The 288,358-nt window shown below is 46.9% G+C and overlaps 1 protein-coding gene across 1 annotated transcript; it reads right to left on the bottom strand.

Moving 5' to 3' along the window:
• Positions 1 to 56,292: 56,292 nt before the first annotated feature.
• On the bottom strand, positions 56,293 to 188,859 carry ZNF366 (zinc finger protein 366). Its single transcript, XM_069224123.1, has 5 exons — positions 188,760 to 188,859; positions 130,852 to 132,171; positions 125,015 to 125,206; positions 85,395 to 85,569; positions 56,293 to 59,378 (listed from the first exon to the last, which is right to left on the bottom strand). The coding sequence occupies exons 2-5, from the start codon at positions 132,148 to 132,150 to the stop codon at positions 58,864 to 58,866; spliced, it is 2,181 nt and encodes a 726-aa protein (XP_069080224.1). The 5' UTR covers positions 132,151 to 132,171; positions 188,760 to 188,859; the 3' UTR covers positions 56,293 to 58,863.
• Between the last annotated feature and the right edge of the window lie 99,499 nt (positions 188,860 to 288,358).

Here is a 288,358-nt window from a genome sequence, read left to right as displayed (position 1 = left end):
GGGTATCGATGCAGCCTCTCTAATGGGACAGATCAGGCGTCTCTGGTGTTATAACATCAGTCTCCACTTTGTTACTAGTCTCCTGTCATCCCCCACTTCGCATTGGTCACAGGGCAGAACTGGTCAGTTCGAATTGGGCAGACGTTCTTCCCAGTAATCGCTTCTTGATTTCTGCTAGTTCCTCAAGATCAGTTGCGGGACCCCCGGCAGCCTCAGCCCAGGTTGCCGGTCGAGGGCACTATTTTTCGGGAGGCGGGCAGGGGAAAGCCTCCTCCTTTACTGGTCTAGCTCGCCCCGGGGCCCCATGGATCCCCCAGGTCACTTCTCCCCTGAGGGGCGCCCCCCCGCTCTGATCCCCAGGGACCAACCTCCGCCAGACCCAGGCCGACCACCTCCAGGCCCCCAGGGCGACTCCCAGCGTCCGGGTGCTGAGCGTCGATGTGTCCGAGGCCCCGATGCGCTGGGTTTTCTCTCACCATGTTTTCCAGCTGCTGTTATTTGGGTCTGCGGGTCTCGGCCCGCCGGGTCGGCCCGAGCATGGATCAAGGGGCCAAGTGGCTGCGCCTCCGCCTCTGGCCCGGCGCCGGGTCTCTTCTCCCTTCCGCTCGACACCACTGCAGGGCCGGGCCGCTCACTCCGGTGCGGCCTGGTCCGCCTCGCTCCGTCCTCCCGCTGTTCGCTTAGGGCTGCCAAAAACTGGCCCGGTCCGCCGCCCGTCCACACACAGGTCTCCAGAGTCAGGCGGGGCGCCCAGCGGTAAGAGCCTGGAGGGGTCTCTCACCCATTCAGCCGCCCCGCGCATCTAATTTACGGAGCGCCTGATGGCCGCCATCTTGTTGCTTTCGTTTTTCTCTGTCTTCCTCTCAAGCCCGCTCACACTGGAGCCCAAACCAGCCGTAATCTGGGGTCAGGAGCCAATTGGCGATAACCTAGGGGGTCACCACACTCTCCGCTGCGACATTGGAGGTTCCGGAGCCATTTCAGGTATTATAGCCCCTAGGGCGAGGAGAGAAGGACGGGAGCCTCAGAAAGAAGCTGCGACCGCCATCGCGTTAAGCCACTCCCCCGTAGAACTATCACTCCATGAATGTACAATTTGTGTGTACTGCTGATCAATACTTATCACATGTCAATGCCAGGTTCCCAGGATCAGTCCATGATTCTTTTGTCCTGAGAAACAGCAGTGTGCCACACATGATGGGACAACTACAAGGGGCCAGAGGTTGGCTCATAGGTGTGTATGACACTGGATCAGTTACATAGCTGACAGCCAGGCTGTATGCAAGTAAAGGCAGTTTGTTCAAGTCCTCTTTCACCCACTTTTGCAGGTGAGTCTGGCTACCCCAACTTGCAATGGCTCCTGACACCTGTGAGGAATCCCAGGACAGATGCAGAGAGGAATTATAATGAGGCCAATAGATGTACTAGGAGGGTGATAGAGCGCACAACAGGACTCCTGAAGACAAGATTTTGTTGTCTCCATCTCTCTGGGGGATCCCTGTGCTATGTCCCTGAAAAGGTGTGTAAGATAGTGGTGGTCTGCTGCATGTGCACAACATGGCTGTGAGGAAAGCTATCCCACTTCTGGAAGAGGGGGTGCTGTTCAACCAGCCGGGCAACCTCAGAGAGGGTATGAGAGTGATGGTGAGGATGAAGTGGGGGAAGATCTCAACTCCAGAACCCAGCTAATCCGGCCATATATCTAGGGCCAGATGTAGGTAAGTAAAATTTTGCGACTTGCAAATTGCGAGTCATACCGACTCGCAATTTGCAACTCGCAAAATTGCAGGCAGAAAGGTGTCTCAGACACCTTCTGCGACTCGCTATGGGGTCGCACAGACCCACCTCATGAATATTAATGAGGTGGGTCGCATTTTGCGACCCCACAGCGAGTCCATGCATTCACAGGGATGGTGGCCTGCTGGAGACAGCAGACCTCCATGTATGTGAGTGCTTTTTTAATAAAGCAGTTTTTTTCTTCTTTTTGCAGCCCGTTTTCCTTAAAGAAAAACGAGTTGCAAAAAGAAAAAACTTCCCAAACCATTTGGTTTCGTTTTTTCAGAGTAGGCAGTGGTCCTTAGGACCACTGCCTGCTCTGAAAAAATATTATTTTCGGCATTCACAAAGGGGAAGGGGTCCCCTGGGGACCCCTTCCCTTTTGCGAATGAGTTACCACCCACTTCAAGTGGGTGGTAACTGCGAGTTGGTTTGCAACCGCATTCGCGGTCACAAAGCTACTCAGCATGGCGATGTGGTCGCAAATAGGAAGGGAACACCCCTTCCTATTTGCGAGTCGCATCCTCAAATTGCGAGTCGGTACCGACTCGCAATTTGACGATGTGCATCGCGTTAGGCCTTTTGCATGTCGCAAACTGCGTTTTTCGCAGTTTGCGACATGCAAAAGGCTTCCTACATCTGGCCCCTAGTGACTCTAAGGTAATGTTCAATGATGCTGCTGTCTTCACTGCATAGTTACAGTCTGTCTCATGTAATAAGTACTATGGTGTCTTTTTTCAGTGACAATGCTAACTGATGACTGAAGTGGCATGTGCCAGGGAACCCAATATTAGGTACAGTGTGACATACTTCAGACAGTGCGCTGGATCCCTTCCTGCAATAAAAGTGTGATTATGATATTAACTGGCAAATGCATACACAATCACAATTGATATCTCATATTGATGAGGAACATACGACTTGAGTGCATAGGTGTTTATTGAACGGCAATATTTTGTTGTGACAGTGAAAGGGAGTGGGCACATGGTGAAAAAATATATTCAGATACATATGCTCAGCTGTTGGTAGCACTTGGTTTTGGTCCAGGTGGCCATTGGAAGATGGTGTGATGGCAGTGGCATGTTAACAAGGTAGCTCAGTGGCACTGGGCTTGGTCTTGGCTGGTGTTTCAGTGGCATATCTGGGTCTGAAGGCACGTTTGCGAAGGTGCAGCTGGGCTGCAGGGGTAGGGGTGCAGGTTTCCTGTATGTCCTCTGGCAGTGCCACCAGTCCAGTGGTTGCTGCTACTGTAGAAGGCAGGGCAGTGTCCCGGCTAGTGGTAGGGGCTTGCAGGTGGGTGGAGGACTCAGGCTGGCAGTGGTACTGGTGCTGTAGCACCCCTGCAGTAAAGGCCATGGTAGCATTGAGCTGTTTCCATTGCTCCATGGCCTACTGGTGGTGTGCTATCTGCAGCCTCTGCTTCTGCTCCAGGGTGGCTAGGATGTGGCCCATCCTGTCCTGGTATGGTGGTATGCTCCAAGGACCTCAGATATCACCTCCTGGGCTGCTGCATCTCTCCTTTTGCCACCCCCCTGGGCCACTGTGGCCCTCCCACTGGCCCTAGCCCCCTGTGCCTGTGTCGCCTGCACAGGTCTGGCATTCCCACTTGCAGTTGGCCCTTCATCATCCTGCCTGCCGGTGGGTGGAGACTCTGGCCTCTGTACATGTGGGCAGCCAGTCTGTGGCCGGGAGACACTGGTGTGGGGTAGTTTTGGCCAGAGCTGATGATGGTGGCTGAGTGGTAGGGGTGTTGGTGGTTTCCTGGGTGGGGCTTCTGGAGGGTGACAGTCCAGGACTGTGTGATGGGCCAGGGAGTTCCTCTGTGTCCAGACATCCCTCTGCACTCTCCTGAGTGTGGCATCCATCTTCAGGTGGAGGGCTGGCACTCCTTGACGTCTCCGTCGGGGTGGCATAGGTGGTGGTGCCTGTCTGGGGGGGGAATAGACATGTGGGTGTCAGGTACTTTTTGGCAATTGCTGCACTGGTCTGCACTATTTGATACTTATATTCCCCTGTAGTGGCATGCAAGGTCCCTTTGTGTACATTTTGTTGCATTTTATGTGGGGGTGGAGGTGCATTGTGGGTGCTGTAGTGACACTGGGATTCCATGCAGGAGTAGGTGACTGTGCACAGGGGGCTGGATGGAGATTTGTTTGTGGGATTGTGGGCATGCAGGGAACTTGGATGTGGGTGTTGTGCACTGGGTAGCGGATGGGGTCCTGGTGGTAGTGAGGGGCTGGGGTGGTACATGCATTACAGGTGTGGTGGATATGAAGAAATTATAGTTGACTTACCCAGGTCCAGTCCTCCGGTTAGTCCGGTGAGGCCCTTGGGGTACAGGATAGCCTGGACCTTCTCCTCCCAGTCGGTGTATTCGGGGGGAGTAGATGGGGGACCACCACCAGTCTTCTACACAGTGATGTTGTGCCTGGATGCCATAGAACGAACCTTCCCGCGCAGGTAGTTCCATCTCTTCCGGATGTCGTCCCTTGTGAGTGGATGGTTTCCCACTGCATTGACCCTGTTGACTATCCGCTGCCATAGCTCCATCTTCCTGGCCACGGGTGTCTGCTGCACGTGTGCCCCGAATAGTTGTGGCTCGACCCTGAGTATTTCGTTCACCATGGTCCTCTACCCTGTCTGTGAAGCAGGGGTGCTTAGGGGTGCCATGGTGTGTGTTGTGGGTGGTGTGTTGTAGGTGTATTGGTGAGGGTGCTGTTGTGTGGTTGGGTGTGTGGCTCATGATGGTGTTTGGGGTTTGTATGGGTTTTGGTGGTGTATTTGTGTGTGTGGCTTGTGTGATGTTGGGTTCAGTGTATGCATGTTGTGTTGTCAATATCTGTCGTGCTATTGGCGTTGCAAAGGATTGTGGGGTGTGTATGTGAGTGTTTTATAGTGTTGTGAATGTGTGTCAGGTTTCAAACTTGCCAATGTGTGGATTTGTTGTTGGTGGGTCCCTTTGCTGGCCGTGGCGGTCCATACCGCCAATGGTCGGTCGGCATTCACTGTCCGTCAAGCTGATTTGTGCATCATTATTTGGTGGGCGGAGGATTTGTCTGCATGGTGGTGGCGGGGTGGGGTGTACTGCCTTTCTGCCATCGTTGGCACTGGCGGTGGGTGGAGGTTGCATGATTTTTGGAGGTTTGTCTTTTTGGCATCATTATCTGGCGGTGTGCAGTCCACTGCCACTGGCGGTCTTTTGTTCACCGTCAGCACGACGGTCGGCATTGATTATCGCCAAGTTCATAATGAGGGCCTATGTCTTTTCAGTATACATGGTCCCTCGTTTTTCTCTTTATTGTTTTGTATGTTTCACCTTTCAGCTAATATGGTGACTGATTGTATCAGCTAATATTGTTTTTCACTTACTCTTGGAATTATATCAGATTAGTCATTGCCGTTTCTTCTATGGAAGCTTACACCTGTCAGAGCTCTCCCGAAGCAAAAAGTAAATAGCAAAAAGTAGCAGAAATATGCACTTTTCGACTTGATTTATAAAAAAGGCCAGTAATCTATAACTAAATAGATAAATAGGAGAAAGATGGAAGACAAATGCAGTTTTAAATTAAGGGATATCGGAAGGTCATGATCACGTTATTTTTATTAGCCTCTGAGTTAGTCTCCGGATAGGTGAGTGTTACACAATTTACCACATAACATATTTTCATACATAGCAATCTGAAAAGAACAAAGGAATGCTGCATTCATAAATAATATATATCTTATTCTCATATTATTCTCAAACTGAGTTTGCAAATGACCCAGGGTGACAAGATTTTAAACTAAAGGGCTCTAAAGTGGTAACGTTTTCAAAGAGTAAATTCAACTTTCTATGAATATATATATATATATATTTTACAAAGCTAATGCTTTAATCCAAATAGTCAAAGGGTAAGACATGGTCATCAGTCGTAGCACTATACTTGTCTCCTCATCAGCCTTTGACTTTGATAATCATTACATTAAACGTCCTTCCAGACAGACAGCGGCAGCAACTGGTCCACACCCCCTACTTCTTCTTCAAGAGTAAGTTTCCCCTCTTTTCAGCTCATAATACCACGGACCCCTGGGTCTTCTCTCATAATTTCAGGGAGCTGAAGATCAGAATTTACCCTTCAGGATTTCTTTTTTTTGTTTTAGAGAAAGTATATCCAAGGCTCCTAAAATAAACATGATAAGGAACTCTGGGCCTGATTCTAACTTTGGAGGACGGTGTTAAACCGTCCCAAAAGTGGCGGATATACCACCTACCGTATTACGAGTTCCATAGGATATAATGGACTCGTAATACGGTAGGTGGTATATCCGCCACTTTTGGGACGGTTTAACACCGTCCTCCAAAGTTAGAATCAGGCCCTTTGTTCCTGAGTTGCCTTCCGATCTACATCATTGGCTAACGAAGCTAAATCCCTTGGCTTGTGGATTGACACCCACCCTAGCCCCATTCAGAACTGTCCGTCGCCCCGTGCCCTGGGGGGAGGAGATATTACCACATATCTCAAGTTCTACAGAACTCCCACTGGTTTCTATTAGAAGCAAGACTAACATTATGGCCCTCATTCTGACCTTGGCGGGCGGCGGAGGCCGCCCGCCAAAGTCCCGCCGTCAGGTTACCGTTCCGCGGTCGAAAGACCGCGGCGGTAATTCTGACTTTCCCGCTGGGCTGGCGGGCGGTCTCCTTCAGACCGCCAGCCAGCCCAGCGGGAAAGAGGCTTCCACGATGAAGCCGGCTCGGAATCGAGCCGGCGGAGTGGAAGCTGTGCGACGGGTGCAGTTGCACCCGTCGCGTATTTCACTGTCTGCGCAGCAGACAGTGAAATACATGTAGGGGCCCTCTTACGGGGGCCCCTGCAATGCCCATGCCAGTGGCATGGGCACTGCAGGGGCCCCCAGGGGCCCCGCGACCCCCCCTACCGCCATCCGGATCTCGGCGGTCCGACCGCCGGGATCTGGATGGCGGTAGGGGGGGTCAGAATCCCCGCGGCGGTGCAGCAAGCTGCGCCGCCGCGGAGGATTCAATGGGGCCGCGGTACACTGGCGGGACCCCGCCAGTGGTGCCGGTCCGACCGCGGCTTTACCGCCGCGGTCGGAATCCCCATTGGAGCACCGCCGGCTTGTCGGCGGTGCTCCCGCGGTCCTCCGCCCTGGCGGTCAAAGACCGCCAGGGTCAGAATGAGGGCCTTAATTCGATAAACATCACTTTTAGGATCAATTTTGTTTCATTAATGTTTTCAAGATCTACATACTTAAGAAAGTTATCATGGGTCATAATGGAAAGACCAGTTGACATTGTTGTAACCATACCCCATCTGATATTATCAAGCTTATTAAAAGGCACTCAATAATGTATGATGGATGAGCAGTCCCAGTGACCCAAAACGAGCAAACATGGGGGATCCGAGTAGGTCCACAACCGTGAATTATACATTTAAAGACCAACTGACTGTGTTTTTCCAGTCTGCGAACTGATTTGGAGAACTCTAATGTATCTGGGACATGTTAGATCCTTAAAGTCGCTCGATCAAAAGGACATACAAAGAGCCCGTAGTGATTTATAGATCTCCCCTTTTTGTTTCAATGATAGAGAAATCTTCTCTATCGCATTTGAACACAGAGCAGATATATCCAGAATCTGCAATCCGGTGTTTTATCTGTTCCTCACAACGCTGTTGTTCAGCTTGTTTTACTGGCCCTGTTAAGCAGACTGCCCCTCAGGGAAAGCGGGGGGAATTCTGTCTGTCCTGGATGTGCAGGATATTGTGTCAGTGCACAGTGTACAGTGTGTAGCATTGTGTCTATCTCTCACTGAACTGAGACTAAGAACATTTGTAGTTTGGTGCTGTCCCGAAGTAACTGAAAGAGATTTAGCGTTTCCATACCTCCTCCATCACTCCTGGGACTTAGATGTGTCCCAGCTAGTGATTCTAATAGGCGTGTAAACACCAAGCGAGCATGATCTTTGACAGGGTTCCTCTGCTGCAGCGCATGTTGCCACAGTGTTGCCAAGGTGCACACCCTTCTGCAGATGTCTTTCCTTTCAGAATCAGCAACGATGCTGCCCAGCTTCCCATTCCAGTGTCTTTGGCCAGAACTCCCTTGAACAGGGAGTGCAAGAAATGTAAATATGTCTGACAGGAGCTTTTGTCTCCTGTTTTTGTGAAAATCCATCTTTCGTATGGTATCAGTTTTCTCCTCATTGTCAGCTTAGCAGTGTTATTGGTAACCCAATGCCAAATGTGGAGGTAATACATTTGGTCCTTTACACTTAGGCCATATTCAGGCTAAATCTGTTCAAACAAGTTGAGCCCTGTTTAGTCATAAAAGTTGTCTATTATCTTAAATTGAGCCGTCTGTATCTTCCATAAGAGTCTCCAGACAATGCAAGGGTGAAGTTAGGGTTAATTATGAATGGTATAGGGGGAGGAGTAAATGATTGTCATATAGTTTGTGCAAAGCTGCCACTGTGACTCTGGTGATTGGGCAGAAATGTAGATCTTCCGTATGTGAATACCCACAGGATTGGATTGATATCGAAGATAGGCCCGGGCAACCCAAAAATAGTGGCCCACATTTTCAGATTGCAGCCTTTCATGAAAAGCTACTAGGTTGATATCAGGACACTAATGTTTGCAAATATGTGTGGAAAATTATTCATTTTAAAGCTTATACAAGGTCATTAATATTGACCAGACTAGAAACAATGCATCTTTGAAAGCTGAATACCTACTTTGAGAGTCAGGGCCTTGCACAGCAAAGTGATATGTCCTGTCCCAACCAGCTATGTCCTGGACTCTGATTGTCATAGAAGTGTAGTCTAAAGCCAAGCTAGATGGGTTAGGGTCAGCCTGCATTGGTCATTCCTCGGGGGAGGAGAGTGGGATTGAAAGGGGAAATAGATGGTCTTCTGGAGTTGGTGCTCTGGCCCCGTGATACTCCTGGCTTGGCAGAGTTTCAGAAAAGAAAGGGCCCGGTTACTGTGGGTAGTTTGAGTGAGAGATTTGTGGTTTGACTTCTGCCTGAGCCTCCGTAACTGAACTAGGCCACTGAAGGCCTTGGTGTAGGTCATGATTTTATCCTGTACGCAGGACAAGAGGTGACTGGTACATAAGCAGTTGAAGAAGCGGTCTGAAGCAGAAGTCTAGTGAAGCACGGCATCCTCTCCACCTCTGGGTTGGTTAGCTCTTTGCTTTGTCCTCCTGCTGTGACCTTTGGATCCTGCTGGTAGTGGGCATTGAACTCTCTCACCTGGAAAAAGAGGTCATGGAAATTAAGAGGTGGGAAGGAAGTCTCTAAATTATCACTCTTACCTCTAGACCCAGGTGGCTGGATGAGAAATGGATGAGGTCAGAGCCTCGAGGCAGAAACCCCTCCAGGCCTGCTATTTTCAGTGCCATCATAAGCATTTTTGGCACCACAGGCAAGACCTATCTTGGGGGCCATTGTTTAGAGCAGCTGTGAATTTTGGACTCATTTACTGCTAATGTAAGCCCTCGCGATTGCAGACAACACTGAACTATAATTTAACCTTTCAGAAATGGGTGCATGCAATAAAAGCTGAAAGCTAAAGCAGCTCAGTGTGCGCCAGCCAAGTAGTAACAAAATAAAGCTTGAACAAGCATTGATAAAACCATTCTTTTTTGTGTTTGGCTCTAGTTATTTTGTAATGTAAAATGTTTTACATGCAAATCTGTCTAATAAGCTGGCTCCTATCATTGTAGGATAGACATAGTAATGGTGACTTAGTGGATGCTTAGTGGACCAGTGCATAATATTAAAATGTATGCGCATACTGCTTGAGATTGTAGCTTTCATTGCTGGTTAACAGCAATGAGATTGAGAGAGGGGCAGAATGATAGGCTAGGTAAAGTGAGCAGTTGTGAAGTAGAGAGAACGGTATATTGAGAAGGGTGAATGTCAGAATAAAAGATTATTTGTATGGAAAAAGGTGAAGTAGAAAAATAGAGGTGAGGTAGAAAAAGAGAGGGGAGATTCCGACCGGAGAAGAGTAAAAGTGTGAGGGAAAGACTGAGAAGTGAAGTGGAGAGATATAAAAAGAAACAGGGAGAGAAGATATGTTGAAAGGTGTTCCAGAGATAGATTTGAAAGAGAAAGAAAAAATGCAATGATAGTTCATAAAGAGGTCTAGAGGTAGAGAAAGAGGGATAGTAATAAAAGAGTAAGGTGGTCATTCTGACCCTGGCGGTCTTTGACCGCCAGGGCGGAGGACCGCGGGAGCACCGCCGACAGGCCGGCGGTGCTCCAATGGGGATTCCGACCGCGGCGGTAAAGCCGCGGTCGGACCGGCACCACTGGCGGGCTCCCGCCAGTGTACCGCCGCCCCATTGAATCCTCCACGGCGGCGCAGCTTGCTGCACCGCCGCGGGGATTCCGACCCCCCCTACCGCCATCCAGATCCCGGCGGTCCGACCGCCGGGATCCGGATGGCGGTAGGGGGGGTCGCGGGGCCCCTGGGGGCCCCTGCAGTGCCCATGCCACTGGCATGGGCATTGCAGGGGCCCCCGTAAGAGGGCCCCTACATGTATTTCACTGTCTGCTGCGCAGACAGTGAAATACGCGACGGGTGCAACTGCACCCGTCGCGCAGCTTCCACTCCGCCGGCTCGATTCCGAGCCGGCTTCATCGTGGAAGCCTCTTTCCCGCTGGGCTGGCGGGCGGTCTGAAGGCGACCGCCCGCCAGCCCAGCTGGAAAGTCAGAATTACCGCCGCGGTCTTTCGACCGCGGAACGGTAATCTGACGGCGGGACTTTGGCGGGCGGCCTCCGCCGCCCGCCAAGGTCAGAATGAGGGCCTAAGTCTGCGAGAAAGGTGACAGAGGGAATAGAGGTACAAAGAAGTGGAAAGACTGTGATCAAATGAGGGAAATTGAGATGCTGGGTATTGAAAGAAAGAGAAATGTAGGGGGGTAGAAATGTGAGGTAGTGTATGAGATGTAAAGTAGACAGAAAGAAGAAGAAGAGAGTGGTGAGGCAGAGAGAGGTGGTGAGGAATGTAGAGAGAAGTAACCATACAGATGGAGTGGTGAGACAAAGAAATAGATAAGGTTGAGACAGGGATGAAGTAGATGGAGGAGATAGACAGGGTAGTGAGATGTAAGTGCATGTGAGGTGCTGAGCAGCGGGGTGAGGTAGAGATGGAGTAGGGAGGAAGAGATGTGGAGGTGGGCACAGGCACTAGGAGAGACAGAGGGTGTGACAGGTGTGGTACAGAGAGTTGTGTTTTAAAGAGAGAGGTGAGGTAGACAGAAATGTGGTAGTAAAGGCTGCAACAGAAATTGAGTGTTAGATACATAGAACTGTAGAGAGCAGTGAAGAGAAATGAAAAGAAAAGGGGTGAGGTAGAAGAGCTGGAGTCAAGTAAGGGGAGAGATCTCAGACAGAAAGATTAGTGATGCCTGGAAAGAGAGGTGGTACTAATAAAAAAAGGTAACATAAAGGTTGTCAGAGAGTGGGAGAAGATAGATCTAGGCACGGATTTAGCGACTGGTGGGGTAGAGAGAATTGAGGCAAAAACTATTGAAATAGAAAAAAAGTAGCAAAAGGTGAAGTACAAAGAGAAGAGAGCGGTAGAAAGCGATGCAAGGTAAACAGAGTAAGGTAAGGTGAAGAGTAAGTTAGAGGGAGGTAATCAAAGAGCAGAGAGATCAGTAAAGAAGGGTGAACAGTGATAGAGCCACTAGATCAAGTGATGGATGAGGCAAGAAAAAGAAGAAGACCTTCCAAGGTCCTCCTGATAAAATGATCTCTCGCTCTCTTTTTTCTCACCTTCACTTCTATAAAAATCTCTCTCACCATGCCTCTGTCTGCCTCTGACTGTCTCTCTTTCAGTCAATGTTTCGCCACTTTCTACCTCTCGGTCTTTAGCAATTACAAGACAGTTTTCGTTTGAGGCTGGCAAGTGAGAATTAAAAATCCACTTTAATAATTTACATGAAAGCATTATATAAATTCAAGTTCAGTGAGTGCTCATGAAATACTCTGCATGAATTGCCATCCTCGCCTATGTGTCGAACCGCTCCTGGAAACCAGTGTGGTGTGAATGTTACACAAAGGGTTGAGAACGCCTTAAACATTGAGCTAAAACATTATTATACGAGGTGTGCGTTCTTGAAGCTGTTGTTTTCCAGTCAGCTCCAAGAAAGTGAGCTTGTATCCACCAGATACTGGCTGAACCGGTAAAGGAGACTGCAGTCAGCCTTTGCTGTGAGCACCGCGCTTGTTTTTAGAGGGTCTCTTGTTTTCAGCCCTTTTATCAACTCTAACACCAACCAGAAACACGCAGGCCTAAATCTTATTACTGTTCCCGGCATGTGCAGCAAATGTTGACGCTTTTTATATTCAAGTAGTTTGTTTTACATCATACATGAATACAGATACATCTAAAACTGCAATGATGCAAATAAACCAGAATTGTATAATGAAGTTGTATACGTATATTGGGAAGTTGGGTGTCACCCTCATACATCCTGAAGAAAGCAGCTCCCCCAGCTGATAGTGTGTTGCGTCGCAATGCAGGGGGGGGGCCCTGTGAGCGCCCCACCCATCCCAGGGTCACTTCTCACCCTTTTTCATTACAAAACAACTCCGCTCGTGAGGAGCGAGAAGGGCCCACTCTACTGGGAATAGGCCTCTGCCAGCTTCTCTCTCTACGCAACTTTCTTCAAGATGCATTTTATTTTAATTCTTTGCTGCTGGTCTGCTGCAGATGTGACATGAAAAATGACCCCCTCACCCTCCATTCGGGAGCTCTCAGGGCAGGGCCCGCCCAGTGTGCTGAGGGACCCCTGAAGCTTGGGCCCCTCACAGCACAGCCGGAGCTAATATTATGCCACTGCTTTACACATACATACTACAGATAAACAGGTAAGTGTATCAAGTGTAGACCCAGCTGCAGTGCTTGCATCACAGAAAACGAAAGCACACCTCTTGCACACTCCAAGGAAGTGCAGCTGAGGCACGTGGCCCAACTCTTCTGTCTCTTATCTCCAGTGGCGGCTCCTCCGTTTGGGCGGAGGAGAGTCTTGCTGCCACCAGCAGTGGCAGCTGCAAAAACCTTTCAAAGAAAATGATAATAAACATAGTTTATTATCATTTTCTTTGAAAGGTGCGGGCCACGGGGGTGACGTGCACTAAGGGGGAGTGCTCAGCACTTCCCCTTCACGGCGCATGTGTGTTTGGCCGGCCAAACACACATGCGCTGTAGGCTCTCTCCAGCCCAGAGGGAGCCTGCACAGGCTTCCAGTCTGCCTGGGGGAACCCTGGCTGGTGATGACGCAGAAAAAGAAGGTCCGACATATATTCATACATATCGTGTAATCAATACATATAATGAAGTGTGATTTTAGTAAAGAAAATAATGTACGAGGGAAAATTGTGCCCTCGGGGTAGTTCGCCATCATTTATAAACGAGCTTAATTAATCATGAAGTATTGAAAATTTAGTAATCCGTCATAATTGCAAATGTATGCCATGATTTCTTGTTTGAAAACTGTTTTGCTTAGCTTAAATTTAGTACAGGCTTTGGCCTAGTTGTCTGGTTTCAAATTCTAACTGCGTGGTTTTTTTCCTTGAACTAATGAAACATATATTCTTGCTTGAAGTTGTATTTTTCCAGTAGAGCTGACTGATACACTTATCTCCAAGGTTTCGTACTAGGCCGGTTTCATCCCCTTTGATACAAGGTCAGTCTGCAGGTGCGGACAATTAGGTACAGATAGTAAAATAATTGGCAAACCATGTTACAATTTGTGTTCCAAGGCTCCAAGGACAGTGTATGCATAAATGAGCGCTAGTAAGAGACAATTTTGATTGGACAATTTGAAGCCAACCTATGAACCCTCCAATGGAAGACCCTGCAGAATTTGGAATGTTTCTTACTTAAACCCACCGGACAAAGAGAAGTCAGCCATTTTCCTCGATGCCAGTTTGAAGCCTGATGCCAGACTCCATTTTGGACGACACCCTGATGCCCTTTTCTCTATCTGAGAGAAAGAGACTTTAAGAATTCTCACCCTAGAGACTTTAACTTTGATTTGCCCCCGTCTTGCCCATGCAGTAACTGTGCCCCATTCTCCTTGCCGCTGCAAGGAAGCTTGCCCTTAACTTTCCCCCTTTGAAACTTGCCCCATGCTAATCAACCGGTACCTGAAGGACGAAGACTTTTCTTGAATGCTGATTGTATTTGGTAAATATGAAAGGATAAATGTATTATGCATTGTGTTTTTCCTTTTAGGTACCAACTGCTATTTTGATAGGGTCCTAGCTAGAAGTTTTCCAAATTTGTGTTGACTAAATTCGTTTTGCATGAAGCCCCACATGCCAATGCTAATTAGAGGTTAGTCGAGGTATTCATTCAATGTACCATGCTAAATTGAAATCTTGTTATGCTGACCAATGTATGCAATTAGTCAAATACAGTTAGTCATATTGGTGATTTGCATTGCGATAACTGAGTGTATCATTATTCAGATGTTACGTAGATTGCGTTTCTTCCGCCGTTATGGACAGCTAGTAATGTTCATATACATATATCAATTGGTTTTGAGACATATATACATCGTGCTAGCTTTGTTAATATAGGGAAATAAATTCACTAACTTTTAATAAACTGGTGTAGTTATTCATGACTGAAAGGTCATGGTGCGCCAAAATACCAACTGTTATTGATTTCTGATGTGCTATATTGATCTATTAATTGAGTATTGATTACCGACTACAATAGTTATTGATTATTGATCTGAGTGACTCGACTATTTTAGGATGAGGAGAGCCCGACTCGGTTAAAAGATTCACCGACCTCCAACGTGTCCAGGTACAGGTAATTTATAAGGGCTGGACGCGTTATCAGTAGATGGTAGCAGAGATTGATGGTTTAGCCCTTTGGGACCCCATCCGAACAATTGACAGAGTCAAGTTAGAATTTTCTTTGATAAAACAAGTTGGAGAGATGATGATGCCCTAAGTCCCCAATGACTTTCCCGGAATCTCGGAGCTTGCGAATGAGGAACATGGAGGTATGAGAATGGTCTCGGCGTTTCTAGTGACGGTATGAGTGAAGTTAGGGTTTCGCGCTTGCACAGCTTATCGCCGCAGATTAATTGAGAAGTTTGTGAGGATTTTAGGGGGGGTTAAAAGATATTAGAGGAGTGTTACTCCAAAGGTGTGAGAATAGGGAAGTCGTCGAACTTCACGTGTGCGTGTAGCGCTTTGAGCAGAAAAAAAATTGTCCACGTGGTTGTTGATGTTGAGACGGGCCCTGCGAGGTCAAGAGACTCCGGAGTATGTTGAAAAGTGTATGTGACACTTGTTTGATGTTGTGATCTGGTCAGGTTTTATAGGTTGATCGGGCGTGGTCAACAAGTCGGTATGAATGTTGCAGAGTGAAAGAAAACTTTGACTTTGAGATTTGACAAATTCTAAAGTGCACTAGAATAGTTCATTGATCAGTTGAGAGTAAAGTTTGCGGGTCAAATTTTACTTGCGAAAGTGGGAAACCGAGAAAGATGGAATAACTGCTGAGGCTACTGAAAAATCCCTAAGGTTTCTGAAGCGATTGTATTACCTTTCCTGTAGTAAACCGACAGATCTGTTTTATTCTTTTGGTTAAGTGCTCGCGTTATATTGCAGAAATTAGTTTATGAGTGAAGCCGAATGAAAAGAGGACAAGCCGCGGGACTTTGTCAGCCGCAGTGTGTGAGTGTGACGTCACTAGGAGCCGCGCTGGGATAGGTCGGTTGGTGAGAAGGGTCGCGCACGGATTGGACGCAGTCCGTGAAGCGCAATTGGAAGGGGAAAGGCAAGCGAAGAGTATTCTGGGAATTAAAGTCGCTTATTGATTACATATTTTAGAAAACAAAAGACGGAAAGATGAAATTTTTCAAAGCATTTAAGAGTGCCATGAGGGGAGATGTTTATATTAAAGCAAATGTAGGAGAAGAAACACCGCCTGAGGGTACGCCAGCTTACATTGTCATTGAAGAAAAGGGTGTAGCGCCATGTCTTTGGTTAAAACAATGGTGCAAATTAACAGAGAAACATGGAAGTGTAGCGTTCCCTATCCACGGGTCATTTAATCTAAGAGTTTTAGAAAATCTGAGATTTGCGCTATACGACATGAAAGTACCTCCAAGACCAGCACAATTTGAGGCACTAGCAATTTGGGAGCTAATAGCTAGAAACCAACAACAAAAGAAATTTGAGACAAGAATAAGAAAAGTAGAAAAGACACTAGCGGATGCTAGATGGGACAGCACACAAAAGGTTTGGAGATCAGACGTATTGCAGGGGATTAAATTGTTTCCAGCGATCACTGATGAAGCGGAGACGGAAGGAAGGAAAGCCACCTATAAGACAAACAGGAGTCAGTCCAGAGAGAGAGAGAGAGCAATAGAAACTCGAAAAGGGGAGACGAGTCAGATGATGAAGAGTTCATTATACAATTGCTGAATGATCGCCCACCACCATACGTGGAAAGCGAAAAAGGCTCAAGCATTAGTACTGCCCCTCCAGAACCAATACAGGGTAATGTAACACCAAATTTGAGAATATCTCAGAGGCCGAGCAGCTCCGACATGCCTTTCTCACCACAAATACCACAGATTCAGAGAATATACCCAGACGTGCCGACATTGAAACCTGCTGATAATTATCAGCCACAGGTTCAAAGGCACTGTTGTGATGAGCATAACATGGGAATGACTTCTGATTCAATGGCGCAGGGAGGACAAAACTATCAGAGACCGACATTGATTCAAGCTGAATCAACACAGTTCTCGATGCCCCAAAAGCAGACACAAGAAGTGCGAGTAATAGAAAGCCAGTTAGGTATGCCAGCAATGATAAACCACAATGTGGGGATTAACATGCCACAGAATTCGGGGAACAGACAGAATCCAGACGCGATATCTCTACCTATCACTGTAGGTCCACCAGTACCACTGTACATACAGGCAAATTCAAGCACAAGCGACCAAGGGTTAATGATACAGAATGGGACAGGGAGAAGATGCATAGAAACCACTCCAGAGACAACTCCGATAGCGGCACTGCCAAATGGATCTGGGTCCTTGTCAATTTGTGCTCCGTCAACCGTGGTAAGGTCACATCCACCACTATTAGTACCGTTAACCTCACAGACTGAAACATTACAGAAACCATCAGTGGCAGTTGATGTAACTGCTACACTGATGGGACTGAACGCGCAACAGTTAACACAATGGTTCAACAGCCTGAACTCCCCACAGAGTGCATCTAGCGGGAAGGGAGAAGAATACCTGAATAAAATAAGGTTGGGTATGGAGGCAGATGAACTGGTAGAGGGAACAATGGGTTTGAACAGATTAGAATCATACACAGAGGAAGAACTAAGATACATGTGCCCTAGGATTACAAGAGAAGTAAGCAGCATACATAAGAAGTTACAAGAAATTGCAGACAGAAACGAGATCGATATAAGTAAGACTAAACACCTGAGCAGAAGTTACAGGTTAGACTTTGAGACAAAAGATTTTGAACACATGAGATCCGCAGGGATGAAAACACACCTTAAAGAGATACTGCAGAGTGCACAGGTCTGGAGATGTTTAGACAAGTGGGAAAGCAGGTGGGTTAAGAAAAAGGACAAAAAGAAAGAAAATACTCTAGAGCGGAATGAGAAAAAACAACAGAATGACGACCTGATAACTATGTTACCAATGAGAGAGACAGCAGGGGGAAAACTTGTACATGTACCATGGCACAGGTGCGATATTCAATCCTTTACGGATGACTTTCCCAAATTGAGAGAGAAGCCGATTGAGTGGTATCAACAAACAGATAGATTTGTGAAACTCGCGAAGTGTCTCTGGGAAGACCTGAATACTTTGTTTGAAATTGTGGTTCCGTCGGATTTGTGGGAAGATTGTAAAAGGGCTGTAGGTTGGCCGACGAGTGAACCAGAGAGAGACAGGGACACAGGTGCGCCATCACCCACGGTAATGAGCTTATACCATAAGGTGATCGAGCACTTGAAAACCAAGGTTGCGTCGAAAAATGTGGATTGGCAGAGGATTGACAGAACAGCCCAAGAGGTTAAAGAGTCTATACATGCGTATTATGAGAGGTTGTTGAAAGCGTTTAAAAATTACAGTGGCACGGAAACGATTGAGGCAAAGGACATGCTCCATTTTGTGTTCAGGTTTGTGGAAGGGTTGAGACTCGAAATCAGCCAGATGATTAAAACGCATTTGATTTGTTGGCAGTCGAAGTCGATCGATGAAGTGTTGAATTATGTGAAATACTGCAGTGATGGGATTGAGACCAAACAGAAAAGATTGAAAGAAAAGGTGATGGTGATGCAGCTCAGAGCAGCTCAGACAGGTTTACAAGGTTTGCAAGGTTTTCAACAACAGATGCCGCAGCAGCAGCAGCAGGGAAATGCTATGTTTCAGCCGCAGATGAGAGGCAGAGGCCGAGGAGGTTTTGTGAATAATGGTCCTGATTTGAATACCGTTATGATTCCAAATGGTATACAGGCAATGAAGAAGGTGATGCCATGTCACACATGCGGAATTGTCGGGCATTGGAAACGGGAGTGCCCAATGATGGTGCAGGAAGGTGTAGGTCAGCAAAACAATGATGTCAATGCATTCCAGACTATGAGAGGACCGAAACTGAGAGGTCCAAACCCAAATTTCCAAAACAATATAAACCAGCTGCAGGGTTTACAACCCATGCAACCGCAACAGGTGCAAATGCCCCATGTGCAAATGGCACAATTGCAGCCAATGCAACAGCAGTTTCCTATGGTACCTAATCAGCAAATGCAAATACCCTTAGCACCAATGAATCAGCAGCAAGCAATGCTTCCTCAACAGGTCACGGGTCAGGGAATGAGTCAAAATGACACAGTACACCAATTCCCACTACACAGCGAGAATGGAATAAACGATGTATGGGAGAGTGAAAGTTCAGATGAGGAGGGAAATTGTGTGCTTGCAGCATCCTTGGAAGTTGATCAAAAGGGTCCGTATGTGGAGGGAAGAGTTATGGGTCATCGCGTTTCATTCTTGGTTGACACAGGAGTTACACGTTCCACTGTTAGGAGCATTGAAGTACCAAATTTGCCACTTTCAGGGAGAACAGTTCAAGTAGTGGGAGTGGCAAACAGGTACCTGACGAACCCAATCACAGATCCAGTACAAGTCAGAATTGGTAACTATCAAGGGTCACATAGTTTTGTGGTATGTGACTCAAGCCCGATATCACTGTTAGGGAGAGACCTATTGTGCAAATTGGGATGTTCGATTATGTGTTCGAATGATGGAATTAGAATTCAGACGAGCAGTGATGGGGAAGAAGAGGACAGTGTAGAAGGGGATGAGATGGAGACTGTCGATGAAGAGTATCCCCTGATTACCCTTTATCCGATGATCACTGAAGCAGATATTCCTGCTGAGTTACAGGAAACAGTCGGAAAAGAAGTGTGGGATATGACAGGAAAAGAGGTGGGATTGGTGAAAGGAGTGGAACCAGTGAAAGTGACTGTAAAACCCAATGTAACCTTTCCCCAGACCCCACAGTACCGTATGGCACAAGACACCCTCATGAAAGTCGCCCAACTCATTGATGAGTTTGTAAAGCAGGGGGTACTGAAAGAAGTGTTAAGCAGTCCATGTAATTCGCCAATCATGGGACTAATAAAGCCAAGTGGAAAGGTCCGAATTGTGCAGGACTTGAGGAAAATAAATGACATAATAATAAAATGTTGCCCTGTAGTACCAAATTCAGCTGTGATAATGTTTCAAGTCCCTTGTGATGCTGAGTGGTTCTCAGTCATCGACTTGTCACAAGCATTCTTTTCGGTGCCTCTTCATGAGGACAGCCAATTTCTCTTTTGTTTCAAATTCTTAGACAGAGTTTACAGTTGGTGTCGAATTCCTCAAGGGTTTTCGGAGTCACCGTCAATTTTCAATCAGATTCTAAAGAAAGATTTGGAAGCGTTAGAATTGCCATTCGAGTCAACCCTAGTACAGTACATTGACGACTTACTGATTGCATCCAAGACAGAAAGTGACTGCACAGCCGACACCATTGCCCTATTGAACCATTTGGGAAGAAATGGACACAAGGGGCCATATTTATACTTTTTGACGCTAAACTGCACTAACGCAGTTTAGCGTCAAAAATGTTTGCGCCGGGTAACGCCATTCTGAAGCGCCATGCGGGTGCCGTATTTATTGAATGGCGTTAGCCGGCACAAGCAGACCGCCGCTGCCTGGTGTGCGTGGAAAAAAAACACGTACACCAGGCAGCGCCGGCGTAGGGAAAAATGGCGTTAGGGCGTCTTAAAAATGGCGCAAGTCAGGTTGACGCAAAAAAAAACGTCTTAACCCGATTTGCGCCATTTTAAACGACGCCCAGACGCCATTTACATGACTCCTGTCTTAGTAAAGACAGGAGTCATGCCCCCTTGCCCAATGGCCATGCCCAGGGGACTTCTGTCCCCTGGGCATGGTCATTTGGCATTGTGGCATGTAGGGGGGCACAAATCAGGCCCCCCTATGCCAAAAAAAAAATATATTTTTTTTTTTTTATACTTACCTGAACTTACCTGAATGTCCCTGGGGTGGGTCCCTCCATCCTTGGGTGTCCTCCTGGGGTGGGCAAGGGTGGCAGGGGGGGTCCCTGGGGGCATGGGAGGGCAGCTGTGGGCTCATTTTGAGCCCACAGGTCCCTTAACGCCTGCCCTGACCCAGGCGTTAAAAAGAGGCGCAAATGCGGGGTTTTTTGACCCGACCACTCCCGGGCGTGATTTTTGCCCGGGAGTATAAATACGACGCATTTGCGTCGCAGACATTTTTTTGGACGGGAACGCCTACCTTGCATCTCATTAATGCAAGGAAGGCGTTCACGCAAAAAAATGACGCTCTTTACTCCTACTTTGGCGCTAGACGCGTCTAACGCCAAAGTATAAATATGGCGTTAGTTTTGCGCCGAATTTGCGTCGAAAAAAACAACGCTAATTCGGCGCAAACAGAGTATAAATATGCCCCAAGGTGTCTCCTTCAAAATTACAGTTCTGTCAGAAGAAAGTGAAATATTTGGGTCACCAAATAGAGAAAGGGTCACGGAGAATAATGAAGGAAAGAATAACAAGTGTACTTCAAATGAGTCCCCCAAAGACGAGGAGGGAGGTGAGGAAGTTTTTGGGAATGGTGAGCTACTGTCGCCAATGGATTCCCAACTTCTCAACTCTAGCAAAACCTTTACTGAAACTGACCCAGAAGGATGCATTGGATGAAATTGAACTGAAAGGAGATGAGATGGATGCTTTTATTGAATTGAAAGAATGCATGTGCAGGGCTCCAGCTTTAGGTATGCCTGATTACACAAAGCCTTTCACATTGTTTTGTCATGAACGTGATGCATGTTCCTTGTCTGTCTTGACCCAAGCCCATGGTGGCGTAAACAGACCAGTAGCATATTTTTCAGCTACTTTGGATCCGGTCGCAGCAGCACTGCCAGGGTGCTTGCGTGCCGTAGCAGCAGTTGGTATCAGCCTCACTCAGAGTGAAGGAATAGTGATGGGACACCCTTTAACAGTCATGGTCCCTCACTCAGTCGAGATACTTTTGACACGTTCCCGAACACAGCACATGACTGGTGCTAGGCTCACAAGGTATGAAACAATAATTCTGGGATCACCTAATGTGCAGCTGAAAAGGTGCACTACGTTGAATCCAGCAACCTTGTTTCCCAGTGAAAATGCCGAAATTGAGAACGCTGAAGACATCGAGCACGACTGTCTTCAAGTGACTGAATTTTGCACCAAACCAAGACCTGATATCAAAGATACCCGATTGGAATAAAATGATCAAATTATTTTTGTTGATGGTTCATGTTTAAGAGATGCACTGGGTATATTGAAAGCAGGGTACGCTGTATGTACAGTAACAGGTGTTTTGGAAGCATCTTGGCTTCAAGGAGTTTACTCTGCACAGGTAGCAGAATTGGTAGCCCTTACTAGAGCTTGCCAACTCTCTGCATTAATGAAAGTTACCATTTACACTGACAGCCAGTACGGGTTTGGAATAGTGCATGATTTCGGACAATTGTGGTCACAGAGAGGCTTCATGACCTCTTCAGGATCACCAGTGAAAAATGGTGAAAGAATAAGAGAATTGTTACATGCCATCCAACTGCCAGGGGAAGTAGCAGTGGTAAAATGCAGTGCACACTCGAAGGGACAAGACTATGGTGGTCATTCTGACCTCGGCGGTAAAAGGCGCTTACCGCCGGTCAGAAATCCTCCATAATTCCGCCGCGGTCGCGGTAATCCGCCACGGTCATTCTGACCCACAGCAGCCAAACCGCCGAAAATCCGACAGCCACAACAGATCGCCAGACCAGCGGTCGGCGGAAAAGTGGAGGTGACCAAACCTCCACCGTCACACCAACAGAAATACGCCCATGCCATTCTGACCCACGAATCCACGCGGCGGTCTTTCAGTCACGGTTTTCCATTGGCGGTACACACCGCCGCGGTCAGAATACACACAAACGAACAAAACTCAGCAACATTGGACGATTTGAATTCCACACACCTGATACACATACACACACCACTCCCACACACACAATACAATATAAAACACACACCCACATCACCCACAAACCCCTTCGACCAAAATCCAAAAAGAAGCACTGAGAGACACAGCAGCGATCATAGAACACCATCACACAGAGGCACACTACACCATCACCCACACAATATCCACACACAAAACAACACACACCACCACACTCAACACACTTAACTACACATACTCCACCCCACACATCATACACACCACTCCATGGCACCCCAAAGACACCCCCGCTTCTCAGACGAAGAACTCAGGGTCATGGTGGAGGAAATCGTTCGGGTAGAGCCCCAGCTCTTCGGCACACAGGTCCAATACACCAGCATTGCCCGGAGGACGGAGCTATGGCAGAGGATTGTCGACAGGGTCAACGCTGTGGGACAGCACCCCAGAAATCGGGAAGACATCAGGAAGCGATGGAACGACCTACGGGGGAAGGTGCGTTCCATGGTATCCAGGCACAACATCGCCGTGCAGAAGACTGGCGGAGGACCCCCACCTCAACCCCCACAATTTACAACATGGGAGGAGGAAGTCTTGAACATCCTGCATCCTGACGGCCTTGCAGGAGTCGGCGGAGGAATGGATTCTGGTAAGTTGAAGCTTCAATACTGCTTCCCCCCCACCTGCATGCCAAATCATACCCCAACCCTCACCCCCATCCTCGAACCCCACCCTCACCCCCACCCCCATCCTCACCCCCACCCTCACCCCCACCACCATCCTCGCCCCCACCCTCACCCCCACCACCATCCTCACCCCCACCACCATCCTCACCCCCACCCCCAGCACACCTATTCCCTGCCAATGTCTCACCATCACAACCCACACATCCCAAAACCTAGGCCTGCATGCGTCCACTAAGCATGGACACCCATCACCAAAGCATGCCCAATGCATATACACATCCCCCCCACAAGCCACCCTCACCAAAGCCCCCACACACGAATGCCAGCACTTGGGGACACTGGAACCCACAGATACACCCATATGGCACACATTGAAACTATAACCATACCTCTATACCCCTGCAGGCCCCGACCGCCAACACACCGCCACGGAGGGCCAAGAATTCTCCACACCCCCCACCCAAGAGGCCGTCAGCGATGACAGCAGCTCTGTCGACCTGGACACTGATGACCAGCCCGGACCATCGGGGACCTCTGGACAGTCGGTTCCCCTCAGACAGCCACAGGCCACTACAGACCCAAACCCCTCTGGGAACACCAGCACAGCTCCCACCCAGCGGGCCCATGCCTCTGTCTCCAGGGCGCGTCAATCAGCGGTGTGTCTACCACTACAGGGCACCCAGGATAACCCACCACCCCAACAACAACAGGGACCTGGGGGCAGTGGTAGTGGGCACACCGGCCAGGGGGCAGAGGCCCAGGGAAACAGGGGAACTGGGAGGGCAGCTGTGCGACAGGGGGGGGACGGGCCCAGGGAACCCACTCTCCACGAGGCCCTCACCACCATCATGGGAGCATACAACCGCTCCCAGGAGACGATGGCGACGGTACTGGCCAGGTTCCAGGAGATCCAGGTACTGCAGGAGGAACACTATCGGGGGTACAGGGAGGACATCAGAGCCCTCACCTCCACCCTGGTTACCATGGTAGGGCTGCTGCAGGAACTCATCAACACCAGGACGGACACTCAACAACAACAAAGGGCCCCTGCCACTAGCCTGGACCAAGAACAGCCAACCACCTCCGCCGGCGCTAGTGGACAGGAGGCCCCCGCACAACAGCAGCCCACCAGACCCCCACCTCCTGCAGGAGAAGAACCACCCCGCAAGAGGGCCCTGAGATCTCGCAAGAAGACAGAGTAGGATGTCAAGACCCCCGCCAGCAAAGGATACCACCTGATGTCATCCCACTGTCCCACATTGTCACCCTGTCCATCCTTGAACTGCCCATGCTCCATCTCTCCACAGGCCTATGGACAATGCACCTGTGTGACTGTTACTCTGGACTCTGCCATGGACATTCCTTCACCATAGCCCCCACCCACTTGAAACCACCCATCCCATTTTGAGCACTGAAATAAACACCTATTTTGCACAAAACTATCTGGAGTCTGGCTGTGATTTCAAAATATTGTAATTGACATGACAGTGCAAATATGTCCTTGTACATAGTGAAGTCAACAAAGCGCTGCCACAAAGCTGTAGTCCATGGGGAAACGAAGCACAGGACTCGTAGTGGGGACCCCAGATCTGAAATAGGGAGGGAAAAGCCACAACTCAGTCATCATACACTGGGGCAAATAGACAGGCAGCAGAGATGCAGGAGAGTAGTTTACATTTACTAAATTATGTTTGAATTGTTACCTGTGTCCTATTGGAAGTACTGTGCAATGATTCTGTCCCTGTTGTCTGTTTCAGCCCCGTCGTCTTCCTCCTCGTCACTCTCCACAGGTTCCACAGCTGCCACAACACCACCGTCTCGACCATCCTCCTGCAGGAAAGGCACCTGGCGGCGCAAAGCCAGGTTGTGAAGCATGCAGCAGGCCACGATGATGTGACACACCTTCTTAGGTGAGTACATTAGGGATCCACCTGTCATATGCAGGCACCGAAACCTGGCCTTTAGGAGGCCGAAGGTGCGTTCGATCACCCTCCTAGTACGCCCATGGGCCTCATTGTACCGTTCCTCTGACCTGGTCCGGGGATTCCTTACTGGGGTCAGTAGCCACGACAGGTTGGGGTACCCAGAGTCCCCCAATAGCCATACACGGTGTCTCTCTAGCTGTTCCATCACGTAAGGGATGCTGCTATTCCTTAGGATGTAGGCGTCATGCACTGACCCAGGGAATTTGGCATTGACATGGGAGATGTACTGGTCAGCCAAACACACCACCTGGATGTTCATAGAATGGTAACTTTTCCTGTTCCTGTACACCTGCTCACTTCCTTGGGGGGGAACCAAAGCCACATGGGTCCCATCAATGGCACCAATGACGTTGGGAATATGTCCAAGGGCATAGAAATCACCCTTCACTGTAGCCAATTCGCCCACCTCAGGGAAAAGGATGTAGCTCCTCATGTATTTCATCAGGGCAGACAACACTCTGGATAACACCTTCGAAAACATGGGCTGAGACATCCCAGAAGCAATTCCCACTGTTGTCTGAAATGACCCACTTGCCAAGAAATGGAGTACTGACAGGACCTGCACCAGAGGGGGAATCCCTGTGGGTTGGCGGATGGGGGACATCAGGTCGGGCTCCAGCTGGGCACACAGTTCATGTATAGTGGCACGGTCAAGCCGGTAGGTCAGGATAATGTGGCGTGCTTCCATTGTCGACAGGTCCACCAGCGGTCTGTACACGGGAGGATTCCTCCTTCTCCTCGCCAAACCCAGCGGACGGTGCCTAGGAAGGACAACATGGAGCACACAGTCAAGCAACCCACAGGTACGTACTCACAGCTTGCACAGTAAACGATTCTCTATGCAGTGAATGGCATGTATGAGTGGCTATACAAGGCCTAGGCCTGTGTGACGCAGTTGAAATTGAGCCATGTGGACCCTCGAAATGGCGGCTGCCTGACCTGTGAAGTGTGACAATGGGATGTGAGGTCAATGCGCTGGCGTGGCACACCACGGCGGTCGGCGGTCGAAGACCGCGGCGCGAAGCCGCATTGGTTAACATTGAAGCCTATGGGTTTCAGGAGCCAATGGCGAAGGGCGCCGGCGGTGGCGGTACGCACCGCCGCGGTATGCACCGCCGCGGGCGTGACCGCCATTTTCTATCTACTTATTCACTCGCGACTTGAACTTTCACAGGAGAGGACCTATACTGCAAGTGTTGCTGTGACCTCGGTCTGGAAGGGACAATGGCTGCTGCGCCTGGGGAAAGGGCCCCTGCCTTCACTGGAGAAGAGTTGGAGAAACTTGTGGATGGGGTCCTCCCCCAGTATGCGCTACTCTACGGTCCTCCAGACCAAGAAGTGAGTTTAATTCAATATGGATTTGGGGCCAATGGCTGGCTTGGGGGCCTGGCGGGGATGGGGGGCATGTTGGGCCTGGCGGGGGGCCTGGCGGGGATGGGGGGCATGTTGGGCCTGGCGGGGGCCTGGCGGGGATGGGGGGCATGTTGGGCCTGGCGGGGGGCCTGGCGGGGGGCATGGCGGGAATGGGGGGCATGTTGAGCCTGACGGGGGGCCTGGCGGGGGGCATGGCGGGGATGGGGGGCATGTTGGGCCTGGCGGGGGCCTGGCGGGGATGGGGGGCATGTTGGGCCTGGCGGGGGGCCTGGCGGGGGGCATGGCGGGAATGGGGGGCATGTTGGGCCTGGCGGGGGCCTGGCGGGGGGCATGGCGGGGATGGGGGGCATGTTGGGCCTGGCGGGGGGCCTGGCGGGGGGCCTGGCGGGGATGGGGGGCATGTTGGGCCTGGCGGGGGGCCTGGCGGGGGGCCTGGCGGGGATGGGGGGCATGTTGGGCCTGGCAGGGGGCCTGGCGGGGGGCATGGCGGGGATGGGGGGCATGTTGGGCCTGGCGGGGGGCCTGGCGGGGGTCCTGGCGGGGATGGGGGGCATGTTGGGCCTGGCGGGGGGCATGGCGGGGATGGGGGGCATGTTGGGCCTGGCGGGGGGCCTGGCGGGGGGCCTGGCGGGGATGGGGGGCATGTTGGGCCTGGTGGGGGGCCTGGCAGGGGGCATGGCAGGGATGGGGGGCATGTTGGGCCTGGCGGGGGGCCTGGCGGGATGGGGGGCGTTGGGCCACTGGCAACGAAAATGCAGACAAACTTGAACGTGGTATTTCTCCCTCCCTGTACGTGTCACATAGGTCCGCGCCCATGAGAAGATCGGGATTTGGCGTGCCATCGCCAAGGAAGTCCGGACCCTGGGGGTCCACCATCGACGGGGCACCCACTGCCGCAAGAGGTGGGAGGACATCCGCCGCGGGACCAAGAAGACCGCCGAGTGTCTGCTGGGGATGGCCTCCCAACGTAGGCGGGGTGCCTGCCGTCAACTGACCCCCCTGATGTTCCGGATCCTGGCGGTGGCCTACCCTGATTTGGATGGGCGCGTGAGGGCAGCACAGCAGACACAAGGGGGTGAGTACAAGCATAATCTACTCTGTTGTCGCGCAGTGGAGGTGTCTGGGTGGGGGAGGAGGGCTGTGGGTCCCCCTAGGCCAGGGCGATATCTGTAGGCTGGGCACCCCCGTAAGCCCCTGTGTCCCCAGCCACCACCCTCAGTAGTGTGCCAGTACAGCCATCCCTGGGCCGTGTCATCCATGGGTGCAGTTGTCAACTCTAGGCGTGTAGGGCATGTTCCACGGAATGCGTAGCGGACCCCAAGTGCGCAACTTAGTGCAGGGGGCATCTGTGTCTGTCATGTCCGCTAACTGTACCGGTGATCCATGTACTCAAAATCTCTTTATTTCTCTCTCCCCCCCCCTTTTTGTTTGTCTTTCTGTGCTTGTGTGCATCAGCATCATCAGGCGGAGGAGAAGTGGCATCGGGGCAGGAGGGAGCTGCATCTCACATGGCCCAGGAGGGCCATGCCACAGAGTCTGACTGGACCAGTGAGACGGAGGGCGAGGGGAGCTCCACAACGGGGACGACTGGACCCTGCAGCGACACGGACACGTCCTCGGAAGGGAGCTCCCTTGCGGGGGTGGCACCATCCGTGCCCCCCGCCATTACAGGTACAGCCGCCACCCAGCGCACCATCTCCGCCCTCCCAGCAGCCCCTCAGCGTTCGCCCCGTGCCCGCTCTGCCAGGAAGCCGGGCATCTCCTTCGCCCCAGGCACCTCAGGCCCTGCCCCTGTTACCCCCGCTGCCCTCAGTGAGGAGGTCATTGACCTCCTCCGAATGCTCATTGTTGGGCAGTCTACCCTTTTGAATGCCATCCAGGGGGTGGAGAGGGAGGTTCATCGCAGCAATGCGTACCTGGAGGGCATTCATTCGGGTCAGGCTGCCCATCAGCGATCGTTCCAGGCTCTGGCCTCAGCACTGACGGCAGCCATTGTCCCTGTCTCCTGCCTCCCTCTACTAACTCCCTCCTCCCAGTCTCCTGTTCCTCTGCCTGTCCCACCCACACCATCAGACCAGCCTGCACACACCTCAACACCCAAGAGCAGCTCATCCAAACATAAGCACCACAGATCACGCAGACATTCACACGAGCAACATTCCGATGCAGACATGCCAACAGTCACTACCACCTCTGTGACCCCCACCTCCTCGTCTCCCTCCTCCCTCCCTGTGATGTCTACACTCACACCTTCATGCACCCCACCATCAGCCAGTGTTTCCATCACCAGCACACCCTCCAGTACAGTCCGCACACGTGCAGTCACCACCCCCACTGCCATATACACGTCCCCTGTGTCCTCTTCCACTGTGTCTGTCACCCCCTCTTCCACACCACACAAACGCAGCCACCCACCCACCCAACAGCCATCCACCTCACGACAGCCTATCCCTCCTGCACCTGCACCCAAAGACAGCAAACGTGACTCACCTACAACCACATCCTCTCCCTCCACTCCCATTCCCACTGTACCTACCACTCTCCATTGTCCCAAGAAAATCTTTCTCGCTACTGCTAACTTCTTTCCTGACCCTGAGCCCCCCCCTCCATCTCGTCGGGGTAAAAAGAGCACCTCAGCCACCACCAGCCCTGCAGCACCCTTGACAAAGGTGCAGGGGTATTGGAGCCCACCAGCCCGCATGTCTGGATCTTCGCCCAGCAGCAAGGGGACAGGCAGCCCACCCCCTGGGAAGAGGAGCAGAAGGCGGAAGGGCCGCCGCAGGAGCCCGGGTTCTATATCCCCCCAGGACACTAGCCAGCCACCGTCAACAGCCACAGCTCCAAAGGGAGGAAAGGGCCACAGACTCCCGACTAAGGAGGGCAACGGCAGCAAGGCGGAGAAGTCAGGCAGCAGGCCTGCTGCCCATGGAGGACCCGTCACAGCTGCCCAGGAGGAGCCCACCACCCCCATAGCCGCTGCCCAGGGAGGAACCGTCACAGCTGCCCAGGGAGAGCCCACCACCCCCATAGCCGCTGCCCAGGGAGGACCTAGCCCAGCTGGCCAGGAGGGCCCCACCACCCACAGCCCAGGTGGGCATTGAAGGAGCACCATCCCCGCTGCCCAGGAGGGCACCGCCAGGCAATGAGCAGTTGTCTCCAGCACCGCTCCACTGGGGACCGCCGTCTCAAGAACCGCTGAACTGGGCCCTTCAAGGCAAGAAGCGCTGAACTGGTCCCTTCAAGGCAAGAACCGCTGAACTGGGCCCTTCAAGGCAAGAACCGCTGAACTGGGCCCCGCCGTCTCCAGCACCGCTCCGCTGGGGACCGCCGTCTCAAGAACCGCTGAACTGGGCCCTTCAAGGCAAGAAGCGCTGAACTGGGCCCTTCAAGGCAAGAACCGCTGAACTGGGCCCTTCAAGGCAAGAACCGCTGAACTGGGCCCCGCCGTCTCCAGCACCGCTCCGCTGGGGACCGCCGTCTCAAGAACCGCTGAACTGGGCCCTTCAAGGCAAGAACCGCTGAACTGGGCCCCGCCGTCTCCAGCACCGCTCCGCTGGGGACCGCCGTCTCAAGAACCGCTGAACTGGGCCCTTCAAGGCAAGAAGCGCTGAACTGGGCCCTTCAAGGCAAGAACCGCTGAACTGGGCCCTTCAAGGCAAGAACCGCTGAACTGGGCCTCGCCGTCTCCAGCACCGCTCCGCTGGGGACCGCCGTCTCAAGAACCGCTGAACTGGGCCCTTCAAGGCAAGAACCGCTGAACTGGGCCCTTCAAGGCAAGAGCCGCTGAACTGGGCCCTTCAAGGCAAGAACCGCTGGCCCTTTGGCAGACGTGGCAGGGCAGGATCTGTCTCGGGCAGGGCTCCAGGATGTCCTCTGGCCAACATGCCTCCTCCAGTGGCAGTGGAGTCTGTTATGGACTGTTTGGACTGTGGCTTTGCACTCCCCAGGATGGCCCAGTGGGCAGGCCACCCACTGTATGGACTGTATGGACTGTGGCTTTGCACTCCCCAGGATGGCCCAGTGGGCAGGCCACCCACTGTATGGACTGTATGGACTGTGGCTTTGCACTCCCCAGGATGGCCCAGTGGGCAGGCCACCCACTGTATGGACTGTATGGACTGTGGCTTTGCTCTCCCCAGGATGGCCCAGTGGGCAGGCCACCCACTGTATGGACTGTATGGACTGTGGCTTTGCACTCCCCAGGATGGCCCAGTGGGCAGGCCACCCACTGTATGGACTGTATGGACTGTGGCTTTGCTCTCCCCAGGATGGCCCAGTGGGCAGGCCACCCACTGTATGGACTGTATGGACTGTGGCTTTGCTCTCCCCAGGATGGGCCAGTGGTCATGGAGTCCCCTCGTGGATCTGGCGTCGTGTACTCAAGTGGCTGAGGTGCCCCCCCTTCCCTTCCCCCTGAGGTGCCTGTCCTTTTTTCTTTCTGATGCCCCTGCAGTGTTCTCTCCGTGGAGTTCTTGTCGTGGGACTGGGCCTTGCCCCTTTGCTCAGGACCCCTGTGGTCCACGGACAGTGGTTGGACTACATATAGTAGATGTATATATTTTGTACATAGTTTATTTATTTATTTGGATTACTGCTGTCCATTTTTCAATATATCTGCCCGTTTAAGATCTCTTCTTTTGGTCTTTGCATTATTTCGGAGGGGGGGGTTTGTGGGTTGTGACAGTGATCTGTGGGAATGCATTGATGTGTGTGTTGTAGTGGGTGTGGGTGGGGGGGTGTGTGCCGGTAATCTTTTCCCTCCCCTGTGTCGTAGGTGCAGTACTCACCGATGTCTTCCGCGCCGCCGGGCGTGCTCCTGGTACAGGAGCAGGTATAGGAGTGCGGGGATGACCTGTAACTCGGGTTCCATACTGCCGGAATCTCGCGTGGAGTATGTGGAGGTGAGCGTTTTCCCGTTCGTAGTCTGTTTCCGCCGTGTTTTTATCGGCGGGGCTCCCGCCCCGGAAAAGGTGGCGGATTGGTGGGTCGTTATCGGGTAGGCGGTACATTGTCTTCCGCCGGGCTGTTGGCGGGGACCGCCAGGCTGTTTGTTTGTACCGCTGTGGCGGTCGGAGTAATGAAGCGGCGGTCTCTGTTGGCGGTAACCGCCAGGGTCAGAATTCCATTTTTTGGACCGCCAGCCTGTCGGCGGTATAGTCGCGGCTTTAACACCGACCGCCAGGGTTGGAATGAGGGCCTATGTTTCTCTGGGAAATGGATATGCGGATCAAGTCACAAGGTTTTGCGCATTGAACTGTATATTGCTTAGGGATGAATGGAATTTGATAAGTGAACCAGAACTCGAACCAAGCAAAATATTTGCTCTAAAGGTGGTAGATACGATGGACGAATTGAAATCCTTACAGAATGATGTCAGTGAGGATGAGAAACTCTCGTGGACCAAATCACAATGTGTAAAGAGACTAGATGAATTATGGGTTTCAAGTGAAGGGAAATTCGTTCTTCCAAACAGCCTTTTGACACAGATAGCCAGATTTTACCATGGACAAGCTCATCTTGGGAGGGATGCCATGATTAGATTGTTTAAAACTGATTGGTTTAACCCCAAATTCCGTCAAGTTGCTGAAGCAGTTTGCCACCGTTGCGTCATTTGCCAACAGATGAACGCAGGGAAGGGAACCGTAGTAAATTTGAGCCACATTGGAAGAGCAGGGGGTCCCTTCAGCAGGATGCAAATGGACTTCATTGAGATGCCTGTGCATGGAGGTTTGAAGTATGTGTTGGTGGTTGTGTGCATTTTTAGTCACTGGATCGAAGCATACCCTACACGCAGGAATGACAGTCTCACAGTTGCAAAACTACTCTTGAGAGAGCTAATACCACGTTTTGGATTCCCGATCTCTTTAGAATCAGATATGGGGAAGTCACTTCAATAATGAAGTAATAAAATTGCTTTGTGCAGCACTGAACATTGAGCAAAAGCTGCATTGTAGCTACCGCCCTGAAGCATCAGGTCTAGTGGAGCAAATGAATGGCACATTGAAATCAAGAATGGCGAAAATATGCGCATCAACAAACTTAAAATGGCCTGACGCATTGCCTTTGGTGCTAATGTCAATGAGAAACACCCCTGACAGAAAGACTGGATTGTCCCCGCACGAGATCCTCATGGGCAGAGCTATGAGACTTCCAGCAGTTCCTGCAAATGCTCTTTTGAATATTACAGATGATATGGTGTTAGACTACTGCAAAGGTCTAGCTGATGTGGTTCGCTCTTTCTCTCACCAGGTGGAGGCAACCACCTTGCCACCGATCCAAGGTCCAGGACACGCCCTGAAAGCAGGTGACTGGGTCGTGATAAAGAAGCACGTGAGGAAGTCGTGTTTGGAACCCCGTTGGAAAGGACCTTTTCAAGTGATTTTGACGACTACCACCGCTGTGAAGTGTGCGGGAGTTCCCAACTGGATTCACGCCAGTCACACAAAGAGGGTATTGTGTCCCACAGACGAGGAAGTTGAAGCGCTGAAGTTACCAGTGTCTGATAACAAAGTGCCAAGCGCTGAGACAGAGCGAAAAAGAACTAGAAGCGAACAGGCAGAAATAGAGGAGGGAGAAATATTCTCTGAGGACAAAGCAACTGATTCACTTGGGGAAGACCAAGGAGGATCCTCAGAAAGCGACGAAGAAGCTGAAGGTAACAAAGAGCCTGAAGCAGCTGAAAGTGACAAAGAGCCTGAAGAAAGTAATGGTGACAAAGGGCTCGAAACAGGTGAAGAGGCAGGAGAGCCTGATCAAAGGAGGGCTTTCCCAGAAGCAGACGATACAGAAAAAGAAAAGGAAAACCTGATTGACTCCACAGAAGGAGGAGACAAGGCAGAACAGAACGAAACTGCTCAAACTCCTTCAGAAGAGATTGCAGGTCCATCAAGTGGACCCAGTGCGAAAAGGAGACCAAGCATATCGCCAGTAAAATTAAGAACTAGAGAAACGTTGAATGACAGTGAAGGGCCAAGAGTGAAAGAGAAAAGAAAGGAAGTGTCTGTCGTAGTACCAACACCAAGTTAGAAAAGGACTTGGCCAAAGAGGAAAGTACCAGTGAGAAAGAATCAAAGAGAGATGCAAAATTAAAAAGAAAAAGGATACCGAGCAGGAGGTATTCCGGTCCGGAGTGGGCATACGTAGCCAATAACGATTGGTCAGACGAATTCGTATCCCTCAGTCTTGAGAACGAAGAGGCAGAACTTCATTTTGGAAATAAAAACTTTATGGACTCTGTTGATTGAAAACATTGATCATCTGATTGACTTTTCAACCGGCTAAGACATTGCTAACTTGATTGACTTTGAAACCGATTTTGAGACAACGCTGCTAACCGATAAGAGACTAAGGCCCTCATTCTGACCTTGGCGGGCGGTGGAGGCCGCCCGCCAAAGTCCCGCCGTCAGCTTACCGTTCCGCGGTCGAAAGACCGCGGCGGTAATTCTGACTTTCCCGCTGGGCTGGCGGGCGGTCGCCTTCAGGCCGCCCGCCAGCCCAGCGGGAAAGAGGCTTCCACGATGAAGCCGGCTCGGAATCGAGCCGGCGGAGTGGAAGCTGTGCGACGGGTGCAGTTGCACCCGTCGCGTATTTCACTGTCTGCGCAGCAGACAGTGAAATACATTTAGGGGCCCTCTTACGGGGGCCCCTGCAATGCCCATGCCAGTGGCATGGGCACTGCAGGGGCCCCCAGGGGCCCCGCGACCCCCCCTACCGCCATCCGGATCCCGGCGGTCGGACCGCCGGGATCTGGATGGCGGTAGGGGGGGTCGGAATCCCCTCGGCGGCGCAGCAAGCTGCGCCGCCGTGGAGGATTCAATGGGGCGGCGGTACACTGGTGGGAGCCCGCCAGTGGTGCCGGTCCGACCGCGGCTTTACCGCCGCGGTCGGAATCCCCATTGGAGCACCGCCGGCCTGTCGGCGGTGCTCCCGCGGTCCTCCGCCCTGGCGTCTTTGACCGCCAGGGTCAGAATGACCGCCTAAGCTGCTAAAGAAAACTGTGTGAACATTGAACTCGTTCAGCTTTGTAAATACCTGAAAATACGCTTTGATAAAGTGTCTTCAACTTTCTGATTCTATACAGATCATGACTAGCTTCACTACACAGGGGCGTAAAATGAAGTGTTGTAAATACATGTGTATAGGTTTAATAACCGCATGCGTACTAATCATTGTAGCCACAGTTCTTGGAATGCATGGTAAAAATGAGAGTGAGACGAATGATGCTTCTACTTCTAAACCTATTATCGTTACTGAACTAACAGCTCTGAAGAGACTCGAGCAAGACGAGAGACACTTGCATGATAAGAAGGAACTTTCATCTAACGTTTTCTATCGCTTGCTGAGTGAGTATGTTGAGACCATGGATGCGAAAGATTGTTATGTGTGTACACAAATACCTACCTCAGTAGTGGAAGAGGTAACGTATCACAGCATGCCTCTTACGTATGGAATTACATGTGGTATAATAGCTTCCAGATTTTATGGTCAAAAGGACATTCATTATTTCTACACTAATTACGATGTTACTTTTGCATATGTCCCTATAATAGGGCACCTAAGCAAAATAGCTAGAGATTGGTATGCCAAATTAATGAGGGAATTCTTCGAACCGATGTCACCTTTTCACACAGCTCACGCACATAGAGAGAACCTTACATGCTTGCTTTCACCAGTAGAAATAGAATTTTTAGACCGCACTGATGATAGGAAGAATGAAATGAAGGAGAAATTAGAGAGGGAATTACACGAAAGAACATCTGTAGATAATTACGCTTTTGCTGCAATAAAGACACAAGGGAAAATAGCTTTAGATACATTGCACGTAGGGAGATTTTGTATATATAGAGCTGAATCATATTATGACACAGTTTTTGTGGGAACGAGTGAATGCAAACATACGTATGCATTTAAACCTAAGTGGACGTTCATGCTGAATGGACAAGACCCAGTGATTCCAGGGGTATATTATATTTGTGGACTTAACGCCTATTATCGTCTTCCTAAAGGATGGTATGGGAGATGTTATTTGGGAATAGTGTTCCCAAAGGTTTACCAACTAGACGATTTAAAGAAATTTCCAAGGCTGTCTGAATCACATCATGTTCAGAAAAGGGAGACAGCTTCTGGTGTGGTAGGAGATATATTTGGAGCATTGATTCCTTCAGTAGGAGTCATATTGAATTCAATCAAAATATGAAAGTTGTCTACTATTGTGGATAACATGCTGACAAAGTTTTCAGGAGCTATAATCCTGATGGAAGCTGAACTTGCTGCATAAAGAGCTATGACTCTTCAAAATCGGCCTGCCTTAGACATTCTTTTAGCAAAGGATGGCGGCGTTTGCAAAATGCTTGGTACACGTCACTGTTGTACATATATACCAGACAGCAGTGGGAAAATTAGAACGATGCTTACAAATTTAACTAAAGAAAGTGTAGATTTAAAGGAATTGAAAGAACCCGGAGTTTGGGAGAAAGTTGGAAAAGGATTTGCTTCTGTGGGAAATTGGCTCAGCAACGTTTGGAACGGATTGTTACTAAAAATAGTAAAGGGAATAATAATAATATTAATTTGTCTATTAGGTTCTTGGGGAACATGGAAAGCTTTCAAAATGTTAAAAGCAAGGAACAAAAGGAAAAGAGAAGAGAAAATAGAGAACAAAATGGTGGAATTATATAGAGAAAAGTCAAAAGGGACTAAAAGAAAAAGGGAATTGACTGAAGTGCCAAATTACTATACAGAATTTTAATGGAATACAATTTGTGGGTAGATTTGATGTGATGACATAATTAGTCATCAGAGGAGGGATTGATGATGCAGAAAAAGAAGGTCCGACATATATTCATACATATCGTGTAATCAATACATATAATGAAGTGTGATTTTAGTAAAGAAAATAATGTACGAGGGAAAATTGTGCCCTCGGGGTAGTTCGCCATCATTTGTAAACGAGCTTAATTAATCATGAAGTATTGAAAATGTAGTAATCCGTCATAATTGCAAATGTATGCCATGATTTCTTGTTTGAAAACTGTTTTGCTTAGCTTAAATTTAGTACAGGCTTTGGCCTAGTTGTCTGGTTTCAAATTCTAACTGCGTGGTTTTTTTCCTTGAACTAATGAAACATATATTCTTGCTTGAAGTTGTATTTTTCCAGTAGAGCTGACTGATACACTTATCTCCAAGGTTTCGTACTAGGCCGGTTTCATCCCCTTTGATACAAGGTCAGTCTGCAGGTGCGGACAATGAAGGTACAGATAGTAAAATAATTGGCAAACCATGTTACAATTTGTGTTCCAAGGCTCCAAGGACAGTGTATGCATAAATGAGCGCTAGTAAGAGACAATTTTGATTGGACAATTTGAAGCCAACCTATGAACCCTCCAATGGAAGACCCTGCAGAATTTGGAATGTTTCTTACTTAAACCCACCGGACAAAGAGAAGTCAGCCATTTTCCTCGATGCCAGTTTGAAGCCTGATGCCAGACTCCATTTTGGACGACACCCTGATGCCCTTTTCTCTATCTGAGAGAAAGAGACTTTAGGAATTCTCACCCTAGAGACTTTAACTTTGATTTGCCCCCGTCTTGCCCATGCAGTAACTGTGCCCCATTCTCCTTGCCGCTGCAAGGAAGCTTGCCCTTAACTTTCCCCCTTTGAAACTTGCCCCATGCTGATCAACCGGTACCTGAAGGACGAAGACTTTTCTTGAATGCTGATTGTATTTGGTAAATATGAAAGGATAAATGTATTATGCATTGTGTTTTTCCTTTTAGGTACCAACTGCTATTTTGATAGGGTCCTAGCTAGAAGTTTTCCAAATTTGTGTTGACTAAATTCGTTTTGCATGAAGCCCCACATGCCGATGCTAATTAGAGGTTAGTCGAGGTATTCATTCAATGTACCATGCTAAATTGAAATCTTGTTATGCTGACCAATGTATGCAATTAGTCAAATACAGTTAGTCATATTGGTGATTTGCATTGCGATAACTGAGTGTATCATTATTCAGATGTTACGTAGATTGCGTTTCTTCCGCCGTTATGGACAGCTAGTAATGTTTATATACATATATCAATTGGTTTTGAGACATATATACATCGTGCTAGCTTTGTTAATATAGGGAAATAAATTCACTAACTTTTAATAAACTGGTGTAGTTATTCATGACTGAAAGGTCATGGTGCGCCAAAATACCAACTGTTATTGATTTCTGATGTGCTATATTGATCTATTAATTGAGTATTGATTACCGACTACAATAGTTATTGATAATTGATCTGAGTGACTCGACTATTTTAGGATGAGGAGAGCCCGACTCGGTTAAAAGATTCACCGACCTCCAACGTGTCCAGGAACAGGTAATTTATAAGGGCTGGACGCGTTATCAGTAGATGGTAGCAGAGATTGATGGTTTAGCCCTTTGGGACCCCATCCGAACAATTGACAGAGTCAAGTTAGAATTTTCTTTGATAAAAACAAGTTGGAGAGATGATGATGCCCTAAGTCCCCAATGACTTTCCCGGAATCTCGGAGCTTGCGAATGAGGAACATGGAGGTATGAGAATGGTCTCGGCGTTTCTAGTGACGGTATGAGTGAAGTTAGGGTTTCGCGCTTGCACAGCTTATCGCCGCAGATTAATTGAGAAGTTTGTGAGGATTTTAGGGGGGGTTAAAAGATATTAGAGGAGTGTTACTCCAAAGGTGTGAGAATAGGGAAGTCGTCGAACTTCACGTGTGTGTGTAGCGCTTTGAGCAGAAAAAAAATTGTCCACGTGGTTGTTGATGTTGAGACGGGCCCTGCGAGGTCAAGAGACTCCGGAGTATGTTGAAAAGTGTATGTGACACTTGTTTGATGTTGTGATCTGGTCAGGTTTTATAGGTTGATCGGGCGTGGTCAACAAGTCGGTATGAATGTTGCAGAGTGAAAGAAAACTTTGACTTTGAGATTTGACAAATTCTAAAGTGCACTAGAATAGTTCATTGATCAGTTGAGAGTAAAGTTTGCGGGTCAAATTTTACTTGCGAAAGTGGGAAACCGAGAAAGATGGAATAACTGCTGAGGCTAGTGAAAAATCCCTAAGGTTTCTGAAGCGATTGTATTACCTTTCCTGTAGTAAACCGACAGATCTGTTTTATTGTTTTGGTTAAGTGCTCGCGTTATATTGCAGAAATTAGTTTATGAGTGAAGCCGAATGAAAAGAGGACAAGCCGCGGGACTTTGTCAGCCGCAGTGTGTGAGTGTGACGTCACTAGGAGCCGCGCTGGGATAGGTCGGTTGGTGAGAAGGGTCGCTCACGGATTGGACGCAGTCCGTGAAGCGCAATTGGAAGGGGAAAGGCAAGCGAAGAGTATTCTGGGAATTAAAGTCGCTTATTGATTACATATTTTAGAAAACAAAAGACGGAAAGATGAAATTTTTCAAAGCATTTAAGAGTGCCATGAGGGGAGATGTTTATATTAAAGCAAATGTAGGAGAAGAAACACCGCCTGAGGGTACGCCAGCTTACATTGTCATTGAAGAAAAGGGTGTAGCGCCATGTCTTTGGTTAAAACAATGGTGCAAATTAACAGAGAAACATGGAAGTGTAGCGTTCCCTATCCACGGGTCATTTAATCTAAGAGTTTTAGAAAATCTGAGATTTGCGCTATACGACATGAAAGTACCTCCAAGACCAGCACAATTTGAGGCACTAGCAATTTGGGAGCTAATAGCTAGAAACCAACAACAAAAGAAATTTGAGACAAGAATAAGAAAAGTAGAAAAGACACTAGCGGATGCTAGATGGGACAGCACACAAAAGGTTTGGAGATCAGACGTATTGCAGGGGATTAAATTGTTTCCAGCGATCACTGATGAATCGGAGACGGAAGGAAGGAAAGCCACCTATAAGACAAACAGGAGTCAGTCCAGAGAGAGAGAGAGAGCAATAGAAACTCGAAAAGGGGAGACGAGTCAGATGATGAAGAGTTCATTATACAATTGCTGAATGATCGCCCACCACCATACGTGGAAAGCGAAAAAGACTCAAGCATTAGTACTGCCCCTCCAGAACCAATACAGGGTAATGTAACACCAAATTTGAGAATATCTCAGAGGCCGAGCAGCTCCGACATGCCTTTCTCACCACAAATACCACAGATTCAGAGAATATACCCAGACGTGCCGACATTGAAACCTGCTGATAATTATCAGCCACAGGTTCAAAGGCACTGTTGTGATGAGCATAACATGGGAATGACTTCTGATTCAATGGCGCAGGGAGGACAAAACTATCAGAGACCGACATTGATTCAAGCTGAATCAACACAGTTCTCGATGCCCCAAAAGCAGACACAAGAAGTGCGAGTAATAGAAAGCCAGTTAGGTATGCCAGCAATGATAAACCACAATGTGGGGATTAACATGCCACAGAATTCGGGGAACAGACAGAATCCAGACGCGATATCTCTACCTATCACTGTAGGTCCACCAGTACCACTGTACATACAGGCAAATTCAAGCACAAGCGACCAAGGGTTAATGATACAGAATGGGACAGGGAGAAGATGCATAGAAACCACTCCAGAGACAACTCCGATAGCGGCACTGCCAAATGGATCTGGGTCCTTGTCGGAATTTAGTCCAATTCCAATTTGTGCTCCGTCAATCGTGGTAAGGTCACATCCACCACTATTAGTACCGTTAACCTCACAGACTGAAACATTACAGAAACCATCAGTGGCAGTTGATGTAACTGCTACACTGATGGGACTGAACGCGCAACAGTTAACACAATGGTTCAACAGCCTGAACTCCCCACAGAGTGCATCTAGCGGGAAGGGAGAAGAATACCTGAATAAAATAAGGTTGGGTATGGAGGCAGATGAACTGGTAGAGGGAACAATGGGTTTGAACAGATTAGAATCATACACAGAGGAAGAACTAAGATACATGTGCCCTAGGATTACAAGAGAAGTAAGCAGCATACATAAGAATTTACAAGAAATTGCAGACAGAAACGAGATCGATATAAGTAAGACTAAACACCTGAGCAGAAGTTACAGGTTAGACTTTGAGACAAAAGATTTTGAACACATGAGATCCGCAGGGATGAAAACACACCTTAAAGAGATACTGCAGAGTGCACAGGTCTGGAGATGTTTAGACAAGTGGGAAAGCAGGTGGGTTAAGAAAAAGGACAAAAAGAAAGAAAATACTCTAGAGCGGAATGAGAAAAAACAACAGAATGACGACCTGATAACTATGTTACCAATGAGAGAGACAGCAGGGGGAAAACTTGTACATGTACCATGGCACAGGTGCGATATTCAATCCTTTACGGATGACTTTCCCAAATTGAGAGAGAAGCCGATTGAGTGGTATCAACAAACAGATAGATTTGTGAAACTCGCGAAGTGTCTCTGGGAAGACCTGAATACTTTGTTTGAAATTGTGGTTCCGTCGGATTTGTGGGAAGATTGTAAAAGGGCTGTAGGTTGGCCGACGAGTGAACCAGAGAGAGACAGGGACACAGGTGCGCCATCACCCACGGTAATGAGCTTATACCATAAGGTGATCGAGCACTTCAAAACCAAGGTTGCGTCGAAAAATGTGGATTGGCAGAGAATTGACAGAACAGCCCAAGAGGTTAAAGAGTCTATACATGCGTATTATGAGAGGTTGTTGAAAGCGTTTAAAAATTACAGTGGCACGGAAACGATTGAGGCAAAGGACATGCTCCATTTTGTGTTCAGGTTTGTGGAAGGGTTGAGACTCGAAATCAGCCAGATGATTAAAACGCATTTGATTTGTTGGCAGTCGAAGTCGATCGATGAAGTGTTGAATTATGCGAAATACTGCAGTGATGGGATTGAGACCAAACAGAAAAGATTGAAAGAAAAGGTGATGGTGATGCAGCTCAGAGCAGCTCAGACAGGTTTACAAGGTTTGCAAGGTTTTCAACAACAGATGCCGCAGCAGCAGCAGCAGGGAAATGCTATGTTTCAGCCGCAGATGAGAGGCAGAGGCCGAGGAGGTTTTGTGAATAATGGTCCTGATTTGAATACCGTTATGATTCCAAATGGTATACAGGCAATGAAGAAGGTGATGCCATGTCACACATGCGGAATTGTCGGGCATTGGAAACGGGAGTGCCCAATGATGGTGCAGGAAGGTGTAGGTCAGCAAAACAATGATGTCAATGCATTCCAGACTATGAGAGGACCGAAACTGAGAGGTCCAAACCCAAATTTCCAAAACAATATAAACCAGCTGCAGGGTTTACAACCCATGCAACCGCAACAGGTGCAAATGCCCCATGTGCAAATGGCACAATTGCAGCCAATGCAACAGCAGTTTCCTATGGTACCTAATCAGCAAATGCAAATACCCTTAGCACCAATGAATCAGCAGCAAGCAATGCTTCCTCAACAGGTCACGGGTCAGGGAATGAGTCAAAATGACACAGTACACCAATTCCCACTACACAGCGAGAATGGAATAAACGATGTATGGGAGAGTGAAAGTTCAGATGAGGAGGGAAATTGTGTGCTTGCAGCATCCTTGGAAGTTGATCAAAAGGGTCCGTATGTGGAGGGAAGAGTTATGGGTCATCGCGTTTCATTCTTGGTTGACACAGGAGTTACACCTTCCACTGTTAGGAGCATTGAAGTACCAAATTTGCCACTTTCAGGGAGAACAGTTCAAGTAGTGGGAGTGGCAAACAGGTACCTGACGAACCCAATCACAGATCCAGTACAAGTCAGAATTGGTAACTATCAAGGGTCACCTAGTTTTGTGGTATGTGACTCAAGCCCGATATCACTGTTAGGGAGAGACCTATTGTGCAAATTGGAATGTTCGATTATGTGTTCGAATGATGGAATTAGAATTCAGACGAGCAGTGATGGGGAAGAAGAGGACAGTGTAGAAGGGGATGAGATGGAGACTGTCGATGAAGAGTATCCCCTGATTACCCTTTATCTGATGATCACTGAAGCAGATATTCCTGCTGAGTTACAGGAAACAGTCGGAAAAGAAGTGTGGGATATGACAGGAAAAGAGGTGGGATTGGTGAAAGGAGTGGAACCAGTGAAAGTGACTGTAAAACCCAATGTAACCTTTCCCCAGACCCCACAGTACCATATGGCACAAGACACCCTCATGAAAGTCGCCCAACTCATTGATGAGTTTGTAAAGCAGGGGGTACTGAAAGAAGTGTTAAGCAGTCCATGTAATTCGCCAATCATGGGACTAATAAAGCCAAGTGGAAAGGTCCGAATTGTGCAGGACTTGAGGAAAATAAATGACATAATAATAAAATGTTGCCCTGTAGTACCAAATTCAGCTGTGATAATGTTTCAAGTCCCTTGTGATGCTGAGTGGTTCTCAGTCATCAACTTGTCACAAGCATTCTTTTCGGTGCCTCTTCATGAGGACAGCCAATTTCTCTTTTGTTTCAAATTCTTAGACAGAGTTTACAGTTGGTGTCGAATTCCTCAAGGGTTTTCGGAGTCACCGTCAATTTTCAATCAGATTCTAAAGAAAGATTTGGAAGCGTTAGAATTGCCATTCGAGTCAACCCTAGTACAGTACATTGACGACTTACTGATTGCATCCAAGACAGAAAGTGACTGCACAGCCGACACCATTGCCCTATTGAACCATTTGGGAAGAAATGGACACAAGGGGCCATATTTATACTTTTTGACGCTAAACTGCGCTAACGCAGTTTAGTGTCAAAAAATTTTGCGCCGGCTAACGCCATTCTGAAGCGCCATGCGGGCGCCGTATTTATTGAATGGCGTTAGCCGGCGCAAGCAGACCGCCGCTGCCTGGTGTGCGTGGAAAAAAACCACGTACACCAGGCAGCGCCGGCGTAGGGAAAAATGGCGTTAGGGCGTCTTAAAAATGGCGCAAGTCAGGTTGACGCAAAAAAAACCGTCTTAACCCGATTTGCGCCATTTTAAACGACGCCCAGACGCCATTTTCATGACTCCTGTCTTAGTAAAGACAGGAGTCATGCCCCCTTGCCCAATGGCCATGCCCAGGGGACTTCTGTCCCCTGGGCATGGTCATTGGGCATTGTGGCATGTAGGGGGGCACAAATCAGGCCCCCCTATGCCAAAAAAAAAATATAATTTTTTTTTTTTTATACTTACCTGAACTTACCTGAATGTCCCTGGGGTGGGTCCCTCCATCCTTGGGTGTCCTCCTGGGGTGGGCAAGGGTGGCAGGGGGGGTCCCTGGGGGCATGGGAGGGCAGCTGTGGGCTCATTTTGAGCCCACAGGTCCCTTAACGCCTGCCCTGACCCAGGCGTTAAAAAGAGGCGCAAATGCGGGGTTTTTTGACCCGACCACTCCCGGGCGTGATTTTTGCCCGGGAGTATAAATACGACGCATTTGCGTCGCAGACATTTTTTTGGACGGGAACGCCTACCTTGCATCTCATTAACGCAAGGAAGGCGTTCACGCAAAAAAATGACGCTCTTTACTCCTACTTTGGCGCTAGACGCGTCTAACGCCAAAGTATAAATATGGCGTTAGTTTTGCGCCGAATTTGCGTCGAAAAAAACGACGCTAATTCGGCGCAAACGGAGTATAAATATGCCCCAAGGTGTCTCCTTCAAAATTACAGTTCTGTCAGAAGAAAGTGAAATATTTGGGTCACCAAATAGAGAAAGGGTCACGGAGAATAATGAAGGAAAGAATAACAAGTGTACTTCAAATGAGTCCCCCAAAGACGAGGAGGGAGGTGAGGAAGTTTTTGGGAATGGTGAGCTACTGTCGCCAATGGATTCCCAACTTCTCAACTCTAGCAAAACCTTTACTGAAACTGACCCAGAAGGATGCATTGGATGAAATTGAACTGAAAGGAGATGAGATGGATGCTTTTATTGAATTGAAAGAATGCATGTGCAGGGCTCCAGCTTTAGGTATGCCTGATTACACAAAGCCTTTCACATTGTTTTGTCATGAACGTGATGCATGTTCCTTGTCTGTCTTGACCCAAGCCCATGGTGGCGTAAACAGACCAGTAGCATATTTTTCAGCTACTTTGGATCCGGTCGCAGCAGCACTGCCAGGGTGCTTGCGTGCCGTAGCAGCAGTTGCTATCAGCCTCACTCAGAGTGAAGGAATAGTGATGGGACACCCTTTAACAGTCATGGTCCCTCACTCAGTCGAGATACTTTTGACACGTTCCCGAACACAGCACATGACTGGTGCTAGGCTCACAAGCTATGAAACAATAATTCTGGGATCACCTAATGTGCAGCTGAAAAGGTGCACTACGTTGAATCCAGCAACCTTGTTTCCCAGTGAAAATGCCGAAATTGAGAACGCTGAAGACATCGAGCACGACTGTCTTCAAGTGACTGAATTTTGCACCAAACCAAGACCTGATATCAAAGATACCCGATTGGAATAAAATGATCAAATTATTTTTGTTGATGGTTCATGTTTAAGAGATGCACTGGGTATATTGAAAGCAGGGTACGCTGTATGTACAGTAACAGGTGTTTTGGAAGCATCTTGGCTTCAAGGAGTTTACTCTGCACAGGTAGCAGAATTGGTAGCCCTTACTAGAGCTTGCCAACTCTCTGCATTAATGAAAGTTACCATTTACACTGACAGCCAGTACGGGTTTGGAATAGTGCATGATTTCGGACAATTGTGGTCACAGAGAGGCTTCATGACCTCTTCAGGATCACCAGTGAAAAATGGTGAAAGAATAAGAGAATTGTTACATGCCATCCAACTGCCAGGGGAAGTAGCAGTGGTAAAATGCAGTGCACACTCGAAGGGACAAGACTATGGGCCTCATTATGACCCTGGCGGGCGGCGGTGGCCGCCCGCCAGGATGCCGCCCTCCATAATACCGCTCCGCGGTCAGAAGACCGCGGAGGGTATTATGAGTTTTTCCCTGGGCTGGCGGGCGGTCTCCAAAATACCGCCCGCCAGCCCAGGGAAAAACTCCCTTCCCACGAGGATGCCGGCTCGTAATCGAGCTGGCGGAGTGGGAAGGTGCGACGGGTGCTACTGCAGTGAAATACTAGCGGGGCCCTCTTACGGGGGCCCCTGCAGTGCCCATGCCGTTGGCATGGGCACTGCAGGGGCCCCCAGGGGCCCCGCGACACCCCCTACCGCCATCCTGTTCCTGACGGGCGAACCGCCAGGAACAGGATGGCGGTAGGGGGTGTCAGAATCCCCAAGGCGGCGCAGCATGCTGCGCCGCCTTGGAGGATTCTGACGGGCAGCGGAAAACCGGCGGGAGACCGCCGGTTTTCCTGCACTGACCGCGGCCAAAGCGCCGCGGTCAGAATGCCCTGCGGGGCACCGCCGGTCTGTCGGCGGTGCTCCCGCCGACCCTGGCCCCGGCGGTCTGAGACCGCCGGGGTCAGAATGACCCCCTATGTTTCTCTGGGAAATGGATATGCGGATCAAGTCACAAGGTTTTGCGCATTGAACTGTATATTGCTTAGGGATGAATGGAATTTGATAAGTGAACCAGAACTCGAACCAAGCAAAATATTTGCTCTAAAGGTGGTAGATACGATGGACGAATTGAAATCCTTACAGAATGATGTCAGTGAGGATGAGAAACTCTCGTGGACCAAATCACAATGTGTAAAGAGACTAGATGAATTATGGGTTTCAAGTGAAGGGAAATTCGTTCTTCCAAACAGCCTTTTGACACAGATAGCCAGATTTTACCATGGACAAGCTCATCTTGGGAGGGATGCCATGATTAGATTGTTTAAAACTGATTGGTTTAACCCCAAATTCCGTCAAGTTGCTGAAGCAGTTTGCCACCGTTGCGTCATTTGCCAACAGATGAACGCAGGGAAGGGAACCGTAGTAAATTTGAGCCACATTGGAAGAGCAGGGGGTCCCTTCAGCAGGATGCAAATGGACTTCATTGAGATGCCTGTGCATGGAGGTTTGAAGTATGTGTTGGTGGTTGTGTGCATTTTTAGTCACTGGATCGAAGCATACCCTACACGCAGGAATGACAGTCTCACAGTTGCAAAACTACTCTTGAGAGAGCTAATACCACGTTTTGGATTCCCGATCTCTTTAGAATCAGATATGGGGAAGTCACTTCAATAATGAAGTAATAAAATTGCTTTGTGCAGCACTGAACATTGAGCAAAAGCTGCATTGTAGCTACCGCCTTGAAGCATCAGGTCTAGTGGAGCAAATGAATGGCACATTGAAATCAAGAATGGCGAAAATATGCGCATCAACAAACTTAAAATGGCCTGACGCATTGCCTTTGGTGCTAATGTCAATGAGAAACACCCCTGACAGAAAGACTGGATTGTCCCCGCACGAGATCCTCATGGGCAGAGCTATGAGACTTCCAGCAGTTCCTGCAAATGCTCTTTTGAATATTACAGATGATATGGTGTTAGACTACTGCAAAGGTCTAGCTGATGTGGTTCGCTCTTTCTCTCACCAGGTGGAGGCAACCACCTTGCCACCGATCCAAGGTCCAGGACACGCCCTGAAAGCAGGTGACTGGGTCGTGATAAAGAAGCACGTGAGGAAGTCGTGTTTGGAACCCCGTTGGAAAGGACCTTTTCAAGTGATTTTGACGACTACCACCGCTGTGAAGTGTGCGGGAGTTCCCAACTGGATTCACGCCAGTCACACAAAGAGGGTATTGTGTCCCACAGACGAGGAAGTTGAAGCGCTGAAGTTACCAGTGTCTGATAACAAAGTGCCAAGCGCTGAGACAGAGCGAAAAAGAACTAGAAGCGAACAGGCAGAAATAGAGGAGGGAGAAATATTCTCTGAGGATGAAGCAACTGATTCACTTGGGGAAGACCAAGGAGGATCCTCAGAAAGCGACGAAGAAGCTGAAGGTAACAAAGAGCCTGAAGCAGCTGAAAGTGACAAAGAGCCTGAAGAAAGTAATGGTGACAAAGGGCTCGAAACAGGTGAAGAGGCAGGAGAGCCTGATCAAAGGAGGGCTTTCCCAGAAGCAGACGATACAGAAAAAGAAAAGGAAAACCTGATTGACTCCACAGAAGGAGGAGACAAGGCAGAACAGAACGAAACTGCTCAAACTCCTTCAGAAGAGATTGCAGGTCCATCAAGTGGACCCAGTGCGAAAAGGAGACCAAGCATATCGCCAGTAAAATTAAGAACTAGAGAAACGTTGAATGACAGTGAAGGGCCAAGAGTGAAAGAGAAAAGAAAGGAAGTGTCTGTCGTAGTACCAACACCAAGTGAAGAAAAGGACTTGGCCAAAGAGGAAAGTACCAGTGAGAAAGAATCAAAGAGAGATGCAAAATTAAAAAGAAAAAGGATACCGAGCAGGAGGTATTCCGGTCCGGAGTGGGCATACGTAGCCAATAACGATTGGTCAGACGAATTCGTATCCCTCAGTCTTGAGAACGAAGAGGCAGAACTTCATTTTGGAAATAAAAACTTTATGGACTCTGTTGATTGAAAACATTGATCATCTGATTGACTTTTCAACCGGCTAAGACATTGCTAACTTGATTGACTTTGAAACCGATTTTGAGACAACGCTGCTAACCGATAAGAGACTAAGCTGCTAAAGAAAACTGTGTGAACACTGAACTCGTTCAGCTTTGTAAATACCTGAAAATACGCTTTGATAAAGTGTCTTCAACTTTCTGATTCTATACAGATCATGACTAGCTTCACTACACAGGGGCGTAAAATGAAGTGTTGTAAATACATGTGTATAGGTTTAATAACCGCATGCGTACTAATCATTGTAGCCACAGTTCTTGGAATGCATGGTAAAAATGAGAGTGAGACGAATGATGCTTCTACTTCTAAACCTATTATCGTTACTGAACTAACAGCTCTGAAGAGACTCGAGCAAGACGAGAGACACTTGCATGATAAGAAGGAACTTTCATCTAACGTTTTCTATCGCTTGCTGAGTGAGTATGTTGAGACCATGGATGCGAAAGATTGTTATGTGTGTACACAAATACCTACCTCAGTAGTGGAAGGGGTAACGTATCACAGCATGCCTCTTACGTATGGAATTACATGTGGTATAATAGCTTCCAGATTTTATGGTCAAAAGGACATTCATTATTTCTACACTAATTACGATGTTACTTTTGCATATGTCCCCATAATAGGGCACCTAAGCAAAATAGCTAGAGATTGGTATGCCAAATTAATGAGGGAATTCTTTGAACCGATGTCACCTTTTCACACAGCTCACGCACATAGAGAGAACCTTACATGCTTGCTTTCACCAGTAGAAATAGAATTTTTAGACCGCACTGATGATAGGAAGAATGAAATGAAGGAGAAATTAGAGAGGGAATTACACGAAAGAACATCTGTAGATAATTATGCTTTTGCTGCAATAAAGACACAAGGGAAAATAGCTTTAGATACATTGCACGTAGGGAGATTTTGTATATATAGAGCTGAATCATATTATGACACAGTTTTTGTGGGAACGAGTGAATGCAAACATACGTATGCATTTAAACCTAAGTGGACGTTCATGCTGAATGGACAAGACCCAGTGATTCCAGGGGTATATTATATTTGTGGACTTAACGCCTATTATCGTCTTCCTAAAGGATGGTATGGGAGATGTTATTTGGGAATAGTGTTCCCAAAGGTTTACCAACTAGACGATTTAAAGAAATTTCCAAGGCTGTCTGAATCACATCATGTTCAGAAAAGGGAGACAGCTTCTGGTGTGGTAGGAGATATATTTGGAGCATTGATTCCTTCAGTAGGAGTCATATTGAATTCAATCAAAATATGAAAGTTGTCTACTATTGTGGATAACATGCTGACAAAGTTTTCAGGAGCTATAATCCTGATGGATGCTGAACTTGCTGCAGAAAGAGCTATGACTCTTCAAAATCGGCTTGCCTTAGACATTCTTTTAGCAAAGGATGGCGGCGTTTGCAAAATGCTTGGTACACGTCACTGTTGTACATATATACCAGACAGCAGTGGGAAAATTAGAACGATGCTTACAAATTTAACTAAAGAAAGTGTAGATTTAAAGGAATTGAAAGAACCCGGAGTTTGGGAGAAAGTTGGAAAAGGATTTGCTTCTGTGGGAAATTGGCTCAGCAACGTTTGGAACGGATTGTTACTAAAAATAGTAAAGGGAATAATAATAATATTAATTTGTCTATTAGGTTCTTGGGGAACATGGAAAGCTTTCAAAATGTTAAAAGCAAGGAACAAAAGGAAAAGAGAAGAGAAAATAGAGAACAAAATGGTGGAATTATATAGAGAAAAGTCAAAAGGGACTAAAAGAAAAAGGGAATTGACTGAAGTGCCAAATTACTATACAGAATTTTAATGGAATACAATTTGTGGGTAGATTTGATGTGATGACATAATTAGTCATCAGAGGAGGGATTGATGATGCAGAAAAAGAAGGTCCGACATATATTCATACATATCGTGTAATCAATACATATAATGAAGTGGTTTCGTACTAGGCCGGTTTCATCCCCTTTGATACAAGGTCAGTCTGCAGGTGCGGACAATGAAGGTACAGATAGTAAAATAATTGGCAAACCATGTTACAATTTGTGTTCCAAGGCTCCAAGGACAGTGTATGCATAAATGAGCGCTAGTAAGAGACAATTTTGATTGGACAATTTGAAGCCAACCTATGAACCCTCCAATGGAAGACCCTGCAGAATTTGGAATGTTTCTTACTTAAACCCACCGGACAAAGAGAAGTCAGCCATTTTCCTCGATGCCAGTTTGAAGCCTGATGCCAGACTCCATTTTGGACGACACCCTGATGCCCTTTTCTCTATCTGAGAGAAAGAGACTTTAAGAATTCTCACCCTAGAGACTTTAACTTTGATTTGCCCCCGTCTTGCCCATGCAGTAACTTTGCCCCATTCTCCTTGCCGCTGCAAGGAAGCTTGCCCTTAACTTTGCCCCTTTGAAACTTGCCCCATGCTGACCAACCGGTACCTGAAGGACGAAGACTTTTCTTGAATGCTGATTGTATTTGGTAAATATGAAAGGATAAATGTATTATGCATTGTGTTTTTCCTTTTAGGTACCAACTGCTATTTTGATAGGGTCCTAGCTAGAAGTTTTCCAAATTTGTGTTGACTAAATTCGTTTTGCATGAAGCCCCACATGCCGATGCTAATTAGAGGTTAGTCGAGGTATTCATTCAATGTACCATGCTAAATTGAAATCTTGTTATGCTGACCAATGTATGCAATTAGTCAAATACAGTTAGTCATATTGGTGATTTGCATTGCGATAACTGAGTGTATCATTATTCAGATTTTACGTAGATTGCGTTTCTTCCGCCGTTATGGACAGCTAGTAATGTTCATATACATATATCAATTGGTTTTGAGACATATATACATCGTGCTAGCTTTGTTAATATAGGGAAATAAATTCACTAACTTTTAATAAACTGGTGTAGTTATTGATGACTGAAAGGTCATGGTGCGCCGAAATACCAACTGTTATTGATTTCTGATGTGCTATATTGATCTATTAATTGAGTATTGATTACCGACTACAATAGTTATTGATTATTGATCTGAGTGACTCGACTATTTTAGGATGAGGAGAGCCCGACTCGGTTAAAAGATTCACCGACCTCCAACGTGTCCAGGAACAGGTAATTTATAAGGGCTGGACGCGTTATCACTGGTCACTCTCAGCCAATCCTGACGCTGCTTACAACCTGTGCCTGCAGCGAGGATCGTTGAGGGACAGAGGAGGTAAGAGGTTTGAATTTTTTTTTTTTTTTTTTAATGTTTATTACCTCCCTTCTCCCCTCCTGTGCCTCCCTGACCCTTCGGCGGCCCACAAGTTGCTACTGCTTATCTCCCTCACTCTCCTCTTTGGTTCACGTGCACATACAGAATTCTCTACTTCTCAGACGCCCTTTATCTCACTAGTTCTCATTCTTTTTGTTCTAATTTTCACTGTATCTAAGCTCTCGATCTCTTTTCTATTCAAGGTACTCCCTTTATAACTTTCTCTCGACCTCTCCTTTACCACATTTGTATTCTTTCCATCCAGCACTTTCTTTCCTAATCTTCACTCTTCAAATCTTTCTGTGCTTCTTACTCTTTCCATAGCCCTGTTTCTGCCTTTTACTCCTTCCTAGCCACACGTCACTTGTTCTCTTCACCGTCAGCATCTTCTCTACCATTTCTCTGCCCTCCTACTCGTTAACTTGACTCTCCTCGTTCTCTATCCTTGCCTCCTCCTTAATAACCCCAAGGTCTCTCTGCAGCACTGCTGCAGGGCATGTGGAGAGAGTCTGTCATAGCAGGGACAAGGGCAGTGCAATGCCGGTGTCCTGAAGAAGGTGAGGGTGTAAAATGGCCCACCTCACCTGGGCTCCAGCACGGCTTTTCAGGACCCCACCACACGCTTAGCATGAGCCGGCTGGGCAATGGAGGGGTCAGATGACAGAATCTTGGCTTTATACATTGAAGAAAGGTGTGAAAATGGCTTTTCACAGCGGCGCTCCAGCAATGCTGCTCCTAAAACATCTCCCTCCCCTCCTCTCCCCTATCAATCTGCTCACATTATTGTGTGTTTATAGCCGGCCCATGCGAACCCTACACACTAATAATGGGTTGGCCGAGCAGGGGACTAGTGAGGATGCTGCCAGCCAAGCTAGGAGGTAAGGGGACAAGATTCCATCATTCGCTGCTGCAGGCTTCCAGAGTGCGGGCTTAGGCCCCAGAAAGCCACTGGTGAGGCCGGACACCACAGCGGATTCTGAAGTGACACAAAACAGGCACAACTGGATGAAAAACATCTGCCCACAACTGGGCCTCAGGCACTCACCCCTTGCCTGTAGCCTGAATGCACGGTTTGCCGGTCCACCCCTGAATGCCCACTATGATTTGGTCAGTAGTGCACAAATTTTGCTTGGATTGTAATTGATTTCACTCTAAAATTTATCTAATTCGGGCAGCAAGGCAGGAAGTCAAGTTTGGAATACCCCTCCACATTTCTGGGTGTCTGTTGGCAGTCTGCCTTGATATCCACAGTTTATTAAAAAATAGTTCCAATTATTATTCGAATTCTCCCCCGTAGGACTTGTAGGATTAGCAATTGCGTTTGAAAGAGCATTCTGGGCAGGGTAGTATTTTTAATTGCTGCTAGCCTGTCCAGCCAAGTCTGTCTGATTGCCAACATACGTGTCCTTTGGGACTGTCTTTAGTAGCTCATGGTATGTTAATTTGTTCGTCTTGCAAGGCTGCAATCTTAAGGCCCAGATATTGGATATTGTTGCTAGCCCATTGATGCAGAAACCTACTTTGTATTTCTTGGGCTGGAGGGGTGGTGATATTGAGTATTTTTAAAATATTTTTTTTAAAGCCTGATATGTGCCTCACCCCGTCTGGCTCCACCAGGATTACTGGATCATCTACACTTAGACAAATCAATTTTTACCCTCCTTGTTCCATGTTCGTATTCTGCTTCACCTTTTGAACCATGGGCTCCATATACTGGGAGAATTGTAGCAGAGACAAGAGGCAATCCTGTCTCATGTCCCTCCAAATTTGCATTGCCTCTCAGGATGCCCCATTCATTTTGATTCTATCAAATTACTGTTTATAGTCACTGAACTCTCAAGTCTACATTTTGGGATGAAGTCAAACACTTTTATTGTGTCATCCAAATAAAGCCAGTGTACCCTGTCAAATGCTTTTTCAGCATCAACAGACATGAATAGTGCAGATTTCTTAGTTCATTTTAAAGTGTATCTCGGCCTGTGTTTTCTCCACCTGTGTTTTCTCGACCATTTGTAATCTCATTTTTAATCTCATTTCTTTGTTTAACACATCTAAGTAGGTTCTCACAAGGCCAACAAATATTTGTATTATTTTTGCCAGGCTAGCATATGCATTGTAACAATCAGAGGTGTGTGATCAGAATTCTGAAGAAGTAATCCTAGTGGCAATCTGAGGGGTCCCCAAGAAGGGGTCTACCCTGGAATAGGTGTGATGGGAGGCTGAAAAGTATGTGTACCCTGTTGTGGATGCTGTGATTGCTGTATATAAGTTGGGCCCACCTCCTCCAGTTATCTCTTCCACACAACTGACATTACCCCAGTCAGTCCCACTCTCCAGCCTGATCTATCCATAGTAGAGTCCATCACAGTATTGAGGTACCCCCAACAAGAATTTCTCTGTGTACAGAATGTAGTAGTTTAGGTATGTTGATGAATATGAACCTGCCCTGGCTGTCATTGGGCGCATAGATTGAGGCTATTGTGAAAGTCTGTGCTCTCAATTCTAATCTCAATGCCAGGAGTCTTTCCACCTCCATGGCCACCAGCCCCATTACCTCTCCCTTGAAAGAGTTAAACAGCAGTATTGCAACACCTCTTTTCTTGGTTCGACTAGAGGTCGAAAAGTTTATCAGGAGCCATCTGAATTTCAGTCATGGCCAGTTTTTTTGAAGTAGGTGCATTTCCTGTGAAAGACAGATCTGACGCTCTTGCACCCCGTAGCTCTACGAATATTCAAGTCTGCCAATTGCTTGGTTAGTGCATTCAGGCCATGAATATTTAAACTTAGTATTTTGAGCTGGGGTGGTGTTATACTGCTACTTGTGTTTGTCGTGCCTGTATGTGTGATATGGTCATTCCAACCCCCCCCGAACAAACTCCTCAACAATAACCAACATGTACACAACAAACTGCATTTTTCTTCCCTCTTCTTGAGACGTTTTGGGTAATGGAAGTGTTTACTCCCTCTTTTGGACATCTCCTCCATTGTCAGTGTCTTTCGTGCAGTTGGTCTCATGCTGCCCAACCTTCACCCCTTTTCATGCTATCAAAAAAAGAGTGACTAGATCCCCTTCTTAGTAGGTTTGCACAGGAGTTCTCTTTTCATCTATTACATTACCTATTCATTGCTGTTTATGTGGGTGCTTGAATTACTTCTCAGTGGTTGATTTACCTGATTGTTGCAGATTGTTTTTCTTTCCTGCACCATTGTGTCTGCTGAGGGCTTAAAACCTCTGTTCTTACCATGGTATATCATGGGGGGGCTGCAATGGCTCCTGGGAGAGTACAGCAATACATGTGGTACAAAATTTAGATTTTGTTTAGCCACAGAGGAGGTCTCTCATGGTCCTGCTATGAGTGCTAGGGGGGCATGGTGTCCCTGACCTGCACCATTACATTTTGTTTAAGCTACTACAGGACACTGGAACCAAGACCCCATGCCCTGTTACAGAGGTCGCAAAGTTTTTCTTGAAGTTACGCCCAACAGGTCAGATCATTTGATACTGCTGGACTGCTACCAGCCCTGCTGGATTGAACAGATACACAATATAAAAAGCTTTTGTGACCTATCGAAAATAGTTATGTTTTAAATTTACACCACCTCATGACTCCCACAAGACCAACTGACCATGTATACCTTTATTTACACTTTGAAGCCCACCCGCACACATCTTTAAATACAATTTTCTCAACAATTGCTGAATAGAATGAGTAAAGTAATAGCTTCTTGCCATATTTGGTGTAATTCCGTTCAGTCATTTTTTCTGTATCACTTCCCACAATTTCCTATGGAAATTAACATGGGAAAACAACATTTTGTGATCCCTTCTTTTTCTTGGCCCCCGCTGGATGGCTCACCCTGAAACTTTCCAGAAACGAGCTGAGGTGGGTGAACTTTAAAAAAAAAAAAGGTTTCGTGAAGATGCGTCAAACGGTGCCAAATTTATTAGAGTGTAACGTATGTGTATGTGTGGGTGTGTGTGTGTGCGCGCACACATGTGTTTGAGTGACAGATCCACTATATTCCCATACTACAAACGTAATCACATCAGCCTTATTAGCAAAAGAGGATGGCTTGTCCCATGTATGAAAGACATGTTTCTGGCATTATGTTCAGCAGTCACATACCTCTTTCATTTCTTGGTGTGGTACCAGAATATTTTAGTGAGAATAATGACTGACATAAACATAGCGTCCTAAATAATGTGTACAATAATGTTGCCCCATTCGAGATAAGAGAAAATTTATACCAAAAGGGACAATGTTACATCAACGTTGGAAGCTTAACTGTGGTGGTAAGTGTTAGGAAAAATTCAGGGTGCTCATCGCATAGTGAGACAGCATGTTTCTGATTCTATCCTTAGCTTGCGTTAGGGCGCCCTTGTGCCTAGACTGCACTAGCATTTTCACAATTGCAATCACCTAAAGCGATCCTCTGAGACTTTAGCAGAGCGTCAGTGAGAAACAGTGGCGGCTATAGCACAGAGATTTGCTTCAGAGAAGAGATGTCAAAAGAGTGGATCTTTTTGTCATTCCAAAGGGTGTGGCTCAGCCTTATGAATATCCCTTTCCAAGATGGTGGTCTGAGCAGAGATTACTGCCTAGACTTTTGAATTCAAGATTGGGTTAAGTCTTTTCCTGGAATGTCAGTTCTTTTTTAACCATGTATAATGAGAAATTAACAAATGATGGATGTATCACAAGGTAATCGTTGCCTTACTTTTCCACACCTTCATTGCCCACTTGTCACAATTTTTGACACTGAATTTTGCTCCTCGCAGTCAGATTCCCATTGGATTCTTTCGCAGATTCTTGCCCGACTCTTCTTTCCACACTGTTTTTCATGGAAGTTATGGTCTCGTGTATCTACTTCTGCATTACCATCGTCTTCTATCAAAGCCCACGGCTTGCTGAGGAGGTTTTGTCTGGGTTTTTACACGTGACACATGTCATTTGTACTATTCAGTACAGGACAGCACCATGGCTACTGGGAGGAAACAAAATCAGACACGTGTTTTTCAAATTCTTCAGTTTATGTCATTTAAGAGGTAGTCTTTACTGACAATAATGCCATGTGTATATTTTTTCTATCTAGAAAGAAATAAATAGTCAATAAATAATTCAGATTCCAGAGCTTTAAAAATGAATTTTAATTAAATATGTCACGAATACGCACAGTATGTGTATTTTTTCTAAACAGGATTTTCGTTCCTGTCTTTTTCAAATAAAGCATTGTTACTAAATATAACATTCATGTAATGTTTAGTATAACAAGGTATTCACCGTGGAGGAATAGTTCACATACATTGCCCTTAGGGATAATGGAAGGAAAGCAGCTGAGGGTATAACTTGTAAAAACAAATGTGTTGATCGTGTCAGCATATTTGTTTTGTAATTTGTCTAACCCTGCCTTGCTGTTTTTTTCGTTTCACTTAACTTCATTTAAACACAATCTTGCATTAAATGCAGGGCATTGGGAATGGTGACATGTTATATGCATGCAAGTATTGTTGGGATTCATAATAACTTGAACTTTAATGAATATTGTTGATAATGCGCGCCAATATTTCACTGTGTGCCATGACTTCATATCATCGTACACAGGGCAGCAGTCCTAAAACTTGCAGGCATCTAATACTTTGTAATGAGGTGCCTTTGTCAATTGTGATAATGTTATTCGGAAGCCATTTTAAGCTACCACCCTCATTTTAAACAGCTATTTGCGCTAATGTGTTGTATGATCAGCATTAGCAAATTTTCTATGCAACATGAACAGTTTTACCTCAAATTTTGCTTTTACACTATGATAAGCGGTGTGAGTTTAATCGTATGTGTATTTAATAAAAAGGTATGCACGTGTGTATCATTACGCTAACAATTCAGTACATTTTATGTTGTATCTGATGGCCCTAGGTGACCCAGCTTCCCAAACTTTTCAAGTGCACTTGTGTAGACGTCTGGAATTCAGTGGTGTAACGCAAATTGACGAGCCCTTCCTGCAGAATGTGATGACGACCCCAAGCCTCCCATATCTCATATGTCACAGCCATTGGCCTTGGGCTGAAGGGGCCCCTGAAGGGTTTCAGACCCCCCGTCCCGCCCCTCAGAGGCTGCAGGGGCGTGTGTTACGCCCCTGCTGGAGGTACTGCCGGTGCACAGTGCCGTGCAAATCTAACACGAGGCAGTTAGTTGAGCAGAGAGCGATTATGCATTTTTCTAAACACAAATCGGTTGTCTTATTTTTTCTTGAATACACATTCTAACGTCTGCCAAGTTTTGATATAAGAAGTCGACATAAAAATTGGCTATAATACCGAGCTTGTGAACTAAACGTTATGTTTACCCTACTTATCCTCACCTAAACTGGGCCTGTTTTCATCTCCAATGTTCACTTTGACCTGCAGGGACTCCAAAGTATCACTTTTAACTTCATGCTTCCAAACCTAGTATAGATCAGGTTGATCCCTCTTCCATCATTCCTACGATTTTTAGAGAACTGTTGGCGGCCCAGTCTGAAGTCAAAACTATCTGCTTATCATCCCTCGGGTAAACCCCCTGCCCTTGAAGTACCTACACTTGTCATCGAGAGCCCTTTGTTACAATTATCAGTTTTGAACCTGCTAAATCAAGCTATTACCAAAGATATGCCCAGGATCCAGGGATAAACTTGTAATTCCTGATGGATGTACTGCAACACCTTATAAAATGGCCTATCTCTCAGACTCTTCTTCCACAGTAAGTTAAACAGGATTCTGTGGACGGCATGGTTTTACACATATCAATTATCAACATTCTCTTCTCCGGCTGCCTGCCCAGCTAACTTCAGACTTAGAATATGGAGATAGTAGCCCTACAGAATTTTTCACTCCCCTGAGCTACCCTAACTTTCCTAACGTGATTGATGGACTCTTCCATTCCACGTAACCAACCTTGTAACATTGCCTTCTCTTGAACATCCACAAACAAAGCCTACACTATGTGAAGCCTTGTAAATAAATGCATTCATTCACTCACTGGTTCCAACTAACACATATTCTGACTGTCTGTCCTTATTCAATGACTGCCTATTGTATGAGTCTCATTGTTGACATCTCAGTGGTTAAAAACTCAACAAAGCTGAATTTAGAAAACTACTCCAGACTTTTCACTACTTTACTGACAGCTGGTTCATTAAAATATATTTTATGTGATATCTATGGACAGAAAGCTATGAACCGATGCTCCTACTGACTGCGCATTCGTGGTATGAGACCGATTTAAACATGTGTTATTGCTTTTAACAGGACAAATAGTAGTAGTTGCTGAGAAAGCCTTGGCCCTATGGCACATGATCAGAATATCCAAATCAGTCCTGGGTACCGGTAATTGGCCTGGTGAATTGAGCACAGTGACGTGAGAACTGAAGGGAAATACTTGTGTGAACTTCCTCTTCTGTGGGGTGAGTGGTGTCTATGTTGCTGACTGGTGAGTACTGTTTTTTGTCAATGGAGTGATGAGCTTGAGACGTGCCTCCCTTACAGAGGCCACTCATGAATCAGTTGAACACACTATTCGCTTAAATTTACACAGATTCTGACTTTTTGGATGTAGAGCATTTTTGGCAACCATTTCTCTGAAAATGCTATGTTAGTTCAGGTTATCTCAGGTTTGAAAACTGATTTGTACATCTCAAAATGTTATTTAGAAGCCTTCTTCTTACGACCCTATTTTACTGTTTGTCTTCCATACTGCATTTTCCTTTTCATTACCTGCTTAAAGCTTCCTTTCCTGTGCTTATAGAACAGATAATTTGAGGAAAATTGAATTCGTCTTTTGTTTAGAACCTGTCTGGAGCTGCAACCCTTCTGTTTCTCGGATAGTTCCTTTTGATTTTCATCCCCTTCATCATCACCTCTCCCGTCCACGGCTGGTCCTTTTTCACCAGTAACGAGCTCCTTCTTGTCTCCACAATCAGACTCTAGAAAGGTTGTGCCGCTGGTACCGGGTTTGCTGGACATGTCACCTGGCTGGGGCAGCTGCTCTTTGGTATGGTACACCCCTGGGCTCAGACCAGATGTCTCCTCATCCTCTTGGCAGGGGCTTCTCTTTGCACTTTCTCCATCAGAGCGGCATGCCTCTGGTTTAGCTCTTCTCTTCTGCGAGAGACTGAGGTCAAAGGGCTCTTTCTGGTCAAGACTTCTGAGGATACTAGTTTGTGAGAGTCCAGTTCTTCCAAACACTGTAAAGAAGAAAGTGATAATAACAATAATAGTGATAGTAATAATAATAATAATTATAATAATAACAATAATAGTAATAGTAATAGTAATAGTAATAATAATAATAATAATAATAATGTTAATAGTAATAATAATAATATTAATAGTAATAATAATAATAATAATAATAATAATGATAATAGACACACATCGGTACTCAAGCTGACTTACAAATATCTGCACAGTATAAATATATACACGGGTATGTGGCTAATTGTCCAAATCCCTGAGTAACAAAAGCCGAGTATTGTGAGGAAGCCTGCAGAGCAGCTTGTTGGCTCCTGCAGACTCATTGTCTCCCTGGGAAACAGGGGGTGCAGCCGCTGGCCGCCTTTGTGTGGAGCCTTCATTATCATAGAGGAATAAAAATGGCAGAGAGGTCATGTTGTTAGAGATGAAAAAGTAAATATCATGGAGCAGCACTCTCGAGGGCCAGGAGAGGACAGAGGAACTATGCAGCAAAGAAGGGGCAGCAGTTCCCACTTGGCCAATCACCGGTAGCACAACAGCAATTCATCCCTTTGTGAATAAGAGATAAGAGCCCATTGTTCCTGGCCACAACCACAATCCACCTTGATGTTCACAATTGCATGAATCAGAAAACATAACATACTCAGATGCACTTCTGTGTTCGAATCTTTTAGCTGTGTACGTTTGCACAAATGTAGTTTAATAAGAGCATAAATACTATTTGTCCCGGCAAGTCTCGAAAGATTTAGATTCACGAAATTTAAATTGTGTTTTGGTGGCTACTTGAGTCATGCTTTCCCTCTCTGAAGTGTTGTCGGTCAACTCTTTCACTTCTAAGGATGTGGTTGGTGCTAAGCTACTAAACTGGCGCTGTTTGACTGCAGATCAGTGGTAACGTTCACGCTCATCTAACGGGTCAAGTACAAAATTATGTTGTGAGTTGCTGGCAATGTAAGCATTATTTTCAAGATTTATTTCTTGTGTTTTTTAAAGCAAGGCAACATCCCTTTCTGTGTTAGTTCTTCTTCGGTATTCCCAAATTTCTGAGGTTATTCCATAGTCACGTCACATTGCTTGACCACTTACAGTTTGTCGACTAGGATAACAACCTGTTCATTTGCTTGTCTGCAGTCCCCCCCATACTGTGCTGTACCTAAGCGTGCCTGTTTCCACCGTAATTGCATATTCCTCTGGGGACAACCATGGAGGGTAATTCTGTGTCACAAAATTTCCAGGGGAAACTGTGGGGGAATTGATGTGGGAATCTGGGAATCGCCTGTTTGAGTGAACTAGCGAGTATTCACATGCCAGCCACCATTTCTGGTGTTTGCCTGTCTAGTCTTCACAGCTGGGGACTACTTCAGTGGGGCATAAGGCGACTGCACGCAGCGCAGCCTCTGGTGTGACTAAGGCATGACTAAGGCAGGCCAGTCTGCGCCCGTCCGCACTTGGGCGGCACCAGGACCCCTACCATTTGGAGAAACAGGCGCTACTCGGTGAGTGAAATTAGGCGACTTGCCCCTACCAATGCTAAGGACTGCCGGCATACGCTGGAGAGTCAGCCCATTCCATCTAGGGCAGAGGTCCTCAATCAGGGGGGCCCTGGAGTCCTGGAAAGGGGGTCGCGCATTCCCCCAGCCGAACCTTAAAATGCTCAGCTGAACTTTAATTTGAGTCTCCTGTGCTGCGAAAGCCGCACAGACAGCGAAGGAGAGCCTCATCCCAGGGCGTCTGCTTCCTTAATGAGCTAATCTGCAAATGTAACGGGTACTTGGGTGCAGCTTTAAATGATCGAATCACTCAAAGCTTTGTGAGAACAAAATGTATTATTTTTGAGGGGTAATGCAAAGAGTTAACAACTGCGCTGTGAAGTGCATGCTTTTAATTGTAATTGTATTTCCACAGTGCTTACTTCACCTGGAGGTGTTGAAGGAACAGGTATTAAAAAAAAAAAAAGGTATTGCATAGGCTCTGATGTTACTTAAATCTACATTTTAGAAGCACAGTTTTATCTTAAACCTTTTTGAAGTGGCCTATCTTATACTGTGTGTAATGCAAGTATAAAATAATGCCTTACATATTTACAGTGCTTTCTGTCACAGGCTGTGACCTCATGGCACTAAAAATACACAAATCACTATTCTCAACTGTACTAAGCAAGATTTAGGGGGTCATTCCGACCCTGGCGGTCTCTGACCGCCAGGGCGGAGGGCAGCGGAAGCACCGCCAACAGGCTGGCGGTGCTTCCTGGGCTATTCTGACCGCAGCGGTAAAGCCGCGGTCAGAAAAGGGGAACCGGCGGTTTCCCGCCGGTTTTCCCATGGCCCAGGGAATCCTCCATGGCGGCGCTGCTTGCAGCGCCGCCATGGGGATTCCGACCCCCTTCCCGCCAGCCTGTTTCTGGCGGTTTTCACCGCCAGAACCAGGATGGCGGGAACGGGTGTCGTGGGGCCCCTGGGGGCCCCTGCACTGACCATGCCAGTGGCATGGGCAGTGCAGGGGCCCCCTAACAGGGCCCCACAAAGATTTTCACTGTCTGCTTAGCAGACAGTGAAAATCGCAACGGGTGCCACTGCACCCTTCGCACCCCTGCAACTCCGCCGGCTCCATTCGGAGCCGGCTTCATTGTTGCAGGGGCTTTCCCGCTGGGCCGGCAGGCGCTCTTTTGGAGGGCGCCCGCCGGCCCAGCGGGAAAGTTGGAATGGCCGCCGCGGTCTTTTGACCGCGGGGCGGTCATTCGGCGGTGACCGCATGGCGGGCGGCGACCGCCGCCCGCCGCGGTCAGAATGACCGCCTTAGTTCTGTCACTCTCTGGTTACACACAGACCTCTGCAGTGCATTAATTAATAGAGGTTTCATAATGCACTACAGTGCATTTCCCAATAAGTAACAACTTTCTTTTATTTATTTTTCATTTAAGCTGGCTGTTATTTTATTATAGGTAGCTACCTGACGGTGAAAGACTTAAAAAAAACACGTAGAGAATATTTTGGGTTGATTTATGAGAGGCTTGCGCTGCTGGAGCATCATTTTTTTTTACTCTCCAGCAGCAGAAGCCTCTCAATCATACCTATGAGGTTCCGCAAAGCGACCCTGAGTGGCTTTGAATGGCCTTGTAGATATAGAGTAAGATAAGAATAAGAAGTGCAAGCCTCTGCATTACCTTACTTTGCGTCAAGGAGGCGTTCCATGGCTGTTGTGGTGGGTGTTCCCATGCAACACAGATGGATTTTGATGGTACCCAAGATTTACAAAATCACGTAAACTTGCGCAGTGCCAAAACCTTACTCCTACCCAGAGGAAGCATGAGGAGAAATGTTTTGATTTCTCCTTGTTTTTTTTCTTTCCATGTGTGTTGCAGTCTGCCGCACATATAGAAAGAGGTACAATGCCCCTTCCTGCACAAATACAATCCTGCCGATGTTGGCACTAGGCAACAATTGTGCACCAGCACAGGGGGAAAGGACAGAAATGCACTGTATTTCATAAATACGGTCCATTCCTGCCCTTTTGTATTGGCGTGGAGCAGTGTAGCAAGAAGACTTGCGGCGCTGCCCCACGTCAATTCCTCATAAATGATGACCTTTGTTTTTAGCCACACCCTTGACCACGCCCCCACACTCACTGACCTTTGGTTTGCTAAACATTGTTTAATATTCTTTCCTCACAGTAAAAATTATTTGCTGTGGGAACTGGGGAAGTTTATTATTGTTGATGATGAGGAGTACCAGGTTCTAGAAATTTTTATCAGGAGGGGGTCCTTACACCTAAAAAGTTTGAAGAGGGGGTCCGCCATTAAAAGTTTGAAGACCTCTGATCTAGGGAATGTAGTTGCATGCTTAACTGTTGCTGTCTTGTTAAGCATAAAGCAGAGGTTTTTGACTTCCTGGTAGACCATCAGCCAGATGCTCGATTTCTTTCTGAAACTTGGCTAACTGAATAATCAGCACAGGACATTCTTGCCGCTGTTCGGAATGGGTATGCGATTGTGAGACTCGACAGGTAGACCCAAAAGTGTGAGAAGGGATTGATATCATTTTAAACAAAATTTCCATTGTACTTTTTCAGAGATTAATATTGCGGGCTGTGAGGGAACCTTTTTCACCTTGGCTCTATCAAGTAAATAACCCTAGTGGGGTTTCTGATTTATCGACCACAGGATTTGGCTTCAAACTTTGTTACTGCTTTGGCAGATACTTTGCCTCCTCTTTTGTTGCACTATACCCTCTTTCTAGTTTTGTGTGATCATAATCTTCTTTTTGAAAATGTTACTTGCAAGTCATCTGCCACTCTTGGAGAGATGTTAGAGGCTCTTGTAGAGAATGTAGAGGCCAGTGTGTCAAACTGCTACATGCTCCTACGCTCAATATGGACCATACACTGGATCCAATCTTTTCTATTTTCACAGGAGTGGTAGTGGCTCCTCATATCCCTTTTATTTGGTTGGACCACTGTGCCATACCCTTTCAGATCCTCTTGCCTACTCTCACATCGATTGCAAGTACACATAGACAGAATAAGTCACCAAAATGGATGAAGGTCACCCCCACCACCTTTACAGAGGCTTTGGTGTTAAACCGTCCAATTTTAAGTGATGGTGTAGAACCGGCTAACATTCAACTGAAAATTGGATTACAGATACGGTCGATCACATTGCACCACTGATGAATTGTACAGCTAAACGTCTCAAACCCTCAGTTGAATGGTTTAAAGATAAGATCTGTATGCAAAAAAAGACATGTAAACATCTTGAGCGATGCTTGCGCCGAAACATCGATGACCCGGATGAAGCTATCTATCGCAAAGCACTGAAAGATTATCACAAACAGGTTAGAACCACGCACAGCCATTTCTATGCTAACTGGATCGAGCAAGCGCAGAACTCCTCGCAGAAGTTATTTACCATTGTAAAATCGCTATCCTCTTTGGATCGGGTTTCCACGACCATTGCTCCATCTATGGAGGGGTGAAAGGTGATCTCTCACTTCTTTCGGATAAGGGCTCCAGCATTTATGGTTCCTTCCCGAAGGAGGTTAGAGATGTCCCATGCCTTCAAGCCTGGTTTAAACCACTGGAGGCAAAGACAGGACTCTCCAGTTTGAATACCCTAACCACAGATGAGCTGCATGCCCTGATGGTTAGGGTGAAATCAGGCTCTCCAAATGGCCCACCCTCGCCTATGATTTTGGGACGAGGGAGGGAGGCAATCCTACCTGGATTGTGTGACCTGCTCAATTTATCTTTTATATCAAAGCAAGTGCCTCTGAGGTTGAAGCAGGCCCTTGTCGTGCTACTACCTTAGACCCTGCAAAGCCGGAAAACCTGAGACCTATCTCTCTGCTTCCAGTCTTTGCCAAAGTGGCCAGGAAACATGTAAATGAATAGCAGATGAATTTTATGGAGGCTGAGGATCTACTGCATGAGACCCAATGGGGCTTCCACTCACAGTTTAGCACGGAATCAGCACTACTGTTAGCATCCAAATCCCTGAGACAAATAGCTGATGGGGCAACACTGCTGCATTGATCATGCTAGACCTAAGTGCAGCTTTCAACACAGTATCCCATGGCCTTTTGTTGGAATGGCTATCAAACTATGGTGTCTGGGAGATGGCTCTGTGCTGGATAACTTAGCTTCATCCAGAATCGCACTTTTCAGGTGGTTCAATATCCTTTTTCTGCTGAGGCTGTTTTACTGCATCAGGGGGTGCCTCAAGGCTCTGCTCTGAGCCCAACATTGTTCAATTTTCATATGTGCCCTCTTGCGGATGTCATCGAACATCACAGCTTAAACAATTTGTCATACGCCGATGACACGCAGCTTATTATTTCCTTGTCTCAGGACAAGGGAGCTTCTGCAGCTCAGTTGAGCTCTTGTCTGGCCGACTTAGTGGAGTGGGTAGACCAGAGCGGCCTCAAGCTAAATACCAGAAAAACTGATGTTTTCTTAGTAGGGAAACAACCATCTATTGGGTCCTCTGCTTGGTGGCGTGATGTACTTGGGCCAGTACCGACTCCCAAGTCGAAAGTGAAGAACTTCTGCATCTGGTTTAATGCCAATCTATCATTTGATAGTCAGATTTCCTACCTGGCAGGAAAGTGTTTTGGAATCTTGAAAATTCTGAGTAAAATAATGGGCTTTCTCCCAGAGAGTGCCAGAAAATCAGACACAGGTCATGTTAAGGCTAGACTACTGTAATGTATTGTATTTAAGAGTCTCGCAAGGTAGACTGGCAAAACTCCAGAGAGTGCAGAATGTATCAGCATGGTTGCTGCTCAATATCCAGAAGTGGGCGTCCATTGGGTCAGCTCTTGCTAAACTACATTAGCTTCCTGTGAGGAAGAGATTTTCCTTTACAGCGTTGTGTCTCTGCCACAAAATTCTGAATAGGGGGGGGACCCCAATACTTACATACCCTGGTAGAGTCATATCGACCAAGCAAAGGTCTCAGATTCGCTGAGGCCTCGCTCACCGCCGTTTCCAGTGTAAAACAAGCATTTGCAATACAAATGGTCTCGCGTTAGCTTGAGCTCGAGCAATTAGCATTGTAAACTACTAACCGGAATTTTCTTGCCACATAAATTGAAAATGAAAATAAAACAGTTTCACATAACTAACTGGACTTTTCTTGTCATATAAACTGAAAAGTAAAAGTTTCACATAAGTGAGCTGTCGTCCGCCATCAGTGCAAAGAAGACACACAAACGCAAATAACAGTTCACTCGTAGTGAAACCTATCAGCAAAAGTGTAAATTTGCATAACCGGCAAAAGTGCAATTACCTATGTAACAGGGTCGATGTCATGCAAAGCGCTCGACTTCTGCCAAACGAGATCGCGTCGCGAAAAAAGAGAAAAAGTAGTCCACAAACCGGACAGAAAACATCGAGCTGTGCTCGAGGAGGGCTAACCACCGGAAAAGGCATGACGTATGCATGCCTTCCACTAATGAAAGCAAGCAGATTTTAACAGGCAAGCCCACGAACCAATGAAAGACACTGACGTGACAAGTTCATGGTTTGAAGTCCAAAGAAGATAACAACACGAACGGAGCGCTTTGCGCTCGCCCGTAAAAAGCCTGCATCAGCGGATGCGCCCGTTGACTTTCTGCCCCTAAATTGTGGAATACTTTGCCTTTAGATTTGAGACAGGAAGGAGCTTTTCGTTAAGAAACTTAAGACCTGTAGGGCTGATCAAGCTTGATATTTAAGGGTCTGTATCTGAGACTGTACTCATAGCGTGGGCACACTCCAGATAGAGTAATCATGAGCTTTATAAATCATTTTATTATTAATATTTATTATTGGTGCAGTATTCCTGGTATTCCTGTTTTCACAAGTAATACCTTATTTTTGAAGCTAACTCATGGTACAACTCAGAATCTAAGATTCTCCACTTCCAACCCTCAGTCTAACTGGTCAAACGAATATCAGTATCTCGTGGGCGAGGGATAAGGGGCCTTTTACAGGCTACTTGAGATGAGTCTCAAAATATAACAGTGCTGTGGAAATTATTTATTTTCATGCTGGCAGCCAGTAGAACATTTTTATGTGAGCCAAACAAAACAGATAAACTGCTGTCAAAAGGGCCTAGGTCCAGCAATAACTGCTCCTGGGTTCATAACATAACAACAACAATTCTATAAGCGGACATGCCCCACTTAAGTAGTCCCCAACTGTGAAGACTAGACAGGCAAACACCGGAAATGGCGGCTGGTGCGTGAATACTCGCTCGTTCCCCCACAGTTTCCCCTGGATATTTTGTGACACAGAATTACCCTCCATGGTTGTCCCTGGCATGAGGTAGCCCTACTGCCTTATGTATATATCACATGAGATTTTCTAACCTGTATACGTGTCACTAGCAAAAAGCAACTGCAACAGCTCTGTATCTTCACTGCCTTGACCAAATTGCACACTTGCGTAAGGGTGTGCTACAGGCACTATCTTGTGCAGTAACGCTGATAGTAATGATTCAGGATCGAGTGGGCTCCTCGCCCATAATTTTGGCTATTCTTTCATTATACTGTATAGCTTTACATGTAAGTCAGTGTTCCAGTGATGATTTCAAATGATGATTTGAAACGTATAAAGTGAGCAAACATCCCAGAAAGGGGTCTCCTATCACTATTCAATTAATTGTACGCCATTGTGAAAACCATGCTTCGATGGTAGTCGTGATCAACTCAACTGACGCTATTTTATTATTATGTTGTTATGTCACGATATGCGATCTCACCCCACCCTAGGCTATGAAAAGGCAGGCTATGCTATTTTGGGTTATGTTACGCTGAAGCACTGAATGAGCAATATCCTCTAAGTAGACAGTTGCAGCACACCTCCCTGAGTCACATACATTACCAAAGAAGATGCTGACTGCTAGAGTGCGACAGCAGAAGGAAACCAATTTTTAGATTTTAATGTTAGCTCCTGGGATAATTGGTTGCAGCAGGCTGCACCAGAGGCAGAACATCTTCCACTGCCAGCCTACTCTATTTCCGTTATAAGAGCTTCCATTGATTTTCCCATAAAAGAAGCAGTGGGCAGTTTCCATTTGTGCTAAGTGGATTATATTCAAATTCGCTCTAGCAATGCTCCTTGCAGTTCTCAATGATGTTCATGCCTCCGCTTCTCAAAGCTTTTTCTGTGATCATTTGTAACATACACACGTCTGAGATGTGAATTACACCTGAATACCCAGGCCGGCTCACACATTATTTTCTAGAAGCAGTTGTGTCCTACTCCAGACTTGGACATGAATTACCCATGAACTTTGAAAAACAAGGCATGCTTATTCATGAAAAAAATATTTCTTCAACACATCAGTGAGTGTGTAAGTATATCCTGCACCCTAGGACTGGGGTACGTCTCATCAGCTACAAACAAAAAAGCTTTGTTAATGTGGTTTTCGCTACTGCCTGCTGTTGTGAAGTCTGAATAAAGTGTTGTATTGAAAACCAGTTTATTTGGGAGTTTTCATGCATGTTTGACCCTTTTGGCTTAACAGCCCCGCTTCTGAAATTGCAACATTCACTGGTATAACTAATAAGCATTAACAAAGCCAATAAGCCACACATTTTGATTTTGCCAATGCTTTTTGCTAATGCTATCCAGCATCAGCAGCAATAGTGAATAAAAAATTAAATAAGCCCCAGCTTGATGATGTACACATGCGCATAATCACCTCATATTCTTATGCAAGTGCCATAACCCATTGACAGCCACAGATTGGTGATGTATGTAAATACTTACCTCACTACACATTCATGCACATATGGCATGACACAACAGGCATTCTGACTTATGGCTAATGCCTCACAAGCTTTTCACACATGCGTCATCGTGCAAGCATGCATATACACCATGACACTGCTGCCATTATTTTTTTTAATTTCCTATTGGTGGATGCCCATCTCACATATGCCCAATTTACTAACAGTGGATGCCTATCTTGTAGTGGTAAATTAAAAGTGTGTGAACGTGCTTTTAAAGAAAGGAGTGACCTGGTAGTAAAGTGCAGCTGCTGGGTCCTCCTAAAAAGTAAAAAAATAAATAACTTACAAGAAAAGGGACGCAGAGGGGCTGGGGAGTTATAGAGGATCAGAGGAGTTTGACAGGAGCAAGTCAATGCCAACAAGCGACAATGAGCAGGGACAGGTTGAGTAGCAATGGAGGAGCAGGGTGGTTTAATAAAAAAAACTGTGGAGGAAGCAATGGGCTAGCAGGGGAGTGGGAGAGTGGCACGGAGAGTACAAGGAGCAGGTGTGAAGGGGGAAGCAGTACATAGGGGAATGGTGGATAGGAGGTAGAGCAAGAAAACACATTCACTCCCATGGATTGTTAAAAGCAAAAGAAAAAAGTAGTTCTCTCAGTGGAAGCAGTTGAAGTATACAAGTCCTCAGTCAAAATGATGGTAAAGAAGCTATGCTCCAAAGGAGGGACAAAAACAAGAAGATAAAGGAAAGTCATCGGAAAAAAAGCAAGCAAATGGGATTGACAAGAAATACAACCAATTAGAAGCAATGGGTTTGACTCAAGGGCCAGTGTCACTACTGGTATTGTGCACAATAAGCTTTTAGACATCAGACAGCTAAAGCCTACACAAGACCTAAAAATGAATAGTCACCTTGGGCCTGATCTATGAAAGGATTTTACCCATTCTCTGTCTATGGACATATGCTTGGATATATAAGAACCTTTGCTTCGGGACTATGAAAATATACTTTCTGTTGAGAGTTCGCTCTCCTGCCTGTCTCTACTTCTCTTGTTATTTCTTTGCTTTCTGTACCTCTGAAAAGCTAACCTTGCTTTATCACCATGCTGTGTATATCACTCTGGTTTCATGTACATGCTTAGTCTAAAGGTTTAAAGCTTCACTAGTAGCTCCTGACATATTTCAATTTATTATTGTTATTATTTTTATTTAATGCATTTATTTATTTCAATATTCTTTTAATTAAATACAATTAATTAAAATGTGATTTTTTTCCCCTCTTAGTATCATTTGTGCTGAGTTTGTCACAAGCTTTTAGGCAAGATATGAGTTTTTTATTTAAGATTTAAATTTCCTAGAAATAAATTATCATTTATTTACAATATATGATATTCAATTGTTATTTTGTATATTACAATTCAACATTTAGAAATGTTTAATAACAAAAATAATAATATTACAAATAAAATGAATATAAATAAATGTTATTTCATTTAATTCGTTTTCTATGTTTCTCTGTGTCTTAGTGGCTCTATGGGAGTCTGAGTACCAGTGGTTGGCTATGTGTGATTCTTGACTTATTCCAAGACAGACTAAAGTCTTCAAAATGTGATGGAGGTAATGCCTGAACTAATCTCAGCCATTGGTATCTCCACCACATCCCAGCCCATTGTTATTTTGCACCCCATGCCACCTCATTTTGGACCCACCCATATGCAAATCAGTCTTGACCCTGATCCAGTAGAAACAGTCCAGTTCGAACTACCAGGCCAGGTCCTCCTTGAACCAGAATACAAGCTACCTGGACCAGTTTTGCCCTAGTTAGGGCTCATCAGCCAGCCACGAAAGGGCTGAAGTACAATTAAGACTGTCTCTTCAGAGGTACCATGGCAGAAGATTTAAATGCCTATATTGTGAAATGCAATTGTCTTACACTTTTGTGGGTGTGTTTTGTATTGGCATGTCCCTCCCTAAATTCTGCATTCAATATCCTTAAACCCACTCATTTTGTAGTAATTATTCACCATTGTCGCACCACTCCCCCTTGTCCCTCCCACATTTCTTACTAAACCCCACAGTTACTTGTGCAGCTATCTCTGCAGCAGGGCAGAGTTCTCCGTACATAAAAGACAGATGTGGAGACAGAGAGCTCCAGCTGGAGGTTTGTTAATTACATTTTAGAATACATAAAGTAGTACTAATGTATGCGCTCCAAAAATCTTTTGTAAATAGGCCCTTCAGTATGTAGGTCCATTCCAGTTTGCAGTTGGCAAGAAAGTTCTTCTTTAAATCCCTCAATTTATTAAGATAACTGTTCCTCCCAGTATGGAGAAAAGTCCATATTCGAAAAGTCTTTTACAGTCAGTCCACTTTTGTAAAATGTATTTGAAACTAACAATACGAGCACTGTCAGCCCACAGTAACTTACATTCTCATTGCTTACTTATGTAAAGCTTCTTAATTATGTCCTAAGAATCTATAGCTTACCAGAATCATTGAGCAAACATCTTAGCTATAAATATACTTAGTTATGCATACCTTAATCTTAATCTTAAATAGGCATGGTCTGCAGTTTAAATTACCTATCTCAAGCTGAACAGCCACTTAAATGGCTTTCTAAGTGCCTTGACCCTACCAATGAACATCATCTTTCATAAATCAAGTGGGTGAGGGGACCAAAAAAACTTGCACAATTAAACACCTCAAGTTTACATGTCTCTAACAGCTCATAATTAGTGAACTACAGGTTACTGGATTAATTTTTATCAAAATAATAAGGTAGATCCTCTTCCTCACAGGGATTTGTATATTCACTGTACAAAGTAGTTATTGTTAGACTTTAAAGTTGGTCCAAAGCCAGTCCGCTTAAATGAAGGAATTGGCATTACCACCTCTTTGCGTGTCAGGGAGGATGTGTTCACAGTGTGCATAGGTTGAGTCTGGTGCAAGCAACAATGCCTTCAACTGGCTGATTGGTGGTGTGCCTGTAAGCAGAGGAGCCCATAATGAGAACACTGGACACTTCTATTGGTCCTGTAGTGTCACAGCTATTATTACTGTGCCACCATAAGTTTAATCACGGCAGAGCCATCTCTACCATGATTTAACCCCTCTGACAGCCCTGTGGAGTAAGGGCCAACAGAGGTAGACTTGTAATTCTGCCCACCTGATTTAGAGGTCCTTTTTCACTGCCCGTCACTGCCAGGAAAAGTCTGGCACTATGGGACAGAGAAAACTACTAAATGCAGCCTTTGCCACGGAAGAAGCCTCCTATGGCGAGGTGAGCATTTTCTTTTTTTGCTTTCAAAAAGAAAATCCCAGTTGTGGATTTTCTTTTTGAAAATAAAAAAGAAAACTGTTGGTGCAGGACTCCGCATTTGATGTAGCCCTGCACCAAAGTGCGAAGGGCACTGACAGGAACCACCATGATGGCGGTGCCTGCTGATACTTTAGAAATGACTGCCAGCTCGGTGGTCATTTCCAAATTAGGCAGGTAGCATCTCTGTTCTCGAGTAATTTACTCCATCGCCCTGACGGAGTAACGGACTGCCTACCTACATTTAAATAGTGTCCTAAGTGAGTAAACTTGTGCAGTGACACATTAAGCCACATGTGGGAGTGCACTGTATCATCTGATGAATGTAAGAAATAATTTATTTGGAGTACTAAGTACACATATTTCAGGAAAATAGCAGATTGCTTAGCTTGTGAAGGGCCTTATACGTATGGGATGCCTCTCAAACATGCAGACAGTTAGATAGGTGTGTGTGTTTAGGGATTGATGAGGTCTCTTGAAAGTAATACTTAATATATTAGAAAGAATCAGACAAGTGTTTGTGAGCCTGACTGTAAAACCTGAGTTTTCATCAAAGGTACTGGAACAGGAATAAGAGGATTAGCTATAACAATCTCTTACTTACAGGGATGTAGTAAAAGTGTTTTGGCTGGCTGTCTTGACTCTGCATGACTGTAGAATTGGAGGATATGCTGCAGTTATTCCCCGAGTGAGGGATGGACGTCACTAGCTCTTTGACTGACATGGAATGATCCTCCATGGGCAGAGTCTGGTATAGGTGATTGCAGGGCATGGGGTGTGTCTACTAGATATCAGAATGTTCCAGCATGATCTGAAATGGAGACAGAGAGGAGCTTCTAAACAGGAACAGACCAAGGGTATTGGCATTAGGGTCTGCCTCCTACTTGAAGGGAGATTCCTTACAGGTGCCACAGCCTCAGAGAAAGACAAAAAAACTCACAACACAAGGGATGGACAGACCAAATCTAGGATGACTCAAGACACTAGCAGGCAGCTTCTGTTTCCGATTCACAGTCATCTCTGCAGCTTAGGGCAGAGCTGCAGTTGAAAAGCTCCATCTGGAACCAGGATACAACACATTTCTGCAAGACAACATGTGGGTGATGCTTTGTATGTCACCTTTATAGGACCAACAACCAGGGGATGAAATGGGGCACATGGGCAAATGTGGGAGCCCACTGTATGATCTAGGAGATGGGCCATGCTTTAAACCTCACACAAAGGCACATAGAGGGGTAGTTACAAATTGCACTTTGTGATAGGTACTACAAAATGATAAACATTAATAATATACGGACAGAGACTTCTGCCTCCACTTCTCCTATCTTTCTGTGCAGAGAGCTCCACCAACATCACGCAGATCTTCGTGCATATAAACATACAATTTAGGGATAAATGGAGGAGGGACTGTGGGACTGGTAAAAAAAATTAGGACTATCTATTCCTAAATGGGAGAGATTTATGAAAATGTAAAGAGGGGTGTAGGGAGCAACATGATACAAACACACACCTACAAAAGATTAAATTAAGCTCATTGTTATTCACAAACTGCACTTCTAAGTTACTCCAGCCCAGTTCCCAAAACAAGGGTAAATATACTCCAGCCCAGTCTTGAAGTAAATCAAGCACTGCACATGGACACTCACACGCACTGCACCACACTGCCTTAGAAAATAATAAAGGCGAGAAATTTAAATAACCCCAATAGGAAATAATGTTAAAATAGTAAAACTATTCCAAATTCGAAATTACATTTCTATCTGTCTATCTGTCTATCTATCTACATATGTATATACATATATAAATGTTACTGTCAAAAATATACAAACATAATAGTTAAATACGTTATTATAAAATGTAATTGTTAACACATTAAAAAAATTGTATTGTTAATAAAAATATTTAAATTAATATAAACAATGTTTAATTTATTTCACTATACATTTACTTACTATTAATTAAAATTCAAAATTCTGGTGAGGGTGGTAATTTTTAAATACAATAATTAGTAAATTATTTTTTTAAATAAATGTACTTTATTTAAAATGAACTTTTATTTTGACGAGCTGATGTACTATCATAAATTATTTAACGCGTTCTAAGGTAAAAGGAATTATTTTACATTATTTTACTTTATTTTTTATATCACAGTATTGTTAATATTTTTTAACAATAGACTGTTAAAATTTTCCCTACACTTTCCTTTTAGGAGATTTCTGCCACCAAGCCAAAAGGCTCCTCCTACAAGTGGAAACTTACTAATGGATGTAACTCTACACTAGGAAATGGAGACCAGCAAAAACTGCAGAGTTACATCTAGATGTAGTAAATACACATGAGTAAATTTAGAGGTCGATATTTATCTTTTTAAATAAGACACTTAGGCCCATATTTATACTTTTTTTGCGCCGCATTTGCGTCATTTTTTGACGCAAAAGCGGAGCAAACTTGCAAAATACAATTGTATTTTGTAAGTTTACACAATTTTTGCGTCAAAAAACGGCACAAATGCAACGCTAATAAAGAATAAATATGGGCCTTAGTGAGTGACTACTTTTTCCAATGGAATCTAAGACATGCCCAAGCATTTTGTGGACTAGTAAAAAGTACAGAATTTTAAAGAATTTTAACACCCATACTGAAAGACATGAACCAGCATAGCCAGCGTGCTTTGCTATCTGCACCGTACCAAAGGCAACATTTCCCATGGAATTAATATTGGTAGAGTGGGCATTTTTTAATCTGGGTATCTATAATGTAAAGTGGTTCTGATACTGCGGAGTGTTTCAATTTATTACAGAAATATTTGGGAGTTTGCCCATGAGTAGATTTGTGGTTGAGAATAGGCAAAGAAATAAAACTTAAACATTATTAATCAAGTGTCCTTACTGTCAGATTGATCCAGCTCCATTACTTCATCCTACTTACCCTATGACAGCAGCTTTCAGAATAGTTCCTGGTTGCCCAACCTACTAAGAGTTGCCTTCTAAGGATGGAAGAAGCGAGTTGAAGTGACCAGCTGTTAGAAGAGGAGCAGTTAGTACTGGGAGGCACTGACCTCTGATCCGCCTAGAGCACTGGGTATCGAGGATGTGTCACCCTCTAAGCTTTTGGCTTTGAAACTTGGGTTTATGTATTGTGTAAGTGCTCCAAGGGCGGTGCGAACAGTGGATTTGAAAAAGCAATGTTTCTGTGTAGAAACTTAAATGAAGCTACAACCCGGCTTTAAATTAACAGAAGACATAACAATATAACAATATTTCATATTGTTAGTTTGTGCTAGCTATAGAGAGACTGAGCGTGTTTCATGATGTCAAAATGATCAATAACAGTGTGCTGATGAAGTTGTCTTGTAGACTGAATAAGTTCTTATTAATTAACTAAGCAAGGTATAAACAAGGATGGAGTGGAGAGCTGGACCCTCCTCATCACTAAAGAGAATGTCCCCAGGAAATCTCACAAAAGAAAACTCCCTGGTGGGCGGGGTAAAGGGGTCCTTCACCTTAGCTTCTTGTAAGGTTTCTGCCCAGGCCTGGGTCGCTTTACATCCTCTCTGTGCTTCAGTTTTTTAGGTTAAATGCACAAGCGCTCTGATGTGTTGTAATCTATCTATGGGCTTTTGACCATGCCTACAACATGCCCATCACTATCACTCGTTCATGGGTGTGCCTTTCAAAAATTCTTTGCAATCATTGGTAAATGCTTTACTGTTGTCCCTCCTTGGGCAGTTTTGTTAATGCCTTGGACATCAACCCTGTTACATGGATAATTGCACGATTGCCAATATGTGTGGCCGCGAGCGAACTTCTTTTTCCTTTTGTGTGTCTCCTTTGCGCTCATGCTCATGGCGGCCGTGGCGCTTTGAATTGGCTTGCTTATGTCAACTGTTTTACTTTTCATTTTCAATTTATGTGGCAAGAAAAGTCCAGCTAGGGATTTACAACGCTAATAGCTCTAACTCGAGCAAACGTGTGACTCATTGCATTGCAAGTGCTTGTTTCTCCTGCTGTCACTTCAACTCCAAAGTTCAGACACACACTCTCAATGTTTCAAATCACTCAGACTGCTCATCAAATCTGCTGCAGCCACTGAGAGTGATGGAGCTGCAGCACAGTGGGTTCACACAGGATGCAGGAAGCATAACATTCATTACCTCTACGTCCTTCGTCCTCAACCCAGTCCTTACAAAATGAGGGATATCCCCTGTCCTGAACAGGAAACAAAACAGGAAACACTCCTTTGCCCCACCCACCCTCTAGGTCAGGCATAAAACTACCGACCAATCGGGGGGGGTCCTATTTTGTTTCCTTTTTGGAATGGGCTCACAGGTGACGCTGAGGTGACTGACGGGCTTCTCCTCCATCTTGTTGCCGGGCTCCCCTTTTGCGAAACTCTAGGGTACCCAGTGACCTCTGTGGAAGCAATGAGTGGCAACTTGATAGCGCTGGCCTCCCGTCTTGTCTCCAGGTATGTCTCTGCTCTGCTTGGTGGTGACTGGGGGCTCCTGCCTGTTACTTCCACGCCTGCCTGGAGCACGTCCCTGTGCATTGGGCGGTTTCCACTCGGGTTTGTCCTATGTGGCAGCTCCTCCTTCATGACATTGGGATGTGGGGCACCATTTGGGGGTTTCCTTGGTGCTTCTTTAAGGAATGTGGCTGCCTGCAGACCACTTAGTTGGGGTTTATGTGGTTGGTTGCTGGTTCTGGGCGTACTCCACCCACGTTTTACTGCCCTTATGCAGCGGTTGCATGGTCGCTGCTTCTGCATGCCTGGGCGGAGCACATGATTGCTCAGCTGTTTGGTTTAAGCAACAGTGGTATAAGAGGTGCTGTTGCTGGGGTACTGTTGTTGCTTGTATCTTGGATTGGCATTGAATGGGCCTGGTTCTATGATGGGTAAGCATTCTGCTAAGAGACGCCATTGTTCCCCCAGCTCCACAGTGTCTTCTTCTACCTTCTGTGATGCACTGGGGTTTCCTCGTTTCCCTCCTCCTAGAAAGGCGTAGGTAGACAAGGAGTAGAGACTGCAACGGTTGATTGTGGATACGAAGTCTGGTTCCCGTCTGGTGCAGGACTTGTATTTGGATATTTCTAGTTCTTCTTCCTGTGAGGACTCCTCACACTACACTGACCAGAGAGGGAAATATATTTCTAAGGAAATGCTGCCGGCCTTATTGTGTCATGTCCAAATTAATATGGGTTTCCCGGATGAAGCTGTGCCTGGGACTTCTCAGGACTCGGTGTTACTGCAGCTTTAGAGACTGCCAATTTGGAACTCAAACTACATCAGTTTGCAATTGATGTGATTTTGCAGGAATTGAAAGATCCTGACTGTATTGCTCTTCCTCGCTTCATGGACAAACTTTACTCATTGGAGGGTATGGGGAAGAAGTTACCTGATTCAGTGCAAGTGGATTCTATGGTGGCCAGTCTAGTAGGTAGGTCTTCAATGGCTGAGGAAAACATCCTGAAAGATGTTGCTGACTAGAAGGTGGACTCTTCTGTGAAAAAGGCATATGCTGGGGCAAATCTTGCTTTGCGCACTGGTGTGTATGGGACTTACGTGTCTCAGTCCCTTTTGTCAGACTTTAAAACTCTGTCACCATGCAGGCCGGGGGTTCCTAAATGGATCTTCTTGAGTCTATGGAGCAGCAAGCTGAATTATTATCAGATATTGCCTTTGACTCTGTGAGGGCTTCCGCTCTCGCCTGTGGTGCTTCTGGAGCGGAAGGTTACAATCTCTATTTGAAAAATTGGAATACGGACACTAACCAATGGTCTCTGGTCCTGTGTCTGCCTTTTAAGGGGTCACAGCTCTTTGGCCATGAGTTGGAGGAAAGTTTACATTGTGTGTTTAAGGAACAGAAGCATTCCTTCTCATTCCAGAAGCCTCAGACGTCCAGGCCTTCCTGGGGGGTCCTCATCTAGATCTTTTCAGACGCCTTCCAGCAGAGAGGTGGAAGGGGCAGGGAGTCATAAACCCCATGCTAAATGCTGTCTGGAAAGTTTCAGAAGCACTCCCGCCCTGATCCAGGCACTGACTTTCAGCGGTCCTGACTATGCCACAGACACCCTCCCTGGGGTTCCATCTGTAGTGGGAGGGAGACTTCATTGGTTTCTGACAAGTGGGTGCTGGGTGTTTTGGAAACAGGTTACCAGATCAAGTTTCTGAGCAGTCCAGTGCCTTCCGGGACTGTGGTGACACCTCTGCCGCAAGATTCGCTGATGCTTCGAGCTTTGTTTTCTGTGATTTAGCCCCTCCTATTGAAAAAAGCTATTGTGCCCATTCCTCCTGCCCAGGAGGCTCTGGTGCATACTGTGCCGTTTTCCTTGTACGGAAGGTGACAGGGGAGTTTCAGGATTGTCATCAATCTGAAGAGTCTGAACAAGTCAGTGTGAAAAATTCCATTCAAGATGGAGACACTCCAAAGCATTATCCTGTTGATTTAGAAGGACGCTGTCTTGGCCACGTTAGATCTTCAGGATGCCTACTTTCATGTTCCAGTGTATCTGGATTCTCAGAGGTTTCTGAGGTTTGCTGTGCTGGGTCACCACTGGCAGTTTTCTGTCCTGCCCTTCAATCTTCGTTTATTTCCACGGGTGTTTACGAAGGTGGTGGCACTCCTGGTGACTTCTCTCAATCTTCAAGGGATTTCCATTTCTTGTACTTGGACGACTGGCTTCTTCGGGCTCCATCCCTTAAGGTCTTCCAGCTGCATTTGGAACAGACCATTCGTACGCTAAACGACCATGGGTTCCTGCTGAGTCTACCCAAGTGCCATCTCCAGCCAGACACCAGGAAATTGTTTATCGGCGCAGACTTCAACACAGTTCTGGGCAAGGTGTTTCTCCCGCAGTCATGGATCTCCAAGTTGCAGGGCCTAGTTCAGTCTTTGTTGAGTCAGGACTTTGGATGGAAGTTCAGGGTCACATGGCGGCAGCTGTCTTCACTGTACCTTGGGCCCGCCTTCATCTGAGGCCGTTGCTGTGGCAACTTCATCCTTTTGTGACTCAGCCAATATTGGACCTGTCTCAGTTGGTATCTGAATCCCCAACAGTAGTCCCTTGTCTACCCTGGTGGTTGAATCTGACCAATTCTGGCCAAGGGGGTGTTGATGCATGCCTCTCCTCCTGCGTTTCTGGTGATGGATGCCAGCCTTTTGTGCTGGAGTGCTACAGTGGGGTCCCGGGTGGTCCAAGGTCGATGGCTTCCCACAGAAGCTCATCGTTCATCCAATTGGAGAGAGTTGTCTGAAGTGGACAGGGCCCTCCATTATGTTCAATCTAACCTGTTGGGTTGCAATGTGTTGGTTCATTTGGACAACACGGTGACTGTGGCTTATGTCAACCATCAGGGCAGTACCCAAAGTGGCTCTCTGGATCAGGTGGCTTGCTCGATTGTGAATTGGGCAGAGAGTCACCGGCAGTCCCTTCGGGCACAGCATGTCCGGGGTGTGGACAATGTGGTGGCCGAGTCTCTGAGTTGCTTCCCATTTGCATTCTTCCCAGGAGCTGATTCTTCCTAACTTTTGTCCTTCTCCTTCTTCTCCAGAAGAGTGTCTGATACACACATTGGATGTGAAATATGCCCTGTCTGTATATGTGGAATGTACGGCCCCATTGAGTTCCTCTGACAGTCTGTTTGTGATATTTGGGGGTGCTGGGTGTGATGTCAGCCTCCAAATTGACCATCTGCCGTTGGCTTAAAGAGACGATCATCCTGGCTTGTGAAGCGGCTGGGTTGCCTTGGCCCATGTCTATCCGGGCCCGGTCCAAGAAGGGTCTCTCTGCCTCCCGGGCTGCTTTCTCCGAGGTCTCTTTGGCAGAGATTTTGTAGGGTGGGTACCTGGGCTTCAGACTCCATTTTCATCAGGCACTATCGATTTAACTGTGTTCAGCCAACCACTGGGAATTTTGGTTATGGGGTTCTGGAGGCAGTTGCAAGGAGTCCTTCATTCTGACTGTTTTTGTATTTTCATTAAAGTGACTGAATTTCATTCTGCGTATGCTGTGTGCTTCTTTCTCTTTTTAGGCCTACACCAGTGCTTAATTTGTGCTTGTTGTTTCTGGTGCTGAGCACCGGCACTTATTTTTTAGGGCCGGGGCTTACTCTTCTGCCTCAAGCATTTGCTGACACATATGGGGAAGACGGAGGACAGGAAAAACGAAAACGCGTCACAAAGAAAGAAAGAAGAAAGCTGCAAGAGTGAGCTGAATGGGGCAGGGAGTAGCTTTATATGGATTGAAGAGGCCCTAGATGGCTTCAGGATTACCGCGCCTCAGTACTCTCTGTTCACACATTTAATTGCAGCAGCTGCGTGTTTAAGAGGAGGGCTTTGGGCACCGGCACCTCTTTCTTTACAAATTAAGCACTGGCCTACACAAAGGCCTTCTGTTGGGGTTCTTGCTTTGGTATGCTTCATGTCGTAAGGACTGGGACGAGGACGAGGAACGTAGAGGTAATGCCCTGATTACTTACCGGGAAACCTCATTACTCTTAGTCGTACTCGTCCTCAACCCAGTCCTTAGTTCCCTCCCACGCTCCCAGTTCAGGCCTTTGTGTGCTTGGTATGTCAGGATGCCTCCCTATTGGTGGTTTTATGCTTGACCCGGAGGGTGGGTGGGACAAAGGAGTGTTTCCTGTTTTGTTTCCTATTGAAGATAGGGGATATGCCTCATGTTGCAAGGACTGGGTCGAGGACGAGTAGGACTAATAGTAATGGGGATTACTGGTAAGTATCCAGGGCATTCCCAAAATTAGCAAAGATCGATGGGGTAAGAAAAATGTAAACCCCTATAAAAATATCCATTGGCATTGATCATCTATTTTTCTCCTGGGTGCCCCTCTTGTACGTGAAACATATTATGGTACATTTGTTGATCTTATTTTTTCCAATTTACCTGACCAAAAGGAAGATGCTCTTTGGCACGGAGTGCAAGTAAGTTCAGAATTTTAAAAGTTCTCAAGTGACACGGAAGCATATAAGCAAAGGTGCTTTAAAATGAAAATGTGCTTTTATAATGGATAATTGAGCATCACTGTAATGCCTGGAATGTTAAAAAATGTTACAATGAGAGTATAAAACATAACAATGAATTTCCTGGATGCTATAAAACCTCATCACAAATATCTAGATTTGTTAACTTCCTTATACAATATATGTCTTGATCATATAATAAAATTATTGATAAAAGCAACCCAGAGCATTATTTTTGGATTTTCTTCCAAAATACCTCCTCCTCCCTTGACCCAGAGTGTTGCAATAAATATCGGCAGGTCAAGCCTGTTGATATTTACTGGGGGTAGGATATACAGTTTTCACCATAATATGCAGATTTATGTGCATTAAGTACCAAAGTCCACATTATTATTCTCCAAAACCTGTGATAGGCGATAATTATCGCACCCTTTTAAACACCGAACAGTTTGGTGTCAGTTTTTATCAGTCTGATAACTCTCACTTCCTATAGTTGCCAACTCATAATGAGAGCCAGTGTGTTGGAGTTATTGCGTTCAAGAACGGCTACAATATTTTAGATTGTTTACAATGTTTAACATTTTACATAATAATTACTCTATCCTAGGTTTTGACAAGACTGAACAAACTTTTAGTGTGTTCCTGCTGAAAGATTATGGAACAAAAAGTCCAGCTTGATGAACCTCTCCAAAGTTTCTTTGTTTTAAGATCCTAATGGACCATACGACTGGAGAAAATGCTTTGGGGTTTGCATTTACGTTTCAAATTTCACTTTCATGTCTACTCCGCTCATTAATGGGGATTGTAAATCCCCAACTTCTGCTAGAGAGTTAGAGTGAATGCACTATCTCCAATTCTCGATTAGCTTATGAGGAACTTTTGTAATAAGACAGACTGGAATTTACAAGGTCAACGTTTCCCCAAGAGAGAAGTATCTCAGCCCAAGAGCTGAACATCTGTTAGGGCTACCGATGAGTTCCAGGAAACTTTACCTCAGCTATGCGGCAAGGAAGAAGTCTAACTCTGGACTATCTTCAACAAAACACATAGGGCCAGTACCATTCAGATTCTTTTTGCTTTTGCCTTTTGTCACTCTCGTGAAAGAAGACCTAAGGGCATTCTCTAGGCAGAGAACTTTGAGGTTACTGTGTTATTAACAAGTGAGTTGGGTCAGAGATCGATTGTCTTGCCAGAGCCACGTGGCCACCATTTCCTAAAGCTCATCGATTTTGCCATCACATCTCAGCTCAAGATATCTTCTGTGCCATGAGACATTGCTCCCAAAAGAATAACATATGACTTTAGCATCCAGGCACACCTTCAGCAGAATCAATGTATCGACTGTACATTGGAGCTGCTACTTTGTTTCTGTGCTTGAGTGCTGGGTGTTTTAGTCAACATTCTCTGATTAAGCATTGGCCACTCTCTGTTTCCTTAGTACCATTACAATGACTAAGGCTATTATCCCAAATTTCCTTTATATCAGCATAGGTCTAGTTCCCAAATTGCTAGGTATAGAATTCAAAGTATATTGAACCTGCCCGGCCAAAACAATGGTAAGGTAAGGTAATTGTCAGTATCAGTGGAATGGCCAGAGCAGGCAATGCTTGTCGAGGCTGTGACATGTATAAAAGAGGCAATTGTAGATGTTATTGAGAATGAAGTCACAGACATAGGGCCTTATTATGATTTCAGTGGATGGAAAAGCCCGTCCACTGAAATCCCGCCTGGTAGGTTTCCGCCATTGTGGCAGCCTCCCCACCGGGCCCATTACGAGTTTCCCGCTGGGTCAATGGGTGGAAATCTCAGTATCCGCCCTCTGGCCCCACCTGAAATGGCCAACTGCATTGCCTCCGGCTCGTGATAGAGTGCATGGGCAGTATAGTGGCCCCCCTTAGGTACCCAGCACCCGTTCTCCACCAGCCTTTTCATGGCGGTGAAGCCGCCATGAAATCACTGGCAGAGAACGAAGTTGTAATCCCCAGGGTAGTGCTGCTTGAAGCGATGCCCTGGCGGATTAGGGCTGCCACGACTGCCGGGACGACTAATCCTGGTGGTGCTGGCGGTCTGCGGCATAATGTGGCATTCGGACTGCCGCATTTGGCAGCGGTTCGTACGCCACCTCGAGTCTTGTAATAACCCCCATAGTGATGTTGCGAACCACAGATGTTATATTTCAAAAAGTTATAGGATTGCACTGGAAACAATGCTTGTTACTGAGTTTTGATTGCAAAAGTGGATGACTTTTAAGTACACATTTCCAATAAATAATTTAATCTAGAATATTTGAGCTAATTATAATTTATTAGAATGTTACAAAGTTTCAAACATAGACATGAAGTGGTAAAGTCCATATCAGTCACTCATTAAAAGATTTTTTTCCTAACAAAACTCTATATTTCTTAGGGTTTTTATATAACTGAACAATTTTCATAATTTACAGTTTGTGGCACAATTTCTACATTAGGTAACTCTTGGGCATAAGTGTCTAAAACAAGCCTCGCAGAAAATACATTCAACATAAAACACTGTAACCAAGCGAGCCACACAAAAGGCAATGATAAGTTTGAAAGAACAGTAAATTTAGTTCTGTTCCACATTAACAGAAAGAACATGCACATTGACTTAGGTTTGACCCAATATATTGAGGAGTGTCTTGAGCAAATTTGTCAATGCATTTGAAGAGACCCTAGGAATGAACAATTATAGTCACCCTAAAAGGCTTTTATATTATAGAAAGCGAAGTGGACTTCCACCAGCAGAGGAAGGACTGGGCAGATCGATGTTAGCAGATGACTCTGCTGTCCACCCACTCCTTGGTCCCAACAAGTAGTGCAGCAGAGTAGCACATTCACACAGTGCATGTGAGGTACCTTTAATGTAACCGCAGACAGACATGTGTGTGTTTTTGAGAGAGAGAGAAAGGCAAAGAAATAGAGAGGAGAGAGACAGAGTATGTGTTTGTCTGAGTGTCTGGCTCTTGACTGAATTTGGGATATAACTGGAATAACATTTTCCCTAGCATTATACGGTCATCTTAGGCTTAGCGTTTGCAACCTTCAAATGTTGATGGTTACTCCTGGCATAATGTGCGACTACTTAGTGTTAAAATGACCATCCCTTGCATAAAGCCGGTCATGCCAGGTGTAGATCTGGTTCCACTGGAACGGCGGTGGTCACCTCCGACATAATGATGGATGTTTGATACTTTGGGCATGAATAGCATATTATGTGCAAGACTGGAATTGTGAGGCCAGCCATAGTATAGTGGAAGCCATGCAAGGTATAGTGGTGGTTATTTGTGTCATATTTGGGGCCCTGCTATGCATAATGGCGGCTTGGCATATTGTGGTCATCCAAGCCATATTGTTGGCCTCCTTGGCATAAATGTGGCCATGCTATGCATGTCAGTGGTTATCCCTAACATAGTGATGAACTAGTCATAGAGTGGGAATTCTTGGAATAATGGTGGCCATCGTAGACATAGTGGTTTTTATCCCGGACGTAATATTGTCCCTGTCTTATTGGTGACTGCACCTAGTATATGGTGAGGAGTAGGTCTGAGTACTTAAGGAAAATGACAGGCTGATATTTGAAGACCAAATGTATTTGTTTTCTAAACTGAAAGTTGGCATTTGGAAGAAAAATTGCTATTTACAGAAACCAGCAACATGTTGCTTGGAATAATGACTTTATTTACACAGAATGAAACAATGAATGATGGGAGCAACATGTATGTATTTTCAGAAAATGCCAAACTTCTGTTCGGGGACAAATCAGGTAACTTTTCAAAAACTGTTATTTTAAATCAAAATATTCAAAATATTGTTTGTGGATTAAATGATTGAATTTCCATAATACAGTTAAAGTTGGTTTCTTAGTGTAAATGCATGCTGAGGGTAATACATTTATGTGGTGGTATTGTTTTGTTGGTGACATGTGGCTCTTGCTGCTATGGTGGTTATTTCATGACTCAGGAAGAAGCACATTGATATATTACTCTCTGAGTCCTGGGAAAGTTAAATTGGGGACCTAAAGGATATGTCTGTTTTCTGAACCAGTAAGTTGTCTGTAATCTAAATGGTAGCTGATGTGTTTGAATCTCAGGGTATGTCTGTCCAACCTGAGGGATAGCTCTGCCTTAACAGCTTGAGAATGTGAGGTCTGTGATTTTTTACATTTCCCATCCTGGTCTTTCAAAGTACATTCTGAGTCATGATATCTGACAGAGAATCTACGAGGAATGGGCAGGAGGGAAAGTACAGGAAAGTGGAACGTAGAAGCAAAAAATTATAGACGGTTATGCCAAAGTGCAAAGTAGGCTTTTTACTTGCCATGCTACCGAGCTTGTTACTAAGTGATGAATGACGCATTGATAACTAGGGTTAATTCCTTTCTAAAGGTCAGTCCATTCTTTCCACAATAAAAGAATACTGTTGCGGTATGCTGTTGTCCTGGTGCACTGATGCGAATGCACAAGCACACTTATTTCCAGTGCTTACCTCGAGAGTGGAAGCCGCGCTCCATGATGCCATGTTTCACTTTCATGTGCCGGGTAAGGTTCCCCTTCAAGGTGAATTTGCTAGGGCAGTAGAGACACTTGAAGGGCTTGCTGTCTGAGTGCAGGTGCATGTGGCCCATCAAATTGTGCATTCTGTTGAATTCTTTTCCGCACAGCTGTCAAAAGCAATAAAAATAAAAAGGTTTACATTCTAAGTACACTAGCAAAGACAGCACGTGATGGGCTAAATTATAATCATCAGTGACAATTACATGATGCTCTGACAGCAAGTACGACAGGCATGATCTGTCTGAATAGTTAAATCAAAGGGGAGAATTTTTATTCTAAATTTAATTTTCTAAGTTGAAGTGTATTCTCACCAAGACCGCCTTTAGGACTGGTGGTGCCATGTGCAACAGTTAATTCTGGCGCCCCCCACCTCATGACCTCCTCCTCGGTTTCACTCACTACCACCCGGAAAATGTGCCCCTCATCTCTCCATCTCTACCCTTTCACATACATTCATGTGTTTTAAAGCACTTGTAAAGGCTGACTTTACTAATCCACTCAGCTATCCACATAACATATAGGGGTATATTTAAGAGCCCCTAGCGCCATTCTAACGCCACATTTGCGTCATTTTGTTTATGCTAATGTGGCATTAGAATGCCAAAAATGCCGTGCCATATTTACAAAGTGGTGCCATGCATGCATTGCCCCACTTTGTAACCCTTTGCACTACATTATGCCTGCTCCAAATGTAATGTATCCAAAAGTGGCATGGCCAAAAGAATGGAGCAAAGAAATCTGACAGATTTCTTTGCATCATTTGTTTCCGGCACTTTTAACGCCTGCTTAGAGCAGGCATTAAAAGGAAGCTTCCTTTGGTTACAATGGGCCTCTCGGTGCTTTGCAGGATTAGCATCAACATTTTTTAAGCTAATCCTGCAAAGCACCTGACCAGTGTCCAAAATTCTAATGCTAGTCCCCTAACTACCGCCATTGTGTGCCGTTTTTTCAATACAGCGCACACATGGTGGCATTAGGGGGGCGCTAAGGGGTGCAAGAAAAGTGGCGCAGCTATGTGTGCAGTGCCACTTTTTTCAAATATCCCCCATAGGGGCATTTTTAAGAGCCCCTACTGCCATTCTAACGCTACATTAGTGTAATTTTTTTTATGCTAACGTGGCGTTAGAAGGCCAAAAACGCTGTGCCATATTTACAAAGTGGCGCAATGCATTCATTGCGCCACTTTGTAACCCTTTGCACTACATTATGCGTGTGCCAGGTGTAATGTATCCAAAGGTGGCATTGCCAAAAGAATGGAGCAAAGAAATCTGTCAGATTTCTTTGCGTCATTTTTTTCCGGCACTTTTAACACCTGCTCAGAGCAGGTGTTAAAAGGAGGCTTCCATTGGTTACAATGGGCCTCTGGGTGCTTTGCGGATTAGCGTCAACATTGTTGACACTAATCCTACAAAGCGCCGGACGAGCGTAAGAAATTCTGACGCTAGTCCCCTAATCACCGCCATGGTGCACCTCATTTTAAACATGATGCACACATGGTGGCGTTAGGAAGGGGGCTAAGGGGTGTAAGAAAGGTGGCGATGCACTATGTTCAGCACCACTTTTCTTAAATATATCCCATAGTCCTGTTTTTTGAGGCAGGCATATTAACCCTCCATTCTATTTTATGTTGAGTCAAAGCTGCTACTAGGCAAAACTCCCATCTCTCTCCCTAGCAGGAACATTAGTCACAAGAGGTATCTTGACATTTTAACTGTTTCCTGGAGGCTGGACGCACAAGAACTTTTCAGCAGGAGCTTTTAAATCGCAAATTATTGCTAAACACAGCGCCCCCCTGAGGTCATAGCCGGGTGCGGCCGCACCGCTGGCACCGCTGGCACCGCCCAAAAGCCGGCCCTGATTCTCACTAAACGTTAAATGACTTTCCAGAAATTACCAAAGTTACTTTCCTGGTGAAATAATTCACGGCTGAGTGTAAACTAACTGACCAAAACACTGGTTGGCAGGAAAGGTGAGTCTATATAGCAGAAGCTTTGCACTGGTGCCGTATTATGGTGAATCCATTTCTACCATTTTTTACTGCTTGCGAAATGTGGACTTGATCACATTTGCTCCATTCGTTAGCACAGAAAGGTATTTGCACAAGGGGAAAATGAAAAATTTACTGGAAAATTACTTGTAACACATACTGTGCATACATCATTTTCAATGAATCATAGAAATTCTAACCAAAGAATCATACCCCAAGAATAACACTTAATTAAATTAATAAAGCAAGTTGGTTTTACACTATTTTTTTTATTAAAGATGTAATAAGTCAATTTTGTCTTAAACATAGATCCACCATTCATATGAATACTTGGTAAAAAGTATCCATTCCACTTCTTACATCCAGTCACACTGAATTTTCAAAAATTCAAAACAAATTAACCTTGATGCGCTCACCCTAGTGCAAAGTGGTTATTAAGCTCCGGTCAGCACTCGTGTTTTGGCTCGACCTGAGTCTTGTGCACTTGGTGCAAGAAACAGCAAATCGAAATTTTTAAAAGTGATCCAGTGCAGAATAGTGAAAACAGTAACAATACCACCATCCATCATGAAAATGGAAATCCTCTCAGCCATTTTTCTGTAGTTTGCATTCACAAATATGTGATCCACTTATACTTTGATGAATCAAATATTGTTTTAGTATAATGTCATATTACAAATCAATCAGTTGACAATATGATTTACAGCTGTATGATTATACGTACCATTCATACTCTGGTGGTTCATTATTTCAAAATAGTTAATCATATATTGTAAGAGTATTCGTCAACCCAAAAGCCCATTTCTGGTTCATATATTTAATTACTCATACAATATCACCCCAATGGGTAACAGCGCAAATTAAGTTGTGGATGTTTTTGTGAGCAGACTACAGGCCCGATTCACAAAGATAAAGTACGACTTTTGGTCTAAGTTTAGACCAAAAGTCTAACTTTATGACTCTTCTGTATTCAGAAAGGTAAGATGCGAGTCGTATCTTTAAGTCCGCACTCAGGGCAGAATCTCTGAACTTGGGACGGAATCTGCCCCGAGTTCAGAGATTCCACCCTGAGGCGGACTTGACACTATCTTGTATCTTACCTTTCTGAATACCGAAAAGTTGTAAAGTTAGACTTTTTTTCTAAACTGAGACCAAAAGACTACCTTTACTTTTGTGAATTGGACCCTGAGAATTCCATAATGAAGTTCCGGTGGGCGTCCTTTCATATGTTATGACGTGTATTTTAATCAGCCTCAGGGATAAACAGTAATACATGTTCTGCAAATTTTTCGTCCGTATTATGGCCTTCTGGGAGATTAGTCTATAATTTCAGGGTGTCATTTTCACTCAAGAATTCATAATATTCTTACTCTGTGGCTGCCCCATTCTCTTGGCAGTATCCTATCAATTCCAAAGATCTGCAGCTGATTTCTATTGCCGTCATGTAATTATTCTGGCCTGTCATTCTCAACTTTGCAGTATAAATTATACAACTCTTATCAGATGGGAGTCTCTTCGAAGTATCGGAACTCAGGTACAAAATTATGAAATAAGTTATTTATATTGAATAGATACTGCTTTAACTAGTCCCCTAGGGTTGCAGTGGGGTTGTCCTCAGAGGCAGTGCCTCTAGTAGGTTGGAGGTGCATCGTCCACCCTTCTGACAGCACAGAAACCTGAAAAATAAAATGGTAATAAAATGATTTTATTGACATTTTATATTTGTGGTGCAGCCGGCCAGCCCGAGCCAAGTGGGCGGGAACATGAAGCTGAAGGCCATGTGCAGCAGTGGTTGGATTAATGTATAGTAATTCAAATTTCTTTACATTTATAAAACATGAAAGACTTGGCAAAGTGGCAATCCTTGCCATTAAACCCCTTGGGTTGTGCGACCTTATATTAAATGATGATCTTGCCACGGTTCTTTTATGCTCATCAGACCTTTCTGCTTGCAGTCCCTGGCTCGTGGTTCCGGGCCCTAGACCGAGCGGCAGCCTCCTTTCTTTCTGGCATGGAGCGAGACACCGCATTGTGCTACAGTACTGTCAAAGGGGTCCTTACGAAGGAGGGATGGGCATGGTCAACCTACAACTGTACTATTTGACAATACAATTGCTCGTCATTCACGACTGGTTCAATGGGGGCTGGGCGGACCCGGCCCATCAGCTTGAACTAATGGCTTTTAGTTTTCCTCAGATACTAGGCCGTCTTTACGGATCCCCACCCCCTTGCGACCTCGAACCTGTGACCAGGGTGGTCTTCCTCACCTGGCAGGTAGCTTTGCAACATACGCATTGGGAGAATGTAGTTAGTCAGCAGACCCCCCTATGGCATGGTACTTGGCTGAAGGAATCGGCAACCTTCCATGGGTTTGGAAGGTGGGACTTGCTGGGCCTGTCCCTGCTGGGGGATGTGTGGAGGGGGGAACCATGAGAACCTTTTGAGACCTACAGGCTGACCATCAACTTGCCCACACACAGTTTTATAAATACTTCCAGCTCCGACATGCCCTTCACACACACTTACTACGCGTCGACACAATACCAGAACATAGCCCCCTAGAAGCTATGGTTCTGATGGGGGCTCAAGGCAAAGGAGGTGTTTCCCAGCTCTAAAGAAAGCTAATCAACAATACTTTGGGTGACTTGGGCCATCTTTAGGCCCGCTGGGAGGGCTGGCTGGGTCCACTGGAGGAGGTAGACTGGCAAGATGCATTGATGGTGCCCAGGTTGATAACTATATTGTCCATGTTGAGATTGATACAATTATACTTCCTGTATGGGGCATACCTCTCTCCGGTGTGACTGCATCGGGATGGGCTCTGATCTGCCCACTACTGCCCCAGATGCATGGGGTGGGAACTGCAGACTTTTTTCACACGGTATGGGGATGCCCCCAAATTGTGCTCTTCTGGCAAAGGCTTTTTCGAGCACTGCATGCAGTGGTGGGATGGGAGCAGCAGCTAGATCCGGCATTGTTTTTTTGTGGGTGCTGCACTGATGATAGCAAAACAAGACGTTGTAGTTCACTGGAACTCCCCCACTATACCGTCCATTCTGAAGTGGAGGCACGGGGTTTACTGATGCGCTAATCAAGAAAGGTCAATCTGTGAGGCGAGAGGATGCCCACACAAACACATAAAGGTGTGGGGGAAATGGCTGGGTCTCCTACCATGAACTTACAGGGGTGCAAGAGACTTGGGGTTGACAGGTGTGGACTGATTCTGTATTCTGCTTTGTTGGATTACTTCGTAAGATGTTCAAGTATCTGCATGCATCGAATCCTCTTCTATTTATCATTTCATGTCTCTTACCCTGTGGTGTCGTTTCCTGTATTTTCAAAATCAATAAAATTGTTTATAAAAAAAAAAGAACATGGAAATTCACTGAAAAAACTGAAAGGTAAAGGGACGTTATAGTTTGGCTCACATTTTGAACGTACAAAACCATAGAAATTCAAGTGTTATTGTTAGAGTTATTTTAAGAAACTACGGGGGTCATTCTGACCCTGGCGGCCGGCGACCGCCAGGGTCACCGACCACGGGAGCACCGCCAACAGGCTGGCGGTGCTCCCGAGGGCATTCTGACCGCGGCGGTTCAGCTGCGGTCAGAAAGGGTAAACCGGCGGTCTCCCGCCGGTTTACCGCTGCCCCAATGAATCCTCCATGGCGGCGGAGCGCGCTCCGCCGCCATGGGGATTCAGACACCCCCTACCGCCATCCTGTTCATGGCGGGAAACCCGCCATGAACAGGATGGCGGTAGGGGGTGCCGCGGGGCCCCTGGGGGCCCCTGCAGTGCCCATGCCAATGGCATGGGCACTGCAGGGGCCCCCGTAAGAGGGCCCCGCAAAGTATTTCAGTGTCTGCTTTGCAGACACTGAAATACGCGACGGGTGCAACTGCACCCGTCGCACCCCTGCAACTACGCCGGCTCAATTCTGAGCCGGCGTCCTCGTTGCAGGGGCATTTCTGCTGGGCCGGCGGGCGCTCTTTTGGAGAGCGCCCGCCGGCCCAACGGAAATGTCTGAATGGCCGCCGCGGTCTTTTGACCGCGGTGCGGTCATTCGGCGGCGGAACCTTGGCGGACGGCCTCCGCCGTCCGCCAAGGTCTGAATCACCCCCTATGACTCATAGCCTAAAGTAACTATAACTCATGCCCTCGCCACCCCGCCTATTTATCCCACATACTACATCAGTCATGACATCTTTTATGACATCTTTTATGACATCATTTATGACATCATTGATAATATCACGGCAACATATGTACTAAAATTATTGATGAGAAAACTGTGCATGGTGGGGGCGCAAGTTATAGTTACCTTAGGGCATAAGTTATAGTTACTTGAAATAACGCTACGTATAACAGGTGAATTTCTATGATTTTGTACATTTAAAATGTTATCTTAACTATAACGTCGATGTAACCTTTGTTTTTTTAAGTGAATTTCTATGTTTTTATTAATTCTATTCCCTAACTATAATGTCCCAGTAACCTATGTGTTTTTCAGTAAATAAATATATATATATATATATAAGCATATTGCATATTGCAAAAAATAGTCGCACACTGTAGTCTGATATAGGTAGTTTATTGGCAAAGAACAACAAGTTTTGACTACCTCCGTAGCCTTTTTTGAAACAGTGTGCCACTATTCTTTGCAAGAATTCACACACTTCAAAATCTTCAACTTGCAAAGAATAGTGGAGCACTGTTTCAAAAAAGGCTACGGAGGTAGTCAAAACTTGTTGTTCTTTGCCAATAAACTACCTATATCAGACTACAGTGTGCGACTATTCTTTGCAAGTTGAAGATTTTGAAGTGGATTATAGGCAAAGGAGCGAGCCGCCGCTGGCACCTACGTCGCCAGGAGGGAAGCAGCTTGCTTGCTGTCATTCTTTGTCAGTCATTGTTAGAAATGGGATTTCTGGTTGGCTACGTTATGCACTTCAGCCAGGCAGAATCCACCACTCTAGTCAGGTTGAGGGAGTTATACACCCAAGATAATCCCTGCTTACCCCCTTGGTAGCTTGGCATGAGCATTCAGGCTTATCCGAGAGGCAATGTGTAAAGCATTTGCACAACACACACAACACCCATGACACAATAAATACACCACAAAGGAAACACAACAACAAGTTGTATAAAAATAAACTGTATTGCATAAAACATCATAGACTAAACATGACCTGTATCAGTAATACTCTGCCACACAAGCAGTTGTGAGAACATCACACAGGTTACTAGTACTCTGCAACAATAAGCAGTAGTCAGGTAAACATATAGGATACTTACATTTTGCAACACTAGCAGTAACCAGGTTGTCATTATCACCAAAAATGCACGGCAGGATAAACATATTATCTGAGATGCCAAGACACCATCATGAGTGCACCTAGAAGAGGAACATTTCCCAAAAGCAAAATACATATACATTTGCCAATAGAAGGAACTGCACCTGTACTATACAACCTCCTGGTGAGTGCCCATAAAATGAAACATTCCCATCTGGCACCTGTCAGGCACCAAAAACGCACGTAAGAATGACCATATTATCAGAAATGCCAACACCATGTATCGTTGTCATAAATCCTCATTTCTGTGCATGTATCTACACAACATATGTCATGCATGTTGCACATAAACTGACGTAGCTCTCTGACGCCTCAGTATACTGAGAATGTACAAGAAATCATGACCTCACACATGATAGCTTCAGGGCAGGAAAGGCATAGGTGGGGTAGGAACAAATGGTATTTCCACCATCCTAGCGGGGACGGGGCCTCCGTTGAGGTTTCTGTCCCATCCCTCGGGTGGCTTGTGACACAAGAATGCCCGGGTGGTTGGCTGACGGGGACGGCCTCAGTGGTTCTCCCAAGCCAACAGCACTACAAAGGAGGCCGCTGCCCATGAGTATGCAGCCCAGTAGCTCCTTGACTTTCTAGCTTCTTTGGACACTCTTCCCCCACGTGGGGAGACAAGAACTACAGGCACCCGCCGGCGATCGTGCAGTGCGGCTGAGCCAAACACCAAAGTCAGGATTTCCCACCCAACAGGTACCTGGGGAGAGACCGCCGGGTGCGCAACTGGCATTTTCTCCTTAGCGCTGTGGTCTTGGCGGAGGGACCTCAAAGGGGACTTCCCTCCAACAATGGTGGCGTGGCACACAGGGAGCGAGTGCCCCTCACAGCACTCCCACTCCAGAGGCCCTCCACTCCATTCAGAGAAGAGCTCAGCTCACACTCCCTTCTAGGCAAAGGAGCGCTCGGGTCGTGCTCACTTCCAGGCAACTGGCACCCAGCACGCACAGCTGAGTGTGCTTTAAGGAATGTGGGTGGCCGGCTCCTGCCCGGGTCCTGCCCAGGTCGCGGCAATGATTGGCCTTTCGAGTAGGTGCTGGCTTGTGCCCCCAGGACAACCTAGTGAGCACACTTGACTGCGCTGGCTCCCCAACTCTTTACTCGTGCTCCATACTCCACAGAGATTAAACAGCACTTCCCATGCGTTGTGTGAAAATAAGCAAATAAAGCGCTCTCCACCTGCTAATTCAAAAAGGGTAACGCATTCCTCTCGCATTAGTCTTTGGTAAAAGAGGTCAAGAAGCAAATCGCAACACTCCCCACTCGCTGGGCTCCCCAGGAAGCACTGGAGGGGACATGGGAGGCTGCCAGGCCAGCTAGCACAACAAAGATTTACAGCAGCGGTTCTCTGTAGCTGCCCCCCAGAACCTTGGCAGTCCAAAATCGGAGGAAAGGATGGAATTGACATGCTCAACCTCTTACCAGTGACAGCAAGTATCAGAAATATGAAAGTGTCAAAGATGAACTGTCTGTGACGCAAAAAGGTATTATTCTAAAAGTTCTAGAATTGTCATTCTGGAGAGTCTGCAACAAGTGATTAAAGTGGCCATGAAAGACATAGTGGAATCGTTGCCACTAAATGATCTCTCTGAGATCGAGTCTGGTTTTCTCATCTCGATAAAAGGGTTGAAACAGAGTTAAAGACCTGTCATCTATCTAACTGCCTGTCATCGAAAACTACTCAACACCCCTTGAATATGTCAGAGTTGCCAAAGCATGCCTGGGAAAGGACTGCTGACTGACTTTTTCGTCCACTTGACAATTGACATCATCTGATGGTGATTGTGGACGAATACTCTTGCTTCCCATTAATTACATATCTCTCGTCTATCACTCAGGACAGAGTCATTGAGAGATTATATGGTATCTTTGTGACTTGAGGCATTTCTATGATTCAGAAAACTGACAATGGCCTACTTTTTAATAGCAGAAAATTCATAGACTTCCTCATTCTACTTAATACGAAGCATCAGAAGAGCACACATGCTAAAGATCTCATTGAACGTTTCATGAGTATGTTAAAGAAAGCTGTTCAGTGTGCTGCATTAGAGAAGCCCAACCTCAAGTCTGTCTTGAAGTCTACTTTACGAGCTCACTTCTCTCCTCACTCGACCACAGGTGAAAGTTCTGTATTGTTGATGTTCGGTAGAGCCATGATGACCAAGTTACCCTAGTGGACCAACATTAGATCCAGAACTGATACAGAGACATGTACAGCAGACTTAAACAGAAAATGAAGGCCTGAGCTGACAAATGGCAACATGCAAAAAAGATTATGAGGAGATCGACTGCTCATTTGTCAGCCACAAAGATGTAAATCTGATGCTCCTTTTGATGTCAAGCCATTTCATATTGTAACCAGCAAAGGGCACATAGTGACTGCCCAGCGTACAGGAATGTCTATCTTGCAAGATTCCTCGCACTTCAACTATGTGGCTCAATGCTAGTCAGACACTATGTCAATGTAGAGACTGACTCAGAGAGAACAACTGGAGAATCCCAGACTGCCATTAATGCTACATCACCGAAGCAGTTCATGGACACTCGGATTACTGATTCCCTGTCTCCAAAGACACAAACTGGATGAGTCATCAAAGCACCAGCATGGCTCACTGAAGAGTAATGATGTTTTATTTAACAGAGAGGGAGATGTCATGTCTTGCGAGTTTGTATGATGGAACCTTTTTGGATCCTGAAAGACTCTGTAGGATGATGACTTAAGTGTTAGAAAGTGGTGAAGTGAATGCAGGTTTAGAATGTCGAATTCACAGTTACCCGCTGAAGAATAAAGACATGTAATACATAGCTCCTTGGGTAGCATATTCATTGGCTGGGGAGGACACTTCACCAGGTAGTGACGGTCATCGAGTTGTGTATTCTTAACCCGCATATGAACTCTTAGAAAACCGCATAATCTACGCCACTATAAAAACAAGCTTGCACCCCGTGATATTTTCTTCATAAATATGAAGTTGCATGAAAGAAAAAAGGGATTTGTATAGGGATGGGTTAGATTATGTAAATCCTATACAATTATAGCATAATTTATCATTAGAACACAGATTCAATCTGCATGAATCTCCTTTCTGGATAGTTCTTCTTATATAATCTCAGCTAAATAGAACAAGACTTCCATACAAATCTACCCACTCAAGCCAAATCAGGCAAACGTTAGTAAATTGCTAAAATAGAATAACATTTCAAGGTGCCTCATATTGCAAACCGGTGTATTTATTTTGTTTATTTTGCAAAGTTTATATATATATAATCAATTCTATTAAGTGACAAATTAAGAGTATAAAGCAAGTAACACAGCCATTGACACTAATGCCTTGGTATAAGGTGGTTGTCTACTGAGGTCAATTGTCTGTAATACACCCTGAGGTAGAAAAATGTAATTCAGCAGGTAGATGGTGACAGAGGCTTCGATTTCCTTAGTTCCAACTTGCTATGCTCCTAAAGTTGTAGTATTTTATTATTTTATAGAACTCCTCATATGCGTTGATGATTTCAAATAATTCAGTTGAAGGTCTCATCAAGGCAAAACAACGAAAAAGTAGTAGTTAATGCTGGTAATTGTAGTAGCAAATTACTTAAGTGCCAGAATGTTCATACTATTCACAGGTGCGTAAAACCTCCAAAAAAGCCATGTAAAGTTACGGTGACCATTATGGTAATGGCAGAAATTATGGACACTCCAGTCAGGGTACTCACCAAGACTAAAGTCTGTTGGTGCCAACGATTCATCTGCCGTTGCCGCGCCTGGCAGACCCCTAAGGGAAGCTTTAAGCATGATATTGAGAAGAGACTGGAAACAATCTGGTTGCATGTCTCCAAGTGAAGCTAGTGTTTTCACGTTAAGCCTGTAGTGACAAGCTGATTGAATGCCATTAACAAGGAGCGTGTGAGGAGAAGGGCACCAAATGGAGACTATGATCACACCAGCAGCGTGCTGGTAGCTCACTATATAGGTGCACAGAGAGTAGGATCTATCTAGAAGCACAGCACGTAGGAGCTATCTAGGGACACCGAGAGTAGGAGCTATCAAGGAACACAGTGAGTAGGCACTAAGGGAAGCAAAGCCTCCAAAACCATCTACCTGCTGAATTACACTGAACCACCTCATGATGAGCCAGTTTTAGGGACAATTGACCTTAGTATAACCAGCCTTATACCAAGTCATCAGTTACAATGACTGTGTTAGTTACAATGGAGTCTTAAATTGTCACTAATTAGAAATGATATATACAAACTTTGCAAAATATATTAATTGGGCCGGCAATATGATGTATGTTTAAATGTTTTTCTATCTTAGTAATGTCCTGATGTGTGCTTTATTTGGCTTGAGTGAGTATATTTGTATTGAGGTCTTGTGCTATTTAGCTGGGATAATATAAGAAGAACTCTCCATAAAGGAGATTCAAACTGAGCGAATCTATGTTCCAATAATAAATGATACTATCATTGTGGGGGAATTATATAATCTAAATCCTCCCTGAGAACCGTTTTAGCTTTCAGACAATATGCAGTCCTAGTTTTACAGGGTAAAACAGACATACCCTGCTTTCCTCTAAATGCAAACTTGCAGTATTGTCACATAATTTACCATTTGCCACATAATTTGCAGATGTTTGCACAAAATGTGTTTTAGCTCAATCAGATCAGCACTTATTAAAATTCTGCACAATGGTTGAAATACTGAGATGGTATTAACACAGGAGCGGCTTGAGTGGCTAGGGCTGGGCGGGGCGGGGGCGCAGGGGGACAGAGGGAGGGCACAGGAAAAAAAAATTCAATAATAATATAAATGTTTTAACTTACCTCTGCTCCAGCGCCGTGCGCCACTACTCTCCCATCGCTGCTGCAGGCACAGGCTCCTAGCCAGCCCTGTGCCGATCCTGACGCTGCTCAAAGCAACGTCCGGATTGGTTGGGAGCGCCCAGCCAGGGGGCTTCCAGGCAGACTGGGAGCCTGTGCAGGCTCTCTCCAGCCCAGCAACTGTGTTGCTGGGCTGGAGAGAGCCTACTGGGCATGTCTGTTTGGCCTGCCCGAGACGGCCGGCCAAACACACATGCGCTCTAAGGGGAGTGCACAGAGCACTCCCCTCGGCTCGTCAACCCCAATTCCCCACCCCTTTTACACGGAAAGGATAATAAACAGAGTTAATTATCCTTTCTGTGTAAAAGGATTTGCAGCGGTTGCTGCTGGTGGGGGGCGACGCTCCTCCGCCCATACGGAGGAGCAGCGCCTGTATTAACATTTCAATTCGAAGGACTGGAAAATAATTACATAAACTGAATTCAAGCAGGGTGCATAACATTGCTGTAATTAGCCAATTAAAAAGTTCAAGCAGGAAACAGGGTAGGTGAAATTGCTTTAGTTAACCATTTAAAAAGTCGACCTCATTCTGGTTTAAACTTTGCCATTGGATGGGCTGCAGGAGAGACCATTTTCTGCATCCACAAACAAATGTCTTAAGTGCCTTAAATTCCAATACCTTAATGTCATTCGAACAGGGTGGGTAACTTGACTCTTTGATTATCCTTTCTTGTGTAACAATAAACACAAATCTCGGCTCTCATATCTATCTGCAGTTATTTCAGTAGAGTCTTCAAAATTTAGAAGACTCAAACAAATATGTTATAAAAGATCCATGTCCATACTGAGACGCATATAAAACATGGGATGTGCGATACTAATCTTTAGTGCAGCATTTAAACGGTGAAACATGCCACACAAATGCTGCAGATTTCATATTTCCATGACGCATCATTTAATAAAGTCTGTCACATCATTTAGTTCTCCGCTGCCTCAAAATGCCGCTGATTATAGTGCTTTCAAGGTATTCACAGCACTGCGAAGTACTCTCCTTTTCGGTGTCCTCTGCCAGTGTTTGTTATTCTGTGACCTGCGTGTCCTGGTTCCCGTCCATTGGCACTGGTACATTGATTTTTTTTCTGTCACAGGCAGAGATCTGAAGCCTGGTATGTGGACCTCTGCCTTGCGGAGCTTCCTAGAGGGTGTGTCTTTCCTCAAAGAGTAAGAGAGAGAGAGAAAAAGACTGACAACTGTCCAAAAGGACCGTGAGAAAACAGGAAGCTGTAAAGAATGCAAGAGAAAGCAAGATGGAATCTATGTTCACGCTGCCCCCGGGGGACACGTGAACAATTGTTAGGCCGGCCGTCCAGCTCAGTTATGTCCTTCCTTCTGATGAGGACACAGTGCGCCAAGAGCCTGCTATCTGGTCACCGGCCTCTGCGCTCCGGCCAGGAAGACCGGGCAATATTAGGGTCCTACAGGGACCTATGCTCCTTTCAAGGGCACAGCCCTGAGGCACTGTGCTTTCCACTATGCAGGTCAACAGAAGAGGCAAACTGCCCAAAGATGCAGACAGCACATAAGAGACTTGGGTTTCGGACTCCTGGGTTGGTTGGCAGGCAAGTAACAACCAGTAAGAGGTGCCATTTTGCTCCCAGATGAGTGGTGGGTCCAGGGGGAGGAGGTTAGTAAAAGATCACTACAAGAAGGAACGAAAATCCCTCTAACCAGCCATATAGGCATAGAGTTGTAATTAATCTAGTAGGCGAATGGTGAACCGGCCAGCAGTATCCAAGCCTCCATGGCTGGTCCTCTGCTGATCTGGACTTGCATCATCATGGCATTGATCAAAGAAGGTACTCATTCCCCTAACAAGCCAGAGACCATGAACCACAAGACTGGTGAGCAGTGACCGCAGGAACCAGCGACCTTTGACTGCTGACACGGGATGTTAAACTGAGACTGATGATAAAACTAAACAAAAGGCCCAAGAATATGGACTCACGGCACAAGCTGACGGGAAGGCCATGAAAACTACCATGGTACATACAATCTTCAGGATAAAACAGGAGACATTTCCAATACAACTTTAGGGGGAGAATAGACATAAAAAAGCCTTGAAAAAAGCCCAAGGGTTGCAGACCGTGATGAGGGAAGGGGGCAGTGGCAGCTGCTGGCAGGAAGGGCTGGTGGGGCGTCGTGTGGAGTTGGGGGCAAATAATAATGAAACAAAAAAACACGTGCCTGCTGCGCTGCACCACCTTTCCTCTGACCCTCCTGCCGCCTCGGTGCTTCTGCCTTCCTCCCTTCCCCACCCAATCCAGATTCTTCTTTCATGCTGTCACACAGCATGAAGGAAGCACCAGGATTGGCCTGAGTGGGCTGAAATGACCTTCAGGGAGGGAGTTGGAGCCTGCACTTGGTCTACACCCAGCTGTAAAACGCAGCCGGGTGGAGATTTCTAAGTGCACATGTCAGTTTGGCCAGCCTCGAATAGACAGCGAAACCAACATGCGCACTTGGAGTGCACCTAGCACTCCTTCCCCCCACCCCGTGACGTGAGAATGCTGAACCCGCCCCACCCTACCAACACTGAAAAATAAAAATGCTTTTATTATCATTTTATTTTTCTGCTTCCTCCTTTCACCAGGGGAGTGACACTCCTCCGCCATAGTGGAGGGGCAGCCCCTGGAAGGGGGCAAGGTGTGTGTGGGCGAGGGGGATGGGGGTGTGTTGGGGTGGCGGTATACACCTGTTGGCTCTGTGTGGGTTAATATCGAAATCATTAAAAAAATACATGCAAACGTAATCAAGCCCACCTTCATGAGAAAATAAAAAAAAATGATAGGCAAAACCTGAGAACTGTTTATTTCAATGATTTGAATACAGATACAGATTATATGTATTAAAATATTCAAAGTGCAACTTCAAAGGCATTTTTGATGAGTGATGGTTTATTGTGAATGTAAAGAGAGAAACCTAACAAGGAATAATATGGAATACACACTCTTCCATACACATACATTAAGGATTTAGGGGGTCATTACAACCCTGGTGGTCTTCGACCGCCAGGGCTTTTTTAGAGGAAGCACCGCCAACAGGCTGGCGGTGCTTCCAGGGGGGATTACGACCGCTGCGGAAGCGCCGCAGTCACACCGCCGGGACCGGCTGTTTCCCGCCACTTTTGTCCTGGTGGGAGTAATCCTCCAGGGCAGCGCTTCTTGCAGCGCTGCCCAGGGGATTACGAGTCTCCCTGTCGCCAGCCTTTTCATGGCAGCAAGAACTGCATGAAAAGGTTGGCGGAAAGGGGAGTCGCGGGGCCTCCTGCCACGGCCCCGTGCAGCTTTTCACTGTCTGCTGCGCAGACAGTGAAAAGCGCGACGGGTGCAACTGTACCCGTCGCACAGCCGCAACACCACCGGCTCCATTTGGAACCGGCTCCTGTGTTGCGGCTGAGATCCCCGCTGGGCCGGCGGGCGGAAACCTAGCGGAGATCTCTTTATGGCCGTGTCGGGAGTGCGGCTGCATTGGCGGCAACCCGGCTGTCCAACCCGCAAAGGTTGTAATGACCCCCTTAGTAGCATAGTTTAGGATGTAAGTATTGGTAAAATTGAGATGTGCATTCATCTTGCTATGCTGGTGAAACTCCCTCGTGTGCTCAACACGTAGGCTTACAGTGCATTACCGTAACCTCAATACCATTCTATTGGCTCATCTATCTGACACTAACCATTAGCTAGAGGTGTATATAGAGTCCAAACTGGCTAACACTGGAGCTAGGTTAGCAAATCGGTCCAGCTGAAGCAATGGCCATGGTGGATGCAACACTCAGCCTGCTGTTTCACAGCATAACCTGTGGCTGTGCTGCAAGAGTTCCAAACCGGCCTGCAGCAGGATCCACATGCCTGCTAGTGGCATCCATTACTTCCCCTACAACCACGTCTAATATCTTTAACTATATATTCATATGATATGTGCTGAGATATTGCTTAAATAGAATAATCTTATTGAACAATTCACGGTTTATACATATGAAGTGTGCCAAATATGCACCAAATGAGATGTACATGAGTTTCTTGTTATGCATTTTTATATGATATTTGTAGATATGTTCATATTACGATGATGGAAATCTGCACAATTAAAGAAACTATTGATACAATGGTGTTTACCTCTGGAGCTCCACTTACTGCCCTCGATAGACTATTAAATATTGTATACCACAGAACACCCAGAAGAACTCGAATCAATGCATCCAGGAAAATAGAGGCCTAAATTTACTTGTCCATGCCACACAATCTATGAGTGCCCTAGAGTAATGCCTAGGCCCTCCTCAGAGCGTGGCATCCAACATCAATGCTTCAATCATAGGGTATATTGGCAACTGGACCCCGAAAACATACACAACACTTTTTCACAATGAACCAGTTATACTGAACCATCACTGGAGCCTGGGTCTGCTCAAACCTCACAACAAAGAATGGAATTGATATGTGGAATAATTATTGCAGCCTAACTGAACTGGTGAACATCCATAAAGGAACAATAGAAGGTAAAGCAACTCTTCAATGGAACACCTAGAAAAAAAACATGGGAGACTAGAGGAGATTCTCATTAGAACGACCAGAAAAGAACCATGGAGGCTAGGGTGCTCGTGAACAGTAGCAGAGCAGACCTGCCTTAGGCCAAAGTGAAAACAAGAAAATGGTCACAATTGCCTAGGGGTTGGGCACTAAAATGCAGTCATAATTTATTTGCAATGGCATCCTCATGCTCCTAGGAGATAGCTACACACCTGCCCTTCAATGAAAGAGCAAAACCACCTGAAATTTGCAAAGAAACTGAAATGAACTGTATTCAGAGAGACAGTACCAAGCATCCCTAGCATCTAATGATAAAATGTTATCTGTAACGCTGGTGTCAAGAATATATGTACCTACTCCTTGGGTCTCTACAGTCATTTCGAAGAGGGCTCTGATGCTCCACTTCAACATCATGTAGCATAGAAAAGAAGAACGATATTACAAAAAATATGAACAAGTTACTTACCTTCAGTAGCGCTCGTTCTGATAGACACTCTATCTAGCTGCAAATTCCTCACCTTTTGAATATTCCCCAGACATCAGACTGGATGTGAAAACTCTTTAGCAGTACCTCTGCACATCAGTAGGCTCTGCATTGATGCCATTCTGCTCTGGAAATGACTTGCGGAAAATATATTGGCCCCACTCCCGTGTTTATCAGTTGCTTTTGAGGATGTCCGCTACCCCAGACACAGATACCGTATAGGAAATTGGTTGTAACCAGAGTGCAGGTTCATAAACTTATGAATGAATAGAGTCCAAACACAGAATGGTGATGGTCACTGAGAAATCTGCAGCTAGATAGTGTCTATTAGAAAGAGCATTACTGAAGGTAATTAACGTGTTCTTCTGATAGGGAGTTCTAGCTGCACATTTCTCAACTTTTAAAACAATACCAAAGCAGTACCTAATCAGAATTGTGTCAGTGAATAGATTTATATCAGAAAGTCCTGAAGGACCAAGCATGCAAAATGCCCCTCTTGCCAAACCTGACTGACCAGGCAATAGTGCTTAATGAATGTATGGAGGAACACCCACGCAAACACCTGGCAAATGTCCAGGACAGGGACTCTGTGTGCCAACGCAGTAGTACCAGCTTTGGCTCTTGTAAAATGAGCACACAGTCCTTACGGAGAATGCTATCTGGTCAATGCAGAGCAGATCGCAATACAAAGTTTGATTCAGGGGGAGATGGTTCTATTCTGTATAGCCTTGACTTTTTTCACTCCAGAGAACCACACAAAGAGCTTATCATCTACGGGGTGTTCTTTCATATGACAAAAGCTTACAGCTCTCTTGCGGTCCAAAAAGTGGTGTCTCTCCTCTTTCTTAGAGGTGTGAGCCAGAGTACAGATTGCTCGTAGGTGATGTTTTGACTGATGAGGAATGATTTCACAACTTTAGGCAAGAAGGAAACACACATCTGCAAAACTAGAGTCTGAAGCCCACTGACACGCCACACTGATGTGGTGACGAAGAACACTGTCTTGAGGGTGAGAAGCCAAAATTGACAGCTGTGAAGTGGCTTAAAGGGAGTGCACACCAGATATGTGAGGACCAAGTGAAGGTCCTACTTTAGCATGACAAAGGAAGAGTGAGGAAACAAATATTATAAGTCTTTCAAAATTTGCATAACACCTGGACACTTAAACAATGAGGGATGATCCAGCAACCATAAAAAGGCCAAAAGGTATCCTTTAACTGTGCCCAGAGCAAAGTTAACTGTGCCTATAGCAAGGACTTGCTAGCCTAGAGACAAAACAAAACAACAAAACATCATGTAACTTTGCTTGGAGGGGCCTATCTGCTGTGTACTACTGTAGGAGGCTGGACTGGCTTGTAGTGAGTACCAAGGGGTACTTACACCTTGCACCAGGCCCAGGTATCCCTTATTAGTGTATAGGATGTCTAGCAGCTTAGGCTGATAGATAATGGTAGCTTAGCAGAGCAGCTTAGGCTGAACTAGGAGATGAGTGAAGCTCCTACAGTACCACTAGTGTCATATGCACAATATCATAAGAAAACACAATACACAGATATACTAAAAATAAAGGTACTTTATTTTTATGACAATATGCCAAAAGTATCTCAGTGAGTACCCTCAGTATGAGGATAGCAAATATACACAAGATATATGTACACAATACCAAATATATGCAGTATAGTATTAGAAAACAGTGCAAACAATGTATAGTTACAATAGGATGCAATGGGGACACATAGGGATAGGGGCAACACAAACCATATACTCCAAAAGTGGAATGCGAACCACGAATGGACCTCAAACCTATGTGATCTTGTAGAGGGTCGCTGGGACTGTAAGCAAACAGTGAGGGTTAGAAAAATAGCCCACCCCAAGACCCTGAAAAGTGAGTGCAAAGTGCACTAAAGTTCCCCAAAGAGCACAGAAGTCGTGATAGGGGAATTCTGCAGGAAAGACCAAAACCAGCAATGCAACAATGATGGATTTCCAGACGAGGGTACCTGTGGAACAAGGGGACCAAGTCCAAAAGTCACGACCAAGTCGAGAGTGGGCAGATGCCCAGGAAATGCCATCTGTGGGTGCAAAGAAGCTGCTACTAGGCAGTAGAAGCTGAGGATTCTGCAGGAACGACAAGGGCTAGAAACTTTCCCTTTGGAGGATGGATGTCCCACGCCGTGGAGAGTCGTGCAGAAGTGCTTTACTGAAGAAAGACTGCAACCAAGCCTTGCTAGCTGCAAGTCGTGTGGTTAGGGTTTTTGGATGCTGCTGTGGCCCAGGAGGGACCAGGATGTCGCCAATTGCGTCAGGGGACAGAGGGGGCGCCCAGCAAGACAAGAAGCCCTCTCAGAAGCAGGCAACACCCACAGAAGTGCCAGAATAGGCACTACAAAGTGGAGTGAAACAGTGCTCACCTGAAGTTGCACAAAGGAGTCCCACGCCGCCGGAGGACAACTCAGGAGGTCGTGCAATGCAGGTTAGAGTGCCGTGGACCCAGGCTTGGCTGTGCACAAAGGATTCCCTCGGAAAGTGCACAGGAGCCGGAGTAGCTGCAAAAGACGCGGTTCCCAGCAATGCAGTCTGGCATGGGGAGGCAAGGACTTACCTCCACCAAACTTGGACTGAAGAGTCACTGGACTGTGGGAGTCACTTGGACAGAGTTGCTGGATTCAAGGGACCTCGCTCATCGTGCTGAGAGGAGACCCAGGGGACCGGTGATGCAGATCTTTGGTGCCTGCGGTTGCAGGGGGACGATTCCGTTGACCCACGAGAGATTTCTTCAGAGCTTCTAGTGCAGAGAGGAGGCAGACTACCCCCACAGCATGCACCACCAGGAAAGCAGTCGAGAAGATGGCAGGATCAGCGTTACAGAGTTGCGGTAGTCGTCTTCACTACTTTGTTGCAGTTTTGCAGGCTTCCAGCGCGGTCAGCAGTCGATTCCTTGGCAGAAGGTGAAGAGAGAGATGCAGAGGAACTCTGATGAGCTCTTGCATTCGTTATCTAAGGAATTCCCCAAAGCAGAGACCCTAAATAGCCAGAAAAGAGGGTTTGGCTACTTAGGAGAGAAGATAGGCTAGCAACACCTGAAGGAGCCTATCAGAAGGAGTCTCTGACGTCACCTGCTGGCCCTGGCCACTCAGAGCAGTCCAGTGTTCCAGCAGCACCTCTGTTTCTAAGATGGCAGAGGTCTGGGGCACACTGGAGGAGCTCTGGGCACCTCCCAGGGGAGGTGCAGGTCAGGGGAGTGGTCACTCCCCTTTCCTTTGTCCAGTTTCGCGCCAGAGCAGGGCTGAGGGGTCCCTGAACCAGTGTAGACTGGCTTATGCAGAAATGGGCACCATGTGTGCCCATGAAAGCATTTCCAGAGGCTGGGGGAGGCTACTCCTCCCCTGCCTTCACACCATTTTCCAAAGGGAGAGGGTGTAACACCCTCTCTCTGAGGAAGTCCTTTGTTCTGCCTTCCTGGGCCAAGCCTGGCTGGACCCCAGGAGGGCAGAAACCTGTCTGAGGGGTTGGCAGCAGCAGCAGCTGCAGTGAAACCCCGGGAAAGGCAGTTTGGCAGTACCCGGGTCTGTGCTAGAGATCCGTGGTATCATGGGATTGTGCCAACAATGCCAGGATGGCATAGAGGGGGCAATTCCATGATCATAGACATGTTACATGGCCATATTCGGAGTTACCATTGTGAAGCTACACATAGGTAGTGACCTATATGTAGTGCACGCGTGTAATGGTGTCCCCGCACTCACAAAGTCCGGGGAATTGGCCATGAACAATGTGGGGGCACCTTGGCTAGTGCCAGGGTGCCCACACACTAAGTAACTTAGCACCCAACCTTTACCAGGTAAAGGTTAGACATATAGGTGACTTATAAGTTACTTAAGTGCAGTGTAAAATGGCTGTGAAATAACGTGGACGTTATTTCACTCAGGCTGCAGTGGCAGGCCTGTGTAAGAATTGTCAGAGCTCCCTATGGGTGGCAAAAGAAATGCTGCAGCCCATAGGGATCTCCTGGAGCCCCAATACCCTGGGTACCTCAGTACCATATACTAGGGAATTATAAGGGTGTTCCAGTATGCCAATGTAAATTGGTAAAATTGGTCACTAGCCTGTTAGTGACAATTTGAAACAAATGAGAGAGCATAACCACTGAGGTTCTGATTAGCAGAGCCTCAGTGAGACAGTTAGTCATAACACAGGTAACACATACAGGCACACTTATGAGCACTGGGGCCCTGGCTGGCAGGGTCCCAGTGACACATACAACTAAAACAACATATATACAGTGAAATATGGGGTAACATGCCAGGCAAGATGGTACTTTCCTACACAACCCCCCCCCCCAAACGAAGGACAATAAGACTAGCCATGACCTGATGAGTCTTCATTGTCTAAGTGGAAATATCTGGAGAGTCCGTCTGCATTGGAGTGGGTACTCCCAGGTCTATGTTCCACTGTATAGTCCATTCCCTGTAGGGATATAGACCACCTCAACAATTTAGGATTTTCACCTTTCATTTGTTTTAGCCAAAGTAGAGGTTTGTGGTCTGTCTGAACAATGAAGTGAGTGGCAAACAGGTATGGCCTCAACTTCTTCAGTGCCCAGACCACAGCAAAGACCTCCCTCTCTAAGGCAGACCAACGCTTTTCTCTAGGGGTCAACCTCCTGCTGATAAAAGCAACAGGTTGATCCTGGCCCTCAGAATTAAGTTGTGAAAGGACTGCCCCTACCCCTAATTCAGGTGCATCAGTTTGGACAATGAATTTTTTGGAGTAACAGGGGCTTTTCAGCACAGGTGCAGAGCACATGGCCTGCTTCAGCTCCTCAAAAGCTTTCTGACAGCTAGCTGTCCACAATACCTTCTTAAGCATTTTCTTGGAGGTGAGGTCATTAAGAGGGGCTGCAATGGAGCCATAGTTCTTTATGAACCTCCTGTAATACCCAGTGAGGCCTAAGAAGGCTCGCATCTGGGTCTGAGTTGTAGGGGGAACCCAATCTATAATAGTTTGGATTTTCCCCTGAAGTGGTGCAATCTGTTCTCCACCTACCAGGTGTCCCAGATAAACCACCTTCCCCTGCCCTATCTGGCACTTTGAAGCCTTGATAGTGAGGCCTGCCTTTTGCAGGGCCTCCAAAACTTTCCATAGGTGGACCAGGTGATCATCCCAGCTGGAGCTAAAGACAGCTATATCATCTAGATATGCTGCTCTAAAAGCTTCCAGCCCTTGCAGGACTGTATTCACCAACCTTTGAAAAGTGGCAGGTGCATTTTTCAATCCAAAAGGCATTACTGTGAATTGGTAATGGCCTCCAATGGTTGAAAATGCAGTTTTTGCTTTTACATCTTTTGATAATTTGATCTGCCAATACCCTGCAGTCAAGTCAAAAGTGCTTAGATACTTGGCAGATGCCAGTGTATCTATTAGCTCATCTGCCCTGGGTATAGGGTGAGCATCAGTTTTGGTTACTTGGTTGAGACCTCTATAGTCTACACAAAACCACATTTCCTTCTTTCCATCCTTGGAATGAGGTTTTGGTACAAGTACCACAGGAGAGGCCCATGGACTTTCAGAGTGCTCAACCACTCCCAGTTCAAGCATTTTCTGCACTTCTTGTTTTATGCAGTCTCTGACATGGTCAGGCTGCCTATAGATCTTACTTTTGACAGGCAAGCTGTCTCCAGTATCTATAGTGTGCTCACACCAAGAAGTGGTGCCTGGCACAGTAGAGAAGAGTTCAGAAAACTGACCCAGGAGATTTATGCAGTGGTCTTTCTGCTCAGCAGTAAGACAATCTGCCAGTACTACCCCTTCCACCAGAGCATCTTGTTCTGTGGAAGAGAAGAGATCAGGGAGAGGGTCACTCTCTTCTTCCTGTCCCTCATCTGTTGCCATGAGCAGGGTGAGATCAGCCCTGTCATAGTAGGGTTTCAGGCGATTGACATGGAGCACCCTAAGGGGACTCCTGGCAGTGCCTAAGTCAACTAAGTAGGTGACTTCACCCTTTTTCTCAACAATTGTGTGGGGTCCACTCCATTTATCTTGGAGTGCTCTTGGGGCCACAGGCTCCAAGACCCACACTTTCTGCCCTGGTTGGTACTGAACCAAAACAGCCTTCTGGTCATGCCATTGCTTTTGGAGCTCTTGGCTGGCCTGAAGGTTTTTACTGGCCTTTTTCATGTACTCAGCCATCCTTGATCTGAGGCCAAGTACATAGTCCACTATGTCTTGCTTTGGAGCTTTTAAAGGTTGTTCCCAACCCTCCTTAACAAGTGTTAGAGGACCTCTCACAGGGTGTCCAAATAGGAGTTCAAAGGGGCTGAAGCCCACTCCTTTTTGGGGTACCTCCCTGTAAGCAAAAAGGAGGCAAGGTAATAGGATAGCCCATCTCCTGCGGAGTTTTTCAGGGAGTCCCATAATCATGCCTTTGAGAGTTTTGTTAAATCTCTCCACCAGTCCATTTGTTTGTTGATGATAGGGTGTGGTGAACTTGTATGTAACACCACACTCCTTCCACATGGCCTTTAAGTAAGCAGACATGAAATTGCTTCCTCTGTCTGATACCACCTCTTTTGGGAAGCCCACCCTGGAAAAGATTCCCAGGAGGGCCTTTGCCACTGCAGGAGCTGTAGTGGTCCTTAGAGGAATTGCTTCAGGATATCTGGTGGCATGGTCCACTACCACCAAAATAAACCTATTGCCTGAAGCAGTAGGAGGGTCAAGGGGGCCAACTATGTCAACCCTACCCTTTCAAAGGGAACCCCAACCACAGGCAGTGGGATAAGGGGTGCCTTTGAAATGCTACCTGTCTTGCCACTGGCTTGACAGGTTTCACAGGACTTACAAAATTCCTTTGTGTCCTCTGACATTCTAGGCCAATGAAACAAGGGAACAAGCCTGTCCCAAGTTTTCATTTGTCCCAAATGTCCAGCTAGGGGAATGTCGTGGGCTAGAGTTAGGAGGAACTTTCTGTACTCCTGAGGAATCAGCAATCTCCTGGCAGCTCCAGGTTTTGGATCCCTTGCTTCAGTGTACAAGAGGTTGTCCTCCCAGTAAACTCTGTGAGAGTCACTGACATCCCCATTTGCTTGTTTGACAGCTTGCTGCCTTAGACTCTCTAGTGTGGGACAGGTTTGCTGTGCCACACTCAGCTCCTCCCTGGCAGGCCCCCCTTCACCCAAAAGCTCAGCAGTGTCTGCTTCCAGCTCCTCTGGTGTAGGTTCTGCACAGGGTGGAAATTCTTCTTCCTCAGAAGAAGAATCCACTGTAGAGGGAGGGATAGTAGGTAGTGCTTTACTTCTACTAGCCCTAGCTTTAGGGAGCACTTGGTCCATTCTTCCAGTATCCAAATCACCCTGTCCTTTTTGCTTTTTGGCCTGAGCCCTTGTCAAAGCAAAAATATGCCCTGGAATGCCCAGCATTGCTGCATGGGCCTCCAACTCCACATCTGACCAAGCTGATGTCTCTAAATCATTTCCAAGTAGACAGTCTAAAGGTAAATCTGAGGCAACCACAACTTTCTTTGGACCAGTAACCCCCCCCCCAGTTGAGATTTACAACAGCCATGGGGTGGCTAAGTGTGTTGTTGTGAGCATCGGTTACTTGGTACTGGTGACCAAGTAAGTGTTGTTCAGGGTGGATCAGTTTCTCTATTACCATTGTAACACTGGCACCTGTGTCCCTGTAGGCCTGAACCTCAACACCATTTATTAGGGGTAGTTGCTTGTAGTTATCCATGTTAAGGGGACAAGCAACTAAGGTGGCTAAGTCAATAGCCCCCTCAGAGACTAACACAGCCTCTGTGGTCTCCCTAACAAGACCAACCCCAACTAAGTTACCAAAAGTGAGCCCAGCTACTCCCTTGGATTGGCTATTAGTAGGTTTGCTCCCACCACCACTGCTATTACTAGGGGCACTAGGTGTAGCAGCAGGGGTTGTAGTGGTAGGAGGCTTGGTGCTTTTCTTTGGACAACTGGGATCTGTTGTCCAATGGCCTTTTATTTTACATAAATAGCACCATGGGTTTTTTTCTTTGTTTTGATTTGAAGAGGATTTGGACCCACCACCCCCACCAGAGTGTTTTTGTGGGCCTGATGAAGACTCATATTTGATTTGTCCCCACCCTTGTCAGAAGACTTACCATTCTTCTTCTTGCCATCTTTGTCACCCCCTGTATGAACTTTTCTGTTCACCCTTGTTCTGACCCATTTGTCTGCCTTCTTTCCCAATTCTTGGGGAGAGGTCAGATCAGAGTCCACCAGGTACTGGTGTAACAAATCAGACACACAGTTATTAAGTATATGCTCTCTCAGGATTAAGTTATAGAGGCTTTCATAATCAGTAACTTTACTGCCATGTAACCACCCCTTCAAGGCCTTCACTGAATGGTCAACAAAGTCTACCCAGTCTTGTGAAGACTCCTTTTTGGTTTCTCTGAACTTCATCCTGTACTGTTCAGTGGTTAAGCCATAACCATCTAGGAGTGCATTCTTAAGAACTGCATAATTATTGGCATCACTTTCTTTTACAGTAAGGAGCCTATCCCTACCCTTTCCACTAAATGATAGCCATAGGATAGCAGCCCACTGCCTTTGAGGGACATCCTGTACAACACAGGCCCTCTCAAGTGCAGCAAACCACTTGTTAATGTCATGCCCCTCCTTATAAGGGGGAACTATCTTGTGCAGATTCCTAGAATCATGCTCTTTTGCAGGATGACTATGGGGAATACTGCTGCTGCCACCATGGGTTTCTAAACCCAGTTTCTGTCTTTCTCTTTCCACTTCTAAGGACTGCCTATCCAAATCCAGCTGTTGCTTCTTGAGCTTCAGTCTGGTTTGTTCCACTCTCAATCTATTGAGCTCCCTTTCTAACACTCTGTCATCAGGGTGGGTGGGTGGGTCATTCCTTGAAACAGAAGTATCGTGAGAATGAACAGAAGGAGAACTGTCCCTAACAGATGGCACCTTAACAGCTTGGCTAACAGAAACAGCACTTCTACTATGATGAGAAGGAATACTCTTACTGTGATGTGAGACAACACTATCAGTATGGTGTGACTCTACATCAGTACCAGCTATGCTAGGTGGCTTGCTAGGGGGCAGGCTTGAAATCTTCCCTCCCACATATTTTGCTAGGGGTGCCCCAGATTCAGAGTGGGAACCATCAGCTAATTTTTCACCAGAAGTGCCACCTCTGGCTTTATCTTGTTCAACAAGCATGTTAACCAACAGTTCTCTAGAGGGATTCTTCCTTACACTTAAACCTCTTTCTATGCAGAGACTCCTTGCTCCTTTCCAGCTAAGGTGATCATAAGCAAGTTTGGACAGATCAACAGTTTGGCCTGTGCCAGACATTTTAGAAAGTGTTTAAGGGATAGAAAAAGTGAGAAAAAAGTTTTTCAGAACTTTTGGAAAGACAGAAAAAAACTTTTTAAACTTTTAAAGAACTTTTTAGAAAGTTAGAGGTACTTTTCAGCACTTTAGAAAAGAAGTGAGAAAAGAAATGCAAAACTTTTTGGTTAGGTGTACATACACTGAACTTGTTTTGTATATTTTTCTCTTATGAAAAGTACAATGACAAAAGTGGTAAGTAGTTACAAAGTACTTATCCCACCGCTGCACAACCAATGTAGGAGGCTGGACTGGCTTGTAGTGAGTACCAAGGGGTACTTACACCTTGCACCAGGCCCAGGTATCCCTTATTAGTGTATAGGGTGTCTAGCAGCTTAGGCTGATAGATAATGGTAGCTTAGCAGAGCAGCTTAGGCTGAACTAGGAGACGAGTGAAGCTCCTACAGTACCACTAGTGTCATATGCACAATATCATAAGAAAACACAATACACAGATATACTAAAAATAAAGGTACTTTATTTTTATGACAATATGCCAAAAGTATCTCAGTGAGTACCCTCAGTATGAGGATAGCAAATATACACAAGATATATGTACACAATACGAAAACAGTGCAAACAATGTATAGTTACAATAAGATGCAATGGGGACACATAGGGATAGGGGCAACACAAACCATATACTCCAAAAGTGGAATGCGAACCACGAATGGACCCCAAACCTATGTGATCTTGTAGAGGGTCGCTGGGATTGTAAGCAAGCAGTGAGGGTTAGAAAAATAGCCCACCCCAAGACCCTGAAAAGTGAGTGCAAAGTGCACTAAAGTTCCCCAAAGAGCACAGAAGTCGTGATAGGGGAATTCTGCAGGAAAGACCAAAACCAGCAATGCAACAACAATGGATTTCCAGACGAGGGTACCTGTGGAACAAGGGGACCAAGTCCAAAAGTCACGACCAAGTAGAGAGTGGGCAGATGCCCAGGAAATGCCAGCTGTGGGTGCAAAGAAGCTGCTACTAGGCAGTAGAAGCTGAGGATTTTGCAGGAACGACAAGGGCTAGAAACCTCCCCTTTGGAGGATGGATGTCCCACGCTGTGGAGAGTTGTGCAGAAGTGTTTTCCTGAAGAAAGACCGCAAACAAGCCTTGCTAGCTGCAAGTCATACGGTTAGGGTTTTTGGATGCTGCTGTGGCCCAGGAGGGACCAGGATGTCGCCAATTGCGTCAGGGGACAGATGGGGCACCCAGCAAGACAAGGAGCCCTCTCAGAAGCAGGCAGCACCCGCAGAAGTGCCGGAACAGGCACTACGAAGTGGAGTGAAACGGTGCTCACCCGAAGTTGCACAAAGGAGTCCCACGCTGCCGGAGGCCAACTCAGGAGGTCGTGCAATGCAGGTTAGAGTGCCGTGGACCCAGGCTTGGCTGTGCACAAAGGATTCCCTCGGAAAGTGCACAGGAGCCGGAGTAGCTGCAAAAGACACGGTTCCCAGCAATGCAGTCTGGCGTGGGGAGGCAAGGACTTGCCTCCACCAAACGTGGACTGAAGAGTCATTGGACTGTGGGAGTCACTTGGACAGAGTTGCTGGATTCAAGGGACCTCGCTCGTCGTGCTGAGAGGAGACCCAGGGGACCGGTGATGCAGTTCTTTGGTGCCTGCTGTTGCAGGGGGACGATTCCGTCGACCCACGGGAGATTTCTTTGGACCTTATAGTGCAGAGAGGAGGCAGACTACCCCCACAGCATGCACCACCAGGAAAGCAGTCGAGAAGGCGGCAGGATCAGCGTTACAGAGTTGCAGTAGTCGTCTTCGCTACTTTGATGCAGTTTTGCAGGCTTCCAGCGCGGTCAGCAGTCGATTCCTTGGCAGAAGGTGAAGAGAGAGATGCAGAGGAACTCTGATGAGCTCTTGCATTTGTTATCTAAGGAATTCCCCAAAGCAGAGACCCTAAATAGCCAGAAAAGAGGGTTTGGCTACTTAGGAGAGAAGATAGGCTAGCAACACCTGAAGGAGCCTATCAGAAGGAGTCTCTGACGTCACCTGCTGGCCCTGACCACTCAGAGCAGTCCAGTGTGCCAGCAGCACCTCTGTTTCCAAGATGGCAGAGGTCTGGGGCACACTGGAGGAGCTCTGGACACCTCCAGGGGAGGTGCAGGTCAGGGGAGTGGTCACTCCCCTTTCCTTTGTCCAGTTTCGTGCCAGAGCAGGGCTGAGGGGTCCCTGAACCAGAGTAGACTGGCTTATGCAGAAATGGGCACCATGTGTGCCCATGAAAGCATTTCCAGAGGCTGGGGGAGGCTACTCCTCCCCTGCCTTCACACCATTTTCCAAAGGGAGAGGGTGTAACACCCTCTCTCTGAGGAAGTCCTTTGTTCTGCCTTTCTGGGCCAAGCCTGGCTGGACCCCAGGAGGGCAGAAACCTGTCTGAGGGGTTGGCAGCAGCAGCAGCTGCAGTGAAACCCCGGGAAAGGCAGTTTGGCAGTACCCGGGTCTGTGCTAGAGACCCGTGGGATCATGGGATTGTGCCAACAATGCCAGGATGGCATAGAGGGGGCAATTCCATGATCATAGACATGTTACATGGCCATATTCGGAGTTACCCTTGTGAAGCTACATATAGGTAGTGACCTATATGTAGTGCACGCGTGTAATGGTGTCCCCGCACTCACAAAGTCCGGGGAATTGGCCATGAACAATGTGGGGGCACCTTGGCTAGTGCCAGGGTGCCCACACACTAAGTAACTTAGCACCCAACCTTTACCAGGTAAAGGTTAGACATATAGGTGACTTATAAGTTACTTAAGTGCAGTGTAAAATGGCTGTGAAATAACGTGGACGTTATTTCACTCAGGCTGAAGTGGCAGGCCTGTGTAAGAATTGTCAGAGCTCCCTATGGGTGGCAAAAGAAATGCTGCAGCCCATAGGGATCTCCTGGAACCCCAATACCCTGGGTACCTCAGTACCATATACTAGGGAATTATAAGGGTGTTCCAGTATGCCAATGTAAATTGGTAAAATTGGTCACTAGCCTGTTAGTGACAATTTGAAAGAAATGAGAGAGCATAACCACTGAGGTTCTGATTAGCAGAGCCTCAGTGAGACAGTTAGTCATAACACAGGTAACACATACAGGCACACTTATGAGCACTGGGGCCCTGGCTGGCAGGGTCCCAGTGACACATACAACTAAAACAACATATATACAGTGAAATATGGGGGTAACACGCCAGGCAAGATGGTACTTTCCTACAACTACACCAAGCCACAAATTTGTCTCAACATGCATCTACAGTTTCTTTCAAGGTATGCCTGTCTGCTAAGGTGACATCAACCACCTCTGGAGGAAAGTCGAAGATGTTCAGCTATTGCCTTTCAGTCTCCAGGCATAAATGCGGAGAGTGGGAAGGCCCATATGCAGAATCCTCACCTACTGCTGTGACAGCAGATCCTCCCGAGGGAGCATCCTGAGAGGACAAATGCTCATGTCCAGGTATTCTGGATACTAAGCCTTCTGGGTGGGGAATGGAGGAGGGTCTGCCACTGACCCACTCACAGTCCAGCAACCACAACTGCAGATCTTTATTATTCTCCTCTGAAATCTGGACATGATTGGAGAGGTTCCATTGATGTTGGGCCTACTGAGGCTTCAGATCCCACTTCAGAGCCCACATATGCCACCTCGTATGTTTGACCAGCAGGATGCAAGAGGCCATCAGTCTCTTCAGCCTCAGAGTCGGGAGCATATCCTGAATGTCCTGGACTCTGCATTACGGAGGAAAGGCACAAAACAGAACCATATCCAGAATGCAGTCAGGTGTGACTTTGACACATTGATAATGAGCCCCAAAGATGACAGAATGTTCGCCGCAGTCTGGAGGAGGCTGATGACTGCCTAGGGTGAGTCTTCCTTCAACAACCAGTCATTGAGGTAGGGGAAGACTAGCATCCCTGACCTCCAAAGGTATGCTGCCAATACCGCCATCACTTTTATGAACACCCAAGGGGCACTGATGATACCGAACAGCACACACTGTGAACTGAAAATGCACGTGCCCCACCACAAACTGTAGGTAGTGCAGATGGACCAGCAGGACGGGTATATGGAAACAGGCATCATGCAGGCCCAATGTCACCATCCAATGTCCAGGATCAAGTGCAGGCAAGACCTGGGCCAGTGTGAGCATTCTGAATCTTTCTTTGTGAAGGAAGAAGTTGAGAAGGTACAGGTCTAAAATAGGAAGAAGGCCTCCATCCTTCTTGAACACCAGAAGGTAGCAGTAATAACAACCACATCCTGTTTTTGGCATGGGCACCCTCTTGATAATCCCTTTGGCCAAAAGGGCTTGCACTTCCTGCCGCAAAATGGACATATGGTCCTCCATCAGTCATTGGGGAGATGGAGGAAGGTGCGGCCATGTGGAAAGGTTGGCAGGGCACACCCCTTCCGAACAATTTGCATGACCCACCTATCCTCTATTATGGCCTCCCAACCCAGCAAGAATCATTGGATCCTGCCTCCCACTGGGTGGCCATGTTCCACTAACGGCACACTAAATGGGTTTTGTGGGTGGAGCTGCAGGGGAGGCAGTGGACTGGGTGGGGCTTTAACCTTTATCTGAGGGCGATGGGCACCACGGACTCAACTGCAAAACTGCCAGGCACCTTATTGAGGTTGAGTTGGCTAATCAGTAATTTTGTTAAGCGCACTACTCACTCGGTAGGGTCTCAAGGTGCTGGGGGGAGGGGTGCTAGTGCACAAAGAGCCAGGTCTTGAGACGCTTCCTGAAGGTCAGGAGGGCCTGGGTCAGACATAGGTTGACAGGGAGGGAGTTGCAAGTTTTGGCGGCAAGGTGGGAGAAGGATCTGCCGCCAGCTGTGGTACGGTGGACGCGGGGGACAGTGGCGAGGGTGAGGTTGGCGGAGCGGAGCTGGCATGTCTGGATGTGGAAGTTGAGACGCTTGTTGAGGTAGGCGGGTCCGGCGTCGTAGAGAGCCTTGTGAGCGTGGATCAGGAGTTTGAAGATGATCCTTTTGTTGACGGGGAGCCAGTGGAGGTCTCTGAGGTGGGCTGAGATGTGTTTGTGGTGAGGGAGGTTGAGGATGAGTCGTGCTGAGGCGTTCTGAATGCGCTGAAGTTTTCTCTAGAGCTTGGCAGTTGTTCCCGCGTAGAGTGCGTTGCCGTAGTCCAGTGTACTGCTGACGAGGGCGTGGGTGACCGTTCTTCTGGTTTCAATGGGGATCCATCTGAAGGTCTTGCGAAGCATGCAGAGGGTGTTGAAACATGAGGATGTGATGGCGTTGACTTGCTCGGTCATAGTGAGCGATGAGTCCAGTATGAAGCCGAGGTTACGTGCGTGGGTGGTGGGCTTTGGGGCGGCTCCTAGAGTGGCCGGCCACCAGGAGTCGCCACACCCTGATTTGTTGGAGCCGAAGATGATGATCTCGGTCTTCTCTGAGTTCAGTTTGAGGCGGCTTGCCTCCATCCAGTTGGTGATGGCGTGAAGTCCGGTGTGAAGGTTGGTCTTGGCGGTTGTGGGGTCCTTCGTGAGAGAGAGGATCAGCTGTGTGTCGTCCGCATTGGAGACGATGTTGAGGCCGTGGGATAGGACGATGCTGGTGAGTGGTGCCATGTAGACATTGAAGAGGGTGGGGCTGAGAGAGAATCCCTGGGGGACTCTGCAGATGGTTTTGGTGGCTTTTGACAGGGACGGGGGTGGCGGACTCTTTGGGTTCTCCCGATGAGGAACGATGTGAGCCAAACCAGGGCTCTGTGGTGGATTCCAGCGTCATGGAGGCATGTGCAAAGTGTGTGGTGACAGACGGTGTTGAAGGCTGTAGAAAGGTCAAGGAGGATGAGGGCAACGGTTTCACCTTTGTCGAGCCTGCTTCTGATGTCGTGGTCTCGGTGCTGTGGTTCTTGCGGAAGCCAGACTGGGAGATGTTGAGTAGGCTGTTGTCCTCCAGGAAGCGAGATAGTTGGCTGTTGACTATTCTCTCGATGACCTTCGCAGGTAAGGGGAGAAGGGAGATGGGCCAGTAGTTTTTGAGGTCTTCGGGGTCAGCTTTGGGTTTTTTGAGTAGGGCGTTTACGTCGGCATGTTTCCAGCTCTCTGGGAAGATGGCGGTCTCGAAGGAGCAGTTGATGATGGTCCAGAGCTGGGGAGCGATGATTTGGCTGGCTTTATTGAAGACGTGGTGAGGGCAGGGGTCAGCGGGTGAACCGGAGTGGATGGTGCTCATGGTCTTGGTGGTTTCTCCGTCGTTGGTGTGGATCCAGGCACTTAGGATGTTGGTGTGGATGGGTGTGTTGGGGTCGGCATTGGCAGTGGTGGTGGTGGGGGTCGGTGGTGCGAAACTGCTATGGATGTCTGTGACCTTGCAGTGAAAGAAGGTGGCGAGGGAGTTGCAGAGGTCTTGCAAGTGTGGGGGGTCGGCCGAGCAGGACTTGGGGCTGGAGAGTTCCTTGATGATGGTGAAGAGCTCCTTGCTGTTGTGTGCGTTGTTGTCAATTCGTTCTTTGTAGAAAGATCTTTTGGTGGTCCGGATGAGCTGGTAATGTTTGCGGATGGCAGTTTTAAGGGCAGCATGGTTGCTTTCTGATTGTTCTCTGTGCCTGATCTTCTCGGCTTTCTGGCATTCCCGCTTGGAGGTCTGAAGGTCAGTGGTGAACCAGGGGGCTCTCTTGCTGGTGCGGATGTTGGTGGTTATCCTGAGTGGGGCGAGGGTGTTGGCGCAGTCGTCGAGCCATTGCTTGAGGTGAGGGCGGTGGTGTTGGGGTCGCTGGTGTTGGGTGGCGGGGCGTGGGAGACGGTGGAGATAAGTTGGTCTTTGGAGATCTTGTTCCACTTGCGGTGAGGGGTCCGATGCTGGTGGGCGGTGGGTTTCTGGAAGGAGAAATGGACACAGCGGTGGTCTGTCCAGTGAAGTTTGGGGGTGTGGGTTGACAGGAACTTGGATGCATTATGACTGTGCTGTATAGCCTGGACGAGGACAGGTCAGAGATCTTCAGAAATACCTGGGAGAACTTGATCCATCAAATCCCAAACAGAGCTGGTTGATGAGAAGACTCTTTCCAAACACCTCTACCCATTTTGACTCCCTATCAGGGGGAGTAGATGGAAATGTGTTTGGGTTTGTTCTGTTTGTAGACATCTGTACCACCAAGTCTTCCAGAAGGGGTGCGGAGAAAAAGATGCAGGGTCACCCGGGGCAGGGAGGTGACATCATATAATAGTTAACTGGGGGGCTAGAGCAAGATTTGGTCCACCCCCCCCCCCCAGAAAACGTATAGATAAGTGCCTCATTGAAATGCAAGTGATGCTCAGTGGATGTTTGCCCTGACTAAGATTTCTGTCAGGACTTTGTCTTGACCTCCAGGGTGGAGAGCTGAAGGTCAATAACTTTGGCTGCCCTACTCATCACCATGGCATAAGAAGCACTCTCTTCATTGGCAGAACCAGGGGGTAAGAGGAGCCCTGACTCAGGAGAGGTATCAAGGTCACTAGCTTCTTGTAGTTCATCATTCCAACTCCCTTCATGCTATGGTTGTCCAAACTCATCACCTGCATCGTAATCATTTTCTTAATCTATGTCAAATAGGGAATACAGGGTATGATTTCTCCCTTGTGAAGGTGGTAGGTTGAATGAAGGAAGTGGTGCCTTGAGCCCAACTGGTGCACTGCCTCAGTTAAACTGGTCCCAACTCCGAGAGTGCAATAGGTACTTTGTTGTCCAACGTCAATAAAGTAGTCATTGCGTTGAAGTTCCAGCAACTGGTGTGGGCCGTGGTTCAGTCTCAGATGGCCTTTGGATTCATGGATGAACAGTCACTTCAGGTCTTAGAGTTGTGATTCTACCCCAGGCACCACAGGTAAATCTGATGAGAATCTGTCACAGAAATGTGTTTGTGACAATCCTTACAGGGTTTAAAACTTGTTGTTGTGGGAGGTGACATTTCCCTTACACACAGAACATTTTTGATAAAGTAATGATCTCAAAGAGATGTGAGGTAGCTACGGATCCATGTCTGGAGGTGCAGAAAGAAAGGAACTAATGTCAACTGCTGGAAGTAGCACTTATACAGGCTCTGCATGTAATTTCCAAAGCGGAACGGCATCAGTGCTGAGCTGCATGGCACCAACTACTAGCACGCAGAGGTACTGCTGAAAAGTTTCCAGATCCAGTTTGACACCTGAGGAATATTCAAAAGGTGAGGAATCTGAAGTTAGAAGTCTCTATCAGAAAAATAGTTCACTGTCACAAGTGGTAGTTTGGGCTTGCTTCTGCCGTTCACATCCAATGTTTCTTTTCAGTGATGAAGACAATTTCACTAATCCTGTTAAGAGGGTCACACTAACCAAGTAGTACTGTTAACTGTGGTTCATAAAATAGGCCTCCACTCTCCTGCCCCAATGCCTGAGGTATTTTCTGTTTAGCTTAATCATGCATTGTTGTTATCAGTCAAGATATGAAACACATCCTAAAAGTTCAAACTGAAAATGTAAAAAATTGCCAACAAAGCCTCTATGTCCCTGAAATTGTAAAATTGTCCTCTACAGTACTTCTGCTTCTTGGCATTGTGCTAGCGCTCACACACTCGTATATTCTTGGCACTGCTGTCTGAAGAAAGAGTATCCTTCCCTCCTCCATCCTTCAGAGACACGTTTGGCAAGAAAATCTGTGCATTTCCTTTTCCTGTTAGGTTTTCCTATCTGTCCATCTGGTCGTTCCCAGCTCTGCGTGCACTCATCACAAGAAGTGAAGCTGCTAATGTCTTCATAGAGACAATCTTTAGAGCCCTCAGCACTTACAACCACGGGTCACACCCTCTGTTTAGGAAAGACGTACTTCCCCATTCTCTTCAGAGACCATATTTTACATCTGTTTAGCCCCTTCACTAAGACAAGCCTCTTCTGAAGAGGAACAGTGACAGAAGCACCTCCAAGCGAGGAAGCAAAGTGCTCACGAAGGTCTGGCGTTTCATTGGACTAATGCATCCAGTGCAGTGATCTGTATTCAACTCCTTGGTTATAGTTGCGACCTCTGGCAGGTCCACTCAACTTTTCAACCTTCTGTGGTTGATAAAACGAATACCTACTCTACCATTACATTCCCTTAGTGCCAATAGACCTTTTTGAGGGGCTTTTGAGATGTAAAAATACATCTGCTATGGTAAGGGGTTCTTGACAGACTGAATCTACAGTTCACACAAATTAAGCACTCTGCTTCACACAAGATGGCAGATGGAAATGATTTGGATAAAGGCTGTGGTTCTTTAAGATTGTCCTTATAAATAAATTAGCTTCGGTGTGTGAAACTGGGAAATAAGGTGTACTCTGTTTCAGGAGGGAATGACAATATGCTGTTGCCTTGCAAATGTATTGATGAATCTTTGATTCCTGGCTCTGTTATTGCCTCTGGATACCATGTCCACAAATGTTCTAATGGAATTTTATTTCCTTAAAATTCCATCAAATGATTGTACTTGTATAGCATTATTCTGTAAACAGCTGCTTCCTGGTGGGAGGATTCAGTTTGAAGAGGACTTGGAAAAGATGAGTCAGAACCTTTTTCTGAGTGAGCAGTTGGTGTGGTTGGTCCTAGTGATGGAGCTCTAATGGGATGCAGTGTATTTTAGGTTATACTGAGAAGGTTTTTGTCAGGTGGACACACAGAGCATCTGGGGGTATTGTGCTGAAATTTGTCTCTGAGTTATTGTGGCAACTTTCCATGCATGCGTTTGTGGTGGAGAAATCAAAGACAACAAAGAAATCGGAGTCAACGTGTGGATTAGAGGAAATGACTTAAAAAGAATGTCCGTTACAATGGTGCTGAAAAAGATGCAAGAGAATATGAACTTTGGAGGAATCAAAATCTGTAAATTCTGATTGTCAATGCATAGGACTCAGTTATTAGCTGCAAATAAAGACATGTGGTTGAAGTGGACTGACTCATTGCCCCATTCTGTGTGTGCTATCCTCTCTAGGCTAATCCAGAATTTCAATGACACTTCAAGTAACCAACGGCTATTGGGGGTGATCACATGCACCTCTCTATGTAGCTTTAATCAACAGCTAAGACTATCACTCTAGACATAAAGGTCTATGGAGGGGTGACGCCAAGAAGAGCCTCAGCATAGCAGTATGACTTTGAAAATATGTGGTACACAATAGCCGACCCAGTGACCATCCACACTATGGATCTGTACAATCTGCACTATGGATGCATACAATCTGCACAGGCGGTGTAAAATAATCCATTTCTTAATTTATCAAGATGGGAAATACTAAATTGGAGGACTTGGACCTAAGTAACATCAAAGAAGATGAGGGTTGTGTATGTTTCAAAGATTATATCAAGGTTGTATATTGTAACATTGGGTTTCTCTCTAAAACAAATTCACAATTTATGTGAAGATTGTGATAGAGGAATCGGCCAGGAACATGGGCTCAGAGTAGAAAAATATCTTATGGACCTTGAATTTGGCATGTAGGACCAGGATTGAACTTTGGATAATACCACATGTTGAAAGATAAATAATCAGCGCAGTCATGGGGCAATGTAAAGTCTGAGGAGGGTCATGGTCTAATATGGAGCCCTAGTTCTTGCCTTGCTGTCACCCACTCCCGGGGTGGGGCAGGTGTCAGTGGTGCTGGTGTAAGGAGGAGCAGGCCTGCACCCTGAGGTGGTCTATATGAAGGACAGTACAAATGTACTCTGAGGGGTCTCTCAATTATACCTCAAAACACTAGTATACAACACAGTATTTCTGCGTGATTTATGAGGTTCTGAAATTGTATACAAGAAGTAAACCTTCACTGTGTGTTATACTCCTCCCTTTATTCAATTGAGTCCGAATATAGGGACAGCTTTATGTCTACATGGAGGTGACTCGTCAAAACCTTTTCAGAATGTCAGAACCCCCAACCCTCTGCATTTCTGGTCAGAACAAAATAAACAAGCCAACAGAGATCACAAAACACTGTAGTCCTATATCTCACTCAACTGAGTTACCACACACTTTTGCTCATCGTATCTCTTCTTGCATGGGCGTTGGAGACCCTTCTCTGCTATTCTGATCCCAGGGGGCTCTCACCTGGAATGAGGTGCAGAGAGCAAAGTTGTGAGGCAGCAACGGAATTATGTCAGTCACCATCTGTAGCTGATCCTGGGCCCATTAAATGATCATGCAGTCCTTAGAAACTTAGATGGAAAACTGTGCCTTACTACCTATAAGTGCTCAAGGTCAGCGGTACAACCCCCTCCCTACCAGACATGCATTGTTGTTCCACCAATACCCAATGTGACTAACCATGCATCATAGTACTACAGTACAGTATGACACATACTGATCTTTGTCAATAAGATTAGGTCATCAAAGAAGAAACCATGATTGGTGTTTGTGTCAAAACGAGAAATGTAATAATAAACAGTCTTGGGGATCGCCTGCACTACCCTACATGCCACCCTTTTAAAGGCCGGCTCCTAGTATCTCTGCGTCTCTCATCATTTGCTGTATGGGCCCACTGTCAGAACTGCTGTTATCATTAGCATAACATATGTAGCACTAAAACGGTTACACGTCTATGTACCACTAAAACTGTTTCATGTCTAATTGCTCCAAAACAGGTTAGTTTGAGAAGTGCTCCAAAACAAGCTGGCTCTGTCATTAAATGCCTTTACCGTCATCCTCTTCTTTAGTGAACGACATAGTATCCTAAGTTGACCTTTTTAGTCAGTATCTCTCAAAGAAAGAAATCAGCTTTCCCTACATTGTCTCTTTTTACCCTAAATGCATTTACTATAAGTAATGAAATATGAAGTTGTCTGAAAGGAAATTCGTGAAGGTCAGGAGGTTGCCTCCTTTGTAAATAAGAAAGAGCAGGGGTCTCCGATTTATGAAAAGTATTAGTCTGGCCTGGAGCGGTTTGAACAGAAGGATGGCATGAGGTAGGCCAGCCTGTACTTGCTCTGTCACGGCAGTAACAGAAAAAACACATTTTCTCTCACAGTTGCATGTGCAGGGTGCAATCATGGCTAGGGTCGGGGCCCCGATCTGACTGGGGCTTCCTCGTCTAGTGCTCTTCTGCCTTTGGCTGCCCCCAGGATCTTGGGAAGAGCTTGGGATGCAAACTCCTGCTCAAAATTGTGGCTTCTTTTATTGTGGCAAGAGTAGATGGAATGTGGATGTTTTAAATGTGTTTAGTTTCTGCTCGGGTTGCTTGCTGTGATTGTTCTTCCTCTTCCTTCCTCTTTCACATGTTGTATTTGCTAATCAGTATCTTGTGTGTGCCTTTAAAATAGACATGGCTGCTACGCATAGCACCAATTCCACTTCTTGCCCTTTTGGCATCCTTTTACTCATCGCGAAACCATTTCTGCTGTGCTGCAATGTTGATTATTCGGCCTTCTTTCATTACCCCGCTTTTTGGATGTACACACACTGAGCACTCAGCTGCCCTTACAGCCAGGCTGATTCTGTGTGGCTGCCTATATGTGTTAGTCCTTATTCCTATTATAATTTGCACATTATTCTTTCACATGCCCACCCCCATCACTCCACCAGCCACTGTGCCCCACAGCACGATAACCACACCTGTGATCATCATACACATGAAAACACTTCCCACCTAAGCTCTAAACATAAATAACACCTTTCCAACCACAAATCCTATATGGCGTAGTTTGCTGTCATAGGGATAATAAGTGCTACAGAAATTATACAATACAATACAAATGTGTACACCCACACTTAGTGTGTGTGTCAATGTGTCCACGTCCCTCTTCTATGTTTTGAAACTTAAAGAGGACTAGGTATGGTTTGCTTGCCTCTTCCGGGATGCCATACCCATGACGATGATCAACAGCATATACATGACCTTGCGTTGAAAGAGCTTCCACACCAGAGTGGTGATGACAACTCTCGGAATGTACCACCCCTTCTTGATAATAAAGGTCTAACCGAGCTGTACCCACCTTGCATTTGAAGGGCTTGACATCAGAGTGAACAATCATGTGGGCCTTCAGCGTCTGCTTCTGCACGAAGCTTTTGAAGCAGAGGTGACACTGGTAAGCTCTTATGTTGGTGTGGATCAGGACGTGCCGCTTCATGTTGGCGAGAAGGGTGAACTCCCGGCCGCAGATGCCACATTTGTGCTCTTTCACACCCTAAAAGAAACATGCATGGATTAGAAAGTCAAACAACCAAAGAGATAAAAGGACAACGTTGTGTTCTTGTTAGGAAAATTACATGCTGCAAAATATAACGTATGATATGTTTTTTAAGAAGGTACAACAATCAGTAGGTCATCCAGGTAAATAGGATCCACAGAACACCCTTGGAAAGGCATCCTGGCGCTGTTGTATCTCATTCATCACCTTCTGCTCCTTCATGATTTCTCATTTGTCCAGACTTCTCCCCTAAATCTAGAAGCCTTTGTCCTCATAGCATTCCTCCATGTCCTTTAACAAGGTTCTGAGGTGCACTTAGAGGGACTCAGCTGGGGAAGGAGCTGATTTCCTACTCTGTTGGCCTCAAAGCCCACCAGAAACCTGAAAGGTTCGAGGGGAAGCCAGGACATTCCTGGCATTGTGGTGTAAGGATTGCAACGCCACTGTCTTGCCCGTCTTCCCTCCTAATACAGGCTACTGCTGTGAATACTGCCCTTTGTACCCTGCTTGCACCGAGCTGCCAGTCATTTGGCAATTTTAAGAATTTTACATGGTCCTTCTTGCTGCACCATTGAGGTCAGAGATGACATCCTTTCCATCCTGTTCCACATGGCACAGCCATCCACCCTGTGAGTGAACTCAGTGAACCTCCAAAAGTCACCCTTGAAAAGGAAAATTAATTAAATTGATAAATCACCCATTTCTGAGTGCTGCACTGCATTTTGCTCTGTAACGCTGGCTTCCTGACTGTTGCAGTGACCCAGTGTGTAGTCCCCGTACTTATTTTGAGGGTCGGCGCTTATCCTTCTGCCTCAAGCATTTGCTGCGAGCAAAAGACACATATGAGGAAGATGGAGGAAGGGAAAACGAAAAAGCGTCACAATGGGAGTAAGCAGAAAGCTGCAAAAGTGAGCTGAAAGGGCAGGGAGTGCTTTAAACGGATTGAAGAGGCCCGAGATGCCTTCAGGATTAGGCTACTTCAGTATTCCGTGTTGCCACATTTATTTGCAGCAGCCGCGTGTTGAAAAGGAGGGCTTTGGGCACCAGCACGTTTGTATTTACAAATTTAGCACTGTGTGGTCCCCTTCATCAAACTGCATTTGCCCACCTGTTCATCCTTCCATCTTTGTCTGCGATTCTGAAGGCTAAAATCTCTTTTGCAATAGGGGCTTGCTCATGAACAGGGCCAGGCACATAGGCACCTGTATTTAGGCCTGTGTTTAAGGACTACTATGTAGCGCTGCATTTAGTAACTGCTGCTTTGCTTGTTCTAAGAAAATCTTTTCCTCCAGTGTTCTTTGGATTATGGTGTGATATGGTAAAGTACACTAAAAAGAGGCCTTAGGTTGTCATGAGAAGCAAGTCCCAGATGCCTATTGAAATGCCAGCTGCCATCATCACAAAGCATCCTATTACCCGGCCTGGCAGGACCAATCTTCCACAGATCTACCAACCTGTGTGTTATTGCTCAGGACGTGCTGAAATTCAAGGCAAGGGAGCATATATTTGGCGAGTGCGGCAGCTCCATCTTAAGGAAACAAAGCTGTCATATGGAATTGTCAGCTGCAGTAAACACAGTACTCTTGGAGCCGTGGAAATGCATGCAGTGCATGCAGTAATCAACCAGCCAAGAGTTGTTTAGATTCTGAATTCAGTACTGATATCATTTCAGTGGCCCATCACAATGGTTGTAATTTGGATCTGAGCTTTATACCAGAAAGTCATCGGAGCAACGGGCTGAGAATGCTCAACGTTTCTGTTCAGAAGATGATGAACAAGTGACATCAATTAGATGTCTCCACCCATCGACCTGCAACATTCTCAGATAATGGGAATGAGTAGTTGTGCAGGAAGGAGTTCCTAACCTAAACACTTAGACTGCTCCATTTGAAACGCCCCATTCTCCAGGGCTGCCCATGAGTTTCGAGAAATGGTACTCAAGTTCTTCCAGAGTGATAACGGATAGCTAGGGTTTAACAAGACTCTTTATGGTGTTTGATGGTTATTCTGGCATCTTCCAGCCACTAATGTCCAGTGATACGGCAAAAACTGTACATGCAGCATTGTGAGGAACACCAAAGCCAAGAGGGTGACAGAAATGCAACATCAAAAAATCAGTGGACCATACTCTGCAATTAGTATATGACAGCAGAGGAGTTCTTGACTGCATTTCATCCAAGGTCAAGACTTTGAAAGTAGATTGATCAGGCCTATTCTGGATATGATAAGACCAAAGATGAAAAAAATCACCCATTATTATAACCAGCGTAATTCACAGGTGGAATCTTCAACAAGACACTGCTAGATAGTGAGACATACTGGGCATGCCGAGGACCACCAGAAACCTAGGCCAAGACCGTATTTGTTACTCTGGTGCATGGCTAAAACTGCTCAATGAATGATCCCACTGAGTTGTCTCTCTTACTTCATGCCAGGCGTCCCTCGGAGATCTGTTTTATTGTTACAGATGATGCAGCCATTCTGAAATGTATGCTCATTGTATGAAGGGGCTCAAGCAAGTGGTAACGCTGTCTAGATTTGCTTTTCTTGTTCTAAACAGCCTTATCCACTTACAGTTAGTGAATAAAAAGTATTTTTATACCTTATGGTTCATTGTGTCTTAAGAATTACGATATTTTGCACTACCTTTACTGTGTCTATTTCCCCCACTACGGGGACGATACGAGTTATCTCAGTTGATGCACTGAGCCTGAGGCCTGAGGTGTGGCGGCACAAACCCAGCTGCATCCATCCTACTGTGGCAAACTGCACACACTCTTCATCCGAGCTGGTGCTCGAGTTTACACTTAGAGTGGATCTTTGTATAAAAAAGATCAGACATTGGAATAACCAGGTAGCATAATTTCCTATCACAGCTTCTACTTTGTTGAAAACCCAAGTGTGGCCTCCTCGTTGCAGTGATGCGTTTCAGTTCAAGAAGGAGGATGCTCAGTCCTGGAATAGGCCCTTGTTGACCGGGTTGTGAGGAAGAAATGTTCAGACTTTAAAACGAGTTTGGCTTAGTTGGCGTGTTGGTCTGAACTGTATAAACTGCTGTATACTGCCATGTGAGTAGTTGGTAATCCAGAGTTTCCACGTAGCCCAAATATTGTATCTACAAACCAAGTTTATGGGTGCTCCTATCAACAGATAGTTCTGTGCGGTGCAGAAAAACGCCTGCTACGTTGAGAAGATGCGTTTATTCTGCCTCTTATTTCTAGATTCTCGGGTTTAATTTATACTTGCTGGAGACATGCTGCAAATTATAAACCCTACAAATTAATTAGGAAAAGATACAAATCTGTGTCTTCTAAAATAAAGCCAAAGCCAATCAAAAACAATAAATAACAAATGTTCACTAACATTACATAGAGCATTTTCTAAACCATTCCTAACATGGACTGTGTTCTACGTGCCTCAGTGTAATCTCTGTATTTATTCAAATCCCTATTAGCAATATTTTGTGCATGTGTGTGTCTTGTGTGTCTGTCTGTCTCTCGCACTGCTGCAATCCAGATTGTATCTCACGTGCGTTTGTTTTAAAATATCGTCGATCACAAGGGCATCGTAACTCGGCTCAGGAACATCGGCATTGAGAGAAGCCCGCCTGGCATGGCCCAAGAATGCCCAGTTAATCAGAACATAAAGCCACCTCCAGCGCGAGGGCCCGTAAGGCTCAGTCACCTCCCTCCTTCAGCTTAACTTGGTCTAACATTAGAACTTAGTCCGCCCCGTGGCACGAGAATGGACAATTTCCTGTACTGTCAAAAACCTGGGTGTGAAAAAACCTGAGGCAAAGTTAACTCTGCGTGCACACAAAGTGCTGTACAAAGTTCTGCCTTTTTCCACTCGCAAGTCATTGACCTATTTGTATTTCCTTATCTCCTGTCAAGCCTTTAATTCATTCTGTCCCCATTAATGTAAGGATAATTACTTGGGTCTTCCCAAGGCCTCAGTACTGAAGCTGCATTCAACATAGAATGCTGATTTTGAAACTTCACTGAAACTGAAAAAAAACCATGATCATATTTATCCAGCAATGGCTTCCTCGATGGCTCCTGATTGAAGACTGCGTACATTTCAACCTATTTTGTCTCATACAAAAACTATTTTTAGCACGCAGACATCTACCCATTCAAAGCGTTTGAACCTTAATGTCCATGGAGGGCCTGCTGCAGGAGACAATACCTAGAGTCAAATGATTACGAGTTGGTCGCAGTAATGGCTGCACAGTAATGGAATTCGATTTCCTTACCCTTACATAGAAAACAACACTTTTTGAACCTTAGAAACACTTAAAAAACATGGCTTTAGCCATATTAATCTTCGACTTGATATATACTTCGCTTTTGGTCAAACTTTATGATGTATAACACCAAATCAAATAGTCAACGGTTCTGTTTAAAATCAACATTTGGTTAAACTTAGCTTTATATGGAAGCTAAAAGGTGTTGATTCAAATGTTAGCGGAGAAGCCACTTAAGGCCACATTTACAAGGCCCTAGCGCCTCTTAATGCCACAATAGCGTCATTTTTTTAACGTTAATGTGGCATTGAGGCCATGCTCCTTCGCCATATTTACAAAGTGGCACAATGTTTGCATTGCGCAACTTTGTAAACCCTGCGCCAGGCATAATGTACGCTAGGAGGGCGTTCCCCCGCAGGGAGGCTAGTAAAAATGGTACAGTGAAAATTAAAACATTTCACTGTGCCATTTTTAGCATAATTTGTAATGCCTGCTCAAAGCAGGTGTTAAAATGACGTGCCCATTACTTTCAATGGGCCTCCCTTTACTGTGCAGGATTAGCGTCACAATTTAATGGCGCTAATCCTGCAAAGTACCACAATAGCGTCATAAATTATGATGCTGTTGTCCTACCTTATGCCATGGTGCACTGTATTGACACATTGTGTCATTGGGGGGGTACAAGAAAAGTGGCACATCACAGCTGATGCACTACTTTCTTGTAAATCTGGCCTTTAGTCCCTTAATTTCAATGTTTTGAGTGGTATCGCTAGGTCTTAAGTTCCAGTCCTAAGAAAGTCCCTGGGGAGGAATATGTATCGAGAAGGATGGCCAGCCCATCTCGTCTGGGAAATGTGCACCAGCGCATCAAACGTCTACTAAAGGACTGTCGCTCTTTATTTGATCTTGCATCACCAACACACACCTGGGATTAGAGTTCCAAATCTCACTTTGTTTGAAGATGTCCACCTTAGTTTAGAGGCCTATACTGAAACAGGCCTTTGGATGTAACATTTGAGATGAAAGAACCAAGAAACTCCCTGCATACCCAAGGCATTACTAAAACACTACCAAAGAGTGTCTCAGCTACACAATTTGAGTCTATTTGGAAGACATTCAATGTCATGTTCCCACTGTTACCCTATATGTATGTGTTTGGGGATAGAGCAGAACACCTGTTCCCAAGCTCACTCCAGATACAAAGTATGGCAGGATGCTCACAGCTATAGCTATCGTGATAGATGATAGAGCAACAGAGCAAGAATATACTTTAGAGTTGGTTGCTATTAGTCGATACAATTTGTCTGCTACCTGATTAGATTCCATAAGAGACGTGCTAGGCTCAGCACTACCAGTGTATATACAACTGCTCATCAGCTCTCTCACTCTGACCTACCTTGTGTGTAAGTGAATGCTGCTTGAGATGATGGGGCTGAACAAACTCCATGCCACACTCTGTGCAGATGTAAGGGCGGATATCCTTGTGTTTCATCATGTGATTCTGGAGCTGGCTTGGGTACTGGAAGGTTTTGTCACATTCACTGCAGTTGTACTGAATAGGACCACGATGGGTCGTCAGATGCCTTTTCAGCTGGGCCAGTGTAGGAAAATCTAGGCCACACTCTACACAAATGTTCTCTCTGCCACTTTCGTGCTTGGACTCGTGGGACTTCAGTTCACTGGGATAGGCGAAGCCTCTGCCGCAGATCCTGCAGTTGTAAGGCTTGACCTCGCTATGCTGCATCATGTGTCTTTTAAGGTGGCTTGTTTGGGTGAAAGCCTTGTGGCAAACCTGGCATTTGTGAGGCCTCATACCCTGATGTGTCAGCATGTGAGTATGCAGGTGGCTTAGCTGCTTAAAGAGCTTGCCACACCGAGAACAAGCATGGGGTTTGATGCCACTGTGTCCCAAAATGTGGGTAACCAAATTGTACTTCGATGTGTAGGATTTCTCACACATTGTGCATTTCCAGCGCTTCTGGTCCCCTCCAACATCCACATAATAGCTGTCATCAATCTTGATGTTGACATCAACCCTCTCCACCTTTGGTCTCATGTCATCATTTTCTTGTATTTCAGCACGTTGCAAGGGCTGCTCTGTTTCTCTCCTCACTTGGAAAGGACTTCTATAGTGTAAGCTGGGTGGTGGCATAATAAATGGAAAGATCATCCCAGGATGGATTTTATGGCAGTAAGGATAAGAAGGGTGTAGTAATGCCTGGGTCTCTGGCCATACCACCGGATCCTGTTTGATAGGCTTGGTCCCAAAGTGCCCAACCGTTCTATAAAACTGAAACCCTATGTTGCACAAGTCAATCATCTGAGATCTGTAGATGGGCAGATGCGGGGACTGGAATATCAGCGGGTGATCTGACGGTGCCGCATACTTCTTGTCGTCATGCCTGATGGAAGGAGAATGTCGGTCTTCTGGGTGGTCGCTGTACTGATTCTTTGGAGGCATCCGCTTCTGTTTATGAGATCCACTTTGAAAGGCAGCATGAAACCTTTCAAAATCCTCCACTGGCGGGCTGTATTGGAATGGTGCAAACCCTGGTTCGCAGTCTTCTTTAAAGGCTGAAAATCTGTTAAACTTCATCATGGAAGAAGTTGTCGGGTAACAGTGGGGAGAGGTAGTGGCTTGTTTCATGTCCATGTTGAAACATGGGGCTTCTGTTTTGATTGCACGCGTCTCCATCTACTTTGCCATCTACTTTACCTAAAAAAATAAAACATAGTGTTGCATTGATATTTTTGCACTTAAAGTCAGAGAACACAATACTTCTGATTTCCTTTGAATGTGTCCTTTATAATGTGCTTGCAAATAAACCAGACACTACAGCTAATTTATGAGTGTGTCGAAATTTAGTGTGGGATACTGAGAAGAAAAAAACACAATTAGAGCTGGGATCCCTACACAATATTCTAGAAATGACAATTTTTCTCCTCAGAATGGGGAGTAAATACTCAGACCAGTCCTTTACAGCAAGAAAAATGCTGACATTTTCTGCATACTCAGAGCAGTATCAATACAGACTTTACCCAGCATATATGTAGTCGCTGCCCTGAGTTTATATAGCATTTTATGTTCTTTTGCCCTGTATATGTGAAGATCAGAAGAAGATGGATAGTCCCAGCCTGCACACTAATGTCTATTTTACAACCTGCAGAAGCTATGCACATTTTAAGATCGGATAATACATAATGGCTTATCTTTTCTATCAAGGTACCTCCTTTTTGCCCGGTGGATAAGAAACAAAATATTAGCCCATAACTAGTACTATTTGCCTTTTGGTTATTGTGTAGCTCTGGAAAAAGCTGTGGATGTCATTTTATGCTGTATTGCTGATTTTGTAGGTTTTGATCTGTTGGAAGTGTATTTTGTGTCGTTATTCTTTTAAAATGTATTTATTTATGTGTTTTTAAATGACGATATATTTTATGTAAATGATCATATATTTTATGTAATGATCCTATATTGATTGAATAAATTACTTCTACTATACAGACTTTATCCTATCCATTGGAAGCATTGTCTGCGTCCCCCACATTACTGAAGGGGTCGGGCAGTGTCCAAGCTGTGGTAATGCTCATGACCCAAGCAGCATGAAACAAAGGCTCCCTGAGTTTGCATTTCAGACCTGCTAATTCTTGGTCTGGAGACATCGGGACAGTCATAGTTGGAATGGCAGAGTTCCACCCAGAGGTTTTGCTTCAGATGAACTTCTGCTGCTTGTAATGAGGGCTCAACAACTACAGAATCATTTGTAAGCATTGGAGCCTATTATAACTGCAGCCCAACAACAAAAATAACATCAGACCTCAAAACTTGTGCATTATCAAAACAAAGTATGTAAATTTTACACGCCATATTCACAATCTGTCAGTTAAGTTAATGAGGAGGACTGAATGATGACCTTCACAGTATTTAGCAAATGTTTATTACATTTGGCAACTTAAATATCAGAACCCTAACACTGGAGAGAGTCAACAGTTAAGCACAAAACTGTGACTTGAAACAAATACACATACAAACACAGTCACTTGGGAAAAACAAAATCAGTGAATCGATAACACAAGAGGGCACTTCTGATTTTCTTCAGATAGTCAATGTAGGAAAACTGGGTTACTGGTTGCGGGTGAAACCCTACTCAAGCAGCAATCACAGTTTTGTCAGAGTGAAACTGAAGAAAATCTTGAATCAACCTGTGCTCAACCCTCTGGTAGCTTGGCACCAAAGCAGTCAGGCTTAACTTAGAGGCAACGGTTAAAGTATTTGTGCAGCACTTCAAACAGTAATAAAGTGAAAACATCACACAAGGAAAATCTTACACCAATTTAGAAAAAAGAGTAAAATGTAATAAATTGAGATCAAAACAACAAAAATCCAATACGTAGAACTAGAGATATGCAGTTTTAAAGATTCAAGTAGAAATGTACTTAAAAGCACAAAGCACCAAGTGCGGTTATCTGATCTCATCAGACTGGGACAAGTTCAGGCCTACTGTGATGGAGCGCGGGCCAGATGCAAGGACCAAGGTAGGCCTGCTGAACAAAGTAACTAATGTTCTTGGTGCACAGTCTGCATGGTGTTGCTATGCAAAACTTTGCGTCATCCAGTATCAGTTCTAATAAAGCTGTGCAGCCAGGCTTTGCAGCGCTTGGCGTCATCAGTTCAGGTGAGCTGTGCAGTGAAGCATGGTGGTGCTTTGTGTCACTCTGCGTTGGTTCGACTGAAGCTGCCAGCAGTACAGCAATACTTTGCGGAGCTCGCCATCGATTCTGATGAGGCTGGAAGCTGTGCTATGAGGCTTTGCAGTGCTTTACATCGGTTCCAATGAGGGCCACAGCTGGGCTAGCAGATCACCTTTAGCCCCACTTCCAAAGGTCCAGAACGGGGGGGAAACAACTTGGGGAGCACCACATGGGGAAGGTTAGGGTAACTAATTCTGACACTAATCCTGCAAAGCACCCTGAGGCCCATTGCAACAAATTGAAGCCTCCTTTTAACGCCTGCTATCAGCAGGCATTAAAAGTGCCCAAAAAAATGGCGCAAGGAAATCTCTTAGTTTTCCTTGCACCATTATTTTGGGCATTATTTTGGGTATTATTTTGGAACGCCCCCTTTGGATACATTATGCCTGGGGTAGGTATGATGTAGTGCAAAGGGTTATAAAGTGGAGCAATGCATGCATTGTGCCACATTGTAAATATGGCGTGGCGTTTTTGGCCTTCTAACGCCACATTAGCATAAAAAAATAACACTATTGTGGCATTGGAATGGCGCTAGGGGCTCTTAAATATGCCCCTTAGTGTACACATTGCTAAGAACAACAAAGGACAATACAGTCCCTCTCCAGTTTTGGAGAGATGTAACCCCTCGTATGAAGGTTGGTCCTCAAAAATGTAATAAAGTGCCTTTCATTCGAGGAACCTTTCCTTGGTAACCTGGGTGCAGGGTCACTGCTCGACCAGGCATGAGCTTCCCAGTTAAAAGCTCTGTGCCACCGCATCATGCGAGGCAGGCCTGCCACACAAACGGTCTGCGCAACAGCAGCTATGTTCTGAGAATGGCCTAGCTTCATAGACAGAGAATCTGTTTTTTATCAGCCCCTTAGTGAAATGAGGGATGACGCTATAAAGGGCTGCTTATTACCAAGCCTTGATATCATTTAACTGCTGGGTGCCTTTCAGAAACAACTTAAATGAGGCTTAATGGGAGCTGCAGTCCTAATGGCTGAAATCTGTAATGATGCACATTCCTGAACAGATTGTAAGCTGTCGCTCACCCTGAGCATAAGAGTCTCTCAGCTCCAAGAAATTTTACTTAAGTTTGATAGTTTACTTCTTGATTAGATCACTTTATGTCTTATGACACATTTTAGTGAATCACATGTAATTGTCTTTAGCTTCATAAGATATTCCTGATATCAAGTTTGTTGTTTCTATATTATTTATGAAGCAACAAATAATTTTGCATTCAGAACACTCTTTCCATTGAATAATGTGTCTTTTGCACTATGCTCCTTCTCAGTGCTTAATTTGTAAATAAAAACGTGCTGGTGCCCAAAGCTCTCCACTGAAACATGCGGGTGCTGCAATTAAATATGCGAGTACTGAATACCGAGGCAGCGTAATCCTGTAGCCATCTCGGGCCTCTCTAATCCATTTACAGCCACTACCTGTCCCTTCAGCTTACTCTTCAGCTTTCTGCTTTCTCCCTTTGTGACGATTTTTTGTTTTTCTCTTCATCCGTCCTTCCTATATGTCTCTTTTGCTCACAGTAAATGCTTGAGGCAGAAAAATAAGTGCCGGCCCTCAAAAATAAGTTCTGGTGCCCCGCAACGGAAACCACCAGCTCAAATTAAGCACTGCTCCTTCTGAATCTTTGTAGTCTCAATTGTAGTCAAACATAAAACTCCAAACTCCTCCAGTTCCCCACTGAGTAACCCCCTTCAAACCATGGTTACTAGTAGAGCGCACACCTACAATCAGAATTCTATGCAGGCTCAATAATTACCCACAAATTACTTCATCCTGATACTGCCAAGTATGTAAAGCAATGGGTGGTAAAATTACTCTATGAAACGTCCAAGTCACTGAGCCTAACATGCATGAAATGGCTCTGAAAGGGCAGGCTAAATGGGAGGAAATATAGGCGAGGTCGCCCACTATATCCTTTCCTCATCTTTGATTTTTCAGTCAGTATGAGCAGTGGTGTAACAAAGGCCCCTGTGGTGAAGGGGGCGAGCTTCAGGGGCCCCCTCAGCACAGTACACTCTGCACAGGTGGCAGACCCCTGACTGGGTCAAGGGGGAGGGGCCCCCTCTAGGTACTTTGCAGGGGGGCCCCCTTAAGTTTTGTTACACCACTCAGTATAAGGTCCTCAAGTCTGTGCACACAGATAAACCCTTAGCCAGCTCCGTTCCTCAGTGTCTGTGCTAAAGAGGAGAGAGAGCAGTTTGCGTGCATGTGTGTTTTACCCTTTTAGCTTAAAGTACTTGTAGGAGGCTGGCCTGGCTTGTAGTGGGTACCAGAGGTACTTACACCTTGTGCCAGGTCCAGTTATCCCTTATTAGTGTATAAGAGGTGTTTCCAGAAGCTTAGACTGATAGAAGGTAGCTATGGCAAAGCAGCTTAGGCTGACTAGGAGACATGTAAAGCTCCTACTATACCACTTGTATCATATGCACAATATCATAAAAAAACACAATACACAGAGTTACTAAAAATAAAGGTACTTTATTTTTATGACAATATGCCAAAAGTATCTCAGTGAGTACCCTCAGTATGAGGATTAGTTATATACACAAGATATATGTACACAAACCAAAATTAGGTAAGTAATAGCAAGAAAAGTAATGCAAACAGTGTAGAATTACAATAGATTGCAATAGGAGCACATAGGTATAGGGGCAACACAATCCATATACTCCAAAAGTGGAATGCGAACCACGAATGGACCCCAAACCTATGTGAGCTTGTAGAGGGTCGCTGGGACTTTAAGAAAACAGTGAGGGTTAGAAAAATAACCCACCCCAAGACCCTGAAAGGTAGGTGTAAAGTGCACCTACAACCCCCAGAGAGCACAGAAGTCGTGATAGGGGGATTCTGCAGGAAGAACAAACACCAGCAATGCAACAACAGTGGATTTCCGGACCTGAGTACCTATAAGACAAGGGGACCAAGTCTAATAGTCGCGACAGTGTTGAGAGTGGGCAGGAGCCCAGGAAATGCCACCTGAGGGTGCAAGGAAGCTACCACCAGTTGGAAGAAGCTTAGAGTTCTGCAAGAAAGAAGAGAACTAGGAACTTCTCCTTTGGAAGACGGATGTCCCACGTGGCGAGGAAGCTTGCAGAGGTGTTCCCACACAGAAAGACCGCAAACAAGCCTTCCTAGCTGCAAGGGCCGTGGTAGAGGTTTTTGGGTGCTGCTGTGGCCCAGGAGGGACCAGGATGTCGCCACTTGGAGGAGGAGACAGAGGGGGTGCCCAGCAACTCAGGGAGCCCTCACAGAAGCAGACAGCACCTTCAGAAGTACCCTAACAGGCACTTAGAAGAAGAGTGAACTGGAGTCCACATGAAGTCACAAAAGGGAGTCCCACGACACCGGAGGACAACTCAGAAGGTTGTGCACTGCAGGAGGGAGTGCCGGGGACCCATGCTTGGCTGTGCACGAAGGAAATCCTGGAAGAGTGCACAGGAGCCAGAGCAGCTGCAAATCACGTGGTACACAGCTTTGCAGTCTAGCGTGGGGAGGCAAGGACTTACCTCCACCAAACTTGGACTGAAGAGTCACTGGACTGTGGGAGTCACTTGGACAGAGTTGCTGTGTTCCAGGGACCACGCACGTAAGGATGAGAGGGGACCCAGAGGACCAGTGTTGCAGTCTTTTGGTGCCTGCGTTAGCAGGGGGAAGATTCCGTCGACCCACAGGAGATTTCTTCGGAGCTTCTAGTGCAGTGTGAAGGCAGGCAACCCCCAGAGCATGCACCACCTGGAAACAGTCAAGAAAGCCGGCAGGATGAGGCGCTACAATGTTGCTGGTAGTCGTCTTGCTACTTTGTTGCAGTTTTGCAGGCGTCCTGAGCAGTCAGCAGTCGATCATTTGGTAGAAGGTGAAGAGGGAGATGCAGAGGAACTCTGAGGAGCTCTTGCATTCGTTATCTAAAGAATTCCCCAAAGCAGAGACCCTAAATATCCAGAAAAGGAGGTTTAGCTACCAAGGAAGGCGGATTGGCTACCAACAGAGGTAAGAGCCTATCAGAAGGAGCCTCTGACGTCACCTGCTGGCACTAGCCACTCAGAGCAGTCCAGTGTGCCCCCAACATCTCATTTTCCAAGATGGCAGACGTCTGGGACACACTGGAGGAGCTCTGGGCACCTCCCCTGGGAGGTACTGGTCAGGGGAGTGGTCACTCCCCTTTCCTTTGTCCAGTTTCACGCCAGAGCAGGGCTGGGGGATCCCTGAACTGGTGTAGACTGGCTTATGCAGAGATGGGCACCATCTGTGCCCATCAAAGCATTTCCAGAGGCTGGGGGAGGCTACTCCTCCCCAGCCTTCACACCTATTTCCAAAGGGAGAGGGTGTAACACCCTCTCTCAGAGGAAATCCTTTGTTCTGCCTTCCTGGGCCAGGGCTGCCTGGACCCCAGGGGGCAGAAACCTGTCTGAGGGGTTGGCAGCAGCAGCAGCTGCAGTGGAGACCCCAGAAAGGCAGTTTGGCAGTACCCGGGTACTGTGCTAGAGACCCGGGGGATCATGGAATTGTCCCCCCAATACCAGGATGTTATTGGGGTGACAATTCCATGATCTTAGACATTTTACATGGCCATGTTCGGAGTTACCATTGTGACGCCATACATAGGTAGTGACCTATGTATAGTGCACGCGTGTAATGGTGTCCCCGCACTCACAAAGTCCGGGGAATTTGCCCTGGACAATGTGGGGGCACCTTGGCTAGTGCCAGGGTGCCCACACACTAAGTAACTTTGCACCCAACCTTCACCAGGTGAATGTTAGACATATAGATGACTTATAAGTTACTTAAGTGCAGTGGTAAATGGCTGTGAAATAATGTGGACGTTATTTCACGCAGGCTGCACTGGCAGGCCTGTGTAAGAATTGTCAGAGCTCCCTATGGTTGGCAAAAGAAATGCTGCAGTCCATAGGGATCTCCTAGAACCCCAATACCCTGGGTACCTCAGTACCACCATATACTAGGGAATTATATGGGTGTACCAGTATGCCAATGTGAATTGGTAAATTTAGTCACTAGCCTGTTAGTGACAAATTTGGAAAGCAGAGAGAGCATAACCACTGAGGTTCTGGTTAGCAGAGCCTCAGTGAGACAGTTAGGCATCACACATACATGGCACATACTTATGAGCACTGGGGCCCTGCCTGGCAGGGTCCCAGTGACACATAGACTAAAACGACATATATACAGTGAAATATGGGGGTAACATGCCAGACAAGATGGTACTTTCCTACAGTACTTTCATGTTTTTTTTTTTTTAGATCGAGCACACAAGCTCTAGCCTGTTGTAACCTTTCAGAAATCCTTTGTTACCATTGGTAAATGCTTTACGTTTGTCCCTGACGGAGTTTTGTTACCGCCATTGACCCTATTACATGGATAATGGCACATTTGTCAATACGTTTGACTGCGAGCAAACTTATTTTTCCTTTTGTGTCTCTCCTTCACGCTCATGGTCATGGCGGCCATGACACCTTGAATCGGCTTGCTTTTGTCAACTGTTTTGCTTTTCATTCTCAATTTATGTGGCAAGAAAATTCAATTTAGGAATTTACAACACTAATAGCTCTAACTAGAGCAAATGCGAGACCCGTTGCATTGCAAATGCTTGTTTTAATGCTGCATTCACATCAGCGTTCGGTACACAAATCCTTTGACACTAAAAAAGTTGATCAACGCTAATTTTTGCGCCATTTTGCTTTGCTTGGGTCAATGGAACACACTCTAATCCTTAATGAAACTGTGATTGTTGCACTCATAAAGGCAACTTTCAATAACGTGTTGTTTTCAAGAAAGCTAAAAGCAGAACATTAGTAGTGGAGCGATGCACAGATTATCTATTATTGCTCTAATGAATATTCTAGAATGTCCGACAGTAGAAAAGCGCCACAGTGCATCAAGTATTGTCTTCTGCCTCAAGCGGTGTTTAGAGAGCCAAGGCTTCAGCAGAAGATGAAACGTACCTACTCATTTATTTATTTTCTTCCTCTTCCTGAATATTGATCAGCAGCCCTGAAGTGCACGGATGTGTATTGAGTTTTACATTATCCGATCAGTCCTTGCAGCCCAGATTTCCATTTCGTCCTCAGACAACCAAAGAGCCCTGTTTTGCTTCCCAATACATATCCTGCCTCTCTCTTACATACTTAGCCAAATGTCAGATCAGATTCCAACATATATCTGAAAATGCCACAAAATATGGGCTTAGAAGGAAACCAGAGGTGGGGAACCTTCTGACACTTGAGCTCAATTAGTCAATGACAATTCAACTCCATGGATGCGGTTTTCCCACTTGTAATTTTAAATAGAATATGTTCTCGAAACCTTGTGTGCACCTGGCTGCTGTACATGTTTACAAACGTTCACTGCGTCTGTATTTATAAAATACGAAGGTACACTCAATATAGACAAAGGCTCTGCAGATGTATAACTGGTCACTGATGTGATATGAGCACACCGTGGCTTCCAGGGAAGGATGGGGACATAACAGGGCTCTGATAAGGCTATCAATGCGATGATGCCAGGACTACGATCACGGCATCTCTGCTATTAGTCAAAGGTGCAAGGATTGCATGGTACCAGAATATCATCTGACAGAAACACCGTGTGCTAAACATCTAGTGCGCACTTATCACCCCACTGGAGTTAAATCTACACCCAAAGGGGAGATGTGTTTATAAACGATGTTACCAGACAAAACTAATGTGTTTCATCGTTACCTTTGGATTATCCACACCAGTTGCTAGTAAAGTTGTTTTTACTGGAAGAGACTACTTTGATTCCACGCGATCCATTCCATAAAACACATTACTTCCATTTTTTAGTACGAGTTATTGGGCTGTTTCTTTGGTGCCACCAGAGACCTGCCTGGGTAAGAAAAAGGTGATAGCTAATTTATTTTAAAATGTGTGCTGTAAAATGCACAATCTAGCCGTATTTAAAAAACAAAAAATATCCGTAGTGGGATGTCTCGTCCAAAAGTCTTATGGGACTACAAGGGAGAGGGCGAACGGGGTGGAATTTGGGGCTGGTCTTCATCTGTTTCATACCACTGAACCTGCTTGGAAATGTTTACTCTCCCGAGGAAGACTCCTGACTCAGTGTCTGGCAATGCAATGGAGAAACAAACCCTGGCTGAGCTATAATACCAAGAGATAGCGAGGGATCCTGGGTCCCTCCCATGAGTGCAGGAGACTGTCAGAGCCCTCAACATCCCATCTTTGTCTCCTCTGCTCCCCTCCTTTCATCATTCTCAGTCACCGCTTAGCATCCTTTCATGGACCAGCTAATGAAGGCTGAAGGCACAGAGGAGAACCACAAGAAAGGGTTCACTCTATCATTGGCTTTCATGTGATAGTTCCCACCGTCTCAAATGCCTGCAAGCAATCAAAATGCACCTGAACCTACAAGATTCAACAAAATCAAACTCACGCAAAGCAATCCATCTCTCTCCAAAACTACGAAAACGAGCAGGTTTTTATCTCATGTGTGAAAATTAAGTGAGGAATACATTAAAGGCAGCAAGAACAGGGGCGTATAGAAATCCTGTGAATGGCCTGGGGTCTGCGGCTCATGTGACAGTGGTCAGAAGACACAGCTGCAGGTCCGTGACAGTGGTCAGAAGGCACAGCTGCAGATCCCGTGACAGTGGTCAGAAGACACAGCTGCAGATCCCGTGACAGTGGTCAGAAGACACAGCTGCAGATCCGTGACAGTGGTCAGAAGACACAGCTGCAGCTCCCGTGACAGTGGTCAGAAGGCACAGCTGCAGATCCGTGACAGTGGTCAGAAGACACAGCTGCAGATCCCGCGACAGTGGTCAGAAGACACAGCTGCAGATCCTGTGACAGTGGTCAGAAGGCACAGCTGCAGATCTGTGACAGTGGTCAGAAGATACAGCTGCAGATCCAGCGTCACTGGTCAGAAGACACAGCTGCAGATCCCGCAACACTGGTCAGAAGACACAGCTGCAGATCCCGCAACAGTGGTCAGAAGACACAGCTGCAGATCCCGCGACAGTGGTCAGAAGACACAACTGCAGATCCCATGACACTGGTCAGAAGACACAGCTGCAGATCCCGTGACAGTGGTCAGAAGGCACAGCTGCAGATTCGTGACAGTGGTCAGAAGACACAGCTGCAGATCCCGTGACAGTGGTCAGAAGGCACAGATGCAGATCCCGTGACATTGGTCAGAAGGCACAGATGCAGATCCCCTGACAGTGGTCAGAAGACACAGCTGCAGATCCCGCGACAGTGGTCAGAAGACACAGCTGCAGATCCTGCGACAGTGGTCAGAAGGCACAGCTGCAGATCTGTGACAGTGGTCAGAAGGCACAGCTGCAGATCTGTGACAGTGGTCAGAAGACACAGATGCAGATCCCGCGACACTGGTCAGAAGACACAGCTGCAGATCCCGCGACAGTGGTCAGAAGACACAGCTGCAGATCCCGCGACAGTGGTCAGAAGGCACAGCTGCAGATCCCGTGACAGTGGTCAGAAGGCACAGCTGCAGATCCCGTGACAGTGGTCAGAAGACACAACTGCAGATCCCGTGACACTGGTCAGAAGACACAGCTGCAGATCCCGTGACAGTGGTCAGAAGGCACAGCTGCAGATTCGTGACAGTGGTCAGAAGACACAGCTGCAGATCCCGTGACAGTGGTCAGAAGGCACAGCTGCAGATCCCGTGACAGTGGTCAGAAGGCACAGCTGCAGATCCCGTGACAGTGGTCAGAAGACACAGCTGCAGATCCCCTGACAGTGGTCAGAAGGCACAGCTGCAGATCCGTGACAGTGGTCAGAAGACACAGCTGCAGATCCCGTGACACTGGTCAGAAGACAAAGCTGCAGAGATCCCGTGACAGTGGTCAGAAGACACAGCTGCAGATTCGTGACAGCGTTCAGAAGACACAGCTGCAGATCCCGTGACAGTGGTCAGAAGGCACAGATGCAGATCCCGTGACAGTGGTCAGAAGACACAGCTGCAGATCCGTGACAGTGGTCAGAAGGCACAGCTGCAGATCCGTGACAGTGGTCAGAAGACACAGCTGCAGATCCGTGACAGTGGTCAGAAAACAGCTGCAGATCCTGTGACAGTGGTCAGAAGGCACAGCTGCAGATCCCCTGACAGTGGTCAGAAGGCACAACTGCCGATTCGTGACAGTGGTCAGAAGACACAGCTGCAGATCCCGTGACAGTGGTCAGAAGGCACAGATGCAAATCCCGTGACAGTGGTCAGAAGACACAGCTGCAGATCCGTGACAGTGGTCAGAAGACACAGCTGCAGATCCCGTGACAAGACACAGCTGCAGATCCCGTGACAAGACACAGCTGCAGATCCATGACAGTGGTCAGAAGACAGCTGCAGATCCGTGACAGTGGTCAGAAGACACAGCTGCAGATCCCGTGACAAGACACAGCTGCAGATCCCGTGACAAGACACAGCTGCAGATCCATGACAGTGGTCAGAAGACAGCTGCAGATCCTTGACAGTTGTCAGAAGACACAGCTGCAGATTATCAAAAGCCTCTCCCAGGATATCCTGACTAAAGGTGCCCTTCTTCATTAAAAATGGACCTCGTCGGAAGAAAGACCCCCGCATGAAAGGTACAGGGTATACACGCCTTGTTTCAGGGTAGGGCAGGACGTACATATGCGTTGGGTCGGGACTGGTAGGTCAAAGGGTGATGAGTGGAAGGGTTGGTGAGGAATACTGCGGAAGACTGAAACAAACACTGAAAATACTCCAAAGGGCTTTCAACAAACCCGAGCCCAATATCTATCATGAAATGCAGGGAAACTTTTTAAATGGCTGCCTTTAAAGACACTGCAAAATTGCGATATTGGCGTCTAAAGAGCAAAAAAAGAAACACATCAAGAGAAATAGCTAGAGATAGAAAGCGATCTCAAATACTGTGGAAAATGTGAAAACTGCTACAGTGGCCGCGTGTTTACCAGGAATTAGGATAGGAGCTGTTTCAGAAACTGAAATTTAAATCTTAAAACGCAGGCTTCTTCCTGCCAATCCGGAATACTGGATTGTGAACCAGACGGTTGTGTATAAAACAATACATGTGGCGATCGTGCTAGCCAGCTCTAGTGATGGTCTCTTCTCTTGTTTGTGGGTTTGAGATTCTCATGGCAGAGGACTATTACACAACAAAGTCATCGATGTGGTGTATGTTCTTTGTGCATCTTTTGTGTCACTTGTACATGCGTGCATTTGTCCCCAAGCAATGATGAATGTTTCCGTCCTTCTGCTCGCTGCTGGACCCTCCTGTCGGAGACCGAACGGTTCTGGTAGGTTGTGATCTCAGGTGACTGGTTCCAGGGTTTGATGGGTTGACTGTCCTAGCCCTGAAAGCAAACCTGACTGAGGAAGGAGCTGCACCCCCTCTCAGTGTGGTGCTCAGCCTACCCTTTACCCCCTGCCACCCTGGCCACCTACTACTGATCACAAGTTCTGACATGTACTGTTGAGCTTGACTGGATAAGAAGGAGGCTGCCTAGGGATACCATCTGCTCCACGGCAGCACCGCGTCTTTGATGTTGTGGTGCGGTGCCCCACTCTGCCCTTGCACTTGTTCAGCAGCTGCCCTGGAGCACTACCTATGCATAGACAGTTGTGTGAACCCCAATCTAGGAGGGGTACTGCAGCACAAGGAGCAGGCTTTGGATGCCAGAGGTGCCATGCCAATGATGCAGCCAGTGGCCCCGGGACTAAGGAAACTATGAAGGCACTGGACAAAGCTCTTGGGAAAACGAAGATCAATGTTGATAATTAGCAACTTTTAATTATGTTATGAAAGGTCAGGGCTGAATGCAAAGGCACAGTCTGAGAGGCCAGAATTAGTTTTGTAGAGAAACAAAGGGAGTTCGTAGAATGGCTGTGCCGAGGTAAAGATTCGAGTACATTTTGGGCCTTTGGGAGCAACTTGTAAGCCGGTTAATCTAATCTGTAAACAGTGAGACCTGGACACGTTAAGTCAAGACTCACCTCATAATATGTGCCGAAGGAGTTGGTTAAGGGAAACCAGGACACTCACAACATCTGGGAACATATGATGGTTTGAAGCTGGGTGTTGGGCTATGGTACCTACTGACATGCAAGATTGAACATTAAACATGGATTCGTGTGCACAACATCACTGAAAGGAAAAAGAGCAGCCGGAAGGAGTGCCAGGGCTCAGTGGTCCACCACTGCTGTTTTTAAACATGATTCTCTATTCTGGCCTCGAATTTCCAGGTTCAGTACACGAATGCTACATTCTTACCTTAATCTTAACGATTGGAAGGGCTCCATAATGTATCCCTTTCAATTTAAAGCAATACAGGTACTCAGTACCGGACAGTACCTGGCCATTTAAAGCACTGGTGAAGGGGCCACAAAATGATCATCCAGTTATCGGCTTACAGCCCTCATAGATATAGAGTCAAAGCCTCTATATCTAGAGGATTTACAGGACTGGGCTAAGAGTAAGGCTCTTCTGCAATGGTTTCAGTAGGGCTTTAGACAAAATGGTAGCACTGTTGAGAATACTATGTAGCTGTCAATGTTAATCTACCAAAGCATGCATGCCGATGGGCTTGGGTCTTCCACCCATCTTGCTCAGAGCGACCCAGGTCTTGCACCGTCATAATTGGGTACAGGTTACTTCAGGAGGTAACTAATCACTCACATTCTGATTCTACGCAAATAAAGGGGTATACAGTTTGCATATGGCAGGTGCAGGTGCTGCGACTGGCAATCAGTGAGATTGTGCCTCAAAATTGAGTACCGGGCCGACATTATCCTAGCTGACCAAACAAATGTAGGTTTGCAAGATACTCTTAGGAGTTTTGGAGCCTGCTTCAAAGTAAATCATCTGGCTGGTAATCGATCATTTAAAACTAAATATAGTAGTGTATAGGTAAGGTCCAACAAAGTAGGAAATGGCAAATACACGATTCAGAGATTAAAGGTTTCGTATTGATAACTAGGGGTAGAATTTCATTTAAAGAAGTTCTAATCTGATGCAGTTAGATCCTCCTTCAATGGCCTCTGCACACATGTAGGCCATGTGACGGATATCTGATAATCTGACAGGCTGTCAGTAAAACTGTTGTCAGAAGTTGTTCGTACTAAGTTTATCCCTGCTTTACAATATGGGCTAGAGGCCTTTCCCAGGAAATTAGGCAGCTTATTTAGAAGTCCTGTGTGCCACTGGTGTGTCACTTTTTGTGGCCAACAGTGCATAGTGCAGGCCCATATCTACAAGGGCACACAAACCCACTTTGCATGGCTTTTCATGGCCTTGTACATAGGGTATAAGGCAACACATCATGTCAATGCGTTGCTTTACACTGCATCAGGGAGGCATACCATGGGTGTTGTGGTGGGTGTTCCCAAGCAACACCCTTGGGTTTTGACGCATCCCCAGATTTACAAGAATCTGTAAACCTGGGAATGTATCAAAATCTTAGGCCTCCTCAGGGGAGGCACAACAAGGAGAAATATCTTTATTTCTCCTTGTTTTTTCTTCTTTCCATGTGTTCTGCATTCTGCAGCACACATGGAAAGAGGAAAAATCCTCCATGGTTTTTGTGTAGGCTTCCTGCACAAAAACAATCCTGTCTGCAACGCAGGCATCCTTGCACTACGCAAACTCTTTGATTTATTATTTGGGCTCTCAGCTAGCACGTCAGGACAAAATTTGTTTAGAATTTTGCCTGTTAATGCAGACACTTATGCATTTCTGGGTTTGTGTCTGAGCTGCAGAACTCGGCACAATTAAAGCAAAACTCTGGCAGGAACTAGACTGTTAGGTCTGTACCAAAGAATGCAAGGGATGTTATTCTCAATATGGCCCTAGCCCAGCGTGATATAAAGATACATGGCTGTCTAAGGGGCCATACGAGCAATGCAAAAGAATCTTAGTGAGGAAGTCAAAGACCATTACATTTACAAAAGATTCTGATAGATTAGAGGGGAAATCATAGTACATTTATATTGCATTCTTATTGGATGGGCCAATATTAATGCTATAAATAAATGGGCCGGTGCTGTCCGGTACTGAGTACCGGCACTTTTTTATTTTCATAGGGAGAGTACCTGCACTTCTCAGGAAAAACTTAGGCCCATATTTATACTTTTTGACGCAAACCAGCGCCGGTTTGCGTCAAAAATTTTTACAGCCGGCTAACGCCATTCCTACACGCCATGCGGGCACCTTATTTAAGGATTGACGTTAGCCGGTGCCGCGGGCTGGTCAGAGTAAAAAAAATGACTCAAACCAGGCAGCGCCGGCGTAAGGAAAAATGGGGGTTGTGCGTCAAAAAAAGGTGCAAGTCAGGTTTGAGTCAAAAATCATGGCTCAAACCGGACTTGCGCCATTTTTTGACGCGCAACCCCCATTGTAATGACTCATGTCTTAGCAAAGACAGGAGTCATGCCCCCTTGCCCAATGGCCATACCCTGGGGACTTCTGTCCCCTGTGCATGGTCATTGGGCACAGTGGCATGTAGGTGGGCCCAAATTAGGCCCCCCCATGCCACTTTAAAAAATAAAAAATATATACTTACCTCAACTTACCTGTACTTAACTGGGATGGGTCCCCCCCGTCCATGGGTGTCCTCCAGGGGTGGTGGGGGTGGCAGGGGGTGTCCCTGGGGGCTGCTTCCATGGTCAGAGACCATGGAAGTGAGCCCACAGGTCCCTTAACGCCTGCCCTCACCCAGGCGTTAAAAAACAGCGCACATCCGGCTGGGTGCCATTTTTTAAGGTCCGCCCTTCCTGTGCGTCAAAATGACGAGGGAGTATAAATAAGGCGCACAGGCCCTAAAGTCATTTTTTGGATGGGAACGCCTACCTTGCATGTCATTAATGCAAGGTGGTTTCCCACATCCCAAAAATGACTCACTCAGAGGATTTTTGACGTATGCGGGGACGGGCGTCAAAGTATAAATATGGGGCATGGTTTCCACTGAATGTGCGGCAAACTTTTTGACGCACATTCGGCGCAAACAGAGTATAAATATGCCCCTTAATATTTTTTATTGGGGAGTACCGGCACTTCTCAGAAACCAGCAGGTACTTTGGTAGAGAGTACCAGCACTTCAATTTTTTCCATTTTAAGCACTCGTCAACATTATTCAAAGGCTTAAAGATTGAATTCATGCTGATTTGATTTGGGCGTATAGACCTGGGCGAACTCCTTCAGTCAGAGAAATATATTCGTCCACAGACTGTGATTTCGTCAGTGAACTCACTGCCCATGTGCACTGTGTGCTGTGGTCTAGCATTAGTAGCTGCTAGCTGCTTTTACATGCGACAATCTGTAGTCTGCCTGCCTGTACTAATACAGTTCAGAATTTATTTAATTGTGTTAGTACCACGTGAATGCCCCTTTTCCATTAGTGTAGGAAAATTGTGCAGAGGGAATTACTGAGCAGTGGTAAAAAAATGAGAAATTGTATACATTTCATTTTTTCCACTGAGCAGTATGATTAACGACTAATGTTACTTTATGTACTGAGGTCCACGACGAGGTTGTTTTAGTCAGAATTTGCTGTTTATTTTATGTTTATTGTTTGCATAGATATTATATTGGAATGATAATTGTAGAGAGTAAGCGGAGAGCCATGCGGGCTCTCCTTGTTTGAGTAAACGTACTCTGCCTGTCCGGGAGGGGCACGGAGCAAGTATATAAATAAAGGAAGAGCTGCGGTGACGCAGTCTCGGGTGTGGCAGCAAACTTAACTGGTCTCCGTGTGTGCTCATTTATGTGCATCCGTGTAAATCTACAATGGTGACGAGCGGGATCGCGAAATCCCATGCATCTGAACAATAACACCATAAACGTGTGATAAGGGAAAACGAATAAAGAATAAAACGTACCGAACGTGGTGCGGTATCGGCCGCCTGTGGAGGGGAGACACGACGGAGCCGGATTGTGGTGCCGGAGAGAGTGCGGTTCGGCCCCCTGTCCGGGGAAGCTGAATACGGTGAGCTTTGCCCCGCCCAGCCCCAGAAAGAAAATAAACACGTGGAGCGAAACGCTCCGTTGAGCGCTCCCCAGCCGGCGCATACTGGTGCCGGGAGGTCCCGCCCGGCAAGGAAGAACACGTGGAGCGTCACGCTCCATCGAGCGCACCAGCTTTTAAGCCTCTCGCTCCACCGAGGCGCCGGCCGTGTGCGTCCTGTTGCCGGGGGAGCAGCAGTGACGCGGGTGCATCTCTGCTCGGGTGCCCCGCCTCTGTGGTGTCCGGCCGCAGAAGAGCGGCAGGATAAGTGTTTCCCCAGGAGCCGGGGAATCACAATAACAAAGGCAACGCAGGCGAGGCATTGCCTGAAAAAAAAAAAGAAAAGAGACCATAAATAAAACTAGAGGCTCTGCTGGCAGGCAGAGGCCTGTAAAAAAAAAAAAAAAAAAAAAAAAAGAAGAGAAGGATTTTTTTTTTTTCTTCTTCTTTTTCTCTCTTCCTTTTGTGTTGCTCCTCTGTGGTGAATAAAAGGCACAAAGCCCAGTTCAAGGTATAAACAGACATCTAAATAAAAGTTGACTGCTGTGAGTTAGGGGAGTGTGGGAGAGCAAGCATGAGTGCCCCACCCCAGGATGATGCCGGTCCACCACCACCACCACCAGGAAATCCCCAACTCCCAGCGCAGCCGAACAGTAGTACACACTCCTCCATCACGTCATTGCCACCGTTTAGCCAACTGATTGACCCGGCAACTGCTGCGCCCAGGTGGCGCTTATGGATAAATCGCCTAGAAAACTACTTCTGCGCAACTAGAGAAACAGATGGGGCCGTACGAAGGTCCGTAATGCTGCTGATGGGAGGAGATGAACTGCAAGAGTTGTTTGATTCCCTCCCTGATACAGGAGACAAGTCTGATTTCGATGCAGCGATAACTGCTTTAAATAGACATTTTGATCCTCAACTTAATTCTGATTTTGAGCGTTTCAAGTTGAGACAGGCGCAACAGACAGAAGTCGAATCGATGGATATGTTTTACGCCAGGTTGAGAAAGCTGGTGAGTTCATGCACTGGGCTCAATCAGCAGGAGGAGATCAGAGCACAGATCATCCAAGGTTGCCGATCCAATGCCTTAAGAAAGCTTATTCTTCGACAGCAGGGGATGTCCCTCGATGACATTTTGATTCTTGCACGATCACATGAACTGTCCGCGGTGCGAGCAGACGCGATGGCAGCCGTTAGGGGTCAGTCGCTAGCGGCAGCGTCATCGACTCGTGCTGTTCAGGTTAAGGAGGAACAGGTAGAGGCTATCCAGACACGCCAGGCAGTACTGCTCAAGCCGAACCAGGTCAAACCAAGTGAGAGGGTTTGTGGAAGCTGTGGCTATGAGCACCGAGCGAACATGGGGTGCCCGGCGAAAGGACAATTGTGTAATCGCTGTGGTAAAGCAAACCATTTTGCCAAAGTGTGTAGATCCAGAAGGAATAAGCCAGGGGAACAGAAAGGAAGAGATGCTAATGTGAGAGCTGTATCCAAAAGCACGGAAGAGGTAAGGGACCACGCCATGGTGAGTGGCCCGGTTTTCGATGAAGATGAAGAAGAGGACATTTTTGTAATTTCTTTCACGGGAAGGAGACAACTAAAGAAAAGACCGCCTCCAATGAGCGACGTTCACGTCAATGGCACTCTGGTATCTGTACTTATTGACACAGGGGCGTCTGTCAATGTTATGGATGAAACTCTGTTCCAGAAATTAATACCAGCCCCAAGACTCACTCCGACAACTACAAAAATATACAACTATGGAGGGCAAGACCCCCTTCCTCTCAAAGGAACGGTGGAGGTAGCTGTGAACAGTGGAGACAAGTCCACAGAGGCAACATTCTATGTAGTGGCTGGGGATCGTGGCACTCTGCTAGGATGTCACACCGCAGAAGAGTTAGAACTGGTGTTCTTTGCACGTCAAGTCCATGACACTCAGGTGGAACGGCTTCTCAATGAGTTCCCACAGCTCTTCGAGGGGTTGGGACGGCTGAAAGGAAAGCGCATCAAGCTACACATTGACCATAGTGTGGTTCCGGTGGCGCTAAGACATCGTCGAGTGCCGTTCCATTTGCGCCCGGCTGTCGAGAAAGAGTTGCAGCTGTTGGAAGACCAAGGAGTCATCGAAAAAGTAGATGGGCCCACACCTTGGGTGTCACCGTTGGTGATCGCGCCGAAGCCTAAACAACCGGGAGCAATTCGTCTCTGTGTTGACATGCGGCTGCCAAACAAGGCCATTAGGAGAGAGAGACACATCACGCCCACCATGGATGACATTATTGCAAATTTGAATGGGGCACAGTGGTTCTCGAAACTGGATCTTAACGCGGGATATCATCAGTTGGAACTAGACCCCGAAAGTGGGAATATCACCACCTTCTCGACACATGTAGGACTAAGAAGGTACAAGAGACTAAGGGCCTGATTCTAACTTTGGAGGACGGTGTTAAACCGTCCCAAAAGTGGCGGATATACCACCTACCGTATTACGAGTCCATTATATCCTATGGAACTCGTAATACGGTAGGTGGTATATCCGCCACTTTTGGGACGGTTTAACACCGTCCTCCAAAGTTAGAATCAGGCCCTAAGTTTTGTAGTGTCCTCAGCTGCCGAAGTATTTCAGAATGCCATCCGAGAGACTTTGTCCGGGTTACCGGGGGTAATTAATCTAAGTGATGACATCTTGATACATTCCCGAACGAGGGAGGAACATCATCGCCATCTCAGAGCGACGCTGAAACGGTTAGCTGATGCAGGGTTGACGCTCCATAAAAAGAAGTGTGCTTTTTATCAAACGTCTGTAGATTTTTTTGGTTATATATTTTCGAAGGATGGCCTGCAGGTAGATCCACGGAAAGCTGAAGCAATCCGTCAAGCCCCCGTTCCGCAAAGTCCCACGGAAGTTCGTAGTTTTCTAGGGATGGCCACGTACTGTGGAAGGTTCATACCACAACTTGCTACTATGTCTGAACCTCTGCGACAGCTCACGAAAGGGCAACATCGTTGGGACTGGACTCAGGAGGCCCACAAAGCATTTGAGGACATTAAGGCCGCATTGCTGGATAGGTCAACTATGGCTTATTTCAATCCCCGCCGGAGAACGGAAGTGGTGGTAGATGCGAGTCCCGTGAGGCTAGGGGCCGTTCTGTTGCAAGAACAGAGACATCAAGAGTGGATCCCTGTTGCATATGCTAGTAGGGCTTTGTCGGCAGTCGAAACCAGGTACGTGCAGATTGAACGTGAAGCGCTAGCCATTCGCTGGGCGTGCCGCCATTTTCATCTCTATTTGTATGGGCATGAGTTCCAAGTGATCACTGACCACAAACCATTAGTTTCGCTGTTTGCGGGCAGCCCACGTCTTGCGCCCCCGAGAATTGAACGATGGACCGTTCTGCTTCAACCTTATCGCTTTACAGTTGTTTATCGGCCTGGGGCAAGTAATCCTGCAGACTACCTGTCTCGTCACCCTTCTCCGCAGGTAGTTGACGCACAACAAGAACAAGATGAGGAAAGTACGGAGGTTTTCGTCAGCATGGTCGTACAGTCGGCATGTCCCAATGCACTTCTGATAGCTGACATTATCAGTGCTACCCAGGGTGATGTAGTGTTGGGTCATGTCAAGGAAGCGTTGACTCACAAGAAATGGAAATATTTTCTAGAAAAAACTAATGTCTCATGCCCGGATCAGAAGCTGGCGATGCAAGGTCTATGGAAGGTGCGTGAAGAACTATCAACGGATAATGATGGGATAGTGCTAAGAGGAAGAAGAATTGTGCTTCCGCAGTGTCTCTGGTCTCGAGTAGTTGACTTGGCTCATCAAGGGCATCAAGGTGCTGCGAAAACCAAAGCAAGGCTGCGTGCTAAAGTGTGGTTCCCTGGTATGGATAGGCACGTTGATGATATGGTGGGGAAGTGTCACTCTTGCATTATCACATCAATGGAACCTCCGAGTTGTCCAGTGACAACTGAACCGGCTACGTTGAAACCATGGGCAAAGGTGAGCATGGACTTTGGAAGCTTTCCGGATGGGAGGTTAACGGCCGTCCTGATAGATTCCTATACAAAATTTCCCGTGGTTGAATTGGTGGCGTCGACAGCCTTTGAAAACGTAAGACCCGTTCTGCAAAAGACGTTTGCGATGTTTGGTCTGCCTGATGAGATTCGAACAGACAATGGGCCCCCATTCCAGGGGCAAGAGTTTCGTGCGTATCTTGAGGGGTTGGCGATTCGTCATCGTAAAATAATGCCATAATGGCCCCAAGCCAATGGGGATGTCGAGAGGTTTATGCGGACTCTGAATAGGGCCCTTAGAATTGGCGTTGAACAAAAAGAGAACAGTGAACAGTGCTTGTATCAATTCTTGAGTGCTTATCGTCAAACACCCCATAGCACCACGGGGTGTGCACCCTCTGATCTCATGTTCAAGGTGGCTCCACGTGACTGCATTCCAGCAGGTACTAATTGGAAACCTCCTGTGCTAGATGTTAAGGCCACGCAAAGACGACGAGCGATCACTAATCAAAAGGCCAGTACAAAGCGGCGAGCCAAATATCGAGGGTTTCGAGAAGGAGATCGAGTGGTGGTGAGATGTCGGCGAGGAGGAGGAAAGTTTAGGACACCGTTTGAGCCTGAGGTGTGGGAGGTCATTGGAGTAAAAGGGTCGATGATAACTGCGGCCAGGGGACAACAGAGAGTGACTCGCAATGTGTCACATTTTCGGAGAGCTGGCCAAAGAGAATTGGTTGAAGAAGAAGAGTGTGAAATGTGTGATAACGATGGTGGCTCCCTCATAACATCTGGAGAGAAGGAAAATGTGCCTGGGCCAACTATAACTATACACCCTCAGCCTGGTTGTGTTCCGGGACATGAAAATGTGCGCGCTAGAAATGCAAGATATGACTTACGTCCCAATCCTGCACCTAGTAGTCAACTAAAAGACTTTGGTGGTCATTCTGACCTCGGCGGTAAAAGGCGCCTACCGCCGGTCAGAAATCCTCCATAATCCCGCCGCGGTCGCGGAAACCCGCCACGGTCATTCTGACCCGCAGAAGGCAAACCTCCGAAAATCCGACCGCCACAACAGACCGCCAGACCAGCGGTCGGCGGAAAGGTGGAGGTGACCAAACCTCCACCGCCACGCCAACAGAAATACGCCCATGCCATTACGACCCACGAATCCACGCGGCGGTCATTCAAATGCGGTATTCCATTGGCGGGACACACCGGCGCGGTCAGAATACACACAAACGAACAAAACTCACCCACATTGGACGATTTGAATCCCACACACCTGATACACATACACACACCACTCCCACACACACAATACAATATAAAACACCCACCCACATCACCCACAAACCCCTACGCTTAAAAATTCGTAAAGAAGACAAGAGCGAGACACCAGCATCCAAAACATAACAGCCACAGCCACTCAACACCATCACCCACACACTATCCACACACAAAACAACACACACCACCACACTCAACTCACTTAAATACACATACTCCACCCCACACATCATACACACCACCCCATGGCACCCCAAAGACAACCCCGCTTCACAGACGAAGAACTCAGGGTTATGGTGGAGGAAATCGTTCGTGTAGAGCCCCAGCTGTTCGGCACACAGATACAATACACTAGCATTGCCCGGAGGACGGAGCTATGGCAGAGGATTGTCGACAGGGTGAACGCAGTGGGACAGCACCCCAGAAATCAGGAAGACATCAGGAAGCGATGGAACGACCTACGGGGGAAGGTGCGTTCCATGGTATCCAGGCACAACATCGCCGTGCAGAAGACTGGCGGAGGACCCCCACCTCAACCCCCACAATTCACATCATGGGAGGAGGAAGTCTTGAACATCCTGCATCCTGACGGCCTCGCAGGAGTCGGCGGAGGAATGGATACTGGTAAGTTGAAGCTTCAATACTGCTTCCCCCCCACCTGCATGCCAAATCAGACCCCAACCCTCACCCCCATCCTCGAACCCCACCCTCACCCCCACCCCCATCCTCACCCCCACCCTCACCCCCACCACCATCCTCACCCCCACCACCATCCTCACCCCCACCCCCAGCACACCTATTCCCCGCCAATGTCTCACCATCACAACCCACACATCCCAAAACCTAGGCCTGCATGCGTCCACTAAGCATGGACACCCATCACCAAAGCATGCCCAATGCATATACACATCCCCCCCACAAGCCACCCTCACCAAAGCCCCCACACACGAATGCCAGCACTTGGGGACACGGGAACTCACAGATACACCCATATGCCACACATTGAAACTATAACCATACCTCTATACCCCTGCAGGACCCGACCGTCAACACACCGCGGCGGAGGGGCCAGAATTATCCACACCCCCCACCCAAGAGGCCGTCAGCGATGACAGCAGCTCTGTCGATCTGGACACCGATGACCAGCCCGGACCATCGGGGACCTCTGGACAGTCGGTTCCCCTCACACAGGCACAGGCCACTATAGACCCTAACCCCTCTGGGAACACCAGCACAGCTCCCACCCAGCGGGCCCATGCCTCTGTCTCCAGGGCGCGTCAATCTGCGGTGTGTCTACCACTACAGGGCACCCAGGATAACCCACCACCCCAACAACAACAGGGACCTGGGGGCAGTGGTAGTGGGCACACCGGCCAGGGGGCAGAGGCCCAGGGAAACAGGGCAACTCGGCGGGCAGCTGTGCGACAGGGGGGGGAGGAGAGGCCCAGGGAACCCACTCTCCACGAGGTCCTCACCACCATCATGGGAGCATACAACCGCTCCCAGGAGACGATGGCGACGGTACTGGCCCGGTTCCAGGAGATCCAGGTGCTGCAGGAGGAACACTATCGGGGGTACAGGGAGGACATCAGAGCCATCAACACCACCCTGGTTACCATGGTAGGGCTGCTGCAGGACCTCGTAAACAGCAGGGCGGACACTGAACAACACCCAAGGGCCCCTGCCACTAGCCTGGACCAAGAACAGCCATCCACCTCCGCCGGCGCTAGTGGACAGGAGGCCCCCGCACAGCAGCAGCCCACCAGACCCCCACCTCCTGCAGGAGAAGAACCACCCCGCAAGAGGGCCCTGAGATCTCGCAAGACAGAGTAGGATGTCAAGACCCCCGCCAGCAATGGATACCACCTGATGTCATCCCACTGTCCCACATTGTCACCCTGTCCATCCTTGAACTGCCCATGCTCCATCTCTCCACAGGCCTCTGGACAATGCACCTGTGTGACTGTTACTCTGGACTCTGCCATGGACATTCCTTCACCATAGCCCCCACCCACTTGAAACCACCCATCCCATTTTGAGCACTTCAATAAACACCTATTTTGCACCAAAATATCAGGAGTCTGGCTGTGATTTCAATAGATTGTAATTGACATGACAGTGCAAATATGTCCTTGTACATGGTGAAGTCAACAAACAGCTGCCACAAAGCTGTAGTCCATGGGGAAACGAAGCACAGGACTCGTAGTGGGGACCCCAGATCTGAAATAGGGAGGGAAAAGCCAAAACTCAGTCATCATACACTGGGGCAAATAGACAGGCAGCAGAGATGCTGCAGAGTAGTTAACATTTACTAAATTATCTTTGAAATGTTACCTGTGTCCTATTGGAAGTACTGTTCAATGATTCTGTCCCTGTTGTCTGTTTCAGCCCCGTCGTCTTCCTCCTCGTCACTCTCCTCAGGTTCCACCGCTGCCACAACACCACCGTCTCGACCATCCTCCTGCAGGAAAGGCACCTGGCGGCGCAAAGCCAGGTTGTGAAGCATGCAGCAGGCCACGATGATGTGACACACCTTCTTAGGTGAGTACATTAGGGATCCACCGGTCATATGCAGGCACCTAAACCTGGCCTTTAGGAGGCCAAAGGTGCGTTCGATCACCCTCCTAGTACGCCCATGGGCCTCATTGTACCGTTCCTCTGCCCTGGTCCGGGGATTCCTTACTGGGGTCAGTAGCCACGACAGGTTGGGGTACCCAGAGTCCCCCACTAGCCATACACGGTGTCTCTGTAGCTGTTCCATCACGTAAGGGATGCTGCTATTCCTGAGGATGTAGGCGTCATGCACTGACCCTGGGAATTTGGCATTTACATGCGAGATGTACTGGTCAGCCAAACACACCACCTGGATGTTCATTGAATGGTAACTTTTTCTGTTCCTGTACACCTGCTCCCTGTCTCTTGGGGGAACCAAAGCCACATGGGTCCCATCAATGGCACCAATTACGTTGGGAATATGTCCAAGGGCGTAGAAATCACCCTTCACTGTAGCCAATTCGCCCACCTCAGGGAAAATGATGTAGTTCCTCACGGATTTCATCAGGGCAGACAACACTCTGGATAACACCTTTGAAAACATGGGCTGAGACATCCCGGAAGCAATTCCCACGGTTGTCTGAAATGACCCACTTGCCAAGAAATGTAGTACTGACATGACCTGCACCAGAGGGGGAATCCCTGTGGGTTGGCGGATGGGGGACATCAGGTCGGGCTCCAGCTGGGCACACAGTTCATGGATAGTGGCACGGTTAAGACGGTAGGTCAGGATAATGTGGCGTTCTTCCATTGTCGACAGGTCCACCAGCGGTCGGTACACGGGAGGATTCATCCGTCTCCTCGCCCAACCCAGCGGACGGTGCCTAGGAAGGACAACATGGAGCACACAGTCAGGCAACCCACAGGTACGTACTCACAGCTAGCACAGTATACGATTCTCTATGCAGTGAATGGCGTGTATGAGTGGCTATGCAAGGCCTAGGCCTGTGTGACGCAGTTGAAATTGAGCCATGTGGGCCCTGGAAATGGCGGCTGCCTGACCTGTGAAGTGTGACAATGGGATGTGAGGTCAATGCGCTGGCGTGGCACACCGCGGCGGGCGGCGGGCCAAGACCGCGGCGCGAAGCCGCATTGGTTAACATTGAAGCCTATGGGTTTCAGGAGCCAATGGCGAAGGGCGCCGGCGGTGGCGGGACGCACCGCCGCGGTACGCACCGCCGCGGACGTGACCGCCATTTTCTATCTACTTATCCACTTGCGACTTGAACTTTCACAGGAGAGGACCTATACTGCAAGTGTTGCTGTGACCTCGGTCTGGAAGGGACAATGGCTGCTGCGACTGGGGAAAGGGCCCCTGCCTTCACTGGAGAGGAGTTGGAGAAACTTGTGGATGGGGTCCTCCCCCAGTATGCGCTACTCTACGGTCCTCCAGACCAACAAGTGAGTTTAATTCAATCTGGATTTGGGGCCACTGGCTGGCTTGGGGGCCTGGCGGGGATGGGGGGCATGTTGGGGCTGGCGGGGGGCCTGGCGGGGGGCCTGGCGGGGATGGGGGGCATGTTGGGCCTGGCGGGGGGCCTGGCGGGGATGGGGGGCATGTTGGGCATGGCGGGGGGCCTGGCGGGGGGCCTGGCGGGGATGGGGGGCATGTTGGGCCTGGCGGGGGGCCTGGCGGGGATGGGGGGCATGTTGGGCATGGCGGGGGGCCTGGCGGGGGGCCTGGCGGGGATGGGGGGCATGTTGGGCATGGCGGGGGGCCTGGCGGGGGGCCTGGCGGGGATGGGGGGCATGTTGGGCCTGGCGGGGGGCCTGGCGGGGATGGGGGGCATGTTGGGCATGGCGGGGGGCCTGGCGGGGGGCCTGGCGGGGATGGGGGGCATGTTGGGCATGGCGGGGGGCCTGGCGGGGGGCCTGGCGGGGATGGGGGGCATGTTGGGCCTGGCGGGGATGGGGGGCATGTTGGGCATGGCGGGGGGCCTGGCGGGGGGCCTGGCGGGGATGGGGGGCATGTTGGGGCTGGCGGGGGGCCTGGCGGGGGGCCTGGCGGGGATGGGGGGCATGTTGGGCCTGGCGGGGGGCCTGGCGGGGATGGGGGGCATGTTGGGCCTGGCGGGGGGCCTGGCGGGGATGGGGGGCATGTTGGGCATGGCGGGGGGCCTGGCGGGGGGCCTGGCGGGGATGGGGGGCATGTTGGGCATGGCGGGGGGCCTGGCGGGGGGCCTGGCGGGGATGGGGGGCGTTGGGCCACTGGAAAGGAAAATGCTGAGTAACTTAAACGTGGTATTTCTCCCTCCCTGTACGTGTCACATAGGTCCGCGCCCATGAGAAGATCGGGATTTGGCGTGCCATCGCCAAGGAAGTCCGGGCCCTGGGGGTCCACCATCGACGGGGCACCCACTGCCGCAAGAGGTGGGAGGACATCCGCCGCGGGACCAAGAAGACCGCCGAGTCTCTGCTGGGGATGGCCTCCCAACGTAGGCGGGGTGCCTGCCGTCAACTGAGCCCCCTGATGTTCCGGATCCTGGCGGTGGCCTACCCTGATTTGGATGGGCGCGTGAGGGCAGCACAGCAGACACAAGGGGGTGAGTACAAGCATTATCTACTCTGTTGTCGCGCAGTGGAGGTGTCTGGGTGGGGGAGGAGGGCTGGGGGTCCCCCTAGGCCAGGGCGATATCTGTAGGCTGGGCACCCCCGTAAGCCCCTGTGTCCCCAGCCACCACCCTCAGTAGTTTGTCAGTACAGCCATCCCTGGGCCGTGTCATCCATGGGTGCAGTTGTCAACTCTAGGCGTGTAGGGCATGTTCCACGGAATGCGTAGCGTACCCCAAGTGCGCAACTTAGTGCAGGGGGCATCTGTGTCTGTCATGTCCGCTAACTGTACCGGAGATCCATGTACTCAATATCCCTTTATTTCTCTCTCCCCCCCCCTTTTTGTTTGTCTTTCTGTGCTTGTGTGCATCAGCATCATCAGGCGGAGGAGAAGTGGCATCGGGGCAGGAGGGAGCTGCATCTCACATGGCCCAGGAGGGCCATGCCACAGAGTCAGACTGGACCAGTGAGACGGAGGGCGAGGGGAGCTCCACGACGGGGACGACTGGAGCCTGCAGCGACACGGACACGTCCTCGGAAGGGGGCTCCCTTGCGGGGGTGGCACCATCCGTGCCCCCCGCCATTACAGGTACAGCCGCCACCCAGCGCACCATCTCCGCCCTCCCAGCAGCCCCTCCGCGTTCGCCCCGTGCCCGCTCTGCCAGGAAGCCGGGCATCTCCTTCGCCCCAGGCACCTCAGGCCCTGCCCCTGTTACCCCTGCTGCCCTCAGTGAGGAGGTCATTGACCTCCTCCGAACGCTCATTGTTGGGCAGACTACCCTTTTGAATGCCATCCAGGGGGTGGAGAGGGAGGTTCATCGCAGCAATGCGTACCTGGAGGGCATTCATTCGGGTCAGGCTGCCCATCAGCGATCGTTCCAGGCTCTGGCCTCAGCACTGACGGCAGCCATTGTCCCTGTCTCCTGCCTGCCTCTACTAACTCCCTCCTCCCAGTCTCCTGTTCCTCTGCCTGTCCCACCCACACCATCAGACCAGCCTGCACACACCTCAACACCCAAGAGAAGCTCATCCAAACATAAGCACCACAGATCACGCAGACATTCACACACGCAACATTCCGATGCAGACATGCCAACAGTCACTACCACCTCTGTGACCCCCACCTCCTCGTCTCCCTCCTCCCTCCCTGTGACGTCTACACTCACACCTCCATTCACCTCACCATCAGCCAGTGTTTCCATCACCAGCACACCCTCCACTCCAGTCCGCACACGTGCAGTCATCACCCCCACTGCCATTTACACGTCCCCTGTGTCCTCTCCCACTGTGTCTGTCACCCCCTCTTCCACACCACACAAACGCAGCCACCCACCCACCCAACAGCCATCCACCTCACGACAGCCTATCCCTCCTGCACCTGCACCCAAAGACAGCAAACGTGACTCACCTACAACCACATCCTCTCCCTCCACTCCCATTCCCACTGTACCTACCACTCTCCATTGTCCCAAGAAGCTCTTCCTCGCCACTACTAACTTCTTTCCTGACCCTGAGCCCCCCCCCTCCTTCTCGTCGGGGTAAGAAGAGCACCTCAGCCACCACCAGCCCTGCAGCCCCCTTGACAAGGGTGCAGGGGTATTGGAGCCCGCCAGCCCGCATGTCTGGATCTTCGCCCAGCAGCAAGGGGACAGCCAGCCCACCCCCTGGGAAGAGGAGCAGAAGGCGGAAGGGGCGCCGCAGGAGCCCGCCTTCTACATCCCCCCCGGACACCACCCAGAGACAGTCACCAGCCACAGCTCCAAAGGGAGGAAAGGGCCACAGGCCGACGACTAAGGAGGGCAAGGGCAGCAAGTTGGAGAGGTCAGGCAGCAGGCCTGCTGCCCAGGAGGAGCCCACAACCCCCATAGCCGCTGCCCCGGGAGGAACCGGCACAGCTGCCCCGGGAGAGCCCACCAGCCCCATAGCCGCTGCCCAGGGAGGGCCCAGCCCAGCTGGCCAGGAGGGCCCCACCACCCACAGCCCAGGTGGGCAGTGAAGGAGCACCATCCCCGCTGCCCAGGAGGGCACCACCAGGCATTTAGCAGTTGGCCATAGACCGTCCGCCGTCTCAAGAACCGCTGAACTGGGCCCTTCAAGGCAAGAACCGCTGAACTGGGCCCTTCAAGGCAAGAACCGCTGAACTGGGCCCCGCCGTCTCAAGAACCGCTGAACTGGGCCCCGCCGTCTCAAGAACCACTGAACTGGGCCCTTCAAGGCAAGAACCGCTGAACTGGGCCCCGCCGTCTCAAGAACCGCTGAACTGGGCCCCGCCGTCTCAAGAACCGCTGAACTGGGCCCTTCAAGGCAAGAACCGCTGAACTGGGCCCCGCCGTCTCAAGAACCGCTGAACTGGGCCCCGCCGTCTCAAGAACCGCTGAACTGGGCCCTTCAAGGCAAGAACCGCTGAACTGGGCCCCGCCGTCTCAAGAACCGCTGAACTGGGCCCTTCAAGGCAAGAACCGCTGAACTGGGCCCTTCAAGGCAAGAACCGCTGAACTGAGCCCTTCAAGGCAAGAACCGCTGAACTGGGCCCCGCCGTTTCAAGAACCGCTGAACTGGGCCCTTCAAGGCAAGAACCGCTGAACTGGGCCCTTCAAGGCAAGAACCGCTGAACTGGGCCCTTCAAGGCAAGAACCGCTGAACTGGGCCCCGCCGTCTCAAGAACCGCTGAACTGGGCCCTTCAAGGCAAGAACCGCTGAACTGGGCCCCGCCGTCTCAAGAACCGCTGAACTGGGCCCCGCCGTCTCATGAACCGCTGAACTGGGCCCTTCAGGGCAAGAACCGCTGGCCCTTTGGCAGACGTGGCAGGGCAGGATCTATCTCGGGCAGGGCTGCAGGATGTCCTCTGGCCAACTTGCCTCCTCCAGTGGCAGTGGGGTCTGTTATGGACTGTATGGACTGTGGCTTTGCTCTCCCCAGGATGGCCCAGTGGGCAGGCCACCCACTGTATGGACTGTTTGGACTGTGGCTTTGCTCTCCCCAGGATGGCCCAGTGGGCAGGCCACCCACTGTATGGACTGTTTGGACTGTGGCTTTGCTCTCCCCAGGATGGCCCAGTGGGCAGGCCACCCACTGTATGGACTGTTTGGACTGTGGCTTTGCTCTCCCCAGGATGGCCCAGTGGGCAGGCCACCCACTGTATGGACTGTTTGGACTGTGGCTTTGCTCTCCCCAGGATGGCCCAGTGGGCAGGCCACCCACTGTATGGACTGTATGGACTGTGGCTTTGCTCTCCCAGGATGGCCCAGTGGTCATGGAGTCCCCTCGTGGATCTGGCGTCGTGTACTCAAGTGGCTGAGGTGCCCCCCCTTCCCTTCCCCCTGAGGTGCCTGTCCTATTTTCTTTCTGATGCCCCTGCAGTGTTCTCTCCGTGGAGTTCTTGTCGTGGGACTGGGCCTTGCCCCTTTGCACAGGACCCCTGTGATCCACGGACAGTGGTTGGACTACATTTAGTAGCTCTATATATTTTGTACATAGTTTATTTATTTATTGGGATTAATGGCGTACATATTTAAATATATCTGCCCGTTTATGATCTCTTCTTTTGGTCTTTGCATTATTTCGGAGGGGGGTGGTTTGTGGGTTGTGACAGTGATCTGTGGGAATGCATTGATGTGTGTGTTGTAGTGGGTGTGGGTGGGTGGGTGTGTGCCGGTAATCTTTTCCCTCCCCTGTGTCGTAGGTGCAGTACTCACCGATGTCTTCCGCGCCGCCGGGCGTGCTCCTGGTATATGAGGAGGAATAGGAGTGCGGGGATGACCTGTAACTCTGGCTCCATACTGCCGGAATCTCGCGTGGAGTGCGTAGAGGTGAGCGTTTTCCCGTTCGTAGTCTGTTTCCGCCGTGTTCTTATCGGCGGTGCTCCCGCCCCGGAAAAGGTGGCAGATTGGTGGGTCGTAATAGGGTGGGCGGTACTTTGTCTGCCGCCGGGCTGTTGGCGGGAACCGCCGCGCTGTTTGTTTGTACCGCTGTGGCGGTCGGAGTGTTAAGTTGGCGGGCTGTGTTGGCGGTTCCCGCCAGGGTCAGAATTGCATATTTTAGACCGCCGGCCTGTTGGCGGCTTGGCCGCCGCTTTATCACCGACCGCCAGGGTCAGAATGAGGGCCTTTGTCTGCCAAGTTGGCTAATCATCAATTGCATGTCATCGCCATTATTTGATGATGGAACACTGTTGGAGACTGATGAAGACAGTGTGAGAAGATGGGACACTGGTTGTCACAGAATTACATCATTTTGTTACTTGTTATTACTTTTGTTTTCCTTTAGTGTTTCTTCCTTAACGAGGGAGGGCCTGAAGGACCATGTTAAGTCATATGCATAAGTTATCTGTTAATCCGTCTCCATGTGGAGTGAAACATGGGGGGGATGTAGAGAGTAAGCGGAGAGCCATGCGGGCTCTCCTTGTTTGAGTAAACGTACTCTGCGTGTCTGGGAGGGGCACGGAGCAAGTATATAAATAAAGGAAGAGCTGCGGTGACGCAGTCTCGGGTGTGGCAGCAAACTTAACTGGTCTCCGTGTGTGCTCATTTATGTGCATCCGTGTAAATCTACAATAATAAGTAACTTTCAATAAACTCTTTTACCCAACTAATGGTTCCTGATGGCTTACGTGCATGGACGGGCTTGGCCTCACATCATAACAGAAACAGTGACAAAGAGACTGAAACCTGCTGCTGACATGGGGACACATTTAGGGCTGGTGCCCCTTGGCAGTGTGGATACAAGTCTGCCTATGTTCATTACAGAAACTGGCCTCACCGTGGCGATTTATATACTCAGGTAATAAGTGTACTTTGTTCATTTCATGCATTTTCCAGTTTGTAGTCCTCGGTGTCGATTCTCTAAAATACCTGGGCAGCGGAAGTGACCCCAATGGCCTCACAGGGAGTGGTCATATGCCTTTTGACACACTATCATCCTCCCCTCGGCTGTTTGTGAACTAACTTTTTTATTATCCGTCATAAGTCTTTCTCACCTGTTGCTTTATCACCCCTCCTTTTTATCTTAACTGTGTCACGGATCTCCTCATAATGCATCTTTCCCTCTCTCAAACTACTTTCTCACATGTTCTGTCTCTTTTTCACTTTATTTTACCTTTCTCCCACCTCTCCTACTCCCTTAGCTGTCTTTTCTCATCTGTCTATGTCACAGTATTATTGGTGTCTCTTTTATCCCTCGTTGTCCCTCTCAAACGCACATCCTCCTGTAATTGTGTCTTGATCTCTGGTCCTTCTCTCTGTAGTGTCTTCTTCTTTGTGTTATTAAACCCTCATTTCACCTCAAACCCTTGTACCTTGACCCCCAATCTCTCTCTCCTTCTCTCCCTCGTATTTCTTTCTTACTCCCTACACAAGCTCAGAGGCAGAAGGATCCATGGGGACTAACCACACCACTTGCAGTAATAAATAGTTCTTGTCCAAGTTGGCTACTGTCCTCTGAGGTCAGGAGTCGCAGGCACAGAGCTGGGGGTCACAGGAGGCAAGCCACGTGTCGCTGCGATCCCTGGCGACTCCTCACTGACGTCCATGTACGCAGTGTGCAGTGTGCCTCACTTAAGTTAGTATAAACATAAGGGGATTCTCGTCTTGATGGTTGGAGAGAGCGCTGTGTGGTAAACACTGTGGTTGCCGTTTCCCAACACCGGTGAGGTATAATTTGCCGTTCAATTGAAATATCATTTTTAGCTACTAAAAACTATTGATTTTGACAGGAATTCACTCCCTGCTATTTCTTCGGTCTGGGGGGGCTTGTGTATAAACGAACTAGTACTCACAAGGGCGTACCTTCGGGGAGGGGGATGGTTGGGGTGTTACACCCCCCTAATAAATGTCTTTTTTGGTATCTAGTTGGGTACCGGTGCTTACAGTCGGGTTTGGTAGGTGTTTGTCGGATTTCACCAGGACCAGACAAAAACGCATGCATGCTTTTCCCATCTTTCGGTTTTGAAAGTCTTCAAAAATGTTGGTTATTTTACAATATAATGTGATTTCTCTCCCGGTACCCCTACCAATCCGCATCCATTTCCCTTTTCACTGCCGCTTAAGCTCCTCTCATGCGCCCTGCTTGTGGTATAATTAATGTTAGCTATGGAGGGGCCCGCGGGAAGCAGAGCAACGCTCTAGTCTTCCCGCGGGACTTTTCGGGAAGGAAGTGACGGCGAAGAGGACAGGGATTGGAGAGAAAGGTAAGTGGGGGTGGGTTTAAGGGGAGGGAATAAAAGGGGTTGGGGGTGGAGGGACCGGCCTCTTTCCGCGTTCCCATCGCGCGGTTTTAGTTTGGAGTGGCCGGTCCCTGGGGTCTTTGTATCGGCGGGACCCCTTTCTTTTCTGGGTTGCAGGTAGGGTGGCAGGTAAAGGGGAAGGGGTATACGGGTACCCCCCCCCTGTTTTCCTTTATGCAGTAGGTCGGGGGCGCGTTTTCAGCCCGCGCCTCCCCTCCTCCTTTCCTCATGTCTACGGGAGGCGGCCAGCGCTCCCGTTCGAGCGGCCGCCCCTCCCCCTCGTTTTGGCAGGAAGAGGGGCACGGGTCTTGTTGGCCAGCCGGCCGCACTTGCGGCGTCGCGGCCGCGGGAGAGGGTGGGTGGGGGTTTTTTGAGTCGCCGCGGATCCGGGGGGCCCTGCCAGCGGGCCCCTTTTTGCCTAGGGGCCAACAGGCTATTGCTGTGGCGGCGGATTGCACTGGCCCCGACCGCGTGGGGCCCAAGGGAAAGGAAGGAAAAAATGGAGAATGGATAAAATGAATGAATCCTGCTAACAATGGGGGAGTGGAAGGATATATAAACATGGAGATGGTGCTGCGCGGCGGACTCGGGCCGGGCGGCTGTGTTTGTCTAGGTGGGGGAGCCCACCTCATTACAGTGGGGCCCTCGCCACCGGCCCTTAAGGCCCAATTAGGTGAGCAAGGGGCAATACAGGCCCCATCCCCCCCCCCCCCACCCAAAAAAAAAAAAAAAAAGTTTAGGCACAAGGTGGCTGTTACACAAGGCACAACCAACGCCCTAGCGGGACCCCCCCCCCCGTGCCAGGCTCTACGCAGGACCCGGGGAGGCACCAAGTTAGGCAGGGCCCATGCAGCTCTCTCAACGCACCTTTGGGCCCGCAGCAGGGGGGTACAGGCAGGCAAGGCCGGGTATGAACTCCGCCTCGGCGCCGCGGCAAACAGCCGCGTCGTAGAGGTGGCACAAGCGGCGCTTCGCATTTGGTATGGGGCCTGAGCGGAAGGGGACAAGAAGTCGGGGAGGATGGTGGTTTAGGCAGCGTGATGGGAGCCAGTGGCGCATACGGCCATGCGGCTTGCGGAAGGTTAATGCCAACGTAAGAGGTTGGCAGAAAGGAAGCCATACCAACGGGGCGCAAGACGGCCCCAGCGCGTTAGTCAGAAGCGCTAGAGGGGCCTCCGGCGGCCTTCTCTACTCCGCAGGATCGGGGACAACACAGAGATGGCGGACGCCATGTGGGTCACGATGACATGTCTAATAGCTACATGATGAGGAGTGGGAGTGGTAAAAAACGGATGGATGTGTGCGTAGAGGGTGTGCTGGAACTTGACTGGGAAGAGGATCTGGAAGAATGGGAAGAGGGGGAGATCAAGGAAACGGAGGGCATGGCACAAGGGGGAGGGGAAAGGGACGCATGAGCGGCGCAAACCCTCTCTCTGTTTTTCCGTTTTTGCAGGAGCGGGACAACACTAGTGGCCAACAGGAAAGAAAGCAAGAACAAGCATGGGGCCGAGGGGCCCGGAAGGTTTTTGCGGCCGGTGGCTACGAATGGCAGAGGTAACGGGCAAAGGTGGTCGGTTTGGGGGGGACAGTGCAAAAGGGGACAACACTCCAATTACAAGTCCATTGGGGTAAGGGAAGTTTCGATATTTGACACACTAACAGGAAAAATAAGCAGCGAGGGGAAAATGGCACAGAGCTGCAAGCCAGAGGTACAACTGAAGGCGGGGACAAGGCTGCAGGAGAGAATTCAGGCAAAGATGAGTAGGAAGGGGGAGAACATATAAAAGGCTACCCTATATGGGTCTGGCTATGCCATTGGCTCACACATAGCGGATGAAGCAAAGGACAGAATATGGAAACACGAGTACGTAGACGTTTTAAACTGTTACATAGGGACAAGCAAGCCAAAGAAAGGTCATAAGGAAGAGGAGTGGGAGTTGGCCTGTAGGCCGAGGGTGCCAAGTAATATGGGCAATGGGACATCAGCGTTTTTAATCTTTGCAAGCATTTATGGCGAGAGATACCTTGACAGGGCTATAGCACTATTTAAATACAGGGGCATCATTAGGGAGGTGCAGATGCATTTTGGGGGTTTAGCCTGGCTGATTTTGGACGAGGAGTTCAGAGCTTGAGTGAGCATTAGTACAGATAAGCCATGGGGGGCCATAGACCCAGAATTAGGGATGCAGTGGATGAATTCATCACAATCTGCAGCAGCGACACATACGGCCAGTGGGTTACCAGTAGTATATAAGACGTTTTCAGGCACGTCCCGCCCCAAGGGGGGGCGGGTGTGGGACATAAGAACAACACCTAACACGACAGGAGCGTGCTGGAACTTCAACAGGGGTTTCTGCTCCAGACATCTTTGCACAGGTTACCATGACTGCTTCAAGAGCGGGGGCCGTCACCTAGGCACACAATGTTTTTCACTTTTCAGTCCCTCTGAACAAGGGAGAGCTGCTAAAGGCAGAGGGACACTGGGCGCCACGGCCTCAAAGGGGCCTACGCCAGTCGGGTTAGACTTTATTTTCCCATGGCTGAGTATATGCACGGTATAGGGCAGCTGTTTTAGGTTAACAGAAGGTTTACAAGAAGGTTGCAGGGTCAGCTACCAAGGCCCACGAGTGAGACGTTGGGCGGACAATTGCGGTCTGCAAAGGAAACACCACAGGTGGTAAAGGAAAAATTTGGACAAGGAACGGGCATTGGGCAGAATTGTGGGCCCATTTTATGAATGGCCAAGGCAGAATTGGAGGATATCTACATGGGGAGTCGTGCCGAAGAAGGCCCGGGTGATTTCAGGTTGAAACGTCACCTCTCATGGCTGGAGGGCACATATGTTAACGATTTCATGGCAGCGGAAGACACCAAGGTGGTGTATGTATATGTGGAGGATGCTATAAAATTGGTCAGGGCATGTGGCCATGGGGCAGAACTGGCAAAACGCGATATACAAGCAGCGTGCAGGCTATTGCCGATACATCCAAGGGATTTTTGATTTGGTGGAGATGCAGTTTGGAGGAGCGAGCCATGCGGACAGGGTCCTGCCCATGGGTTTTTTGTGCGATTTCATGTGCCTGGTTCGAAGCCTTAACACCTTCATGCGGTGGGTTTTTGTTAAGAGCAGTGGGCATTTAGGTGGTGACCCACTATTTTTGAATGACGCCCCCTTTTTTGTAGGAAGTAAAGATGCAGGGGAATGCCGGACGGCTATATAAAAAAAAAAAAAAAAAAAAACTCAGGACATGGCACAGCAGATGGGAGTGCTGGAGCACTCGGAAAGACCGAAGGACCCTCATCGTTTATCACCTTGCTGGGTATTTGAGTTAGACTCCAGTACAATGACGGCCAGATTACCGGCACAGGAAGTAACGGAGATGCTGGTTTTTCTCGGCCACGGTGCGGGAGGCATGAAAAATAGATTGGAGAACAGCCCAGAAGCTGTCGGGGCACTTTAACTTTGCTTGTAGGGCAGTTAGGGGGAGAGGACGTTTTTGCAGGCGGCTAGGTTGTTCGCTTGGGTGCAGCTTTTGACACACCACAGAATAGGAGGGTCAGTTGGACTCAGAGGAGAGGTTAAAGTTTGGGAAACAGTTCTGGACCAATGCAACGGTATCCACGTGTTTCTCTGAGGAAGAGACAGTATGGCTGGTGCGCATGTTTTTGGGGTTTTTTCTGGGAGGATAGATGGTGCGCAGAGGCGTGGCCCAAGACAGCGGACCCGGCAGACATTTGGGTATGGGGGGAATGATGATCACGGGATGGGTGGAGATGTCCTTAGCGGAATCCACTCAGCAATGTTTTCGTTTGCCATGGTTGGTTTTTTCAGCTTTGGAGCGGCTACAGGAAATTTTTGGGGACAGAGTGAATAACAGCTAGAGCATCAGGCGTTGCATTTTGGGCTATGCATGATTCGAAGAGGTTTATCAGCGGCCAAGATCAGGGGTAAACTGGCGGGTGTATCTTTGTATGGGAAATTGTTTTGATCACGACCAGGCAAGAAATGAACATTGAGAAGAATGTGGAATGTTTTGGGGCAGAATCAGAGCGGTAGAGGGTAGAACGGCCAGGAAACCCGTTGATTTTGATTTGTCACTAAAGTGGTTTACCCGTACGGCCGGGAAGTTGCGCAGACGAATGCGAACTAGCACTTTTTCCGCGCATGCATGGGTGGAGGTTTTTTGGAGCTTTTGGAGTGTCAGATTGGTTTGGGGGGGGCAGCAGCTGGGATGCGATACAAGGAGGTGGTGTGCACGGCGATCGATTGGGGGGTCATGACTTAGACGGTCGGAAACCAATCAGCTAGGCAAAAGGAAGTGGGTACAGTTAGAGGAAGGGGGCAATGTATTGACTTGCCCAGTCACAGAATGGAGCAAGTTTCAATCCTCACGGATGTCAAACAAGGAAGCAGGGGTTTGTTGTACACAGATCAGGGTCCAAGCTTAATAGATTTCAGCTTTTACGAGGTTTAAGGATGGTGTTTGGGACGTGTGGGTCGCCGGGCCATTGGGTTTTTTGGTACGCATCCGTTTAGGATTGGGGTAGCTACGGCTGCGGCGCATTTTCGGGTTGGGACTGGGCTAAGATCAGGGCGATAGGCCACGGGCGATCGAAGTTTTTGCGAACGTTACGTTAGACGCTGAAAGGTGGGGAGAAACAGCTGTAAGGGGGTTTTTTTTGGTAAAAGGGGGAGAGGTTTGTTATAATAAAAAAAAAAAATAAATAAATAAAAAAAAAAAATAAATAAATAAATAAATGTTACAGTTGTTTTTCCATTGCAGGAGACGAGTTTGGTCCAGCGCAGGGCAAGATGGTTACATGGCTGGTCGGCCATTAAATTGTCCACGGGGCGGCGAAGTCCGCGGAGGAACAGATATTTGGTCGGGCCTGGGGACTATCCAGCAGACGGCACGAGGTGCTACGGTGGGAAAAGAGCAGAATGCGGTGGGGAAACTGCTTCTTTCATCACTGCTAACTTACTGAGCGGGGGATGTGCAGATTTGTTAATCATACATTTGGGAGAGAATGATCTTGTGAAACGGTCAGGTCTCATGCTACTGCAATACATGCAGAGGGTTTTTGGAGTTTAAAAAAAAAAAAAAAAAAACGCATAGTACATGCTTGGGGTGGACAGATTTGGTTCCACGTAGAGTGTGGAGAGGGGCAGTGAAGCATGGAGCCATGAAGCGGGCTCGAAGGAAACTTAACAGAGCCATGAGGGCTTTTTGCGGGGCGCAAGGGAGCAAAATATTGAAATATGGGAACATTACAGAGCAGGAGGTTGCACTTTTCAGGGACCATGGTGTTCACCTGTCCACAGTGGGAAATGCATACTATTTGACAGATCTGAGACTGTGTTTTTGAAGAGTTGTGGGGAGAGAAATTGTGAATTGCAAACGAGAAATGAGAAGTACTGGTCGCAGTAGCGTGGCCTTAAGGGGGGTGGGGCAGCAAAACGCCAAATGGGTTTCTGCTGGTTGGCAGTAGATGGGGGAGGGTGGTGAGTCAGATGCGGGCTTGGCCACCCTTCCAGGGAATAAACAAGCAGGTGAAGGCTCTGAGTGGGGGTACGCGCGAACCAAATGGGGCATGAAAGGAAAAGGGGAGCGCGTAGGGGAATGGAAACGAGATAAGGGTTTGAAGGGGAAGGATGAGCCAGGAGATGTTAATGGGAGGGCTTTATTAAAGTTACGGTTATGTTTAAAAGTTAATGGTTATGTAAATTATGCAATCCTGTCCTAATAAATGACCTTTTACACTTAATCAGCTGTCACTGAATTATTTCCCGATGGAGGGGCCCGCGGGAAGCAGAGCAACGCTCTAGTCTTCCCGCGGGACTTTTCGGGAAGGAAGTGACGGCGAAGAGGACAGGGATTGGGGAGAAAGGTAAGTGGGGGTGGGTTTAAGGGGAGGGAATAAAAGGGGTTGGGGGTGGAGGGACCGGCCTCTTTCCGCGTTCCCATCGCGCGGTTTTAGTTTGGCCTCCCACCCGGCAATTAGAAGGGCGACTGGAAGGACGGAAGTTTTGGGTCAATTAGCTAAGGGGGAGGTTAATTGTCAGTTAGGGCAGGTTGCAAGGGCGAGCGTGCAGTAGATGGGGGAGGGTGGTGAGTCAGATGCGGGCTTGGCCACCCTTCCAGGGAATAAACAAGCAGGTGAAGGCTCTGAGTGGGGGTACGCGCGAACCAAATGGGGCATGAAAGGAAAAGGGGAGCGCGTAGGGGAATGGAAACGAGATAAGGGTTTGAAGGGGAAGGATGAGCCAGGAGATGTTAATGGGAGGGCTTTATTAAAGTTACGGTTATGTTTAAAAGTTAATGGTTATGTAAATTATGCAATCCTGTCCTAATAAATGACCTTTTACACTTAATCAGCTGTCACTGAATTATTTCCCGATATTGGTGGAAAAATCGGAAGCTCACACCCTTTAATCTTACTGACCAAGCTACGGGGGACGCAGGGGGACACAGGGGCACCTCTTCACTTTCTGCATGGGGGCCCCACCATTTCACAATACGCCACTACTTAACATCAGTGTCACGAAGCTGAGCGGTCGGTGACCCCGGCGAGACGGGAGGAGTGGGGTTGTGTTCAGAGACCAGTCACTGCTCTGTTGTACTCAGTCAGGAACTGACCCAAGAACGCAACAGAGCCCCCGGCTGCCTCATTTCACCCAGCAACAGCAGCAAGGGCTCCAGATTTGGTTCTGAGCAAAGGCCGGACGTCTTTACATGCATGGGCAGACACCAACTGATGTATGAGAGGATCTTTTCTGTGGCTCCTAATCCACAGGCGGCTTGTGTAACTGATTATTTCTACTTCGCAACGTGATTCTTTATTCTGTACAGTAATTCGACCCTTGTACCTCTCATGTGAGATAAGTGTATGGCAGACACTTTTAAATATTTTAGTGGAATGCGTATACCGCCATTTTGGATGTCTGAGTGGACCAATGATGTCATACTTTTAAACAGGGCTCCTCTGAGAGCTGAGGGATTCTAGCTGTAGGGCTGATGCTGCTGGGATTCCAGTGGGTTGCACCTGATGTTACACTTGCTGTTGTGCCGGTTATCCTAAGGCCAGCACCACTCTTCGTTTCCTCGCTGCGCGCCATTGCTGATGTGGTGATATAAGCACAAGGGGGAAGTTTGCAGAAACAACGTGGCTTTGTAGTATGTATCCCTTCACTAGTGGACTTTCTCTCACCAGGCAAATTGAGCAAAGCGCAAAAGAGACAAACCTGTGCCTGCCCAGGCCTCTTGTGGCTAGCATAGAGAGAGCTACTTTGTGGGATACATATTCTACTCCAGTCCCTCTTCCTGCAATGAATATTCATAACCGCATCTTCCTCTACTGTACACCTTATTTCCTCTATTTTTCTTAACAAAGCCCACTCTCGGTTCCTTTAAACCCAGCATGAACAATTATAAAGTGGTCACGAGGTAAATTCTCCTCACTATGCCACTGAGCTTTCATTGTAACCAAGATATTTCACAGATATATTTACTTTATTTGAATTGACTCAACTCATTAAAGCATTGTGTGTAATCTTAAATTATTGTGCATAATCTTAAAAGGACAAGATTTTAAACACGCAAAGGCTGAAGGGGGTTTAAACAAAGTCCCTCTCTGAGTATATTTTGTTTATGCATTGTTTTTATTAATGACATAGCCCTTGGCACACAGCTAAAACTGCTTTACTCCAGACCTACAAAATAACATAAAACAATAGCAACCGTGTGAGCCACCGCTGGTTGGGGATATCCTGGCAGGTGAGTGTGATATGTGTCTGGAGGCGGGAAAGCGTCAGTAAAGAAGCTAGTCGGGGAGGGAAGGCGGATGTGGAACTTAAGAGGGTGGAGAGAAAAAAGAAAGGAAAATACTGTTGCAGGAGAGGGCGGTAATTGTTATAGATATAAAGTTAAGCGCATATGTATAGATGTGTTGGACAGCATGGAGGGAAGGAAACGGTAAGCCAATCATGAATACACGGAGACATCAAATAGAGCAAGTAAAATTGTAGACACAAGAGAAAAGATGAGGGAAATACAATACAGGGAAGTATTAGACGGCAAACACGTTGAATTAGGTAGTTAATAAAGGCATTGACAGCAGACTGAGGGTGTAATGGCAAAGCCAGAGAGAATATTTCAAAAGCAAGATCATTGAAACAGCATCAAAGTCAAAAAAAGACGGAGTAGAGGATCAAGAGCTTTGTGGTATGACATTTTCACAGTGATATAGAGATGAAAGCGTTAAAAACGTGTGAGGAGTTTAGACACATACTCCCTGAGGCAAAGGTTGCAAAATGGCTAGAGAAGGGAATACTGTCTATGGGGAGATATGCAAAGGTGAGAATGGGGGTACTCAAGGAGGCCAGGGGAAAAATGGAATACATTGAGGGCAATTTCCGCTAAATGATAAACAAATCAGTGGAGCAGACATTACATAGGTGGGCTTTCCTGAAAGAACTGTCAACTCCTATGTGCTACAGGCAATTGTAGCATTAACTCAGAAGGGAAAAACAATGAAAACTTTCCGCAGGGTGGAGAGCACCCACAACAAAAATTAAGAATTAGAGTAATATGGGATGGAACGTGCAGAATCCCCTGACAGTGAATGAAAGAAATACATTAGTACAGCATTGACCAGCCCCAGATTTAATATAATAAACCTAAAATATTTACAAATGGTATGTTTAACCACATTGACTCTGTTAGACTTGGCATCCTTGGTGTGGTCTCCCCTAATTTTTTGCCTCTGTTTCCCAGGTCGTTGATGTGTGCTGGACTCCGTTTTTGCTGTTTTTGATACTCTGGGCACTTTACCGGTGCTAAAGTGCATGTGCTCCTATGTAAAATGTATGTGTAAATTGGCTTATCCATTATTGACATATTTGATTTACTAGTAATTCCCTAGTAAAGTGCACTAGAGGTGCCCAGGGCCTGTAAATCAAATGCTACTAGTGGGCCGGCAGCACTGGTTGTGGCACCCACATTAGTAGCCCAGTAATCATGGTTCAGACTGACCACTGCAGTATCTATGGGTGCAGTTTTAAACTGCCAATTTGAGGCCTATACCTTACCTTTTTATACACGTAAGGCACCCCTAAGGTAGACCTAGGTAGCCCCATTGTCAGGGTCCAGTGTATGTTAAAGGTGGGACATGTACTGATGTATGTTACAGTGAAATACTGCTAAATTCAGTCTTCACTGTTGCAAGGCCTAGCTCTCTCATAGGATCACATGGGAGCTGCCTTTAAATAACTTTAAAGTGCAAATTCCCTTTGGGAGCAGATAGAAATATGGAGTTTAGGGTCCCTGAGCTCACAATTTAAAAATACATCTTTTAGTGAAGTTGATTTTTAGATTGTTAGTTTGAGAATGCCACTTTTAGAAAGTAGTCATTTCCTTGCTTAAACCTTTCTGGGACTCTGCCTGTTTGTGGATTCCCTGTCTGTGTCATTTGACAGTTGGGCTGTTTGCACCTCTCCTCTAGACAGTGACACAACAGGAGCTGGGGTGTAGCCTGCATATCCTGATGAGCCATCTGTGCTAGGAGGGGAGGGAGGAGTGGTCACTCACACCTGAAAGGGCTGTGCCTGCCTGCACACAATGCAGTCTCCAACCCCCTTGTGTGTGCCTGGGGCCTAGCCTGTGCAAGGCAGGATCTTGTGAACAACAGAGACTTTCCTTTGAAGTAGGCCTACTTCAAAGGCAGAAAGGGATTTAAGTATTGGACCCAAAACCCCTGAAAATTAGATCAATTCTGGAACCAAGAGGAACCTCTGCTGAGGAGAAGAGCTGAAGAGATGAGAAGAAGTGTTGTCCTGCCTGTGACTGTGCTTTGTTGGGCTATCCTGCAGTTGCTCCTTCTGCCTGTGAAAGGGGACAAAGACTGGACTTTGTGGTATATTCCTGCTTGTGAAGAATCACCAAGAGCTTGGACTGAGCTTGGTTCCTGTTTTGAAGTCTCGGGGTCATCAAAGACTTCCTCTGCTAAAATCTGGACCCTCTCTCTGCTGAGACTCCTGCCCTGCCAAGTGGTGCCCTATCCAGTCCCTGGGCCCTTGAAAGGGATAGTTGGCAGACAAGAGCTGAAAATCTACACACACAACGCCGTGCAAGGAAATTTATGACGCACCATCTGCAATGCAGCTGATAAACGGCGCGCCGCCGGCCTTACGGCTAAAATCAACGTTCCACCTGCATCGCAGCTGGGAGATCAATGCATCGCAGCTGGAGAAACGACACGCAACACATGCTTGCGGCTGCTGATAACGACGCAAACCCCATGCAGCGCAGTTTTCTGACACTGTGCGACAGGATTTTCCATGCATCGTCCTTGGGCGTCAAAGTCAACCCGACTCTGCGCGGATCCGAGGTGCCCAGTCTGGAAATCTTCGCATCGCTCTCTTGCGAGGGAGAAGAAACGGCGCATCACTGGCCTGACCGGAGAATAAAATGAGGCACAGCGTCCCTTGCGAGGAAAGAATCATCGCATCGCTGCCTTTTCCAATTCATGTTTGTCCGTGCTGCTTTATTTTTTATGCTAACGAGGTACTTTGTGTAACAAGAGCATTCTTACTGTTTTCTAAGGATTAAGACTCTAATTCTTTTGAAAATTCATAGCTTGACTTGTGTATGTTGGATTTTTGTCATTTTGGTCTTGTTTGATTTAGGTAAATATTACCTATTTTTCTAAACTGGAGTGTTGTAGTGTTTTCACTGTATTAATGTATGTGTTGGTATAAAATACTTTACACATTGCTTCTGAAGTCAAGCCTGCCTGCTCGTGCCAAGCTACCAAGGGAGTGAGCGGAGGTTAACTGAGTGTGATGCTCCTTTATCCTGCCTAGAGTGAGGGTCCTTGCTTGGACTGGGGGCAACCTGATTGCCAACCAAAGACCCCATTTCTAACAGACACTCAGCAAGATATATCCAGAAACGGATCAAGTGTCTTAGGTGTGGTGTGGAAACAGCCAGTATTATACATATGATATGGACATGCCCAGTGGTTTATATAGTCTGAAAGCGGGCACTGGATACATTAAAAAGCATCAGAGGAAATAGTTTAAGCAGTGCATACTAGGCTTACATCGAAAACTAAATGAAAAACAAATGTAAGACAGCACTAAACTAGCATGTTGACGTGTAGCAATACATTAGAAGGAGCCAGAGGTCCCAAAGTATGTATGGTGGATGAAGGGCACACTAGAACAGCCTATGATCGAAGAATATAGAGTGAAAGCAACGTGCACGTTTCGACACTGAAGTTTGAAGGAGGCTAATCAAATTCATTAGCCCACAGCACACTGATAATGCGCAAGTAAACTAATCTTCAAAATAGATGAATGAGCCTACATGACACTGACACAGGGCCCAGGTAAACATAAGACTGGACAATAAAAGATGTTCTACCTAAGACTATGGAAACATGGGTGAAGTGCTGATGACAAATACTGGAAGCATATTACTTTATTATTTTAGTTTAGACATACCTGCTTCCATTTTTCACGTGCTCACAACACGTGGGGCAGAAGAAAAAATTAATGAAAAGGACATTTAATGAAAAATATTTTAAAGCCACAGAAGAAGATTTTTCAAAGTTAATTTAAGAATACGTAAAATTCCTAAACCTAAAAATACACAAACCTAGGGCCAAGAAATTAGTTGCAGATGTCTGATTTTTAGTGAAGTCCACATACTTACAACTGTTGTCCCAGATAGTCATGTGCTACGGGAAGGTTAGTAAATACCCCTAACAGGTGTAATTTAAGAACAGATGTGGGTATACCTTACAGAAATCATCGGTTTCGCCTGTGTTTCTAAATCAGAGCCTATTGTCTTTATCGAAAAGGGTTGTACATTGATATTGCTCATTACGTACCTTCTGGTTTCCCTTCTAGGATTAGAACTGTCTTCCCGGTTTACACAATACAAACTTTAGTTTCAATTGCAGAGTAGAGTCATGCAATGAGATTTAAGAATTTTTTTTTTACTTATTCTAGTTCACATAGGCCTATTTTTTGATCTTCTTGGTGGAATCAAAGAGAGTTACCCGGTCTAGTCTTTTGAACAAAGGCACTGTTGTCTAGTCTTCAGGAAGAAACTACAAAATAGTTGCTGCCCACCTTCTTGTGTCCATTTTGAGATGTGCTCCAACCTCCAGCTAAATATTCCTTTACTAGTTCCTTTCCTTTAAGCAACAATATCAAGAAGATGACCAAAAGGTTTGAACTTGTTTAAATTCCTTCGCAAGGATCACCCAGGATTCAGGGTCCCAAATGAAAAAGATAAATAAACCCAAGTTAATACGAAAAACCTCATACAATATCACCACCATCTCTCCTAATTTTAGATCATAAGAGTTTGACCCACATTATTTAATTTATATTGAATTATGAGACATTTTGTGAGTTTTTTGTAAACTGTGTTCCTATTGTCAGTTTTTACATTTTGTTTTATAATTTCCAAAAACACCAATACCTTTTATTCTACGTATAGGGCAAAAAATCGATTATTGTTGATGAATGTTTCTATATACATGGAGTACCTATTTAAAAAAAGAGAAAGGTAAGTGGTTCACCAAAACAACGTAACAATTATTGATAATTATTTGCATGACATACATTGATGCCTCCTTTTGATGTACACCTGTTGCATTTACGAGCAAGTGCCTTTGTAACTTGGAATATCTCACACTCACTAACCAGATCTAATGAAAGAAAACTTGGGTGGATGCCTTCTGGTTTCAGTAGTCACGTTTTGCTTTTTATTAAGGACATGTTAACCGCAGCATTTTTATGCTTTTCCTCGAATCGAATTGTATAAGCATCTAAACAATATCATAGGAAGAACGACAAACACATAATTCAGTTTCCCTTTATCCGATCTCCTGTGCCACCCTTATTCCACACTGTCCATCACTTGCACCTTCCATTACTCTAACCCAAATCCTAGTATCCTACCCCCTTGATCCAACCTAACCTTATCCAAACCTTTACCTCAAACCCAACATGAACCCTTAGACAAACCCTAATCATGACGGCTTCCCCTGAACATTACCCACAATCGAACCCGTAATGGCAACCAAATTCATTTAAAGTTAAATTCCAATTCATTTTTCTGGATTCAGTCTAAACAGACTTTTGCACACAACATTTAAAAACAACATACAGCAAAGCAAATTAAATACGAATAAATAAGTTAGCTGTAAGGTTTGTGATGGAAACATTGAGGAAATGATTTTTGCTAAAAAAAGAAAAGAAAAGTAGTTAGCACGGGAAAAAAAAAACATCAGTTCTGGTGAGTACCGGAGACCTTTCTTAAAATATATGTCAAGTTTCTGCATCCAAATGTAGCTTCCGTGTATGCACCTGGCAGCATGTTGGCCTTCTACGTGGCAGCATGTTGTCCTTCTACGCATCATCATGTTGGCCTTCTACGCGTCATCATGTTGGCCTTCTACGCGTCACCATGTTGGCCTTCTACATGGGAGCATGTTGGCCTTCTACGCATCACCATGCTGGCCTTCTACCTGGCAGCATGTTGGCCTTCTACGCGTCATCATGTTGGCCTTCTATGCGTCACCATGTTGGCCTTTTACGTGGCAGCATGTTGGCCTTCTACGCGTCACCATGTTGGCCTTCTACGTGGCAGCATGTTGGCCTTCTATCCGTCATCATGTTGGCCTTCTACGCGTCAACATGTTGGCCTTCTACGTGGCAGCATGGTGGCCTTCTATGCGTCATCATGTTGGCCTTCTACGCGTCACCATGTTGACCTTCTATGTGGCAGCATGTTGGCCTTCTACGCGTCACCATGTTGACCTTCCATGTGGCAGCATGTTGGCTTTTCTGCGTTTGCTGTAGGGAGCTTCCCCCCATCATTTTTTCATGGCTTCTCTAGGGGGCCTTTCCCCGCCATGACAATCGGTCTTGTTCCGACAGTGTCCCTCAAATGATCTCATTTTACTTTCACATTTGGACTAGATCAATGAGTGAGCTGAACCCAGAAAGGCAGGCGGGTTAGCAAAGGGAGAGCGAGCCTGGGGATCATGCAGCTTCCTCGCCTCTAGTCCCCTGGCTCATCAAGTCTGTAGTGTCCCTCTGAGCTTACAGGCACATCCGGTTCTAATTACCAGGAAGGAAAGGCCTAATCCAGAATCAGTCCTTTACTCCAAGCCCAACTCTTACCACAATCGTAACCTGTGCACCTTACTTTACATCATACTTCGTACAGTAATTTACTCTAATCCTAACCCTAAACAAGCCCCCAAACTTCTACCAAAACCCATCCGTAACGCAAGCTTTTTCGTTATTTTTTACAACTTTTTTGTAAACTCATTTTTTTTAACTTTTTCATTTCTGTGGTTTTGTTACTCTGTTGTTTTTCCAGCTTTTTTAGGCAAACCCACAATTCAGAGTTTTGTGTGAACTAACTGAAGCTAAACATGCCTGTATAATAAGGAATGCAATCCATTGGTTTGTTTTTTCTAGTTCGAAATCCTTCACTTGAGAGTTATAAGTGCTCGAGTTTACCAAGGTTGAAGTAATTTAAATATGGAGTAGTTCTGCAGCTGGTTACGATGTAATCAGTGATAAATGACACATTTTCCGATTGTCATAAACGCCTATCACAGGATAGCATTTCCGCACAAATAATCGTTATGCTCATTCAGTATTATCCATTCATATTCTGCAAATATGGAAGTCGGGGTGACCTGTCCAATTTAACCTGTTGTTCGTGCAAAATGATGGTCATGATTGTGCCATTTATTGGGCAATGTGCGATTGCTGCTACTTCCTCTGACAGTTTTTTGTCAGTGATTATTGGTCCAGTTATCAGTGACTTTTCTCTCTAATCCCTGGATTACCAGTACTCACTAAATCTTCTCCAAACCATGATTAGGTTGAAAGCTCTTTCAGCAGATATCCGAGTCCCCCATACCGTTCATCATACCCCTGGAACAGAATGGTCACAGCTTGGAGGCCTGCAAACACGCGCAGCATCCCAAACCCCGCTTTCCATGAGCGTGTTCCCTCCTCCAGATCTCTGACTTGGAACCAGCTCCCACTGACTCTTCGATCAAACCTGTCATTTCTCATTATCACAGCATGCAGAAATGAATCTTTCTTGCCAGTAAACTCCCAAACCCCCGCACAAGAAGGCAGGATATCATAAAAAGAAGGCAGTATTTTAGCATGCCAGAATAGCAAAATAGGTCTGTCCTTGTATTCCAGAAGCTGGGCCTTTTTAACTCCATAAAAGCTCCTATACATCTATTTAGCATGTGCGAGCACGCTGACCACATTTTTAAAAATATTTTTACTTTTTATTTGTAGTGCTTGCACACATTCGTGGCTGCTGCAAGGAGCATGTGTGGAAGAAGTAGAGGCAGGAAACATTTGTTGCAGCGGATTAGTTCACATTGTGCTGAGCAGTGTGAAGAGGACAGGTGCTGAGGGGTATGAGGAGTAAATGTGAGGTAGACATGGGTACTGCAGGCTCTTTGTGGATCAGAGAAGGGAGATCTTCACCCTGGTACTCCTACAGGAAGTAAAATGAGGAGTGAGGGAGGCTGCTGCTTGGTCGGCCCTCAACAGGTTTGAATAGAACTTCTATCCCAATCGAATCACTCGTTTGGATTCAGTGCAAAGGGCCTTTAGCACATAACATTGCATTGTGGGAAGGAGCCTTGAGATATGCAAGACTTTACCTTGTGCTGCGTCTAATTGGTACTTGCGGGTCCTGTTTCTCTTACAGTGAACTGTCAGCAGCATCAAAAATGGCTGCCACATCATAAGAGGTTTCCTGCACTTTGCACCACATGAAGGTAAACATGTTTTTTTTTTTTTTATTTGGTTGACGGTCAGAAGCCAAATAAAACGATGTTAGGCCCACGGGACAGTTGCTCTCAGACAGTTGCACTCACCCTCGCTCTGGGTTCAAGCAAGACATTAAAAAATAGAGAGTCCATTTCGCAGGATGAAAGAGTACTCGAGCAGGATAGTCTCCCTCTCACCGCCTCTGAGACAGTCTGGGCTCTCCCTCTCGTTGGTGGGTTTGTTGACAAGACCTGCGAATGGATCTCACCACTTGTGTGCGGCACCCTGGGTTACCCCCAAGGTACTTTACACCATCATCCGTTCTTTGCTTCTGATCCTCCAAAAGGGTTAGTGATCTTGAATTTGAGTGCACTGCTCACACACCTTATTTTGACACACCAGTTAGTTTTGAACTAAGATGTCGAGAGCACGGACACTTACAACTTAATAGGAATTGCTGCTTTTCAGTATTTAGCCACTTTCGCATTACCTCTCTATTTATAATTACCATTTTCTTAGGTAGCATTTCTACACATGGTCCGCTTCTAAGCGCTATATAGGAGACACACGACCAGAGAGCTGCTTCCTTATAACATCTTGTGGACAGAGCACCACCCAGTGGTAACCAGTGTCACTATAACCAAGGGCACTAGAATTATACGGGTGTGCAGCAGGAGCGTTTTTGTAGAATTATGAATTTGCCGCATGTGCCACATAATCTATCATCTGATGCGTGATCTGCAGATTTTAACATAAAAGCTCTAAAGGTTCGAACATTACTGTAAAAACGCAGCCAGATGTGTTGGGGCGCAGAGGAAGGTCCTTTGCGAAGGTAGACGGGTCACCTTTCTGTTGCTTATTGCTATGGTTGAGTGTTAAAACGGTACAAATGAGATGCAACCTTACGTCCAGTGTTAACGTGTAAAAAAATGAGAAAATAGTTAAGTAATACTATCCTAGAATGTGTCCCATTACAAGCATAATTTGCCTTTTCTTGCCACATAATTTAGTTCACCGTGACATATAATTTGGTCCTCTACTGCCGCATAATTGCAGTGGCCCTGACTATAATTAATCGACCTTGTAGCGCCACGATGCTACAGCGACTGAACACTTAATACGTTCTTTACATAGACCAGTAATCATTGTGCTGATTTGGTTTTACGGTGCTGCAAGGGTGGGGGAAAATTACTGAGATTAAGACACGCCTTTTTCTCATCTAGGAGTGGGTGTGGGTGCTGTTTCTGCTGGCAATCCATGGGACTTCCGGAGTGCTGCCAGAGTGCACGCAGGAAAGATGTGAGGCATAGGTGGAGCTGAGCAGTGCCATCTTCTGCCCCCACCGGATGATCCATAGGGCCATCGGCAGGGGTAAGCTGCCAGCCACGAAAGGCACTGAATGGTGGTATGCACTACACATGTGGCAGGGTAAGGACATCATTTAAAGGTCTGTTTACAGACAACAAGCACTTGTGAAACAATACAAGGAACAATGTTAACAGGCTATGCTCCACAGGACGGACAAGGACATGCTGGACATCCTGAAAAAAATAAAGCAAGCAAATATGAGTTACGAACGCCAAAACCAGTGCTAATCAATAGGCAGCATGCATCCCCAGGGAAGCTATCGGAAGTCCCAAAGAAGTGTTTTTGCAACCAGATAGCTGCACTGTCTGGTAGGCTTTGATCTAAAATGCCCTAGGACAGACATGGAGTCATCAGCAGCGAGAAGCTGAAGATGAGCCTTAGATTGTGGTGTTGCAGCATGCTTTTAACTAGGCAGATCAACTGGGGAGGGTCCGTTGGAGCAGGCCTACCTATTTCATGGTAATATGGTTGATGCCGCAGGTGAGGAGCGGTGAGTAGAGATCAGTGACCGAGAATACTGTACACATGCATTGGTGGATAATTAATTCAGAAATGCAGGATGCAGTGGTGGATGAAATGTGAAAAGTTGTCTTCTTGGTTACATGAGGAGCTGAGGATGTCCCTGCTCGTCTTTGATAGACTACAAGGAAAGTACTGAGAGAGCCTAAAAGGACCAAGCAGGAGGCCCCATTTTCAGCAGCATTCTACTCCTCGGGCATACTCCCAATGCAAAAAAATACAGCGCAAAACGGGAGATTGGAGATACATATTCAGGAGAAATGTGATAAAAGACCCTTTCTCCTGAACTTCTGGGGAAAAAAACGTAATCTTCTTCCCTTTCGCTAGGCCCTGCAACAAAGCGCCCCCATACCTCTGGCTTCCTAGTGTATTTGTAAACGTGCGTTTCTACTTTATGTGCGACACCTACTCGGTGCATCGGTACATGTTAGTCGCAATGCTTACATGACTCGCATTGCATTTCTAATAAGCAGGCGCCCACTATCCCCGGGGCAAGATCCATCCCGTACAAATACTCCCAATGCAAAAAAATACAGCGCATAAGGGGAGATTGGAGATACATATTCAGAAGAAATATGATAAAAGAAACCATCACTGAGTGCAAACCTGAACCTCCCAACAGAAGTGATGCATCACAAAGCAGTGAGTTGGGAAGGAGCAATGCAACAGTTTTTATTAACAAGCAAGAGTGAAAAAAACTGTGTAGGGCCTGTGCTGCAAAAGTGACCAGGATTTAGGCAGAACGGTCTGCGCAGGCTGCCTTTATCAAAAAGATGTGTTTGATGAGAAGCAAGTTTTTTCGAGAGGTAAGGGTTTGTAGAAGAGTTTCCAATGCAGGTGCATTCCTATGCCTCCACAGATAATTTGGCCCCCAGTTGCCCACCAGACCATTATCAGTAATATGCGTCCCTCCAAGTATCCAGTGGCGTAACAGAACTTGAGGCCCCCCCTTGCACAGTACACAGAAGGGCCTCCTTCCTCCTCTGGACCCACACAGGAGCTCCGAGGGCAGACTACTGTGCTGAGGGGGGCCCCACGGAGCTCAGGTCCACCTGCACCGCAGGGACTGTGGGGGCCTTTGTTACGCCACTGCAAGTAACATCACTGAACTCCATCCTATCCAGTCCTACACTTAATGCCACTAACTCAAGAGACCATCAGAGGTAGTCAATCTGCACCCTTCAGGAACCCGTCACCGAACTCCATACCATCACGAATACACAAAGTATCACTAACCCAACACATGGACAGAGGCAGTCAATCTGCACCCCTCCAAGATCCACCACCGAACTCCATCCCATCATGCATACACAAAGTGTCAATCCTCCACTGAACTTCATCCCATCATGCATACACAAAGTGTCACTAACCCAACTGTCAATCTTCACCCTCCAAGATGCACCACTGAACTTCATCTCATCATGCCAGTGTCACTAGCCCAACATATTACCAGAGGCCGTCAACCTGCACTCCTCAGAGATCCACCACAGAACTCCATCTGATAAAACTTTCACGAATTGTCACTAACCCAACAGAGGCCGTCAACCTGCACCCCTCCAAGATCCACCCCTGACTCTATCTTATCATACCTACCCGAGGTGGTAGTAACCCAACAGATAAACAGAGGCAGTCAATCTGCATCCCCCAAAGACCCACCACCAGACTCCATCAGGTCACGCCTACACAGAGTGCCACCAACGCAAGACACGACCAGAGGCAGTCAATGTGCACCCCTCAGGGATCCACCACCGAACTCCATCCCATCATGCATGCACAAAGTCTCACTAATCCAACAGATCAACAGAGGCTGTCAATCTGTACCCCTCCAAGATCTACCTCTGAACTCCATTCCATCATGCATGCACAAAGTGGTACTAACCCAACAGATCAACGGAGGCAGTTAATCTGCACCCCTCCAAGATCCACCACCAAACTCCATCCCATAATACATACACAATTTGTCACTCATCCCAACAGATCATTAGACATGGTCAATGTGCACCCCACAAAGATCCACCACTGAACCCAAACCCAGAATGCATATTCAAAGTGTCAATCTACCACTGAACTCCATTCCATTATGCATACACAAAGTGTCACTAACCCAATAGATCAACATACCTACATGAGTGTCACTAATCCAGCAGATTACTGGAGGATGTCAATCTGCATTTCTCAGAGATCCACCACCAAACGTCATCCCATCACGTCCACACAGAGAAGGTGCTCCTCGTGTATCCAACAGACCACTCTGATCAAGCAACCTTCTTCCTTCCAGATCCCACCGCCATAAAGCTCATATACAGTAAACAATGCATCCTTCCCCAAGTCCCCAGGCTCAGGAACACGCTGCCAAAACATACTGAAACCAAGTCAGTCCTCAAGAGCATCAGAAATCAATCCATGTGGATACTCTCGTATCATTCCTGAGGACTGCAAAAGTATGTGCATGATTCCAATCTGAACTTCCATTAACGGGGGCTCACCGATACCACCTGGACTCAGACACTTAGCTGTACATAGTAGACCTTGCCCCTTTCAATGCAAATCACTTCAAACTAAAAGTAAGTTCAATGGAGGTAAAATCATACATTGTTTTTTATAAACACAATGTAAAGCACTTAGTCAAGTGGTAGACAGTGTGCGCACAGTTTTTGTGGGTATGGGAGTAAATGATGGAGACCAACCATGGTCACAGCGAAACAGTAGTTAAGGGCCAGTGTCAGCTAGAATGAAACACACTTAAAACACATAGGTTAGTGCTGGGCACTGATGCCAGCTGCAAATAACAAAGCGCTGGGCTAAGTATTGAATAGCTATAATATTTTGCTGTATTTTAGTTAGATACCGAAGACCAAGGCCAGATGCAAATGTTGTTTATGAGGGTTCCAAAAACAAATAAATGTAAGTATATAGAACAGTGCAGCCTGACCAGTAGAAGTACAGACATCTTGTGCTGGTGGTGGACTGTACAACATGCGCCTGAGGCCATGCACAGACACTTTGCAATGGGCAAGCAAAACAGGACTAATTCATCAATGCCCTATTTTTCTGCTGGAATGGAGAAAGCAGTATTTACTCCAAACGAAATGTTTGCATCAGTGCAAGATATGAACCTGTCTGTTTCCAAACTATTTTTGCTGTGTCTAGATGAAAAGAAGTTGAGGAAAAAGTGTAAGGCAAAATAGGTTCCTCTACTGTAAGGAGCTGAAACCTTGCAAATTGACTTACCCTATGTGTTTCGTCGGGATTAGGACATTGTTGTTAAGATAACATCTATTACACCCCTACAAAAATTCCAAGAAATAAATGTGCTCTCCAAATGTGAATGACTCCACAATCCACTCACTCCATTTTCGCCCTGGTGCATAGCAATGTGGACTGGAGCAAAACTGGTAGCCCCGTTTAGTTTTATACAAATTGCAAAACAGTGCAGTGTGTACGCCCTGTTTGACGCACCACTGTAAAGTTTCTGTGAGATGACAGCTTCATGTATGGTGAGTAAAGTGAACATTCTTGAGTGTAAGAGATCAGAGTGATTTTGAGAGGTCTTCAGACGCCACATGCAGTTGAGTTCTTTTCACATTCCCCGTACACACATGGAAAGCTGTTCCCTCAGCGAGAAATAAAGTGCAGCAATTGTGGTGATATGTATTTCAATCCGACCAGAAACTATCTGTTGTATAACTTGAAAAATGAAAGCAAGGATGGATGCGCCGAGGCTGGCACACAAAATCACCAGAGTCCCCCCTCCACCCCCCACTACCTGCACACTAGTGACTGTGAATACCCATCTTGCACGGGGCTTGCTTGTTTGGTTGTAGGTTTGTGCTGCATAAATCACACACATATAAGCATATACATTAGTGAACACTACACCGCCGAAGCCATTTTGTGAAAGTGTGCAATGTGAGACTTCAGTTTTGGGTCACGTTTTCGAATGTCTACTGCTTTGAACAATTGGCGTACTTTCAAGCGACAGTAGGGGTATAATGCTTTCATGCAATCGAGATGCAGGCATAAAAACATGCTTAAAAAAAATAGGGCTCTTATCAACACCCGATACCTCGCAGTCCTTGATTTAGAGCGATATATCAAGTCACTAGTACCTGACGAACATTGGTGTGCACAAGGAGGGCCAGATCACAAAATATTTTCGACTGGGGCTGTCTCATGTCTTTGGTAATAGGTGAGGCAGTGCTTGATGCAAACGCCTTTTACCAATGCAGGTTTCAGGAGCTGGTAACGTGTAACAAAAATGTGCCTATTTATCGTGTGCTATTTTGTGGCAGAGGGTGTCTATTTTTTTGTACTATGATATATTTTTACTGTAATACTGCTAAGTGATTTAGTTGTGTTTTATTGTGATTGATGTGTATACTGTTTTCTTTGGCCATAATATGTTTAATTATATTTTCAGATTGCTCTGTGTATGTTATTGCTTTATGTTCTGCTGTTTATTTGAGAGTTTTCAATCAGTGCTCCTATATTTCCCAAAAAAATCTGCACAACCCTCCCCCTGACAAGCAACCAATTACTACAAGGTGGAAAACAGTGCTGATCCAGCTATTCAACTCCTTCAGACAGGAGTCAGCTCACAAATGTGGCAAAGACCTGACTTACACGAGCTCTTCCAGGGCTGACTCTACCTGATGCAGCTCGTCCTTTCAAGCAGTTATGCTCTGCCTGCACCAACCAATTCCTCATGCACTGGAGGCAAAAAAGCGCCCACAAAACCTGCGCAACCCTAAATCAAATAGACTAACCTTCATCCTACTTTTAGCCTCCCGATAGCCTCTAAGACAAAATTACTGACAGCTGTGAGGATAGTTTCTGCCCTGCTAAGATCTAGGAATTTGTAGCACATGTTGGACACCCTGACTCTCCCATGTTAAGCAGCTTGTGTAATATAGAAATGAGCGTAGCAGTTTGCTCCACTTCACAGGCAGATGTTGTAGGAGTGCAGGCAGTGTATAGAGTCTTCAACTAAAAACTTTTTTGAGAAGTTTAAAGAATGATGGAGAAACCAGATGTGCATGTGTGCGTAAGAGCTGTTTGTACCTCAAGGCTGAGAACAAAACGCCAAATCCTCACCACCAGGCCTTGAATATGAAATGGTGGTGGGTGCAGCGAACGGGCAGGATGCATTTAAGCGCATTTTAAACGTATGCATTTGTGTGCTCAAGACGAGGTAAAATGTACTTACCACCTGTTGAAGTAAATGATCTAGGCGCGCTCGAGCCACTGCTGGTCGTCCTCTCTGCTCCTCTCCCGCCCTCTCCCTGGTGCACAGACCTCTCTGAATTACGGGAACTCAGAGAGACAGTATTTAACGTGACTTAAGAAAGAGAACAGGAACAATTACTTGGTTCTCTGTTTTTTTCTGATGAGTACCTTGGAAAGAAGGAAGGAAGGGAGGGGAGAGGAAGTCAACAATCCTTTTCTTTCCTGCAGAGAAAATAAGGAAACAGAAGATAGACATCTTTTTCTTCTCAAGCAAAATGTTTGGCACTAAAATAATATTTAGAGGAATTCCTCAAGTGTGTATCTGCAGGCCTTGGGTCGCAGCGGCTGCGCGCTCTTCGTTCTGTACAGCTCCATCCTCACGGCAAATCATGGCCAAGGGGAGTCCAGACTGTTTCCGAACCACTGATGTCCCCCCTTCCATCAGGCAAAGACACAAAAAGACATTTGTCTGTTCCTACCCATAGGGTTTATCCTCAATGCAATGGCCAGACTCTTGCAGTACATGAGGGGGGACTCCTTGTCCTTGGGGCCCAGTGATTTTTATATCAGGGCCAACGGCACAAACTTGAATAAGGGTTTTGGTAAGGATCAGTTGGTATAGTAGAGACAGAATAAAGACACATAACCACCAAAAATACAAAAGTAGGCTGAGAATAAACCAACAATGTTGTGGATCTAAAAAAAGAGGAACAGAAACCAGACGTGGCTGGGAAGAGTCTCATAAGTGAAAGAATGTAGTTTTGTTACATACCTTATGGCACGTCATTGAATTGTCATTTAAAGAGTTTAACAGAAAGGATTTAGGGGTTGATTTAAGACAAGTTGTGCTGCACACTGTACTGCACCACTTTCCTTGCACCCCCTAGCGCCTCCTACCACCATCATGTGTACGTTGTATTTAAAATATGGCACACTTCAATAGCGTCAGAATTCCTGACGCTATTGATGTACTCTGCAGGAGTAGCACCAACATTTTGGCACTACTCCTGCACAGTACATAGGGGCCCATTGTATTCAATGGTGTGCCCACTTTTAACACCTGCTCTGAGCAGGCGTTAAAAGTGCCGAAACAAATGGCACAAGGAAATCTCTTAGATTTCCTTGCACCATTTTTTCACCCCCCCCAACAGGGAAACACCCCTTTGCATACATTAAGCCTAGTGCAGGCATAATTTAGTGCAAAGTGTTACAAAGTGGCACAATGCATGCATTACGCCACTTTGTAAATAAGGCGTGGCGTTTTTGGCCTTCTAACGCCACATTCGAGTAAAAGAAATGACATTAATGTGGCGTTGGAATGGCACTAGGGGCTCCTAAATATGCCCCTTAATTTGCATTGAATGATTAGGTGCTATACAAAGAACAGTATCAATGTGTGTTTTTGTGAAACTCCACATGTTTGTATGTGTGGTGCCTGTGTGCGGTTTTGTATGAGGTTGCCTGTTTAAAACAGGATTACAGTGCCAGAATGTGATGGCTGGGAGGTTTGTACTGTGTTATTAAGCTAGCACAGAGAACACGATTGGTGTAATGAAAAAAACATGTTTTGGAGCCGCTGTAGTCAGTGATGATTGCATACCAGTAGATATTATGGAGTGGGCACATGTGCGCATACCCATCCACACCAGCTATCCACAAGCACACACAGAGTCACATACTCACACCCATCTATTCACAAGTGTGGAAATGTGCATATGTACATACTTACCAATTTACAAATACATAAAAGCACACACTTACACCTACCCATTCACAAGCACATAGGCCAATTCATATGTACGCACACACACCCAAGCATTAGTGGAAAGGCAGGTCTAATGTATGGCAGGAGGGAGAAGCACAGTGGCCGGGGACAAAGCTGCTGGGTTCGGGAAGCCTCAGGCAAAAATAACTAGAATATCCCTCCACATAGTCTCATGAGCCAACCTTGTCAAGCATCAGCCAATGAGAGGAGGACATTTTCTAATTCGTCCAAGGATGGGATCAGTGAGACTTGTTGATCTCACTCTACTCTGTGACGTGTTTGGGAAAGCTGGTATAATGCGTGAATATCTCACTGCCATCAGGGCTGTGAGATAATCAGTCCTGCAATCCTTGACTTCGTGGCACATGCACATTGGCACTTGTAAAGTGCCTGGCTGTCTGACCCTGACATGACGAGTGTCTGTTGCTCATTTAACATTATCATTAATTGAAATAAAAGTACAATTATGTTTTATATTGTTTATATATTAAAAATATAACAAAAACAATGAATAAACATTCATTTATGAACTTAAAAATAAAATACATATAACTCTATAAACACATAATTAAAAATAATGTATATTAAAGAATAAAACACCACATAAACATACAATTAATATACTTAAAAAACATTAAAATATATTTTCAATTTCTTCAACTATTATGAATAATATTTAAAAATAAATAAATATATATATATATATATATATTACAACTGAATATTTGTAAATACTTAACATGTAGAAGATAATTCTAAACACAATGCATTTAAATAATATATAAAAATATGGTTAAAATATTATACAAATCCAGAATACAATAATATGTAATAATCTAACATAAATCCCAAGTAAGTTAAAAAAAAAATGATTATTCTTTTGTATTTTATACATTAAAGGATTCCATCTAAAGTAACACAGCAGTTGAGGAAAATGCTAACATTGGGGGTTTAAAACTTTCTATTCTAACTTCAAGCTAACAAACATTGATGGCAGTGCATATATTTGTGGGGAAGGGATCACGGATTTACCATTTTAACTGCAGTCTAACAAACATTGGGAAAGTGCACACATTGTCATGGTCAAGTTTACTGTTACAACTCCAGTATGACAAACATTGAGGAAATAACATAAATTGGCGGGAGGGGATAAGAGGGAGGGGCGGCTGGATCAGATTTACTATTATAACTTCAGTCTAAACAATACTTCATACATGGAGAGGTTCCAAGGGATTGGGCATACAAATAAATAAATATTAAAAAGGTATTTCATAAATGTAAATAAATAACGACAACATCCTAAATATATTAAAAGAAATTAAGTATGTCTTAGAAAATAACTATATCAGAATTGCACTAAATTATTTTTATTTTAACAAAGAAATTAAAATTAAAATAAACATTTCCCATCTACCACCCCAACATAACACACAAACATAAAAGAAAAGTACAAGTTACTTACCTTCGGCAACAAAATATCTGGTAGAGACATATTCTAGTTGCAGATTCCTTACCTTAGAATTTCCCCCAGGTGTCAGACTGGATCAGTTTTTTCTTCGAGCAATACCCTTGCGTGTCGGTAGGTGGCGTTGGGTGACTCCGCGGGTGTCGTTGGCATCGTAGTCACCGTGATGACGTCAGGAGTAGTATATAGACGCCGCCTTTGCGCAGTGACGTCAGTTTCTTTTACCGACTTTCCACACAAAGCGTAGAGCCGCTAAGAACACTGAGACTGGTGCGCCAGAGCTAAGGACCTAAAAGGGGAAGCCTTGTCCCTAGAAATCAGTTTGCAAGCAGGGAGGATGGGTGGGCAGTAAGGAATCTGCAACTAGAATATGTCTCTACCAGATATTTCGTTACCAAAGGTAAGTAACTTGTACATCTGATAGAGACTTCTAGTTGCAGATTCCTTACCTTAGAATAGATACCCAAGCAATGCCATCCTCATTGGTGGGCTGCGAACCAAGATAAACATTCATTTATGAACTTAAAAATAAAATACATATAACTCTATAAACACATAATTAAAAATAATTTATATTAAAGAATAAAACACCACATAAAAATACAATTAATATACTTAAAAAACATTAAAATATGTTTTCTATTTCTTCAACTATTATGAATAATATTTAAAAAAAAAATATATATATATATATATATATATATATATATTATAACTCAATATTTGTAAATACTTAACATGTAGAAGATAATTCTAAACACAATGCATTTAAATAATATATAAAAATATGGTTAAAATATTATACAAATCCAGAATACAATAATATGTAATAACCTAACATAAATCCCAAATAAGTTTAAAAAAAAATGATTATTCTTTTGTATTTTATACATTAAAGGATTCCATCTAAATTAACACAGCAGTTGAGGAAAATGCTAACATTGGGGGTTTAAAACTTTCTATTCTAACTTCAAGCTAACAAACATTGATGGCAGTGCATATATTTGTGGGGAAGGGATCACGGATTTACCATTTTAACTGCAGTCTAACAAACATTGGGAAAGTGCACACATTGTCATGGTCAAGTTTACTGTTACAACTCCACTATGACAAACATTGAGGAAATAACATAAATTGGCGGGAGGGGATGAGGGGGAGGGGCGGCTGGATCAGATTTACTATTATAACTTCAGTCTAAACAATACTTCATACATGGAGAGGTTCCAAGGGATTGGGCATATAAATAAATACATATTTAAAAGGTATTTCATAAATGTAAATAAATAACGACAACATCCTAAATATATTAAAAGAAATTAAGTATGTCTTAGAAAATAACTATATCAGAATTGCACTAAATTATTTTTATTTTAACAAAGAAATTAAAATTAAAATAAACATTTCCCATCTACCACCCCAACATAACACACAAACATAAAAGAAAAGTACAAGTTACTTACCTTCGGCAACAAAATATCTGGTAGAGACATATTCTAGTTGCAGATTCCTTACCTTAGAATTTCCCCCAGGTGTCAGACTGGATCCGTTTTTTCTTCGAGCAATACCCTTGCGTGTCGGTAGGTGGCGTTGGGTGACTCCGCGGGCGTCGTTGGCATCGTAGTCACCGTGATGACGTCAGGAGTAGTATATAGACGCCGCCTTTGCGCAGTGACGTCAGTTTCTTTTACCGACTTTACACACAAAGCGTAGAGCCGCTAAGAACACTGAGACTGGTGCGCCAGAGCTAAGGACCTAAAAGGGGAAGCCTTGTCCCTAGAAATCAGTTTGCAAGCAGGGAGGATGGGTGGGCAGTAAGGAATCTGCAACTAGAATATGTCTCTACCAGATATTTCGTTACCAAAGGTAAGTAACTTGTACATCTGATAGAGACTTCTAGTTGCAGATTCCTTACCTTAGAATAGATACCCAAGCAATGCCATCCTCATTGGTGGGCTGCGAACCAAGATCATACTAGGAAGTCCTGCAGGGCTGAACGACCAAAGTAGCCATCCCGACGTACCTGACTGTCCAGACAGTAGTGTTTAGCAAACGTTTGCAGGGACGCCCACGTAGCTGCCTGGCAGATATCCAGGACAGGAACTTCACGTGCTAACTAATGCAGTGGAAGCAGCAGTTGCTCTGCTGGAATGAGCACGCAAGCCCTCAGGAGGTTGCTTCTTGACCAAAGAGTAGCACATTTTGATGCAAAAAAGCACCCATCGAGAGATGGTATGCTTTTGCACCGCCTTCCCTTTTTTCGCACCCGCATACCCAACAAAGAGTTGATCATCCACCCCAAAATCTTTAGTACGATTGAGGTAGAACGCCAACGCTCTTTTTGGGTACAGACGGAGTCTCTCCTCCTTATGGGTGCATAGAAAGTAGGCAGAGTGATGGACTGGCCTACATGAAAAGGTGTAACTACCTTACGAAGGAAGGAAGCCTTAGTGCGCAGCACTACTTTGTCAGGGTGCACAGACAAGTATGGAGGTTTTGAGGAAAGGACCTGAAGCTCACTCACCCTGCGAGCAGAGGTGATAGCAACAAGAAAGACAGTTTTGAAGGTGAGGAGCCGCAAGGGACAATTATGCATTGGCTCAAAGGGAGTACACATCAAATAAGTAAGGACAAGATTGAGGTCCCACTGAGGCATGATAAATGGAGTGGAAGGAAATAAATGCGTGGGACCTTTTAGGAATCTACTCACATTAGGAGATTTAAAAAGTGAGGGCTGATCAGGTAACCTAAGAAAGGCCGAAATGGCAGATAAATACCCTTTCAGGGTGCCCAAAGCAGAGCCCTGCTGGGCTAAAGAAAGAATAAACAGAAGAACCTCGGATAGAGGAGCAGAAAGGGGATCAACAGATTTGTTGGTACACCATGCAACAAATTTATTCCAACGACAGGCGTATACAGTTTTGGTTGAGGGATTCCTGGCTGCCAAGATAACATCACAGGCTTACGGTGGAAGATCAAAAGTCATCAACTGTCGCCGCTCAATCTCCACGCATGAAGGTGGAGGTTTGACAGGTTCGGGTAAAGAACTGTCCCCTGTTGCTGCAACAGAAGATCCGCCCGAAGAGGCAGTCTGAGTGGAGGATCAATGGACATGCTCAATAGCTCTGGATACCATATTCTCTGTGCCCAGTCCGGAGCCACCAAGATGACTTGGGCCCGGTCGTTCCTGATCTTCTTAAGAACTCTGGGCAGAAGAGGTATAAGAGGAAAGGCGTAAAGAAGGCCTGAGTTCCACTCGAGACGAAAAGCGTCTCAGAGCGAGTGCCGCCTTGGAAACTCCAATGCGCAAAACAGCTGACCTTGTGCATTCTCTGAGGAGGCGAACAGATCTAACCAAGGCTCTAACCAAGGCTCTCCCCACTGCTGAAAGAGACCTTGTGCCACCTCCGGATGGAGACGCCATTCGTGATTGGCTGTGCACCGACAGCTGAGTTCGTCCGCCCTGACGTTGAGGGAACCCGCCAGATGTTGAACCATCAGGGTAGTGCCCAGATGTTCCAGCCATGTCCAGAGGCGTAGTGCCTCCTAACAAAGGGTCCAGGAAACTACTCTGCCCTGTTTGTTGCAATACCACATGGAGGTAGTATTGTCCGTGAACCCCTGCACCACTTTCCCTTTGAGAGAGGGAAGGAATGCTTTCAACGCAAGCCTGATTGCCCGGAGCTCCAGAAGATTGATGTGGAGCCCAGACTCCACCGGAGACCAGAGTCCTCTGATCTCTGCCTCACACATGTGACCGTCCCAACCCAGAAGTGATGCATCTGTCTCTATGGAGAGATCTTGTTGGGGAAGGAAGAGGGATCTGCCGTGGACCCAATGCGGATTCGAAAGCCACCACTGCAGGTCTTTTTCAGTCCCCACCGAGATCTGGACCATGTGGGAGAGATTCCCCAGATGCTGCACCCACTGGAACGTCAGGTCCCACTGTAGAGCCCACATATGCCATCTGGCATGTGTTTCTAGCAGGATGCAGGTGGCCATGCGGCCCAGCAGCCTCAGAGTCAGTCTCACAAAAACCCAAGACCAAGGCCAAAAGATCAGAATCGTGTCCTGAATGTCTTGGACTCGCCTTTCGTGAGGATAAGCCCGAAATTGCACTGTGTCCAGAACAGCTCAGATGAAAGGGAGCGTCTGAGAGGGAGTCAAGTGGGACTTCGGCACGTTGATAGTGAACCACACCGTGTGCAGGAGGTTTGCCGTAGTCTGAAGGTGGGAGATGACTTTCTGGGGCAAGTCTGCCTTCAACAGCCAGTCGTCGAGGTAGGGGAAGACTAAGACCCCTAACCTGCTCAAATGAGCTGCAACCACTGCTCCCTCATGAACACCCAAGGGGTGCTGGTAAGGCCGAAGGGGAGCACGGTAAACTGAAAGTGCTCAAGACCTACCACGAATCGTAGGTAACGTCTGTGGGCAGGCATGATGGGGATGGGGATGTGGAAATAAGCATCCTGCAAGTCCAACGCTACCATCCAGTCTCCTAGGTCCAAGGCAGAGAGAACCTGAGCCAGGGTGAGCATTCTGAATTTCTCCTTCTTGAAGAAGTAGTTTAGGTCCCAAAGGTCTAGGATAGGACGTAAGCCCTTGTCCTTTTTTGGTATCAGAAAGTAGTCGGAATAACAACCACAACCTACTTCTGGCACAGGGACCTTTTCTATAGCTCCCTTGGATAAGAGAACTGCGACTACCTGGCGGAGAAGCGCCAAATGATCCTCTGGAAGGTGACTGAAGGATTGAGGCATGGTTGGTGGAGCAGATTCGAAAGGGAGGGAGTAGCCCTTTCAAACTATCTGCAAAACCCACCTGTCTGTGGTGATGTGTTCCCAGTGGGGCAGGTGATGGCGAATCCAGGTACCAACTGGACGGGAGTGAGGGGATGGACTAGGAGGGCTTGGAGGCTGCAGCAGGGGCAAAGGTGAACTGGGCAGACCTCTGGTTCTCTGTCCCACGGTCACGTGGGATTCCGCGTCCCCGGCCACGCAGAGGCTGAACAGCATAGGTGGCCAGTGGTTGGGTGGTTGATGCGACAGGGAGCCCCTTCCGTGACCACGGAAGGGGCGAAAAGCAGACTGTGGGGGGCAAGCGGCAGAGGAAAGACCAAGGGACCGAGCCGTAGCCCAGGAATTCTTGAATCTCTCAAAGGCCGATTCCGCTTTATCTCCGAAGAGATGTGAGCCATCAAAGGGCATGTCCATGAGTGACTGTTGGACATCCCCAGAAAAGCCAGAAGTACGCAGCCAGGCGTGGCATCATAAGGCCACCGTCGTAGCAACCGATCTGCCCAGAGAGTCAGTCGTGTCCAGCCCACAACGGATTGTGAACTTGGCCGCATCTCTCCCATCGTTCACAGCTTGGGAGACGATAGCACAGGTCTCCTCCAGTATCTGCGGCAGGACTTGCGCAACCGTATCCCACAATGAGTGGGAATAGCGGCCAAAAGGCATGCGGTGTTCACAGACCGCATCGCGAGACTGGAGGAAGAAAATAATTTCTTGCCAACCTGTTCCAGTCTTTTGGATTTGCTGTCTGGTGGTGCGGAAGGGAATGCGCCTGAAGAGGAGGAAGCCTGGATAACAAGACTCTCAGGCATGGGGTATTGGGACAGGAATTTAGGGTCATTCGGAGCGGGTCAATGGCGGCGTGCGATAGTCCTATTCACAGGAGCCCCTGTGTTGGGTTTGGACCAGGTACCCAAAAGGACATCGGTGAGGGCTTCATTAAATGGCAGCACCTCGGTCAGGAGATTAGACCTGACCTCAACAGTGGGCAGCTCAAGACCAAGGACCTCAGCTGCCCTACTGACCAACATGCCATAAGTCGCTCCCTCCGCCGTAGCCACGGTAAGAGGAGACAGCATGCCAGCGTCAGGAGAAGTATCCAAACCACTGGCGTAGCCCAGTTCCTGAGCCCAGTCCAAGGATGGGTCATTCTGGTATTCGTAAGGTTCCAGGGACCTCTCCAATGCCTCCCCATATTCATACGCATAAGAAAAAGGGTCAGAATCTGACCTTGGGCGGATAGGCCCCATCGATGTCAAATGCAGCGTCGGCTGACGCTGCTCCGACTCTGAGTCGTCGGGGATAAGAATCGGGTCGTCGTCGATAGTGGGCACTGCCGACGTCGGGAGCGTCAACAATTGACCCGCGCCATGGAAGGTCTCAAGGGTGCGACTGGTGCCGGTGCGGATCTGCGTGCGGATCCAGAGGTGACCTCGTGGCCAGAGCCAAACCCGGAAGCGTGGAACCCGAAGGTCCCTCATCCGAACCCCTTGGGCCCAAATGCGCCGTATCGGAGTCAGACTACCCAAAGATGAGGCGCATGGCCTCATAAAACTCTTTAAGCTGGGTGGGGGTCACTCCTGCTCTAGGAAACTCGGGGAAGCGCAGAGCCAACCTAGATGCAGGCTCCAAGGACGGAGGCCTTGTGTGTGAACGCTGCTCCCACGTCGCATCAGTCGAGAAACGGAGCAAAGTCGGAGAGCAATGGGATCTCTTCAACTTCTTCTTCTTCTTACCTTGACCCGAGGATTTGGAAGAAGACAGGTGGTGATGGCTCCGCGACCAGTCTCGAGACCTTCTTCTCGATCGAGACCGGGACTAATGTGGAGTCGAGTGCTCAGCCACCATGAGCTTTAGTGACCGCTCCCTCAAAGCCTTCGGGTGCGTGGCCCAGCACTCGGAGCACGACTTTGGGTCATGGTCGCGCTGGAGACACCACAGAAAAACCCGATGAGGATCCGTCACCTACATCGTACTATGACAGTCCTCGCACGGCTTGAAACTGGTCTTCGGGGACATCTTCGACGCACCAAATTCCTCACAAAAACTCGACAAAATGGTTGGAGTCGGTCAAAAAGAGACCAGGGTAGCTCTTCTCCGGGTCTGCGTTTGGTGCGCAAAGAAAAGAACTGACGTCACTGTGTAAAGGCGGCGTCTATATACTACTCCCAATGTCATCACGGCGACTACGACGCCAACAACGCCCGCGGAGTCGACCAACGCCACCTACCGACGCGCAAGGGTATTGCTCGAAGAAAAATCTCTGGATCCAGTCTGACACCTGGGCGAAATTCTAAGGTAAGGAATCTGCAACTAGAAGTCTCTATCAGATATAATAAACATGTTTAGAATAAAATAATTTGTATTTAATGTTAACTAACCTCTTTTGACATAAAAACACTACCCACTTATTCCTTCAATATGGAAAAAAAAAAAAAAAAAAAAACATTAACATTTGAAAATGTTAAAAAGTAACAATGATTAATATACACCTTGTCAGTGGACTGCTCCCTTTCCCTTAGCATCTCTGCCTGGTATCTGCTGCCCCTTTCAGGGATTCTGACCCTCTGGTCAGTGTCCAAGACCCTCCTCCACCCCGCAGGTTCTTACCTGCATCCCTACTGAAGAATCTTGCCACCATTGGACTGAAACAACTGGTCACCTCTCCAACTCACTCAAAAGGACACACGCTCAACCCTGTCTTCTCCGCCAGCGACAACATCACCTTCAGCCACACCTCTGAGCTTCTTTGGACAGACCACCACTGTGTCCACTTCTCCTTCACCAAATTCACCATACACCACCATGCTCACCGCCTCCCCGTAGAAGCTGGAACAAGGTAATCGAAGAACAGCTCACCATCTCCCTCAGCTAGACCCCACTGCTGACAGCCATGGATGCCAATGACTCAGCACGCAATGTCCACCAGTGGATCTTCGACTGCACTGACACAATAGGTCCCCTCAAGAAGGCCCCTGACAAGCAACACCCCAAGAAAGCAAGCTTGTTCATTCATGCCCTTCAAGAGTCCAGGCACACCTGCAGACGGCTTGAGAAGAGATGGATGAACAGCAAGACCCTGGAAGCCCACGCAGCCTTTAAAATCACCATCACCGCACACCACCTCTTCATCAAAACAAAAAAGAAAACAGCCCTTTAAGAGAGGATCAACCACAACACACACAACAGCAGCAAAGAACTCATCACTGTGGTCAAAGAATTTGCCAAACCCAACACAGAGACAAAGACCTCTGCAACAGGTTGAGCACCTTCTCCCACCGCAAGATCAAACAGCTCTACTAGAGCTTCAACACTCAAGATCCCTCCTTCCCACCCGCTACCACTGCATGACGCCAATCCCACCAGATCCTGCTCAACTGGAACCCCCTCACCAAAGACCACACCCTCAAAATCATGAATAGCGTCGGCTCTGGATCCCCCTCAGACCACTGGCCACCCCACATCTTTCACAGAGCTGCCACCACCATCGCCCCCAAGATCTGCTACATTATTAGCTGCTCCATTGAAACTGTTGGCTTCCCTGAAGACCGGAAACATGGAGAAATTAACCCCATGCTGGAAAAGCCCTTTGTCGACCCGATGGACCTCAAGAACTTCAGACCCATCCCCCTGCTCCCCTACCCAGCTAAAGTCATTGAGATGGCCATCAACGCCCAGCTCACCAATTTCATCTAAGCCAACCACACACTGGACCTCTCCCAATCCAGCTTCTGAAGCAACCATAGCACCAAAACCGCCCTCCTCGCTGCTACAGATGACACCTGCTCTCTCCTCGACCGAGGCAAAACAGCCTTCATTGTCCTCCTTCAACACCATCTGCCATCGTACCCTATGCTCAAGACTCCACGACGCCGGCATCTATGACAAAGCCCTGGAATGGATACACTCTATCTCACCAGCCAAACGCAGAGAGTCAGACTACCACTGTTCCTTTCAGAACCCACATAGATCAGCTGCAGAGTGCCCCAGGGCTCCTCTCTGTGCCCCACCCTCTTCAACATCTACATGGCCTTGGTCGCAGCCATCATCCAGAACCACAGACTCAACATTGTCTCCTACACTGACGACACCCAGCTGATTCTCCCCCTCACCAACAAACCCACAGTCGCCAGGACCAACTTCCACAACTGGATGGAGACTGTTGCCACATGGATGAGGGAGAGCTACCTCAAGCTCAGCTCAGATAAGACTGAAGTCCTCATTTTGAGCTCCACCCCTTCCACTTGGGACGACTCCTTGTGCCCCACCGCACTGGGTACCCCCCACTCCCACCGACCACGCACAAAACCTTGGCATCATACTGGACTTCTCGCTCACCATGAACCATCAAATCAATGCCCTCTCATCATCCTGCTTCCACACGCTGCACCTGCTCTGAAAAATCATCAGGTGAATTTCCAAGGAGTCCAGAAAGACGGTCACCCAGGCACTCATCAGAAGCAGACTCGAATACGGCAACGTACTCTACACTGGCATCACCCAGAAACTGCTCAAGAAACTTCAAAACATCCAAAACCCCACTCCCAGACTTGTCCTAAAAGTTCCCCGCCACAGCCACATCACTGAGCACCTGAGAGAACTCCCTTGGCTTCCTGTAAAAAAAAGAGTCACTTTTAAGCTCCTCACACACACCTATAAAGCCCTCGATGATGCGGACCTGCATACTTCAAACACCGCCTCTCATTCCACACACCCACCAGACACCTCTGCTTTACCCAGCTGGCACTGGCTACCGTCTCACAGATCCGTAGGACCAGGACCTGAGGAAGATCTTTTTCCTACCTCATCGCAAATACCCAGAACAACCTAACTCTCCACCTCAAGCAATCTCCGTTGCTGCCCTAATTCAGGAAGGTCCACAAGACCTGGCTCTTCGACTGAACCACTGCTCCCAGTCAGATCGTCAGTTCCCCCCACCAGCATGTTGAGACCCTTACGGGTGAGTAGTTGCACTATACAAATCCCTGATTGATTGATTGATACACTTTAAAAATAACTGTAGCTATCCAACCCTGCTACATAACACAATCCATAAAAAATACATAAAATTATAGTTTTAACAAGCATATATACAAACATATTTATAAATTTAAAATATTTAAACAATATGACAATGAACATTTTCAAACCAGGACAAAAATTAAAACCTGATTGGAAGAAGACAGGAGGGGGTCTTTCCTACTATTGCTTAACCTTCTGAGCACCAGGTGCAGGACCGTCCCTATATTGGGTGCTGTACATCTGGGTACCTAGTGGTACCTCATTTCTCAGGGTTATAGCATCAGAGTAGCTTAGTTATTCACATTAACCACTATAGTCTAAACATGGGCCTTCCTAAGTATGTTTTCTTGACTATAAATTCATGCCTGGCTTCCCTTTATTACTCACATTTTAAATTCTGTCCCATTACTACACACTGCTCAGACTTAGATTACATTAGTGAGATCAGACAGTTATATTTTGCATTCTGTTTTGCCAGGTTAAGGCTTAAAGTACGAAGAGGTTTTCACCCAAGTCCCTCTAAGGACAAAGTCCACGGCCACCTGTGCAGCTGTCACGGGTACCACTTTTTCCATTTTTACTGAAGTTCTCCTTGTGATTTCTTATTTTTGGAAAAAGCTTGAGGCCACAATTATCTCCTCTCCTTAAACTACAGAGTACTTCACGTGGTTACTGCAAGAAATTGAGTTGTTATTCGACTAGGGTGTGAGCCCTGGTCAAGCAGCAGCCACAACCTTCGTGAGACTATAACACAAGCAAATCCCAAACTAACCTGTGCTCAAATCCTTGGTAGCTTGGTAGCGTGGTACAGAGCTGTCAGTCTTAACTTAGAGGCAATGTGGAAAGTATTTGTGCAACACTACAAACAGTAAAACAGTGAGAAAAAACACCACAAAAGGAGTGCACAATAGAATTAGAAAAATAGAGCAGATTGTAATAAATAAACCAAGACCAAAACAACAAAAATCCAATTTGTAGAACCAGACATACTACATTTTAAAGTTTTAAGTAAAAATAGCACCCAGATGCAGGTAGTGTAATTGGAGGGAACTGGTTGGCTGGACAAGTTCAAAGTCACAAGTTCAGGCCAACCGCAATGGAGAGTGGGCCGGTTACAGGAACCAGTTAGGCCCACTGAACAAAGTACATTAAATCCTGGTTGTGAAGCGTTGCTTGAATCTGCGTCGAAGATGGTTCACGCAGCCAGGGCAATGCGTCGGTTCGTTGATGTGGTGAGGCTGGGGTGAGAGGTCCTGTTGCATCGACATCAAGGATCACATTGACGGGGCTTGCAATGCAAAAGTTGGTGTCAGGGGCTGCTTTGCGTAGTCGACACGATGCAGAGTTTCGGCTTCATCTCCGAGGCTGCCATCGAGGAGAGATGAGAGGAGATGTGCCAGGGAGAGCATCACACAGCAGCAGTTTCAAAGTTGATATGTCAGTCCCAAGATGAGAGTTACTGCGGCAATGAACATCTTTGTGATGGGTGCAATCCATGCAGTTGCGACGATGTGTCAGTTCTGCTCGGGGATGCACCGATCTATAGAAGAGATCCATTGATTCTGCTTGAGGATGCGCTGCTCAGCAGAGGTGATGTGTCAGTTCTGCAGGTACGCACCTTAGACCCACTTCCAAGAGTCTAGCACTGGGGTGGCACCACTTGGCAGGGTAGACTCACAGATGGCAGAGTCTGGGTGCAGAAGCAGGGTGGCAGGAAGTCCTTTATGTCCCTGAGACTTCAGATCAGGAGGCCAGCCAACTACCCCTTGAAGTCACACTGGGGTCTGGGTTCAAGAGATGCAGGTCTAGTCGTTCTCCTCTAGGCAAAAGGGTAGCAGAACACAGATCAACCCAGCAAAGCAGGAACCCAGCAGAGTTCAGTCCAGCAGAGTGGCAGTCCTTCAGCAGCACAGCGGTCCTTCTTCCTAGCAGAGTACCCCCACAGGTCCAGAAGTGTACTGGCAGGTCCAGACATGTACTGAAGTGGTGCTGGCAGAAGTTTAGTTCTTATACACAGATTTGTCTTTGATGTGAGGGAGACTTCAAAAACATGCCTTTGAAGTGCACCGATGTCATGCATACCCTGCCCTGGCTCCAGGCCAACTACAGGGGACTCAGTCTTAAGTTAGAGGCAATGTGCAACGTACTTGTGCAACACTTCAAACAGTAAAACAGTGTGGGGACAGGACACAGCTTATTCAGATGTAAATGAGGCTGTGTCCAGCTCTTCCCTCCCATCCTGATTAGGATGGCTCATCACATCACACCTAAGCTCCCATTGGATGTGGCTGTCGAGGGGGGATACACAAAGTCCAACTGCTAACTACACCCACTCATGTGACCAGAGACAGGCTGCAGGTACCACATGGTTAAGGCAGGAAAATGTCAACTTTCTAAAAGTGGCATTTTCAGGATTACAATTTAGAATCCGTCTTCACATAAATTAGGATTTTAAATTGTGAGTCCAAAGACACCAAACTTGAAGGAAATGTCTCCTCCCATTGGAAATTACGCTTATAAAATGTAATAAGGCAACACCAATGTAATCCTATGGGAGAGATAGTCCTTGTAGGTGTAAAAAGCAAATTGAAGAGTTTTTCCCCACCAGGACATGTAAAACCTAAAAGTACATTTCCTGCCTCTTACATATATTGCACCCTGCCCTCTAAGCTGTCCAGGGCCTATTCTAGGTTTGTCTTATATGTATTAAAATGTGAAAGTTTGGGCTTCACAAAAGGTTTATTTTGCCAGGTCGAAATGGAAGTTTAAACTGCACACACAGGCCCTGCAATGGCAGGCCAGAGACATGTCTTAAGAGCTTCTTAAGTGGGTGGCATAATCAGTGCTGCAGGGCCACTAGTAACATTTAATTGATGGGCCCTAGGTACATGTAGTGCACTGTACTAGGGACTTATAAGTCAATTAAATATTTCAGTTGGGGATAAGCCAATATGACCATGTTTTAGAGGAGAGAGCACAAGCACTTTAGCACTGGTTAGCAGTGGCAAAGTCTGCAGAGGCCTAATACCAGCAAAAACGAGTTCAGAAAACTGGAGGAGGTAGGCAAAACGTTGGAGGGAAGACCACCCCATGGCTGACAAGTCTAACAGTTACCCTTTGGATGGTCTCTCCCCACAATTAACCTTTAGGGATAGTGTATTTAGCCCCGCAGGTCAATCCCTGTCCTGTGGCAACTGCTTCATAGTTTTTGGGGTGCTTATCTGTACCCAGGACAGTTCCCTACTGCCCTAGTAATATAAATTGAACTGCAAAGACTCACACTTACACTAGTCCCATCGTGTTTATTTTTTAATAAATGTAATGTATACAAACATTAGATACAGTCATGGTGGTGCAACCTTTCATGAACTTTAAAACAGTTGATTGAAAATTAGGAGATGTGCGAACATTACGAATGCACTTATTTTTAGGAATATCTGTAACCAATAGCAATGGAATTGCAATTTTGGAGGATGAGTGCTGCCTCTGTGAAAGCCCTTAGCCAGAAAAAAAGGAGTATTGCATTGCTGAGGAGACCCCATGCGCTCTTTATAACTCTTCATGGGATAGAAGTGGGCAGATAACTATTTGAACTCAATGACATCATATGTTTGCAAACTTCCTTTGGCCCGCATCATGTTCCAGAGTGCCAATGAAAACTGGCTGGCTATGAGATCAACGGTTGCAAGTGAGACGGTGTTGTTTCACCATGTGCTCCATTTTTTTTTTGTGTGCCATTTGTGTGTTGCTACACTGACCTTGCTGGCAGTCAAGCCCAAGGAGTGGTGGTCACTCCTTATCTGGTATGCCCTTGAGTTGTTGCCTTACAGTTGACGTGCACAATTCTGAGACCCTGTCCCCTTTCCTTCCAGACACTCTAAACACTTTAGTTGGCATTTTGTTTTACTTTGTTTTACATGTACACGAATCTCAAGGGTAATGAACCTTACATATTACAGCTGATTTAAAGTAACATTACAGTCATCACTCTTTAACTATAGTATATGTTGCAGGCTTCACAATCAGTGGCCTTTGGAAACATTTTTCTGTATTCGTTTTGCATTTCCTTGGTGCTTGTCTTGTTGTCTTAGGTGTGATCTAGCTTCAAGCTTCAACAACATTAACTGCTTGTGAAACGTATATGGTGTTTCTAGGTTAATTTCCTCACTTTAAGTATCTAAAAGTAGCTAAAATATTAGTCTTTATGTCACGAAGGTCGACACGACTCAATCTCCGATGGCTATATAATTGTATTGGATATTACTCTAACGTTTCAAAGCCGATAGAGATACTGTCGCTCGATTCAGGAAAAGCATTTGCTCATGTGAAATGGGCGTTCACATCCTCCACCGCAGCTAAAATGAGCATAGAGCTCAAATATCTGACTTGGAATCAGCTGATGTTTAGGCACCCAATGGCCAGAGGAAAGATAAATTGTGTTCTATCTCAGATTTTTCCCCTTTGCCCATTATCTCCACTCCTCTCTGCCACCGATTGAGTGTATTGGATTTGTGAATATCTTTATTCAGTGACAATATGCTTTCTAGATTGCAGACCCAAACCTTAACATAAATAACCAGCTAGACATTGAAGTATTTGGTCGATAATCTAGATTTATGAATAATGGGAACAAATTGGTGCACAATCCGCTGACTGCTTGAGTCCCCAGCCACGTTAGATGTCCCTTTCAAGTAGGGCCACAAAGGTTTAAATGCTTGGGAAAAATGTATTACTGATCAAGTGGCTGTTTAATTGAGGAAAACCTAAAGAAGGCCCTCAACCAATTTTAATCCCGTTTTTTTAATTGGCACAGAATAACCCTTTCATTTATGGGAAAAGCTAACCTGTATAAAATGATAATTATACCTGAATTCATATGTGTTCTCCATAATACTCTATTTTGCGTTGCAGAGGACTTTTCTGGATGATGGAGTCTACCCTAAGGACTTGATTGTTGGACTTAGGATCGCTTCTGATATTGTGAACCTCCTTACATACTAGGGATATATGTTTGAGAGATTAAGGCAGTTATACCGTGCATGCCAGACGCCAATGATAAATGGCTCAATCTTGCTACAGTTCAGGCTCCCTCTGTAGCCGTTTATCATCGTACTACAGGTGAGGAAGGAGCCTTTTACGAGGGAAAGATTGGACATACACTCCCTAAGCCAACGAGGGCAGTAATACAGACGTGGAAGGCTGCATTACGATATTTGAAATGCAAAGGTGTAGTCACCAAGATTACCTTCCCGCCCCTTGTGAAGTGAACAGATGCCTGACCTCAGGAACCTAAGGTGCTTTAGAGTATGGGATATCATAGGCATCTCAACACTTGGTGATTTGTGGGAGGGAAAGTCGTTCCTTCAGCTACAAGATGGGTATGAGTTAAAGCGAATCAAGCTATACCATTATTTACAATTTAAACATTAGTTCACCCCTATAATCTAGAATTTTAGGGAACTGACTGATAAGTAACACACTATGCCTGATACTTATAAAACAAATCAATAAAGTTACACATGACTGGACTCTGGTCTCCCATTGAAATAAGGAGTAGCGCTACAGAATTACGGAGGGACATTGCTCCGGAAGGTAATCACTGACCCTTGGGAGAGTTAACTACATCCTGTATTTACATTGCATTCAACATTGAGACAGTTATGGGAGGGTTGCAAGGCAGGGATCGTTTGGGAATTGGGTTGCACTAGGGAGTAGAGGATGATGATGCAAGTCCTGGAAGCTTGGGCGAGAACATGTTTTTATTTAATTGTTCCTTGTCCGAGGGGAGAATCAACAGGGGGGTGATATGTTGTAATATTTTTTTGGTTGATGCTCTAGAGATGCTGTGGAGATGATAGGAAAGGCATTTTTAGGGCTTCCACTGGAAAACTCAACAAATGGTTACCATGTGTAACATTAGTCATCACTCTAGAGTGCTGAATTTGCTGAAGAGACGAGGGATGGACATAGCCTGCTTGCAGGAGACCCACGTCACTGATCAGGATGCTGCCAAACTGACTAAAAAATGGAGGGGACAAGTGTATTATGCTAACTACTCCTCTTATTCCCAGGGGAGGTGGGGATGGGGGGTCTGGTTTGCTCAGTGCATCCCATTTGTATTGGCATATATGTAAGCAGATGTGAAGGGCAGATACTTGTTCCTACACGGCAAGTTAGATGGAACGGAAGTGGCCTTCCTGAACACATATGGGCAGAACATTGACGATGGTCAATTTTACCATACTTTGTTGGAAGTAGTTGCTCCGATAGTAGACATTAAATTGCTCTGGGCACTTTAATTTTATTGTTAATGGGGAATTAGAACACCAAAACAAAACACTAGGCCACATATGACTGCACAGCTATGGGAGGTCAGGACACATACGTCCCTTCGCAATGTGTGGATGGAAAAGCACCCAGGGAGACACGAATATACATGTCACTCACCCACACATGGTACATTTAGTAGACTGGATAGAATATTGATCTCAGATGTTCTGGCCCCGAAGACGCTTAGGGCGGAACACCTCTCCCGTTATTTATCAGACCATGGGGGTCATTACAACATTGGCGGTAAATGCCGCTTACCGCCGTGCAGAAGACCTCCAACACACCGCCGCGGCCGCGGAATTCCGCCACAGCTATTACGACCCACAGCTCGGAATCCGCCAAAATCCAGGCACCCACACAAGTCCGCCACACCAAAGGTCAGTGATAAACTGGCAATAACAAAACCTCCACCGTCACGCCAACAGGAATACGCCCACACTATCACGACCCACGAATCCACGCGGCAGTCTTTCAACCGCGGTATTCCATTGGCGGTACACACCGCCACGCTCAAAATGCACACACATTTACAAAACACTACCACATTGGACAATTCCAAATACACACACCTGATACACATACACACATCACTCCCACACACTCAATACAATATAAAACACACACCCACATCACCCACAAACCCTTACGACCAGAAATTTAGACAAAGGCCAGAGAGGCAGCACAGCAAATACAACCCCACCATACAGAGACACACAACACCATCACACATCCACATCCACGCACAAAACACCACACACCCCTAAACATCACCCCACACATCACAACACACACCACCTCACACATCACCCACCCCACCCCATGGCACCGCAAAGACACCCCAGGTTTTGTGAGAAGGGGCTCAGGGTCATGGTGGAGGAAATCATGCTGGTAGAGCTACAGCTATTCGGATCACAGGTGCAGCACACCACCATAGCTAGGAAGATGGAGCTATGGTGCAGAATTGTGGACAGGGTCAACGCAGTGGGACAGCACCCAAGAACACGGGATGGCATCAGGAAGAGGTGGAACAACCTACGGGGAAGGTACGTTCCGTGGTCTCAAGACACCACATCGCGGTTCAGAGGACTGGCGGCTGACCCCCACCTCCTCCCCTACAACTAACAACATGGGAGCAGCAGGTCTTGGCTATACTGCATCCTGAGGGCCTCGCAGGAGTAGCTGGAGGAATGGACTCTGGTAAGTCAAATCTTCACTACTTCATCCCCCACCATACCTGCATGCTATCACATACCCCCACCCTCACCCCCATCACTCCAACTCCTCACATATGTCTCTCTATCACAACCCACCCATCCCAACTCCAAGCTCTGCATGCAACAACAAAGCATGGACCCCATCACCAATGCATGGCCACTGCACATACCCACACACACCCCTAAACAATTATCACACAAGGTCCTACACAAGAATGCAAGCACTGGGGCACAGGGTCACCCACCCATTGCACACCATGGCACACACAGATACTAAAACAGTGCATTTACACCCCTGCAGGACCCCTACCCAACGTCACTGGACAGGAGGTTCCAGACATGTACACTCCACCCACAGAAGAGGCCCACAGTGATGACAGCAGCTCTGTCCAACTGGATCTAGATGACCAGCCCGGCCCATCTGGGACCTCGAGACAGTCGGTTCCCCTCACACTGGCACAAGCCACATCAGAGCCTCCCCCCTCTGGAAACACCAGCACAGCACCCAGCGGGCCCATACCTCTGTCCCCAGGACACGTCAAGCAGCAGTGTGTCCACAACTACAGGGAACCCAGGCTAACCCACCACCCCAACACCAGCAGGGACCTGGGGGCTGTGGCAGTGGGCACACGGTTCAGGGGACAGAGGCCCAGGAACACAGGGAAACTGGGAGGGCTGCTGTGCGACAGGGGGAGGACAGGCCCAGGGAACCCACTCTCCACGAGGCCCTCTCCAACATCATGGGAGCCTAGCACCATTCCCGGGAGACGATGGCAACGGTACTGGCCAAGTTTCAGGAGACCCAGCGGCTGCAGGAGGAACAGTATTTGGGGTTCAGGGAGGAACTCAAAGCCATCAATTCCACCCTGGGCACCATTGTAGGGGTGCTGAAGGAACTAGTGAACACCAGGAGGGACACTGTGGCACAAGAAGGGGCCCCTGACACTAGCCTGGACGATGAACTGCCCAACACCTCCGCCGGCACTAGTGGACAGGATGCAGCACCACAAGACCGCGACACCAGCACCACACCCCCTGCAGATGGAGAACCACTCCACATGCGGTCCCTGAGATCCAGGACAAAGACAGAGAACAATGCCAAGACCCCCGCCAAGAAATGAGACCACCCTGATTGTCATCCTTCTGTCCCACTTTGTCACCCTGACCATCCATCAGCTGCGCCAGCTCCACTTCCTATGCCCCTTTGGACAATGCACTTGTGAGACTAATAGACTGGACTCTGCCATGGACATTCCTCCACCATCACCCCTGACCATTTTACAACCCCCTCCACTATTTAGCACTTAAATTAATATCCTTAAATCACAAAACTATCTGGAGTCAGTTTGTGCTTTCGAAAATGTGAATTTGCAATAATTGAGGAAAAATGATATATCCATTGTATTGTCAACATACCTATGTCACACAGCTCTAGTCCATGAGGAAACAAAGCATATGTCACACAGAGGGACCCACATCTGTGAAATCGAAAGGGAAAGTGACAACTCAGGCTCCATACACTGGGTAAAAGTGACAGACAGATGAGAGGTAGAACAAGTGTTTCAGATGTAGCAGGCAGTGATGTCTTCTTACCTGTGTCTCACTGGAAGTATTGATGAATCACTGTGTTTCTGTTGTCGATATCCTCTTCTGCTTCCTCGTCTTCACTGTCCACAGGCTCCACAGCTGCCACAAGACCTCCATCTGGACCATCCTCCTGCAGAAAAGGCAAAGACAAATTGTGAAGCATACAGCAGGCCACGACGATCTGGCACACCTTCTTTGGTGAGTAGAATAGGGAACCACCTGTCATATGGAGGGACCTAAACCTGGCCTTCAGGAGGCCGAAGGTCCTCTCTATAACCCTCCTAGTTCGCCCATGTGCCTCATTGTAGCGTTCCTCTGCCCTTGTCCTGGGATTTCCCACTGGGGTCAGTAGCCATGACAGGTTGGGGTAGCCAGAGTCACCTGCAAATGTTGAGGGACAACTGTTAGACACACACTAACCCTTAGGGACAACCCCAGACAACTAGTCACACTGTATAGGGTCCATGCCCTCACCTAATAGCCACACACGGTGCCTCTGGAGTTGCCCCACCACATAAGGGATGCTGCTATTCCTCAGAATGTAAGCATCATGCACTGAGCCAGGAAACTTGGCGTTCACATGGGAGATGTACTGGTCGGACAAACACACCATCTGCACATTCATAGAATGGTAACTCTTCCGGTTTCTGTACACCTGTTCAATCCTGCGGGGGGGCCAAGGCCACATGTGTCCCATCAATGTTGGGGATATGTCCCAGGGCATAGAAGTCACCTTTCACTGTTGGCAAATCCTCCACCTGAGGGAAAACGATGTAGCTGCGCATGTGCCTTTTCTGCAGGGCAGACAACACTCTTGACAACATGTTGGAAAACATGGGCTGGGACATCCCTGATGCTATGGCCACTGTTGTCTGAAAAGACCCACTTGCCAGGAAATGGAGTACTGACAGCACCTGCACTAGAGGGGGTATCCCTGTGGGATGGCGGATAGCTGGCATCAGTTCCGGCTCCAACTGGGCACACAGTTCCAGGATTGTGGCACGGTCCAGTCTGTAGGTGACAATTACATGTCGCTTTTCCATTGTCGACAGGTCGACCAGCGGTCTGTACACCGGAGGATGCCGCCATCTCCTCACCTGCCACAGCGGATGTGCTCTTTGGAGGAGAACAGCGAGCAGAGGGTCAGCCAACACTGAGGTAAGAAAACACTACTTTATTGCACACATTTTCAATCCGCTATGTCCCTGTAGTAATGTGTATGCAAGGCCTGGATATGTGTGACACATTTAAAATTAATGCTATGTGGGCCCCTGAAATGGCGGCTGCCTGACCTGTAATGTGGGACAAGGGGATATGAGGTAACTGTGCTGGCGTTGTACACCGTCGCGGTAGGCGGTCGAAGACTGCGGCGCAATCCTGCATTGGTTAACATTGGACCCTATGGGTCCCAGGAGCCAATGACGATGTACGCCGGCGGTGACAGTACGCACCGCCGTGGACGTTACTGCCATTTTCTATCTGTTCACTCACTTGATACCTGATTTTCGAAAGGAGAGGACCTACACTGCAAGTGCTGCTGTGACCTCAGTCTGGAAGAGACAATGGCTCATGTGTCTGGGGAAAGGGCCCCTGCCTTCACCATGGAGGAGTTGGAGAAACTAGTGGGTGGGGTCTTCCCCAGTACATGCTACTCTACGGTCCTCCAGACAAACAGGTAAGTACAATGGGCAATGGGAGTGGTGTGGATGGAAGATGGGGGGGGAGAATGAGGCGTGCATGAAACAACGGTGAGTGCATGTGCATCATGGCAAGGGTAGGAACGCGGGCCAATGACTGTGGCGGTCCGGACGGTTATATCTTCTCCTTTTCCCCTGTACTATTCCTGTAGGTCAGCGCCCACCAGAAGAAGGATACTTGGCGTGCCATTGCCAAGGAAGTCCGGACCCTGGGGGTCCACCACAGACGGAGCACCCACTGCCAGAAAAGATGGGAGGACATTCGCTGCTGGAGCAAGAAGACGGCAGAGGCCCAGCTGGGGATGGCCTCCCAACGTGGGAGGGGTGCCCGTCGCACCATGACCCCCCTGATGTTCCGGATCCTGGCGATGGCGTACCCAGAGTTGGATGGGCGCTTGAAGAGCATCACAGCAGCCACAAGGGGGTGAGTACACTCTCATTCTGGTGATTCAGCGCACATTACGAGGTGTCTGGGTGGGGGAGGTGGGCTGTGGGTTTCCCTAGGCCAGGGCAAGTTTAGTTGGCAAGGTCCCTTCGTAAGGCAGGCCATGTGGCACCCCACCCCACCAGTGTTCAGAGGCAACTACACCTAGTCGGGCTTGTGTGACTCCCATGTGTGCATCAATCGGGCATAGGCCTTGTACCCCATGTCCCTGTGATGAATTAGGGAAATCTAAGTGTACGGCGTAGTGCAGAGGTCTTCTGTGTCTGTAGTGTCCGCCAACTGTAGCAGTATTGCATGCACTCAACATGTTTTTCTTCTGTCTCCCCCCCCTTTTTTGGTCTCCCTGTTCTTGTGTGCAATAGCATCAGCAGGCGGAGGAGCAGTGGCACCGGAGCAGGAGGGAGCTGCATCCCACATGGCCTGTAGGGGGGCGACACAATGGATTCTGAAGCCACCAGTGGGATGGAGGGTGAGGGGAGCTCCACGGCGGGGACAGGATCTGAGACCAGCGACACGGACTCCTCCTCTGATGGGAGCTCCCTTGCGGTGGCGGACCTCCTCAGATCCCTCACTGTTGGGCAGTCTACCATTCTGAATGCCATCCAGGGTGTAGAGAGGCAGTTGCAACAGACGAATGCATACCTGGAGGGCATTCGTTCTGGTCAGGCAGCCCAACAGCGAGCTTTTCAGACTCTGGCCTCAGCACTGATGGCAGCCATTGTCCCTGTGTCCAGCCGCCCCCTCCAACTTCCTTCACCCAGACCCAAACCCCTGTACCTCAGCCTATCCCAAGCACACCATCAGACCAGCATTCACACACCTCAACACACAAGGGAAGCTCTGGCAAACATAAGCACCACACATCCCACAGGCACTCACACAAGCATCATACCCATGCAGACATACCAACATCCACTGCCTCCACTGTGTCCCCCTCCTCCTCATCTCCCTCCTCTCTCCCTGTCACGTCTCCACTCACACCTGCATGCACTACATCTTCATCCACTATGTCCATCTCCAGCACACCCATCACCACACACCGCTCACGTGCACTCACCACCCCCACTGTTAGGGTTTGTGCACAGCAAAGAGCATGTCCCCTCTCACTGCACTAGTGGGTTCTGTAATAGCTCCCTTTTAAACTTACTATTGAAAGCCTTTCTTGTTATCTCACCTTCCCCCCCCCCCAGGCTTCTGTGTATGTTGTTTAATGTGCTGTTTTGTTTACACATTGGGCCTTGCTTTTACCAAGGCTTCTTTAAAACACTCCTCCCTAGGCCATGTGTTAATCCAACTCATTTGCATAATAACTGAAACTCTGCACACCTTTCAAGAACATGTGCAGCATGTGAGGACCACACCCAGCTCTTCAAACCACACCCAGCTCTGCACACCTTACAAGAACATGTGCAGCATGTGAGGACCACACCCAGCCCTTCAAACCACACCCAGCCCTGTCTATAAAAGGCATCCCCGAGCCTCACCCAGTGCTTGTGCTCGTCTACCTCCCGCTTACCTGAGAACAGATCCCTCGGCGCTGGCACTCCTGCTCTTTACAGACTTTCATTGACTTCAATGGGCGCAGCTTCTGGCTCTTCCTTCTTCCGGTTTCCGGTTCCTCCATGCTTCAGCCTCTCTCCTATGAGTAACCTGCAAAAGAGAAAGAAGACAAGGTTAGACTGATCAGTATCTCTTGCCAGCAACAAGTAAGTGCAAAACCTTTTATTACCTGAAAGAACTTTGACAACAATTTCTGGATTCGTGTATAGACAATTTGAAACGAAAATACCTTCCACGAACATTGTGATTCAAACTCTTTGTTACAAGAATATTTTGCAGAACTTTGTGAAGCAAACATTGTTTTTTCTCATGGAACTTTTAAGAATCGAACAGTGGAAACCATTAACAGCAAGGCAAACAGTAAATCAAGGACTTGCACAAATTACATGCTGTATTTTGATGTAAAAGTACAGTATTTGTTTTATAAAAGATTCTGGAAATATGGGAAAAAAGTTTTACAGTAATAGAAAACACATCCCAGAGCAGTAACACATTCCAAATCTGGAAACTAGAGACCAGGATCCAAGAGGTACTTTTAGAAGGGAATTTCTAATAAATAAAGGGATAGTCAGGAACCCATTTAGGAATAGGTTGCACTTATCTGTTCTTTGTTTATGTTTCATTAGGCACTAGTTTCTACAGAAGTCAGAAAGGGCCGCAGATTTGTGCAGCACTTCAACAGTGGAAACGCAAGAACGGTGTTGTCTCTCTTTTTTTTATTTTATCCACTTCCCCCCTTCCCTTGAGCTTCTGTTCTTAGTGCACTGTTTTAAAAACTAGTGTGCTGGAACAAGCAGTTTCAGGGTGGGGTCGGATTGTCTTCAACCTCCATCAGAACTGAACAAGAACTCAGGTGAGCTGGGCTTTGACACCCACTACCATTCACACATCCCCTGTGTCCTCTCCCAGTGTGTCTGTGAGCCCACTTCCCAAGGTACACAAACGCAGTCACACACCCACCCAACAGCCATTCACCTCACGACAGCCTTCAGCCCATGCACCTTCACCCAAAGTCAGCAAACGTACACCTCCTACAATCACTACCTCTTCCTCCACTCCCAAACCCCCTCCATCTACCCGTCCCAGTGTGTCTAAAAAACTTTCCCTGTCCAACCTTGACCTCTTCTCCTCACCTCCCCCACCTCTTCAGTCCCCAAGGGCATGCCTTTCCAGGTCCCAACCCAGCACCTCAGCCACCACATCAGTGGGAACAGTGGTGCCAGCAGTAACCGGCTTCTGGAGTGCGCCAAGCAGCAGGGCAGCCAGTGTGCCAAGGAGCCAGACCATGGACATTCCCCCACCTCAGAAGCATAAGAAGTTGGCCACTGCCCAGAGGGAAAAGGGTAAAACACCTGCCACCAAGGGCCCTCCCAGGAATACAGTTGGGAGTGGGAAGAAAGCTGCACCACCAACCAAGGTGGGGAAGGGGCACAGAAAGAAAGGGAAGTCGCCTCCAACCTGCACGGCGGACAAGACTGTTACTGGCACCGCAGCCCAGGACACCGCCGCCAGCAGCACCGCTGCCCAGGACACCGCTGCCAGCAGCACCGCTGCCAAGGACACCGCCGCCACCAGCACCGCTGCCAAGGACACCGCCACCACCAAGGACACCGCCGCCAGCAGCACCGCTGCCCAGGACACCGCCGCCAGCAGCACCGCTGCCCAGGACACCGCCGCCACCAGCACCGCTGCCAAGGACACCGCCACCACCAGCACCGCTGCCAAGGACGCCACCAGCACCGCTGCCCAGGACACCGCCGCCAGCAGCACGCTCACTGAGCCACCCACCAGCACCACAGGCCAATGTGCGCCGCAAGCACCACCGCTACTGAGGCCGCCACAAGCAGGATGAAGCACTCTGGGCACAAAGCCCCCTCCAGAACTAGTGGAGAAAGGCATCCACTACCTCAGTCCTTGGCAGGATGAAGCACTCTGGGCACAAAGCCCCCTCCAGAACCAGTGGAGTATCACATCCACTACCTCAGTCCTTGGCAGGATGAAGCACTCTGGGCACAAAGCCCCCTCCAGAACCAGTGGAGAAAGGCATCCACTACCTCAGTCCTTGGCAGGATGAAGCACTCTGGGCACAAAGCCCCCTCCAGAACCACTGGAGTATCACATCCACTACTTCAGTCCTTGGCAGGATGAAGCACTCTGGGCACAAAGCCCCCTCCAGAACCATTGGAGACTGTTATCCACTTGAGAGACTGTGGCTTTGCACTCCCCAGGTTACAGCAGTGGGCATGGAGCCCCCTCGTGGATCTGGCGTCGTGCACTCATCTGGCTGAGGTGCCCCCCTTCCCTTCCCCCTGAGGAGCCTGTTGTATTTCGATCTGATGCCCCTGCAGTGTTCTCTCCGTTTTGATCGGGTATCTTGTGTGGGCCTCGCCCATGCATTTTGGGCCCAGTGGTCCACAGACTTTAATGGTGCAATGCCTGGACTTGTATTATTGGTATATATATTTGTTTATAGTGTATATATATTTTTGAGTACTGGATTTTAATAGATTACAATCGTTCAAATCATTTCCTTTTATCTTTGCATTCTTCCGGGGGGGGGATTGGGAGGTGTAACTATATTGTATCAACATTTATTAGTGTGTGTGTTGTAGTGGGTGAGGGTGGGGGAGGTGGTGTTGCGTGTGTGTGTGTCACTCTCTTTTCCCTCCCCCCTCCCCTGTGTCGTAGGTGCAGTACTCACTGTGGTCTTCGCCGCCGGCGTTCGTGCTCTTGGTTAGAGGAGCAGGAAGACAAAGGCAGGGAGAATAAGGAGTTCCGGCTCCATGGTGTCCTGGTTCCTCGTGGGGTGTGTAGAGGGGAGCGTTTTCCCTTCCAAGTCCTGTTTCTGCTGTGTTTTTGTTTGCGGTGAAACCGCCCCAGAAAAGGTGGCGGATTGGCCTGTTGTACTACTGTGGGAGGTACATTGTCTTCCGCCTGTCTGTTGGCGGTTTTACCGCCGCTTTAACACCGTCCGCCAGGGTTGTAATGACCACCCATGTGTCGGTGCTCCTCACATTCAAATGGGGGGACGGTGTAATGTCCCTTGGTACTTGGAATTTCCCAGCCGACATACTACAAGACACCAACGGATGGGAAACAATAGCCAATGCTCTTCAGCACTACTTTGTAGAAAACTGCCAGGGAACAAGGGCTCACCTGCATAGTAAGTAAGGCCTTAAAGACAGAACTCTCCCATACAGAGGAACAATTGGCGGCCTTGCAGGGATTACCCCCAGAGGAGTCACAGAGGGGAGCAGATGAGGTCATCCTACGAAGACAGATAGTGGAGGTGAGGGATAGGCTTGAACATTATACACTGAAGTCATACAGACAATTATTGTATTGAGAAGGGGACACCTCGGGGCATATACTAGCTTGGATTCTACATAGGAAGTTGCTGCATCACACCATTATGCACCTCAAAACCCCACAGGGGGTTGAAGCATACACACAAGCAGACTTTTTAGGCATACTTAGAGATCACCTGCAACAGGTATATACTAGCCCACTTACAAAACAGCCGGCAGTGGTGCTGGGGTTCCTTGCAGGCCTGGAAGTCCCACGATTGAGGGAGGGGGTGATAAGGGAATTGGAGGCGGAAATCAAGCCAGAGTATATCTGGTTGGCTCTGAATAGCTTGCCTTGAGGGAAGACTCCAGGGAGCAATGGCTTCCCAGCTGAATTCTATCGCACAAACTCGGTGGCTATAACCCAGTATTTGCTAGAGGTTTATCTTAAAGCTAGGGAATGTGGAGGACTGTCTCCGTGTATGAGAGAATGGTGCAAAATAATGATCCTAAACCCAGGGGCGGACACCTCAGATCCATCCTCTTACAGGCCACTTACGATGATAAATACAGATACTAAGATACTATGTAAGCTGCTCGTACTTCATCTTCAAGCTTTGAAGGCGGAATTGGAAAACGTGAATCAATGTGGATTCATACCTGGTAGGAATACGATGATGAATCTATGGTGTCTCATGCATGTGATGCACGAAACTGCAGAATCCTAAAACAATTTAGTGGTGGTGTCTATCGATATAGCCAAAGCCTTTGATACGGTAGATTGGAGGCATGTGCAGGGTGTTTTAGACTGTACTGTGATTTGGACCACACTTCCGAGGCTGGATTACACTCCTCTATACTAAACCTATGATTAAGGTCAAACTTGGCTGACTATGTTGAGACCCAGTGCCGGTGGGCAGGGGGACATGGCAGGTGTGTCCATTGTCCTCCTTGCTCTTTGCTTTGGTGATGGAGCCACTGGCGATACAGCTTTGTCGGCGAATGAAGCTCTGGGGGATTGTAATGCGAGACACGATCCATCTGGGGTCTCTATATGCAGATGATACTCTTTATTACTTGAGATCGCCTGAAGAGTCGTTGCCGGTTTTGCTTCAATATTTGAATAATTTTGGGAACATAACAGGCTTACAAATTAATCATGACATGTCCCTGGTGTTCCCTGCGGGACCATTAGTGCAGGTGGATTCCAGCGTACTGCCGCAGCTTCCACTAAGGTGGGAGACATGCAGGTTCAGGTACTTGGGAGTAATTATAGCATCTACCCCCAAAAAAAGAATGCACTATAACATAGAAAAGATGTTCAAAGGGCTCCGTGCTTTGGTGTAGTTCTGGAACACGTTCCCACACTCCTTGATTGGACGAGTGGTAGTTGCGAAGGTGATGTTCCTTCCCCGCTGTCTTTACACTTTACAGCATGTGTTTGACGCACTGCCAAGAGCAGTGTTTCAGTGTTTGCACTCATTACTCACAACGCTGGTCTGGAGAGGGGGTTGTTGCAGGGTGGCTCATAAACTTTCTCAATTGCCAACTCTTGAGGGGGGCTGGCTGCCCCACCGATGGAGTGGTACTATTTGGTTTCCCAAATATAACATGCCGCCCATTGGTTGGCAGAGGGAATGGATTGGGAGAAGGCACTGCTGGCAGGCAGCAAGAGAGTCATGGAGTTGCCCCTCCTTTTGCATTTAGGCAGTTAAACAACAGAAAAGTTCCCATATCTCATCACACATACGGAAGCATTATGGGAGAGGACAGTTAAAGTGATCCTGCGAAAAGCTCAGTTTGCCAGGGAGTTTACATTCTGGGAGTTACCAGCCTCTCGCATGTTGACTGCAACAGTGGACACAACGGTTTGGAGGGCGGGAGGGTGTGAGACTTCAGGAGACCTTTACCCAACAGAGGAGTTCCTATAATTTGCGGCTACGCAGGAGACACTCGCTTTGGGGGAAGGGCAGTTTCTTGTCTGTGCTAGTATAGCCAATACAGCTAAAGAGATTTGGCTGAGTTATCCAACTGCACTGCCCTCCTCCCTGGTATTTTGAGCGCTCTTGGAACTGGGGGGGGGGCAAGACACTTGATATCACATTTATTTAAAGCCGCATTAGCGGACAGCCGGCTGGGGAGGCGTGGGCTACAGAACTAGGGACACCCCTTACAGACAAAAAGGGGTCTAGGATGTGCTCTTTGGGGTGCATGGTGTCCTCCAGCGCTAGGTTTAAGCTGACTAATTTCATCAATCTGCACCGTACCTACATGTCACCGGCCCTACTCCATAAGATAGATCACACAGACCAACAGACTGCCCCCACTGCTGGGTGTACAATGCCACCTTTCTGCACCTCACTTGGAGTTGCCCTCCGGTAAGAGCATTCTGGGAGGAGGTGTTGCAACATTTGAAGCCTGCTTGTGGGGTATAATTAGAATGGAGCCCTTGGGTGGGGCTGCTGGGAGACTTACATTCATGCAGGGGAAAAAAGATGGAGTATAAGTTTCACACCTAACACTACTACTGGCAAAACGTAGGATTGCTATCATTTGGATGGGGAGCACAGCTGCTGAGATAGAATACTGGAAAAGAGATGTAAGGGAATGGGCGTTGGCAGAAAAAACTTGTCTAATACGAGTACAAATGGATGAAAAGTTAGAGTATGACCTGCAAGACTGGGGAACACTGCTGACTAGGTTTTGGTGGGGGGGGCACTTAAAGCCTGGGAGGAACAACAGATGAAGAGGGGTGAGCAGAGGTAAAATGGACAGGCACACACCAATGTGCTGTAAAAAGGAAGATTACCTTAGAAAAGGCATATCTTTGATGATTACAAAGCTGGAATAATATATGGTCTTTTTTTTTGGTTAGAGAGAAAGAAGGTCATTACGAGTCTGGCAGCACCCTGACCGCAATGTCGTCGGTGGTGGTTGTATACCGCCAACGGGCGGGCAAAGAAGAGCGCCAAATTATGAGCATGGTGGTCTTCCCAACAGAAGACAGCTAAACTACCACCAGTACTGCCAGTGCGGTCATGCCACCACGGATGACGGTAGATATCTTCAGGGCGCCGGGGACCATATTCCCGCCAGACACATTACGAGGCAGTACAACGCCAAGGTTTCTGCCGCAGTTGAACCACCACAAAAACCCTGGCGGAAACCAATTCTATGAAAGGAGACACTCACCTTCAGGAACACATAACAAACTGGATCCACCATGGAACACGAACTGGAAGTTCTCCCATAGCTCCTGCTCACACAACGACTTGGAAACCAGCAACTAAGACAACAACCGTGAGTATACACACCTGCCTGACACTGTAGGGAAAACCCAAAGTTCACACACACAGCATACACATCCTGGGCAGCAGGCAATGGCGACACACACACACACATAACCACACACCCATATGCACATACACACAAAGCTACATACGCACACACATACTACACACACGCACACCCATACCACACACACCACGACCAACACACATGTGCAAGACACACAGCAACTCGCAGATACACATCACCTACACAGTCGAACACAACAATACACAACAGCACCGATTCACACAATGACATCACAACTGTAGCTATACAAACGCTTTGTCAAGCAATTTCAGTACACACCTCCACATGACACCACATACATACTATAACACATAACAACACCTGACATACAATATATACAATCACACAGTCATACAATGAAACATATGTCATACCACGCTAACACAACACACAACGCGTCTGACATATCCATCACCACACACAAGGCTGCACACAAAACAACCACACAAAGACACACAACACCACCATTACACATCCAAACACAAGCAATGCACAATTTATCAACACACATGGATTACCAAACACAACCATATCGTACACACAATACACAGCCATCACAGGGGGACAAAAGCCAGGGCCACACGCACATGCAGGCCAGACATTACATCTTGCACAACCCACACACACATCATACACAAACAAACCAAAGGTGCCAAATTCAATACAGCCATATTGAAAGAAAGGCAAGACAAGTATGTTACCATTGAAGCCAACAATAGGTTGGGCCAGATGTATTAAAATTCAATATTTTGTTCTTAAGATAATAAATAACTATTTACATATATCAGCCCACTGGGCAGTCCGATGGACAAAAAGCCAAAGGCACAAATGGCAACTCTCTGTGCCCCTACTTGACTCCTGACTGCCAAATTAACTCCACAGGGTAGGGGCATCAAGGGGGCAGACAGGCACCTAAGGTGTTGGGTTTGGGAGAGGGGTCTTTGGGCTTGAGAGGGGGGTCCTTAGGCTTGGGTTTGGGAGGGGTCGACTTCTTGGCAAGGGGAAGGGCATGGGTACTAGCAGTGGGGCAAGGGAGGACTTGGATGTGAAAGGGTTGGACTTGAGGAGGAACACAAACCATTTGGGGGTATCACAGGGTGGGAGAGGAGTAGGAAACAGGGAAAACTCCACGAGAAACACCTTCTTAGACACACAGGGGCGGCCATGGGAAAAGGGTTTGGGAGTGGAGGTAGAGGGAGTGCTTGTAGGAGGTGTTGGTGTGGATCTCCAGTGTGTGCAATGAAAGCTTGTGGGTGGTGGGTGTCTGTTGGGTGGGTGAGTGTGGGTGTTTATGTGTTTTGGGAGGAGGGGGAGGAGCTGCTGGGAGATGCCATGCTGGATGGGTGACTGTCTGTTGAGGTGGTGACTGCAGGTATGGCAGATGTGCTGCATGTGGATGTGTCGGTAGTTGTGGTAGCTGCAGATGTGGTGACTGGGGTGGACGTCTGTGGGTCTACTATTGTGCTGACTGTGGGTAAGATTGGAGTTGTGGCTGCATCTGTCAAGGTTAGTGTGGTGGGTGCAGGTGTGTCGGGTGTAGTGTCTGTGAAGGAGGGGGTGGGGGAGTCGGTGCAGGTAGTGGATGTTGTTGTGTCTGCAGGTGGGTGTTGTTTGTGTGCATGCCGGTGGTGGGTTTTGGGGTGCTTCTGTTTGTCAGTGGTACTTTTGGCTGTTGAGGTGGATGCATGCTTGTGTGTCTGTGTGCTTTGGCTGGGTTTGGGAAGAGGGGTTTGGGTTTCGGTAGAGGTGGAGGGGGGACAGTAAACAAAGTGTGACTGGCTGCCATCATTGTGAAGGCCATAGCCTGAAAGGATCTCTGTACAGCTACAGAGAGGGCGGTGGTAGTAAGAGGGGTGGTGGACAATGATGGTGCAGGGGTGGTCCCAGAAGGGTCTGCCACTGCTAGGGAGTGTCCACTGGAGGAGGATTCCGAAGATTATGATGATCCGGTCTCGCCCGTGGCACTCCCCTCGCCCTCTGTGCCACTGGGTCCCTCGCTGTTGCTGGTAGCAGTACTCCGGGTCCCGTGGCCTACCGCATCCCCACTTGCCTGTACCTCTTCTCCTTTGCCTGCTGATGCTGATGCATACAAATAGAGAGAGAAAAGGAGGGAGGGAGAGAGAGAGAGAGAGGGAGAAAGATGGACTAACACATACCTTACATACACACTTGTAAGCAACTACATCTGTCACTATACATATCCTGGCTAGGCAATCTCATGTGCGAATACACATGTCCTACATCATGTCACAACATGTCACTAATACCCACCAATGTGTGCCAGCCTTCACAACCACAGAAACATCCAAGTAATTCTGCACCACTGGAGTCATCCACATGATTACCACCGTATCCATGTCTGTATGCACATCATGCCCTGGGTGAAGTACACATGTATACCTGAATTCACATACGACCTCTCCATACTCCTATCACCAATTGGAATTGCAGCTGAATGAACCTAACACATCAGGCCTGTACAGTTACAACTGTTGATCAGTCCATATCCTTTGTGAGATATCTCTGACAGCGAATGCCACTACACTCACACACCACACAGCATTGACCTGTCACATCACATGGCTGACATAACACTCTGTACAATATTGGTAATTTCTCCCTAATGACTGATTGAGCCACTACAAGTTGAACATCCATAGAGGTGACATGATGTGTACAGTACAAGTAATGTGTACAGGCATGTGATTGGTCTAAACCATGGGTACTCACAAACTTTTTCTCGGGGGCCAAAATTGCAGTATGGTTTGCGGCCGAGGGCCGCACTGAAGTGACAGTGGGGGTGGGGGGTTGGCGGGGCTTATAGGGGGCACAACCACCCTGCCCCCTTTTTCAAAACATTGCTAAACACACACGGCGCCATACACACACAGCGCCATCTGCTCTCACCCCTACCACAGTAACACACACACAGCGCACACACACAGCGCCATCTAATCTCACCCCTACCCCAGTAACACACACACACAGTGCACGCACACAGCGCCATCTGCTCTCACCCCTACCCAAGTATCACACACAGCGCCATCTGCTCTCACCCCTACCCCAGTAACACACACAGCGCCATACACACACAGCGCCATCTGCACACAGAGCCATCTGCTCTCACCCCTACCCCAGTAACACACACAGCGCCATCTGCACACAGCGCCATCTACACACAGCGCCATCTGCTCTCACCCCTACCCAAGTAACACACACAGCGCCATCTGCTCTCACCCCTACCCCAGTATCATACACACAGCGTACACACACAGCACCATCTGCTCTCACCCCTACCCCAGTAAAACACACACACAGCGCACACACACAGCGCAATCTGCTCTCACCCCTACCCCAGTAACACACACACAGCGCCATCTGCTCTCACCCCTACCCCAGTAACACACACACACAGCGCACACACACAGCGCAATCTGCTCTCACTCCTACCCCAGTAACACACACACTACATTAAAAACAAATAAATAAATAACCAAAGAGCCTTACCTGCCTCAATAAAGCACTGTAAAGATGCCACAAATGTAGAATGGCAGGCAGGCAGGCGGGCAGCAGACGTGGAGCCGGTGACAGGAAGCAGACGAAAAAGTCCCGTAAAAGTTAGCTGCAAGCGCGGACTTTTATGGGGCTTTGGCTTCCAGGATCGTCACGGAAATGACATAAATAATGGCCGCCGTAGGTAGACATAGAGGAGGGCTCCCGCGGCCCTCTTCTATGTTTATATACTGCGCCCATTATTATATGGCGCTTCCTGTACGTGTCCACGGGCCGCCAAGGAAGGTCCGTGGGGCCGCTGGCGGCCTGCGGGCCGTACTTTGAGTAACATCGGTCTAAACCAATCACAGAGGAATATCTCCAAACACAAATCGCATATCTATCACTACTAACCATTTATCTAAGTGCATCTACAATGGCCCATATTGAACATATAACACATCTATACCCATTCCCTGAGTGCAGTGTCACAACTGAAGAATATCAGGAACACACATATGACATCATGATCCAGAGACAAAACCACCACACATGCATTTTCACCAGTAGGACTTCACAAGATCAGAACACCACCCTCAGTCACACCATTCCTGATCAGTGAGTACCTGTACCTAAGTCCTGACAACACACATCACTGACACTCAAGACATGGTTGCAATATGCATAAATAGCACAACAGCCCCACCTTGGCACTGACAACACATCACACTACTACATAGGCCTGTCTCAACAGTGGAAATGCAGCATACATCTCACATCAACATATCATTAGTAATACAATACCCAATAGTATCCTAATCACCCACCTCAGCTAGGACAAGGCTAGCTGACATGTTCACACTTCATCAGATGTGCCCCCATGTAACAATTCGGACATGATGTAGGCAGATAACAAGCTATGTAGCAATTTACATTACACATTGTGAATGAAGGGGTCTGCCTAGGCACTTACCACCTCTAGTACTATCCCATTTTGTTTAAATTTACATCCCCACAAGTCTAGCACTTAGAAATGCATGATGTTTACAATCAAACCATTTCAAAGCTTCATTACAAATGAGCCTCCTTTACAAACCTTCACATATCCAATAGATAGCAGATTACCAATATATGGGGATACAACTATCAAGCCACTACTCCAGTCATACACAAGCCATATATGTGGTGGAAATGTAATTGCTGACTCACATGGAGTCTACACCATTACCTGTACCTGATTACTACTGTCCCTATGGTAACAGAACAGTCACACTGTTACATACACAGCTGTTCCTTATAGATGGGAGTGAACTGACACCTTCGAGCCACAAATGCCCAAATGCCGAGGAACTGAGGAGGTAATACTCAGTGGCTAGGGTGGTACAGAAGCTCACATCCATAGTAAAGGCAGGATGTAGTCACATATGTGCCAATCTGATTAGACTATCTCCACAACGCAGACATGGAAAATACTGGATATGGGAGAAGTACATCAACGGACAGCAAACCATCAAGACACATCAACAGCTAATGCTCAGGCCGAGTGGTTATTGCCCATTACCCATAAGTCTACATTCATGTAGCATTGACTACATTTTCACTATAGCTACAGTGAGGCAGATAATCCCATAAACTATACGCATGTCCCAGGTTACAGTCAGTACTTACCCCCTTGTGGCTGCTGTGCTGCCTTCAAACGCCCATCCACCTCACGGTAGGCCACTGCCAATATTCGGGCCATTAGGAGGATCATGGTCCGAGGGGCACCCCTCCCTTATTGGGAGGACATCCCCAGCTGGGCCTCTGCAGTCTTCTGGGCCCAGCGTCTCAGGTACTTCCACCGCTTGCGACAGTGGGAGCTCCGCCGGCTATGGACCCCCAGGGTATGCACTTCCTTGGCGATGGCATGCCAGATTCCTTTCATCTGATGGGCGTTCACCTGCATGGATGACACAAAAGGAGAAAGTCAGGTACACTGGTCCCATACTAACAGAAGAGGCCTATACTCTTCAGACTCACCAAGGGCCCACACATACCCATCCTCGCTGCCCACACACCTTCACTTCATACCCTCTTCTGGCATCTGATTCACCGTCACATGCACCCCTATCACACATGACTATGGCATTGGACTCACCTGTTCCTCTAGAGTCCCATATTGCTGCCCATACAGAGGTAGGACCCCGCCCACAAGCTTCTCCAGCTCTTCTGGTGTGAAGCCAGGGGCCATATCACCTGCAGGACGTGGCATGAAGGCTCCCAGAGACAGTACACAGCAGCTCAGTTCGTGGAGGTCGTGCCGGCAACAGTGTCAGGAGTCAAGTGAGAAAGGCTGCAGAAAATGGCGGTCAAGGCTGCCACATACAGGACCGTCACCGCCATTGGCCCCAATCCGACATAGGCAGCAATGTTAACCAATGACAAGTTGCACAGCGGTTGCAACCACTTACTGCCATGATGACATATGCCGGCGGAGTTAGGTCGCTTCCATCTGTCCAGTGCTGCAACACAGGCTGCTGCCATTTTGTGCACATCTCATGCATTGATGTGGCAATTTATGTGCGCCATATACAGATTAGGACGAATTAGGGAGTAACCCCATGTTGTGCCATCATAGTAGTGCTGACACATATGACGTGTCCTATAGGACTTACACGTTCAGCATTGTGCTGCAAGGCTGGTGACCAAAGTGCATCAGTATGCCTATTTTTGAATATGTCTGCAGTGCTACGCATGTCTGATAGTGTTAGTTGTGTGCTAATTTTGAAATGTTCATCTCACATGTGTAAAATCCTTTTCTCAATGAACATTCTCTCCTCTCTACCTAGATTTGATGCAATGAGGAGAATGAGACAATCACCAGTGTACCGTCTACTAGTTGATCTTGCAACCCTGGAGGGCAGGCATATCATACAAACCTATCTTCTGAATCTTCAGACCATCATGGATCTATGTACACAGTTGGAGTCTGATCTGTTTCCAGCCATACGCAATCCCTATTCCATTTCTCCCACAGTACAAGTCCTGTCAGTTCTCCACTTTCTTGCCACAGGCTCCTTTCAGAATACAGTGGGGCTGGCAGCAAGGATGTCACAGCCAATGTTCAGTCTAGTGTGGAAGGATGTACTGTGTGCATTGTTGAAACACCTGGACAGCTACATCAGGTTCCCACAACGTGCGGATTTGGCCTATGTGAAGGCAGACGTTTATGATATGGGACACATCTCTCATGTGACAGGAGCCATTGATGGCACCCACATAGCTCTGGTTGCTCCCAGTGCCAATGACCAGGTGTACAGTAACAGGACAAACTACCGCTCCCTTAATGTTCAGCTGGTGTGTCTCGCAGACCAGTACATCTCACAGGTCATAGACAAGTTTCCTGAATCTGTACATGACTCCTTCATTTTGAGAAACAACAATGTGACATGACTACACACAGAGAGGGCCTGGCTCCTTTGTATGTATCCATTAGAATGTGGTTCACTGTAGTTGCATCTGTCACCATATTCTTCCCTGTCGCTGTGCCTGTCACGTCAATGGTCCTACATTTTATCACACAGGTGACTCTGGTTATCCTAACCTTCCCCGGCTGCTAAAACCAGTGAGGTACCCTGCCACAAACGGGGAAGTCCGTTTCAGTGAGGGCCATGGAGGACAAGGCGTGTAATAGAAAGGACATTTGGCCTCCTGAAAGCCAGATCCAGGTGTATGGACCTATCAGGAGGTGCCCTCTTCTACTCACCCCAAAAGGTATCCCAGATAGTAGTAGCCTGCTGCATGTTCCATAAACTAGCCCTGAGATGCCAGACACCATTGCTAGCTGATGAGGGTGAGGCAGCTGGACCAGTGGCTGATAATGCTGGCATGGCAAGTGATGAGGAGGCAGAGGAGGAAGGCGCTCTTCAATCAGTACTTCCAGTGATGTACAGGTATGGTAATTTAAGTTTGGCATGTGTTGAATTTCCACATGAAATACTGACAACAGTACTCCAGAGTAAACTCATCAGTGGTGGTGTAATGTGGTCCTATCCCTATGTGTCTGTTGGGGGAGCAGACTATTTGTGAGTCGTGTGCACAGTAACTATTTCTCATGTCTAACAAATGTACCCACTGAAGTGTCCTCGATTCTAATCTCCTATGTGCTGACCAGTAATGAGCAATGTGTGCAGCATTCTCCTGTAGTCATGTCATTCCACCTACTGAATGTGTTATGAATACATGTGCCTCTGCTATCTATGGCTTGGGCTTTTATAGTCATTAGCCATTGCTGAATGATTACAAAATTGAGAGTTGTAAATGACAGATGCAAGCTACAGTGCTACAAGATGGATTTTCTGTGACTGGTGTTGTATCGGTAATCTCTGGTGGACCCTGGTTAGGTGGTATTCTAGGAGAAACTACGACGTGAGCTACAATAATAATATAATGTCTGAAGATCTAATAACCTTCAGAGATAAAGCCCTGTAGGAACTGATAAATAGAGACTGATAAACTAAGATCATTAGAAGAAATGATGCCGGACTGCTAGACAAAATCAAATAATGACAAGGGAAAACAGGGAACAGAATCACAACAAGGAAAACTTTAATTGAATGATATAAATAGACAAATAATTATAAAATATAAAAATATGAATTTATAAAACACTAATATTCTAATTCAGGCACACCACAGTCAAACTAAACGACAAAAAACAATATGATCAAATCAAAATTTTCTTGCACGTATGACAACATTAATAAACTAATACGTGAAAAATACAGTAAATACAGACATGTAAAGACAATACTCAAAAAGTAGATGAATAAATATACATCAGTGATAATCTAATACAAAAATAATCTATATTGGAAAGAGAGAGAATCAGAGTGGTGTCGCTACAGCAAGGGTGTGCTGTGGGAACCAACGGCCTACGCGCGTTTCGGTGTTCCTAATGGTTATAGGTCACCTTCCTCAGGGCCATTCCCATTGGCAAGAGACGACAAAAGTCGGATTCTAGCAGCCAGGTTCTCAAATTAATTAATCAGACATTGGATATTTGATGTGCTGAGGTCACATAGTCATGTCATTTAGATTGTCTTATGTTGGTAATTCAGACAATGCTGTAATCACTTAGTTGTTCCGATCCTTTATGTGGGCATGGCCACATCTAGTGTGACAGAGAAAGATGGTCTGGCTGCCAAGGTTAAAAGTGTTTCAAGCTGTTGTCCTATATTTTGTAGTCTCTGTTGAAGTTTCGAGCTGATAAAACTTCAAATGAATAGTCCGGTTTGCCGATAAACTCTCTGAGAATTGATAGATGGTATTCTAGTCTGGGGAGGGCCTCTATATGCCACATATGTGCTTTGTGTGTCTCCATGCCCTACATCCTGATGGTGCTCTTTGTAATTGTCTTCTTGCAGGTGTGCATGCTGACTATACTCCTATGTGGCTCAGGATTGTGGACTGTCTGGCATATGTCTTGCAACATATCTTATGTAATGTGTCTCCTGCTGAGGATGCCTCCTTCTCCTGTCCATTTCTCTGCCTGTTGGGTGTAGGTGTGCATGGCCATCTCACATATGGCACTCATGTTGATGTTGTAATGAAGACACTTATACAGTAGCTGTATTCCATTGGTGTTTATTATGCATATATAGAAATGATAACAAACATATATGGCCCAAACATTGTCCAAGAGGTGATGAGTGGGGTCATGGTAGATGAAATCATCAGAGTCGGTGGTACAGATGTTGGTTGCACAGGGCAGTGTCCAATTGCCAATGGGAAGGTGGAGTTATGTAGTTGAACAGTCAACAGGGTGTCTCAATGGTACACATGGGAGGCAAATCAGGTGAGGGTCACTTCCTGGCAGTGGGTGTGGTCTTGCATCTGCTCCAGCTGGATGTCTTGATGGACGTCCACATTTCCAGGGGGGGTCATCAGCCACAGAGGGAGGATTGTCTGAGGTCTGTGGTTCCCCTGGCAGGGCCTCCATTTCGCTGGCTACTGCTGATGTTGATGGGTTTGATGTTATGTTGCTAGCGGAAGTGGCTTGCTGGTGGGTGGAGGAAGCACGCAGTGTTGTGTTGGCATCTCTCAGCACCCCTGCAATGGAGGCCACGGTGGCATTGTGTGCCTGCCACTGCTGCATGACCTCCTGGTGATATTCCCTCTGCAACCTTTGGTTTTCTCCCAACATGGTTATGTGTGACCCATCCTGTCCTGGGATTGATGGTATGCTCCCAGGACTTGGGAGACAGTAGCCTGTTCAGTAGAGTCTCTTGGGGGTCCCATCCTCTGGCCCACAGCGCCCCTCCCACACCCTCTACCCCATGTGTCTGTGCCCCTGGCATGGTATGCCCACTCCCAGTGTTTGCAGGACCTTCATTGTCTGGAGTGTGAGGGGTCAACTCAGGTCCCTGTACTGTGGGGCACACAATAGCTTGATCTGTCCTTGGGACACAGGTTTGGGGATAATGGGCAGGCTGTAATGTTGAGGCCACAGGGTTTGGGGGGATTGTTGTGGACAGGGTGAGGCAGGGAGTACTAGACTGACCAGGTGTCCAAGAGGGACACTGTAGGTTGTCAGTGTTCAGAGATCCAGGCATGTTGTCCTCACTTGGGCCTTCATCCTGTGGTGGGCTGGCAGTCTCTGGTATCCTCTCCATGGTGGCACTAGCAGGGGTACCTGTGGATGGTTTGAAAGAGGGAGTTACATATTGAAGATGTGTTTGGTTCACTCTTTATCATATGCACATAGTGGCTTGGCATGATTCCCAGCAATGACAATGACAGATGCTGCACAACATACCATTGGTGTTAGGTAGTGGTGTGTGACGTGTTCCATACTCCATTTAGGTAGGTGTGAATCAAGTTTAGTAAATATGTATGTGTGGATGGGTACTTGTACAGACTGATAGGTCACATAACTGTTCTGCACTGTTAGCTAGTGACAATTCCGCCCTGGTAGTTGTGAGTGGTAGGAAGCTGGACATAGCAGCATGGTGTCCCAGTGGGTGGAGGGTATGGGAGTATGCAAGGTTAAATCAGCTGTCGATGCATGCTGTGCATGTACATGGGGTCCGCTATCTGACATTCCATACCATGGTAGGTGGCTTTCTGGGTTGTGAATCCTGATCAGTGGCCAATTGGATTTGTCACAGTGCTGCAGCAGTGTTTAGCCTTGTTTGGCATTATGTTGTTCCATTGCACTGCTGTCATTGCCTTGTAGTGGTCCTCTATCATAACATCTAGTTAGTAAGGCTAGTCCAATAGGCATTCTTGCAAAGGATGTGATGTGATGTGTACATTCCAGGTATTCAATTAGATGGGTTTGTGCATTGTGGGAGTCGTAGTTTTAGTTTTAGCCCATGCTAGGCATGCCTTTACCAAGGGCTGTTGGCACATTTGGGCTGGGTGGAGGTGTGGCATGCAGGAGAGGGACATTAGGTGGATAGGTGGGATGTGTAGTGAGTAACATGCAGTACATTGGGGAGTATTTGGGTGGTGAGGAAGCATGCAGTACAAGACAGTTGTGTGACATGGAGGCTGTATGCACTTACCAGAATCCAGTCCACCAGGTATTCCAGTCAGGCCCTCAGGATGCAGGATGTCCAAGACCTTCTCTTCCTAAGATGTGAATTGTGGGCGAGGAGGTGGGAACCCGCTGCCAGTTTTGTGCACAGCAATCTTGTGTTGTGATGTCATGGAATGCACCTTCCCCCCAAGGTCGTTCCACCTCTTCCTGATGTCCTCCCTTGTGTGTGGATGGCTTCCTACTGATTTAACCCGCTCGACTATTCCCTACCACAACTTCATTTTCCTGGCAATCAAGGTTTGCTGGACCTGTGCTCCAAACAGTTGTCACTCTACTCTGACGATTTCCACCATAACTCGTCGTCTGTGAACCTTGGGTGCTTTTGTGGGTACATGGTGGTGGTTGTGTTGTGGGTGGAAGGAGGGTGTTGTGTGTGTAAGGTTAAAGTGTGTGGTGCTTGATGGGGTGTGGGTGGTGCGTAGTGGGTGATGGAGGAATGTGGTGTGGGGTCATTATGTGTGGTTTGTGTTGGTAGTGCAGTTGTGTTGTGTGTGCTGGGTTGTATGTGTATCTATCTGCTATGGTGTAATGGTGCTCTATGTGTATATTTGCCTGCTCTCTGTGTATGTGTAAGTCAATTTTGTGTCAAAGGATTGAGGGTTGTGTGGGGGTGTGTTATATAGTGCAGTGAATAGGTGCGTCAGGTGTGTGTATGTGTGTCAGGTGTGGGATATTCAAACTATCCAATGCGGTGCTGTGTTCTGACAGTGGTGGATTCTGAGCATGGCGGTTCGCATCACCAATGATTTTTTGGGTGGAATTGTGTTGGCGTAGCAGTGCTGGTGGTGGAACCACCTCTTTCCCACCCTCCAATGTCCTGTCAGTGTTGGATTTGTGGCTGTTTTTTGGCTGTCTTCATGGTGTGAGTTGTAATGCGGCGGTCGTATTACCGCCAACATGGCGTTTTTTTGGTAGACTTCACCACAGCGGTCTTCCAAAGAGACCGCCAAACTCGTAATGAGGCCCAAAATGTGGAAAGTTAGTAATGTTATGTAATATGCTTACATGTGACGGTGATCTCCAAAGTTAAAGTTTTGATATACAGTTGTACACAATGCATTATTGTAAGTAAGAAAGAAATATGCAATAAACAGATTCTTTAAAAAAAAAAAAGTTACACATGATCTTGATTGTCTAAGGACCTGATATGTGGAGGAATTGGACATAATCCTGAATACGAAGACGCATTAAATACCTGAAGAAAGTGACAATACAATTTGAATTTTGGATGGTACAACATAAAATTCTTTATGAAGTTTAATGTACACGTCTTCAATGATTGAAATTTAGGTGACCAGATAACAGAGGGGGTAACCAGCAAAGTAAACTTTGACATATTATTGGCAATGTCCCAGGCCACGTTACATATTTTTAGGCCGAGGTGTACAATAACAGGTAGAGGTTACCAATGCACTAATGCCTTTAGAAGACAAGCTTTTGTTGGTGATCTGGGAAGACAGGACAATACCAATGTACACCTAACTCATGGAATCTGGGGCCGACAATGGCACAAAGGGATATGGGAAGAATTTGGGGGAGCAGAGAAGCGCTTCAGGTCAGGGCGTCCAAAGGGAACTGCTACCTATCAGGGGAAAGAACATTATCATCAGGAGGTTGGCCCAGGAAATTTGAAAAAAAAATAGGGGCAGTAAAGAGGACATTATAGGCAAGACCCATCCTATTTTAGATGCCCAGTGCTGAAGACAGAGCTATAAGGATGCCCTAATGTGTGGTCTCAATTCAACTTTTCTGTTATTGTGTCCATCCAGGCACTTTTTGCATTTTGTATTGGGGCATTATTTTTGTTGCTTCTGCTGGCACGATAAATTACACTATAATTTGAATCTCTTTGTTTTGTCTGTGTTTGGAAAACCAAAAAAAAAAGATAAAAAGAGAAATGTAGCGTACTCTAAACCGAAAGGTGAATGAGACAGGCAATGTCGGATGTAAAAAATATTTTCAGGTGGTAATGCTAAGAAAGCTTAGTTTCTGATTGTCCAACTTCACTGCCTGGGTGAATTAATTCCTCTTTTTCAAGATATATCAGTCCATCATGAACTTTACCATACAATGTTTTACGAACCTATAAGTTTCAAGGAGTACAGTTCTAAGAGTTTTTGACCGATTATAGAACATTTTGGCACTCATTACAACCCTGGCGGTAAATCCTGCTTACCGCCATGCTGACGGCCGCCAACATACCGTGGCCGCGGTGGAAACCCGCTACAGGTATTATGACCCACATCTCGTAATCCGCCACAATACAGACACCCACACAAGTCCGCCACAACAAAGGTCAGTGATAAACTGGTGCTAGAAAAACCTACACCGTTACACCAACAGGAATACGCCCACACTATCAAGAATCAACGCGGCGGTCATTCAACCGCGGTAATCCATTGGCGGTACACACCGCCGCGCTCAAAATACACACAAACTTACAAAACACAACCACATTGGACACTTCAAAATACACACACCCGAACCACATTACCAACAACCGCTTACAACTACTTTTCTGTAAGGAGCAGAGAGAGAGAGAATAGCAAACACAACCCCAGCATCCACAGCCACACAACACCATCACTGATACAACATCCACGCACCTCAAAGAACACACCCCAACACAACACATCACACAGCACAACAAACATCACATCAAACATCACCCACACCACATTATGGCACCTCAAAGACACCCCAGGTTTTCTGAGGAGGAGGAGCTCAGGGTCATGGTGGAGGAAATAATCCGGGTAGAGCCACAGCTATTCAGATCACAGGTGCAGCAGACCTCCATTGCCAGGAAGATGGTGCTATGGTCGAGAATCGTCGTCAGGGTCAACGCAGTGGGATAGCACCCCAGAACACAGGATGACAACAGGAAGAGGTGGAATGACCTACAGGGGAAGGTGCGTTCCGTAGTATCCAGACACCAGGTAGCTGTACAGAGGACTGGCGGTGGACCCCACATCCTCCCCCACAACTAACAACATGGGAAGAGCAATTCTTGGCAATCATGCATCCTGAGGGCCTCGCAGGAGTAGCAAGAGGACTGGACTCTGGTAAGTCAAATCTTAACTACTTTATCCCCCACCCTACCTGCATGCCATCACAAACTCCTACCCCTACCATCACCCCAACACCTCACAGATACCCCACTATCACAACCCACACATCCCAATACCAAGCCCTGCGTGTAACACCAATGCATGGACACCCATCACAGACCTGCATGGACACCCATCACAAAAGCATGTCCAGTAGAGAGACTCACCCAGGCCACAAAATTACCACTCACACAAGGGCCCAGGCAATAATGCTAGCACGGGAGTAAAGGGAAACTCACCCATTGCACAAGATGGTACACACAGATACAATAACTATGCACTTACACCCCAACAGGACCCCTACCCAACATCACCGGACAGGAAGGGCCAGCCATATCCAGTCCCCCCACAGGAGAGGCCCACAGTGACAACAGCAGCTTTGCACGCCTGGATCAAGATGACCAGCCCGGCTCATCAGGGACCTCTGGACAGTCGGTTACCCTGCCACAGTCCCAAACCACCACTGAACATCCCCCCTCAGGAAACACTACCACAGCACCCACCCAGCGGGCCCATGCCACTGTCCCCAGGACACATCAATCAGCAGTGTGTCCACCACTACAGGGACCCCAGGCAAACCCACCAACCCAAGTCAATCAGGGACGTGGGGTCAGTGATAGTGAGCACACGGTTCAGGGGCCAGAGGCTCAGGGCAACAGGGAAACTGGGAGGACTGCTGTGCGACAGGGGGAGGACAGGCCCAGGGAACCCACTCTCCAGGAGGCACTCTCCAACATCATGGGAGCATACCACCATTCCCAGGAGACCATGGGCATAGTACTGGCCAAGTTTCAGGAGACCCAGCGGCTGCAGGAGGAACAGTACCTGGGGATCAGGGAGGACTTGAAGTCCATTAACACCACCCTGGTCACCATTGCAGGGGTGCTGGCAGACATGGCCAACACAATGAGGGAGACAGTGGCACACCAACGGGCCCCTGACACTAGCCCGAACAATGAACAGCCCTCCAAGTCCACCAGTGCCACAGGACCAACAGGCCACCAGCACCCCACCCCCTGCAGAAGGAGAACCACTCCGCAAACGGTCCCTGCGATCCAGGCACAAGACAGAGAACATTGCCAAGACCCCCGCCAGGAAATAAGACTCTCCTGATTGTCACCCTTCTGTCCCACTATGTCATCCTGTCCTAACTGAACTACCATTACTCCACTTCCTATGCCCCGTTGGACAATGCACCTGTGATACAACGAGACTGGACTCTACCATGGACATTCCTCCACCATCACCCACGCCCATTGCACATACCCCTCCACTGATTAGCACTTAAATAAACACCCTTGAATCACAAAACAATCTGGAGTCAGTCTGTACTTTCACAAATGTGTTATTACAACCTCTCTGACAAATATCAATGGCAATGTTTATTTGCACATACCAAAGTATGACAATTGTTGGGCAGCAGTAAACATAGCAGAAGGCAGAATGTGGTACCCAGATCTGTGAAAAGGAAAGCCAAAGTGAACTGTCAGGGTCCATACACAGAGGTAAAAAGGCAGATTTATGCAATGTCCTACAGTAGTCTGATATGAGAGGAGCAGTGCCAGTCTCTTACCTGTGTCTCACTGGAAGTATTGCATGATGATGTTGTGTCAGTTGTCTATATATTCTTCTTCTGCCTCCTCTTCTTTACTGTCCACAGGCTCCACAGCTGCCACAAGACCAACATCAGGCCCATCCTCCTGCAGAAAAGGCACCTGGCGTCGCAAAGCCAGGTTGTGCAGAATACAGCATGCCACGATGATCTGGCACACATTCTTTGGTGAGTAGTATAGGGAGCCACCTGTTGGATGGAGGCACCGGAATCTGGCCTTCAGGAGGCCGAAAGTCCGCTCTATAATACGCCTAGTTCACCCATGTGCCTCATTGTAGCATTCCTCTGCCCTTGTCCTGGGATTCCTCACTGGGGTCAGTAGCCATGACAGGTTGGGTTAACCAGAGTCACCTGCAAATTTCAAGGAGTATCTGTTAGACATACACTAACCCTTAGGGACTACCCCATACCCACACACCTATTCAAACTGTGTGGGGACCTTGGCCTCACTTATTAGCCACACACGGTGCCTCTGGATTTGGCCCATCACATAAGGGATGCTGCTATTCCTCAAAATGTAAGCGTCATGCAGAGAGCCAGGATACTTGGCATTCACATGGGAGATGTACTGGTCTCCCAAACACACCATCTGCACATTCATGGAATGGTAGCTTTTGCAGTTTCTGTACACCTGTTCATCCCTGCGGGGTGGGACAAATGCCACATGTGTACCATCAATGGCACCAATGATGTTGGGGATATGTCCCAGGGCATAGAAGTCACCTTTTACTGTGGGCAAATCCTCCACCTGGGGGAAAATGATGTAGCTGCGCATGTGTTTCAGCAGGGCAGACAACACTCTGGACAACACATAGGAGAACATTGGCTGAGACATCCCTGATGCCATGGCCACTGTTGTTTGAAAGGAACCACTGGCCAGGAAATGGAGCACTGACAGGACCTGCACTAGAGGGGGGATTCCTGTGGGATGGCGGGTAGCTGACATCAGGTATGGCTCCAACTGGGCACCCAGTTCATGGATTGGGGCACGATCAAGTCTGTATGTGATAATGATGTGTCTGTCTTCCATTGTCCACAGGTCCACCAGGGGTCTGTACACCGAGGATGACGCCATCTCATCATCTGCCCCAGCGGATGTCCCCTATGGAGGAGAAGGGTGAGCAGAGGGTCATATACCACATAGATACCACAAGGGTTTTTTGCACTATTGTGATTTAATCTGTGTGTGGCGCTGTCTGTCCGTATTCCTGCCCAAAAGTGCTGTGACGCAGTTAGGTGCCCTGCCATGTGCCCCCCTGAAATGGCGGCTGCCTGACCTGTAAGTAGGGACAAGGGGAAATTAGGTAACTGTGCTGCCGTTGTGCAGCGTCGCGGTAGGCGTACGAAGACCGCTGCGCAATTCAGCATTGGTTATCATTGGGCCCTATGGGTTCCAGGAGCCAATGACGATGTACGCCGGCGGTGACGGTACACACCGCTGGGGACGTGACTGCCATTTTCTATCTCTTCACTCACTTGATACCTGGCCTTCAACAGGATAGGACCTACACTGCAAGTGCTGTTGTGTTCTGAGTCTGGAAGCGACAATGGCTACAGTGTCTCCGGAAAGGGCCCCTGCCTTCACCGCGGAGGAGTTGGACAAACTGGTGGATGGGGTCCTCCCCCAGTACACGCTACTCTACGGTCCTCCAGACAAACAGGTGAGTATACTGTGTGCATGGTGGATGTGACATTAATGTATGGAGTGGCGTGGATGGAAGATAAATGAGGGGTTTGGGGGCGGCTGTGGCCTGCATGTGAGGATGGTCAGTGTATGTGTTTCAGGGCGTGGTTGGGAAGTTGTGGCCAATGAGTAAGAATAACCGGATGGGGGAGTAAAATCCATTCTTACTTTACCTTTCCTGTAGGTGAGCGCCCACCAGAAGAAGGGGATTTGGCGTGCCATCGCCAAGGAAGTGCGGACCCTGGGGGTCTATCATAGACGGAGCACCCACTGCCTCAAGAGATGGGAGGACCTGTGCTGCTTGAGCAAGAAGACGGCGGAGGCCCAGCTGGGGATGGCTTCCCAACGTGGAAGGGGTGCCCGTCGCACCATGACCCCCCTGATGTGCCGGATCCTGGCGGTGGCATATCCGGAGTTGGATGGGCGCTTGAGGGCATCACAGCAGCCACAAGGGGGTGAGTACAGTCTCATTCAACTGACTCTGCATGCTTTACGAGGTGTCTGGGAGGGGGAAGTGGGCTGTGGGTTCCCCTAGGCCAGGGCAAACTTGACAGGGTAGGTCCCTTGTTAGGCAGGCTCTGTGGCACTCAAACCCCAATAGTGGTAGTGGCCATCTACAACTAGTCAGCCTTCTGTGGGTTCCAGGTGTGCAGCAAATGGGCTTAGGCACCGTCCCCCATGGGCAGGTGATTTTCCTAAGAACTGTTAGTGCATGGCCTAGTGCATAGGGCTGCTCCCTGTGTGTTGTGTCCATCAACGGTGGCGTTGTTGCTGGCATTAACCATGTGTCTCCTCTGTCTTTCCCCCCCTTTTTGTTTTGTCACCCTGTCCTTGTGTGCATTAGCATCATCTGGCGGAGGAGCAGTGGCACCGGAGCAGGAGGGATCTGCAACCCACATGGCCCAGGAGGGTGAATGTACGGAGTCTGAAGGCACCAGTGGGACGGAGAGCGAGGGGAGCTCCACGACAGGGACAGGAGGGGACACCAGCGACAGCGACTCCTCCTCTGATGGGACCTCCCTTGTGGTGGCGGGCACCACTGTGCCCACCGCAACAACAGCTACAGCCGCCACCCCCCCCCACCAGCACCGCTCTCCCAGCGGCCCCTCAGCGTGTTTCCCGTGCCCACTCACCCAGGAGGGTGGGCATCTCCTTTGCCCCAGGCACCTCAGGCCCTGCCCCAGTCAGCCCTGCTGACTGACTTGTGAGGAGGCTATTGACCTCCTGAGATCCCTCACTGTTGGGCAGTTAACCATTTTGAATGCCATCCAGGGTGTAGAGAGGCATTTGCAACAAACAAATGCATACCTGGAGGGCATTCACTCTGACGTGGTGGCCCAACAGAGAGAATTGCTCTGGCAGCCATTGTCCCTGTGTCCAGCCTCCCCCTCCAACCTCCACTACCCCAACCCAATCCCCTCTACCTCTGCCTATCCCAAGCACACCATCAGACCAGCATGCACACAAGACAACACACAAAAGTGGCTCAGACAAACATAAGCACCACACATCCAACAGGCACTCACACAAGCACCATACCCATGCAGACACACCAACATCCACTGCCTCCACTGTGTCCCCACCCTCCATGTCCTCCACCTCCCTCCCAGTCTCGTCTCCACTCACACCTGCATGCACTACATCCTCAGCCACTACCTCCATTACCAGCACACCCATCACCACACACCGCTCACATGCAATCACCACCCCCACTACCATGCAAACGTCCCATGTGTCCTCTCCCAGGGTGTCTGTGAGCCCAACTCCAAAAGTACACAAACTCAGGCACACACCCACTCAACAGCCATCCACCTCACAACAGCCTCCAGCCCATGCACCGTCACCCAAACTCAGCAGACCTACACTGCCTACATCCACTACTTCTTCCTCCACTCTCAAACCCCCTCCATCTTCTAGTCCCAGTGTGTCTAAAAAACCTTTCCTAGCTTCCATTGACCTCTTCCCTACACCCCCGTCCTTCCCCTAGGACCAGGATGTCCAGATCCCAGCCCAGCACCTCAGCCACAAAATCCTCATCCAGTGTGGTACCTGCAAGTCCGGGAACATCGAAAGCAGTACCCATCAGGGCTGCCAGTGTGCCACCTAGTGAGGCCAAGGACCACCCTAATCCGCCACCTGCCAAGGTAAAGAAGGGGCCCGCATGCCGAAGAGAGAAGCTGCACCAACCACCCAGCAAGGCCTCTTCCAGGACCAAAGAGGACAGTGGCAAGGTCCCAGCAGCGACTTCCAAGGTGGGGAAGGGACACAAGGGCAAAGGGAAGTCAGCTCAGGGCACAGAGTCTCTGGGTGAGGGACTGGTGTCACCCATTTTGCAAGACAGACCAGCAACCTGTAGGGCGGTGGCCACCACCGCAACGACTGCCACCTGCACCGCCACCTGCACGTCTGCTGCCTCTACTACAGTCACCAGCATCATCCCAGTGGGCACCCTTCCGAGACTGCAGGAGACAGCCTGGTGTCTCCCTCCACAAGTGCAGACACCTGCACCACCGGCAGCATCTCCGCTTCAGCCACCACCGAAGCCACCGCCACCTGCCCTGCAACGTGTCCAGCCAGTGCCACTACAGCGGACATCAGCAGCATCCCCAGTGGGCAGCCGTCTGAGGCTGCTGGAGATGTCCTGGACCCTGCACACACTACATGAGGCACCACAACCAGCACTGGCACTACCAGCAGTTGGCAGGCTAAGTCTTTGCAGGGTGGAGTGTGTCTCTGCCGCCATGGAGTATCATGCTACCTGTTCCCTGAAAATCTCGTGGCTCAGACACCCAGGTGAGGGAATGGGAACTGCCACACCCCAGGTGCAGCATCACTGGGCATCAAGCCCCCTCCAGAACCAGTGGAGAACAGCATCCACTACCCCAGTCCTTGGCAGGATGAAGCACTCTGGGCACCAAGCCCCCTCCAGAACCAATGGAGAACAGCATCCACTACCCCAGTCCTTGGCAGGATGATGCACTCTGGGCACGATGCCCCCCCCAGAAACAGTGGGCAACCCACCCACTTGAGAGACTGTGGCTTTGCACTCCCTAGGACCAAGCAGTGAGCAACCCACCCACTTGAGAGACTGTGGCTTTGTACTCCCCAGGACCAGGCAGTGGGCAACCCACCCACTTGAGAGACTGTGGCTTTGTACTCCCCAGGACCAAGCAGTGGGCAAACCACCTACGTGAGAGACTGTGGCTTTGTACTCCCCAGGACCAGGCAGTGGGCAGTGCACCCACTTGAGAGACTGTGGATTTACACTCCCCAGGACCAAGCAATGGGCAGTGCACCCACTTAAGAGACTGTGGCTTTGCACTCCCCAGGGCCAGGCAGTGGGCAGTGGACCCACTTGAGAGACTTGAGAGACTGTGGCTTTGCACTCCCCAGGACCAGGCAGTGGGCGTGGAGCCCCCTCGAGGAGCAGTGGTGTCGTTCCATCATCCGGCTGAGGTGCCCCCCTTTCCCAATGAGGTGCCTGTGTTTTTTTCGACCTGATGCCCCTGCAGTGTTCTCTCCGTTTTGAGGCAGGTGTCGTGTGGGCTTCGCCCATGCTTTTTGGGACCACTGGTCCACGGACATTTCATGGAACAGTATACGGACTTGTGTACTTGCTGTAAATATTTGTATCTACTGATCATTTACAGTTATCTTGGCCTATCTGATTTTTGGATTATTACACTCGTTACAATCATTTCATTTGATCCTTGCGTTCTTCCAGGGGGTTACGGGGTGTATATGTAATGTTGATTCATGTATTTGTGTGTATGGTGCTGGGGGTGAGGGTGGGGGTGGGGGTGTTGCGTGTTGGTTGTGTGTGTCACTATCATTTTCCTCCTCCCCTCCCCTGTGTGCTAGGTGCAGTACTCACCGTGGTCATCACTGCCGTCTTTGATGTTCCTGGTAGATGAGGAGGTAGACCAACATGGACAGGACCTGTAGTTCGGGCTCCATGGCGTCCTGGTTCCTCGTTGGGTATCGTGAGGTGAGTGGTTTCCGTTCCAAAGACTGTTTCCGCCGTGCTTTTGATGGCGTTGGTACAGCCCCGGAAAAGCTGGCGGATTGGTGCCTTGTAATAGTGTTCCCATTTTGTTTACCGCCAGCCTGTTGGCGGTATTACCGCCGCTTTATCACTGACCACCAGTGTTGTAATGAAGGCCTTTGTGCTTTCATAATGGGTTATTAACTCACTTCCATTCTCCTCAGAACCCCTAAAAATATAGGATAATCAATGTTTAAACAAGGGAACTGAAGGAATTATAGGAACTGAGAATGGAGGTCGGTATTTTGTTCATCTAGAAATATCTTTCTATAATATGCAAGGTTAAGTCAATATCTTGGGGGGGGGGGTTGAAGAAGCCTGGATTAGCACTGTATATATTTTAAGTAAGTTTTAACATAAAATCATGTAGCAACATTTTGTCTATGATGCTCAGTTGATAAGGGTCTTAAGAGAGCGTGTGAGTAAAAGGGTAAGCAGACCTAAAGACTATGAGTCTCATTACAAGTGGAATGAAAATCACCGTTTGCGAGGCGCAAATGCCTCTTTGCTATGCAGAAATGCATATTGCGAGTCGGGACCGACTCGCAATGTGCATTTCAGAATCGCAAATAGGAAGGGGTGTTCCCTTCCTATTTGCGATTCGGAGTGGCATGCAATACCATTTGCGACCGCATATGCGGTCGCAAATGGTATCGCAGTTACCATCCACTTCAAGTGGATGGTAACCCACTCACAAATTGGAAGGGGTCCCCATGGGACCCCTTCCTCTTTGCGAATGGACCCAAAACAATTTTTTCAGGGCAGGTAGTGGTCCAAGGGACCATTACCTGCCCTGAAAAAATACCGAAACTAAAGGTTTCGTTTTTTTTTTTAAGTGCAGCTCGTTTTCCTTTAAGGAAAACGGGCTACACTTAAAAAAAAAAAACTGCTTTATTGATAAAGCAGTCACGAACATGGAGGTCTGCTGACGACAGCAGGCCTCCATGTTTGCGAGTGCCCAGACTCGCTATGGGGCCGCAATTTGCGACCCACCTCAAGAATATTAATGAGGTGGGTCATTGCGACCCCATAGCGAGTCGCAGACGGTGTCTGAGACACCGTTCTGCATTGGAAATTGCGACTTGCAATTTGCGAGTCACTCCGACTCGCAAATTGCAAGTCGCAATTTCCAACTTTGCTACATCTGGCCCTAAGTGATTTAGTTACACATCAGGGTTTGATTAGTCATTTTCTTTTTACTCACTGCCATGAAATGTGTTATAATATTCTCATGCCAATTTTGTAGCGTTGTGGAAGATTTCACATATGATGTTAATTTCACTTGTTCGACTGTATACGATGTTTCACTCTATTAGTAATAATCTGATGCATAACAACTATTTTTCATGATATCTGTGGTATTGTTGTAATGCCGTTCATGTATAGTTATTTACTTTATTGTTTGTAGAGAGAGTCTTTAATTCAGAACAGCATAAAGTAACATTTAGCCTAATGAGTATAGACATGTTTGCACTGATTATCAAATTACTGAGATGTAAGAAGACAACTTCATGCATATTTTGAAGTACGTGCTCATTTAGAAAGATCTCATGAAGAACTGACATGCAAGGGTGATGCAGGATGTATAATATACAGTATTTATTAACAATCTATTAAACAGGTGTATAACCTACTCATCCTTGTGAAAAGATATCCCTTTGGTTGTCATTTACTTTCGGTTACTGCAACAGGATTTGAGGTATTTCAGTTGTTTCTGTTATTGTTGAATGTTACTGTTGAGAACAATATTCTTGTAGACTTTTCTATCCTATTTGAATGATGATGCTTTTCTGTTATATGATGCTGTTTTAGCTGAACTGAATGTGGTGGGCGATGTTTGCTTGTGCTAAATAGTATTATATCTGGCTTCTGTTGTCAGTAGGTAACTTAGTGATATTAGTCAGGTGTCACCAGTTAACTCAGGCAGGAAAAATGCAGGTCTTCACCATCCCCCTGAACCCCAGGTGACAGTTTATCAACTTAGATGGAGCAATATGGACTTCCAATGATTTTCTTCTTGTAGAATGATGTGATTAGTTGGGATGGTAATCAGGAGACAGTGTCCTTGCTTAAGATTATCTGTCAAACTTCATCTGTGGGAAAACTGGCCCCTTTCCATTTATTGCCTTATTGGTAACACAGGGAGGCAGTGAATAACAGGGGTGATGTGGTCTTAAAGTTTTACATGAAGAAGTTGTCTTGCCACTGTGTTGTCTTTGGGCGTGCCTCATAATTTAATCTGTGGGAATCAAGATGCAGGAAAATATGCCTTGTGTCCACATGGAAAGAAGGGGTGAATCCATGTTAATTCTTATTTGTTTTGACCTTGGCGTCGGGGCTTCTACCTCTTCAGGCCAGATTGTCAGTAGATCATACATTTTCTAGTTGTTCCTGCATTTTAGACTTTCACATTTTGATGCATTGAGTCGAAGGTGGTTTGTTGTCATCCATTGGTTTCCAGCTCTCAGGACATCACCTAGTTTTGAAACTTTGGCGTCATTAGATTTTTAAAGATGAGGATTATCAGGGCATGATCTGCATAGTTATAGCATGTGAGGTGCAATTGTTGATGAGTTTGGTCCGGGGGATGATATAAACATTGAAAAGAAGTGACAAGAAGATTCACTTTTCAGGTCCTTCTGCCATGATATTGTTTGGTGCTGAAGGGAATCCATTTGAAATATTGGGAATATATTTGAGTCTATATAGTAGAGTTTTATGATATCCTACAGCACTGATTGCTGCTGCTAGGACCCTGAGCAGCAGTGCTCTTACCTCATGGAGAGAAGAGAAGATTCATTACTCACCTATAGACAGAAAATTGTTTGTTGTTCGATAATAGCTAATTCGCTATTAGGAAGTTTAAACTCTGTGAGGATGTTTCTCATTCAATTAGTTTTCCGAGGAATAAACTACTGCTTGATATTGGACTGTAGTTGTTAGGGTCTGTTGTGTACATGTTGTATTTAATGATTAGTGACCATATAAATGTAACCATGAGCTTTTGTGGACATGTACATGTGGTTAAAGAGTTGTTGATTCATTGCTGCATTTGCAACTAAGGTGGATAGAAGTATTTTATTTAATGTTTGTGGCAGACATGGGTCTAATTGTGAACCTTCCAAAAAGCCTACTGTTGTTGAGAGGTGGGGCCTCTCTCTTTGAAGTGGAGTTCAGGGTAGAGATAGATTGTTTTGTATAATGGATGTTGATCTAATGCTTTTTTCTTTGGTGACAAAGTGCTACTAGGTCACAGACGTTTTGTGATTGAGGTCTGAACACATAGATGCTTTGCAGATTGTGAATTTTTAATAATATCTTATGTAGTTTCTTTCTGGGGCATTTGACTTTGGATTTTATGTTTGAGTAGTGAGCTTTCTTTGTTTTTTTTGTCGGATGATTTATAAATCTTGTTCTGTCTTTGGGGGCACATTTTCTATATAGTCCTTTTTGATTTGTACCATTGACATTGTATGGTGCCTATTTGTGTTTTTTTAATCTTTTGTTTTGCCATTCAGCCTTGCTTGCTCGCTTCCTTTTTTGGTTGTGTATAATATGTTTTCACCACTTTAGGCTTATATTTATGTTTATTATTTATTCCATTTGCTATTGGCTCACAAATCTTTTTCTTGGTTAGAGAGGAAAATTAGAAAGCATGCTTTAAAATATATGAAATAAAACAAAAACCCTATTTTCAGAGGTACTTCACATCAATTCGTTTTTTGTTTCCGTTCACATTTGTGTCTGCTTCCCCGCTCATCCTCAGGCCCTTGCTCCCAAGTCGAAGCGATTTGACCGCAGAGCGTTCACTGGTGCACACACATCAATAATTTCCCCATGGTGCATGCAATGCCCTTTGTTTTATATTAGCATGATCAGGCTCATCAGGACCCTATCACTTTAGCAGCCTGAATGGGGTGGGTGCCACTGGACAGTTCTGTGTTAAATAAAACATTTCAAATAGTGCCTTTGACTTGGATCGGAGACTCTCTTCTTCAAACAGAAGCTCAGAAATGCCACTGCAAGTCTGAGGGAACTATCTATCCCACTATGGGGGAATGAAGGAGGAAGGGAGATAGGAATTGGAGATGTGTGGGTGGATTTAAAAGAAATGATGAAGAGAAGGGGGAAGAATGAAAAAGACAAGAAGGACGAAAGAGAAAAAAAAGACAAATATAAGAAAGAAGAAATATGGAAAACAGAAAAAGATATCAATCAGAGAAAGATGAAAAAAGATGAGAGAATGGATTAGGAGGAAGAAGGGGGGAACCATTTAAAAAATATAGGAGGAACAGGGAAAGATACTGTTGAACCAGAGAGGAAGCACTGAAAGAACGTAGATTAAAAAGAAGAAAAGGAACATAGAAAGATGGATAGTTGAAAATTATGAAAAGAAAAGGGAATAGAAAGATGGAAAGGATTAGGAATTAAAAAATGGGCAGAAATTAAGGTGAAAGAGAGTTTTGAAGAAAAGACAGAAATATGGCGAGAAGGAAAGAAGGAAAGCTAGAAACAATGTTGGAATAAAAAAATGAAAAGTGGAAGAAAAGGCAAGAAAATTTCAAGAAGAAAATCACTTGGAAAGTTAGATGAAAAAAAGTTGAGAGAAAGAAAGATTGGAGGGTGCCTTCCTTTAATATCTCTGGGGTGAATAAGCTTTGTCATGCACATAAGTGCCTCTCCACAAGTGCAGTAAAATATATATCTTTTGGTAAATATATTTGACTACTAAATTGTTCTGTATTATGCACAATGTGACTCCACTGTGTTCACATTTTCTTTGGAAGATGTGAGCCCTCCAACGTCTCGGAGGAAGGTCAGTCACCTCAGGCAGCCCTTGATGAATTAGACTATTTCATGAGTGCACACACACAACTCCCTGAAAAGCATCTACCTTCTGCCAAACTTCTTTGAAAATTGAATTGTAAACGCCACCATTTGTCCATATTGTTTTCAGAATTGCCCCAAGAGGAGCACTCCTCTGAATGACTGTGAGCCATTCTCACCTTAATCACTTCCTCAGTACCATTTGGGATATGGTTCAAATTGGGAGCATTTTATTTTTCTGGCTACTCCTTTGAGCATGAATGTTCCCCGTCATCAAACAGAACCTGGTATTTCTTTCGTTCCCCTCCACCACCTAGAGCATGCATTTTTCCTATCTGTTACCTACATACTCTCTTGTTTCAGCAAAGTGCAGCAGAATGAGGGAAGTGAATTGGAGGTGTACCACATACTCATGGAGGTGTGTCGTAACGGAGTAATAAAGTAAAGACTGATTCCATAGCATGCCTCCACAGAAGTAGCATTCATCTATGCTGCAGCCCACATCTACGTCACTTGTCTGTATTTTTCTCTTTGACTCCCATTTTTCCCATCTATGCCCCAATACTTCAGCTTCAAGTTATCCTGCTTTGCTCCTTAGATTGAGTATTTATTTCTTATTTTCACAGTGTCATTAATTTGCACCAAACTACTCTTTAGAACTAATGGGTTAAATAGGATGAGACACCCCTCTCTCTTATTGCTCAGTGTGCATCTAAATTTCAAAAAGTCTACGTCCATCTCCAGGAAAAATCCCCCCTTTTCCTAAAACATTTCCCTTCTTTGGGAGTGTAGCTGTTGTTCTCAACATCTTCAGGTGGCACAACATAGACAAAGTCAAATTACACTTGGTGCTTCAGAGGACCAAGATCTCTCAAGAAAAAGCTTAGTCTGACATGAATGGTTTGTTCGCAGAGCAGCAAAGAGTGCTCCCTTTTTGTACTTCTCAAGAAAGGCAAGATACTTTATGGAAAGTTGATCTGATCTGATTTCCCTAGTGAGAGATAAATTGTGCAAGTACAGTCACAGCACGTTTTGTGTACCAGGACTGTTCATAGAACTTGCAGTTGTACTTTTATTGCTTTATACATGACTTTGTGTGTGTAACAGCATGGGCACCAACGCTTGTCCAGGTTATCGTATGTAGAGAAACCTATGAATTCCTTCCTACTTAAACTGCTGGATGTTGTCCTAGTCAACGAAACACATTTTTTTTGCCTCAGACGTCTGCCAATAGAGTACTTTATAAACTCGCAGGCTACTGTCCGGAATTTTATGAAATGTTATTTTCATAATAATCTGTTTGTGGTCACTCTGGCTCCTGCAAGGCTCAATATCAGGGACATCCAACCTTTTCTGTAATAATAGCTACTTATGTTTAATAAAAATCATCCAGTGCTACTAATGATGTCAGTGTTATAATAGTGACCACATCAGATATGATTATTTAAGTGGCCACCATATGCAAACTTACTAATAGCGATCATTTCAGTGCATCATACAGGGCTGCGAACATTAATGTAGAAAAAGGCTTTACATAGGTCAGAAGGTAATATGTAACAACTGCAGCTGCAATGACCCTGGTTTCTCCAAAAAGCAGCTAATGATGCACACATTTTCATCTTGAAAACAAACTGTCAATTTTGGCTTACATATAATACAATCAAGGAAAAGGTTCTAATTTAGTAAACTGGGCTGCACACAGGAGAGCTACTTACAGGCTGCTGGAGCGCAACCAGTAGCCAAGAGGCCTATATCTGGTGTGGCAGAGGAGAGATTGATCTGACATCATGAGAAGGGGCACCAATAAAGAGTGATGGGAGCCCCATGAGAAACAACAAAGAGGTGCTCAGGAGGAAGTGGGCGTACGCACCCAAGGGAGTGGCCTGGACTTCTAGTTTGGTGCTGGCGACCAAGAACCTGTGTGCCCAATTTCCTAGCCAACTGACACTGAGCCAGTCCAGGCCCTGAAGTGGGATGGGAATACTATAACTTGCAGGGAGTGCCAGTGGTGAACGGAGGTGTGCCCAAGAAGAGGTGGGTGCTTCAAATAGGGTATGCTTCAAACATTGAGAGCTGGTCACAATCAGTGGGCAACACCAGGGAGGGGGTTAAAAAATACTTCGGTGCATCACACCGGAGGATTTCTTTTTTTTAAAAACCCTGGGAGATACGGAACAGCTTCCGAGTCTCCCCCCGGCCCCCTACCTGGCCCTTTGTGACGTCAGCGCACTGTGAGGCGCGCTGACGTCACACTTATTTTCCCCATTGGAGCATCCTGCTCTGGTGGGAAAACCGGGCCCAAACGGGCCTCCCCACCATTCGGGAAGGCCTCGTTTGAAAGGGGAGGTTCTCCCTTTCAAACGAGGCCTTCCTGAAACGGTTTCCTGGCCCTCGATCGCACCATGAAATCCCCACTAGACACCAGGGAATTCACTTGGAGGGGGTCAGCCCCCTCTGGATACAAGCCACCTCGGGGGGCACATGTAAAAAAAAAAAAGTTAATTTACCCCTGGGAGGCGCGAGCGTTCAGGCCCCCAAGGGAGTTAAAGTATATTAAAAAAAAAACAAATTTTCTTTACAAAAATTAAATTGACAGGGGGTCGCCCGTGAGCAGGTCAACCCCCTGTGGGGGCTATTCTTTTTTAATACTTGTATGGTTTCCCTGGGGGCCACTATGCTATCCCACTTGAGTGCCTGTACCTAGTGCCTGCATCAGGAATGGATCACCCCAGGGTCAACAGTTGCCCTCAAGTAAAGACTAACTTTGACCATTGTGTGATCCATTCCTGACATGGGCACTAGGCCTACCCCCCCCCAGCCCCGGGAACAGGGGCTGGCACAGACAGCCGCACACCACATACATGACTTTTGAAATGCTGGACAAGTTACTGGGTTAATTCTGTGGGATGTTTTGTTTCTTTCCACTTTGTTTTTGGCTTCCGTACACAGGGAAGACAGGTATGCATCTCTGAAATGTTGATCGGAGTGATTACCAGCTCCCTGTCTCGCAAACATACAACTGAGACTTTGCAGAGATTGAGATTTTGCCACTGTGATTCTGTCTGCCATGGATCGACTAAGGTACTAGACACTTTATAACTATGGTTTCATGAAACAGGTGATGGTTGCCCGCAAGCTGTATACCAATGTGATGTGGTGCTTTGGGCGGTCTATTACGGCAATATGAACGAACCAAATTGTACTATTTGAAATGCCAATAAAAAAAATCAATAAAAAAAAGAAAAGCATTCTTGCATTCTACACATAGCACCTGAACTTCCCCTTCCCAATTACACTCTGAATCGCAAGTACAGTTGGATGAGTCCCGGAGAGCGTAGTATGCCACTTGGAGCCACATCTACCATGGGACGAAATAGTTAGCAAACCCCTCAATTGGTCATGTTTCAATCGAAATAGACATGACTGGTAGCCTCTGTAATATGGGAAGATGGCCAGAGATTAGGGGGACCTAAATATTGCCTGGGGATTCACGTGTTATTTTGCAACCCTGTAATCAGCGGAGAAGTCACTTGCGTGAACCACCCTTACAGAATTTGTCTATGACTACCCAATCAAGGCATTCATGTGTGAGGAAAGGTAGCTGTTAGAAGTCAATATAATGGAGGGAGAACCTACCTACGCCAGGCATCAATTGAGTGAAGGGTAGACCCAGGAACCCAGTGGTTTCCCATGGAATTCTTTAACTTGTGAATGTCAAGACTAGCAGGCCTTTTATTGGGGATAGTGCCTGAAGCCCGGAGGGTGGGAGACTCCCCTTGGACTGCACACAGTGGAAATAGTAGAGCTATGCAGGCCAGGGCAACTGCCTGACTGTTGCACCTTGTATTGTCATATTTTCTATTTGAATGTAGAAACCAAAACCATGGTGCATCCCAGTTCATCATTATTTTGTAGACCATTCCACCTAAATTTGTACCCAGCCATATGCAAATCAGTCTTGGCCCTGCTCCATTGGGAACAGTCCAGCCTGAACTGCCAAGTTAGGTACTCCCTGAACCAGAACACAAGCAACCATGGGCCATTTTGCCTTGGTTAGAGCACATCAGCCAGGTATAGCTTAGTTCCAGGCATGTGCACGGGACACATGTCTGGGCATACCCGTCCCACTTGTGGCGACACACTAAATTATGCAAAAAGGTGATGGATGAAATGCTTGAATTAATCTCTATACACATCCACAAATTCCCTTTGGATGTGAATTTGAATCCTAAGACTCAATTGAAATTACATTGCTGGCAGGCAAATTTCTACATGTATGGGATTAAAATATATATATATATATATATATATATATACAAGGTGAAAAAATAAAGGGCTTTTGACCGTTTTCCAGTGTAATTGCACTCCAAACAAAACTATTTCAAAACCATATATTACACATTGTTTTTCTTGTTATTTCTTATCTTTTTATTTTTATGTTATTCAAAATATTTAAATAAATACACCAAACGTATCGTCAATCTATATGACTTTGAAACATTTTAACATTAAAAAAGTTTTTCCTCTTATCCTTTATGATAAAACATAGTCACAATAAAAATATTTCTCATATAACTATAAAAACTGTTGATGTGGCGTTTCGGTGGCCTTTCAGTTGGTTCACACCACCTTTTTCAGGACAAGTTCATTAATTTAAACATAAACTTTCCATACGCTTTAACTAAAAAATAGAAGAAAAAATGTTCTTAACAATTTCTTAATATTTCAAGCTCAAGATTAAAAAACAGTCATATATTTGTTACACAACAATCATCACTCTTATCACACTGCTACCATTCTACTTCTTAAAAACAGTCTGCTTCTAATTCTAATATTCACATTGTATCTTGTTGAATCCTTAGAGAGATTTCTTATCTATAACAAGTTAACTCCCATGCCAATCTCTCTATGTTATGATAATTCCCTGCTTTTGTGTAGAGATTTTTCTATTACTACTACCCTTTCATCTCCTGCTTTCAAAGTAGGTAATTCTTACTTCAGGCAATTCGGTTAATAGTCAACTAATTCCTTTCATAAGGTAAATTGTATATTTTACAATAGCTTAACAAGCACCACCTTATATATATTTAACTTATTTCAACTTCCTCGTTGGTCTTTGCAATTACCAGCTCCAATTTATTAATATTTATTGTTCTTCACATTTTATGTGTTTGCATCCTGTATCACCTAAATTCATACTTGCAATGCCCTTCATTAGGTTTGCGCGCTCTTCCTCCTCTAGTTGTTGATAGCATAGCGCGTTCCTGTCTTGCAAGGATTCCGTTTTTAAACAGATCTAAGAAGAGGATTATTTAACCGGTTCTGTGCCGCGGACGTAATAGTTATGTCCTGCGGCACAGTGCTCATGTGCCCAGGACGTAACCATTACGTCCTGGGCACAGAGCTCAGAGGGAGCACTAGCGCTCCGTCTGTGGTCTTCCCTCCCACCCCCCAAAGGCAGGAATGGAAGGGGAAACCCTTCCCCTTCCACCCTGACCCCCCGACCACCCCAGTGACGTCTGATGACATTTGCACGCTGACCTCATCAGAGGCCACTTCCCCATCGTGCTGGAAACTCAGCTTCCAGTGCGATCGGGAGAGAAATGCAAAGCATTTCTCTTCCGATCATGTGATGGGGGCCTGAGAGGCTTCAAAGGGAAGGAAAGGAATTTCCTTCCCTTTGAAGTCCCTCAGAGCATTTCAAAAGCCGGATTGTAAAGCAATCCGGCTATTGAAAATGCCCACTAGACACCAGGGATTTATTTTTGGATGAAACTGGCATGAGGGGAGCGACCCCTTGGGCAAGGGTCACTCCCCAGTGGGGCAATATTCTTCAAGGCCTTTTCTGCCCCACCTGGGGCACAATTTTCAAAAATAAGAGGGTGGGGCTATGGCCATACCCCCACCCCAAATAAAAGGGGCCAAAGTTGTTCTGCCCACCAGTGGGCAGATGGGGCAATTACCCCTGATCCACACCCAGGGGGAGCAGAAAGTCTACTAGATGCCAGGGAATTATTGGGGTGGTGGCTACCAACCAGTATGGGCCTGGTTACGCCCCCACCTTAGCTGAAGGGGGTAACAGTCTTTCAGCTCTCCCCCGCACCCTAAAACATCTTATCGCACAGCAAGCAAGTAGACATTTGATTATTTTGGGTTTTAGTTTTACATTTGCGCCATGAGAGCTTGGCTTACTCTCAAAATCGTCCCACTTGGAATGGTGAGGGCTGCACTTTATGGACTTTGGGACGCTGCCATGTAGAAAAATCCACAAGACCTAGACACATCTGAAAAATAAACATCTGGGTGATTCCAGGGTGGTGTGTTTCACATGCACCCGCACCATTTTTGTACCCACAATCCCCTGCAAACCTCCAACTTTGCTGGAAATAATACATTTTCCCCACGTTTTTGTGATGGAACCTTCCGGAATCTGCAGGAATCCACAAAATTCCTACCACCCAGCATTGTCTCATCTATACCCATAAAAATTCTGCTGCACTTTTGGACCACCTTTAGTTCCCCCTCAATGTCGACATGTTTTTGGCTCTTCCCTTTCACAAGCACTTGGCCCACCTACACAAATGAGGTATCATTTTTACCAGGAGACTGAGGGGAACATTGGGTGGTATGAAATGTGTCCCAGTGCGGTGATCCCACACAGAAATGTGAGAAAAATTTGATTGTTTAGCTAAATTTGAGGTTTGCTGAGGATTCTGGGTAAGAAAACATTGGGGGATCCACGCAAGTCACACCTCACTGGACTCCCTCGGGTGTCTAGTTTTCAGAAATGTCTGGGTTTGGTAGGTTTCCCTAGAAGGATTCTGAGCACAGGACCAAAAACGCAGGTGCCCCCCGCAAAAACAGGTAGTTTTGTACTTGATCATTTTGATGTGTCCAGATAGTGTTTTGGGGCATTTCCTTTCGCGGGCAGTAGGCCCACCCACAAAAGTGAGGTACCATTTTTTATCGGGAGACTTGAGGGAACGCTGGGTGGAAGGAAATTTGTGGCTGCTCTCTGATTCCAGAACTTTCTGTCACCGAAATGAGGGGAAAAGGTGTTTTTTCGGCCACATTTTGAGGTTTGCAAAGGATTCTGGGTAACAGAACCTGGTCAGAGCCCCACAAGTCACCCCATCTTAGATTCCCCTAGGTGTCTAGTTTTCACAACTACGCAGGTTAGCTAGGTTTCCCTAGGTGCCGGCTGAGCTAGAGGCCAAAATCCACAGCTAGGTGGTTTGCAGAAACCAGCTCTGTTTTCTTTGTGAAAGTTTGATGTGTCCACGTTGTGTTTTGGGGCTTTTCCTGTCGCGGGTGCTAGGCCTACCCCCACAAGTGGGGTACCATTTTTATCGGGAGACATGGGGGAACGCTGGGTGGAAGGAAATTTGTGGCTCTTCTCTGATTCCAGAACTTTCTGTCACCGAAATGATAGGAAAAAGTGTTTTGTGGGCCAAATTTTGATGTTTGCAAAGGATTCTGGATAACAGAACCTGGTCAGAACCCCACAAGTCACCCCATCTTGAATTCCCCTAGGTATCTAGTTTTCAAAAATGCGCTGGTTTTCTAGGTTTCCCCAGGTGCCAGCTGAGCTAGAGGCCAAAATCCACAGGTAGGCAGTTTGTAAAAAACACCTCTGTTTTCTGTGGAAAAATTTGATGTGTCCACGTTGTGTTTTGGGGCATTTCCTGTCACGGGTGCTAGGCCTATCCACGCAAGTGAGGTACCATTTTTATCGGGAGACTTGGGGGAACACAGAATAGCAAGACAAGTGTTATTGCCACTTGTCTTTCTCTACATTTTTTACTTCCAAATGCAAGACAGTGTGTAAAAAAGACGTCTATTTGAGAAATGCCCTGTAATTCACATGCTAGTATGGGCACCCCGGAATTCAGAGATGTGCAAATAACCACTGCTTCTCAACACCTTATCTTGTGGCCATTTTGGAAATACAAAGGTTTTCTTGATACCTATTTTTCACTTTTTATATTTCAGCAAATGAATTGCTGTATGCCCGGTATAGAATAAAAACCCATAGCAAGGTGCAGCTCATTTATTGGCTCTGGGTAACTAGGGTTCTTGATGAACCTACAAGCCCTATATATCCCCGCAACCAGAAGAGTCCAGCTGACGTAACAGTATATTGCTTTAAAAAATCTGACATTGCAGGAAAAAGTTACAGAGTAAAACGTGGAGAAAAAAGTCTGTTTTTTTTCACCTCAATTTCAATATGTTTTTATATCAGCTGTTATTTTCTGTAGGAAACACTTGTAGGATCTACACAAATGATGCCTTGCTGAATTCAGAAGTTTGTCTACTTTTCAGAAATGTTTAGTTTTCTGGGATCCAGCATTGGTTTCTCAACCATTTTGGTCACTAACTGGAAGGAGGCTGAAAGCACAAAAAATAGCAAAATGGGGTATGTCCCAGTAAAATGTCACAATTGTATTGAAAAATTGGGTTTTCTAATTCAAGTCTGCCTGTTCCTGAAAGCTGGGAAGATGGTGATCTTGCCACCGCAAACCCTTTGTTGGTGCCATTTTCAGGGAAAAAACCATGAGCCGCCTTCTGCAGCCCTTTTTTCCCATAAAAAAAAAAAATTCACTGTATTTTGGCGAATTTCTTGGTCTCCTTCAGGGGAACCCATAAAGTCTGGGTACCTCTAGAATCCCTAGGATGTTGGAAAGAAAGGCAGCAAATTTGGTGTGGGTAGCTTATGTGAACAAAAATTTAAGAGGGCCTAAGTGGGAACTGCCCCAAATAGCCAAAAAAAGGCTCTGCACAGGAGGGGAAAAGGCCTGGCAGCGAAGGGGTTAAAGTTTCTCTATTATTCATTTCACTTCGTGCTTGGTGATTATATAAATCTCCAATAGTACTTTTACATTGTGACTCTCTCACTTTCTGAGTGTAATAGCACCATTCTCAAATAGCGCTCTCACTCCAGCTATTTTCATTAAAGTGGTGTGTCTCTATTTCCTTTGTACTCCACCTCAAGGCAAAAAATCTAGAAGGGATAAAGCTTGCTTTTAGGGATTACATTGAAATTTTAACATAATTTTATTGTAAGCCCTCTCCATTTCTCATTATATTTTTTGGTCCGCTCACCTGTATATCAGCGTGTTCCTTCTTGCTTGTTATCAGTGACAAACACCGTCGACCATTTTGGAGGTCGTATTTATAACCACATGTTAACTACGCTTAACATGTGCTTTCCCTGTCACAAGTGGCAGCCATCTTGGAATTGGTTTCTTCTACACCTCTATGTGGGTATTCGGTATGCAGATGCCTCAATAGGTCCCATATCTCGGCCCTAATAAAGGTTCTTTATCTATTTTGCTCTCTATATTAAATAGAGAACAAAAGATTGTCCTGATGGGCAAAACTTTGTTTTAATTTTAAGATCTTACTCTTTCACTCCTCTCCATTTTTTTCTTTTCTTTTTGCCTGTTTGTTGGCCATTTTAATATCAGGCTCTTTTACCCTATTTTTAGTACACTCCTTTTGTATACTGATCTTATTATTTTGCCCCCTTACTTTCCCAATAAGGGACCTTCAACCTGAGATATTTCTTTATCATTTCTATACTTCTTTAAAATTGTCAGAGCATATATGTGCTCTTAACTGACCTTACTTATTCGCCATTCTAATATCTGGCTAAATTCATTCTATTTTTTACATTTTCATCTTGTCTGCCTTCTACATCAGTCATCCACATAGTGAGGTGCTGTTAAATCCTCATTTTACTAAATATTCCCATTCTTCTCCCTTATTTAAACCCTCCTTCTATGTTCTCAATTTACTCATATAAAACTGTTCTCTTCGTTTTCTGTTTTTGTCAATGTCTCCTCCTCGTCTTGTTTCCTTCACCTTTTTTAATATACACACCACCTTAAATCATTTCCATTATGGTTCTGCTCCAAGTAGTGTTCAACTAGAGGAGCATTCCTCTTTCTAGTTCTTATCGCTGATCTATCTTAGTTTAATCTTAGCCTAATTTCTCTGCCTGTTTCTCCTATATATCCCTTGTTACATGGACATACTATCAAATATATCACATTTTTTGTTTTACAATTTACCATGTCTATGAGATGATGTCTCCTCCCATTTAATTCCACTACATTATCTTTTTTAACAGTATTGCAGTTACTACAGGACCCGCACAGGATATTTCCTTTCACTTTACTCCCATCTTGAATGTCTCTCTGCTGGGCTTCTTTAGATTCCTTATATGTATACACTAAAGAATTTCTTATTGTTCTATTACTTCTATTTGCAAATAGGGGTTTCTCTAGACCTCCTCCATTCCCTTCATTCAAGAGTGTCCAATTCCTCTTTATCAAATTTTTTATCTTATTCCTAATGTTGGAATAGTTTGTAATGCAAATGATTCTGTTTATGTATTTTACTTTACACCCCCCTCAAATAAGCTTTCCCTATTGGTGTACTTTGCTCTCTTATATGCTTTTTTAATTAATTTATTTCGGTAACCTCTCTCAAACAATTTTCCATCCAGAGTCCTAGCATGTATTTTGAAATCTTCTCTATGTGTACGATTCCGTCTAAGCCTTAAAAATTGGCCAAATGGTATATTATCTCTCAGACATCCTGGATGGTTGCTAGTATGATGTAATAGGGTATTACGATCGGTTAGTTTTGTATATAACTCTACTTGTAGTTTCATCTCTACAGCTTTGATCTTAACATCTATAAAATCACTTTCCTCATGGCTAATCGTTGAAGTAAATTTCAAATTTGAATTGCCACAATTTAGCCGGAGGATAAAAGAATCCAAGTCCTCTCTACCTCCCTCCCATATGAAAAATATATCATCGATAAACCATACCCAATTTCTAACACTTTCATAGAATGGGGCCATTTCCTTATACATATGTTTTTCTTCGAAGGAACCTACATATAAACATGCCAGACTTGGAGCACACGTAGCTCCCATGCTGGTACATTTTGTTTGGCAGAATATTTCATAATTGAATAAAAAAATAAAAAAATTCAAAATAATCTCCACCCATTCTATTATTACATTTGCGTGGGGAGATAAGTCATCTTCATCACTACACAATATCTGCTTCAGCATTTCCACTGTAGCATCCTGTGTGATGTTCGTGTATAATGCTTCAATATCCAGAGTTACAAGCCATTCCCTTTCTGAGTCAAATCTCAATCCTTCTATCTTACTGATCATATCAGTTGTATCCTTGATATTTGATGTTGTTGCAAAACTAATGGTTTAAAAAAGCAATCTACATATTTGCTCAGAGGCTCGTTAAGAGAATTCAGACTTGAAACAATGGGCCTGAGAGGTGGATCCTTCATGATCTTATGGACCTTTGGTATGCCATATAAAGCTGGAATCATATGGGATGTTCATTGTATAAGAACGTATGTTCATCCTGATGGATTAATTCATCCACCTTTGCTAGACATAAACTTTCCTTTATTTTTGATCCTAGAGCTTCCCATTCTTCACTATTTCATTTTCTATAATATTCTGTCACCTGCAGTTGGTTATTCATTCGTCTGATGTAATCATTGGTATCCATTATCACTATACTCCCACCTTTGTCTCCTGGTTTAATTGTTATAGTCTCAGTTTTCTAGATCTTTGAGTGCTTCCCTTTGTTTTTATGTTAGATTGCTCTTATACGAATTTTATTTCTTTAGTATATCTTCCACACCCTTCTCTAGCACCTTCTCAAACACCTCTATTTATTTCCCTACCATCTGTCTGGAAGGGGTCCAGATGGACAGGGGCCTCAATCCTGAATTATTTTATATTTTAATCTTGCCTCTACTTTCAAAAAATAGTTTGAACTGAATTTTTCTAAACAAGTCCCTCACATCACTTTCTATTGCATAATTATCTGGGATACAGAGGGGGCAAAACCTAAACCCTTTTCTAAAACCTCTCTTTCCTCTGTCTTCAAACCTCTGGAGGACAAATTGATTACAGATGCACATGTTATATCTATTCCCACTCCTTCTGACTTCTTGTTCTCATGTGTTGCCTCCTGGGGCCTGAACTTTGATATTGATATGTTTCTCGCCCCCTGCATCTGCCTCAATGCTTCTGGGTAAACCTCTTCTGTTCTAATAAAATATTAGAGTTACCTCTGATCGATCCTGCTAGTCTCTCTCCTTCTTCCCTATTCATTCTATTATCAGAGGTGTTCTCTTCCTCTGATTCAGTACTTGTATATAATGTGTCTAAAAATGTCACATGTTTTTTAAAACCCCTTGGTTTATTCTGAGATCAACGTCTGTTCCATTTCTCTCTATTTTGGGGCATCTCATAATAATCTTTCTGTAAATATGGGTACACTGACTCCATTTTCTATTTGTTGACATCTTTCCTCAATTTTATAGGTTTTTTTTCATCATGTATTCTCTATATCCTACCAAATCATCTTGTATTTCCTCAAGTTTCAGTTTTCCTTCATCTAAAGCATTTTTTTCTTTTAACTCTAATTCTAGAATTTGAATTTCCTTTTTCTCTAAAATTATAATTTCTTGTGCCGTTTCAATAATCAATAACATCCAGCCCCTGCTACATCTGTTAGCTATAAAGGTCCACTGTTCCTTAAATTCTTAATTTTTAACAAATAGGCCAAGCTCATTTTTAATTTGAAGGCCCTTAGATATAGAGGGTCATTCTGACCCTGGCGGGCGGCGGACACCACCCGCCTGGCGGGAACCGCCAAATGGCCGCTTGAGGCCATTCTGGCTTTCCCGCTGGGCCGGCGGGCGCCCGCCAAAGGAGCGCCCGCCGGCCCAGCGGGAAAGGCCCTGCAACATAGAAGCCGGCTCCGAATGGAGCCGGCGATGTTGCAGGGGTGCGACGGGTGCAGTTGCACCCGTCACGACAGTGAAAATCATGCAGGGGCCCCCAGGGGCCCCACAACACCCGTTCCCGCCATCCTTTTCCTGGTGGTCAAAACCGCCAGAAACAGGCTGGCGGGAAGGGGGTCGGAATCCCACAGCGCCGCCATGGAGGATTCCCCCAGTCGGGGCTAATCCGGCGGGAAACCGCCGGACCCGGCTGGGCGACCGCGGCTTTACAGCCACGGTCGGAATTCCACATGAAGCACCACCAGCCTGTTGGCGGTGCTTCCGTGGACAGCCACCCTGGCGGTCATAGACCGCTAGGGTTGGAATGAGGCCCATAATGCCTTTTTTGCAATATTCAATCAAAAAGTCAGAATGTAACTCTGTACGAATCACCTTTTTCTTTAAGTTCCACAGGTTTTCATCATCACCACTTGATACCCTTAACGTACTGATATTTTTAGAGTTACCATTTACAATTTTGTCAAATTGGTCCTCTGAAAATCAAAATGCATTTAAAGTGTCCATAAAATTCTTTCTCTCTCTAGCTAACCAGCTGTACTAATATTCCGAAACAAATCAGAGAGGTACTCCTTCCAACACCAAAGGGACAGGGTTAAAAGTCCATACACATACACAACATTCCTTTGGATGTGAATTTGAATCCTAACACTCAATTGAAATGACATTGCTGGCATGCAATTTTCTACATATACAGGATTAAAAGTTATATATATATATATATCCAACAGGCAAGTCCCGAAATACTGAGGCTCAAAAAAGTGGCGGTCCGACCATGGTTTCGGGAAAACCATTAATTACATCAAACAAATTCTTGTAACACAAGAAAGGTCAGGATACTTCCAGTGAAGGTAAAAAGTTTACTGTCACACAAATACTTCCTCCCAATGCATTTCAGCCGTAGCCTTGTTCACAGATGGGGGAACTCATCACATTAACATACAAATACCCAAATCTAACAAAACTAAAAACGGACAATTACACCTAATAAAGCAACTTCTTTTGCAAACGCAGTGGCCATATTGGAATAATATATAATACATAGGATACCTCCCTTTAGTCAACGATATTCTTTTTCTTATCATTAATCTACCTTCGTAACCAACCTAATAATAAACTAAATATATGTTATTGTCATGGGTTGTTACAAATATGTATCCTAGTATAATTATATCCCCTTCAGTTACATCTGTATCATACAGTTACTCAAATCATATCCACTGCATTGCAATCAATAATTTCATATGCCCATAAGATCCCATACTTAATAATGAAAAAACTCTGTGTAGAAAAGAAATAATATTAACAATAAATACACATTACTCTATACTTAAATAATAATCAAAACTTCTTATCAAATTAATACCCAGAAATCTCTATCCCAGGTGGCTACACATCTCCTCACTTGAGTTTAAACCACCAGGTGAAAGAGTCATGAACCTAATAATGTATTCGGAAGCCTGCAAAACTGCAACAAAGTAGCGAAGACGACTACTGCAACTCTGTAACGCTGATCCTGCCACCTTCTCGACTGTTTTCCTGGTGGTGCATGCTGTGGGGGTAGTCTGCCTCCTCTCTGCACTAGAAGCTCCGAAGAAATCTCCCGTGGGTTGACGGAATCGTCCCCCTGCAACCGCAGGCACCAAAGAACTGCATCACCGGTCCCCTGGGTCTCCTCTCAGCACGACGAGCGAGGTCCCTTGAATCCAGCAACTCTGTCCAAGTGACTCCCACAGTCCAGTGACTCTTCAGTCCAAGTTTGGTGGAGGTAAGTCCTTGCCTCCCCACACCAGACTGCATTGCTGGGAACCACGTCTTTTGCAGCTACTCCGGCCTCTGTGCACTTCCGGCGGAAATCCTTTGTGCACAGCCAAGCCTGGGTCGACGGCACTCTAACCTGCATTGCACGACCTCCTAAGTTGTCCTCCGGCGGCGTGGGACTCCTTTGTGCGACTTCGGGTGAGCACCGTTTCACTCCACTTTGTAGTGCCTGTTCTGGCACTTCTGCGGGTGCTGCCTGCTTGTAAGAGAGCTCCTTGTCTTGCTTGACGCCCCCTCTGTCCCCAGACACAATTGGCGATATCCTGGTCCCTCCTGGGCCACAGCAGCATCCAAAAACCCTAACTGCACGACTTGCAGCTAGCAAGGCTTGTTTGCAGTCTTTCTTCAGGAAAACACTTTTGCACGACTCTCCACGGCGTGAGGGATCCATCCTCCAAAGGGGAAGTTTCTATCCCTTGTCGTTCCTGCAGAATCCTCAGCTTCTACTGTCCAGTAGCAGCTTCTTTGCACCCACAGCTGGCTTTTCCTGGGCATCTGCCCATCTCCGACTTGCTTGTGACTTTTGGACTTGGTCCCCTTGTTCCACAGGTACCCTCGACTGGAAATCCATCGTTGTTGCATTGCTGGTTTGTGTCTTTCCTGCAGAATTCCCCTATCACGACTTCTGTGCTCTTTGGGGAACTTTAGTGCACTTTGCACTCACTTTTCAGGGTCTTGGGGTGGGCTATTTTTCTAACCCTCACTGTTTTCTTACAGTCCCAGCGACCCTCTATAAGGTCACATAGGTTTGGGGTCCATTCGTGGTTTGCATTCCACTTTTGGAGTATATGGTTTGTGTTGCCCCTATCCCTATGTGTCCCCATTGCATCCTATTGTAACTATACATTGTTTGCACTGTTTTCTAATACTATACTGCATATTTTTGGTATTGTGTACATATATCTTGTGTATATTTGCTATCCTCATACTGAGGGTACTCACTGAGATACTTTTGGCATATTGTCATAAAAATAAAGTACCTTTATTTTTAGTATATCTGTGTATTGTGTTTTCTTATGATATTGTGCATATGACACTAGTGGTACTGTAGGAGCTTCACTCGTCTCCTAGTTCAGCCTAAGCTGCTCTGCTAAGCTACCATTATCTATCAGCCTAAGCTGCTAGACACCCTATACACTAATAAGGGATAACTGGGCCTTATGCAAGGTGTAAGTACCCCTTGGTACTCACTACAAGCCAGTCCAGCCTTCTACATTGGTTGTGCAGTGGTGGGATAAGTGCTCTGTAACTACTTACCACTTTTGTCATTGTACTTTTCATAAGAGAAAAATATACAAAACAAGTTCAGTGTATGTACACCTAACCAAAAAGTTTTGCATTTCTTTTCTCACTTCTTTTCTAAAGTGCTGAAAAGTACTTCTAAACTTTCTAAAAAGTTCTTAAAAAGTTGAAAAAGTTTTTTCTGTCTTTCTAAAAAGTTCTGAAAAACTTTGTTCTTCCTTTTTCTATCACTTAAACACTTTCTAAAATGTCTGGCACAGGCCAAACTGTTGATCTGTCCAAACTTGCTTATGATAACCTTAGCTGGAAAGAGGCAAGGAGTCTCTGCATAGATAGAGGTTTAAGTGTAAGGAAGAATCCCTCTAGAGAACTGTTGGTAAATATGCTTGCTGAACAGGATAAGGCCAGAGCTGGCACTCCTGTGGAAAAGTTAGCTGATGGTTCCCACTCTGATTCTGGGGCACCCCTAGCAAAAGATGTGGGAGGGAAACTTTCAAGCCTGCCCCCTAGCAAACCACCTAGCATAGCTGGTACTGATGTAGATTCACACCATACTGATAGTGTTGTCTCACATCACAGTAAGAGTATCCCTTCTCATCATAGTAGAAGTGCTGTTTCTGTTAGTCAAGTTATGAGGGTGCCATCTGTTAGGGCCAGGTCCCCTTCTGTTTTATCTCAGCATTCTTCTGTCTCTAGACATTCCTCACCCACCCACCCTGATGACAGAGTGTTAGAAAGGGAGCTCAATAGATTGAGAGTGGAACAAACCAGACTGAAGCTCAAGAAGCAACAGCTGGATTTGGATAGGCAGTCCCTAGAGGTGGAAAGAAATTGGGTTTAGAAACCCATGGTGGCAGCAGCAGTATTCCCCATAGTCATCCTGCAAAAGAGCATGATTCTAGGAATCTGCACAAGATAGTTCCCCCTTATAAGGAGGGGGATGACATTAACAAGTGGTTTGCTGCACTTGAGAGGGCCTGTGTTGTACAGGATGTCCCTCAAAGGCAGTGGGCTGCTATCCTATGGCTATCATTTAGTGGAAAGGGTAGGGATAGGCTCCTTACTGTAAAAGAAAGTGATGCCAATAATTTTGCAGTTCTTAAGAATGCACTCCTAGATGGTTATGGCTTAACCACTGAACAGTACAGGATGAAGTTCAGAGAAACCAAAAAGGAGTCTTCACAAGACTGGGTAGACTTTGTTGACCATTCAGTGAAGGCCTTGGAGGGGTGGTTACATGGCAGTAAAGTTACTGATTATGAAAGCCTGTATAACTTAATCCTGAGAGAGCATATACTTAATAACTGTGTGTCAGATTTGTTGCACCAGTACCTGGTGGACTCTGATCTGACCTCTCCCCAAGAATTGGGAAAAAAGGCAGACAAATGGGTCAGAACAAGGGTGAACAGAAAAGTTCATACAGGGGGTGACAAAGATGGCAATAAGAAGAAGGATGGTAAGTCTTCTGACAAGGGTGGGGACAAATCTAAAAATGAGTCTTCATCAGGCCCACAAAAACACTCTGGTGGGGGTGGTGGGCCCAAATCCTCATCAAATCAAAACAAAGAAAAGAAACCATGGTGCTATTTATGTAAAATAAAAGGCCATTGGACAACAGATCCCAGTTGTCCAAAGAAAAGCACCAAGTCTCCTACCACTACAACCCCTACTGCTACACCTAGTGTCCCTACTAATAGCAGTGGTGGTGGGAGCAAACCTACTAATAGCCAATCCAAGGGAGTAGCTGGGCTCACTTTTGGTAACTTAGTGGGGGTTGGTCTTGTTAGGGAGACCACAGAGGCTGTGTTAGTCTCTGAGGGGGCTATTGATTTAGCCACCTTAGTTGCTTGTCCCCTTAACATGGATAAGTACAAGCAACAACCCCTAATAAATGGTGTTGAGGTTCAGGCCTACAGGGACACAGGTGCCAGTGTTACAATGGTAATAGAGAAACTGGTCCACCCTGAACAACACCTACTTGGTCACCAGTACCAAGTAACCGATGCTCACAACAACACACTTAGCCACCCCATGGCTGTTGTAAATCTCAACTGGGGGGGGGTTACTGGTCCAAAGAAAGTTGTGGTTGCCTCAGATTTACCTGTAGACTGTCTACTTGGAAATGATTTAGAGACATCAGCTTGGTCAGATGTGGAGTTGGAGGCCCATGCAGCAATGCTGGGCATTCCAGGGCATATTTTTGCTTTGACAAGGGCTCAGGCCAAAAAGCAAAAAGGACAGGGTGACTTGGATCCTGGAACAATGGACCAAGTGCTCCCTAAAGCTAGGGCTAGTAGAAGTAAAGCACTACCTACTATCCCTCCCTCTACAGTGGATTCTACTTCTGAGGAAGAAGAATTTCCACCCTGTGCAGAACATACACCAGAGGAGCTGGAAGCAGACACTGCTGAGCTTTTGGGTGAAGGGGGGCCTGCCAGGGAGGAGCTCAGTGTGGCCCAGCAGACCTGTCCCACACTAGAGGGTCTAAGACAGCAAGCTGTCAAACAAGCAAATGGGGATGTCAGTGACTCTCACAGAGTTTACTGGGAGGACAACCTCTTGTACACTGAAGCAAGGGATCCTAAACCTGGAACTGCCAGGAGATTAGTGATTCCTCAGGAGTACAGAAAGTTCCTCCTAACTCTAGCTCACGACATTCCCTTAGCTGGACATTTGGGGCAAATGAAAACTTGGGAAAGGCTTGTTCCCTTGTTTCATTGGCCTAGAATGTCAGAGGACACAAAGGGATTTTGTAAGTCCTGTGAAACCTGTCAAGCCAGTGGCAAGACAGGTGGCACTCCAAAGGCACCCCTTATTCCACTGCCTGTGGTTGGGGTTCCCTTTGAAAGGGTAGGGGTTGACATAGTTGGCCCCCTTGACCCTCCTACTGCTTCAGGCAATAGGTTTATCTTGGTGGTAGTGGACCATGCCACAAGATATCCTGAAGCTATTCCTCTAAGGACCACTACAGCCCCTGCAGTGGCAAAGGCCCTCCTGGGAATCGTTTCCAGGGTGGGCTTCCTAAAAGAGGTGGTATCAGACAGAGGAAGCAATTTCATGTCTGCTTACTTAAAGGCCATGTGGAAGGAGTGTGGTGTTACATACAAGTTCACCACACCCTATCATCCACAAACAAATGGACTGGTGGAGAGATTTAACAAAACTCTCAAAGGCATTATTATGGGACTCCCTGAAAAACTCCGCAGGAGATGGGATATCCTTTTACCATGCCTTCTTTTTGCTTACAGGGAGGTACCCCAGAAAGGAGTGGGCTTCAGCCCCTTTGAACTCCTATTTGGACACCCTGTGAGAGGTCCTCTAACACTTGTTAAGGAGGGTTGGGAACAACCTTTAAAAGCTCCAAAGCAAGACATAGTGGACTATGTACTTGGCATCAGATCAAGGATGGCTGAATACATGAAAAAGGCCAGTAAAAACCTTCAGGCCAGCCAAGAGCTCCAAAAGCAATGGCATGACCAGAAGCCTGTTTTGGTTCAGTACCAACCAGGGCAGAAAGTGTGGGTCTTGGAGCCTGTGGCCCCAAGAGCACTCCGAGATAAATGGAGTGGACCCCACACAATTGTTGAGAAAAAGGGTGAAGTCACCTACTTAGTTGTATGTATGTATGTATTGAGTATTTATAAAGCGCATTCCGGCCCGAGGGCATCGAAGCGCTAACTGGGTGAGGCAGGGTCTACTAACAGGAGGCTCCAAGACTTATTGCGGGAAGAGCCAAGTCTTGACCAGTCTCCTAAATGTTAGATAGTTGTGTTCTTGCCTTAGATCCAATGGGAGTGAGTTCCAGATTTTAGCAGCTGCAATGGTAAACGCTCTATCTCCCCACTTCGCCTTCTTGGTGCGGGAAGTTTGGATTCGATAGGCAGAGGCAGATCGAAACAGCCTATTCGGCCTATACCATTGCAGTTTGGTGGTTAGAGCCTTAGGCCCAATCCCATGGACAGCCCTGTGAGTGATACAGAGAGCCTTGAAAGAAAGCCGCTGGGCTACCGGAAGCCAGTGTAGATTTCTAAGGCATCTCTTAGCAGAGGCCCCGCGGGGCAGTTTCAGTAAGAGCCTAGCAGCAGTGTTCTGCATCACCTGTAGCTTATTCAGCGATTCTTTATCCAAGTTGAGCAGAAGCGCATTCCCGTAATCCAATCTGGAAATGACTAGAGCCAGAGTGGCAGTAGTTCTGCAGGATTGTGGAATAAAAGGAAATACTTTCTTTAGTTTCTTTAGAGTCCACATGCAGGTCTTGATTATCTGATTGACCTGAGGTTTGAATGACAATTGATCGTCAAACAGTAATCCTAAATTTCTCGAGGTAGACCCTGGTATAGGGAGAGTGCCACAGTCTTCAGGCCACCAGATGGAAGACCAGTGTTCCCTCTTAATCCCAAAGCACAGAATCTCAGTTTTTTCACAATTAAGTTTTAGCCAATTGGCCTTCATCCAGTTATTCACTGCTGTCATGCAAGCGTTGAAGCGGATGGCCACTTCCTCCATATCTTTTTTAATAGGGATGATAATCTGAGTGTCGTCTGCATAAGAAGTTGGAATAAAGCCGAAAGAGCGAATTAGCTCTGCCAGCGGTGCCACATACACATTAAATAGCGTAGGGCTGAGGGAAGAGCCCTGAGGGACCCCACACGGCAAGAGGTAGGCTGGGGATCTAAAATCACCGCTGCTAACTGTGGCCCACCTATCTGATAAAAAGGAATCGATCAGCTTGAGAGCCTGATCTCTGATGCCTACCTGATGTAAACGGTCTAGCAGAATGTGGGGGGCAATGGTGTCGAATGCTGCCGACAGGTCCAGTAGAAAAAATATCCCCCTGCCCCTCATCAACCAATCTGCGTATGGTATCGGATGATGCAATGAGAGCTGATTCAGTGCTATGGGATTTCCGAAAACCATGTTGCGAGCTGTCTAGGCCCTTTGAGGCTGACAGGAACTCAACCAATTCTTTATTAAGATGTTTTTCCAGAATTTTGGCTGCATAGGGAAGAAGGGCTATTGGGCGTAGATTAGTCATATCATCGGGTTTGCCAGTTTCCTTCTTTTTTAAGGGAATAATAGTAGTTTCTTTCCATGCCTTAGGATACAAACCCGTTATAAGGACTTCCTGAATAATAGGGGCCAGCATAGATGCCGCTAGCTCTGGTACTAATTGAAGGATGGCAGGGGGGCAGGGATCCATAGGGGAACCTGATTTACATTCCAGAAGTAGCTTACACATGACCTCTTGAGATGGCACTTTAAACCTAGAAAGTAGAAATGGCTTATCTGGCGACCCATTAGGTGTCAGCACAGGGCGCCGAGGCACAGCTAACCAGGGAGGGGAGTTTCTTTGTTCCTTGTCCGATATAAAGCTAGAGTAGATGTTAAGAATTTTACATTCGAAGAATTTCGCTACTTTGTTGCAAAAGTCTTGGGAGTTTTCTACTTTAGAAGTACCTAAGGGAGTGGTGAGAGCATTAATGGTTCTAAATAGCTCTCTAGAAGAGTTGGCTGCCTCGCTAATTTTAAGTGTGAAATAGTCCGATTTGGCTACCAGACAGGCTTCTTTGTAGGTGTTTAGGGCTAATTTTAGCTCCGCCCTCTCATCTTCCCGGGGTCTAAGTTTCCAACAGCGCTCCTTCTGCCGGTATTTCCTCTGTAAGATTTTGAGGTCTTGAGAGAACCATGGTTGGTTGGGTTTTTTTCTGATGCGGGGGACAAAGACCCTCGCCGGTGCTAGCGAGTCCATTGCCTGCGTAATGCCCTGATTGAATCTGGCAAGTGGTGACAGAGTGGACGCCTTCAGATCATTCCAATTATGTATTAATGCTATTTCCAATGGTTCTGTTTTAATGTTTCTCCAGGGTCTTAGCAGTTTTCCCTGGGGAATGGGTATCAAAGGCTACTGCCTGACCAGAAATTTAAAAGTCAGGAGAGCGTGATCCTTCCACTCTAACTGGGTCGTTAAGAAATTAAGTTCTTCCTCAGGGTGGGTAAAAATCCCATCTAGGGTATGGCCTGCTCTATGAGTGGCCTGCCCATCCTTTAGGACCCAGTCCAGAGCCGCCATAAGATTGAGAAATTCCAGGACCAGCAGATCACTCATATTATCAAAGTGAATGATAAAGTCTCCTAAGATAATTGCTTTAGGGGCCATGATTAGAGGTTCCAATAGTGAGGTCCATATCGAGAGGAACTTAGGGATGGGGCCGGGGGGCCGGTTGACTTAGGCACTGCCAGGAGTCCCCTTAGGGTGCTCCATGTCAATCGCCTGAAACCCTACTATGACAGGGCTTATCTCACCCTGCTCATGGCAACTGATGAGGGACAGGAAGAAGAGAGTGACCCTCTCCCTGATCTCTTCTCTTCCACAGAACAAGATGCTCTAGTGGAAGGTGTAGTTTTGGCAGATTGTCTGACTGTTGAGATCCTGCATAAATCTCCTGGGTCAGTTTTCTGAACTCTTCTCTACTGTGCCAGGTACCACTTCTTGGTGTGAGCACACTATAGATACTGGAGACAGCTTGTCTGTCAAAAGTAAAATCTATAGGCAGCCTGACCATGTCAGAGACTGCATAAAGCAAGAGGTGCAGAAAATGTTAGAACTGGGAGTGGTTGAGCACTCTGAAAGTCCATGGGCCTCTCCTGTGGTACTTGTACCAAAACCTCATTCCAAAGATGGAAAGAAGGAAATGCGGTTTTGTGTAGACTACAGAGGTCTCAACCAGGTAACCAAAACTGATGCTCACCCTATACCCAGGGCAGATGAGCTCATAGATACACTGGCATCTGCCAAGTATCTAAGCACTTTTAACTTGACTGCAGGGTATTGGCAGATCAAATTATCAGAAGATGCAAAAGCAAAAACTGCATTTTCAACCATTGGAGGCCATTACCAATTCACAGTAATGCCTTTTGGATTGAAAAATGCACCTGCCACTTTTCAAAGGTTGGTGAATACAGTCCTGCAAGGGCTGGAAGCTTTTAGTGCAGCATATCTGGACGATATAGCTGTCTTTAGCTCCAGTTGGGATGATCACCTGGTCCACCTATGGAAAGTTTTAGAGGCCCTGCAAAAGGCAGGCCTCACTATCAAGGCTTCAAAGTGCCAGATAGGGCAGGGGAAGGTGGTTTATCTGGGACACCTGGTTGGTGGAGAACAGATTGCACCACTTCAGGGGAAAATCCAAACTATTATAGATTGGGTTCCCCCTACTACTCAGACTCAGGTGAGAGCCTTTTTAGGCCTCACTGGGTATTACAGGAGGTTCATTAAGAACTATGGCTCCATTGCAGCCCCTCTTAATGACCTCACATCCAAGAAAATGCCTAAGAAGGTATTGTGGACAGCTAGCTGTCAGAAAGCTTTTGAGGAGCTGAAGCAGGCCATGTGCTCTGCACCTGTCCTGAAAAGCCCCTGTTACTCCAAAAAATTAATTGTCCAAACTGATGCATCTGAATTAGGGGTAGGCGCAGTCCTTTCACAACTTAATTCTGAGGGCCAGGATCAACCTGTTGCTTTTATCAGCAGGAGGTTGACCCCTAGAGAAAAGCGTTGGTCTGCCATAGAGAGGGAGGCCTTTGCTGTGGTCTGGGCACTGAAGAAGTTGAGGCCATACCTGTTTGGCATTCACTTCATTGTTCAGACAGACCACAAATCTCTACTTTGGTTAAAACAAATGAAAGGTGAAAATCCTAAATTGTTGAGGTGGTCTAAATCCCTACAGGGAATGGACTATACAGTGGAACATAGACCTGGGAGTACCCACTCCAATGCAGATGGACTCTCCAGATATTTCCACTTAGACAATGAAGACTCATCAGGTCATGGCTAGTCTTATTGTCCTTCGTTTGGGGGGGGGGGGTTATGTAGGAAAGTACCATCTTGCCTGGCATGTTACCCCCATATTTCACTGTATATATGTTGTTTTAGTTGTATGTGTCACTGGGACCCTGCCAGCCAGGGCCCCAGTGCTCATAAGTGTGCCCTGTATGTGTTACCTGTGTTATGACTAACTGTCTCACTGAGGCTCTGCTAATCAGAACCTCAGTGGTTATGCTCTCTCACTTCTTTCAAATTGTCACTAACAGGCTAGTGACCAATTTTACCAATTTACATTGGCATACTGGAACACCCTTATAATTCCCTAGTATATGGTACTAAGGTACCCAGGGTATTGGGGTTCCAGGAGATCCCTATGGGCTGCAGCATTTCTTTTGCCACCCATAGGGAGCTCTGACAATTCTTACACAGGCCTGCCACTGCAGCCTGAGTGAAATAACGTCCACGTTATTTCACAGCCATTTTACACTGCACTTAAGTAACTTATAAGTCACCTATATGTCTAACCTTTACCTAGTAAAGGCTGGGTGCTAAGTTACTTAGTGTGTGGGCACCCTGGCACTAGCCAAGGTGCCCCCACATTGTTCAGGGCCAATTCCCCGGACTTTGTGAGTGCGGGGACACCATTACACGCGTGCACTACATATAGGTCACTACCTATGTGTAGCTTCACAATGGTAACTCCGAATATGGCCATGTAACATGTCTAAGATCATGGAATTGCCCCCTCTATGCCATCCTGGCATTGTTGGTGCAATCCCATGATCCCACGGGTCTCTAGCACAGACCCTGGCACTGCCAAACTGCCTTTCCCGGGGTTTCACTGCAACTGCTGCTGCCAACCCCTCAGACAGGTTTCTGCCCTCCTGGGGTCCAGCCAGGCCTGGCCCAGGAAGGCAGGACAAAGGACTTCCTCAGAGAGAGGGTGTTACACCCTCTCCCTTTGGAAAATGGTGTTAGGGCTGGGGAGGAGTAGCCTCCCCCAGCCTCTAGAAATGCTTTCATGGGCACAGATGGTGCCCATTTCTGCATAAGCCAGTCTACACCGGTTCAGGGACCCCTCAGCCCTGCTCTGGTGCGAAACTGGACAAAGGAAAGGGGAGGGACCACTCCCCTGACCTGCACCTCCCCTGGGAGGTGCCCAGAGCTCCTCCAGTGTGCTCCAGACCTTTGCCATCTTGGAAACAGAGGTGCTGCTGGCACACTGGACTGCTCTGAGTGGCCAGTGCCAGCAGGTGACATCAGAGACTCCTTCTGAGAGGCTCCTTCAGGTGTTGCTAGCCTATCTTCTCTCCTAAGTAGCCAAACCCTCTTTTCTGGCTATTTAAGGTCTCTGCTTTGGGGAATTCCTTAGATAACGAATGCAAGAGCTCATCCGAGTTCCTCTGCATCTCTCTCTTCACCTTCTGCCAAGGAATCGACTGCTGACCGCGCTGGAAGCCTGCAAAACTGCAACAAAGTAGCGAAGACGACTACTGCAACTCTGTAACACTGATCCTGCTGCCTTCTTGACTGTTTTCCTGGTGGTGCATGCTGTGGGGGTAGTCTGTCTCCTCTCTGCACTAGAAGCTCCGAAGAAATCTCCCGTGGGTCGACGGAATCGTCCCCCTGCAACCGCAGGCACCAAAGAACTGCATCACCGGTCCCCTGGGTCTCCTCTCAGCACAACGAGCGAGGTCCCTTGAATCCAGAAACTCTGTCCAAGTGACTCCCACAGTCCAGTGACTCTTCAGTCCAAGTTTGGTGGAGGTAAGTCCTTGCCTCCCCACACCAGACTGCATTGCTGGGAACCACGTCTTTTGCAGCTACTCCGGCCTCTGTGCACTTCCGGTGGAAATCCTTTGTGCACAGCCAAGCCTGGGTCCACGGCACTCTAACCTGCATTGCACGACCTCCTAAGTTGTCCTCCGGTGGCGTGGGACTCCTTTGTGCGACTTCGGGTGAGCACTGTTTCACTCCACTTCGTAGTGCCTGTTCTGGCACTTCTGCGGGTGCTGCCTGCTTCTGAGAGGGCTCCTTGTCTTGCTTGACGCCCCCTCTGTCCCCAGACGTAATTGGCGACATCCTGGTCCCTCCTGGGCCACAGCAGCATCCAAAAACCCTAACCGCACGACTTGCGGCTAGCAAGGCTTGTTTGCAGTCTTTCTTCAGGAAAACACTTCTGCACGACTCTCCCCGGCGTGCGGGATCTATCCTCCAAAGGAGAAGTTTCTATCCCTTGTCGTTCCTGCAGAATCCTCAGCTTCTACTGTCCAGTAGCAGCTTCTTTGCACCCACAGCTGGCATTTCCTGGGCATCTGCCCATCTCCGACTTGCTTGTGACTTTTTGACTTGGTCCCCTTGTTCCACAGGTACCCTCGACTGGAAATCCATCGTTGTTGCATTGCTGGTTTGTGTCTTTCCTGCAGAATTTCCCTATCACGACTTCTGTGCTCTTTGGGGAACTTTAGTGCACTTTGCACTCACTTTTCAGGGTCTTGGGGTGGGCTATTTTTCTAACCCTCACTGTTTTCATACAGTGTCAGCGACCCTCTACAAGGTCACATAGGTTTGGGGTCCATTCGTGGTTCGCATTCCACTTTTGGAGTATATGGTTTGTGTTGCCCCTATCCCTATGTGTCCCCATTGCATCCTATTGTAACTATACATTGTTTGCACTGTTTTCTAATACTATACTGCATATTTTTGGTATTGTGTACATATATCTTGTGTATATTTGCTATCCTCATACTGAGGGTACTCACTGAGATACTTTTGGCATATTGTCATAAAAATAAAGTACCTTTATTTTTAGTATATCTGTGTATTGTGTTTTCTTATGATATTGTGCATATGACACTAGTGGTACTGTAGGAGCTTCACTCGTCTCCTAGTTCAGCCTAAGCTGCTCTGCTAAGCTACCATTATCTATCAGCCTAAGCTGCTAGACACCCTATACACTAATAAGGGATAACTGGGCCTTATGCAAGGTGTAAGTACCCCTTGGTACTCACTACAAGCCAGTCCAGCCTTCTACATTGGTTGTGCAGTGGTGGGATAAGTGCTCTGTAACTACTTACCACTTTTGTCATTGTACTTTTCATAAGAGAAAAATATACAAAACAAGTTCAGTGTATGTACACCTAACCAAAAAGTTTTGCATTTCTTTTCTCACTTCTTTTCTAAAGTGCTGAAAAGTACTTCTAAACTTTCTAAAAAGTTCTTAAAAAGTTGAAAAAGTTTTTTCTGTCTTTCTAAAAAGTTCTGAAAAACTTTGTTCTTCCTTTTTCTATCACTTAAACACTTTCTAAAATGTCTGGCACAGGCCAAACTGTTGATCTGTCCAAACTTGCTTATGATAACCTTAGCTGGAAAGAGGCAAGGAGTCTCTGCATAGATAGAGGTTTAAGTGTAAGGAAGAATCCCTCTAGAGAACTGTTGGTAAATATGCTTGCTGAACAGGATAAGGCCAGAGCTGGCACTCCTGTGGAAAAGTTAGCTGATGGTTCCCACTCTGATTCTGGGGCACCCCTAGCAAAAGATGTGGGAGGGAAACTTTCAAGCCTGCCCCCTAGCAAACCACCTAGCATAGCTGGTACTGATGTAGATTCACACCATACTGATAGTGTTGTCTCACATCACAGTAAGAGTATCCCTTCTCATCATAGTAGAAGTGCTGTTTCTGTTAGTCAAGTTATGAGGGTGCCATCTGTTAGGGCCAGGTCCCCTTCTGTTTTATCTCAGCATTCTTCTGTCTCTAGACATTCCTCACCCACCCACCCTGATGACAGAGTGTTAGAAAGGGAGCTCAATAGATTGAGAGTGGAACAAACCAGACTGAAGCTCAAGAAGCAACAGCTGGATTTGGATAGGCAGTCCCTAGAGGTGGAAAGAAATTGGGTTTAGAAACCCATGGTGGCAGCAGCAGTATTCCCCATAGTCATCCTGCAAAAGAGCATGATTCTAGGAATCTGCACAAGATAGTTCCCCCTTATAAGGAGGGGGATGACATTAACAAGTGGTTTGCTGCACTTGAGAGGGCCTGTGTTGTACAGGATGTCCCTCAAAGGCAGTGGGCTGCTATCCTATGGCTATCATTTAGTGGAAAGGGTAGGGATAGGCTCCTTACTGTAAAAGAAAGTGATGCCAATAATTTTGCAGTTCTTAAGAATGCACTCCTAGATGGTTATGGCTTAACCACTGAACAGTACAGGATGAAGTTCAGAGAAACCAAAAAGGAGTCTTCACAAGACTGGGTAGACTTTGTTGACCATTCAGTGAAGGCCTTGGAGGGGTGGTTACATGGCAGTAAAGTTACTGATTATGAAAGCCTGTATAACTTAATCCTGAGAGAGCATATACTTAATAACTGTGTGTCAGATTTGTTGCACCAGTACCTGGTGGACTCTGATCTGACCTCTCCCCAAGAATTGGGAAAAAAGGCAGACAAATGGGTCAGAACAAGGGTGAACAGAAAAGTTCATACAGGGGGTGACAAAGATGGCAATAAGAAGAAGGATGGTAAGTCTTCTGACAAGGGTGGGGACAAATCTAAAAATGAGTCTTCATCAGGCCCACAAAAACACTCTGGTGGGGGTGGTGGGCCCAAATCCTCATCAAATCAAAACAAAGAAAAGAAACCATGGTGCTATTTATGTAAAATAAAAGGCCATTGGACAACAGATCCCAGTTGTCCAAAGAAAAGCACCAAGTCTCCTACCACTACAACCCCTACTGCTACACCTAGTGTCCCTACTAATAGCAGTGGTGGTGGGAGCAAACCTACTAATAGCCAATCCAAGGGAGTAGCTGGGCTCACTTTTGGTAACTTAGTGGGGGTTGGTCTTGTTAGGGAGACCACAGAGGCTGTGTTAGTCTCTGAGGGGGCTATTGATTTAGCCACCTTAGTTGCTTGTCCCCTTAACATGGATAAGTACAAGCAACAACCCCTAATAAATGGTGTTGAGGTTCAGGCCTACAGGGACACAGGTGCCAGTGTTACAATGGTAATAGAGAAACTGGTCCACCCTGAACAACACCTACTTGGTCACCAGTACCAAGTAACCGATGCTCACAACAACACACTTAGCCACCCCATGGCTGTTGTAAATCTCAACTGGGGGGGGGTTACTGGTCCAAAGAAAGTTGTGGTTGCCTCAGATTTACCTGTAGACTGTCTACTTGGAAATGATTTAGAGACATCAGCTTGGTCAGATGTGGAGTTGGAGGCCCATGCAGCAATGCTGGGCATTCCAGGGCATATTTTTGCTTTGACAAGGGCTCAGGCCAAAAAGCAAAAAGGACAGGGTGACTTGGATCCTGGAACAATGGACCAAGTGCTCCCTAAAGCTAGGGCTAGTAGAAGTAAAGCACTACCTACTATCCCTCCCTCTACAGTGGATTCTACTTCTGAGGAAGAAGAATTTCCACCCTGTGCAGAACATACACCAGAGGAGCTGGAAGCAGACACTGCTGAGCTTTTGGGTGAAGGGGGGCCTGCCAGGGAGGAGCTCAGTGTGGCACAGCAGACCTGTCCCACACTAGAGGGTCTAAGACAGCAAGCTGTCAAACAAGCAAATGGGGATGTCAGTGACTCTCACAGAGTTTACTGGGAGGACAACCTCTTGTACACTGAAGCAAGGGATCCTAAACCTGGAACTGCCAGGAGATTAGTGATTCCTCAGGAGTACAGAAAGTTCCTCCTAACTCTAGCTCACGACATTCCCTTAGCTGGACATTTGGGGCAAATGAAAACTTGGGAAAGGCTTGTTCCCTTGTTTCATTGGCCTAGAATGTCAGAGGACACAAAGGGATTTTGTAAGTCCTGTGAAACCTGTCAAGCCAGTGGCAAGACAGGTGGCACTCCAAAGGCACCCCTTATTCCACTGCCTGTGGTTGGGGTTCCCTTTGAAAGGGTAGGGGTTGACATAGTTGGCCCCCTTGACCCTCCTACTGCTTCAGGCAATAGGTTTATCTTGGTGGTAGTGGACCATGCCACAAGATATCCTGAAGCTATTCCTCTAAGGACCACTACAGCCCCTGCAGTGGCAAAGGCCCTCCTGGGAATCGTTTCCAGGGTGGGCTTCCTAAAAGAGGTGGTATCAGACAGAGGAAGCAATTTCATGTCTGCTTACTTAAAGGCCATGTGGAAGGAGTGTGGTGTTACATACAAGTTCACCACACCCTATCATCCACAAACAAATGGACTGGTGGAGAGATTTAACAAAACTCTCAAAGGCATTATTATGGGACTCCCTGAAAAACTCCGCAGGAGATGGGATATCCTTTTACCATGCCTTCTTTTTGCTTACAGGGAGGTACCCCAGAAAGGAGTGGGCTTCAGCCCCTTTGAACTCCTATTTGGACACCCTGTGAGAGGTCCTCTAACACTTGTTAAGGAGGGTTGGGAACAACCTTTAAAAGCTCCAAAGCAAGACATAGTGGACTATGTACTTGGCATCAGATCAAGGATGGCTGAATACATGAAAAAGGCCAGTAAAAACCTTCAGGCCAGCCAAGAGCTCCAAAAGCAATGGCATGACCAGAAGCCTGTTTTGGTTCAGTACCAACCAGGGCAGAAAGTGTGGGTCTTGGAGCCTGTGGCCCCAAGAGCACTCCGAGATAAATGGAGTGGACCCCACACAATTGTTGAGAAAAAGGGTGAAGTCACCTACTTAGTTGTATGTATGTATGTATTGAGTATTTATAAAGCGCATTCCGGCCCGAGGGCATCGAAGCGCTAACTGGGTGAGGCAGGGTCTACTAACAGGAGGCTCCAAGACTTATTGCGGGAAGAGCCAAGTCTTGACCAGTCTCCTAAATGTTAGATAGTTGTGTTCTTGCCTTAGATCCAATGGGAGTGAGTTCCAGATTTTAGCAGCTGCAATGGTAAACGCTCTATCTCCCCACTTCGCCTTCTTGGTGCGGGAAGTTTGGATTCGATAGGCAGAGGCAGATCGAAACAGCCTATTCGGCCTATACCATTGCAGTTTGGTGGTTAGAGCCTTAGGCCCAATCCCATGGACAGCCCTGTGAGTGATACAGAGAGCCTTGAAAGAAAGCCGCTGGGCTACCGGAAGCCAGTGTAGATTTCTAAGGCATCTCTTAGCAGAGGCCCCGCGGGGCAGTTTCAGTAAGAGCCTAGCAGCAGTGTTCTGCATCACCTGTAGCTTATTCAGCGATTCTTTATCCAAGTTGAGCAGAAGCGCATTCCCGTAATCCAATCTGGAAATGACTAGAGCCAGAGTGGCAGTAGTTCTGCAGGATTGTGGAATAAAAGGAAATACTTTCTTTAGTTTCTTTAGAGTCCACATGCAGGTCTTGATTATCTGATTGACCTGAGGTTTGAATGACAATTGATCGTCAAACAGTAATCCTAAATTTCTCGAGGTAGACCCTGGTATAGGGAGAGTGCCACAGTCTTCAGGCCACCAGATGGAAGACCAGTGTTCCCTCTTAATCCCAAAGCACAGAATCTCAGTTTTTTCACAATTAAGTTTTAGCCAATTGGCCTTCATCCAGTTATTCACTGCTGTCATGCAAGCGTTGAAGCGGATGGCCACTTCCTCCATATCTTTTTTAATAGGGATGATAATCTGAGTGTCGTCTGCATAAGAAGTTGGAATAAAGCCGAAAGAGCGAATTAGCTCTGCCAGCGGTGCCACATACACATTAAATAGCGTAGGGCTGAGGGAAGAGCCCTGAGGGACCCCACACGGCAAGAGGTAGGCTGGGGATCTAAAATCACCGCTGCTAACTGTGGCCCACCTATCTGATAAAAAGGAATCGATCAGCTTGAGAGCCTGATCTCTGATGCCTACCTGATGTAAACGGTCTAGCAGAATGTGGGGGGCAATGGTGTCGAATGCTGCCGACAGGTCCAGTAGAAAAAATATCCCCCTGCCCCTCATCAACCAATCTGCGTATGGTATCGGATGATGCAATGAGAGCTGATTCAGTGCTATGGGATTTCCGAAAACCATGTTGCGAGCTGTCTAGGCCCTTTGAGGCTGACAGGAACTCAACCAATTCTTTATTAAGATGTTTTTCCAGAATTTTGGCTGCATAGGGAAGAAGGGCTATTGGGCGTAGATTAGTCATATCATCGGGTTTGCCAGTTTCCTTCTTTTTTAAGGGAATAATAGTAGTTTCTTTCCATGCCTTAGGATACAAACCCGTTATAAGGACTTCCTGAATAATAGGGGCCAGCATAGATGCCGCTAGCTCTGGTACTAATTGAAGGATGGCAGGGGGGCAGGGATCCATAGGGGAACCTGATTTACATTCCAGAAGTAGCTTACACATGACCTCTTGAGATGGCACTTTAAACCTAGAAAGTAGAAATGGCTTATCTGGCGACCCATTAGGTGTCAGCACAGGGCGCCGAGGCACAGCTAACCAGGGAGGGGAGTTTCTTTGTTCCTTGTCCGATATAAAGCTAGAGTAGATGTTAAGAATTTTACATTCGAAGAATTTCGCTACTTTGTTGCAAAAGTCTTGGGAGTTTTCTACTTTAGAAGTACCTAAGGGAGTGGTGAGAGCATTAATGGTTCTAAATAGCTCTCTAGAAGAGTTGGCTGCCTCGCTAATTTTAAGTGTGAAATAGTCTGATTTGGCTACCAGACAGGCTTCTTTGTAGGTGTTTAGGGCTAATTTTAGCTCCGCCCTCTCATCTTCCCGGGGTCTAAGTTTCCAACAGCGCTCCTTCTGCCGGTATTTCCTCTGTAAGATTTTGAGGTCTTGAGAGAACCATGGTTGGTTGGGTTTTTTTCTGATGCGGGGGACAAAGACCCTCGCCGGTGCTAGCGAGTCCATTGCCTGCGTAATGCCCTGATTGAATCTGGCAAGTGGTGACAGAGTGGACGCCTTCAGATCATTCCAATTATGTATTAATGCTATTTCCAATGGTTCTGTTTTAATGTTTCTCCAGGGTCTTAGCAGTTTTCCCTGGGGAATGGGTATCAAAGGCTACTGCCTGACCAGAAATTTAAAAGTCAGGAGAGCGTGATCCTTCCACTCTAACTGGGTCGTTAAGAAATTAAGTTCTTCCTCAGGGTGGGTAAAAATCCCATCTAGGGTATGGCCTGCTCTATGAGTGGCCTGCCCATCCTTTAGGACCCAGTCCAGAGCCGCCATAAGATTGAGAAATTCCAGGACCAGCAGATCACTCATATTATCAAAGTGAATGATAAAGTCTCCTAAGATAATTGCTTTAGGGGCCATGATTAGAGGTTCCAATAGTGAGGTCCATATCGAGAGGAACTTAGGGATGGGGCCGGGGGGCCGGTTGACTTAGGCACTGCCAGGAGTCCCCTTAGGGTGCTCCATGTCAATCGCCTGAAACCCTACTATGACAGGGCTTATCTCACCCTGCTCATGGCAACTGATGAGGGACAGGAAGAAGAGAGTGACCCTCTCCCTGATCTCTTCTCTTCCACAGAACAAGATGCTCTAGTGGAAGGTGTAGTTTTGGCAGATTGTCTGACTGTTGAGATCCTGCATAAATCTCCTGGGTCAGTTTTCTGAACTCTTCTCTACTGTGCCAGGTACCACTTCTTGGTGTGAGCACACTATAGATACTGGAGACAGCTTGTCTGTCAAAAGTAAAATCTATAGGCAGCCTGACCATGTCAGAGACTGCATAAAGCAAGAGGTGCAGAAAATGTTAGAACTGGGAGTGGTTGAGCACTCTGAAAGTCCATGGGCCTCTCCTGTGGTACTTGTACCAAAACCTCATTCCAAAGATGGAAAGAAGGAAATGCGGTTTTGTGTAGACTACAGAGGTCTCAACCAGGTAACCAAAACTGATGCTCACCCTATACCCAGGGCAGATGAGCTCATAGATACACTGGCATCTGCCAAGTATCTAAGCACTTTTAACTTGACTGCAGGGTATTGGCAGATCAAATTATCAGAAGATGCAAAAGCAAAAACTGCATTTTCAACCATTGGAGGCCATTACCAATTCACAGTAATGCCTTTTGGATTGAAAAATGCACCTGCCACTTTTCAAAGGTTGGTGAATACAGTCCTGCAAGGGCTGGAAGCTTTTAGTGCAGCATATCTGGACGATATAGCTGTCTTTAGCTCCAGTTGGGATGATCACCTGGTCCACCTATGGAAAGTTTTAGAGGCCCTGCAAAAGGCAGGCCTCACTATCAAGGCTTCAAAGTGCCAGATAGGGCAGGGGAAGGTGGTTTATCTGGGACACCTGGTTGGTGGAGAACAGATTGCACCACTTCAGGGGAAAATCCAAACTATTATAGATTGGGTTCCCCCTACTACTCAGACTCAGGTGAGAGCCTTTTTAGGCCTCACTGGGTATTACAGGAGGTTCATTAAGAACTATGGCTCCATTGCAGCCCCTCTTAATGACCTCACATCCAAGAAAATGCCTAAGAAGGTATTGTGGACAGCTAGCTGTCAGAAAGCTTTTGAGGAGCTGAAGCAGGCCATGTGCTCTGCACCTGTCCTGAAAAGCCCCTGTTACTCCAAAAAATTAATTGTCCAAACTGATGCATCTGAATTAGGGGTAGGCGCAGTCCTTTCACAACTTAATTCTGAGGGCCAGGATCAACCTGTTGCTTTTATCAGCAGGAGGTTGACCCCTAGAGAAAAGCGTTGGTCTGCCATAGAGAGGGAGGCCTTTGCTGTGGTCTGGGCACTGAAGAAGTTGAGGCCATACCTGTTTGGCATTCACTTCATTGTTCAGACAGACCACAAATCTCTACTTTGGTTAAAACAAATGAAAGGTGAAAATCCTAAATTGTTGAGGTGGTCTAAATCCCTACAGGGAATGGACTATACAGTGGAACATAGACCTGGGAGTACCCACTCCAATGCAGATGGACTCTCCAGATATTTCCACTTAGACAATGAAGACTCATCAGGTCATGGCTAGTCTTATTGTCCTTCGTTTGGGGGGGGGGGGTTATGTAGGAAAGTACCATCTTGCCTGGCATGTTACCCCCATATTTCACTGTATATATGTTGTTTTAGTTGTATGTGTCACTGGGACCCTGCCAGCCAGGGCCCCAGTGCTCATAAGTGTGCCCTGTATGTGTTACCTGTGTTATGACTAACTGTCTCACTGAGGCTCTGCTAATCAGAACCTCAGTGGTTATGCTCTCTCACTTCTTTCAAATTGTCACTAACAGGCTAGTGACCAATTTTACCAATTTACATTGGCATACTGGAACACCCTTATAATTCCCTAGTATATGGTACTAAGGTACCCAGGGTATTGGGGTTCCAGGAGATCCCTATGGGCTGCAGCATTTCTTTTGCCACCCATAGGGAGCTCTGACAATTCTTACACAGGCCTGCCACTGCAGCCTGAGTGAAATAACGTCCACGTTATTTCACAGCCATTTTACACTGCACTTAAGTAACTTATAAGTCACCTATATGTCTAACCTTTACCTAGTAAAGGCTGGGTGCTAAGTTACTTAGTGTGTGGGCACCCTGGCACTAGCCAAGGTGCCCCCACATTGTTCAGGGCCAATTCCCCGGACTTTGTGAGTGCGGGGACACCATTACACGCGTGCACTACATATAGGTCACTACCTATGTGTAGCTTCACAATGGTAACTCCGAATATGGCCATGTAACATGTCTAAGATCATGGAATTGCCCCCTCTATGCCATCCTGGCATTGTTGGTGCAATCCCATGATCCCACGGGTCTCTAGCACAGACCCTGGCACTGCCAAACTGCCTTTCCCGGGGTTTCACTGCAACTGCTGCTGCCAACCCCTCAGACAGGTTTCTGCCCTCCTGGGGTCCAGCCAGGCCTGGCCCAGGAAGGCAGGACAAAGGACTTCCTCAGAGAGAGGGTGTTACACCCTCTCCCTTTGGAAAATGGTGTTAGGGCTGGGGAGGAGTAGCCTCCCCCAGCCTCTAGAAATGCTTTCATGGGCACAGATGGTGCCCATTTCTGCATAAGCCAGTCTACACCGGTTCAGGGACCCCTCAGCCCTGCTCTGGTGCGAAACTGGACAAAGGAAAGGGGAGGGACCACTCCCCTGACCTGCACCTCCCCTGGGAGGTGCCCAGAGCTCCTCCAGTGTGCTCCAGACCTTTGCCATCTTGGAAACAGAGGTGCTGCTGGCACACTGGACTGCTCTGAGTGGCCAGTGCCAGCAGGTGACATCAGAGACTCCTTCTGAGAGGCTCCTTCAGGTGTTGCTAGCCTATCTTCTCTCCTAAGTAGCCAAACCCTCTTTTCTGGCTATTTAGGGTCTCTGCTTTGGGGAATTCCTTAGATAACGAATGCAAGAGCTCATCCGAGTTCCTCTGCATCTCTCTCTTCACCTTCTGCCAAGGAATCGACTGCTGACCGCGCTGGAAGCCTGCAAAACTGCAACAAAGTAGCGAAGACGACTACTGCAACTCTGTAACACTGATCCTGCTGCCTTCTTGACTGTTTTCCTGGTGGTGCATGCTGTGGGGGTAGTCTGTCTCCTCTCTGCACTAGAAGCTCCGAAGAAATCTCCCGTGGGTCGACGGAATCGTCCCCCTGCAACCGCAGGCACCAAAGAACTGCATCACCGGTCCCCTGGGTCTCCTCTCAGCACAACGAGCGAGGTCCCTTGAATCCAGAAACTCTGTCCAAGTGACTCCCACAGTCCAGTGACTCTTCAGTCCAAGTTTGGTGGAGGTAAGTCCTTGCCTCCCCACACCAGACTGCATTGCTGGGAACCACGTCTTTTGCAGCTACTCCGGCCTCTGTGCACTTCCGGTGGAAATCCTTTGTGCACAGCCAAGCCTGGGTCCACGGCACTCTAACCTGCATTGCACGACCTCCTAAGTTGTCCTCCGGTGGCGTGGGACTCCTTTGTGCGACTTCGGGTGAGCACTGTTTCACTCCACTTCGTAGTGCCTGTTCTGGCACTTCTGCGGGTGCTGCCTGCTTCTGAGAGGGCTCCTTGTCTTGCTTGACGCCCCCTCTGTCCCCAGACGTAATTGGCGACATCCTGGTCCCTCCTGGGCCACAGCAGCATCCAAAAACCCTAACCGCACGACTTGCGGCTAGCAAGGCTTGTTTGCAGTCTTTCTTCAGGAAAACACTTCTGCACGACTCTCCCCGGCGTGCGGGATCTATCCTCCAAAGGAGAAGTTTCTATCCCTTGTCGTTCCTGCAGAATCCTCAGCTTCTACTGTCCAGTAGCAGCTTCTTTGCACCCACAGCTGGCATTTCCTGGGCATCTGCCCATCTCCGACTTGCTTGTGACTTTTTGACTTGGTCCCCTTGTTCCACAGGTACCCTCGACTGGAAATCCATCGTTGTTGCATTGCTGGTTTGTGTCTTTCCTGCAGAATTTCCCTATCACGACTTCTGTGCTCTTTGGGGAACTTTAGTGCACTTTGCACTCACTTTTCAGGGTCTTGGGGTGGGCTATTTTTCTAACCCTCACTGTTTTCATACAGTGTCAGCGACCCTCTACAAGGTCACATAGGTTTGGGGTCCATTCGTGGTTCGCATTCCACTTTTGGAGTATATGGTTTGTGTTGCCCCTATCCCTATGTGTCCCCATTGCATCCTATTGTAACTATACATTGTTTGCACTGTTTTCTAATACTATACTGCATATTTTTGGTATTGTGTACATATATCTTGTGTATATTTGCTATCCTCATACTGAGGGTACTCACTGAGATACTTTTGGCATATTGTCATAAAAATAAAGTACCTTTATTTTTAGTATATCTGTGTATTGTGTTTTCTTATGATATTGTGCATATGACACTAGTGGTACTGTAGGAGCTTCACTCGTCTCCTAGTTCAGCCTAAGCTGCTCTGCTAAGCTACCATTATCTATCAGCCTAAGCTGCTAGACACCCTATACACTAATAAGGGATAACTGGGCCTGGTGCAAGGTGTAAGTACCCCTTGGTACTCACTACAAGCCAGTCCAGCCTCCTACACCCCCTTAGCACAGTACACTGTGTACTAGTGGCAGGCCCCCAACCTGAGAGATCCTGATTGGGTCAGGGCCCCCCCCCATGTACTTTGCAGGGGGGGACCCTGAAGGTTTGTTACACCACTGATCTGACAGAGAACTGTGCTGCTTCTGCAGGTGGCATTGATAGTTGTTGGCTGCCAAGGGCTGTGTGGCACTGAATGCACAATGGTGTGGAAAAGCATCCCAGAGAACCTGCTGCAACATGGAGAAGGTGCCTAGGACCTCATTAGTTTCGCAGAGCTGTAACAGACTGCAATAAGGAGGGAGCCCTTTTGGCATAGGTGCTCTTCCGGCACCCCTGGGCTGATAATCCGATGCACTGGTGTAACAACAGCCCCTGCAGCCCCCGCGGTGCAGTGGTTTCCCCTCAGCACAGTACACTGTGGCATCAGGCCAGGGCCCAAAACAAGAGCATTTTCTAGGAAAAAAAGGAATCAAGAGACTGCAGCCATTCATCTACAAGTGAAATCGCAAAAAGTTTGTGAATCGCAATTAGAAAATCGCAATTTGATTGTCTGAAACTCCATGAGTTTCATTTAACGTTTCCAAATGGGTCGCAAATTGACCTACCTCATTGATATTAATGAGGCAGGTCACAATTTGTGACCTATTAAGAAGTGCTAAAATCACAGGGATGGTGACCTGCTGGGCTCAGCAGACCGCCATGTCTTTGATTGCTTTTAAATACAGCAATCTTTTTTTTTAAATGCAGCCAATTTTCCTTAAAGGGAAACCGGATGTGTTTAAAAAAGAAAAATGAAAAGTTTTTTGTTTATTTTTTAAGAGTAGGGAGGGGCCCCTGGGACCACTGCCTGCTCTTAAAAAACATTTTCGCTGCCATTCACAAAGGGAAAGGGGTCCCTTAGAGACCACTTCCCATTTTCAAATGGATTACCACCTACTTTATGCAGGTGGTAAAATGTCAATGTTTTGCAACCATATTTCTGTCACAAAACATTCCTACATACCGCTGTGATTCAGTATTGGGAAGGGATGCTCTGGACACGTCCCTTCCCAATACTGAATTGGTATTGTGCGCAATTCCAACTTGTGATTTGGTAACATGTTACCAAATCGCAAATTGGAATTCATACATACCAAAATGCATTTTTGCAGTTGAAAACAACCCAAGCACGCCGTCTGCAACTGCAAAAATGCATGATACATATGGCCCTAGGAGTCTTCTAAAACAAAATAAATTGAACAGGCCAATGGTCCCACCACTTGGGTGCCTCCCACTGTGGCTTTTCCCTAACAGAATACAAAAATATTATGCATCTATGTAGACATATGGAGTATCATCTGGCCTTACACCTGACAGACATGATCAGCTTTCTCATGCATCTTCTCTACATTGTATCTGTACAAGGCATATCACCATCTAGAGTTGGATCCCACAGTAATGTTACATCAGCACATTTTCCACACACCTAGGATTGTTCTGGTATAAGCACATGAGCTGTGGTGTGAAAACAACCATGAAGATCTTTCAAGAAATGGTGAGGCGAGTCATAAGACCCATAAACAAACGCTTCAACTACAGTGATGATGTTCTGGTTTTTGGTTGTGTGAAAGATGAACATGGCAACGCACTAAGAGAAGCATGCAGTCAGCTGGAAGAGGCTGGATCGAGGCTCAACTCAGACAAGTGTGAATTAAAAAAGACATGCTCACCTTCTTTGGACATATATCCTTTCACATAGGAATACAACAACCAGATCCTACCAAGGTTGATGCACTCAGCAGAACTCATGTTCCGACATCTGTGGGAGACATGAGTTTGTTTCTAAGCCTTGTAATCTACTGTTTTCACTACACCAATGAGTTTGCCAGTGTGAGCATACCACTAGGGGAGGTCACCAAGCAAAGAAAACAATCATCTGGATAATAGAATTTCTGGAAGCAGTCAAATTCACCAAGGAGGCAGTAGTATCAGTAGATCACCAGGCGTACTTTGACACCTCTCTATGTACTGAACTGGTCGTCTATACAAGTTCATTTGAATTCTGTGCCATCCTAGCCCAACACAAGCTTCGCCATAACTTCCCAAGCTGAATCACTGCATACGCAAACAGAAGCATGACTGATGTCAAAAGAACAAGTTACTTACCTTCGGTAATGCTTTTTCTGGTGGATATACTAGCTACCTGTGGATTCCTCACCTTATGAATTTGTCCTTGCGCCAGCATCCAACAGAAAGTTTTCTTCCTAGCTGTCCACGTCGACAAGGACGTCATAATGGCACGGCTCCACGTGACTCCGTCTGACGTCAACGTGCCAATAAGAGGTCCTCGTCGGCGTACTGGCGTCAGTTTCACCTCATTTTTGACGTGCCTTTGAGGCGAACAGGTGAGAACTGACCCATCAAAAACCGTAAAGAAAGATATATATACACACAATAAAATTTTCCATTGAACACATATCTTTAAATAAATACATTTGAAAAAGAAAAAAAATAAATATATATATATATATATATATATATACATATATATATATATATATACATATATATATATATATATATATATATATATATATATATATATATATATATAAAATAAACGTATCTCCAGATAAGCAAAAATCAACCACTACAAGATAACTGTGAAATCAGGCAGGCAACGGGGAGGCGGGAGGGACTGTGAGGAATCCACAGGTACCTAGTGTATCCACCAGAAAAAGCGTTACCGAAGGTAAGTAACTTGTTCTTCTGATGGATACAACTACCTGTGGATTCCTCACCTTATGAATAGAGTCCCAAAGCTGTACCGCACTCGTTGATGGGTGCCCGCCTGATTACACCAAGAAATCTTGCAATACCGAACGAGCAAAATGACCATCCCTCCTCACTTCAGAGTCCAAACAATAATGTTTTACGAAGGTATGGAGGGACGCCCAAGTTGCTGCTTTGCATATATCTGCCAATGGAACACCTCTCGCTAGGGCTGAGGAAGCAGACTTAGCCCTAGTAGAATGGGCCCTGATACCTTCAGGAGGGA

The sequence above is a fragment of the Pleurodeles waltl genome, chromosome 1_1 (assembly GCF_031143425.1).
Source record: "Pleurodeles waltl isolate 20211129_DDA chromosome 1_1, aPleWal1.hap1.20221129, whole genome shotgun sequence".
Lineage (NCBI taxonomy): Eukaryota > Metazoa > Chordata > Amphibia > Caudata > Salamandridae > Pleurodeles > Pleurodeles waltl.
Note: the sequence above shows the minus strand (reverse complement) of the source record. Positions and strands in the feature narration are given on the sequence as shown.

What these genes read in the sequence shown, in the direction of transcription:
- ZNF366 (XM_069224123.1), bottom strand. Translation starts at nt 132,150, where the DNA reads ATGGAGACGCGTGCAATCAAAACAGAAGCCCCATGTTTCAACATGGAC. An exon ending in AGCATTCACTTACACACAAG is followed by an intron (nt 125,207 to 130,851) that starts GTAGGTCAGAGT and finishes TGTTTCTTTTAG; the next exon opens with GGTGTGAAAGAGCACAAATG. An exon ending in GCGCGGCTTCCACTCTCGAG is followed by an intron (nt 59,379 to 85,394) that starts GTAAGCACTGGA and finishes TCTTCTTTACAG; the next exon opens with TGTTTGGAAGAACTGGACTC.